This window comes from Sordaria macrospora, chromosome 7 (genome assembly GCF_033870435.1).
Source record: "Sordaria macrospora chromosome 7, complete sequence".
NCBI lineage: Eukaryota > Fungi > Ascomycota > Sordariomycetes > Sordariales > Sordariaceae > Sordaria > Sordaria macrospora.
In genome coordinates, this window is record NC_089377.1 from 476,585 (window position 1) to 727,047 (window position 250,463).

At 52.1% G+C, this 250,463-nt stretch overlaps 55 protein-coding genes and 6 non-coding genes across 61 annotated transcripts; 25 read left to right on the top strand and 36 right to left on the bottom strand.

Annotated features, from left to right (window-relative positions):
- Positions 1-564: 564 nt before the first annotated feature.
- Positions 565-5,346, bottom strand: SMAC4_03843 (uncharacterized protein). Its single transcript, XM_003347697.2, has 2 exons — positions 3,787-5,346; positions 565-3,675 (listed from the first exon to the last, which is right to left on the bottom strand). The coding sequence occupies exons 1-2, from the start codon at positions 3,884-3,886 to the stop codon at positions 2,045-2,047; spliced, it is 1,731 nt and encodes a 576-aa protein (XP_003347745.1). The 5' UTR covers positions 3,887-5,346; the 3' UTR covers positions 565-2,044.
- A 10,986-nt stretch (positions 5,347-16,332) lies between these two features.
- SMAC4_14056 (uncharacterized protein) lies at positions 16,333-17,294 on the bottom strand. The gene is made up of 3 exons (XM_066091760.1): positions 17,189-17,294; positions 16,757-17,075; positions 16,333-16,578 (listed from the first exon to the last, which is right to left on the bottom strand). The coding sequence occupies exons 1-2, from the start codon at positions 17,210-17,212 to the stop codon at positions 16,947-16,949; spliced, it is 153 nt and encodes a 50-aa protein (XP_065947663.1). The 5' UTR covers positions 17,213-17,294; the 3' UTR covers positions 16,333-16,578; positions 16,757-16,946.
- Positions 17,295-29,149: 11,855 nt separating this feature from the next.
- Positions 29,150-34,414, bottom strand: SMAC4_03842 (uncharacterized protein). The gene is made up of 5 exons (XM_003347696.2): positions 33,672-34,414; positions 33,505-33,590; positions 31,266-33,298; positions 31,167-31,194; positions 29,150-31,092 (listed from the first exon to the last, which is right to left on the bottom strand). Exons 3-5 carry the CDS (start codon positions 32,963-32,965, stop codon positions 29,893-29,895), a joined length of 2,928 nt encoding a protein of 975 aa, XP_003347744.2. The 5' UTR covers positions 32,966-33,298; positions 33,505-33,590; positions 33,672-34,414; the 3' UTR covers positions 29,150-29,892.
- Positions 34,415-34,483: 69 nt separating this feature from the next.
- Positions 34,484-37,910, bottom strand: SMAC4_03841 (uncharacterized protein). Its single transcript, XM_003347695.2, has 4 exons — positions 37,370-37,910; positions 36,620-37,301; positions 36,036-36,566; positions 34,484-35,983 (listed from the first exon to the last, which is right to left on the bottom strand). Exons 2-4 carry the CDS (start codon positions 37,274-37,276, stop codon positions 34,847-34,849), a joined length of 2,325 nt encoding a protein of 774 aa, XP_003347743.1. The 5' UTR covers positions 37,277-37,301; positions 37,370-37,910; the 3' UTR covers positions 34,484-34,846.
- A 1,562-nt stretch (positions 37,911-39,472) lies between these two features.
- Positions 39,473-41,566, bottom strand: SMAC4_03840 (uncharacterized protein; the record flags this gene model as incomplete). Its single annotated transcript, XM_003347694.2, has 4 exons — positions 40,726-41,566; positions 40,406-40,662; positions 40,004-40,344; positions 39,473-39,936 (listed from the first exon to the last, which is right to left on the bottom strand). The coding sequence occupies exons 1-4, from the start codon at positions 41,311-41,313 to the stop codon at positions 39,473-39,475; spliced, it is 1,650 nt and encodes a 549-aa protein (XP_003347742.2). The 5' UTR covers positions 41,314-41,566.
- A 1,633-nt stretch (positions 41,567-43,199) lies between these two features.
- SMAC4_03839 (uncharacterized protein) lies at positions 43,200-45,560 on the bottom strand. The gene is made up of 2 exons (XM_003347693.2): positions 44,910-45,560; positions 43,200-44,849 (listed from the first exon to the last, which is right to left on the bottom strand). Exons 1-2 carry the CDS (start codon positions 44,951-44,953, stop codon positions 43,409-43,411), a joined length of 1,485 nt encoding a protein of 494 aa, XP_003347741.1. The 5' UTR covers positions 44,954-45,560; the 3' UTR covers positions 43,200-43,408.
- A 72-nt stretch (positions 45,561-45,632) lies between these two features.
- SMAC4_03838 (uncharacterized protein) lies at positions 45,633-48,033 on the top strand. The gene is made up of 5 exons (XM_003347692.2): positions 45,633-46,105; positions 46,168-46,560; positions 46,611-47,072; positions 47,126-47,282; positions 47,336-48,033. Exons 1-5 carry the CDS (start codon positions 46,091-46,093, stop codon positions 47,650-47,652), a joined length of 1,344 nt encoding a protein of 447 aa, XP_003347740.1. The 5' UTR covers positions 45,633-46,090; the 3' UTR covers positions 47,653-48,033.
- Positions 48,034-48,069: 36 nt separating this feature from the next.
- SMAC4_03837 (uncharacterized protein) lies at positions 48,070-50,062 on the bottom strand. The gene has a single exon (XM_003347691.2). It carries the CDS (start codon positions 49,908-49,910, stop codon positions 48,141-48,143), a length of 1,770 nt encoding a protein of 589 aa, XP_003347739.2. The 5' UTR covers positions 49,911-50,062; the 3' UTR covers positions 48,070-48,140.
- Positions 50,063-51,442: 1,380 nt separating this feature from the next.
- SMAC4_03836 (uncharacterized protein) lies at positions 51,443-54,713 on the top strand (the record flags this gene model as incomplete). Its single annotated transcript, XM_003347690.2, has 4 exons — positions 51,443-51,548; positions 51,640-52,971; positions 53,032-54,626; positions 54,696-54,713. The coding sequence occupies 4 exons, from the start codon at positions 51,443-51,445 to the stop codon at positions 54,711-54,713; spliced, it is 3,051 nt and encodes a 1,016-aa protein (XP_003347738.2).
- Positions 54,714-54,821: 108 nt separating this feature from the next.
- Positions 54,822-56,583, bottom strand: SMAC4_03835 (uncharacterized protein). Its single transcript, XM_003347689.2, has 3 exons — positions 56,331-56,583; positions 55,719-56,264; positions 54,822-55,659 (listed from the first exon to the last, which is right to left on the bottom strand). The coding sequence occupies exons 1-3, from the start codon at positions 56,526-56,528 to the stop codon at positions 55,114-55,116; spliced, it is 1,290 nt and encodes a 429-aa protein (XP_003347737.1). The 5' UTR covers positions 56,529-56,583; the 3' UTR covers positions 54,822-55,113.
- Positions 56,584-57,358: 775 nt separating this feature from the next.
- SMAC4_03834 (uncharacterized protein) lies at positions 57,359-60,681 on the top strand. The gene is made up of 3 exons (XM_003347688.3): positions 57,359-59,409; positions 59,469-60,041; positions 60,110-60,681. The coding sequence occupies exons 1-3, from the start codon at positions 58,739-58,741 to the stop codon at positions 60,594-60,596; spliced, it is 1,731 nt and encodes a 576-aa protein (XP_003347736.2). The 5' UTR covers positions 57,359-58,738; the 3' UTR covers positions 60,597-60,681.
- A 160-nt stretch (positions 60,682-60,841) lies between these two features.
- Positions 60,842-64,112, top strand: SMAC4_03833 (uncharacterized protein; the record flags this gene model as incomplete). The annotated part of the gene is made up of 3 exons (XM_066090011.1): positions 60,842-61,781; positions 61,867-63,166; positions 63,282-64,112. The coding sequence occupies exons 1-3, from the start codon at positions 61,633-61,635 to the stop codon at positions 64,110-64,112; spliced, it is 2,280 nt and encodes a 759-aa protein (XP_065947664.1). The 5' UTR covers positions 60,842-61,632.
- Positions 64,113-64,907: 795 nt separating this feature from the next.
- On the bottom strand, positions 64,908-69,065 carry SMAC4_03832 (uncharacterized protein). The gene is made up of 2 exons (XM_003347686.2): positions 68,257-69,065; positions 64,908-68,203 (listed from the first exon to the last, which is right to left on the bottom strand). The coding sequence occupies exons 1-2, from the start codon at positions 68,679-68,681 to the stop codon at positions 65,308-65,310; spliced, it is 3,321 nt and encodes a 1,106-aa protein (XP_003347734.2). The 5' UTR covers positions 68,682-69,065; the 3' UTR covers positions 64,908-65,307.
- Positions 69,066-71,465: 2,400 nt separating this feature from the next.
- Positions 71,466-78,381, bottom strand: SMAC4_03831 (uncharacterized protein). Its single transcript, XM_003347685.2, has 2 exons — positions 74,420-78,381; positions 71,466-74,350 (listed from the first exon to the last, which is right to left on the bottom strand). The coding sequence occupies exons 1-2, from the start codon at positions 75,506-75,508 to the stop codon at positions 72,218-72,220; spliced, it is 3,222 nt and encodes a 1,073-aa protein (XP_003347733.1). The 5' UTR covers positions 75,509-78,381; the 3' UTR covers positions 71,466-72,217.
- Positions 78,382-81,970: 3,589 nt separating this feature from the next.
- SMAC4_03830 (uncharacterized protein) lies at positions 81,971-84,532 on the bottom strand. Its single transcript, XM_003347684.2, has one exon. The coding sequence runs from the start codon at positions 84,182-84,184 to the stop codon at positions 82,262-82,264; it is 1,923 nt and encodes a 640-aa protein (XP_003347732.1). The 5' UTR covers positions 84,185-84,532; the 3' UTR covers positions 81,971-82,261.
- Positions 84,533-86,149: 1,617 nt separating this feature from the next.
- SMAC4_03829 (uncharacterized protein) lies at positions 86,150-89,554 on the top strand (the record flags this gene model as incomplete). Its single annotated transcript, XM_003347683.2, has 1 exon — positions 86,150-89,554. One exon carries the CDS (start codon positions 86,150-86,152, stop codon positions 89,552-89,554), a length of 3,405 nt encoding a protein of 1,134 aa, XP_003347731.2.
- A 455-nt stretch (positions 89,555-90,009) lies between these two features.
- Positions 90,010-90,081, top strand: SMAC4_14057. Its single transcript has one exon. It is a non-coding gene; the product is annotated as a tRNA-Thr (tRNA).
- A 796-nt stretch (positions 90,082-90,877) lies between these two features.
- Positions 90,878-92,536, top strand: SMAC4_03828 (uncharacterized protein; the record flags this gene model as incomplete). Its single annotated transcript, XM_066090010.1, has 2 exons — positions 90,878-91,085; positions 91,140-92,536. 2 exons carry the CDS (start codon positions 90,878-90,880, stop codon positions 92,534-92,536), a joined length of 1,605 nt encoding a protein of 534 aa, XP_065947665.1.
- A 1,264-nt stretch (positions 92,537-93,800) lies between these two features.
- Positions 93,801-94,154, bottom strand: SMAC4_03827 (uncharacterized protein; the record flags this gene model as incomplete). Its single annotated transcript, XM_003347681.1, has 1 exon — positions 93,801-94,154. One exon carries the CDS (start codon positions 94,152-94,154, stop codon positions 93,801-93,803), a length of 354 nt encoding a protein of 117 aa, XP_003347729.1.
- Positions 94,155-96,852: 2,698 nt separating this feature from the next.
- On the bottom strand, positions 96,853-99,799 carry SMAC4_03826 (uncharacterized protein). The gene is made up of 6 exons (XM_066090009.1): positions 99,621-99,799; positions 98,444-99,419; positions 98,320-98,356; positions 98,128-98,263; positions 97,717-98,069; positions 96,853-97,662 (listed from the first exon to the last, which is right to left on the bottom strand). Exons 2-6 carry the CDS (start codon positions 98,517-98,519, stop codon positions 97,371-97,373), a joined length of 894 nt encoding a protein of 297 aa, XP_065947666.1. The 5' UTR covers positions 98,520-99,419; positions 99,621-99,799; the 3' UTR covers positions 96,853-97,370.
- A 1,055-nt stretch (positions 99,800-100,854) lies between these two features.
- SMAC4_03825 (uncharacterized protein) lies at positions 100,855-103,628 on the bottom strand. The gene is made up of 2 exons (XM_003347679.2): positions 103,304-103,628; positions 100,855-103,245 (listed from the first exon to the last, which is right to left on the bottom strand). The coding sequence occupies exons 1-2, from the start codon at positions 103,507-103,509 to the stop codon at positions 101,223-101,225; spliced, it is 2,229 nt and encodes a 742-aa protein (XP_003347727.1). The 5' UTR covers positions 103,510-103,628; the 3' UTR covers positions 100,855-101,222.
- Positions 103,629-107,223: 3,595 nt separating this feature from the next.
- SMAC4_03824 (uncharacterized protein) lies at positions 107,224-109,957 on the top strand (the record flags this gene model as incomplete). The annotated part of the gene is made up of 3 exons (XM_066090008.1): positions 107,224-107,739; positions 107,821-108,457; positions 108,519-109,957. The coding sequence occupies 3 exons, from the start codon at positions 107,224-107,226 to the stop codon at positions 109,955-109,957; spliced, it is 2,592 nt and encodes an 863-aa protein (XP_065947667.1).
- Positions 109,958-111,466: 1,509 nt separating this feature from the next.
- SMAC4_03823 (uncharacterized protein) lies at positions 111,467-112,845 on the top strand. The gene has a single exon (XM_003347677.2). The coding sequence runs from the start codon at positions 111,715-111,717 to the stop codon at positions 112,771-112,773; it is 1,059 nt and encodes a 352-aa protein (XP_003347725.1). The 5' UTR covers positions 111,467-111,714; the 3' UTR covers positions 112,774-112,845.
- A 659-nt stretch (positions 112,846-113,504) lies between these two features.
- On the bottom strand, positions 113,505-113,576 carry SMAC4_14058. The gene has a single exon. It is a non-coding gene; the product is annotated as a tRNA-Thr (tRNA).
- Positions 113,577-113,927: 351 nt separating this feature from the next.
- SMAC4_03822 (uncharacterized protein) lies at positions 113,928-115,117 on the bottom strand. Its single transcript, XM_003347676.2, has 3 exons — positions 114,894-115,117; positions 114,557-114,824; positions 113,928-114,431 (listed from the first exon to the last, which is right to left on the bottom strand). Exons 2-3 carry the CDS (start codon positions 114,727-114,729, stop codon positions 114,281-114,283), a joined length of 324 nt encoding a protein of 107 aa, XP_003347724.1. The 5' UTR covers positions 114,730-114,824; positions 114,894-115,117; the 3' UTR covers positions 113,928-114,280.
- A 352-nt stretch (positions 115,118-115,469) lies between these two features.
- Positions 115,470-115,542, top strand: SMAC4_14059. Its single transcript has one exon. It is a non-coding gene; the product is annotated as a tRNA-Lys (tRNA).
- Positions 115,543-115,663: 121 nt separating this feature from the next.
- Positions 115,664-117,891, bottom strand: SMAC4_03821 (uncharacterized protein). Its single transcript, XM_003347675.2, has 3 exons — positions 116,719-117,891; positions 116,223-116,661; positions 115,664-116,108 (listed from the first exon to the last, which is right to left on the bottom strand). Exons 1-3 carry the CDS (start codon positions 117,152-117,154, stop codon positions 115,877-115,879), a joined length of 1,107 nt encoding a protein of 368 aa, XP_003347723.1. The 5' UTR covers positions 117,155-117,891; the 3' UTR covers positions 115,664-115,876.
- A 1,620-nt stretch (positions 117,892-119,511) lies between these two features.
- Positions 119,512-121,337, top strand: SMAC4_03820 (uncharacterized protein; the record flags this gene model as incomplete). Its single annotated transcript, XM_024655588.2, has 2 exons — positions 119,512-120,376; positions 120,433-121,337. The coding sequence occupies exons 1-2, from the start codon at positions 119,935-119,937 to the stop codon at positions 121,335-121,337; spliced, it is 1,347 nt and encodes a 448-aa protein (XP_024511463.2). The 5' UTR covers positions 119,512-119,934.
- A 594-nt stretch (positions 121,338-121,931) lies between these two features.
- Positions 121,932-123,697, top strand: SMAC4_03819 (uncharacterized protein). The gene is made up of 3 exons (XM_003347673.2): positions 121,932-122,239; positions 122,301-123,283; positions 123,345-123,697. Exons 1-3 carry the CDS (start codon positions 122,008-122,010, stop codon positions 123,423-123,425), a joined length of 1,296 nt encoding a protein of 431 aa, XP_003347721.1. The 5' UTR covers positions 121,932-122,007; the 3' UTR covers positions 123,426-123,697.
- A 117-nt stretch (positions 123,698-123,814) lies between these two features.
- On the bottom strand, positions 123,815-125,852 carry SMAC4_03818 (uncharacterized protein). Its single transcript, XM_003347672.3, has 2 exons — positions 125,577-125,852; positions 123,815-125,483 (listed from the first exon to the last, which is right to left on the bottom strand). Exons 1-2 carry the CDS (start codon positions 125,811-125,813, stop codon positions 123,888-123,890), a joined length of 1,833 nt encoding a protein of 610 aa, XP_003347720.3. The 5' UTR covers positions 125,814-125,852; the 3' UTR covers positions 123,815-123,887.
- Positions 125,853-129,808: 3,956 nt separating this feature from the next.
- On the top strand, positions 129,809-132,004 carry SMAC4_03817 (uncharacterized protein). Its single transcript, XM_003347671.2, has 3 exons — positions 129,809-130,893; positions 130,950-131,394; positions 131,460-132,004. Exons 1-3 carry the CDS (start codon positions 130,656-130,658, stop codon positions 131,962-131,964), a joined length of 1,188 nt encoding a protein of 395 aa, XP_003347719.1. The 5' UTR covers positions 129,809-130,655; the 3' UTR covers positions 131,965-132,004.
- Positions 132,005-136,015: 4,011 nt separating this feature from the next.
- On the top strand, positions 136,016-139,357 carry SMAC4_03816 (uncharacterized protein; the record flags this gene model as incomplete). Its single annotated transcript, XM_066090007.1, has 11 exons — positions 136,016-136,783; positions 136,858-136,864; positions 136,947-137,030; positions 137,131-137,354; positions 137,562-137,703; positions 137,920-138,347; positions 138,560-138,622; positions 138,697-138,844; positions 138,928-139,043; positions 139,107-139,197; positions 139,270-139,357. Exons 1-11 carry the CDS (start codon positions 136,297-136,299, stop codon positions 139,355-139,357), a joined length of 1,878 nt encoding a protein of 625 aa, XP_065947668.1. The 5' UTR covers positions 136,016-136,296.
- Positions 139,358-139,380: 23 nt separating this feature from the next.
- SMAC4_03815 (uncharacterized protein) lies at positions 139,381-140,847 on the bottom strand (the record flags this gene model as incomplete). Its single annotated transcript, XM_003347669.2, has 3 exons — positions 140,714-140,847; positions 139,969-140,487; positions 139,381-139,883 (listed from the first exon to the last, which is right to left on the bottom strand). The coding sequence occupies exons 1-3, from the start codon at positions 140,757-140,759 to the stop codon at positions 139,381-139,383; spliced, it is 1,068 nt and encodes a 355-aa protein (XP_003347717.1). The 5' UTR covers positions 140,760-140,847.
- A 406-nt stretch (positions 140,848-141,253) lies between these two features.
- Positions 141,254-146,456, bottom strand: SMAC4_03814 (uncharacterized protein; the record flags this gene model as incomplete). The annotated part of the gene is made up of 4 exons (XM_003347668.2): positions 141,254-143,933; positions 143,984-145,830; positions 145,883-146,170; positions 146,225-146,456. The coding sequence occupies 4 exons, from the start codon at positions 146,454-146,456 to the stop codon at positions 141,600-141,602; spliced, it is 4,701 nt and encodes a 1,566-aa protein (XP_003347716.1). The 3' UTR covers positions 141,254-141,599.
- Positions 146,457-147,072: 616 nt separating this feature from the next.
- Positions 147,073-149,780, bottom strand: SMAC4_03813 (uncharacterized protein). Its single transcript, XM_003347667.2, has 5 exons — positions 149,158-149,780; positions 149,053-149,082; positions 148,666-148,974; positions 147,890-148,600; positions 147,073-147,828 (listed from the first exon to the last, which is right to left on the bottom strand). The coding sequence occupies exons 1-5, from the start codon at positions 149,242-149,244 to the stop codon at positions 147,577-147,579; spliced, it is 1,389 nt and encodes a 462-aa protein (XP_003347715.1). The 5' UTR covers positions 149,245-149,780; the 3' UTR covers positions 147,073-147,576.
- A 1,207-nt stretch (positions 149,781-150,987) lies between these two features.
- SMAC4_03812 (uncharacterized protein) lies at positions 150,988-154,110 on the bottom strand. The gene is made up of 2 exons (XM_003347666.2): positions 152,694-154,110; positions 150,988-152,628 (listed from the first exon to the last, which is right to left on the bottom strand). Exons 1-2 carry the CDS (start codon positions 153,657-153,659, stop codon positions 151,633-151,635), a joined length of 1,962 nt encoding a protein of 653 aa, XP_003347714.2. The 5' UTR covers positions 153,660-154,110; the 3' UTR covers positions 150,988-151,632.
- Positions 154,111-155,395: 1,285 nt separating this feature from the next.
- SMAC4_03811 (uncharacterized protein) lies at positions 155,396-161,863 on the top strand. The gene is made up of 4 exons (XM_003347665.2): positions 155,396-156,873; positions 156,948-157,890; positions 157,954-161,554; positions 161,665-161,863. The coding sequence occupies exons 1-4, from the start codon at positions 156,683-156,685 to the stop codon at positions 161,685-161,687; spliced, it is 4,758 nt and encodes a 1,585-aa protein (XP_003347713.2). The 5' UTR covers positions 155,396-156,682; the 3' UTR covers positions 161,688-161,863.
- A 163-nt stretch (positions 161,864-162,026) lies between these two features.
- SMAC4_14060 lies at positions 162,027-162,100 on the top strand. Its single transcript has one exon. It is a non-coding gene; the product is annotated as a tRNA-Val (tRNA).
- Positions 162,101-162,740: 640 nt separating this feature from the next.
- Positions 162,741-162,825, bottom strand: SMAC4_14061. Its single transcript is given in 2 exon segments — positions 162,741-162,776; positions 162,789-162,825. It is a non-coding gene; the product is annotated as a tRNA-Ala (tRNA).
- Positions 162,826-166,812: 3,987 nt separating this feature from the next.
- SMAC4_09312 (uncharacterized protein) lies at positions 166,813-169,826 on the top strand (the record flags this gene model as incomplete). The annotated part of the gene is made up of 2 exons (XM_003345043.2): positions 166,813-167,033; positions 167,124-169,826. 2 exons carry the CDS (start codon positions 166,813-166,815, stop codon positions 169,630-169,632), a joined length of 2,730 nt encoding a protein of 909 aa, XP_003345091.1. The 3' UTR covers positions 169,633-169,826.
- A 50-nt stretch (positions 169,827-169,876) lies between these two features.
- Positions 169,877-172,071, bottom strand: SMAC4_09311 (uncharacterized protein). Its single transcript, XM_003345042.2, has one exon. The coding sequence runs from the start codon at positions 171,738-171,740 to the stop codon at positions 170,067-170,069; it is 1,674 nt and encodes a 557-aa protein (XP_003345090.1). The 5' UTR covers positions 171,741-172,071; the 3' UTR covers positions 169,877-170,066.
- A 993-nt stretch (positions 172,072-173,064) lies between these two features.
- Positions 173,065-174,754, top strand: SMAC4_09310 (uncharacterized protein). Its single transcript, XM_003345041.2, has 3 exons — positions 173,065-173,551; positions 173,611-173,703; positions 173,758-174,754. Exons 1-3 carry the CDS (start codon positions 173,149-173,151, stop codon positions 174,603-174,605), a joined length of 1,344 nt encoding a protein of 447 aa, XP_003345089.1. The 5' UTR covers positions 173,065-173,148; the 3' UTR covers positions 174,606-174,754.
- A 650-nt stretch (positions 174,755-175,404) lies between these two features.
- SMAC4_09309 (uncharacterized protein) lies at positions 175,405-177,805 on the top strand. The gene is made up of 7 exons (XM_003345040.2): positions 175,405-175,635; positions 175,723-175,736; positions 175,886-175,966; positions 176,066-176,364; positions 176,439-176,810; positions 176,904-177,263; positions 177,320-177,805. The coding sequence occupies exons 1-7, from the start codon at positions 175,604-175,606 to the stop codon at positions 177,452-177,454; spliced, it is 1,293 nt and encodes a 430-aa protein (XP_003345088.1). The 5' UTR covers positions 175,405-175,603; the 3' UTR covers positions 177,455-177,805.
- Positions 177,806-178,023: 218 nt separating this feature from the next.
- On the bottom strand, positions 178,024-183,310 carry SMAC4_09308 (uncharacterized protein). The gene is made up of 4 exons (XM_003345039.2): positions 182,809-183,310; positions 179,767-182,350; positions 178,661-179,669; positions 178,024-178,545 (listed from the first exon to the last, which is right to left on the bottom strand). The coding sequence occupies exons 2-4, from the start codon at positions 180,437-180,439 to the stop codon at positions 178,347-178,349; spliced, it is 1,881 nt and encodes a 626-aa protein (XP_003345087.1). The 5' UTR covers positions 180,440-182,350; positions 182,809-183,310; the 3' UTR covers positions 178,024-178,346.
- Positions 183,311-186,014: 2,704 nt separating this feature from the next.
- SMAC4_09307 (uncharacterized protein) lies at positions 186,015-188,902 on the top strand (the record flags this gene model as incomplete). The annotated part of the gene is made up of 1 exon (XM_003345038.2): positions 186,015-188,902. Exon 1 carries the CDS (start codon positions 186,254-186,256, stop codon positions 188,900-188,902), a length of 2,649 nt encoding a protein of 882 aa, XP_003345086.1. The 5' UTR covers positions 186,015-186,253.
- Positions 188,903-190,825: 1,923 nt separating this feature from the next.
- Positions 190,826-192,169, bottom strand: SMAC4_14062 (uncharacterized protein; the record flags this gene model as incomplete). The annotated part of the gene is made up of 1 exon (XM_066091761.1): positions 190,826-192,169. One exon carries the CDS (start codon positions 192,167-192,169, stop codon positions 190,826-190,828), a length of 1,344 nt encoding a protein of 447 aa, XP_065947669.1.
- Positions 192,170-193,523: 1,354 nt separating this feature from the next.
- Positions 193,524-196,415, bottom strand: SMAC4_09306 (uncharacterized protein). The gene is made up of 3 exons (XM_003345037.2): positions 195,380-196,415; positions 194,798-195,314; positions 193,524-194,702 (listed from the first exon to the last, which is right to left on the bottom strand). The coding sequence occupies exons 2-3, from the start codon at positions 195,225-195,227 to the stop codon at positions 193,915-193,917; spliced, it is 1,218 nt and encodes a 405-aa protein (XP_003345085.1). The 5' UTR covers positions 195,228-195,314; positions 195,380-196,415; the 3' UTR covers positions 193,524-193,914.
- Positions 196,416-196,751: 336 nt separating this feature from the next.
- Positions 196,752-198,681, top strand: SMAC4_09305 (uncharacterized protein). The gene is made up of 2 exons (XM_003345036.2): positions 196,752-197,240; positions 197,292-198,681. The coding sequence occupies exons 1-2, from the start codon at positions 196,944-196,946 to the stop codon at positions 198,471-198,473; spliced, it is 1,479 nt and encodes a 492-aa protein (XP_003345084.1). The 5' UTR covers positions 196,752-196,943; the 3' UTR covers positions 198,474-198,681.
- Positions 198,682-198,697: 16 nt separating this feature from the next.
- On the bottom strand, positions 198,698-200,630 carry SMAC4_09304 (uncharacterized protein). Its single transcript, XM_003345035.2, has 2 exons — positions 200,286-200,630; positions 198,698-200,227 (listed from the first exon to the last, which is right to left on the bottom strand). Exons 1-2 carry the CDS (start codon positions 200,618-200,620, stop codon positions 199,603-199,605), a joined length of 960 nt encoding a protein of 319 aa, XP_003345083.1. The 5' UTR covers positions 200,621-200,630; the 3' UTR covers positions 198,698-199,602.
- Positions 200,631-206,914: 6,284 nt separating this feature from the next.
- Positions 206,915-207,943, bottom strand: SMAC4_09303 (uncharacterized protein; the record flags this gene model as incomplete). The annotated part of the gene is made up of 1 exon (XM_003345034.2): positions 206,915-207,943. One exon carries the CDS (start codon positions 207,941-207,943, stop codon positions 206,915-206,917), a length of 1,029 nt encoding a protein of 342 aa, XP_003345082.2.
- A 666-nt stretch (positions 207,944-208,609) lies between these two features.
- SMAC4_09302 (uncharacterized protein) lies at positions 208,610-211,227 on the bottom strand (the record flags this gene model as incomplete). The annotated part of the gene is made up of 4 exons (XM_003345033.2): positions 210,777-211,227; positions 210,586-210,695; positions 209,642-210,519; positions 208,610-209,586 (listed from the first exon to the last, which is right to left on the bottom strand). The coding sequence occupies exons 1-4, from the start codon at positions 210,930-210,932 to the stop codon at positions 208,610-208,612; spliced, it is 2,121 nt and encodes a 706-aa protein (XP_003345081.1). The 5' UTR covers positions 210,933-211,227.
- Positions 211,228-213,613: 2,386 nt separating this feature from the next.
- SMAC4_14063 lies at positions 213,614-213,702 on the top strand. The gene is given in 2 exon segments: positions 213,614-213,651; positions 213,667-213,702. It is a non-coding gene; the product is annotated as a tRNA-Tyr (tRNA).
- A 249-nt stretch (positions 213,703-213,951) lies between these two features.
- Positions 213,952-216,162, bottom strand: SMAC4_03486 (uncharacterized protein). The gene has a single exon (XM_066089957.1). The coding sequence runs from the start codon at positions 215,733-215,735 to the stop codon at positions 214,452-214,454; it is 1,284 nt and encodes a 427-aa protein (XP_065947670.1). The 5' UTR covers positions 215,736-216,162; the 3' UTR covers positions 213,952-214,451.
- A 1,423-nt stretch (positions 216,163-217,585) lies between these two features.
- SMAC4_03485 (uncharacterized protein) lies at positions 217,586-218,284 on the bottom strand (the record flags this gene model as incomplete). Its single annotated transcript, XM_003353120.1, has 1 exon — positions 217,586-218,284. One exon carries the CDS (start codon positions 218,282-218,284, stop codon positions 217,586-217,588), a length of 699 nt encoding a protein of 232 aa, XP_003353168.1.
- A 393-nt stretch (positions 218,285-218,677) lies between these two features.
- On the bottom strand, positions 218,678-222,611 carry SMAC4_03484 (uncharacterized protein). The gene is made up of 3 exons (XM_066089956.1): positions 221,611-222,611; positions 221,381-221,558; positions 218,678-221,322 (listed from the first exon to the last, which is right to left on the bottom strand). Exons 1-3 carry the CDS (start codon positions 221,815-221,817, stop codon positions 219,554-219,556), a joined length of 2,154 nt encoding a protein of 717 aa, XP_065947671.1. The 5' UTR covers positions 221,818-222,611; the 3' UTR covers positions 218,678-219,553.
- Positions 222,612-223,371: 760 nt separating this feature from the next.
- SMAC4_03483 (uncharacterized protein) lies at positions 223,372-225,514 on the top strand (the record flags this gene model as incomplete). The annotated part of the gene is made up of 3 exons (XM_066089955.1): positions 223,372-224,142; positions 224,298-224,633; positions 224,706-225,514. The coding sequence occupies exons 1-3, from the start codon at positions 224,130-224,132 to the stop codon at positions 225,512-225,514; spliced, it is 1,158 nt and encodes a 385-aa protein (XP_065947672.1). The 5' UTR covers positions 223,372-224,129.
- A 376-nt stretch (positions 225,515-225,890) lies between these two features.
- On the bottom strand, positions 225,891-227,943 carry SMAC4_03482 (uncharacterized protein). The gene is made up of 3 exons (XM_003353117.2): positions 226,460-227,943; positions 226,201-226,341; positions 225,891-226,123 (listed from the first exon to the last, which is right to left on the bottom strand). The coding sequence occupies exons 1-3, from the start codon at positions 227,570-227,572 to the stop codon at positions 226,052-226,054; spliced, it is 1,326 nt and encodes a 441-aa protein (XP_003353165.1). The 5' UTR covers positions 227,573-227,943; the 3' UTR covers positions 225,891-226,051.
- A 526-nt stretch (positions 227,944-228,469) lies between these two features.
- Positions 228,470-229,417, top strand: SMAC4_03481 (uncharacterized protein; the record flags this gene model as incomplete). The annotated part of the gene is made up of 1 exon (XM_066089954.1): positions 228,470-229,417. One exon carries the CDS (start codon positions 228,470-228,472, stop codon positions 229,415-229,417), a length of 948 nt encoding a protein of 315 aa, XP_065947673.1.
- Positions 229,418-229,480: 63 nt separating this feature from the next.
- On the bottom strand, positions 229,481-232,636 carry SMAC4_03480 (uncharacterized protein). Its single transcript, XM_066089953.1, has 6 exons — positions 232,337-232,636; positions 232,213-232,284; positions 232,078-232,151; positions 231,533-232,022; positions 230,410-231,477; positions 229,481-230,215 (listed from the first exon to the last, which is right to left on the bottom strand). Exons 1-6 carry the CDS (start codon positions 232,413-232,415, stop codon positions 229,695-229,697), a joined length of 2,304 nt encoding a protein of 767 aa, XP_065947674.1. The 5' UTR covers positions 232,416-232,636; the 3' UTR covers positions 229,481-229,694.
- A 6,228-nt stretch (positions 232,637-238,864) lies between these two features.
- Positions 238,865-243,055, top strand: SMAC4_03479 (uncharacterized protein). The gene is made up of 5 exons (XM_024655469.2): positions 238,865-239,391; positions 239,450-239,545; positions 239,841-241,049; positions 241,100-242,004; positions 242,084-243,055. Exons 1-5 carry the CDS (start codon positions 239,261-239,263, stop codon positions 242,503-242,505), a joined length of 2,763 nt encoding a protein of 920 aa, XP_024511353.2. The 5' UTR covers positions 238,865-239,260; the 3' UTR covers positions 242,506-243,055.
- A 5,465-nt stretch (positions 243,056-248,520) lies between these two features.
- Positions 248,521-250,046, bottom strand: SMAC4_03478 (uncharacterized protein). The gene has a single exon (XM_003353113.2). It carries the CDS (start codon positions 249,814-249,816, stop codon positions 248,644-248,646), a length of 1,173 nt encoding a protein of 390 aa, XP_003353161.1. The 5' UTR covers positions 249,817-250,046; the 3' UTR covers positions 248,521-248,643.
- Positions 250,047-250,463: the final 417 nt, after the last annotated feature.

Here is a 250,463-nt window from a genome sequence, read left to right on the forward strand (position 1 = left end):
CCTCAGGTTCGCCCGCTTCTCCTTGTATCCCTGGCGGTTATTCTACCTTCGCATTCAACGTCTTCCGCCTCCCCAGGTCCGAAGACCCCCATGCCTGACCCAAACCCTTATAACCAGAAACCCCGTGGGGTAACTAAGACAAAAAGGCCAAGCATACAGGCATACTACGTAAGGGGATGAAGATCAATCTGGAAATAGCTGGGGAATTCATGATCACGAATGTCAATCTATGGAGTCACTAATTCTTGGGTTTGTTTAGAGTTGTTTGGGAATTCCGAGAAGACCCGGAGAATATCGGATGGAAAAGATCGGGTTCCGGCTCCAACTCCAACGGTCTTTCGGGTGAAGATGTGCCATGTAAGGGGAAATGCGATCTCGTTTCCCCGCAGATTGCAGATTTCAAGATCAAAAGCAAGATTTAAAGAATGTCAATCATGGATAATCATAAACTGATGATTTGGTGATCAATGGAGTTCAATGGAGTTAGGGTTCAAGAAATAAATGAAGATGATGTTAAATGGACCGAGGAAGAAGTTGTAAGCAACAATAGATGCCCTGAGAGGCCAAGAATTAGCGATTATCATTAGGTTACCACAATCACCATCTGTTGTGAGAAGAGTGACAGCCATGATGCCAGGGCCAATTGATGTCGACGACGGCCGTCTTGGCTACTCCTGGGCCCTGGACGTGTTACCTACAGTTACAGTTGAGTAACCGCCCTGCCGCCGCAATAATTGAGGCTCTCAAGTCTCAACACCCTCGACACCTCACATCACCTCACCTGCACGGCCTGGCAGTCAATCACATGTAAATATGCAGTACATAGCGAACTCAGTGAAAACCCTTTTGCAATTGTTTTTGGCCCCGTATTAAGAGCTTTTGATAATTATACTGTCTCGGACAAGCAAGAATTGCGGCCCATTACAATTTTGGCAATCCTTTCGTTGCCGTCACCGTTTTGTTTTCTTTCCCCCTTTTTATCCATCCATCCACCAATGCACCAGTCGCACCACATTATGAAATATCACTATCAGGTTGGTTTTGTGTAGACATCGAAAACTTTTAATGTAGAAAATTGGCCTCTTTCTCGCGTTTTGTTTTGCACTGCTCACTCGCTCGCTCGCTCGCCCGCTCTCGCTTTTCTCATTTTTGTGTGTTGCTTTCCCTTTTCGCAACCTGCATTCCGCTAGACGCTAGCCTGCTCTGCTGTCAAGAAAAGATTGGGCGGAAGCGCGATGCCGAACCACGCGGACGCATTTGTCCGTAGCGTAGCAGCAGCGCCGCCCTTGACCGACCCATCAGCCCTTTCAAAATAATGAAAGTATCGTACACGCGGCGAGCAGCTGTCTCGTTTTTGTTTTTCCACACCCCCAACCATGCGAGAAGAAGCCCTGCGATGCCAAGCGATATGTCACAAAGGGAAATCACTAGTGTGAAACATGTAAGGTGAGAAGTTTTGTGAGAAGCGGTCTGCATTTTGTTGCATTGGACCGCGAAGGTCAGACAGAAGAAACACCCGCGGCAAATGCAAGGACTTTGGTATCATGGTGATGAGGGAGAAAAGTAGAAACGCCGTTCAAGGTTGCCAAATGAGAATGAGAAAAATGAAAATTTGATTTCAGAAGCCCGCAACCGATGCATGATGATAATAAGTAGCCCGCCTGTCCCCATTTCCCCCCAATTCCGTTTGATGAACCCAGGGCAGTGATGCCATCATTGTAAACATCGGCCGTTTCACGCCAGCCTGTAATCCCGAAGGCTGTCCACCCGTGAAAGACCATTTGACCCAGATCCACTATGAATATTCAGGCCAAGCTGATGCGTACAACACGCGAGCACAAAGAAAATCAAAAAAATCAAAAATCAAACGCCGGCCGGGTCATGCAGTGAAGTTCGTTAAATGTGTGTCGCTCCCAATGCTGGAATCAAGTGTACACGGCAGCCAAACTGGTCTGCCAGTTGGGTTACCCAGTTAATGAGTCCCAAGGGTATCTTTTGTTGTGTTGAGATATGTGCATAAGTGATGTAGGATGGTAACCAATGTTTACCAACCCTGTGCGTGATAGCCGCTATAGGCGTTTTTGTTGAAGTATTGGTCCCAACGCTCCTTGTCGTTGTCGTCCTTCATGCATGGACGCTCCGGATACTGCTTGAGGTTGGCAACATCCTGAGAAGTGTGGCGACGCTTGAGTACCGCAGTGGCCGTCGAGTTCTTGTGGGATCTCTCCCAGAGAAGGTTCCGGCGAAGGGACTCTGTAAGCTCGGTGGCAAGCATGTTGCGCCGAGTGGTGCGAGGAGACAGGCAAGCTTGATGGTGGATGCCGGTGGCAACCGCGTTAATGGGCTGGGCGGCAGACCTAGGAATCTCGTTGATGGGACGCATAGGAGGAGCTCGCTTGCCTCTCATCATCAACGGCGCTTCGTCGGAGTCGTTAGGTGAAGGAGCCATAGAAGGTCCGTTGAGCTGGGCGCGGGCGCGCGGGATAGCCGAGGTCGACTGCGAGGCAATGTTGCCAAGCTTCTGGGCCCGGGTGTTATTGTGCAACATCAGGGTGATAAGCGATCGCCGAGAGGTAAGGTTGACCTTGGAGTCGACACGCTGGAAGTTGAACTTGTCATCCACGCTAGACTTGCCACTTTCCTCAACCGAATCCTCCCAATCCGACGAGTCGTCATCGTCATCAATGGCGCTCTCGTCGACATAGTCGCTATCCGAGTCGTCGCTGATGGCCGAGCTGTCCTGGATGACAACTTGCTTGTTGAGCGCAACAGTCCTCTTCAGGTCTCTTGGGGATTCCTCCTCCTCAGACGATCCCCTGCCGACCTGGAACATCTTCTTCTTGGGCGGAAGAGGAATTTGTTGCTTCCTGTGGTCGAAGCTCTGCTCGCGGTCAGTGTACGAGTCATCGCCAGAGTTGGATGCGCCCAATGCAAAGCGGGCCTGTTGCTTCTTAGGCTGAACAGGCTTGGCAGCGGGAGCGGCGGTAGGCTCGGGAATCACGCTTGGCGAGGGCTGGCGAGACGCATGGGCAGAAGCATGCTGAATGATAGGAAGTTGAGAAGGAGAGACGGAGAAGCCACGGGTGATGATTGTGGGTCTTAGCTGAGGGGCAGCTTCGACGGATGCAGCGTTTTGCAGCGACTCCATGGAAGGGTTCTCGGAGGTGTTGCAAGAAGACTCTGTAGTAGTTGACCCCGAACGCTCAAGCTGGTGGTGGATCACGACAGGCGCAGGCTTGGTCTCTTCGACGGGAGGTGAAACGAGGGTGAGGCTCGGGAGAGGAGCGTTCAAAGGCGTCTTGGCCTCGATGATGGAGACAACCATCTTCTCGAGGTCTCCGGAAGTAATGTGACGCTCACGACCACGGCTGCGGTTGCTGGCGCACGAGTCCTGCCGTTGTATCCGGGGACGGAGGTAATCAAGAGGCTCGGAGTCGGTGTCGTTGCCAAAGTCAACGGCTTCCTCGTCCAAAGCTGAATCAACACTACCGGACAGTTGGGGCATATCCTCGCCAACCGGATACCTTTGGATGTCCTGAGGCTGGCAGGTAGCTGAGGACTCGATGTCGGAGACTTCGCCGCTTTCGCAGCAGAAGGTCTCCCGGTTCCAGAGGCGCCAGCTCAAGTTTTCAAGGCGACGGCCTTGATGAACGGAGTCACGGCAGCGGGCAAAGACTGGAGAGACGAAAAAGAGTCCAAGGTTAGCAGTTGCTACTGGGGCGCTGGGGGTGGCGCCATGCAGGTAGATAAAGGGCAGGGACGGAAGTCAGGAGACGGGGCTCGTACCTGTCCACATGCTAAACAGGTTGGCGGGGTTGGTGGTGTCGACCTTGTGGATGACATTGGCGTCGACCTGCAGGACGGGTGTCTCTAATGACAAAGGCATGATGAGGGGGAGGCTGCTCGCTGGGTCCGAGCAGACGCACAAGTTGCAGTAAGGCGAATGGTGACGGCTAACTTCGCGAAAACGACCGCGAAAGTCGAGCCTGTGACTGGAGATTTGGAGCGGCTTTTTGGTTTTGTTGTCTCTTGTCGAGGCGAGTTGGTTGTGAAGTTGGATTCACAGTTGCTTTCAGCGGATGCGATCCTGGAGTGGCTGTGGAATCAGGATCTGCTCTGCACCGAAAGTGGACCCAAGTTGAGATGGCTCCGCAGTAAGTGTCGGATGACAATTGAGATCCGGTGTGGAATGGGGAGTTTGAAGATGTTGTTGTCGTCGACGGGTTCGGGGACCGAATGTCCCAAGTGTAAATCTCTTCGCTTGGAAGTGCCCGCTTTTTTCGACTTCGTGGCCGGCTGTGGTGGGTCTGTTATGTCGGCGACGGAAGGTACAGTAGTGCGAGTGTTGGCGCAGGAGTTCGCTTCAATGCAAGTCGGAGTCCTCCTCTTTTGCGATGTTTTATTCCCTCAGATATCTCGCGCAATCGTGGGAAGCGTTGTTGTTGAGATCGTTGATGTCGTCGTCGTTGGCTTCCTTCAACTTGCACAGATAACCAAGCGCAGTGGCGTATGTGGTTGAGAGTCGCAGCAATTAGTAATTACTGAGAAACTGTCGGAATCAGAATGTCGGAGATCAATGCGTGATGTTGAGTGGTAACTTGTTGTTGTTATGGGTTGGTGTTGAACACGAGTTGGTGACAGACGAGAAGATCGAACAGAAGAGGGATTCGGACTTGTGGTGGGGGACAGGATATTGATGTCTAATTGTACTGCAGTGGCAGGTTGGATTGGCAAGGAAGGGGTGGACGTCAAAGTCAATCGAAGCGGAGGCCCAGGCCGACGTGACTGCTCGCTGTTTCCACTGCCCTGTCCTGGTCTCCTGTCCTGCTTGTATTTCGGTACGTACTGTCACTCAATCCACTTTGCTTCTTCGTCGCTGGCACTGGAGCGCGGGGTGGGCCCGACGGGGCCCTGGACCACTGGCCGCTCACAAGACGCGGTGAACGAGGCCAATTGGTTCAATACCGTACCGTCCACACTCGGTGCCCCTTGTCCCTTGAACTGTGTTGCTGGTTACAGTACAGGTACAAGAAATACGTACTGACGTCCCCTGGTGCCTCGTAATGGAGGGCCGAATTGGAGGATGGTGGGTGGTGGCGGCGGGGGTTACGGTACGCGGGTACGGAGCGGTACGTGGTACTCCTCCATGAAAGTAAGCCAACCGAAACGGGTAACTAACCGGTACATTACTTTTGTAACTGTAAAGTACTGGTCAGTCAAGTTCGACCCTTGTGCTGTCGTCCGTTTTCTGCTGCCCCCATGCTCACCCACGATTTCACGCTCTCTCAGTCCCAGCCAGTTCAGCCAAAACCGAAGTCAAATTCACAGCAGCAACACAGAACGGACGAAAATCACAGCCAAAACTCCACATGTCAGGCAGGGCAGTTGGGTTCGTGCCTTGTGATGAGGTGCATCGTCGCGGCCATCCCTTCCAAAATAGCATCACGGACTCGAGATCAACATGCTGTTAGTCTGACACGACCGGCAGGGCGTCATAGTGGAAATGACATGATACCAAACCGTACAAGTCCAGCCTGGTGATGGACGTCCTGCGGTCTCGAATTCGCTCGAATTGCATCAACATGGCAATCGCATCCCCGGAACGGCAACCGTCTGCGCTCGTCCTGACGGAGCGTCAAATCTGGGGCACAATTCAACGTTGGAACCTAAGGTTCAGGGCCGTCAACAGCCTGTCTCGGGGGCTGAATGGTGTTGATTACCCGGAAGAGTAACATCCATCGAAAGACATACCACATGAGGTTTAGCTGGGATAACACGTCTAAACCAATTGGGATATTAACGCGCCTGTGGGGTTTCGGGAGCATTTTCGGCCCCAGCCCACGGTTTGAATCATGCGTGCCTGGGTGTCGCAAACGGTCGGCTGCTCTCAGGCCCAGGGACGGCGGACGGGACACAACACAACGAATGCCAGAGACATGTCGACGGTAGAAGATGCTACCCAGAATGTCTAGCAGAATGCCTCAACTGGAATGATGGGTTACTCTGGGCGACCACCACGATGCTCTAATGGGAACTATCTCTCCCAAATGGGTTGACATCCCTCACGATGGTGTTGGGCTTCTCGGGGAGATCTCCCGGAAGTCCAGGTATCATTCTCACAACTTTTGTGGTGTAGAGTCAGGTGGAAAACGGACCCTTTCAAACTGTACACTGAAAGCCTTGCCGCCGTCGAGTCAAAGTCAGGTGCTCAGGTGGCCTTGAAGCTGGAAAAGCCCAGGCCTTCTTCCCCGCAAAACCGCCACGCTGACTCTCTTGAACCTCAGCATGCTGAACAGTTCCTGGAAGCTGTGAGTGGTTCGTGCGCAGACCAGGGACCTGCCAAGTGTCAAACCTGCTTTCCATCCCTGTCCGTTCCTGATGCAATAACTGGCAGCTGGTGCCTGACACCTGTCGCCCAATGTTACAGCACGCCAACGACTAGCGGATCGTTGGCCCGCATTGCAATCTGCCTGCGATGCCCTGCCATGCTTGCGAATGCCTGCACTCAGTGCCAACTCAACAACCCACGGCAAGTGAGGCCCTTGTGGGAGATCAGCTCTTGATCACGAGTCCTCATCGTCCATTTGCCCTGTTAATGCCCTTTGCATGGTTCCAAATGAAGGGTTCGACTTCCTTCTCCATAACTGCTTCCGGCCATTTCAGGGCGAGTCGGCGACATGGAACAACAACCAACAGAGAAGCCCACGAGACTGCCAGAGCTTGACAAGATTGGGACCATCCGCCCGTCATTACGCCTACGCACCCTTTTCCAAATTCTAAACTACACTACATCATCGCCAATTGCGTCTCAATCCAGCACTGCCGTCGACTAGAATTGTCGGCAATCACGTCTCAAAGTCCTGAAATAGGGTCACCCCCACTGGCCAACAATGGAAATGGAACAACGGGCAACCACGGCCTGTGATCGAATCGACAGCGGGAAGCCATCCAGAGTGCTGACACGGCTGTGATTGTGACGGCGTCTGGTTGGAAGCAAGTGCAGCAAGGGCAGGGCAGTTTGCCCCTCCCTGATGTCCCCCAGCTGACCTCGTGATTTCATCCTCATCACAGGAGGAGGCGACTCCGTTTGCCGCGGCCAACAACCACGGCCAACACACAACACCCACACACCTCGTCTAGCGAGACCGTTGTAGTTAACCAGCACTTTCGGCCTCACCTCGTCCGCGTCTCAAACCCAATGCAGCGAATCTCACGATGTGCCTCTTTTGAGTGGAAGAGAGAACGCAAAGGCGCATGCGGACGGACGGCAGCCCTTCTTCTGTTGGTACGGCTTGTTGGGGACCATCCGTCCGCTGATGAGCACATTCGTGGCAACTGGAAGTCATTGGCATGAGAAAACCTCCTGTCCGTCTGATTTGTACTGCCGGTTCCAGTAATATCTCATATGCGGGGAGTTGGTCAGTTGCCATATCAACCTCATTCTCACTGGACAAGCAGTCGGCCATCGAGCCACCATCACGATGCCGTCCTGCCAAAAGACCCAAGGACCAAAAAAGATGTCGTACCTAGCGCGTACGCTTCTGGGCCAGCCACGTTTCGACAATGACCTCAGCCTCGAGGTTGGAAGAGAAGAGGCCTGGACTTGCCTGGGAACAGTCGGTTGGTGATTGCACCCATCTTATCTTGTGTCCTGACCAAGAAATCAGTCCAGTTCTGGACCTGCACTATGGAGGTGATGAGTCCGTTTTCCCTTCAGCCATGCGACATGTTGCAGAGTTTGTTTGTTTCTTGCTGTCTTTGCGCTGTGCAACAAGACACATCCGAAATCGACGATGCACCCCACGCTGTATTATTCACTGCTTGACACAGCATTGACAGCACTGCTAGGAGTGTCCCTGGGCGATGATTTGAAGTGAGATCGCACTCGCCAGGCTCAAGACATCAACTTCCGCGGGCGCGCACTAGAGAAGGGAAATTCGGATCTCCGGCTACGGGAGGATACAGTACGACGGCGCCCTACCATGACTGCAAAGTGTAAAACAAAATTCTCTTCAGAACTCACCGTCTGACGGAAACATTTATCGCCGTTTTCCTTTTCATATGATCAAAGATCACCAAAAACACCCTCTGTTACACCTGTTTTCCTGACTTCCATATGGCAGACGACCTTTACATATGCACCGTTTCATCCCCCGGTATTCACCACAACAAATGCCTTCTCCACGCCTTCTGTATTTATGTTCTGTTACAGCGGGTGGGTGATGTAACAGTTCTCTCGGCGCCATTATGCCATGGCATTGGGTCATTCGCAGTCCCGGCATCAATTCTAGCCTCGGGGTTTTTGTGGATACTCCGTTCGACCCTGCGGGTGGATTTTTCTTAAAACCCTGGATGTTTTTACTCGCATTACTCATCCAACCCTAGAGGTATTAACTTTGCCTGACGGGGATCGAGGCATTTTCGTTGCTTCCGGCACGTGAGCACCAATGCTTCATCATAACGGTCCAGGGATAGGGGTATTTGTTACCGGGGACAGGCCCGGCCCGGCCTTCCTCAGTCTTTTGTACGGCCCCGGTACATTTTCCAAACGGTCATGCCGTCAAGATTCGAAATGCAGCAATCTCAAGTCCAGAACGATTACGTCTGTGAAGATTCGTTCCCCCCCTGAGGACCAGCATCATTCACGATTTCTGATGCAAAATGACCTGCCTTACTTGTCCTGCCAGCCTGCCCTGCCTACTCTCGCTTCCAGACAGACGGTAACGGCGATCAAGATTCAAGCGTGCCCTGGAACCAGAGGCCAGCCTAGGACATTATCGATGAAATCAACCTTTTGCCTTCTGTAAAGCGACCTGTTGCATCTCATAAAAACTTCCATCCATCCAGCCTTGTCATCGACAACAAGATGAAGCCTTCTTTCTTCCGCCAATCAGGCCCCCACCCCTAACAAATGTACCCGACAGTCTGGAAGCGAAGGACAGATGACAGAGTCTTCGTGTGATGAAGTGGTGAAGAGGGTTAGAGGGCTCAAAAGTCACCCCATGTTTGCTACCTGCACGAACGACTCGGTCTGTCATGAATCTAGACTGCTTCCTTGGCTGTTCCTGGCCGTTCCTGGATGTCCAAAATGGGTCCGCCTCCGGGGAAGACGGGGGTTAATGATCCATGATCGCGCTCCAGCTTCCAGGTCCGTCCGTGGAAGTAGATATTGGACGGCCGCTCGGTGCTGTTCACTCCGTGCGTGGTGTTGTCCGTTGTGAACGGGGGCGGCGGGAGGCCGTCCGAACGGTTACACTGCAACTGCACCACCACACTGACAACACGGCTCAGTAATTGTAATATGTCAAACGGACTACGACGGGCGAAAACCAGATGGAAGAGTCAACACTGTGTCGTTGAGGTGCTCAAAACCCCCCAAATCCCCCAATTATCTTTTTCGTTTCTTTCTTTTTGCGCCATTGGAAAATCAAGCGTGTTCAAGTGCACTTTTCGAAAAAGGGACAACCACCACCATCCCACACACTATCCGGAGCCGGAAAAGCTGTATTTTGGTTGGTCGGAAAGTCCAGTCGCTATTTAATCCAGTATTTCTCGTCTTCTTTTCTGATGAGACGAACTGAGTAAAGCACCAGCTGAAAACTGAATCAGTCCAGCCAGGCAACTACTGTTGCCCTCCGTTTTCAATCAAAACTGACAACCGACAGGACCGGGAACAGTGCTGTAGCCTTGTGGTGTTCATATTGCCACTTACACAAGACAACACTTTGGGTTCTGGTCATATGGGCCTTTTTTGTCCGGACTATCCTAACTTTGCCAATCTCGACTTCGACACGTAGGGACAGACTGTTTACAGCTGTCTCGGATACTTGAATGAACAATCCTCGATCCCTCAGTCGGTTGGTTTGTTCGGGGATCTCCGTCATACCTCGAGAAGAGAATACCGTCAAAGAAAGTCAAACGACATTCCATGGACCGTGAGACCCCGTGGCCGCGTGTGCCGGACGCCATTACGTTTCAACGTGGTCTTTGTTCCCCGGACTCTAACAATCCATCCGGGAAAGCGTTTGAACCTGTAAGGGCAGCTTTTTGTTTACTCCTCGGCAGACAAGGATCAACCCATCTCATGGAGACAAGACATAACGGCACTTCTCTCATCATCTTTTTTTCTCACAGCAGCGGATCCTCACGTTCGTCTCAAGAAACACCTGATGATTGTTTCAATAGACATATCATTCGCGCGTGTGTGGGTACAGCCATATCTTGGCCACTAACATATTATGGCCATTTTATGGTCGAGAGTCGAGTTAAGCTCAACCCTTCCTTCTTTCTCTTCTTTTCCGAGCGAGAACGAATTAGTGATAGCCTCAGCTACCTAGTTAATGCCACGCACGCATTACACGCAAAAGCGCCAGCGCACCTCGTAAGTGAGTGTGTGCATGTGTCGGTTGCAGGCGTAGTTGGCGTTTTCATTTCGACAACACGACAGACAGCAATTGTCGCTATGATAGGTACTGTAGTGCAGTTACCTGACTGGACGTGGTGTTTGGGTGTAACATTCTCCCCTCAGTCCCCCACGCTCTCCACGCTTTTTGTGCATGATGTGCTGCTAGTACACTACAGGGACACTAACACTAACACTAGGACAGGGCCAGTAAAACACCCTTGTTGTAGAGGAAAGGTCTATAACCACACCTCCTCTTTTATTCAACCTGAACCTCAAGTTATCAGTTTTCGTTTGGCTATGGCTCAGGCTTTTGATGGTTGGTTAACACTATCAATAACAGTGATGGTGTCTTCGTGTTCGAAAAGTGTTCATGTCGAGGACGAAAATCCGTTCCTTGGTTTTTTTGGGAGCCGTCTTTCGTTTCGTTTCTTTTCTAGACTCTGGAGGGCGATATCCGATATGAACCCGCTGGCACAGCTGGAGGTCTTGCTGAATACAGGATGTAAGCCTGACGGACGTTCAGCTTGAGTTGTCTGGCTGAACCCGAACCCGAAAACAGACGGGAGCACCATTTATGAGAAATACTACCTGTACGCATTTGAGAACAGACAAGACAACGGAAGACAGGAAAAGCACCGTATTTTCTAAATTCCGCTCAACTCAAATGTCGACATCGGCCCCCATCTATCTCCGAAGTGTACAGTAGCAAACTCTCCTCTCTTAGTTCCTTTCCACGTCCTCTCCGACCGACCACCCCTCCGCGAATTGTCCCACCCAAAACACGTGGGATTAATTACCATGCGTCCCTTAATCTAACTCCTCGACTTTCCCCATATTTTTTATGCCCCATGTTATCAAAATCGGGCTTGTAACCTTTTGATCATTGGTTCGGTGTTTGAAATATTTAGTGATTCCCGAAAAAAAGGAATTTGTCGAAAATGATCCTCGGGCAAAAGTGAGCAGGCGCGGCAGGTATGAGCTCTCCGTTCCGCAATCCGCACTCCCTCCCCGCGTACGTACGGCGGAGTAACCCGTACCTTCCTTGCGTTCCCGTCTTCGCTTCGGCTCCGTCCCACCTTCTGCCAGTTTCGAGCGTTCATGCGGATGGGATGAGATTTCCTGAGCAAATTACTTCCATCTGGGAAGGAGTTTCCGATTTTATGGGTGCGAAAACCGTGGGGGCAGACATGGTAAGGTGGAAGGGGCGGCTGTTGGTTGCCCGCGTTTGTAAATGGGGTGGCGGCTGCGCGTAAGCGGCTGTTATGGCTTGCGCGCGGAAATGTATTTGGAACTGGTAAAATACGTTAAGAGGCCGAGGCATTGGAATTGCAGCGATGATATTTCGTTCCAAGTGCCATTTCGAGAGACAGTATTCAAAAGGTGGGATACCATGTCGGACATGCTCAGATACAAAGATGCGGAAAATTCAGACCCCAAGACTCAAGTCAGCCTGACAACGGCTACATACATGTCATGGTAACCTAGCATTGCCTCGTCGCTCGTATCGACGAAAGAGGCGGAAGGTGCATGTGTCAACAGCCTCACTTGGTTCCCTTACCAAATTAAATGTCCGATCTGATGATCGACCAGTTCACCATATCTGTAATGTATCATGATCCCTGGTCTCCACCCCCGCATTCTTGACGGCTCCCCGGTCTGGAGTCTGGACCTCTGCTCCCAAACTTGAACTACCGGGACGCATTCTAGTGTTACCCGTTGCCAGAGGTAGTGCAATGTAATATGGTGTTTGGTACTTTGTTGGTCTCACGGCATCAAATATTGGGTTTGGGGGATGATACTCAACTCTACTAGTCTTGACCGACGTTGAAGTAGAATGTGTCATACACGAACAAAAAACCCGTGTGCATGGAATCGGATACGGAGCAAGGTGCTGCAGCCGGTTCTGCACATAGCCCTACGTCCGTACGTAAGGTACACCATATACATATGCGCATGTATGCAGGGTAGACCGACTGCAGGTAGTGATGAAAACCAGCATCCGGGGAAAGACACCATTCCAGATTTAAAACGGCAAAGATTTCCCTATCTCATGACGGTTTCTCGGGCGTGCCAGGGTAGAATGTTGGTTCGGCTCGGCTCGGCTACCAACTTGTACATTAGGCACCTCGCCGTCGTCTAGACTTGCAAAGACAGTCACAAGCCAGAAGACGGTGACGTGAATTGAAGGATGTAAAGGTGCCTTACCCTGCTTACACATATGTACAATACATACTTCCAGCAGCACCTACGATGTCAGTCGGACGCAGACCCCGACGGGGACGCGGATACTATGCGGACATTATGCGGGTGAAAAAGGCACATAGCCGCGACAGATCTAAGATCAAATCGCGATTATCCTACCTCATCACAAATTCCAATAAAAGCCAACTGCAAACAAACATGCCATGGGGACATAAGGCATGTCTTGTTAACCTGTCGCCTGTCTACCCTGCACGTACGTATGTAAGCGCTCAATCGGGACATCATCTTCCTGGCTCCTGTCCTCACCGTCCCGAATTCTAAACGGTGAGTCCAAACCGATGATTATCTCCTCTTGTTTCTTCCTCTATTCACATCCGCTTTTCCTTCGATAGCATACAAGCCGTAACAAATGTTTCGGTCGGACTTCGAAAAGGGGACATCAACGCACTAACATTCATGAAGGTTGATATCGACATCGATATAAACATCGAAACATACCTCGTGCCGTGCCGTACCCGATAAGTCTGACAGGTACACGATCTCATCCAACCAATCTCAGATCAGCAAATGTAGGAAATTCAAGAGTGTACGACCCCCTTCGATAGCTGCGAATTTTCTACGCTACACTACCTTAGACTTCAGCGCACGCAGGGCCCTCCAACACGCGTGATTGGTGCCTTGAACTTTCCCCTTTCCAGCATTTCTAGCGGCCACGGTGGACTAGGAAAGTCGGGCGTCTTTTGCAACTTTCTTGACGACGTCCGATTCCGATCTTTGACAGCCCGACGGCGGAAGCGAGCGAAGAAGAAGGAAAGCCGAAGCGCAAAATCGATGATTGCCCTGATGAGTGACGATGCTGACAGCGGAGCGAACTTCTTTTAGAGTCTAGCTGTTGTCGGCAATGTTCGAGAAGTTCGTGGCTTCTGTGGGTTTGGTGTGTTTGGAGTCTAGCTTGAAGAGTGAAGCGAGAGCGAGTTTGATGCTGGTGCAGCTGAACTGCAGTTTGGTAAAATGGTGCCCAAGAAACTTCAGAACCAAAAGATTGGCGATATCAGAATCGGCGATGAACATGAAGTATCACCCGAAAGAGGCAACCAAGTCCGGACGTCTTCGCACCTTCGCACCTTCTATCTCTTCTCCCGCGGTGGCTCCACTGCTTCTCCCGCCCGTTACTTACAATAGTTCGTAAGCAACTCCCGCTGGACGCAATACAGTAGACACCTGCCTGTTTCTGCAAGCACCCCCTTCTGCAACTCCATACAAATTTCCCCTGTTAGTGCAACACTTTTTGCTGCCCCAATTCCCAGATTTGTATGTAGGTGTGGCACCAGTAATTGTAAATTGCCTAGTTAATGCAAAAACTTTTGGCCTCCCCAATAGTGCCCGGATTAGTTGCAGAAACAGGGGTTTCTACTGTATCGGGGCGTCGGCGGCGATATCTGACCTGAGACCTCCGATCGGATGTCAGGCATCAGGTGTCCGGCGCGTACATACTCCGCAGTTAGTTCGTAACCTCCTCCGCCAAGTTCAGCAAGTAGGCATTCGAAATATTCCACACAATCCACAATTCCGGCCCTTTCTTCGGCGGCCCCTCGGCGCATACCGGAGCCCCCACCACGGCCCCACATCACGGCCGCACCATGCCCGCATGCCGCAGCCCACCCAACCTCCGATCTTTCATCCTGCCGTCTTGGCCGAGGCCGGAAATGGCCCGGGCGAAACAAGTACATGTGCAGCGATCAAGCGAGACAGGTGCGAGACAGGTGGTGATAGATGCAAAAGACGGTGTTTGGTCCCTGGATGTTTCATTGGCAATTGGGCAGACACACAAAACATTGGAAGTACACACTGCACAGGAACCGTTGATCATTTTTTCGGACCTTTTTGCCGAGTGTGCATGAGTTGCATGGATTGTTCCGCATAGTCTCGTGTAGAATTTGTGAATTTGCAGCTGCCAGGAACCAGCGCCATGGACCTTGGCCCTGGGTGATGGGGTGACAAATTCTACAGACGTCGGGTGGTTGGTAGTTGGTACCAAATACTGTGATCATCACCTTGTCTTTGAAAACTTTTCTCTGCAGGTCTGCCAGGGCAGGTCCCCGAACTGCGGCTACGGTTGATGAGATCACGGCATCGACCGACCCGGTCAATTGGTAAATGTCTTGCCGTTGGGTTGTTTCGACGCCGGTAGATATTGCACTTGGCGTTTGTCTCTTTTTCCGCATTGACGCTTTCCATCCATGACCATGTTCAACAGTGACTGTTAACTTCAAAGAAAGGGGATTCCCAAGTTTTCGGCACCATCAGCCGCCGGATAAATTGGTTAGAAAGGCCTGGACTGGTAGGAACTGGGCGGCATCGCGGCTGTTTGCGCGGCTATCATTGCGTAATCCAGCGGAATCCAGTCAGTGTTGTTTTGTGTTTACGCGGAACACACGCGACCTCTTGTCAATGGAGTTGACACGACAACGGATGGAGCATCATGGAGCTTCATGGAGGAGGGATCAGAGGAAAGGGCAACACGTGGGTTGAATACGCGATGGTAACTGGTGGTTTGGGAGGGCGATCATCAGGTCATGGTATCCAAGTCTTTGCAAGGCATTTTTAATGCCCGTCAATCCGCTGCCAGGGCGATGGGATGGGGAGAAAGAGGGAAAAGTGGAATGCTTCTGGGGGAGGAGTTGTTGTTGACAGGTAGAACAGGGGGCTTTTCGGTGGAACTGTGGGTTGTAACTTACAACAGGTGTTGATGTCTTTTTCAACGTCGATACTCTTTTTCCTTTTTTTTCTTCTTTTTTTTTTAAAAAAAAGAAACGAATGAGAGCAAAACGTCGGTTCACCCACATCCCTTCGACTCCATTGTCATGATATCCACTTTCTCAACGGCATTCACCCTATAAGCACCTTGCTCCGTTTTGACCTTTCCATCTCCAGGATTCGTTTGGACTCACCAAGAGCCTATACTAAGAGGACGGTAATATCCGGCTGCCTGCTGGCCTTGATACCATTCCGTTTTCTTTCTGGTGGAAAAACCACCAAGTCCGTCCGTCGTTGTCCAAGACTCGCAACCTGAGACATTGCCAGTGTTGTGTTGCGAGATTGTTCTGCTTAAACGAGGAATTGTTCCGCCGTCACATTGATTCGCAGCACCACATTTCAGGTTTTCTTGGTGCGAAGTCAGGCTGAAATATTTCCGTCCGTTACATGACACGAAATTTTCCTCTACACTACGAAAGGTCAAGTTTCAAAGAGCACCAAAACAAAATTACAGATTCGAGCCTGTTATAAAAGTGGAGACGGTAATATTCATTAAAAAGACGCAGCAGTGTCGTGGCACGTGAGCGTCCTCTTTCTTGGTGTTGTGCTGTTGAGGCTGAGATGCAACACAGCCTGAAAAGCTAGCCAGCAGCCAGGCGGTTGTGACTTGCGAGAGTTCTCGCCGGAAGTCGGGAACGATCTCGACTTTTGCTGTCCATTGGCTTCACGGGCCGAGACTCGAAACTCGCCGAGAATGGGATATCTCTTGTGGAATTGTGTTTATCCCAGACCGTGACGCCCGGCACTCCATTTTCTCGAATAAGCTCACAAGATCTACAAGGCCAAGACCTCATGAATCAACGGATTCAAAGCATTTGATACGCGCGGGTAAAATCGATGGCCCTCTCGATTCTCGAACGGGCAAAAGCCCAAAAAAAAAAAAAAAAAAAACACGGGGACCCTGATAATGTTGGAAAAGTGTGCCACATGACACACGACCCTGGGACCCTGAATCGCGTCAATTTCCGACTATCCTTCCTGCCCATGTACCGAGGCTACGGCAGAATGTTGATTAGAACCCCATCATGTAAACCCGTGTAAAATCCCAAGATGGTATCGTGGCTCGTGGTGGGAGATGACGCCGTGCGTGTCGTGAGCTTGCGCTTCAGCCGTGAAACGGGGTCCGGCAGTTCATGATTCCGCCTGTCCTTCATCTGAAGTCATCCCCAGTCAGTCATTTGACGATGTGTGATTACGGTCAGTCACGAGGAGTCCGGGTCAAGCATCCCTTTCGGGCGGAATTTCATCCAAACTCCCGTCTCGGCGTCGGCAGTAGTGGGAAATGGAAATGTTCGTGATGGTTGGTAGTGTATTATGTCTTTCCGAGCTTACCTGGCATCAAACATCGGAGCCCCCGTTTTCCGAAAAGGCCTCCGTTATTTCACCCTCCGCGCCCCGGATGAGCATTGACGCCAACCCCACGATTAAACCGGAGGCCGGGCTGGAGACCCCGCAAACTTTCCACCTCAGAGGTTCCCTCCTCCCCGCCCCGGGATATTTGGTATGTACAGTAATTCGCATCTTACGATACGCCGCGTCGAGGATCCATTGTCGTGGAGAAGGTTGAATTGATTTGGCCGTGGTTCCCCTCTTTTTTGCATGGGCTTCTGATGAAGCCACGCTGGAGCCTGCAGGCTAGGTTTGGGGGTTGCTAACAGACAACCAGCGATTATGCGCGTGTAACTGTTAGTAGCAGATGGGTAAGGTGGCAGGGTGGACCGCGCGCGCCTGCCTTGTCAAATCTGTGAGCAAGTAACCCCTTACCACAAATTCAATGCAAGGAACCATCGTGACCACTGCAACTTCGCCCTCCGAAGTTTCCCGTGACTTCCTGCCTCCAAAGCAAAGGAGCAATACGTGTTCATCTACTGGCTGGTCACCGGCACGCGGTGATGAAGTCGTAACGGGCTACGGGGGGAGCGTGGATCTCGAGATTCTCCCCGTACCCCGTAGCAACCCGTCATCGCCCCCGTGGACCCCGTGGTCGTCGGGCATCCACAGCACAGCAGGCCAGCAGGCAGCTTTCTAGGCCGAGAACAGAGCTTCAGGCGGATATCACGCCGATAATCAAGGTCACGCGACGCCTTTCTTGTCCACTTGCTCAGCCTTTCTCCTCTCTGCATTCTGGATGCTCCGTACGCCTCTGCTGAAACGTCGTGATGGTTATCGGCGGCGAAATATCAGCAGTCAGCACTACACAAGCACGGCCACGAATAACGACTTCCGTTTGTTCTGCAAGGTACCGTAACAATCAAGGCCCCCTTCTTCTTTTCCAAACATTTCGTCCCGGCAGCTGTCAGTCAGTTCTCGTGATAAGTCGGAAGGTCCCTGCTCCGACCAGCAAAAAAGGGTTCATCCCCGTTCCCACCGAAAAGCCAGGTGGACGCTTTGACGAACGGTCCGAACAGTGGGGAGGGGAGCGAGTAAGTGTAAGTTACATCTCGGTGAAACAGTGGACTGGAAGACAACAAGCAATCATCGATAAAATATTCTGATATTATCTTCGGCATTATAATTTACCATCCTCGAAGTCTTTTATCCAGGTGGAGTGTGGGGTCTTACCCTCCGTTGCGGCGTTCCGTGGTTCGGTCACGGTCGAGTCGGGTGGTGGTTGTTGCTGACCTGTAAACGGCCCGGCCATCACAGAACGGGCCCCGGGGGTGACATCCGGCTGCGCGCCGCCCCCATCCCATCCCATCCGTCATCTGACAGCCACAAACCCACGCAGACCACCACCACCACGCCGATTGCTGGTCTCAGAGTCAAACATCAGTCTATTTCTATCACTTCTAAGATCGCGGAGTCGATGGAGGGTGTGAACGACCCTGAAGATCTCCTCATACTCACCCACTATACACTACAGCATCTCGAGTCTCAACACTTTCCTTAGCTCGGTCTCACCGGACCACCACGGACGGACAGCGCAGTGGAAGCAACTGCAACTACCTGATGATTGATTGCTCTCTCACCTTGGGAATCATTCACCACCCACTCCTCATCAATTGACTTCATGATCACATTTCACAAGTCAGACTCGGGATGGGACGCTGACAGCGGACCGCGCTTCTTTGAATATCATCAGGCCATTGTCCACTGTTTCTGTCTCGCTGTCAATGTCCAGTGGGCGTCGTTGTCAGTCTCACAAGTTCTCAACCTTGGGAAAGCCTTATTTCGAGAACTTTGGCTGGTCATGAGGCCTTCCTAGTCGCGCCACGTCGACAGACATCTCAGGAACTCCCCCACGGAGGAAGTCTCATGCTGTACCCAAGTGTCGGAGAACATTACTGCTGGCACGACTTGGGGGTTGATTACAGTGCTGCACCCCACGATGTAATCAATTATCATCGGAGACAACGAAACTTTTAACACCATTGACTCCATCCATGAAACCCTCCAATCCTCATAGGTAAGACTGGACCCTGAGCCCGTAGAAACTTTGATAATGTCTGACGCCGATCACTCGGGCCCTGCATCGAATACACCTCTGCATGCATATAACTTGTTAGTGTGTTTTTCTCGTGGTGGCGAGAACTTTAATTTCTACACAGGAAATCACCGGTCCAACCAGTGGTTTGCCCCTGTTTCCTGTGAGATCAACGTACCAAGCTAACAAGTTATATCCATGCAGGTGTACATATTAACAAAAATCAATTACAATACCGTTCGACCAAACGGTCAAGTACCGAGACGCAAGCGCCTAGACTAATTTTTCACCTACGTATCTCATCCACCAGTTACAAACGGTATCACTATAGTCAAGAAAAAACACTGCGAGTCACGCACCGCATCATCAACGAGTAGGATTTCACGATGCTCAATATAGCCGGTGCGGGAAGGGGCCCATGTGCGCATGTGGTCCCCTAGACCAGACCTCTTTAAGATCCTGGTTCCTCGTTAACTCGTCTCCGCTGATGGACCGTACACGGCTAAATTGATTGATTGGAGACTCTCAGCCCTATCAGAATATCCGGACGGGTTTTGCATAGAAGTGCTGTGGTGTAAGTGGACAGGTTTAACAGGCAGGTTGATGATAAAAGTCCATTTCTAGGCTGCATCACGTACTTTGAACTGTTTGGTTCAGGTCTGTCTGATGGGCTAAGTTGACTGGCATTTCAGGCAACCTCGACGAGGACTGTCAAACACCAACCATTACCTACAACTGCGGCTATTTCGCTAACAACCCCAAACCTCGAACTTACTAGCGCGGGGGCGCCACCTCACGAGAACCTCGACACCTCGAAACGTCAACGGCAAGCGCCTCTTTCTCTTCTGTGCCTCAGACCTCAAAAGCGTCTAGATACATCTCAGCGTCGAAAACAAGCGCGCCATCCATCACTTCCACAGTGATCGTGGCGCCATTGTTTCCATTGTCTCCCCCCAGATTCCCCTGTTTTCCCCTGAACAAAGATCACCAGATGGTTGCAAACAACCACTTATTTAGTAGTAATGGCTGCGTGATCTCTTTCCGGAGTCTTGTACATGATCCGCTCCGGTAAGCGGTTCCGAACTTACCGATGGGATCTAGAATAAAATGGGCCGAGGGAAGGTGTGCTGAGGTGTGTGAAGGTAAAGGTGTGTGCGTGCGTGTGTGTGTGTGTGTGTGTGTGTGTGTGTGTGTGTGAAGATGTGTAAAGATGAAAGTGGAAGAATTGAAGGTAAGAGAGAGAGAGTGTGTGTGAGGTGAGACATATCACGGTCTAGCACACTTAGTGGTCGAAGACCCTGAAGACCCTTAGCGGTTAATACCTCACTCCGTAAGAGGAATAGAGATGGTCCCGGAGGACCCTTAAAGTCGCCGGAGTAGGGTAGATGTGTCGACGGGAGGTGCGTGTAAGTCATGATGATGGTGGTGTTTGCCCCTGAATACTTCGCCAGGTGGTCCTGGTGATCGGATGCGATGAAGCCTAAATGCCTTGGTGAGTGTGGTCACGATGTTGGAGGTGTAGAAGGCCAAGCCGCTCGGCAGCGATACCAGGGCCGATTCTTGTCTCAGAATCTGCTAATGTTATGTTCAGTAATGCTCACGATGCTGAAAGTAAAGCGAGCGAGAATCAACCTTGGAAATTTCGGAACGGTTGGGACAAACTTCAATAACGGAGTTAATCTTGAGTCAGTGCATTGCAATATCACAATGTCAAACTCCAGACTTACGACTCACAACAATCTCTCACCTGCCCCTGCGGCACCCCTTTCTGTGGTCTCATCCCGCACGCCTGGCTCCGCGACTATTGCACTGAGTATTGCACGGCGGCTCGAGGGGGTTCACAACCTAGAATCACAACAGACCATACCAAGTGAGCCTCGACCGCTGATTTTCCTTCTAGAGGTCAGCGAAAACCTATTCTCGGGGCTTCCTCCTCTGTGTACCCTGCAAGTTTGTCTGTACCCCGGATTTCCTCATGTCTTTTCATCACCCGCGCTGGAATCGTAGTACTTGTATTACACCAGGAAGCCGGTGAAGAAGTCAAGTGGATGGACTTTGGAAGGTACAGACGTGCGAATACGATTCTGTACTATCTATTGTCTTCGAAGCACGAGCACAAGACGGGGGAAACATGCACTCTGTGAAAGGTAACGGGGGATGGGAGCTTCACTTGACATGTTTGTGTTAGTGATACTTCTTTTCTTGGTCTTGTCTCGCGGAATTGTGGGATCATGATGTTCAGGCAGAAGAAAAGAAACGTGGGGGAAAGAACGGGGGACTGACGGAAATGGGACTTTTCCTTCCTTCCGTTGTTAGGATGCGAAAACGGCCTCCCGATCCAGATGTAACTGGCTCTTACCATATGAAATCTTCATTCACAACCATTAAACAACATGGATTTAACTTCCCATTTGATGATCACTTGGAAAGGAAACTCCCATTCGGAACAACAGAGTCAGCCCAAATACCTACGTAAGGTACCTGACCAGCTACCCCGCGCCGCCTCACTCACGATCCCACCCTTAGAGTGTCCCCAGGGCAAGGCGACAGCCACTCGTTCGGCGCTGCGCTGACATGCATTACAATAGCCCAGCGGGCGGCAGCACTGCTACGCTACGCTTAACGAGAGCTGCTTTTAATGGCCCGCCCCGTGTCACAGTCGTTGTCCCACGCCCCCGCGGAGGCGTAGCTCGACCCTGGCTCGCCTGGACAACAAGTGAGGCACAGTGATTTGGATTCAGTCATGGCCGTATGTGTGCTCGCGCTGCCGCGGAGAAGTTCCAGATTATTTGATGTTCTGTTTTGGAAGTGATACCGAGCGTCCGAGCGTTCTTTAATGGGTGGTGATCGTCTGGCCAGGTAGGTAGAGGCAGATTGGTGTTGTGGTTGGGGATGGAGAAATGTCGCTCTCCCCTAGAAAAGGGTAGGAGCTCGTAGGTGACCCTAGTACCCCTGGGCGACCCAGGTCAGTTACGGTCTAGGCGGTGATCTTCTCATCAACCTTTGGACCCTTGGTGTTGATGTTGCTATGAATTGACGGCTCTCGCCGCCAGGGTCTTTTCTCCTCGGTGACTCTCAGCGAGAACAACAACGGTACAGTACAAGGCGGCGCTAGGTTGCCTGATCAGGAAGGCTGAAAAGGCTACCTTGTGAAGGCATAAGTTCCAGCGAGAAGGACGATCCCGTTCGCGCGCGGGGAGGCTCGAACTTTAGCCGTGCAAGCGACCTACCTTATGAGGAATATCACAGCCGCGTCTCTCCATGGACCCCTCCTTCACCGCACTTATCAAAATTTGCCACCCTCCCTTTTGTTCGTTCAATTGTTTGATGTTAACCGACACAACAGTTTATGCAGTTGCAACGCCAAACCAACGACGTGACCGCCTCCGCCGCCGCGGGGAACGGAGGTTTTTACGGGAGGGATAAGATGCGATTTAGCAGGAGTGATGATCTCAGGTGACCGCTCATTTTCATGCTGGATGCCGTGCTGTGCTCGTTTGGGCCTACTTTGGGTATTTGGCAAAGATCCCAGCATTAGGTTCTGGGATGAGGTTCTCCAAGGTCTGTAACGTAGGTCCAGCGTTGTGTTGGTTGGCAAGTCGGAATAACGGAGCGTAGCTACACTGCCTGGGTGTTCAGGAGGCCTGGAAGTCCGCGGCGCGGAGTGCGAGCAGTCTGGTAATAGTAGCGGTACCGGTACTCTTGTTAGTGGTTGGCGATCATTTGGTGATCATACGTCCATGGTTTCTGAATCCAGACCATCTCCGGCAACTGATTATTTTGGTTCAACCCTCTGGGAATATGGATAATGACCAATTTGGAAAGAACAGGATATCCTACATGTCATGGTCCCGGTCAACTTGATGTTCTGGGACATATCGAGATGTCAGTTTGGTGGCGGACGTGCCGGGCTGAAACGGAGGCCATCGAGATACACTACAACGGCTAAATATTCGAGAAATAAAATGGGCGAATTTATCATAAACCTCCCATCACGTACAATGGAGGACCGGCAGGTTGATTTGACGGGCCGATTACCACTGTTTTGCCTCCATGTCGGTGAGGTAAAGATACCGGTACAGAGGTATACGAAGTATTCACTGTCCCATTCTCCGGTTCCATGGACTTGTCTTTATCCAACCTCCATGTCCGGCCGCTTAGTACCATTGGAAGCTGGCAGTGCTGGGTATACTGTGGTTTTGGTACCACTGGACCTCGATGGAAGAGATTGCAAAAGACGGATAACGGAGGAGGTTGTTTGTCGGTTGGCCATTTGGCTGGGAGGTTCCAGGCCCAGACCACCTATGATGTCAGCCCGCACAGGCCTTCAGCAGCTGCGAACAGCTGGGGTTTCAGCGGGGCGCGATGGGTACTTTGGCGGTTCTGTCACTTGTCACTTTTCCCTTTTCCCACTGAAATCTCCTTCCGATGCGGCAGTCAAGTTACCCCTGACCAACCTTTGGAGTTTATTTACACCACATCTTGATTTCAGGGACGCTACATATAAGTGGAAAGACGACGGATCACGATGAAGAAGATACCCCGAGATATCACTTCTCAAGGCTTTGAGAGAGAACAAGAGAAACTATGACCCATTGACGAGAGGGAAGGAACGCCACGGTGCACCCGACAGCAGGCATGCATCTCCCGATCCAAGGAAGGATGAACTGGAACACAAATTTCGACGGAAAATCTTGGATTTGCGTTCGGATTACTTTTCTTCCATTATTTCCAAATCATTCTTTTCTTTTTTCCAGCTTCCATCCTCACGTTGCGCCTCACCAGCTACCACCACCCGCCCAGGATTTCCAGCCGCCTCCGTTTCTTGTGCGCCGACGATGCTGATACAAGACCAGTACAACCAAGACATGCCATCACGAGGTCGTTTTACCACGCCGACGACCAGACACGCATCACCCTCGCGCTGACGGACCTCGACTGATCTGGGGAAACACCATCAGCCCTAATGACGACCAAAGTCCAATGTTAGTGTCCACCATCTTAGCCACAAGCGCAGGCAACGATCAGCAAACTATTGGCGTCAGCTTGATATACACCAAAGGACTGCTCAACCCTCAACTGCAAGACACTCCCGCTATTTGCATCTCGAACTCTTCCCCGGCGCCTCAACGCTTACCAAGTGGCTTCGGCTTCGCGCCCGGATGTCCTCAGAACCGTCCCGTCCCATACTCCTCGAGTCTAGAGTGAGCAACGGCGCAAGGGTGGCCAACGAAACGGCGCAGCAAACATCCAACAGCCGCCGGCTATTGATCTAGATCCGGCTCTTCAACACCAACAACTTCAATTATCGCTGACTTCACTACATCAAACTCCTGACTTGGAGGGCCAGGTTCGAATCCAGAGCAGATTGCCGGTTCGGCCTTGCTTCACTTCTCGATTGGTCCTGACTGTTGGTACAAAGGGCTGACCGGATATTGCTTGTGCAGCTCGAGTTTATCTTTAGGATGTCGTGACCCGTCCCAGATCGCTGGCATACGTACGAACCCTCGCCAAACTCGCAGACATCGATCCCTTCATGGACCACTTGACACTCCAAACATCACGCTAGTGCTCGGCCCGCCACCAGTCTCCTCGTTGTGGAATTTGAGCAACAAGCCCAAGATGAACAAGTGTTACCATCAAGACCTTACTATCCGTATCCGGTTATGGAAAATGAGGTATTGGCCGTTCCACAAGAGTATCGATGACTCGCTGCCCGGTCTTGTTTTGCGACTCAACCGCTGGGCGGTGTAGGCTGATACGATACATTTCGCAGGATTCTCACTCCATCTATCTCGTTCCAGATCTCTCAGCCTCCCTATATTTGGCCGGTCATGTGGACGAGCTTGTCCTCCATGGCTCCGGACTTGTCTTAAAGCCACAACTCCTTCAGCGGCCATAGAAGGCCAAGACAGTTCCCATCTACCCAGCTTACCCCGCTGCCTTGAGCGGTAATGTCTCTCTTCCTTACTCAATAGCGTATTGATATTGATTTCTCTCCTGTCAATGGCGCAGCCCTGTGTTGCTGTTTAATTTGGAATTCATTCACTTGACCCACTCACCGTTGTGGCACAACATTGGATCAGCTTGCTTGTGCCACTGGTCTGACGGGCCACCGCCACGAGAAGAAAAAGGGAGCCAGACTGTTCAGGATACACGGGTCTCAATACCCTTAACTCATCCCGTGCCCTCTCGCTTCTATGCGAGCCAGTCCAGTCGTAAGTCAGGAACCCCATTTTCGCGAGTTTGACTCTTGTGTGATGCCAACTCAGACATCAATCCTGCGATGAGACTCAACACTATCATCTCTGGCCCTATTTGCCAGACTATTCGGAGACTAGCAATTCCATCCCATGTTTGTACTTCCCCATGAATTCCGAACGTGGGGGCCAGATGCGCCAGTTCATGCTGGTACTCGGTACGGATGTCGGGTGGCCGCCCCGGATCACGTCAGGCGCATCTACCGTGCAACACCAAGGGTACTAATACACAACATGGTACCGGTGCCTACACTTTGGTGATCCAGGCTGGCTCAAGGATGTAGCACCCTGGGAAGAAAGGCTGATGTAATCCGGGGGAATCTGAATGGGCTGGATCCCACACCAATGTACTCCAAGCATGGTACCTCGGCGTCTCCCAAGAGTCTCCTCATCTCATTTCCCCTCCACGGGGTGTGGCTGCTGTTGTGTAGCCAAATCTTTCTCGAGTCAGCCTAATTACGAAGAATACCTCCTAGATACCCTCCGGATGGTTTGGTACGCTTCGAGAAGTATTTTCAGAATTTCTCACCTTCAGCCTCATTGGTGAATTACCGATGGGGTTGTGACATACAATATATTCCTACCAGCTGTCGGGAATATCTACCCCTGGACTGATATTGAATCACTCATATTGCCCCAAGGAAGCTTTTGGGAGCCAAGCGTGCCGGGGGAAGTGGGAAGTAACGCTCACCACCTTGAATACTGGCACGGTCCGTTTCTTGGTGGCTCATCTCGTTTCAAGCTACGAGTTGAGAAATACCATATGACCTAGGTTAGTAAGACGTTCGCACATTGTTTCGGAGAGCACCTCTGCGGCACAGCGACGGTCAGAGCGCAAAGTCGGTGATTAAGGACGACGACCCATGATGGTCTTTATGGCTGGGTAGGTAAGTTGACGTTACCCTCCGTTCTTCCATTCATACCCTTAGACGAATTGGATTGCTTCCCATATCCCCTTTCTGAGCCTATATCGAGGCATGGAAATGGTCCGAGCCATCACAGGATTCTTCGGTTGCCTGATGTGTTGTAACAATGGGTACACACCTGAAGACGGGGATGTCTACGGTTACCGAATGTCACTAGTTTGCAATCAGTTATCTTTTACTTGGGAACTGGCATTGTATCGCTGACAAAATGCAGTGCCATTTCGGTTTGTCCTTACCGGATTGCGGACCATCTGGCACAGATAAATAACGACGGCCTGAATCCAATAGGTAACAAAGCCCTCCCAGCTCACGTCCTTGTTGAAACTTTGAGCCAAAAATACTCCTGCCACCTTTCCACGTCCATGGAAATGGAAATGGTTCAAGACATTGTGCATTCACAGGGTGCCTACAGCAAAATATACCCTACAGATCATAATCGGCTGGATTACTCTAGGTACTATGCATAGGGGTCCAACGGGCGCATAGACTAGTCTGGCAGTCTGGTACCGACAGGCACAGGGCATGACATGCTATTAGAGGCGTCCCGGGATTTCACTTCCACTTGTTAGGTTTCTTGACCTACCTAGATAGGCCAACATCATGTTAGCTGGAGGCACCGAACGGTGGATGAGGCTCATCAAACTCACGTGCAATTGTATGCCATGTCATCGTACCCCAGCAGCCCAGCCGTTGCTTAACGGTTCGGTTACAGTAGTGTAGGCATCGGTCGCCATTCCGTCGCGCTTAGGCTAAATGGACCGGATAAAAGGAGACAGGCATGACAGGGTTGTAGCTTTAACGAATAACGGCGTCGGTAATTGGATTTGGAGATGCCAATGCCAATACCGAGCGGCAGTCGGTCAGGTCAGGGATCTCGAACGTGCACGGCCTGCCGTCGTCGGAATTACCAAGCAAAGAGCGAGCCGTTCTGGATGTTATGACTCCCTCCCTGGAGTCCCTGCCTCCCTCGTCCATGGATTCGGGAGATACCTTATAGATGAGTGTTTTGTTACATACGCTGGGTCTCCTGGAGAACGATAAGAAAGATGATTTGTCCAGGACCGAATGGAACCTGAGATGAACCGTGGGTTGAGGGTTAAGTGGAAAGTTAACGGAGGGCGCCTGGATCTGGGCTCAGGGAGACAACGGTCTCTTCGAGGCCCTGGCCCCGGCCCTGGCCCCGTCTGGTAAAGCCTGAGTCGGCGTCTAGTTCATCAAGGCAGAGAGGAAGATGGGGAGAAGTGGGGCTGGCCCGGCCCAACCCGGTTCGGCCGGAGGCCGGATGAGAAGGACCGGAGAACATTCGCGGCCAATTACGGTGAACGAAAGCTCACGCTTGGGAAATATTGAAGTTGCTTTGTATCAAACGGTTTTGAGAAGGTAAACCTAAGACGAGGAGTTCGAAAAGAAGCATCTCAACGTGGAGGCGTCCACTTGCCCTTCGTGTTGAGCTCGCCACCCCGTACCATGTGGCCACTCCGTGAGAACGAATCTAGGAGAGTATGCTCCGTGATACTTTGAGTGCCGCCTGAAACAGTATCGGCACAGGTCATATGGAAACTTCTTGTTTTCCACAAAAGCTAAAATTCCGGATGAAACTAGTGGTGTTTCCAGCCAACTGGGTGCATATTATAGCGGGCAGGGACGGAATGGTTGAGGTACTTCTTTCCCTCAATCACCATCGTGAACTTACTGAGTCACGTCAGTCCCTCTCTGTACTCTCTCGACGTTCCCCGATAACACAATAAGATCTCTTCCAGAATGGGGCGAATCTGCGATCCATCTGTCTGGTTGGTGGTAGCACCCGCGAAGACTGGAGGCGCTGGGCGTCACGACAGCTGTCAAACAGCAAGCGTGCTGCTTGTGGTGGTGTCAACGTGAGCAAGAAAAGGGTGTGTGAGTGGCATGTTCAGGCAACATCACGCCCACACCATCGGGGCGGCTATGCGTGATACTGGCGCTGTGTTGGGAAAGATCGCAGATTGAAGTTAGATACCACGGTGAAGAAGCCTCGTGCTTCTTTCTGTGTTGGGTCAACAGTGTCCATCCAACCAAGTAAGTACCTAATGAATATCCAACCAAAAAGGAGAAGGAAAAATAGAGTGAGCCGGCGCCGGACTTGAACCGGCAGCTTCCAGTATACTTGGAATCAGCTCACGAAGAACTCTCTCGCATTACTCCCGGCTGCACTAGTGGGCTACGGAATAAACACTCAGTAACCTGGGTAATATACCCTCCAAAGGTAGGTACTTGCTCGGGCTCTGGATCCTACCTACGGGAGTATTTCTGCAATAACACCAACTAACTTACAGGAACAAATGATCTTCTTTACGGATCTCAAGTTCTTGCGGGATCACTCCCGGCAAACCGACTGCGCTATCAGACTACTGAAGCGGCCGTTTGCGTGGTGTGATGGAAGGTGCTTATGATTGCCAGAAAGAATCTTCATTAAGAAGCTGAGGCGTGCCTCCCTGATGGGATTGGATGTGACGGGACGAGATGGAAAGAACGGCCAGCAGTCGCGAGAAGGAAAGGCGGGAATGTGGACGTGAGAAGCATGGGACTGAAGCGGGCATCCACGCACGCACACACCTGCGGTGACATGACCTGCGGCCACTGCACCACAATTTTTCTGTCCCCGACCATCCCACACATGCACCAGAACTGAAAGATTTCGACAGATTGTACGGTGCCTACTTGATCCGTCCGTCATCCCCAGGAAAAACACTCGAGTGAGGCGTCAACGGCGCTGACGAACACGAGCCCGCCATTACGAACAAACTCCCGCGTCGGGACACAGCTGAGATCATCCGTCCGCTTGCACACATGGCGGAAACGTTATGTCGTGGTCGACCCTCTTTTCAAACATCCCAAGAAACAGATTGACAGATCTCGCTGTGAAACCGCCTTACACCCGTCCACCTGTCGACCGACCCGAACCGTGAAGTCGGAAGTCGGAAGATTCCTCCCCCACCAATACCAACCCGAGCTCTCGCGCGGCTACAAGCCACCAATACCACCCAGCAACTTCCTGAACGGGAAGTGTTCACACCAGCTTTTGCTTGAGCGTCAGGCATTCTACAACCCGAACCCGGAATCAGAGCTCTTTTAGGGAGGGGATTGGCAACTGGGATGTTGGCAACCTTGGTGCGTTGTCAGACACGTGAGGGCCTCGACATGTTGCGTCCTGTTTCGATACTCTGACATGGAAGAAGGCACAGACTGGTTGCTGACCGAGTAGGAAAGGACACCCAGTCAAAGAAAACACAAAGGTCCGCAAGTACTCGCCGCATGCAGAGAAAGAGGAAAGAAGAACAAGGCGACGGTAGAAAATCAAAAGAAGGAGATAAACGTTTTAACCACGAGGCAAAAGATGGATCAGGATTCTGAAAGACCTCAGCTTCTTGCCTATACTAACTCATGCACATATCAGATCAGTTCCTTGACTTGTGGTTACGAGAGGCACAAAAGGGCTGGTGAGAACTGGAGAATAAATCCAGCATTGCTCTCGTTGCTCCGTGGGAACTGAACAGCTACCCTGTGAGAAGACACGGCAAAGCTTTATACAGGAACTGAGGAAAGCTGTTCAACGCCTAACGCGAGGTTGCGCAACAATGACACCAAACCTTATCAGACATCTTATTAAGGATGAGCGTCCCTTGTGACACGCACGCAAGCGAACTCTAAGTAGGCATCAGTTTCTGACGAAGGTTTAGGACGATGAATCAAGTCTCACCTTCAGCATCATCAACCTTGTATCCTTCACAGATGCAGAATGTTACGAACAACAAAGCCCTCGAACCCCCGATAACCAAAGTAATCATCAAACAAAAACACCAAGAGTCCACCGCCCAAACATCACCACTCCAACCCAGGTCCACCGCACCCACCACCCCCACCACCCCCACTACCAACGCTCTCAACCAATTTCTTCCCAACCCCCTTTCCTGCCTCACTGGCACCAGGCTTCCTTCCCCTCCTGCCCTTCTTCCCCTCCGCTCCTTTCCTCTTAGTCAACTCATCCAACTCCCCAAACTGCCCCTCACCCGCTTCGCCCTTTTTGACCATCCACTTCTTCGTCCCCAACTCCCTGTCCAGTTCTTTGACAGGCGGCAACTTGATGTACACCATGCCGTCTTTTCGTTCTTCAACGTCAAAAGTGGCAATGGACAACTCGCTATCATTCTTACAGGACCCGGAAGTGAGAGAGAAGTTTCGCTTGTGGAAGGGGCAGGAAATGTAAGGTGAGGGGTATTGTTGCTTGGAGGAGCATGGTGTGGGTTGTGTTGCAGAGGTGGGAGAATGGGGCGGGGATGTAGACGGCGATGAAGACGGAGGAGTACTAGGTGGTGACGGCGGAAGTGCGAGTGCGGCATCCGAGCAAGAAGATGCCGACGGCTCGGTACCGACCAAACCGTCAGACAAAGCGAAAGTGCGCTTATGAGGACACATCTGCTGCGAAGCGTAATATTTCCCCTTTATCCGCCAGACAGCAAGCTGGGTATCACCGCGCTTGATGCTGGCGCTGATACCGTTGGGCAAGTCGTCTGCTCCCTTGAAGTACGACACTTCGAGAACGGGTTGCCAAGTAGCTGACGTCCACTTATCTCTCAATTCCTTGAAGTCCGTCTTGGCTGAACCGCCTTCGTCTTCCCGGGGCCACATCACCGGTCTTTCCTGTCCACGGTCAATCTCTACTTCCATAGGCGGTTGTCCCTCGTCAGTATTGGCGAACTGCTTGAACCGCTCTTGCATAGCCGGGTTGTTGATGGCTTCGGCCCACTCGTCGAAGTAACTGTCTACCAACTCTTGCATTTGGGCTTCGAGGGAGGCGCAGATACCGAGCCGGTCGTCAAGGATGACTTCGCGGAGGTAATCGATGCCGTCTGGCAGGGCTTCGAGCCAGCGAGCAGTGCGTTGGAGTTTGTCGGCGGTGCGAATGTAGAACATGAGGAAACGGTCAATGATGGGGATGACGTTTGTGGGAGGCACGTCTTTGGCGAGGAGGATGGAATGTTTGGGTGTCGTGCCACCATTGCCGCATATTAGGATATTGAACTGTTTTCCCACATCAATGTCATTGGCCGGCACAACGAGAACCGAAAAGGGGCAAAAACGAGGGGAAAACGTACTCCTTTGTCGGTGGCGATTAGACCAAAGCTACCCATCATTAATGTCAGTAATCGGTACAACGAGAACCGGAAAGGAGCGAAAAGAAGGGGAAAACTTACTCCTTATTCCCCGCCTCCGCACACTCCCTTACACACCCAGACACTCCCCCCTTAATCTTATGCGGCGCCCTCAACCCCTTATACCTCTCCTCCAACCTCACCGCCATGCCCACACTATCACCCACTCCAAATCGACACCACGTCGTGCCCACACAGCTCTTCACCGTCCTCAAACTCTTTGCATACGCGTGCCCGCTCTCCATGCCCGCATCCACCAACTTCTTCCAGATCTTCAATAAATCCTGTTTTCGTGCACCAAACATATCAATCCTTTGCCCGCCCGTGATCTTCGTGTAAAGATTATACTCCCTCGCTACCTCTCCAATAACAATCAACTTCTCCGGCGTGATCTCCCCGGCCGCTACCCTCGGCACGACAGAAAAGGTTCCGTTGCGCTGGATATTACCCATAAACCGATCATTAGTATCCTGCAGCCCGTGATGAGCAGGACTCATAACGTGGTCATTCCACAGCGAAGCAAAGATTGAAGCGATGGCTGGTTTGCAGACTTCACAGCCTAGACTTTCAGCGTCGGAGCCAGCGCCAGCTTCACGCATAACATCCGGTAAAGTCCGCAACTGCTTGACGGAGATGATGTTATACAAATCCGCTCTTGAGTACTGCGGGAAGTGCGGACAAAGGTTATTCTTGACCTCGGTTCCCAGCGATGTCATGGTGCGGTTGAAGATTGAGGTAACCAGTGGCATGCATCCGCCGCAGCCTGTACCGGCTTTGGTGCAAGACTTGAGGTCTCCCAAGGAGGTGCATTCTCCGGATTTCAGGGGGTTGACGAGATCAGCTTTGGTGACGTTGTGGCAGGAGCAGATTTGGGTATCGTCTGGTAAGTCGTTGTCTCCGTCATCGCCGGATTTCTTTGCTCCCAAGATGAGCTGTGAAGGGAGAATATCCAGCTCTTTCTGTGTTTTGACCAGCGGGACAAGACGCACGTAGTCCGACGTGTCACCTATCATCATACCACCCAAAAGGTACTTCCCGTCGGACGTAAAGATGTACTTTTTGTAAATCGACTGAAAAGGGTCTTTGTACGTCAAGGATTTAACCTCCGCTTCTTTGCCCGTTTTCTTCAACTCCCTCTTCACCTTCGGCGGGAGATGCTTCGGTCCATCGCGGTCAGCAAAGAAATCCCCAAAACTGGCAACTTCTACACCCAGCAACTTGAGCTTGGTGCTGAGGTCTGGTCGCTTGAATACCCTTGGAGTGTGCAAATGCGCTTGAGTGAGGTTAAAAGCCAGCACATCCGCCATCTCGATGCCAGGGCCGATTAACCCGAACGTCTGCCGCTGCCAACTGGCGCACTCGCCTATGGCGTAAACGCCTGAAGCGCTGGTCTGGAGGGAGTCATCAACCATAATCCCTCCCCCTCCTTTTTCCGCACACTCGATGCCTGCTTGCCGTGCTAGTTCGTCGCGGGGCTTTATGCCGATGGCGAAACAGATTGTTGAACAGGGGAGGTAGTCGCCGTCTTCGAAGGTGATGCTTTTCACCACTTTTGCGCCGACCTCCCCTGCTTGGTCGTCGGTTGTATCGACTTCTTTTACTCGGCGTTTGGTCAGAACTTCGACGCCCAACGCTCTGACACCCTCTAAGACCAGGCTTCCGGCTTCTGCGTCAATTTGCCGACTCAAGACCCAGCCGTTGCGTTCGATGACTACCACATGGCCGAAAACTTCCAGGTCCATCAAGGCTTTGGCTGCTTCCAGACCTAGTAGGCCACCGCCCACGACTACACCGGTTGACCCCTTGATTTTTGGGCTGGCTGACCATGTTATGAGATTTTGCAAGTCAGAAATGGTGCGGTAGACGAAAACGCCTTGCGCATCATGGCCTGGTGTGGAGGTAGGCAGGAGAGCGCGGGAGCCGGTGGCGAGGATGAGGTGGTCGTAGGAGAGGGTAGCGAGGGAGGGCGTGGATGGTGGTGGGGAAATTGTGAGGGTTTTGCTTTGGGGAGAAAGGGCGAGGGCGGTGGTGGAGAGGTGGTGGGTTAGGGATGAAGAGGCGAGGTGGGTTTTGTACTGATGAGGAGGAGAGCGTGGTTAGTTTTGGTTTGGAGTTAAGAAGTTAAAGAGCAGGGAAGGAAGGAAAAGGAAGGGAGAATGAACGGCTGAGGAAATGGAGAGGGAAGAGGGGAAGGAAAAAGGGGGGAAACAAAAGCGTACCCATTCTAGTGGATTGAGATACAACTGCTCAACCTTGCGATGACTGAAAAACGAAGTCAAACCCACGCGGTTATAGGCTACGTGCGGTTCTTCGCCGATAACGATGATTTCGTACTGTCGTTGGGTATCGAGTTTGATGAGTTTCTCGCTGGTATATCGTGTTAGCTTCGAAATTCCCGTCTTCCATTCCGAGTCTGACTTCGGAGGTGGAAACCGAGAGAAAACTTACATGAAAGCAATACCAACCATACCCAACCCAACGACTACTATCCTCTTTCGAGGTGTCAAACCTGGGCTTGAACTGGGGCTTGTAGCCATATCTGGTGTTGTGTTCGCCATTGGTGGCTGAGAATGAAAGTGCTGGATGACGGATTAAACGGTATTGCAACCAAGTCAAAGCATCCAGATTAAAATTGTATGGGTATCACGTCCTGTCAAGAGGAGGTGTCGTCGGGAAGTGAATAGCTGGAAAGACCCCATAATGAAAGACAACTAGAACACTCCTCGTTCTAACTTTGGCGATCATCTGGTTTTATTCACCAAACCTACCCGATTACCTGTGCATGGCACGGTTACCCCGTCAATGACCTCCAGCAATCCGATACATGACACAAAAGGAATCAGAAATCAGTACGGTAGAAGCAAAAATGAACATCTCCGCGACTCAATTTCTCTGACGCCAGCTGATAAGACAGTAAAGCGATGCGATGCACACGAACTGCATAGCATAGTAACAGCAATGATTGACAATCCAAACTCTCCTTCGGAAGTACCACGACAGAAACCTGTGCAAGAGATCAGAGAATGACATCTCCACGGGCAGCGCCCCTCTCGTTGTTGAAACCAAAGATGGAGGCGAAAGGTTGATCTTGATAAGGAGATTGTTACAAACAGTAGTGATAGCTTATCAAACCAATCAGAAGGCACCAATTGCTGTAAGTCATCAATTGAGGCTCCCGCGGAGATATACGCTCGGCAACGGGAGCACTACGGAGAGATAAGCATGCGCGGGACGACTCGCCCTGTCGCCGCGCCGGGGGGGGGGGAAGGGAGGAACGTGGGGTGATGGGGTGGCACGACTACCTACGGTAACTCTGTTTCGATCTTTCGTCTTTGCCCGCGGACTTGTTTGTCTCATTGCTGGCGATTGAAGGTTCATTTGATCTCATTTCCATGTCTCCGGTAGGTAAGTTGTTACCGATGCGGGTTCTCGGGTTTTTCTTCAATGCTTTTCGGTCTGGACTTTCCGAATATTCTCCATTCAATCCATTATCCTACCTGGCTTCTACACCGTAAGTTCATCCCATCATTACCCTCTCATCATGATCCCATTACCTGCCATGTCCATCTGACCCCCAAGCCGCTACCTCCATCCCATTCCTTTCCACTCTTTCTATCTCTTCCTCACGTGAGCTTAAACTCCCGACTCCCCCCCTCAAACCCCGTCACCTTCCCCGTCCCCGCCTTCTTCGCATCCCCATAATACTTAATCCTATACGTTCCCACAGGATCATCTCCCTCCCCATTGCTTTCCGTCCTAGTCTCCCACTGAATCGTAACCTCACTGTACCCAAGCAACCCATTCGTCCGCTTCCATTCGTACGTCAAGTTCCAATCCTCATCGCTCCTAACCTGCGTCCACGTCTTTCCGTCACTTCCCAGCTTCTCTACCGCCGCGTAAGTACCTTCCAACCGCAAGTTATTGCGGGGATTAGCACCCTGGAAGACGGCAGTCACGACACTGCCGCGCGTGTAAGAGGTGGAAGGTTGGGTGATGCATGTCCCGAAGGGCTTGGAGGGGGGCGCGCCGTCGTAGACTACGCCTGTGATGAAAGAGAGGGAGTTATCTCTGTTGTCGGGCGGGCTAGGGCCAGGAGGAGGAGAGCTGGTGGATGAGGGCGAGAGGTAGGGAAGGGCGGAGAGGGTGAGGTTGATGTATGCCGGCAGCTCGTATTGACCGAAAAGCGTGCTGGCGCCTTCGTAGCGCTGGATGGCGTACTCCTCCGGGGTGGTGACGTAGTGGGAGTAGGTGTTGGCGGGACCGCCGAGGACGACGACGGGCTCGGTGCTGCCTGTTAGCTTTTGGGACTTGGCGGCTTCTTTGACGGCGTTACGCCAGCGACGACCGGACATTGTGGTGGCTTCCGAAGGGGAGATGATCATGAAGAGCTGACCGACGCGGAGGGATTGGACGTCGACGATGTTGGGCGTCCAAGGGTAGGGCAGATCCATCTCGCCGACATCGAGGAGAATGGGCTTGGGCTTTTGGCAAGCTTTTTGAGAGGCAGATGGAACTCGTAGAAGACCGCCCACAACGGACCAGAACGGATTGTTGGGAGCACCAGAGTCACCCTGGGTAAAGTCAAAGGCACCAGGACCATCAGTGGTGCCAGCAGCGAAAGAGTGACCAAGCGCAGCAGGGCAGGTCTGGACCTCAGTGCCGTTGTCGAGGTTGAACTTGTAGTACCGCATATCGTGGAAGTAGTGGAACGACCTGACGGTTGATCCAACAACCGGTGTCGAGGAAGAATCAAGCGAGGTCTAGGTATTGTCAGTAGTTGGTTCCCAGTATCTCGACACGTACAAAACTTACCCAAACATTCTTAGCACCAGCATACTGCTTCCTCCCAATCTCATAACAGCTGCTCACACCCTTATCCAGCTTCGTGAAAAGCGGTCCCCTTCCACGACAAGACTGCACCTTGCCGTCGGCACAAGTGCTGCTTTCAAAATCACAGGCAGCACCAGAACCGTCATCGCAAAATGCACCCAGCGTATTTGGTGTGGTATCACCCACGTTTGCCTGGGAAAAGCCAGCAACAAAGCCGTCAGCAGCACGGCTGTCATTTTCGACTGACTGCTCAAAGAGATAAGCGGCGACACCTTTGTTGTCACCGTTTACAAGCGTGTTGTTCTGGTAGACTGATGTACCGTGAACGGGATACCAGGTAAGCACACCGACGCTCTTCAAGTCCGATGCTCTCCGGAAGCGGAGTAGAGTTAAAGTCTTGTCGGTGTTAAAGGGGTATTTTGCTCGCTCGGACTCAGGGTTGGCGAGGTAGGCAGAAGGACTGCGGTTATTGTTACCGTCGTTGATGTCGGTTGTTCCGATGTCGAGATAGCCCTATGTCCGTTAGTCCCGTCCCAACAAGTATCATTGCATCAGGTTGGTCATACCTCCTGAAGCGACTCATGCGCCCTCTTAATCGACAACACAGCACCGTCCACAATCGCCTGATAACTTTGCTTGCTGAACCCCAATGTAGTAATTTGCGGCAGCAAGTAATTTAACCATGCACCCGGTCCGGAATGGGAGTGCGTTCCCGTAAGCGCAATGTTGCTCTGGCCATAAACAGCGTACTCATCCCCCATGCCCTTCAGCGCATCAAGAACCCCATTGCGAACAGCTGTGTCTCCGCTGAGCGTATCAAGCACGATATACACCACGCGGTTTTTGGGGTTCTTGGTCTCGCCAATGATAAAAGCGCGCGAGTACAATCGCTGGCGCAAACCGCTTCCGACTTGGCTGGTGTCCGCATACCCGCCAAAGCCGATCTCGACAACCGGGCCGGTGACGTCGGCCTTTCCGACACCGATCAGGTACTTGTCGCCGAGAGGAGTGTCAGCCCGCGGTTCGGCTTGGGGGTTTGCGCGCTGGGCATGTTCGATGCGCTGGGCTAGCTTCCGGGCGTGTAGCTCGGAGGAGGGGCCGAAGTGGGCGATGGCGAGAGCGGCGAGGATGAAGAAGGAGACGACGGAGACGGCGATGGTTATAAGGCGTCTGGGACTGGGAGGCGCCATGCCGCCGCGGCGGTGTTGTTGGTAGTAAGGCATCTTGCGATGCTGTCTCTACCTGTGCCTGGGATGTGTTAGTGGATGTCTTGAGTTAAAGAAGGGAGATGTCTCGGGAGATCATATCCTTCATACCTTTTGGGGAAAGACTTGGACAACGGCAATCAAGAACAGCCATTCATTCCCTTTCGATGGAAGAAGCCTGGTATCTATACCCATCTTGTCCGCCCTGGATAGACAAACAACCATCTCGTCTCCCCGCACGACACCGTGACAGATCAAAGCGGAAGTGGGTAGGGGGGCCACTTGACAGCAACAATACTACTATTGCCAGGATCAAGGACAAGACGTAACGTCCAACCCAATCGGAGGATCTCCCACCTTTTTTCTGTTCATGATGGTGGGTCGGGTGTGTTTTCCCATTTCCATTTGCGACCAAGCGTTCTTGTTCTGGCCCATCTTGTCTGTTTTCGTTGTGTCCAGCTGAAGCAACCTTGTCAAACTCCCGCAGGGTACCATTCCAGGTTTGTTGATCAGGCATTTTGCCAAGTTTGCGTTGCGTTCGTCCACCCGCAACATCTTTCTTTTGCGCTTTTCTGGAGGGCTGCTGCAACGCAACGCTACAAGCGTACGTACATACATACAACTTCAATATTTACTGCGTAGGGGAACGGTAGGTCGCCATCCTTGTTCCTGGGCATCGTCCCTGGGCAGTGGGCAAAAGCAATTCCGAAAGCTGAATGTAGAGTTGGTTCATTGCTCTGGAACCAATCACCGTCTCATATCTCGACGGACAAACATGGTTGGCAGAACTTCCTCCTCTGGCCGCTGGCGGGAGATTTGAGGAGATTCGATTTTGTGCTGTCACGTCGAAAGCAACTCGGGTATCACGAGGGGCGTGTTCAAGGGCACCATTATCGAGTAGGTACAGCATTCGCGGGTGGTATTTCGGATCACGACCTGAATTGAGGAGTAGGTGTGGGTGACAACTACGTCTAGCCGTTCAGATTCCGTTCGGTTGCGAGGCACGCGCTGTGGAGGAGGGCGAGGACGGCGATGAGCTGAGAAGACGACACATAAATATTGGCCAACTTCCCAACCGAGGGGCCAGCAATCATTCAGCTGATCAAAACTCAAAACGAGAGCGTAAAAAGAGGGGGACTTCGCGTAGGTTGAAAGAAGGTTGCAGACGGGAGAACCAGAAAAAGATCAACCGCCCAGGCACACAAACTAACTGACCTAATCCGATACAGTTTAGCGTGTGAGGATGCACCTGTATGACGTAGCGGTACGGGCAGTCACAGGGCACTCACTTCCCGCTATTGGCGCAGCTGTTTTAGCAGATCAAGCACCTGAACGGGCATCAACTGCGCGACACCTCCCTCAATTCCAACCTCAACTTTATCTTGAATCTTGTGCAACACAAAACGAGACATCTCGGGGATTATCGATGAGCGGAGAGAATCTTTCTGGCTGTTGGTTCCAACATCCAGTAAGTTTCTATTGAGATGGTATAGACCTTCGCTCGCATTCGCTTTTCCCTGACCATCCCCTAGCGAGAGTTCGCCATGGCAGGTCGACCCTGCCCTTATTTGTTAGCACGACATTGGGTGTTCTCCTTTCCACTTTTTGTTGGCATGAAATACAGAGAAAACGGTCTGTCAAGACACTGCAGTGTTAGAAGACAACTCATGATTTGATTCTATGAGTGAGCATTCTACCGATATATCACCGTTGGTTCGATAAGATCAATATGATCCATCAACTCAAGCAGCACCTGTCTGATATTCTCCCCGACCGAGCAAGAAGGCATCCGACAGGTCCTAGGTAGCTCTTGTTCAAATATGGAGCAGCTATAAATCGGAAGCTTTTCCCCGTATAATTCACTTCACCAGCTTGACACAGCTTCGGAATTGACCAGAATAGTAGCTTAGCCACCTCGAGGTGTGTTCGGAAAAGCTGTAAAGAAATGTGTAAAAAGCTGACTAGAATGTCTGAATATTTCGTCGTCATGACTTCAGTAGTGTCAGACTCCGACGCGAAATATTCCTCAGACCTCTGAGCGCATAGCTCTCTCTCAGAGATATCCACCATGAGAAGATAGTGTCGAACCAAGGAAAAAAAGAAAGCAAAAGGGTATCTGAACGTTCCCCTGGGACAAAATTCCAACCCAAACCAAATTTTGATCCGCGACCTTATTCCAAAGATCACATGGTTCCTCCGGCATTCACCGTCAGATCACTCGGCGTCCTCCATCTCATTATCACCGTCATCGTCTTCGTTCTTCTTGCCCTTCGCCGCATTTCCCTCCTTATCCCGGTCCTCCGGCTCAGGCTCGACATACTTCCTGGGCAGCAAAAGACCATGAGGGCGTGCCGGATTCACCAAGTATTTCGGAACTCTCCACTCGGCCACCCATTGCGTTGCGGCCTGTCCTACTTCCTGCCGGACTGCGGTGGCGCCGTCTGACAGCTTTTGCTTCTTTTCATTGACGCTCTCAATTTTGGTCAGCAAAAGGCCGATTTGGTCTTGGACCTTTGTCACAGCGAACTGAGCAATTGCCGAGAATTCCACGGAAACTTTGGCTAGATGGGTTTCGTATCGTCTTTTCATGTTTCTGAACCCATCGCTGAACATTCCCATGTTCTTTGCCTTGACATTGTCCTGCAAATATCTGCGGCGACGTTGGTAATGTCCCTTGCCTGTAATCGTATTCTTGTCAGCTGAGCTTTCTACCAGGAACATCGAAGGAGCTAGATTTCTGCATACCTTTGATCTCCAGGCATTCCTCGAACATAGGCACAAGCTTCTCTTCCATTGTAACTCGAAATTCCGGGTGGATCTCAGCAGAACACTTCGAAAGCTTTGTGAGTGCCTCATGAACTTTGTCGGCTATCTCATCCTGGACGCCGCTCATGACCGGAATGCTTTCCACGACATGGGGAAGAAGTTGAGGTGCCGTATCTCGGATCAGACCCACGAGCTCGTCCATGTACTTGTCCCAGATTGCTTTAATCCGTGGCACGATAGGTTTCTCAGCCGGTGGGATCTTAACCTGGAACATTTTGTGCAAAGTCTTCAAGAATACTTTCTCCAGGATGGGTACAACTCTGCGGTAAAAGAACTGTGTTAGCACGGGGCATGCTTTAACGGAGGATTTCATACACTTACAAAGCCTCGGGGAAGTTGTATTCATGCCGCTCCCCCGACTTGCATTTGTAAGGACCTCCACCTCGTTTCAGAATTGCGTTGAAGGTTGTCCAGGCCATAAAGACCGAAGAAGTCATGTCATTCGGGTTTCTGGCTGCCCACCTAGTGGCAACCCTTCCCGCTTCTCTCTTGCATATCGCCTGCGTTTGGTTAATCTGTGAAAAGGGATCAAATGACTTGATCTTCTCTGACCACAAGTGGAGTTCCGCCTCAAGCCTCTGTCATATCCACCGGTCAGTTTTCTCAAAAAAACATTTGAAGATGGTATAACAGAAGCATACCTGTGAGCAGCTATCATGACTGCGTGAGAGAACGGTCTCGATCAGTTCGCGAGATAATTTAACGTCCATACCCGCTGTGTTCACGTTTGACCATCTTCGAATGCCATGCGCGAGGAGGAGACTGTCCAAATAAAACTCCCTGTTCTCCATCACCGAGTCGCATAGCCATTGACTAAGCTGGGGTATTCTAGTGTAGGATTTGGTGGGGAGCCCCAACGGCCTTCGACTCTTGAGGATGTCACGGTAGGCAGTAGCGGAAACAGAGAATATGTTAGTGGGTGGTTCGCTTGGACTAGCCCGTTGGCCAGTTCCCTCCATCTCCCTCCGCTGTCTCTCAAGATTCTCTGTGAGCCGTTTCTCGATTTGACCATGTCTCATAGACATGCATGTCCACTTTGATCTGCCCTCGCATGTGCGCAAAGACAGATGAGCGCTGTACCTCTCCTGTTGGTGGCCATTCAATAACGCTTCTTCGGTACGGACAAGTCTCGTCGTGTTTACCACCTTGTTCCTTGCTGTCTTCATTTTTTCCTGATATCGTTTGTCTGTCTTTTGAGTTAGTGTCATCGAACTGATGGGGAAATACATGTGTTTGTTTCCTACCCTGTTGTATCTTCTTTACGCCTGCCCTAGTTGGCTTCAGCGCGTTTTCATCAATGATTGCTTTTTCCTTCCTGTTCCTGTAGTCAACAAGCTTCTTCCGGCTCTCTTTGATACGCTGATCAAGAACCAAGATTCTTCGTGACGAAGATTTGATACTCTCCAGATCTTCCTTCAAGCCTGCCTTGTTTCTCGCTTCTGGAGAGCTTTTGCTGAACACATCACAGTCGATAATGTCCATATGCGAAGCCACAACGCAAGATCTGTGTTCTGAAGCTTGCCGTCGAGCTTCATTCTGAGAGCCTGATATTTGCTCATCAGTTGGAAGCCGGTTTTCTCATCAATTGCTCGGACAGATGGTGTCACGATTATGGTTGTGTCGATCTGCTGGTTGTAACGCTCGGCAACCTGGGCACGGCTCTCGACGGCATCAGACAGTCCTGGAAGATCAACCAAGGCTATTCCGTGTCTGAGGATATCTGCCTTGACAAAGATCCTGGCTTCCTTAACCAAAGGCTAAGCCTGCTAACCCTCGGTCGTCATTGATGAATCAAGGTACGGCTTGATCATTTCGGCAAACCGTTCCTTGTCTGCAGCATAAAAGCGCTTGGTGGTACCTAGAACGGAAAGAACATCCTCATTGGATGCGAGAAGATCTTCAGCTGAGAGCTTTTCCACCTCTTCTCTTTCCTTGCCCCAAACAGCCAAAATCTTCTGCAGTCCATCTTTGATAGTGGGTGTGTTTTCCGCCTGTTGCTTGAACCACTCCTCTTCATCGTCTGCGCTAACTTCCTCCATCTTACGACACTCATCAAGTGTCTCATAAATCAATTCCAGCTCTCGCTGGACGTCCTCTTGCGTGCGAAATGCAACTGCGGCAGGGTATCTGTGCTCAGGGTCATCGTCGTGGTTTCAAGAGATTCGACAAGCCGATGATGTCGAGGCTTCCGAGTTGCTGGAAGGTAAGAGCTCAGGTATACCCAGGAGCATGTTCAGAACCGTGCTCTTGCCAGCGCCTGTGATACCTGCAACGCCCGCCAGCACTTCAAACTCTTCATGAGCTTTTTCGAGTTGGACTGTTGGTATCTGTCAGTTTCTGCGGCTTCCAAGCGATGTGATTTGACTTATGTGTTTCGTCCATCCAAGCAACTATATTTTCATCAAATAGCTCCTTGAATGCCTCTGACCCTTCATCATCCCAAACTGTTGAGATGGCCTGGCGAATAAACTTTGCATGGCGATAGGCATCGTCGACAGCTTGTTGCTTGATAGATACGCGAGACCGAAATAGCTCCTTGGAGCAGCTGTCCCAGGCAAATGGGAGGGGTTTCCCATGACTGACGACGTTACTGGAAGCCTCGTCTGCTGTCGAGGGCTCCTCTTCCTTGATGGGAACATCCATCGTGGAAATTAGGCCAATGAATGCGGAAGCAAAAAACTGCAGGGGAAACCAAATGTGATGATTGACTGTGGCATCGAACCTGAAGGGGGGATTTAACTGCAGAACCTGAAAGATGAAGGGAGAAGATCTGAGAAAAGGCTGACTGGTTGCTGTGAGAGGATGAGGAAGGAAAGAGAAGATTGAAAATGGTAGTGCTAGAGATCTTTTTATACCCCGTAAATTCCGGGGAGCACACAATCAGGATGATGATCAGCATGAAGGCTTAATCGGCTGCATGAGAACGGATGAAAGAAAGGTGACTGATTAGAGCTACGGAGATGTTCTGTACGGTGATAGAGGATGGAAGGAGAAAAAGACACGGACATCGGACCAAATTAGCCTCGCAGCGGTATATCAGATGACTACTTCAGTAGTTAGTGACCAACTGCGTGAGCTGTGCAAGTGCTTGCTAAGAATAGTGTGGGACTTACCTATTGAGCCAAAGCAAAGCCTTGCAAGTCTTCGCCAGGAGACTCTTCTTCGGCTAGATGGGGAAATGAGATGAATGAGCAGCCATAATTTGGTTTGCTTCCTCTCCAGCCCGTCGGAGAGCCACTCATGGAGACATCAAACATAATTTTGGCTGATACTGGTTAAGAGATCAATAAAACAAACCTAGCAGTGCACAACCGTTCCCGTAGGTTATTCGTAGCAGACAACACTCTTGATACTCTCGATCTCGTTCCAATCAGTGACTCTGATACGCAACACTTCGAGCTCCCAACCGACCTCAGACTTTTTGGCCTTTCTCGGTCGACACATAAAGCGGCACATCTTGTTGTTTGTATCGTCGAGGAACCTGGAGGTCTCCTTTTCCACCAGACTGTCGTTTTTCCACCTAGTCAGAACGCCTGATAGGTGTGGAGGCTGGTCCTCAAAAAGATCAATGGCCTGAAAATGTTGAACCCGCGAACCCTTTTCCCTCGACGAATAGGACACTCTGGCAAAAAGCTCAAAGGTCACCTCTTGTTCAGTTCGAAGACACGCAGCCACTTCTTTGAATACCGAACCCAGGCGGAAGCATGTTCTCAGGACGGTTGAGTTTGATAAGCCCTCTACAGGGGACTTGTTCCGCAACGGGCTGGGGAATGCCGGCCTAGTGAATGGCTGGTACCTCATCTGGCTGATTGAGCGAGACTGCATCCACTCCATTGCATGATCAAGCGGCTGGCTATTGTTATTGAAGAACCCAGGAGAATGAGAAGAGTAGGAATTCTTTGGAGCAGCGGGCAGTTGTTGAAGAACCTCATCCCAGTCAATGTCCTCGTCAAGCAAGTTCTCGGCGTCGGCAGGTTGATTGTTCCCCTCGGAAATGGAACAGATCTTAGGACTGCTCCGTGGCGTTGATCTCCGTAGACTTGGGTCAAATATCTCAGGCGTAGAGTTTCCCTCGATGGCTTTAATGATACTGGACGGCGGAATCTGTGCCTGAGGCTCCGGCAGGGAGTCAACCAGCTTCACCATAGCTTCTTCGTGTGACGATGCGACCGAGTACTCGTCAGCAGTCGCAGATTTGCTGTCATCGGATGGAGCCTCATACACATTGGGCTGAGCCGCGTCACACATAGGGTCATTGTGGAATGTGAACACGTCCTGGTTGCCCCCGTAAGCCAGCGGATCACCACCTGTTAGTGAGTCAAAGATCATGGCTCTGCTAAAGAACGAAGCATCCGTTTCTTCACAATCTTCTCTACCGGCACATGGGTTGTTGGCACACAGCTCTAACAGCTCGGATTTGGAGTATGGGGGAGACCAGGAGCCTTCCGGGTCGAAGGGCATGGTGTCCGCATACATATGCCCTTGGGTATCGCCTTCTTCCCATGATGAATACCCAACCGTAACATTGTCGCCATAACCATGATACTCCGAGAAGGTTTCGAGGGATTGAACTGCAGGTCCTCGTCTCTTGCTCTCTTGGTGGCTCCCATTGGTGTTTCGGCGTTTCAGAGTAGAGGAAGTAGCCGGATGATGAAGCTCCGATGGAACTGCGCTTGGCCCGTCTAGAACCATGTCGTTGGAGTTGACCGGTGCGGCATCATTAGCCGGAAGGGTTGTGGTGGTTAAACAAGAGGGCACATCATGACTAGAATAGAAAAGTTAGCATTGCCATTCAAGACATGATGTCAATAAATATTGGACTTACGGAGCATCGATAGTTACCGTACTCGAAGGGTCCATCATATCCATGACTTCACTCGGGCTCTGTGCCTGTGTCTGTCAGGTTCTGAGATGGGGCAGAGTGTCCGGTTGCACACAAACCAAGACCAATAATATTGTTAAAGGTATGGGAGCATCACGGTGCTGCCGAGATCGAAGCCATTGGGGTACGGTTGGCCTTTTGAGATTGGGCCCGGGAGGGAAGCCGTTGATGAAAGAACGAGGAGGACGGACATGATGGGAAGAGAGGCAGGACAAATTTCGAAGAGGAATTGCGGAGACAAATGTTCGAAAATTTTGTGACCTTGAGTATTGGAAGATGCAAGTCGCCAGGTTGTTAATGCAGATGACGATGGCCATGTATAAGTCATAGTTTCCTATTCTGGACGTCCCCCGGCGGGCAGCTGGCCGGCAGCCGGAGCGAGGGGGAAAGTGCCAAGAAATCCGGCCCCGCATTATAGCGAACCGGAGCCCCATAATTCGGGACCGGGCCGAGATTTGTAGGGAGCTTGTGCCCTGAAAGCTCAACGCCAAGGACCGGCGACCGGGGCATTGTCAAGGAAGCATCGAATTGGATGCAGTTGCGCCGTTTGAAACTTCCAAGTTCTTACACTTCTCGCATCTTTATCCCATTGTTGAAGGCATCACGAAGACAAATCCACTGTTGGTGACAGTGTTTGAAGGGTTGTCGAAAGAAACGCTGGGCGCGACAGAATCCGGTTTCACGGCGTCACATGAATTCAAGCTCCCCGTACCCCGCCATTGTTCGCTCCTGCATCAGCCGCCCCTCGCATCACAGCATCACATCACTGCACTGCTGAGCAGGCACGACTGCTGCCGTTATCTTATCGCGCTTGCCTCGACAGACTGCGCCTTCTCTTAGGCTTTCTCTAACGACGAGAACTTTACACGCCCTCCATTGATTGTCTTTCCTTGGTCAAGCCATCGTTTCCTCTAGCGGCTGCGACTGCGCCCCTCTGACTATAACCAGCTCCAAGTCGACGCGGCTTTGTTGACTTTCCCGTCGCTTTTCACTCTTCTTCTACCACAACCGCTCGCGGCATCGAGTGGTACGACTGCGCAGCTTTCTCAACTTCTATTTTCCCGTACTTTATTCTTTACGACCAAACAACTCAGACAGTCAGCTTCGCGCTACTTGACGCTATCATGTTCTCTTCCTCGGTAAACGCCCCAAGGTGCTCTAAATAGCTTCGTCCCGCACATTCGCTAACAGGCCAGAACAGAAACCCTACACGGCCGTCACGGTCGACATCGAACGATTGACGAGTGAAACCTTTGCCGAAGACGATCTCAGCGGTATCCCCGAGCTTATCGAAGCCATCAACCTCCAGGCTTCTGGTCCGACTGAGGCTGCCCGTGCCATTCGCAAGAAACTCAAATATGGAAACCTGCATCGCCAGCTCCGAGCCCTGACCATCCTCGATGCTCTGATCCAAAATGCGGGTGCTCGATTCCAGCGTTCCTTTGCGGACGAGCCCCTCCTTGAGCGCTTGCGCTTCTGTGGTACCGCCGAGCTTTCGGACCCCTTGGTGAAGAAGAAGTGCACCGAAATGTTTCGCAGCTGGACTGCCTACAAGAGCACTCCCGGTATGGAGCGTGTCGCGAACCTCTACAGGGTAAGCTCCTTGCAGTCTACACCACAAGTCCGCCCGTCATGCTCACACAGCTCCAGGAACTTCCCCGGCGCAAGCAAGTCGTCACCCAAGAGAGGTCCAAGGTACTTAAGGAGACCGAGAACCCTTTTGGCGAAGACGAGGAGGAGGAACGCCCAGCACCCGCAAGCACTTCAGCTACTCAGCCCAGCTCGTCAACTGCACAGCCATCTTCCTTGTCATCGCGTAGGCCGACGGTGTCCAGTTCTAGTGGCCATGCGCACTCCTCCAGTCGATCCTCCAATAAAGACAAGTCGAAGAAGAGCAGCAGCAAATCTAAGAAGCACAAGCCATTCAACCTCGAAGCCGAGAAGGATCAGATGACGAGGAGTATCGCCGAGGCGTCTATTGCCTCCACGAACCTGATGAACACTCTGCAATCCATCAACAGAGAGAAGGAGCGCATTTCAGAGAACTCGACCGCAGTAGACCGATTCGAGAAGTGCAAAAAGCTCAGGAGGAACATCTTGAGATATGTATGTGACATTGTACAATCGACCAGACCTGAGCGGGTTGCTAACAAACACAGATTCAACATGTCGAATCCGAACAATGGTTAGGAGGCCTTCTACACGCCAACGACGAACTCGTTCAAGCGCTCATGACTTTTGAGCAGCTGGACCGCTCTATTGACGCGGACAGTGACTCGGACGATGATCTCGCTGAGCAGGCACACCTTTATCGGAGTATGTTCCTCTCTACTTCTTCTTGCTCGCCCTCATCTGCTAACGTCTTCCAGTGGCAACCGAAAAAGCCGCCAAAGCCAAAGAATCCGGCGGCAGCGTACCCAGCAGTCCTCGCGCCCCTGTTGCTGGCATGGCCGGTCTCAGCGTCACCAACTCCCCCACGAGTCCGCCTCCGATGCCCCCTCGCCCTGCGCCGCCTCCGCGACCGTCTGCAGCTTCGAAGCCGTCGATGTTGAAGCCGCCCACAAGACGGGTGGAGCCGTCTGATGACGAGGATAGTGACGTCGACGAGGACGAAAACGATCCGTTCGCTGACCGGAATGCTGTCTCGACCCCTAAGGTGGAGAGTGACGAGCCTAAGTGGTCGTAGGTGGGATGAACATGGCAAATATGCCAGGGATGAGATGATGACGATCACATGATATGGATACGTTTTTGGGGTTTTCAACTTCTTTACTGGATAGATAATTTGTTCTGTCTAATACCTTGTGGACGACGGCGAAGGAGCACGATATTGGTAAGGGGGTAGGTAGATGGAGCAAGGAAAGCGAAACACTTCACAGCATGATGATGAGTTGTTCTACAAAGTAGCAAATGGATGGGAAAGGATTGACTTGTACCTTTTTGAGCTGCGGATGGCCAGTTGTATTGAGAGGATGACTGGTGTTTTGTTGAAGTTATGACTTAGCGGGCGGGAACCATGGTTTTTATTCATTATGCATAGGTAACCAAACGGCAAGCCAGCAGGCAGGGCATTCAGCGTTGAGGATTTCCAGCATTCTACAATCTACCCGCGCTCCAAAGAAACCAAGCTGCAGGTGACCAAGACTTCATCCACCAAGTTCCAACTCCCTCCCATCATGCGCTCGCACCCGCGACAGCAGTCCCATCCCCATTCCCCTCTCTCACAAAAACTCTCACCCCAAATTTCCAAACCTCCTCAACAACCAACTGCTTCCTTTTTGTCTTCCCACTTCCACTTCCACCCAGCAAATCCTCCACCTCAACATCCACCTCCCCAAACACCACCAAATCTGCATCCGCTCCCGGCTGCAAACTCCCTTTCACAGATTCCAACCCCAACATCTCCGCCGGCGTACTAGTCACGCTCGCCAGCGCTTTTGGTATTGACATACCCGTCCATAGCAACAGATTATTTACGCATTCGAGAAGCGTGGCGGATGAGCCTGCTATTCCTCCCCATTTCTTTTCTTTCGTTTCCTTCTCTTCCTGCCTTCCCTTCTTCTTCGGCTCACCCATCATCTCCTTCTCCCTCCTTCCGTACTTTGCCTTCAAGCTTGCTGCTTTGGCCTTGCACATTGCTGCACATCCGGGAGAAAGTATGCTGTCTTTCTTCTCCATCTGCGTTATTTCTTTGATGGCTGCTCGTTCGGCTTCGACTTCAGCTCGCGTTTCTCTGTCTAGGTATGCTAGGTGTGAGGAGTCTGTGGATGATGTGGATGATGTTGATGACCTTCGCGATGGCGCAGGGTGTGAAGGGGGTGGCAGCGAGGGTGATGGTGGTTCAGCAATACACAACTGACTTCCCTTCTTCTCAATCCATTCTTTGCGTCCGCCATTGACCCACTCGTACTTCCCATCTGGCATGCCAGATAGGTGCATCGCGTCTGTTACCAGGACGAAACCTTGCGGGTGCAGGTTATAGGCTAGAGAAACGATGGTGGAGTGCACGTGGATGCCGTCGGCTATGACGCCGTAGAATAACTCCTTTTTCTGGTCTTCGGGTAAGCCCAGCAGACCAAACAGACCTGGGTCCCGGTGGTGAAGAGGTTTCATGGCGTTGAAGAGGTGGGTGATCATCTTTGCTCCGGATCTAACTGCTGCGGATGCTTCGGAGAGGGAAGCCTCGGTGTGGCCTAAGGAGACTACCACGCCTTTTTCGACTAGCTCGGGGATGATACTGACGGTAGAACTGAGTTCGGGGGCGAGAGTGATCATTTTGATTTTTCCGCCTCTTCTTAAAGACGAAACATTGGCATGGCCGTAGACTTCTTCCACGTCTTGCCAAGAACTGACGGTGGTGCGCAGCACGGAAAGGTCATGGATCCCGTGCTGAGAAGGCGAGAGAAAGGGTCCCTCGACGTGGGCGCCTAGAGATTCGGAGCCATTTCCGGGTCTGCGAATGACGGCGCGGATGCAGTTGCGGGAGCGTTCGGTTTTCTCGTATATGGAACTGCCCCTGGGGTAATAAGGGTTTTCAGAGATGGTTGTAGGATCGAGAGGACCGAGGTGTGGCAGGACGGAGTGGTACAGCTCGGGCGTTTGGGAGGTTAAGGTGGGCAGGTACGAGGTCACGCCCGTGCAGATGAGTTTGGTGTTGAGGGTGTGGATGTTTTCTTTGTATTCGGCGGAAGAGGTGAAGGAGGAAAAGTTGAAGCCGAAGGCGCCGTTGACTTGGCAGTCGATTAGACCGGGGGAGAGGATGCGGTTTTGGAGATCTATGGTGACGTCCGGGACGAGGGTGAAGGAGGAGGGTTCAAGGATCTTGCCGGTTTGGGAGGAGATGAAGAGGTCGGATGAAACGAGGGAGTCGTTGATGACAAGACGGCAGTTTGTGAGTTTGGTGATGTTGGTGCCGTTGCCTTGAGGTGAGGAGGATGATGACATGGCGAATGAGGTTGCGTGAAGCAGGGTGAATATGTTAAGCTCTTGGCAGTAGGTTTTGTGGAAGTGGTCAAGAATCGCGGGACAAAGCTTGGTGATATGAACGCTTGCTCATGAGGCTCGTTGGGCTGTCGTTCTTTCCTTGGTGATATTTTGACATCGGACGCTAATAAGACGTGGAGTAGGATCTACACAAACGCCGGGCGGCTGCCGTTGGGCTTCAATCCGCGCCATTTCCGGCACTCGGGAACCTGACTGGAGACAGAGGCAGGCGCAACCACTCGCCGGTGTTACGGCCAACGGCGTAACGAGACATCATCAGTGTCCACGACGATACGTGCGAGGTGTGTTGTGTTTCGATTGCCAGTATGGGGAGTGTCGACTATCGCGCCAGGAACTGAACACATGCTCATCGATTGGATCGGTATTTGTCCATGATAGAGGCAATTCTCAAACAAAACTCAGCTGTGGAGGGCTTTCCTATCACATCGCCATTACCTCAGCACCACCTCATTATCACCACAATTTCCAGAGGAGAGATGTTTGCCTGAGATTGGTCGCTGGACCAGGTACTCGGTTCACCGAATCCATCACACCTTCAATTCGACACCGAGATGAGTGGGTGTTGATATGGATCGTTGCGAGTCTTTATCATGAAATTCCCAAATGTAACGTTGCCGGTCAAACGCCAAAAGGAAAGAACGACAGATCTCAAAAGCGACGTTGTTCGAGAGAGAAGATCACGGGAAGAAAACTAAAGTTCAGAAGAGGTTGGTGGAAGACAAATCAAATGCAAAACCAACACCTACCCAATCCGGCCAAGCGCCTTTGATATTATCGTCAGCTGTCCAATCATTATTTTCTTTTCCGATCCTAAGCACAGTGGTTGCTTAGCGGCTACTGTAGCACTACAATCTCACACAGCACCAACCGTGTTAACGTGTTCTCCATTCATGTCGACGACCTGTTGTTACACCGGGCACACACAACCTTTCACCTCCACTCACCACTCACCAGTTTTAACAACACCAATACCCCCATCCGGCGATACCAGGAATGTATCCATAGCCGTTACGTGACATGACATTATCCCAATAGTCTCGATCTGGAACATTGAGACAGCGCCGCTTCTCCGCTTTTGGTTCACTCAGACATCTTCAGCCCTATCGACCGACCTTAGTCGACCTACCTCCTCAGCTCCAATCACCATCATGGATACCGATCTGGACCCACTATGGCAGGACTTAGACTGGTACGTACATTTCATCTAAGTCCTCATCTCTCACTTACCTTCACACGTGGCTGTGATTACCGGTCCCGGTATCCCGTTCCCCGAGTCATCGTCCGTCATGGCTACTCTATTTCACACATGACTTCCGGACCTGTAATCCCGTCCTCCGGGCCACTATCCGGCTCCGGTCCGGTCTCGGCCCGGATAGTTGCTTCCATAGTTCCATAATCCCCTCTGACCTCATTCAAGATGCCATACATATAGCTAACTTCACTCTCCTTTCCCCCTCAGGGCCATAGGCCAAATGTTAATCATGGGATGGGACGGCACCGAAGTGACTCCCCAAATCCGTGAACTCATAGCCGACCACCATCTAGGCTCCATCCTACTCACAGCTAAGAACCTGAAATGTAGACATCACTCCCCCTCCCCCCCCCCCCTTTTTTTTTTTTCTCCCTCAACTCTCTCCTCAAGATGACACAAGCTAACACCCGACCACAGCCGCCGAACAAACAGCCCAGCTCGTCCAAAAGCTCCAAACCATCGCCCACTCATCCGGCCACCCATACCCTCTCCTCATAGCCCTAGATCAAGAAAACGGCGGCGTCAACAGTTTATTCGACGAGTCCCTAATCTGCCAATTTCCCTCATCAATGGGGCAAGCCGCCGCCTCCAGCCCTTCCTTCTCCTCCTCCCCCTCCGGTAATTCCTCGGGTAACTCCGACCACCTAAACCTAGCCTACCAAATCGCCCAAGCCACCGCCACCGAAGTATCTGCCTGCGGTGTAAACCTCATCCTCGGCCCCGTCCTCGACGTGCTCACCAACGCGCGCTACCAACCCCTGGGTGTACGCGCAACCTCCGACGACCCGCAAGAAGTTTCCCAATACGGCATCGCCGCCCTGCAGGGCTACAAAGACGCCGGCGTCGCCACCTGCGGTAAACATTTCCCTTCCTACGGCAACCTCGATTTCCTGGGTTCGAATCTGGATATACCCATTATCACGCAGACGCTGGAGGAATTGTCGCTATCGGCGCTGGTTCCGTTTAGAAACGCGATTGCTACAGGAAAACTAGATGCCATGTTTGTAGGCGGGTGCGGGATCGCGAATCCGAGTATGAAAGTTGCGCATGCGTGTTTGAGCGAGCAAGTGGTTGATGAGCTTTTGAGGGAGGAATTGGGGTTTACGGACGGGGTGGCAATTTCGGAGTGTTTGGAGATGGAGGCGCTGCAGACGGAGATGGGCGTGCGGACGGGCACGATCATGGCTGTGCAGGCTGGGTGTGATTTGGTGTTGTTGTGTAGGGCGTATGATGTGCAGCTTGAGGCGATTTCTGGACTCAAGCTGGGGCTGGAGAATGAGGTTTTGACGAGGGAGAGGATTTATACCAGCTTGAAGAGGGTGTTGAAGATGAAGCGCGGATGCACGGATTGGAACAAGGCGTTGAACCCACCCGGGGTTGAGCTGTTGAAGAAGATCCATCCGAGTCATTTGGCCTTGTCGATGAAGGCGTATGATGACTCGATTACGGTCATGAGGGACAATGAGAAGCTGTTGCCGCTGAATCAGAGCATGCATCAGGAGGAGGAGCTGTTGTTGCTGACGCCGCTCGTTAAACCGTTGCCGGCGAGCGCAATGACCAAGACTATTCTTGAGGGAAGCTCGACCAGGATCAAGTCGGAGAATCCGATGCATGATAAATGGATACATAGGGAAAGGAGTGCCATCATGAGTGGTGAGGGGGTGTTTAGGGAACTTGGGAGGTCTCTGGCGAGGGCTAGACACGGGAAGTTGCTTCATACTTCGTATACCGCGAACGGCGTGCGGCCAGGTAATTATCCCCATCTCCCCTATTCTACCCCTTCAACATCATCTCACTAACACAATCAAGTCCACGAATCCCTCATCCAACGCGCCTCAACCATCATCCTCCTCACCGCCGACGCCAACAGGAACCTTTACCAAGCCGGCTTCACCAAGCACGTAGCAATGATGTGTTCCCTCCTCAAAGCCTCCGGACACAAGAAGAACCTCATCGTCGTAGCCGTCTCCTCCCCCTACGATTTCGCCATGGACAAGTCCATCGGGACCTACATCTGCACATTCGACTTCACCGAGACCGCCATGTCGGCTTTAGTCCGCGCCCTATTCGGCGCTTTTACGCCCCGCGGCACTTTACCCGGTACCCTCCGCAAAGCACCACGTAAGGCCGTGCAGAACTCAGCAGGCGGCAAAGCAAAGACGCGAACGCAGCACTGGCTCGTCGAGTCCTACGATGTGGAGAGAGACAATAAGGGACTGAAAGATCTGCTGTTCGCCATGGCCAGGGCCAGCGCTCCCAATCATCAGTACTTCTACGCCTTCGGCCCGCAATCGTTCTCGCTGTCCACCAGACAAGCTTTCATTCCGACCGGGGACCCGGAGCACGAGATGGTGATGGAAGAACAGCACTTGGTAGTCCGCAACTCCTCCACTGGCGCTTTGTACGGGTTTTGCTCCACTTACTACCTCCCCACCACTTGCACGGGCGTCATAGGCGCCATCTTCGTCGACCCGTCCAAGCGCAACGTTTCCATCGGGTACTCCCTCCACCGCCGGGCCGTGAGAAATCTCCTCCAGAAACACCCAGATATCAAACAACTTCAGCTGGGTTGCTGCATCCCGGGGATCTTCCCTGGTATCCCATTTGATCATTCCGATACCCTCACCTCAGCTATAACACCCAGCTCTACAACATCCACCCCTTCAGCCGCCTCATCGGGTCTCAAATCCTGGTTCTCTTCCACCTGCGGCTGGAATTTATCCCCTTCATCTTCTTCAGCGTCGACCCGCAACCGCACCCGCAAAATCTTTAACCTCATCCTCCCCTCCCTCCAAAGCTGGTCCTCACCCCCGGACCTGCCCACCACCCTCCAGCGCGCTGGTGTATCCTTCGACCTCATCTATGGCCGCACCCCAAGTACCCCAACCCCGACAGCAGAGCAAGAATCCGCCCTGTCCTTCGTCTCGTCCCACTCCTCGCCTGAGATCCTCCACCTCTACCGCCTCGCTCTGTTTTCTTCCAATCCCACGTACACGTGGATCATTCGCGCCAAGATCCAATCACCGGTGATAGAAAGAGGAGAGCAACTGGTAGGCACCATAGTAATCAGCAGTGATTTGGGAAGGGAATACCCTTCACTCCCGTCGTCCGCATCTAGTGGCGGGGCGGAGTTCACGGGAGGGATTATTGCGCCTGTTGTGTCATCATCATCTATGACAGGACAGCAAGCCAACTTGGTGTTGCAGGGCTTGGTGATGTTGGGGTTGAGACAAAATAAGAGGGATAAGATGGCTTGTTGTTTGTTGAGCTGGGTGAGTAATAGTTACTCAGGGGATGGAGATGTGGGGCTGGGGCTGGGACTGGGAAATAACATGGACACGTTGTTGGGCATGGGATTTGAGGTCCAGCAGGTTTGGGAACAAGTTACAAATGGTGTTGAGCAGGTGAGTGTCTCCTTTTCTTGATACAAGGGAACCACTTTAGGCAGTGATCAAGTGCTAACGTGATTACAGTTTGCTTCGCTTGGTTGAGCGGTTTGGATATGATTCGCGACATGATCTTCCGTTTTTTGGTGCGATGGAAACACTAGTTGGTATTGAAAAGTGATTTGGACTTGGGCTTCGTTTTTGTTCCTGACCATTATGGGAGACTGAAGAGGTACTTACTGCGATACACAACTTTATCTCCTTTATCCAATCTCCTAGGCTTGACGTCTTGGGCGAATGTTCACTTGTTTGCTGTCAGGGTGACACTGAGAATATGCTTTGTTTAGTAGTCTTGCTTCGTTCTTTGGGCTATTACCCAGACTAGGAAATGCAATCAGTTTACTCCGTCACGTATCCAGTCACCGGAACAATCTTCTTTGCCACTCCATACACACGTCCGACATAGCATCGGACTTGAGTCCAATGCCCTCCTCACTTCCAATACTTACTTTCTCCCTTCTTCAGGATTAGGTGTCAACCTTCTCAATGCTTCAGCGGCAAAAGCGGGATCACTCAACCTGGAGGCCATCCTGTCTGGCTCTAAGTCAATGTACTCCGACTCTGCCTCAGAACCTCCGTCCGAAGTATGACCATCTGATTGCGAGTGGGACTGAGGCTGAGCTCGAAACGGCTCTTGGGAATGGCGGGCGGCTGACTCGATAGGTGGAAATGATGAAGTCCCGAGGAGACCCAGGAGTCCATGACTTTTTGGCACGGGTTGAGCGAGGATTTCTTTCTCCAGAGCCGTATATACTGAAGACTGTGCTGGCTCGACGGGTTTTGCGAGAATGATTGGGGCTGTTTCGGCTACTGGAGAAATGGGAGACGGGGAGGTGTGGGCGGCCGTTGCTTTTGGCGTTGCCTCGGGTGTTAGTGGTCCGGTGGCGGTTTTGGGGTTGGTCTCAGAGGTACCAAGGTCGTTCCTGGTGGACAAGGATTGGTCACGGCCGTGATCATGGCTCGATTCTCGGTGTTCAACGGATTTGAAGTGCTGCAACATATTAGCACCGTCTGTTCTTCCCCCAATACCCAATGGATGGATGTACGAACCCTCACGGTCTTCCACATTAGTTCACCCGCCGCCTCCTCATCACAGACCACGATAGCCTTCTCGTGCATTTGCAATGCCGAGCCCGTCCACATACAACTCACCCCATCCTCTACACACTTTTTCAATGCTCTCGCCTTTCTCGCACCGAGAACGATCATCAGCACTTCCTTCGCCTCCGTGACTGTCTTCACGCCCACGGTCAAGGCCATACGGGGCATTTTATCCACATCATTATCGAAGAAACGACTGTTTGCGAGGATAGTATCTTCCGTAAGTGTCACGACACGCGTTTGTGAAGCCAAGCTGGAGCCGGGCTCGTTGAAAGCTAGGTGCCCATCCTCTCCCAGGCCGGCAAGAAACAGGTCAATTCCGCCGGCGGCAGCAATCTTGGATTCGTAGCGTGAGCACTCGGCAGCGAGGTCTGCGGCAAGGCCATTGAGAAGGTTGATATTCTGCGGAGGGATATCGACGTGGGAGAAGAAGTTGTCGTGCATATACGAGGCGTAGGATTGAGGGTTGGTCGGAGAGAGGGAGATGTATTCGTCCTAAGATGATCATTAGTGAGCCGTTTACACGAGAGACAGGAGGGAACATGCCATGTTGAAGGTTACCACATTCTCGAAAGAGACCAAGCCAGTCTCGTACTTCTCCACGAGAGACTTGTAGATACCAAGGGGACTGGAGCCGGTCGGGAGACCAAGGACAAAGGGACGAGTTGGAGTAGGAGAGAAGGAGGTGATGCGGTTGACGATGTAGTCGGCCACGTAGGAGCTGGCAGCTTCAGCATTGTCGCGGATGATGAGCCTCATGTCGCCAACTGGGTGATGCTTGAATGGTAGGAGTATTGAAGACAGAGTGCACGAATGGAAGAGGAATAAGAGATGATAATGCCAGTCCAATAACGGGCTAAAGATACTGTCTGAAAAGCAATGTCTGGAAGTCCTCTACGGGGAAAGACTCGACTCAAACGACGGGAGAAATAGAAGTTTGTGGGACTTTTAGTAGGGCATTCCTCAATGAGCTATCAAGGTGCACTGGCATCCTCGTTCATCGCCAGACGCGGAGATTGGCAAGAGCGACCATCACTCCAGTCCATGACGGGTACCTCGAGGGCCACAAACCAAAGCGTCGACCCCGCAAGGCGAATGGCATCAGCGACAATCCATGGTAACTTCCAGACGAGTTCCTCAACATGCCAACTCTAAGATTGGAGAAGGACAGATGGAACGTTCATCTTGGAATCATGATGTCGATGGCTTCCCTTCGGAGACCAACGGGGCCAGCGGTTGTGAAGGGAAGAAGAGTGACTGGTTGGTGTGATTGTGATTGGCGGTCACAGACACTTGTCGTGATGATTTTGTCACAAAGTAAACTGACACTGAAGAGTAAAGTGTGGATGGAGAGACATTTGTGAGGTGACGTCCCAACACACCGTTATCTTCGTTGTCATGTGCTGATCAGGTACAGGTGATACCGGGCCTGTATCATCCAGATAGGAGACACTCATCGTAATTCCATCCGATAAGCAACGCGGGGATGTTGTAAGAGGCACGGTCGACTTGTGTCAGATCATTCAATGCCTCAAAGGCTTCGTAATCTCGTAGCATGATGGAAGGTACGCGCAAAGTTTGATGAAATTGCACGTCGTCGTCGTCCTCGAGCTCCTTCCTTGATGATGTGATTTGATAGGGCTCGTGCGCGCCAGACCTAAGCCTTTAGTGCCAAGACTGGTCAAACGCACAGGTCGGAGCGGATGCACGGACCATGCTCAACGTCACACTGTACCTGGCTCGGCTTGTCAATCTGGACTCCGACTCCTTCAATCTTTCAACTTTCCATCCCACATTCCAATCCTCCATGTCAACATCGCATTCTGAACGGACTCCAAAGTCGAGCCAGGCCTAGCGACCATGGTTCACCAACTATGGGTTTGTCCTCCAATTGTTCCCGATTACTGATTGCAATGGCTTAAAGTCAAGTTGCCCCTCTACTTTCAGCGCCCAAAAAGACCGGGCAAGACTCAAACCCAAAAAGAGCGACACCAAGGCAACGTTACTTTCCCACCATGTTCATTCCTCCACTTGATGTTCACAGCGGCCGACCAACAGCCAAATCCCGAGACACACTCCATTAGAGCCTTCCCCAGGTCTTTTTTCTCCTGAAAGAATCCCCGCCTCGCATCCGTCCCTTGGAATCAAGCGCTGCAAGTTGCAACCCGCTTGCCGTCCTCCTGGTTACACCCAGCTGCTTTGTCTTGCCATTGGCTCTGCGCTTTATTCGCAATATCTCGACACTTGCACCCAACACCTCCATATTATTCTCGAGTTGATGTTCCGCCTTGATAGCTTGTGTCGTCAGCTTCGCAGTCAAAGCTGCTGGTCTGAGTGATCACCATCTCACCGACTCGCTAGCTTTCACTGCAAGACTGTTGATGACTTGATGCTTCAGCTGAGATATCTTGGAGTGACAACAAAGTGTCGCTCCCTAGCAACATAGCATCTGGATCAAGAGAGCCGCATCCCTTTGGGCCCTGGGCGACTAACATTGCCCGCTTCCACGGCTGTAACATGACATTTTATTAGTGGGTTTTCCAGCTGCGGCTCCTCGCGGACTTCCTTGCCTTCCTCCCCCCATCAGCTCGTGTTACTCTTCCTTCCATCTTGCTACCTTGCTTGTTGCTTCTCACCACCACACGACTCTACCGCCAGATTTCCAACACTCTAGACTACTGCTTCTTCTTGCAGCAGAGCCTCAAGGTCAGCATCGTATGCTTTTGACGATCCGTATTCATCGGCCTGTCAGTCTTTGGGCTCACCAGGTGACCCAGTGGTGAAAGGAGACAAGATCAGCAACGTGTTATTTTCCTCACACTCAACAGCATTCATTATTCAATCGGAGTATCGTTAGTTTCACGCGGAGGCTGTCTTATTCTCCCTTGAGCTTTCAGACGACTTAAGAAGGGCTTCCTTCCTCAACTTCACTCTCGACTCCAAATGCCAAGCTATCACTCGTTTTCGCAATGGCATCCCTCAAGCGATTAATCATAGACGCCCTCAAATCGCTCTCCCGAGGCAGGTCCTTCCTACAGACTTTGCTCGCCTTTTGGATCAGCCCAAAGTCCGACCCAACCAAAGTCAAACAGACCAGGAAATTCCAACGGGCTAGGGACGAGTTCCTCAAAGAGGCCAAGGAACTACTTCTCGGACCAATCGACAGCAACCGCTTCCTGCGACACGACCATTCTTTGATCATACCAAACAACAGCGATACAAATCCGAACCTAGACGACCCTCTTTTGTTGCTTTCCCGAAAGCTCAAGGCACAATTCCTAGAAGGGTTACAGACCAAGCCAACATGTATGCTTCCCTCCTACAATCACCAACTGCCTGGCGGACATGAGCGGGGTCGGTATCTGGCTGTTGACATTGGCGGTTCGACACTTCGCGTTGGTTTGGTGGATCTTAAAGGCCGAGAAATTACGAATGATGGCGACAACACCATTGTCCATCTGGACAATCACACGATAGACAAAGGCGCCCGATCACTAAGAGGAACAGATTTCTTCAAGTGGATGGCACAAAAAATAGAGACAAGTGTTAAAAGGACCATTGATGCCGGGCACATTTCGAGAGAGGAATATGAGTCGGGAGACCCATTGCCTCTGGGAATGGCGTGGAGCTTTCCTCTAGAGTACGTTACGCACCTCGCCCTTCTTTCATTCCGAATTCAGTCAACTAACATCACGACAGGCAAACATCTCCCAACGGAGGAAATATCTGCCCCATGGGCAAGAGTTTTCTTGCATGCGACGGACTGATCGGACAGGACCTAGGCGCCACATGCAACATGGTTTTCCGAGAACTCGAAGTGAACGTTGAGGTAGTCTCCATCGTCAACGATTCCAACGCCACTCTGCTTTCGTCAGCATACTTCAACCCCTCAACCCGCTTCGGGCTGATTCTTGGAACGGGTGTAAACATTGCCGCCCACCTTCCAATAAACCTGATCGGAAAGCCCAAGTTCGGAGACAGACCCGACAGCTGGTACGAGCAAGCGAGTCACGTTATGGTCAACACGGAGCTGGGCATGTTCGGCCATGGTATCTTGCCCCTGACGAGGTGGGATAAGATACTCAAAGCTGGTCACGAAAGACCGGACTTTCAGCCGCTTGAGCATCCGGTCAGTGGATACTACCTCGGTGAAGTCTTCCGTATTGCATTGCTAGAAGCGATCAAGACAACGGGTGTACTAGGAGGAGAAATACCACCACTACTGTTGGAAGCTTACTTTATGGATACGGAGACAATGTCGTTGATGGTAGAGTAAGTTTCTCCCTCTCTTTATCAGTTATCTCTTTACGCCCAGCTTGCTAACAAAATCAACTCACCAGTGGACTGGACTCCGGAGGCAAAGCAAAAGAAGTGTTCTCGCAGCTCTACCACCTGCCATCAGGGCTTCCTAGCACCGAGGACATGCAAGTCATACAGCAACTAGCAGGTTACATAGCTCAGCGATCGGCTTCCATTGTCGCAGCCTCGTTGTTCGTGTTGTGGGAGCTGAAGAATGAGGCCGAACAAATTCTTTTAGATGAACTTGAGCCAGAGTCACCATTTAGCGAAGAGACAGCAGTAGAACTACAGATAGAGCGGACCACGGTAGGATATACGGGGTCGGTTTTGTCGCACTTTCCTGGATACAAGGAGACGCTACAGTCTTACTTGAATCAATTGATAGTCTCGTCGGGGAACGATCTGAAAGAGAGGAGGATAGAGTTGGTTCAGGCGAAGGAAAGTTCGTTGCTTGGGGCGGCGGTATCGTTGGCGGGTATGGTTGAGGAAGAAGGGAGGATGAAGGTAGATGAGAAAGGGTCGACGTAGATTTGTTCAAAATCATTGATACGAGACCTTCTCAACCCACTTGCTCGTTCTTATATCAACCGTTAAGATTAGCCGTCGTCATAATATCTTCAAGGTGATCTGTGATCATGTCGTCGCCAAATCCACCAAACACCGGTTCCAAATTGACACTGTGTTCGTCGGGGACCCCAGACTCCACTCTTGACGGGAAGAAAGGTCTCCACTTGTCCCGTCTGGGGTTCATCGCTTCTCCACTCGAGCTTTTTCTTTCATTCATCCCGTCATGTCTTCTTCTAGATGCCATTGAACGCTCACCAGTTTGTTCTGAGCGAAAGGATGGATTTCCACAACACGGTATGGAGCATGAAACGCAATTGACTCTGACGGCGACAATCTGAGGGTCATGGAGTGTCAGTGTAACCTGAGTCTCTAGGGTTATCGGCGTAAACACGGCATACCCAACCCCCCAAGCGAACAGTGTCTTGGCGGTCAATTTTCTGTACGACGCTACCATGGCCTCGCCACTTGGTCTCTTTCTGAACACTATAACTGCTGCAGATACAGTTGATCACAGCCTCTCTGCCTGGCCTCGCTGACCTTCCGACTGGATCAAGTTGGTGCAAGCCGACAACGATAATACCACCACACACTCGCACCGGTCCCGTCGCAACGCCATTCCACCTCGACTGATCACACGGCGCAATCTCGACCAGACCCTTGATATCGAGCTACACTCCCAATGGTAGAAAAAGTCCCATCTCTCGCCATCCCCGACCAACAAGTCCAGGGCTCGATCCGTTCAGCCTCAGCCTCAGCCGATTGAACTGAGGACAGTTGGGAAACAACCCCGGACAACGGAAACACCACCATGTGTTTCAGAAGCGGCAAGGCATAAGCGACAGACACCGTTATCCGGGATCTCTTCCCGCCAGATTGCCACTCGAATCAGCTAGCACCGCCGTTTAGTCGTCACCGCGATCGACACACGAGCAGTACCGATATCGATATCGAATTACCTTATACCCATCTGTTAGGTACACCACGACGAGACGATGCAATGGCCAGCTTCAACTCCATACCGCCACTCCACAATGGCGCAACGGCCAATACCGCTGACGCCCTCGGGCTGAATGCCACTGGACAACCCATGGGCATGGGAATGGGAATTGGCATGGGTGATCCCTTTGGATTTGACGAAGCACTTCTGTAAGTCACTGTCACTAAATGCATTCAACACCAATGGCAGACGCAATCGTAACCGAAAACTAACCTCCCCAATTCATATCAACAGTGATGTCAACTCGGACCTTCACGCCGGCCTCCCTTTTACTCCATCCGCCTACGACTTCGACAACTTCACATTCGATGATCCCTTCTCCACGACGACATCCTATCCTCCCCTCCCGGGGCACTCGCACTCACACTCGCAAGGGCATAGTCACAATCACGGCCTGGGCAGCCACACAGCATACAACCTTCCATCCGTCAGGGGTCCTATAGTTGGCCCTGTCGCCGCCGAAGCTGAAGCCGCTCTTAAGAACACCATCAGCGGCGGCGGCATCAACGAAGCCGGCTCGCCCTCCGACCTCCTCGACAACAAACTTTTGGGGTTCAGCCCACCCATTCCCTCCGGACAGGCAACCCTCATCGACTCTGAAACGGGGCGGTTCGCAGATCTGAACATGACCGCCGAATTATACGGCATGTTCTTCGTTGCCGAGGATGTGTTTTCTGGTAATACGCCTGATCAAGGACAGAGTGGACAGAGTCAGGCACAACACCCGGGCGCTAGGCCGTTGGAGTTAACTTGTTATCGGCGAAATCTTTGGCAGTGCACGGGGCAGATCACGCTGCCTCGACCTGCGTTACAATGTTCGCTTTTGCTTGCTAATGATGATAATGGTGGTGGTAATGGTGGTGGTAATGGTGGTGGTAATACAAGTGGAGGAGCAGGTGGGAAACAAGCCCAGATCAAAGAATTATGGGCATCCATCACGGCCGTGGAAAGTATCGAGGGGAAACAGACGGAGATCATTTCGATTCCGTGGAAGAGTACGAGTAATCCTGCTGTCCAGGGACAGCAGCAACAACAACAACAACAGCAAGAAGAACCGTCGAAAACAGCGACAACCCCGCCGAAACAGTTACTCGACCTGTCAGCAGGCCAGGAGGTAGATGGGAGCGGGAACAGAGTGTTGATACCCGTGTCCTGGAAACGGTTGCAGTTTAAACATGCTACGGCAAATAATGGGCGGAGAAAAGGGTTGCAGCAGCATTATGTTGTGCAGATTAACTTGTTGGCGAAAACCACTGAGAGTGGGGAGAAACTGATCAAGTTGGCCGAGATCCAATCAGGGCCGGTGATTGTCAGGGGAAGGAGTCCGAGGAATTTTGATAGTAGAAGGGATGTACCGCTGACGGGCGATCGGAAGGGGATGGGGATGTTGCAGAGGACGAACACGGAGGGGTCTGTTGGCGGCGGTGTTGGTGCTGGGTTTGGGAGTGAAAACGGGAAACAACGGATGCAGCAGCAACCGCAAAACATGGATAGATCGGATATGCTTCAGAGATGGAACTCGTTGGGGAATCAGGTGTGTTTTTACTGCCCTTCGATATTCTTTGCCCTTTTTCCAACCCTCAAATCTATCTTGGCCTTCGACCCCTCTACTCCTTTCCTGTCTTCAGCTACTAACTCTGCCAAATTAGTCCACAGACTGGTCCTCAACTCCAGCCCCCCAACCCTTCAGCACTTCACCCAACCCCCAACACCAACATCAACAGCATCCCAACAAAAAACTCGCCATGTCCGTATCCATGTCCTCCTCCGTCTCTCCAAACCTGGGATCAGGATCTGGGTCTCGACCACCAATACCATCATGGACATCCTCATCCTCGGACGTCAACAATAACAACAATAACGGCTCCCGAAGAAACAATCTAACACCCTCAGCTACCCCCACAGGCAGAAGGGGTCACCACAGAAGTACCTCCTCTACGACGTCAATACCAAATATACCAATACCAACTGCTGGTGCGCTGCCTATTAGTTTGTCTCTGTCGGAGGATGAGACGATGAGGAGTCCGCCTTTGAGTTTGAATAGGACTAATTCGGGGTCGGGGTCAAGTCTTTTGTATCCCATGCCTGGATGTGGTGGTGGTGGGTTGAAACAGGAGGGTGGGAAGGGGACGGGAATGGGGATAGGTGGTGGTGGTGGTGGTGGTGTTGGTTTGGGACTTGGTTTGGGGTCTGGTTCTGGTTCAGGGTCAACGACGCATACGAAGAGCGAGAGTATGAACCAGAGTCAGAAAGAGAATATGGGAAGTCCGTCGTTAGAGGCGGCGGATTTGTTGTATGAATACTTCCCGCTGAGTTTGGATGATTGGTTAGTTTTTCTTCTTCTTTTCTTCTTCCCCAGCACCAGTACCCTCTTCCCTTCTTCCTCCCTTTATCCATCCTATCCCTCTCTTTTTTTACTCTCACTCTCGCTCTCACTCAGCACTCAAGTTCTGGGACCTGGGGAAACACGTCGAGGCTGAGGTATGCTAACAACTATCAACATAGGATGCCACCAGTAGACGCAGTCTACCGGCCCCACGTCGTCCACCACACCATCGTTCCACCGGAAATCAAAGCCCAGCAAACGAGAAGCAAAACAAAACGATATTTTGCTGCTGAATAACATTTCACATAAAATTCCACAACAGTTGCTTGACATGACTTGACATCACCGGCCAGCCCAGGCCAGGCAGGACCTTTACGGCTGCAGATTTGCATGTTCATGTTCACATCCGCCTGCCTGCCCCATTTTAGCTTTCGTGTCGTGTCGTGTCGTGTCTGAAGCGAAGCGGTGCGGTGTTGTTATTTGCGCTTGGAAGTCAGATGATTGGGGCTTCTTATCCATAAGGTAGGTTTGGGTGGTTGGGAGTTTTGGAATTGGACTAGGAATTGGGATTCGGCTTGGGCGGGAGAAAGGAGGAGAAAGGATACCACCTATCGACATTATTGTATACAGCCGAGTTGGAAACTTGTGTCTTGGTCGTTCTTGTTATCCGTGCGTTTGGGAGATACCTGGGTGAGGTTATGGGATTGGAAAAGAACCAACGGGAATTTCTACCGTCGTTCCTTGATTTCAGCCTACCTTCATCTTCGACTTATGCTTTGGGCAGAAACCGCGAACAGCACAATATATATGAGCGTGTCTCCAATGAGCCTTCCTCACATCAGCCCTTTCCTTATGCCATCTGGTTAGGTAGGTTGAAATACAACATGCACATCGCGAATCACAACCGTCATTAAACAGAGTCTTGTCAAATCATGTTCTTAATCCAATCTTTTATTATCTCTTTTCCTAATTTCGTTATCTGAAGTACCCAAAGTCCCCATTGTTCTTATTTCCCACTTTTCGTTTACCCCCTTCTCATAGCGCGCGACATCTCCAATCTGCCATCTCCCATCAAGTCGTCATATGGTGTTGTTGTCCATCATCCAGAGTGCATGTAATCCAAGATACACAAGAGAGAAAAAGAGAAAGAGCCAAGAAACTAAGAACTAGGGAAAATGCAAACAAATCGCTATGGAATCCAAAAGCCGCAAAAAGAAAAAAAAAAAAAGCAAGACGCTTGGTTTTATCCAGAGACGACACAGCGGCTTTTTGATCTTGTAGAATGCATGACTTTTGGGCTTTCCGTCACTTTTATCCTTCAATTCCATCTCCATGCCCAGTTGGCAAGCCTAAATATAGTACATGGAATCCCTAAGTTTGGGGTGAACAGCTCCAGCGTTGGCATATGTTTCGAACTCTCCGGATTTGACGGTCTTGTCGTCATCAATGGCATCGAATAGCTCCTTCATGTGAATACGCGCCCGGTCACACACCAAGTCGGCATAGTACGCGGGCGGGCAGATGCTGACGGCCTTGGTGGCTCGGCCAAAGAGATAGCACATGTCGTGCGTCAGTTTCTCCAGCATGTCGGCCGCCTTGTTTCCATAGTCGGCCCTGAAGATCTCATCAACCAGAACCGTGTAGTGAGCTGAGCGGGCCGTGCCCTGAAGCGACGCGTGCGCCTGCAGAAAGAAGTCCCAGTAGCGGACGTTGGTCACGCCGCGGTCAACGACGGTGCCCTCTTTGGGGCTCTTCGACCTCAAGTGAATATGGTTCGGGTCCGTGGGGAAGAAGCGAGTCTGGTGGCGCTTGACAGAGACAATCAGCGTGATACGCGGTACCTTGCCAGCTGGATACATCTCCTTGCAGGCGGCACGAATCAGGGGTAGTTCCTGATTGATGACCATCTGAAACTGTCCCTCAGAGACACCGTCGCGGAAAATCAGGATATTTTCGGGGAGAGTGCGGTTGTTCACGGGGTTGTTGCGCCACAGTTCCAGACGTGTCTTGAACTTGTCGGTGAATTGCTTCGTCATAGATTCCTGTCCGCGGGGGTTGTTCCAAACCATCCCAGGCCATTGTCCAAGATGCTGGTCAATCGTCGACACCAGGCCGACGATACTGGGAGCCGTTGAAGGCGATTGTCCAGCTGTTAAATTGGTCGGATGGGTAACATCATAGCCAACCACCATGGTCTTCCCCTTGGCAAGCAGAGGAATTGGCGTCTTGATGTTGTGGTTTGTGCCGCCAAACTTGAGGTTGACCTTGAGGCCCACGTTGGCATAATACCCCGCCTGCCCCTTTTCTTCAACCAACTTTTCGCCTTGCACACAAACCGTATGGATGCCATACTTCATATCGGCCGCTCGCTTGACCCAACTGTAGGTAGTAGAGTCCTTGTCGGGTAGAACCACCACCAGGAACTGGTTCGCGCTCATGATTTTCATCACGCGGGCGTCAAACTCTTTGTCGGTTGCTGGAACTACGAGGGTTTCGCCCGGTTGGAACCTGGGGTTGATCGGGATGCCCGTTTTGTTCAGAAATACGGCAAAACCTGTCAGAGCCTGCTCTATCTGTTTTGTGGTCGGAGGCGGTCTCCTTGAGGAAGGAGATTTGAGCTCAAGGTACGTCCACTTCTCAATCTTGCGGCAAGGTCTGGCCACCTTGACAGACCTCATCAACCACCCGCCATCCTTCGCCTCTACCTGTTTGTCACCGTACGTAAGCATCGGAGGCTGAAGCTCACGTCCGACAACGGTAAGCAGCTCCTTGTCGACAGAGACCTTGAACTTGCCAAGTGTCACGCTGTTATCAAGACCAAGGGTTTGTCTACCTTTCGTCACGATAGACTGGGCGTTCAGCGAAGGAGCACGGCATGCAAAGTTGATCATGGCCTGTGCCTCCTCAGGGTCCAGTTTAGTCTTGACGGAGCGGCCTTTGACCAGCGTACAGAACTGGGACAAGACGTAGATAGCCTTGTCTTTACTGCCGACGTTGACCAGAGGAAGCGATGGATCTGCTGTGATGCCGTATCGCGCTTTATAATAATCCTCTACCGTGACGTACTGATTGGTCGGCAGGCCTTTGATTGGAGGAGGGGGGGCGGAACCATCCTTTGCCTGTGGCGCACGCAGATAGAACTTAACTGATCTTGGGCCGCCAGTGGTAAGAGTCGGAAATCGGAATTGTGGCTTGGTTTGCCCCCTTTCGTCTTTCGTACTAGCAATGCCATGGAGCGTACGGTAGCACTTCTTCATCTGAAGCTTTCCATTAGTCATGAATGGGAGTTCTACCTCGACGCGGGCTTTGGATAGGATTTTGTCGACTCTTTGCAGCCTCTTTGCATAATATGCTAGTTGAGCGTTTGCAAAGGTGTCACACCGGTCCATGACGTTGAGTTCAAGCTTCTGGAAGAGCTCTTTGAGGGGGACGCCAGGACGGAAGACGCCATGCGTGATGTTGGCGTTGAGCAGAAGTCTTCCGGTAGCTGGACGGACGCTGGCAAAGTATCCACGCATGATGACCAAAGGGGACCCGTTAGGAATGATTTGTTCAACGAGGTCATCACCGAAGGCGAAAAACCTTCCTCTTCCCACCACCGCGATTTTATCGTTGGCGCGGGCATAGTGAGTGATGATGGTGTTGAGGGCATCGAGTTCCACGTTGTACTTTGGGAAATCTCCGTCGAGCTTGGGATCAAGCGTCGTGAGCTCGCTCAGCACCTTGCCGAGGTCGCATTCTTCAACACTCTCCTCAACCTTGACAAGCCAGGTCTGGGGCTTGTTGGAAGTCGCATCAGACCATGTCACCTCAAAAATGCGGTTGGCGGGAACTGGGAGCTTCGTCGGCGTCACCAGATGCACTTTGAAATCGCTGGCGACGACCACGGACTGTGCGCTGGCGCCAATCTGCTCGAGCAGTTTCCCAATCACCACCTCCACTTTCTTGGATGCGACGTCGGCTTCCTTTTTGAGAGCTTCCTCGCTGGCGGCAACCTTGATGGTATACCTGTACACCGCTGGCGATTTGATGTTTATCTTGAAATAGTTGGTCCAAAGTTTCACCTTCCCGCCCGTTGTTCCATGGCCAGGGCGAACCGGCAAGTTGTTGGCCTTCTCCTTGTCGCTGACCGAAAGCTTGCTCATGGCAGTGACCAGATTGTTGCTGACATGCTTTTTGATCCAGTCGTCTTCGAGCTTGGTAATGCTGGCGTCGGGTTCTGGGGCACCGCGACCATCAATTCCCCTAGTCATGTTAGCTTCATGTTGAGAATGGTGCCAAAAAGGAGAGGTACTTACTTGTAAACATCGGGAGCAAATTCTCTGCCTCCTCCGCCATGGCCACCACGGCCGCCGCCTCGGAAACCGCCGCCGCCGCCACGACCACCCCTCTCACCACCACCTTGGTAGCCGCCGCCACGGCCACCTCTCTCACCACCGCCTTGGTAACCGCCGCCACGGCCACCCCTCTCACTACCGCCTTGGAAACCGCCTCCACGGCCACCCCTTTCACCACCGCCTTGGTAACCGCCGCCACGGCCACCCCTTTCACCACCGCCTTGGTAACCGCCGCCACGGCCACCCCTTTCACCACCGCCTTGGTAACCGCCGCCACGGCCACCCCTTTCACCACCACCGCGACCACCACCACCACCACGGCCTCCTCCACGATCATTGTATCCGCCGCCGCCACGACCTCCACGACCGCCACGATTGTCAGACATGATGGCTAGACTTGTGGTACTAGTGGTGACAGATTTTCGAGTAGAGAGAAACAAAGGCACGAGCTTGTTTCGGCTGGTTTGGTTGGCTGTTGTCTTTCGGATCGGATCGGATCGGATCGGATCGGATCGGTTGATGAGATGGTTGGTTGAGCAGAAAGTTAGGTAGGTAGATAAAGCAAGAGAATATGCTGCGAGGGAAGATCTTGTTGTTGTCTTTGTTGGAATGATATAGAGTTGGAGAGGTGGTGGAATGATGACTGGACAAGCCGGTAGGTTTGTTTGTTGTCGTGGGAGAAAGGAGGATGGATGGATGGGTGTGTTTGCCAAAGAGAGAAATACCACGGATGGTGATTTCAACAACTTGGACTTTATAAGCCGCTACTTGTGTCGCACTCCGGACGCAAGAACTAAAGAGTAATCGAGCGAACGACTACTCCAGTGATTGCGAAGGGTTACTGGTAGTAGATGATATTGATGTCGATATCAGAAAGTGATGATCAGTAGGTGAAGGTCTCTAGTCGGAGCGAAAGAGAGGTGAGCAACTAAGGTGATTGCCAGCTAAGGTTGTGATAACCAAAGCAAAGCAAAAAGGAAACGAGGTTTGTGCTACGCGGATAACGCGAGCAAGAAAGAGGATGGCGATTTGTAGACAGACAGGTGTCAGGTAGAGAAAATAGGATGGATGCTGTGTGGAAATTTCGCGAGAGGATTGTCGTGGAGGTCGTGTTCTATTTAACAGCACCGGCAGGAGCACCACAGGAACGCGCCCGCTGTAGCTTCTGAGCTTGTAGCTGCCCGATGGTCGAGGTCCCCACACGAGTTCTTGAGCCTACAGGTAAAGGGGCGGGGTGTTTATGCTAGTGAAAGCACCAGCAAATGGGTCAGGTAAAGCCTGTAACAATTCGTTAACAACAAGCAGTGATCAACAGCTGAAAAGGAAGTTGTGGTAGGACAGCGTCGATTTAGGTCTACTGTGATAAACGGGCTGTGGAAGTGGTGAAGCCATTCGCCGGGCGGGAGCTGCCCACCAAGAAGGAGGCAGGATGAAAGGAGTTGCCCGCTCATTCATTTCCCGTCCCCAGAGCCTCGTCGACCCGTCATTGTATCACAGCTCTGACTGCTTCCAAGAAGTGCAGGAATCAGTGACTCAAACTCGCTGCTTGCAAACGAACAATCAGTGGGTTGGACTGAGGGCGGGCGGGAAACAAGCAAACAGATTGGACAGGTCGTTGTTGGTTCGGGCCTCACGCAGGAAACCAAGTCAAGTGCGGCGACGTGGTGGTTGATGAATAACTCTTGTTGGTGGAGGGAAGCGGGGAATGGATGGAGTTTTCGCCCCTTTGTGCGATTGCAAGAAGAGTAGGTGAGGGGTTGTTGTCGTAAGGGTCTGTTACCGTATTTCGGTATTATCGACGTAGAGACTAACAGGACGGCTGAGGAAACGCAAGTTGCAAACGACTTGACAAGACCCTGTGCTTCCCAAGCCTTCCCACGAACGAAACGTCGGTGCTTGTCCAACCGCGGGCACCATCAAAGCAAAAGTCAAAGACTGATGATGATGATGAGCCATATTGTGCAACAAAGAGAGCCTCGCTTGCTCAGTGACACGAAACATCAAAGAAGCAGGACTTGCGCGAGGGGCTACTTTTGGTAGACATCAGCAGCAACGTCTCTGCTGTCCTTCATCAATTGGAATCGGAATCAACTATCCAACATTATTGTTGCCTCACAAGTTGTCAATCATAAAAGCAAAAGACAGCCAATGATGACGTGACAACACCATATTCAGGCAGGCAGGCAGATATGGCAGATATGGAGGAACCGAAGGCAATTGGTGAGGGAAGAATAAGAAGAGTGAGAAGGCACATGGTGTGGCCGATGACGATGAGGCCCGCTAGAGGCCCAAGATCTAATGAAGAGGCAAGATTGAGGCTTACAGTTGCTATCTGCCGTCTCTGTCGTTATCACCACCATCGAACTTGTCGGAGTAAGAGCGGATTGTCGCAGTGTAAATCTTGGAAGTCGTCAACTCGATCGTCGTCGGCGGTAGGTAGCTCGTAACATGCATTACAAAACTACCGGACGAAATATTTGGTACGGCCCCATTTTTTCTCCGTTACCCCCGCAGCTGCCTGCTTCCGCTTCCGCTCCCGTCCCGGTGTTGTGGGCCGTGTGTCTGAGTCGGGGTGCCGGATAGTGGAAAATGGTTTTTTTTTAATGATTTCCTATCATCATTTCCAGCTCCTCTCTATTTTATCCTATTCTATTCTATTCTATTCTATTCTATTCTGCTCTATTTCTTCAATAATCTCGGACTATTTTCTCCGATCTTGTTTCAAGTGTTTCGTTTTGTTTGTTTTCGAGTTTCGTTTTGTTTCATCACAAGAGGGGCCTCAAAACCTCACTCAGTTCAGTTGCATCGTTGCGTCCATCCGTCCTGCTCCTCTTTCCGGTCTATCTTCACAGACTCACATACCTAACCCATGCATGGATGCTTCGCCCTTGCCCATCGAGCCCATTCCATTTTCATTCCGGATCAAGTTTCAAATTTCAAGTTTCACTCACACTCACTCACGATCATTCACCCGATTATTTCGCAGTCAGTACTGTTGATCTCAAATATCATTCTCAAGAGAAAAACCTAAACACCATAACCCCAAGTAGTTTTCCTCCCTTTTGCCTCCTCCCTTTTGCCTCCTCCTCTTGACTCTTTCCCCATCTCTAACTAAGAACACCGATACAAAGGAATAACTCCATGTGCCTCCCCACCCCCCCTCCCCAATTCCCCCCTCCTTCTCAGACTTCCTCGCGGAATCCCTATTTGTTACCAGAAGAACCGAGCCTCACCCCTCTCCTCTCTTCTCTCGTCTAGAACTGACAAAGTAACCGCGCTTGCTACTAACAAAACTTTTCGCAACCCTTTCACAACCTTTGTAACCAAAAAAAAAAAACAAAAAAACGTACTCTTTTTTTTTTTTTTTTTGCATGCATCCCCTCAGGGGCGTACATTTCGTCGTGAAATGCTCCCCATTGGGTGGTCCGTGGTTTGTGAGATAGGCAGTGAATGGGATACTCCTCCTTTTCCTCCTCCTCCTCCTCTTCTTGATACGTGATTTGTAGGGCAATGCATGAAAACACAGCAGAAACAAAGGAAATTGGGAGATGTAAAACATGTACGGTGATAGGCGTCCTTAACGTGGCGCAAAAGCGTCAGCAAACATGGACAAAGGGATGAAGTGGAGTAGCGCGTACGCGAGTGATATAATGGTATGGCAATAAAACTCAATTTGAGTTGACATGAAGAAGAAGCGAAGAAAGTCGCGGAGTATTCTCGTTGTGGTTTAAAACTTGAGCTAAAAAGAAGACGAGAGTAAGAAATAAAGGTAACCGCCAAAACGCCAAAAGTGAAAACCAACCCATATACCATATAACCCCAAACAGTCAAGAGAGACAGGTATAAACCAGTAACTTTGTTGGGAACAGTTCAAATCAATCGCACGCAAAAACATGGGTCACCAAAAAGACCAAACGATAACTTAACACCCCCTTTCCTCCCTCTCTTCACAATCACTCATGCTCCCATATCCGGGATCATTCTCCATGCCCATCACCGACTTGGTAATCGACAAACACCTGCCAATCAACTTCTGCCTCATCTTGCCGTCCAAGCCAACCTTCTCGCCTTGTGAGCTGCCGACCCAGATCCTGAGAGCACCAGCAAGTCTCTCCAAAGTGCCCGAGCACTCCTCCTTGCAGACCGCGTGCCTCTCGAGCAACTCCATCAGGTGATAAGCCGCCGTACACGCCAAAAGGGACATGCCCTCGTGCTTAGACTGGTCGGTGCCACCGGGAAGAATGGAGTTGATGAACTCGATCGCGTGCTTGGGCGGGTTGGCCGACTTCTGGAGGTGGGCAATGCGCATGGCGTATTGGAGTGCCATGAGGGCGTCGTGGTCGGGGACAATCTGAGCCATAGGTGAATCGATGAGAGGGGGTACGCCGCGGCCGTATTCAGGATGCTTGTCAGGGTTGAGCGAGGGGTCTGAGGCCTTAAGGGCGGCGGCAATGCTAACGCCACGCTTCTCGGAGACGAGGACGGCACGGGCAACGAGAGCGCGCAGGTAGGCGTTGGAACCAATGGGGGCAATCTTGACGGCAAGGGCGATCTCATCAATGATTTCTTTGGTGGCTTCGGTGTTGCCGTCTTGGGCCTTGGCGAGGCTGGAGAGGAGGACGCGCTGGAGGATGGAGCTAGAGTACCAGGCGGCAACGGCGTCCATGGGGGAACGAACGGCGGGGTCTTCGACGACGATGTTCATGCCGTCGGTTCGGTCTACCAGATTGAAAGTCGTAGGGCGGTTGAAGGCGAGGTTGTGCGCTCTCTGGACGATGCTATCGCTGAGAACGTCATCACAGTCCTGCTCCAGCAGAGTGGCAAGGTGCTCGGGAAGGGCATCTTCAGGATTAGTAGAGATTCTCTGAAGGATGAGGTTAAGCTGCCTGGCCTCATTCCATCTTGACCGCGCAATCTTGGCTGCAGGAAGGTTAGCAAGCGAGAACTTGCCGCTAAACTGCAAAAGCAAGATCCTAGTATGAAGTGCCTTGAGCATCAGACGGAGAGGGGTTTCAGGGAGGGTGCCCGAAGCGAGCAGCGTGAGGGTGAGACGGCTCCTATTGATCTCGACGTCACCGCCAGCAAGCTGGGCATCCAACGCAATGGTCCAAGCCTTGACACGGGCAGCCTCTTGTTCCTCGCTGAGTCCCGTCATCCACAGATACGTCCGTACGCCAAACACATTGCGCAGAGTGAACTTGAGCGTCTTGAGCAACAATGCAGCAGCTTCAAGCAAAAAATTGTGTCGTGGTACCCAAACAGTCTGAATCGCCGTGAGCCAGGCTTGTCTCCTGACATGAATTGGCGAGGCGAGCGAGGGCACGGCCTCCACCGCAGAAGTGGGGCCTTTTGGCTTCTCCGACTTGGGCGCGTCGAAAAAGTTGTCGGGGAAAATCGTCCAGACAAGGAGAGCACCGAGCAGCAGAAGCTTGAGCTTGGCCATGATCTCAATGGCGGAGATGTAATAACCGCCGACACTGAGATGCGACGAGCGAATGAAGGATCCGATAAGCCGCAGCGGCAGAGCGTATAGACCACGTCCCTCGGTGGTTTCGTTGCTGGTCTCGTCCTCCGTAAAAGCCTCGACGAGCATCAGTCCGGCCAGCGAACCAACCATCATCTTGCCGAGATAAGGATTCCACCGCCCCTGCATCTGTTGTTGCTGCTGCTGCTGTTGTATTTGTTGTCTGCGAATGACGCCCGGATTTGGTACAAATCCCGGCTGCATGGCCGGCGGGCCTACTGCATACGGCCGTCCGGCGTTCATTTGTTGAGCCGACAAGATGCGCTTCATGTCGTCCGGTATCGGGATCAGCCCCGGAGGATCCGGACCCCGGGGCGTGTGCATCGGGGTGCTCATGAACGCTGCGACGTCCTGAGGGTACTGAATTGGCGTAGGCGGAGCTTGCATAGCGTTAGTCATGCCGGTCATCGCACCGGCCATGAATAGCTTCTCGAATGCGGCAATGCGCGCGTGCATGTTATTGTTCTCCTCAACCAACCGGTTGTTTCGCTTTTCCAGGTGCCTGATGTACTCGGTCGCTTTGCTCAAAACCTGAACATCTCACATGTCAATAGCATGCCTCTGGGAGCGTGCATAAGCGAGGGTAAGGGGATTACATACCGTAGCTTTATTGAGCTTGTGGGCTGGAGTCAATCCATGAAGTTCCTCTCTGTCTTCCGTTGTATCTTCTCCTCTAGCACTCTTGGACATTATCCTCAAAGCAGGTACGCTATCTCTCAAAGCCGCAATCTTGTCATTCAGATTTGTCCTGTACCTCTTCTCAATCATGTTGTGCGCCGTCTTCTTTACTGGCTGGTGTCCGTCCATATCATCGTCATCGTCATCCTCGTCGACCTCGGCGGAAGACTTGCGTTTCCTGCTATTCAGCTTCAATGGTCCGAGGCCGTCTGGTGATGACATGGAGCCCTTATCGTGGCCCATGCTGGCATTCGAGTCGGGGCTGCCGGCGCTCTTGGGCGAGTGGTATTGGAGATGTGGTGGCATGGCGATGGTCTTGAGCCTCTCTTGCTGGGCTGGAGTCAACTTGTTACGGATGTTGGGGTTGATGTTGGTGCGGACGGAGATGGGTTCGGCCGATTGTCCCTGAGGCGAGGGAATGGAAAGGGCAGCAGCATAGATGCCGGGGTCGATGCCAGCACCGGTCGTGTCGGGATAGAATTGGCCTTGTTGTTGTTGTTGTTGTTGTTCTTGCTGCGGTCCCTGTTGTGGGATGCCAAAGTGGACGGGGAGGTCCCAGCTTTGAGCGATGTTCAGCCCGTGCGGCACAGAGCCAAAGTTGAAGTCGGGGCCGGGATCAAACGGAGGCGAGTCAACGGGCCAGTTGGAGATGTTGTCCTGGTTGAAGTCGAAGGCCTGTTGTTGTTGTTGTTGTTGCTGTTGTTGGTATTGCTCCTGAGGGCTGATACCGTTACCGTTGAAGGCATTGGGATGCTGGTGGTGGCCTATAGGGGGAGAGTTGTGCTGAGTCGGCCCACCGGTTGAGGCTCTCGGTGTATCGGCCAGGGAGGCGGGGATGGAAGTTCCTCTTTGGGAGGTGGGATCAGGAGTGGTGACGGCGTCGTTAACGTTACCATTCAGGGAGCCGTGGTGTGCGAGCGTGGGCTCGCCCAGATGCAACGGGGTGCTGATGTCGAAGTTGTCCAGACCTGCTTGAAACAGGCCGGGCGAGTCAGCATCGGGATCGGCCATTTCGACGAGCAGTGCGGCCGGATGCTGGTATTCGGTACTAATGGTGGCTGATGCTGGATCGATCTGATTGCTGTACCCCGAGCGAGACGGGACCCCTCAGTTCAGAATTGTACAGTGATGGGCTGTTGCATGCAGGCGGGCTGTGAATCGAGCCCTTCCCGTCCTTTGCGTGGTGTGTTTGGCAAGGCGCAAGGTAGTAAGGTACTGGACTGATGAAAGCGGATTGGCGTGTGCGCTCGGTCGTCTCCAGGCCTCGTCTGGGCTGTCTTTTTTTTTTTTCCGGTAGGGGCCGATAGATGCCCTGGGCGATACCCGACTGTGTTTTCACCCTTTCCTGCAATTGTTTGAAGATTGCGATGCTGTGAGCAGGAAAGTGCGTCTCCCTGTTCCTGCTTCAAGAGCTGAACTGGGGATCGTAGATTCCCTGATTGGAAGACAAAAACCAAACCCAACTGAAATCCAATTTCCCGCGTATTTTTGAACCGCCCTGCGTTGAAAAGAAGAAAGGGCGACCTTGCGTGTGCTGGTCCGCTCCGTTATCCGCACTGCAGCCGCAACCAACTTGCTTGCTTCCAATGCCCGAAGTTGATGTATGCAGCAAAAAACAAAACAATAACCGTTTTTTGTCGCACTACACACTTGCGACTGGGACGATGGCAGTCGGTCTGCAAGTCAGTCGACACAAAGAAACTATACTCTTTTACTCCAACTCAAACACCACGACAGCAACCTCGATGTTTCTTAAGGCCCGACTCGACAAACCCGAGTCTCGCTCCTTTCGTCGAGAAGAACAAGTCGCGAAACAGGGTGGGGTAGCTCTGCCTTTTTTTTTTTTTTTCTTCTCTCCCTCCTCTGTCACTTTTTGGTTTCGTTTCCGAGTCTTGTAAACACTTCGTCCTTTTCCCTGTTTCTTGGCTTCCCTCTGACGAAGTGGGCCAATGATGAAGCCGAAGCGATGAAATGGTAAGGGGTGATGGCTGGGTGGATGGATGGATGGAAGGATGGTTGCCGGGTCCGGGACGGGAGGCAGTCAGTCAGGTCAGGCTGGGCTGTCAGGGAGCTTGGACCTCGTTTCGGGGTTTCGAAAGTGAAATCGATAGCGTCGACTTGTGAATTGACTGCTCTTCGGTCGATAGTCGGTCGCTGGTCTCTGTTACGCGCTCTCTCCCTCTCTCTCTCTCTTCCCGCAAAGAGTGTCGAACTGTGTGGGTGAGCTGATGCGCGGAGGGAAAGTGGTTTCGGGAGTGGGAGGGCGATGGGGTTACGGGTGGGACGATTTAAGCCAGAATCGTATGATGATCGTGGAAGGACTGACGGCTGGAGCCGAGCCCAAGTGCAGGAATTCGGGGGGGCGCCAGGCTTATGTAACCCGCTAGAATTCCCACAATTTACGCCCAGAACTTGCCTTGTCACTTCCACTTGTCAGTCTTCCGACTCTTCCCAGCGAGGGACCAGAGAAAGAGGAACGCCCGGGCACGAAAGGGTTCCAACGCAGCCGGGGACGGGGGCGCCAAGATTGGCGACACGTGCAACCAACGGAGGGCCTTCTGTCACGAAGTGGGTCTCCACAAGAGGCGTCTCCACCGAAAAAGAGATCCAAAAACAAGGCATGCACCCAATCACTGTTAGCCAAAACACTTCAAAGACCCCATGTCGATATCGATAGAAAGCCGAAAAGGGTTCAGCTTAACGTTTTGATTTGCATCAATCGCAATGTAAATGTACTTTACCTGTTGTTGAGTTCAGAGTGCATCGACTTCTTGACTAGCTGCTGAACTGTCAGAGGACAATGTTGGGTCAAGAAACACCTCGATAATCCGACTGTTTCTTGGGTTCCAATCAACCATGGGAATCCGTTCGGCCAATAGGAGAGTCATGTTTGTTCGTCGGGGCGCCCAGGACCTCGGGTTAGGGTTGATGGTCTGAGCAAAACTGTCAATTGGAGGATTGGTCAAACCTAGTTGCGCAAATGACTCTTTTAAAAAGAGGGGAGTCGGGAGTCGGGTTGATGGGAGGGACGGAGCGACGGCGGTTGAGGATTTGCGACGATCTTCCCCTCCTGGTTCCTTCCTTCTCTCTCCTGGTTCCTGCTTTTCAACGCTGTCGGTCCGCAGCAGACGGTATGTTCAGGGAAAGATGATTGTGCATAGCTGCTGAGGGTTTCACGACCTGTGTCTCACTGTGATGGAGGCACAAAACTCTATCCAAGCAAATGGGGATGCAGCTATCTATCGATATATCATTATCACACCCAGCTGCTGTCGGCAACCTGGATTTCCCATCCGCCACCCTATCCCATCCCATTCCATTCCGCCATTTTCCCATCTAATATCGGAGCACGATCTCTATGCGGAATACTACCTATCCCATCGATCATATTTCTTCAGCACACAGCAAGCATGCATTACAGAAACACCCCGGCTTTCCTTAAGACGACTTCGATTCAAATCTCGGGGATTTCAATAGGCAAACAATAAACTTCATGACAGGGTTTGTTGAAGCTATGAGCGGTATCAAATCTACCGAGCACCGCGTCACCGTGTAGTGTAACCGTGCTTTCGCTAGCATGTCTGGACATAGCAGGGCTGATTTCCGTCATCCCAAATATTCGACCCACGCCAACGCCAAAACTCGCATTCGCACCGACATGACCGACACACCAAGAAAGGGGCTCAACCTGGGTCGGGTTTGTCGAACCTTGCTTCAGCCCGTTCAAAATTTTCGACTCGCTCAGTCTCCGCCCTCATCCGGCTCCCACGTCGTCGTCCCCGACCGGTCGGGCCGTCCAAAAGGGGCAAACCTTAAAATGGAGGGTACGCCGGTAGAGTGGCAAACAAACTGGAAACCAAAGACAAAAAAAAAAAAAAAAAAAAAAAAACCACGATAACCAAAATCCTAGGAGTAGACCACCGGCCAACAAAACCTGAATGTCTCGTGCGACACCCATTGCGACTCCGCTGCTATGAACACAATTTCGGGACACAAGGGGCTCTCTTTGGTAACTCCAGGCGAAAACCACGTGTAGTGCATATGGAATTGCACTACCTATGTAAGACCCGACTCCGTGGCATTGAAGCCGAGTTGTCTCGGCAGCGCACGCAACATGGCGCCGCCGTCCAATTTTCTTCATGAAATCAGAAGCGTAAACCAACGCTACCCTCCTCGAAGCCTGTCTGTCCTCGAGTCCACGGAGACCAAAGAAGATCAGGGCTGCAGTCATACAAGCATCGAGATCGCCCCCGGGGATAAAGTTGACAGTTCCGGGACTCGACTCGCTCTCCAACCCAATAACCGGTAGCCAACTAGCAACATCCAAGACCAGACAGCAAAAACACAAGCTGTGAGCTGAATGACATTTGTACACGCGAGACGTCAGATTTCTTCTCCCTTTTTGGCCCGGCGTCTGCATCTTTCACTTCTCAGCTTGGAGCTAAAGTATGCAAACCCCTCTCCATGTCTCCACCAAAGATTTCTTCAACACAGCTTCCAAATTTCATGATCAAGAGTTCTTCAACATTTTGAAATCTTCAACCTCAAGTTTCATCATCCACGCTCTAAGCCGCAGGGCGTTTTGGTTGCTGCTGCTGTGGCTCTCGTTAGTTCTCACGATGAGCTACCACCTGTGGCTCGCTTTGGCTCAGCTATGTTGGATGGTGCGAGGTCAAACGATATGGTTATGCATAGCTAAATTTGCATAAGTAGGTATGCCACAAAAACGTGGACCGTTCGTCTCAAGTTGCTCACATCCTGAAAGCACGTTTAAACATCTCCAGCATTGCAGACTTCCTCGAGTCTCTTCCGAAACCCAATCCCTAAGGCACTTTATAAAATCCAGCCTGAGTAAGACCACAGATCGCACACAAGATTCTGTTCAAAGCCGAGGACAAAACGACCAAAGATGATGTCGACTGCGTGTATGCATCCCGCTCCAGGCGGAGTCACAAATCCTTAGATTCTAGTTCAGGCAAAAAGCACGCCTGGTACTTACATATGCATAACATTAGGCGCATCTTCCCATACTCTGTCGGGTCTTCAAAAACGACCATCTGACTAGCGGGAAACCGAGTACATACCGCGAAATCTCACAAACGATGATGCTTCTTTGGAAGAAAGCGCCAAATCATGTTTTGCAGGCATTTCATAATTCCTGGCTGGTACTGGTACTGGTATCCTACCATAGGGACTAGGACAAGTACCTGGCATTTTACTTATACATCCTGGAGCCAAGGTTCACCCGTCAACGGCCGGGGCTGTCCTGGCTGTTGATGTTCTTTTAATGAAAACCTGCGCGTTTCTTTTGAAGCTCTTCTCCAACCTCTTCTTCTCCTTCTTCTTCGTCTTCTCCACGATGATTGGGAAAGCAAAACTCATCCCATGCGATGCGTCTTTTGCATGCTCATGCTCATGTTCATGCTCAAGTGTCTGGTCAGGCTGCAGTCGCTGCAACTTTCCTGGAGTACGGATCCAATATGATGCCCAGCTGCGGAGAGCTGAGCAGGAAAGATGTGACAAAACGCCATATCTCAGGCGGCAGTTTGAAGAGTCTGCTCTCATCGAAGTAGAGCCAGCCGATCGGCAACAGTCCGAAGTTGGCCACAATTCGAGAAGAAAGGAACAAGAAAGACGAACATCACTTGCTCATATCTCCACCAAATGGGGAGATAAAAAGAATCTGATTGAAAGTTCGGAATCAGCGTGCTCAAAACCATCATGTCAGAATTCTCTTACTAGAAACGTGATTGAGATTTGTCTCTCGTTCCGCGGAACTCACTGTAGAAAAGTTGTTTGCCAGCAGCTCACTTCATTGTCTGGGAAGTCGCCGCTATTGAGAAGCAAGGCGCTCGATCATGTGCATCCGGGAAGGAACGCCCAAAATATAAACTGGGACGACTCACATCTATGCATATGTAGGATTTGCATGCATGTTTGCCAACCTGACTTCCCTCTCTATTCGACTTCAATTTAAAGAGGGAATCCGGAGGGTTATCGAAACTCAATGCCCCGAGATAGTGCGGTACGTTCACATGTTTCTTTTCCTTTCTCGATGTAGCATCGTGATCGCACCAGTTCGTCTCCTCACGGCTTTGCTTCCTGTGTATGCAGGATGGACGACTGGATGCTTTATCAATCTTTATCAATCTTATCAATCAATGCATTACCGATCGATTCTATACCTAATTACCGATCAACGGCCCCAGGCTGGATAGAAGGAATTAAATTCTGGCAAAAAGAAGCTGGATTAAGAATCTCCGAACTTCCCCAGCCGAAGACTGGGGGGCGGCCCGGACCTCCAGCTCCGCTGCGGGCTAGCCTGACGAGTGCTCGATATGGATTAGGTAACTTCGGCATTGTTCTTGAACTTCTTGGGTTTTTAGTAATATCCAGTGCATTCGTCAGTCGTATGCGGTGCTTGTCCGTGACTCTTGGCTGTTTTTGTCAGCTCAGCGAGCAGACGGAAATCCAAGAGGGTTGGTTGCGCCTTCCACTTCGAGATGACGGGGAGCAGTCTCAAGTGGAAGTGAATGATTGGAACCTAGAGTAGATGGAAGTGCCCGCGTGGTTAGTGATGGTTTCCTGAAAGAGAGAAACAGCCGCATGCCAGCAATGCAAGAGAGTGTCCGGGTATAGTCTAGCCAGCCTTACACGATTTGACGATTACACCCTACCCACGGGTTTATCAGGCTGCAGATAGAGTCTCGGTACTGCATGAAACAAAGGCAGGGGGAACTAATCAAGTTGAGGACGTTAGAAATGATCGAAGCTTGAAGAGTAAAGAGGGAGGGATAATACCCCAGATCTGTCTGAAATATGGGAAAGTAGGTAGGTAGGTACTCGTTGGGACTCTCAACGTCCGCTCCCCATCCCCCAGCTCGTGTCGGTTGTACCTACCTGCTGGAATGGGATCACTCGGAGAAAGGCCTCCAGACGGAAGAGGGCATGGCATGGCAACAGTTGCTGAGACGATGCGCGAGCAGCTCTGATCTGAGACGATGGGGAGCAAAATGACCGGAAACTTAATGATTCAATGGTAGTGCCTTTCACTTCCACTTAAGTTGATGTCAAGAGGAAAGAGCGAGGCAGGTCTCTTCACTTTAAATACTGAGGTTCATATGCAGGCGGAAATCAAGGAGGGATTGGCGGGTTGCACCTTCCACAAGAACCTATACCGGTACTTGTCGGGGTAACAGTGTGCAGCCTAGGTAGCGGCAGCGCACCTGGACCTGATGATGCTGCTCCGCCCATAAGTCTAAGCCGATGAAATCCCAACTAACCCACCAACAGGTCTCCGATTCTCAGCCAACCAACCAACCAACTGTCGTCACTCAGGTCCTCCGTTTCCAGTGCAATGGATGACCTACCTATCTGCCTTTCAGATGACATTGACCACGGCAGTAAGCACTCACCACCATATATATGACGACGGGACATCACAGCAGACATGGAAGGAAATTGTAGGTAAGGTGTAAACCGAGGTATCAAATTAACTTTCCGTTAAGGAAACAACACGAGCAAATGGTATAACGGTATGCGTATGTACAGAACCAAAAGAAGAAGAGAGAATGAAAAGAGAAAGGTAAAAGAAGATCCTGCTTTATCATCACCGTCACCGTCATTCATCGTCGATGACCAACCATGTTTCCATCCCATCATCCATCCAATGCTACCACCCATCCAGCCCTTTTTCAAAGAACCCTACCAATTCATGCAATCTTTTATCCCAATCCCATTTCCCACCTTACCCTACAAACATATCTACCAAATATCATCCTCACTCCTAACCATCTCCACAGTCGGCGTCTTCGGTTCAAACTTCCTCATCCGCTTCCTATCCGCCTTAGTGACCAAGCTCGGCGTAATCGGCACAACCGGACTAAACGGTTGATAAGGACTATACGGCACGGGCGCGCCAGTCCAAGGGGTCCTTAAGCCCGCTGTGCTCATCCCCGGACTCAAGGGCCCATTAACCTGTCTCGTGAACACAGTTTGCTTGGTTGTCTGCGACCCGCTGGTCGGACTAGCGAGGGACGGTTCGTATGCGCGAAGAGGCAAGGCGCCGCCGGCGCGGACTGCTGATGATGAGGCGTTGTTTCCGTTAAGGGAACCGAGGGGCGCAGGGGCGTTGGCGCGCAGGGAGGAGGCGCCGGAGCGGGAAGAGGAGAAGGAGGCGCCGGGTTTGGGAGAAGAGGGGAGGGTGCGGGTTGAGTCTAGCGAGGGGAAACGGTTGACGCCGGGACGGGGAGAGGAGGGGAGGCCGACTGTTCCCGAACCGGAGACGAGGCCGGAGGTGGATCGCTCGGAGACGGCGGAGGGCGGGTCGGCGAGGTAGGCGTCGCCTGTTAGGGAAGAAGCGTTGGAGGCGGCTGAGGTGTCGCGGACGTGAGAAGGAAGACGCTCGCCGGAGCGAGCTCCCTGGCGTTCGCCGCGGGTGGGAGGACGGTGCAAAGCGACGTCGATCCGTTGGTCGATGGATTGAGTGCTTATGGGGGAGATGTCGGGGGTGGGGTATTGAGCTTGACCAGCGCTGTTTTGGCGACGGAAGGGCAAAACATCTGAGGGAATGGGGGGTGGCTTGGCGGGAGCGTAGTTACGGGGGGGGATGGCGTTCATCTCTTGCCCGTCGACGTCCGGGTGGTAGCCGCGAGGGAAAGTGCCGGACATGGGGGTCATGATGGGCGAGGAGATAGAGAGGCCTTGGGGCGCCTTGTTCTTCTTGGGAGACTTGAGGAAGTTGAGCAACGAGGAACCGCGGGATTGCTTCTCTTCCTTTTCCTGGGAGAGGTTGAGGTTGGAGGGCTTGTTCTTGCGGATGGTTCCTGGTGTTGCTGGGGCTTGTTGATGTTGATGTTGCTGTTGGGAAGCAAATGACACCGAGGGCCGTGGTAGGTGCGGTGGTATGTACTGCCTCCCTTCTGCCTTTGCCTCCTCCTGCTCCATCACATGCTTGTACATCTCTTCTAGCTGTTGTTGCGCCATGGCTCTGTCGTGGCGGATCACCGTCTGGTCAACTGAAAGGTCGTAGCCGGCTGCGAGAACTGTTGAGGTTGGTGAACCGGCAGAGATGATTGAGTGTTGCGACCTGCTTGCGCTAAGTGGTGATTGTCCGAATCCCCAGTTCCTGTATGGGCTCTGTGGGATCTGAAGCGTAGGAAGTGGTGGTGGTACTTGTCCTTCCTCTTCAAGTTGCTGCTGCTGATGAAACTGCTCTCCTTGTTCGTGTCCGTGGAACTGAGCAAGTGTTTGTTTGAACTCCTCCTCGGTTTGCTGAAGGTATGCCGGAAGAGGGTTGAACTCGAGGTACTTGTCTTCTTCTGGGAGATCCGCGTTGATCAAGGCTTGACGCCGTCCCTTGGAAAGCACAAGAAGAAGGATGGCGACAATGACCAACGATACCGCGTATGAACCAACAATGCCGCCAATCTGTGCTGGGAGATACGCCGGGTCACGGAGAGCGCCTCGTGACAATGGGGGTCCGTCTTCTGGTGCCGGAGCAGGATCCCAATCGATATTCAAAGGATTGTTGTTGCCTCTCGGAGACAAGTCAGGTTGGCCGTTGACTGGTGATGGTGCTGCAAGGCAGAGTTGAACGAGTGAGGTGGTCAGGAGTGACAAGACCCAGGCCGAGGGGTTATACTTGATGGTATTTCTGGTGATGGAAGTTCTGATACCAGGGGGCATGATGATGTGAGGCCGGATACCGGGGAGTAATAGTTCCTTTTTGTTTGCCGTCACCTTGTCTTTAGGAACTTGTCGATCCCTCAGGCAGAGTATCCGCTAAAGTGAAACGCAATGTGATATGGACCAGCACAGCATCCGCATGAACAGGAGGTCAACGGGAGGAGGGGCGTCGAGGCAAACGTCTGGGTATATACTGTGGTAGCGGCTGTTGATACACTTCAGGTTGGAAGGGTTGTGAAGCATGTGTCGAGTAGACGAGCTCTTTGGGGAATTTGGGAGCGGATTGGCCACTAGCAATTCAGGCACGTCTACCACTTGCATTCTCACTCGTGGTTCCCGCATGATGACCTTCAAAAATAGCTTTGGATGGAGGCCAAAAGAGTGAGAAAATCGGTGGTGTTGATTGGGGTCTTGGTGAGCACAAGAGGTGATGCTACGCTTGTATGAGAGGTGATTGGTCGGATGGACTTGATAGCACCGGAGGGCGAGCGGCAAAGGACTGTACGCGATTGGCTGGCACATGGTGACCACGCCGTCGAGGTCGTCTATCCCCGCCTCCACCCGTTGTTGACCCCTGGCGATTGGTGCCGCTCCCGCGTCTCGTCCTTGGCCTCTCTGTTTTTTCGGGTTTGATATGTCTTGTCCCTGGACCCCCAGGCTCGCCTCAATGTTTGGAAGGAGAGGCTCTTTTTTCGAAAATAAACTTTGTCCAAACCCACCGCCTTTTCCCAGGAATGTGACTCGTGCATGGTAAGCCTGCTAGCCTTGACATGTCCTCCTCCAACGATGATGGCGTACCTTGCAGCGTTCGAGCCTCGTTGCCGCCGCGATGGGTCCAGAACTCGTGATGGTTACCAGTGACGGCAGTTGCTCCTGGTGATGGGCACATGTGATAAAAGTCACGACACCACTAGTCAAAAGAGAAGCCGATGGTTCTTTGATAAAGAGCTCTCTCTATCCACCATGCTGAGCAGTCACTTTGTTGACCATCAATCACACAGCAGCAGGTGATTGACGGTGATGGCCCCAAAGGAAGATCACCATTTCACGTCAGCCGCATTTGCCAATGCCATTTGTTGGTTGACTTTGGCACTAGAGTTCGGGCTTAATACTGATCAATAGCAGGATCCTGTCAGCTATATCACGGATGGTGATGTCCATTGAGCTTGGAAACATTAGACGCCCGGGTCGCTTTCAAAGAGCAAAGCCGTGAAGCTAGAGTTCATGCTGAGGTATGCCCCTGACTCTAGCTCGCCCCTTGGGCCATGATGCTCGGTGAAATGGAATCTTTACTTGCGTCCTTCGTGGTTGAGATACAATTCGGGTCTGAGTTGAGGGATTGAACTTTCGCGATCGTGCTGCGAGATTAAAAGAGGGCTGATATCAGATGTTGGGATGCAATGCAACGGTTCGGCACCAGACAAGGTCTGCTTTATCCATGCTGATCGTCATTGGGTCCTGGGCAATTGAGGGGTTTGAAGGACAACATGATGATGATGATGGGTTCTTTGCGTTGGTCAATTGATAAGGATGTGATGGCGTGAGAGGTTTTGTGGACGGTCGCTCGCGCAAAGAGTTGAACCTGTTGATCATGGCAGAGTGTGGAAGTTGATTGATTGTGTGGAATTTGGAATTGAAGATGTCTCCATTACTTGGCAGATTGAAAACAGTGGGCGGGGGCAGCAGTGTGAGGGTTAGGGTTATTTGTAAGATGCGCTCACCAGAGCACTTCGCACAAGTCACATGTTTTCGTGCAGTGACAGTGGAGCCGTGCACCTTGACGGCGTGCCGGTTCTCGGTCCGCGAATTGACAATCAACGACAACAAACTGCATTCTGTACAGGCACAACAACTTGCTCGGCTTTGCATACCGCGAGCTGGACTCCAATGGTCCAATCACTTGACAATACTTGCTCAACCTAGAAGCCTTATAGTGGTTGCAATTGCTGTCCTTTCCTCGCTCCCATGTCTCCCTCCACAACACCAAAACACTCGATCCTCGACAGCTTAAACAATGCCCAGAGACGCGCCGTAACCTCCGATGCCGCAACCGTAGCCATTCTAGCAGGTCCAGGCAGTGGAAAGACACACACTCTCACCTCCCGAGTTGTCTGGCTGGTCGACCATGTTGGCTACCAACCCCAAGATGTCGTCGTCGCGACCTTCACCGTCAAGGCTGCCCGAGAAATGAAGGAGCGAATCGGAAAAGCTCTCGGAAATGGTCGCGAAAAGAAGATTATCCTGGGAACATTCCACAGTATTGCTCGACGCTACCTTGCCGCATACGGCCGTCATATCGGACTCAGCGAAAAGTTCAACATTGCCGACGACAACGACTCGAGAGCCATCATTACCAGGATATGCAAGAGACTGCAACTGGGGCTGGATCCGCCCATGGCAAAGGCGTGGATTAGCAAGAAGAAGGCAAAAGGAATGGAACCGAGTCCTTCGTCTGCGCCTCAGCCTTCGAAGAAACAACCGACACAACAAGGTCAACGGGATCTTGAGGTGTGCTACCAGGAATACCAGAGTCACTTGAAGAGGTCAAACTTGCTAGACTACGACGATCTGCTGGTTCGCTGCGTTGAGCTCCTTCGCAAGTTCCCCTCTTGCGTCTCTAACATACAGACGGTCTTAATCGACGAATACCAAGATACGAACGGCGTGCAATACGAGCTTATGCGACTGCTAGCCCAAAAGCATCAGAGAATTACAATTGTCGGCGACCCCGATCAGAGTATTTACGGATGGCGCTCGGCCGAGATCAAGAACTTGTGGCGATTGCTCCGCGACTACCCGAAAACCGACGAAATTTCCCTCGAAGAGAACTACCGCTCATTTCAAGCTATCCTTGACCTATCGCTGCTGGTGATTCAGCAGGACAAGAAAAGATACCAGAAGGTGTTGAAGCCGGTTCACGACAGAGGTTCTCGTCCGGTTTTGCGCAAACTCAAGAATGCGCACACCGAAGCAGAGTGGATTGTATCCGAGATACGCCGTGCGCTTTATATGTCGGGCACAATGTTGACCTATAATGATGTCGCTATTCTTCTGCGCTCAGCATCGCTTTCAAGACACGTCGAAAGTGCCCTCGGCAAAGCTGGGATCCCCTACCGCATGGTTGGCGGTTTCAAGTTCTACGAGCGAGCAGAGATCAAGACTGTGCTCGATTATCTGCGAGTTATCCATCAGCCAGACAACAACGATGCATTTGGGAGGGTCATGAACGTCCCCAAACGAGGAATTGGCGATGGCACAATCAAGAACCTCATCGAAGAAGCCGAGAAGTCATCTCTCAGTCTCTACAGTCTTCTTGTCAAGCACTGCCGGGGAGACCGTACTGCCAAGACCAAGATCACCAAGCATGCTGAACAGAAAATTAGTGGTGAACTGATTCGCATGTTGAATGGGATACGGAAGAAGATGGAAGAGGCTACAGAGGGGAAATCGCTAGGTCTGGTCGATCTGATCGACCATTTGCTAACAGCCTTGAACTTCCAAAACTATCTTCAGGTTACATATCCTGACGACCACGAGCAACGATGGGCCAACGTACAGGAGTTGATCAGTCTCGCCAATGACTTTGTGCGAGACTTGGACAGGTCCGGGGAGGATGCTCTCCCAGAAATCGAAGGACTTGAACAGTCAAAGGAGGAGGATGTGCTGGCACAGTTCTTGGCCAACGTATCACTAGCCTCCGATGCGCAGAAAGGGGAAGATGGCCAAGAGAGCAAGCCCATGGTTACCATATCAACTATTCACGCCGCCAAAGGCTTGGAGTGGCCGATTGTCTTCATACCAGCTGTGTACAACGGCTCTATCCCGCATATGCGGTCTGAAGACGGCGATGAAGAGCGAAGATTGCTATACGTCGCCATGACACGAGCTCAAGCATTGCTGTACCTCAGCTATCCAGTCTACAACAATCCCGGCAGCAGCGACACACGTACAGAGTTGTCTTCTTTCGTCTCTTCTGTTGCCAGCTCTTTCGCGAAGAAGGGTCCCAATTTCGAACGATCACTGATGCGCCACATAGCAAAGGTGCTCCAGCGTGAACTACCATCCGAAAAGGAAATCTTTGCAGGGATACCCAACATGTCCCATACCGAGGATGACTTGTTTCCCGTCGATCCAGACAAGGCTTACAAAGAAGATGGGCAGGGCTTTGACTCGTCGAGATTCAAACGTCCCAAGCTTTACAACCCAGTTGTGATATCGACCGGAGGAGACGGACACGAAGAACCTCAATGGGCAAAACCACGTGCTACGACAATGGACCAAGCGTCATCCTTCACCATGGCTTCCCTCCCCGGCTTCGTGAACGCCGCTGTCCATCAAGCTGCCATCACAGCCGCGGCCAACGCCAGCGCTGCCGCCGCCCTGGAAGCCAGAGCCAGCAAGGCCTCAGCTTCAGCGGGCATAAAGCGAGGTACGAACAAGCGACCGGCAGACCAAAAGAGTATCCTCGGTTTCGTCAAGACGAATTTCGAGCCTGCCACCGGCACCGGTTCATCCATCACATCTGCATCCACCACAACCAGCACCCGTCCCTCAGCCCCAACTCCCCGCCTCCCACAATCAAGCCTATCCCGCAACCCATCCCTCCCCACCAACCACCCAAGAAATGTTTCATCAGGTCTCTCCAGAGCCCAAAGCCACCCATCCAAACCCTCCCTCCCTTTCGTCGCCCCAGGAACAGGCACAAGCGCAAGAACAGCCCCAGGTATAGCCCCCGAACTAGCCTCTCATAAGTTGGGAAGCAGTCACGGCTTGAACCTAGCCGTTACGCGTCCACCTGCTCTACAACCACCCAAATCCAAAGACTCCTCCTCCGCCTCATCCCTCCACTACAAAAAGCAATACGTTTGTTTTTCGAGCTCGCCTACAAGGCCTGAGCCCGATGATCCCCCTAGTCGTAAAGGGGATGGAGGGCGAAAGGGACAAGAAGGGGAAGAAGACGAAGAACAAGAACAACTACCCACCCCCACCCGTCCAGCAGGGAGTTTACATGTAACTACTTGTCATAATGTTCTGCCAACGGGGTTGGGTGGTCATGTTGGTAAACGGGCACGTGGGCCAGGAGGAGGTATAGCGGGAGGAGGAGGAATAGGAGGAGCGGGAATGGAAGTGGTGAGGAAACCGGTGGGATTGGCGAGGTTAAATGGAACAGAAGGGGAGATAGGGGCGGGTATGGGTAGTATAGGTAGGATTAAACCGATGGAGAGGCTGATGAAACCTTTTAAGCCGCTGAGTATCAATCGGGCTGGAGGCTCTGGGGGTAATGGTGGGGGTGGAAACGGGAATGGGGTAAGTGGGAGTGGGAGTGGAATGGTGAGACCGGGGTTGCAGAGGCCTGGGATGGGGAGGTGAGGATCTGAGGCCGGTGAATTTTGTGCTTGTGAGATACGAGAGTCGAGGCTTAGAGTTCGAGGTGTCGATGATGTTATGAGCATTGTTAGGCGTTATGTTTGTCGGAATGGTGTAGGTGTTTGCTTCAGGGAAAAGAAGAAGTGATCACAAAGTCACGTCCTCGAGAATCAGGGCAAATTCATCATTTTGAAGCACAGTCGTGAAGTATCTCTAAGCATGTTTTATATGCTACAGAAGCATTTCTACATATAGAGTGGAGCACGTTGTTGAGTAACCTCTTTCTCCATTAATTCCATTTTCATCAACATTCAGTCACCCATATCCTCATCACCTGAAGTCCAACCCCCTTTCCCTTGTCTTTCTCCTTGTGTTTTGCGTTTGACTGACTGGCACCTTGGTAGACTGACTACTTGAGCCAATGTTCCAACCCAGAAGCTCAACAAATCAAAAACCCTGCCCGCATGGCTCAGTGGTAGAGCGCATCACTAGTAATGATGAGGTCGTCAGTTCGATTCTGGCTGTGGGCATTTGTTTGACCTGAACATGGTTCTTTTTTTCCTCCCCGTTTTCTCTTCTTTATTGGTCTTATTGAACCTTTTGTTTTTTGGTGCGCAACCATGAAAGTATTGTGTTGTTGTTGGTGGTGGGTGGTAGTGATGTGTTCTTGGTGGTGCCTGCGGTTTTGGACGATGATGTGATGATGCAATGCGGAGGAAGGTCGGGTGCAGGTTGCTTTCACGTTCGCGACTTTCGATTTTTGATGGACATGGCACAATCGGACTGTGTTCATTTCCCTTATCATGAGTTATTTCTACATATTTTTCCTTTTCTCCCTTTCTCTCACTTTCTTTGCGACACACGATTACCACAAGCTTACGCCCAAAACCTGTAGTCCATTCATCCGTCGTTGACAAAACCCAAATGCCACCGTGTCCGATGACTTGGCAGCTCATGCAGCGCCACGACTTCCATCGCCAGTCAACAACCAGCTTTTATCTGATCTGGGAGGTTACAATGGCGTCGGATCTCTTTTATTGGGTGTGAGACCAGTCAAGGTGGAGGTGAACTTGAGAATGTGAGACGCTGGAGAGAGCCTCTGGAGTTCAGCCATCTGGTCAGTTACCTCCCGCCCATCTTAAGGCGTTTCTCTATCCCCGTCCCTTTCCTTATCCTTTTATCCCGCCATATTTCCTGGCCTTTGATTTTCCTCATTGCACTTGCTAAATGTATTCCCGAGACGCAATTTCAGTACGGGCTCGTCAGTTACGGAAAAGCTTGAAGGCCGTCACCGTATCATGCGTATATACCCTGACAAAGTACTGCATGACATGCAACCATCTGCACTCCGATAATCCAAATATTAGCAAGGTTGATGTTACCACGTCAGCTAGCTTAGGTTGCCACTATTGCACCTTTTTTCTGAACGCCCTCAATCACTTCCCCGTCTCAGACAATTATGGCATAAGGTGGTCAAGAAGATCATGTCGCCTGGAACATGCGAGACAGGAGCTGCAGCTATACACACCTGTGGGTACGTATGGATTATCCTTGAGTGTGAAGAAGGAGCTGGCGCGAAATGATTCAGGTTATCCGCCAGCTTTTCTCGGTATTTCCCAAAACAACAATCCTCTTGACGCCGGTGTGAACAGCTCGCCTCAGACACCCGAGGCTTTTGAGTTCATTCGTTCCTGTCTTGGGGACTGCGACGCCAGTCATCCGGAATGCAAGGCCGCAGGTCAAGAACTGCCCACGCGGCTGTTAAACGTACAACATGAAGGCGCTCAGCAAGTGGTACTTGTCGAAACAAGGTCGCTTCCTTTAGGACACATGACGGCCTACATAGCCCTTAGTTACTGCTGGGGAAAAAGTCAGAATGTGACGCTGAGGTCCGAAAACCTGGAGCTTATGAAGTTAGGTTTCATGGTCTCCGGTCTACCGCAGACTTTACAAGATGCCATCGCCGTCACCCGAGCGTTAGGCCAACAATACCTATGGGTGGATGCCTTGTGCATCATCCAAGATTCTCCAAGCGACTGGGAAGTTGAATCGTCGAGGATGGCCTCGGTATACCGTAACGCCTACCTTACCATCGCCGTCGCTACCGCCTCTGACGTTTCTGAGGGGTTTCTATCTCGTAATTACCGGGCAACAAACCCTTGGTACAGGGAACCATATCACGAGGATTGGCTCAACCGCGATGGATGCTCGACTATGTTAGGCGCTCGACTGGTAGAAGCTACAGAATTCTTCAATGACAAAGGTGACTTCGCTCACAAGCTACCCTGGACACTTCGTGGTTGGGTGTTGCAGGAACAGGAGCTCTCGAGAAGGCTACTCATTTACGAGGCTTATGAGCTCCATTGGGTTTGTCAAAACAAGAACACTTACCAGTGCTCTTCAGATCAGGTGCTATCAAGTGGCTACAGCGTGGATCTACTGGTTGGCCCTCCTATTTTCTCAATAACTGCCTCCACCGCACATAAACAGTGGCACCATATTGTTGTCCACTATACTGCCCGCGAACTTACCGATTCCCGTGACAAGCTGCCAGCCATCTCTGGTCTGGCAAAGATTTTCCAAGAGGTCATACAGTCGCCATACTTCGCAGGCATGTGGGTAAAACATCTTTTGTGGGACTTGCTGTGGGATTGTGTAGGACGGAACGTGGGATATGCTTCAGAGCAGTACATCGCACCAAGTTTCTCTTGGCCGTCTGCTTCCTCTGATGTCGTTTTTGGTTTGGATCTTATGTCCCCGACAGATGAATGGGTTCCTCGTGCTGTCATCGAAGACATTGGTTCCATCATAGATGGAAAAGATCCTCTGGGTCGGCTGAGCAACGGCTGGATCAAACTCCGCGGTTTTACTTTCAAAGCCGCTCTTGCTGACAACCCAGATGGTCCTCAAGAACATGGGTTTCAAAGATATTCTGTCTGGACCGAATATCTTGGAGAAGCCATTTTCAAGAAGACACATGGTTAGAAGGGTTCAAAGCAACAAACGAACACGGGAACCTGGAGATATCTGTTCGTCGGCTTCGTCGACCCTCGTCCATAACTCCACAAGACATTGAGTGCCCACCGCCTATAATACAGTGCCGACCTGTTGTGTATCTGTTCTTGGTCGGATACGAGAAGAGCGTCAGTACAGAGGGACCCGGACACAGAATTACGAGTTGTTGCTTCCTAGTACTGGGGTTAGCAAGCGACAAAACCGGAAGGTATGAAAGACTAGGTTATTTCCGATATAATTCATGGGAGCGGTCCCAGAGAGAACAGGACGACTGGATCTCTGGTCTTCTCTCTGCGGCAGACGGGCACAAGCTGATCACCATGGTTTGATCTCGGGGACCGCAACGATGTTTTTCACTGGGTTACACACATATACATAGGGGATTCTATTCGGATCTGGACTGGAGCCTCTGCTGGCTTGATAACCGGATTACAAGTTGCGGCGGGGGTTTTTTTTTTGGGTTTTTTTTTGGGGGGGAAGGGGGGTTTGGGTTTTTTTTTTCCTGCTATTTTAATTCATGCCATCTACCACGTCGCGATTCCTCTCCCTGTAGGCTTCATCTCTTTCCTACAACAACAGACAGACAGACAGACGGGGAATTTCACCTTCGCGGACATTTAACTTTGAATACATCTACCGTTGAATTTCCACAGTGTAACTATGACCTAAATACCTAATCAAGCAGGACAGAGCGTGTATAACTTAACCAGTCCCAAGAGAGAACTGGTACGTAGCAACCTATCGAACAAACAAATAACGAGTGTATCGTCGCTTAGGTACTCTCTTCCAGGGATACCGTATCTTTCCAGGTTTCTCATTTACCCCCTAAAAGCCGAAGCGGCATAAGTCCCCGACATCAGACACTCCTGCTTATCAGCCCGATACGGCCAACTGGTAGGCATTGGGGGTAGTATCCTCCTGGGTGAACGAAAGAACATCAGAAATCCAGATCCAATTCTCATCCGATGCCCTCAATCCTCTCGCACTGTCCATGTCGTTGCTTGCAACTGTTCATATTCCAGCTTCAGATGAGGCTACCGTCCAGCGTCTTAGTCGTCCATTTCCACTTCCATTCCCATCCAAACAAAGGAAAGAAAGGTCAAAGTAATGGAAACCTCGCAAAAGCCTCGATCCTACCACTCGCCGTATATGTACCCGCCCCTCACCATACTAAGTGAGCCATTGCAAGGCAGGCAGGAACCACCGGCACCGAGCACCCCATTCATTAGCTACCTTACCTAACGTGGAGCAGCTTCCCCTTGAAGCTATCTCTTGCCCACTCCTCCAGCCTGCATGCCGGACACGGAATCTGCATGTTACTCACAGCCGCCAGCAAAGTGTCGATTCCCGAGCCGGGCTCAGCGCGTTCGTTGAGGGTTTTGGGCTCATTTTGCGGGTTCGACCCCGGCGGAAGGTGGTGGTCGACCTCCTCGGTGCACTCGCAGAAGTCGGGACCCAAGGACCAGACTTCGGTTTGTTTGAGGGCGACCATGTGGCCGCACTTGATTCCGGCTTCGGAATACTTTGCCTCGGGAGGGGTCCAGTCGTATCGAACCATGACGTCCTTGTGGATGACGTGGTGGCACATTGTGGCGTGGATCTGGACGTGGATGTGGTGAGTTTGTTCGTGGGGTTGTTGGGGTTTTGGGTAGGTTGTCAGATGGAATGGATGACTGGAAGCTGAGACGGAAGATGAATTGGTAAGCATTGATTTCCTTCAACCAGACTGCCCTTCTGAACGCGCGATGATACTTACAGTTTTCAGCTGATTGTGGGCGTCAGTAGAATAGACCGGCTATTGAGAAGTTTCGTATCTGGATGTGTCTGCTCCTTCTCAAGATCCAGCTTTCCAGACGAGAGACCTCTGAGCATTTTGTACTCGAGAGGCATTATACCGTGAAGAGAGTCCACTACGTAGCCCAGAGATGAGAATAAAGAAACCTCCAACATGGTGAGTCTCCGCGCGGTGGCCAAATCAATGGAGGGGATATCACCAACGAGCCGGTGATTCTTGGATGATGGACGACGGTTGGTATCCTTGCGTTCAGGACTTCATGATCAAAGGAGAAGGGGCGCGGATGAGGTTGTTGGTAAGCATCCAGTCTGTTTTTGCGGAAGAGCCTGAAGCCGCTCATGGCGTAGGACAATCATGATGTCCAGTCATGTAGACTCGATGATAAAGAAAAGGTTGAGTTGGTGATGTAGTTGAGGTACCTTCCCGCTTCCTGAAGGCTCGAAGTTTCGGCATCTGATGAGGTTTACAAACTCAAGCCATGACCTCTGTCTCCCTTCAAGGAGGAAGAAAGAAAGAAAGAAAGAAAGAAATGACCGGCTTGTTGGCGCGTGGCAGTCGAATCGTTATTATACATAGAGAGAGCATCACCAACCTGCCGCTGACTTATGTAGTGTAGGTGATGGAGGAGGATGTTTTATGAACAGTATTTGATGAAAGAATCGCAAGTCTTCAGGGACCTGCGCACCAACCGCGGGATATGGTATCAAAAAGACGGGAGAAGAATGTACCTTGTTGCGACAGGGGATCGATCATCGATCCCAGACGCGGGCAACCAGCAACTGTGAGATCAAAGTGTACAAACAGTTATAGTGTACAGTGTCCGGAGCGTCTGCATGTCAACATCCTTACCTACCACCACTTTGTAGACCGACACGGGCTGTTGGTGATGGATCTTCCAGCACTTCACGTAATGGTGTGTCACACCACGATCCATATCTGGGAGCCAAAAACATGGCGAAAGGTGGGCACTCAAGGTACAGAATGGGTAAAAAATGAACAAAACCAGAAAAGAACCTCAGGGTTCCAGATCCGAGAAAGTGACATGTATGTCCTGCTACAAGGGCTCAAAAGGATGGAAGACGGAAGGATGAATGGGTGACATGGTAGGGCGTGCTGGGTCGGACTGGTGTACCACGACATGAGCTTAACCTCGTCGCTCTGATTTTTAGATTCGGAATTACCGACTACCTACTGTCATACGTCAGTGATGGGAATGACATGTATGACAACAAGAGAAGGAATAATGGAAGAGAAAACGACAAACAAAGAGTGTGTCCCAAGACCAGAAAGCCCAAAGCCCACCTCTACCCTACACCACACCTCCATACCTAGGTACTGCAGCAGATTCTTATTCACCAGGTTGGTTGAGCATCACGTACCTCTTCAATTACCAACATACACTAAAGAGCCAGAAAAGAAAAAACGAAGAAAAAGAGAAACAGCACCAGTAACCTAACGATGAGATAAGTTCACTAGTCTAGACACAATAGAAATAAATCCAAGCTGGTGACTGGAACAGAGTCAAGGTTTCTTTCGTCACCTGAGGAAAAGAAAGCCAATGAATGATGCTTTGCAAACGTCGGAAAAACACCCCAAAACTTTTTAAAAAATCCCAACAACTATCCAGCTAGCTACTACCATGGGATATGGGCGGGGAGAAAGAATAGCAGGATGTGAAATCTAGGTGGTGGGTGTTGGGACAAAGTAAACCTAGTACCTATGTACTTAGTTGTACCTCCAACGAGAAGAGAACCGGATGTAATGGACGCAGCGTGTATATAGATAATGCCCGTTGCCCTTTGATTTCAAGGTCGCCAACAGTTGGTACCCAGTGAGATGATAACCGAAAACCGACGAACCGGTGAACCGGTGGGTTTGTCCCAGGGAGGGAAAAGGTGTGGAAAGGCAAATAGGTGTGGGAGATAGGTGCGGTGGTAGGTGTGGTAGGTGTGGGAGGTGTGGTTTTGCAGGGGTTGACAACCTTACCATTATAGGGTATCCAAAGACTGGTCCAGTCGAGTCTCGAAAGGAGGATGTTTGCCATCTGGATTGAATCTTTGGTAGATGTAGTATCCTCGCATCTTCCTGGGAAGGGGCTTGAGACGGGTGGTTGGCCTGTGTACGGTAGGATAGGTACCATAAGTGATGGTTGAGGATGGCAATGGGGAAAGGGATGGAAGAAAGGTCCCTGTTCCTTCTCTTAGCCGTTGGAGGGTCCTGGTAGGTATGAATGTAAGAATTGGCACGGGCTTGCAAAAGGACCTAGGCGGTAGATAAAGAAGCTGATGATTGTTAGCGTTGTAAAGATGGAACAAGATATGAGAGGGGTAACGGTGGAGGATGGGAGTGAAGACGTGATAGGAAGTGAGAAAAATAAGTACCAGGTAACCAGTACTCACAGACACTCAAGTGTTACACACCTTCTGTGATCCCCTCGGCAAGAAGAACAACTCCTAGTGAACAATATGCGCTTAAAGGTCATAATAATGAAGAAACCTCGAGTCCATGCCAGTTCTTGAAGATGGAGACACGCGCCATAACACTTTCGCCTTTTCCTCTTGTTCTTATTCATGTTCCTTAACCTTCAACTCTTCAACTCTTCTTCTACGGTAACAACAGAACTAACAATAGAATGAACACACAAAAAAAAAAGCCCAAGTGGTATATCAAACTGAACGAGCTGCTTTCCTTCCCTTTCTTCCCTTCGTTTCCCTTCCCTTTCTTGCTTCCAACACCAATCACACCAATCCGTCATATTTCTTGAAAAAGAACCAACCAGCCAACCAGGCACAACGAAAATCCCCCGCCTGGCAAGCCCTTCACTCCTACTCTTACTCCTTATTCTTCTTGCTCCGAAACTACAAGCTCTTCCAAACCCTCGATGATCTCAACATGCTCCACCATTGACTCCTCGTGCTCCTCTTCCTCTTTAACACCGTCGAGTCCACCGACTCCATCCACTCCCGCCTGAATATAGTGACCTTGGGTGAGCTCAAGACTGCCGAGTACCTAACGCAGTCCAATCACGCTCATCTCCAGAGTCCATACCCTGCGGATCCACACCTTGAGCTTCGTGCCAGGCTCGAGGCCTTCGACACCCTCAAGCTCAACGCCCTCCCACCAGCACCTGCGAGCAGGCTTGCGCCAGAAGAGCAAAAGCTTCTGGGCCATGCCCACGGCATTGCTGCCCATTTCGTTGCCCTTAATATCGGAACGCAGACGGGCGAGGGCGAGGGAGCAGATGACGGCCTTGTTGGGCTCACCGGCACGGTGGCCCCAGCGGTCGTCGTGGTTGAAGCCGCTTTAAGACTGTTAGTATCGTATTGACGTAACGAAGAAAATGAGAAAAGCTTACCCAGCAGTCAACATCTCAATCAGATGCGCCTCGGTCGTGCCCGGCTCATCACTCTTCTTCAGCCCGCTGAAAATGCCGTCCTGCTTGAGCAGCGCCCGAGCAGCCGCACGCTTGATCTCCATCATCTCGGCCTGGCCAATGTCGGCGCTAGGGGGGATGGCATAGAAGTCCAGGTCCTCACGCAGCACAATGATGCCGGCACGCTTAGAACCGTCATCACCTCTTGTGCCAGACGTCGGGTCAAGGGGTACTATGCCGTCACTGCCGTCTTGAGGGTTGGAAGGGTCTACGGGGATAGACTGGGCTACTGTGCGGAAGAATTCCAGCATATATTGTAGGGATGCTGGGTCGTACTGTCGATGGGGTGTTAGCAATGAGCTTAGTAAATAATTGGTGAGCGCGCAAACTTACGTCAACTTGTACGGCATCACCCTCGCCAAAGCCACCCATGTGTCCTTCGGGGAAGAGTCCATTGGGAAAGAGGGACAAAAGGACGAACTCGGGTAACGTTAGCAACTCGTCCCGTGATAGTGTGAACCGCGTTCCCCTGTTAAATCAATCAGTAAACATTCCCAATACCACATTTCCACAGGGAATTCTTACCGCAGGTCCATAGTAATCGTCTCATCGGCGCCGACATCTATTCAACAAACCACATTGTTAACCTCTATTCTATGCCAACAGTTCCCCCAATTGACCTCATTTCATCTAGAGCAACCCAACTCACCTCCAAGGGTATTAATAGGCGGTCCACCCTGCTGGACCTGAGTAATGATACTCGACGCTCCTCCCGCGGCAGCCATTAGATATGTGAAAGAGAGGAGGGGACTGGATCCCTCCGAATATGCCGGTGGCGGCTCTGCTTCTTCCTCCTTGTTGCGAGATGACTCGCCCTTGGTATCCTCCTTGGTTTCGTCCTGGAACTGAAATCCTGGGGACGATGCTGATGAAGGCGCGGCGACGAAAGCGCTACTACTGCTTCCTACTGCTTCTGACGGATGTACAACAAAGGGATCGGACGGCGCGTAGGCTGGGGCGGCAGATGGTTGCGATGATGCGACTTCGTTTAAATCGTTTTGGTCGTCGACAACAACGTCGTTATTATCGAAATCGGTGACGGAAACGGCGGCGTATTTGCCGTCGAATGGTTCAAAGACGGATGCTGAATTGGCAAGTTCGAGGTCCGATGATGGACTGGCAAAGAGCGACGAGAAAGGCGGAGGTCGTCCGGCTGAAGAGGACTCGGACGCCGGGTATTGAGGTGGCGGAGAACGAGTGGCCGATGGTGGCTCAGGATCGGCGACAGCGATGGTGGTAGTTGGGCGACGGAAGTCGTTGACTTCTGCAGTGAAGCAGACAAGACCCGGCGGAAGTGTCTCGGGTACTATGGTGTTGTTGTTGTCGTCGGACGGGTGGTTTAGGTGATGGTGGTGATCCAGGGCCAGATTGTCCAGGTTTAGGTCCAGGTCCAGGTCGGATATGATTCCAGCGTCTTCTTCTGCGCTACGCCGTTTATGGAGAGAAAGGCGAGAACCTAGGCGGTGGTGGTGCTGTGGTGGAGGATGGCCGAAGATGGGCCCGGAGGACGAGCAGCTGGAATCTCGCGGCGCAGACAGGGTGACGACGGGGGTGGGTGTCGCAATTGGGAATTAATTCGGTCGTGAATTTTGGATCTAATATAAGGGGCTAGGGACGTGATAAAGCTGGGGGAGCCCGAAGAAACGTTAGCCAAGTTTCCATGGGGCCAGTCCAGTCGTCACAGTGTTCCTCAAGGTGGTGACTGGTGACAGCGACAGCGACAGCGACAGCGACGGGGTCGTGTTTGCTTCCTTTTCTTTTGTCCAGGTGTTTCCATCAAGAAGAGTCTTGACACTTACTTCTAAAACGGCGCCTAGGATACACACACAACTCGGTCAATTGATTGCATGGGATTGATAGTACTGTATTGGGTTACGCGATGGAGAACAGATGGCAAGAGTGAAACCCGGCGCGACTTTGTTGAACTGGATGGGGATGGGGATGCAATGGATGGATGAGTGATGTTGTTGGCGGACAATGGTCGGGAATTAGGATTAGGTGAAAGGGCCAAGTAAGATTGGGGTTCCTCTTCGGGGAGAGTGGGATGCTATTACCGTGGCAGATATACCCCAGCAAAGTACCTGGGCGTAATTACCTGCGAGCCTCCACTGCCCAATCTGAGGTAGATCGCTGGGCTAGGCTAGCTGGTCCAATCGTCTAATTAGATGGCCCTGGCCCTAGTCCTTTCCCTTCCTCGTCTGAGATGGTCCGGGCGGGAAAGAGGTCCAGAAGGATAAAAAAGGGTTCGAATGGTTCGTTCGTGACAGCTTTCGCTTTCTGGCAAGTGCTGAGCTGTAATTCGGCAACTTGGTGGATGTGGATGTTCTGAACAAGCAAACAAAGAAGGAAAGGCTCTCGAAGAAACCAAGAGCTTGAACCAAGGGACCTCCAACCCTGGTGTGTAACAGGCAGGTCTTACCTAAGCTGTCAAAATGAAGTTGTAGTGGTAGGCAGTTGAAATGCGAAGAAATAACGCGGAAAGAACCATCGAAACGGTTTCCTTCCAAGCACACCCGACTGCAGACACCTGAGGTGCCTCACCTGCCAAAGTTGACAGCACTGCTTGACTGACTCGGAATTCGTTGAAATTGATGACACAACTGGAACACAAGAAACCTTCTCTTGGATCTCTTCTCCCGTCTGGTTCGATTGTTTGAGATCAATGATGAATCCAGGATTCCCACTCTTGCAAGTTGCAACTCTGCAACTTCAGGAACTTGCACCATTGATGGATCCCCCGAAGCCGAAATGCATCACTGTATGGGGCACACATCCACTGTGGCTCCAAGGGCCAGGGGTACAACTAGCTGCTGTCACGCTGTGAAATTACCGCTGAGGCGCTCTGGAATTGCCAATCACTGAGGTGCTCGAGCTGCCAAGCTTCCTGTCAGTGCCTGCGTTGCTCCCACCCATGCAGTCCAGTCAGTCCCTGCTTCCATTCTCTCTCGCTTGTTACTCTTGTTCTTTCTGTAGCCGCCCGTCTACGGACCAATCATCATGTCAACAAGCCAACATCACGGTTGGGGGATTGTCGCTGTCTCGTGCATACAGTAATAGCAATTTGAGGAGAGCGAGGCTGTTGGAAAGCTTCATAGGTTTGACATCTGGATTGGCTGATGATGTCGAGTTTTTGGAGTTTGACGGCTCTTCATACAGTGTACTGTGGTGATATGGGTAAGTAAAACCCGTGGAGCAGGTCGTTGATGATCTCTGGCCCTCGAGTGGCCATACAGAGACAGGAAGCTTTGCTTGTACCTGTTCGTGCACGATACCCGACAAGGGGGTTTTACTTTTGCTCGCAACCACAGTATGTCGATGACATATCGGAGGATGCCTAACCCTAACCCTGCCCCTGACTATGCTAGCCATCAGGGTACACACATAAAAGCCATCAAGGTCCTCTTCCTCAAGACTTTCGCAAGACTCGATTACTCATCATCACTATCCCCAAAAATGGCCTTGAAAACTTCATCACCCGGCCTCTTCCCTTCCAACGCCTCATTCCTCGACGTATCAAGAACAGGCGCAGCCGCAGGTTTCTCTGTTTGTCCTCCTCTTTCAAGATCAGCCATGGCTGTACTCCCTCCTTCTGCTCCTCCTCCTCCTCCTCCTCCACCGCCACCAGTGCTCCCAAATTCCAAACCCAACAACTCCCTCTCCATAGAACCAGGTCCACCACCGCCTTGATACCCATACGACTGAAATTGTGACCACACATCATCTTTCTTCTTCTCACTACTAGTAGTCGCATCGTAATTATCAGGCAAGACATGTGCCGGCGGCTTGACTCCAAAGCGCTTACACAACAGCCTCGTAGGATAAAAGTCCGTCGTAGACCTGGTCATGGTGCCAAACATACCCAGCCTTGCTGCCTCTTCAGCTGGGTCTTCCGGTTTTGGCGGCGGCTTGCTCATCAGGTCCTTAGCTTCCCCAGTATTTAACGTAGCAGCTTTGGTTGACGAACTTGTGGTAAACCGACTAGCCATAAACCCAGTCATAGGCTTAAAGATCCTTGCACAATTGAAGAACTCGTGAAACTCCCTTAGCCACTCCTCGTCCGTCAACTTCTTCGGTTTCGACGGTAACTGCGGTCGAAAGCCCGCTTGGAACTCCAGGTAACCTCTGTACCGAGCGCGTTTCTCTTCGTCTTCAGAGTAGGGCGCACCACCGCCTACGCCGCGCGAAATGGCGGCTATGGCAGTTTCCTTGTCGAGTTTAGGGATGCGGTCGAGCAGTTCTTGCTGCTTTTCAGCTTCGCTGCGGGCGTAGGCGGCGGGAACTTCGCCCAGAGCTTGGGGTAGGTCGGCGCGGCCTGTAACGGTGACGATACGGTCGCGAGAGGCGGGGGAGATGAAGTCAAAGACGGATTTTCCGGGGAGCTGTTTCTCGCCGAGGAGGGCAGCGCGGGCTTTAGGGTCGAGGGTTGAGGCTTTGGCTACGTCGGCCGTTGAGAGGTAGTTTGCATTTCCTGGAGACCCGCCGCCGGGTTCCGTTCTGGGCGTCTTGGATGATACCCACCCTGGAGGGATCTGGGGAGGTGGGTATTTTCCTTCGCAGTTGATTTCGGTTGTGAGGGCGTCGGCTTCCTTGCCGAAGACGAAGCCGTCTAGGGGCAGGCGCCCGTCGTGGCACTTGCGGACTCCTAAGCCTACTTTACCTAATATCGATGATGCTGCTTTCTTGGTGATGAACTTTGGTTTTGCTTGTAACGTCGGATTCGCCGCTATCGTGGCCTTCTTTTTCTTCTTGTCTCCGCCTATTACTCTGTTGTAGGATATTTTGGGGCCGACTTCGTATGGATCTTCGTCGTCTGAACCGGTATCGTTCAGGATACCTATCCCTATACCTCCTCGAACCTTGCTGGTTTCCTTTTTCCGGGCCCCGCCTATTGTGAGTTTCGGTCGTCCTAATGTGCCATAGTCGTCTTCGTCTTCATCGTCCGTGTCACCGTGACTGCTTTTCTTTGACCCCGACAGGCCGATCGGCGTCAGTCTGCTCTCTCCCGCGTATCCCAGCCCCTTCTTATCCGTCTTCTTGACAAACGCAATCATGGGTACGTTTTCCGGCGCAAAAAGAAAAGTTTCCCCTTGGGCAGTCGCATCGTTCTGTAGCTCAAGTCGCGCTTTCCTTCGCACCTTGGGGCCAATGCCTTGCCCTTCCCTCCAGCCCATCTTCTTGAGTAGTTTCACACCCATAGTTTCGCCCTGGGTGCGAAAGAGGCCCATAAGGCCGCTCGCTCGTGTGGCATCGTTCGCGGTCGAGCCTAGCCCGGCGAAGGCGGCATTCGTCTGGATTTTCTTGGATTCTTCGGCGTCGGCAAGATCCTCCTCATCCATGAAGTCCTCCGGCCGTTGCTGGGCTGGTTTCGCGGCATCTTTGTGACGGTTCGTGCGTGACGAGACAAATCTCGAGGGTGTCCATCCTTCTTTGGAGCCGACGGTGTTGAAGTAGCTAGCAGAGATTACTCGTTAGCAAAAGCGAGAGCGGTTTTCTCACGAGCTTTACTCACCCTGCACTGAAGCCTCCTGTGAATGCGCCGTGTAGTCGTTTCCTCCCTCTCTCATCCCTCACCTCCTGCTTCCATATCGGTACGTATGAGCCATCGTCGCGAACTTCGGGGTCGCGGGGCGGAAGAGGTGTGCCGAAGAAAACGTAGGGTGATTGTTGAGCAGTAAGATCGGCCTCGAAAGTTGCGCGTGACCTCTTGTAGGACATGGAGAGAACGTGTGGCCGAAAGTGGTGACAATATTGTTTGTTGACAAAGTGGAATGTGGAATTCGAGGCTGAAGATCAGCACAAGCTAGCTCTCCAACAAGGCACATGCAAGCTGGAAAGGTGTGGGTGTGGTTCGTGATGGAACGCGACAGTCGCTAAATTTAGGCCGCTGTGTTCAGCCTTCTTGCTCCGGAGCTTCTTGGCCAGCAGCTGGCAGGGGCAGGCATGTCAGCGGTCAAAAGGGAAGGCGGTACCAGTTCTAGAACGGAGCGGGGTCATTCTGCCGCTGCCGATGCGGGGACGGCGCTCGACGACAGGGGCTGTCCCTGGGGAAAGTGCCCTGAAACTTAGAAGACCGTTGAGACCAGAAAGATTGAAAGAGGCAAGACATATCAGTCCAAGTTGAAACATAATGACAATGGAAGCATCCGAAGCAGCTGGAAAGCATACGCCATCATGAGCCGCAGAGTCACTTTCGATATCAGGACCCGTGAATCAGACCGTGGAACCTCTTTCCCGACGCCCTGGATCCGGGCGTCCGTCCGCTGGCGCCGAGAGCTTTCAGACGGCAGAAAGTGGAATTGGCAAGTGCATCATCTCTCGGCCCGCGGAATGCAGCCCAGTTTGTTTGCTCGGCATCATGAAACAAGCCGGTAAGATTTCAGTCTCTTCTGGACAAACACGGCTGATGAAGATGACGAATGCCTTTGGCGCCTCATATTGGAGCCTCAAAATCTCAAAGCTGTTGAAGACGACAAAGGTTGGGAAACCCCGCATGTGATTTGATAACTGTAACCCAACAACCTGGAGGTGATCAAGTTCCTGTCTTGGAAATATATCGCTTTGATCCGCAGCATGATATCATTTCAGCGGGCAATATCCGGTACGTTATTGTTGGTAGATCCTTGATATTTCGGTCTTTTTTTACACGGATTTTGTTTGATTATTGATAGGTACCCAGGAATTCTTTGTAACGTTTCAGCTCTTCTTGCGTGGATATCGCGAAATGTCCAAAGGAGTGATTACATGCTTTCAACTGTCTCCCGTAAAAACGGCTGCCTCATGCTGTACAACACCGGCCTCCTTTGCTCATTGGGGTGATGGGCACCGCTAGAGCAGTGAGCGTCAAAAGAAGAAAGCTGCACATCACTTAACCATCCCGTCCATTGTCGGCTCAGCTCAGCTCGACTTCCCTGAAAAGAGTCTGGTGATAAGGTTGCCTTACACTCCAAACCCTCACCGTATCAATGCTGCTATTGGGTGAAGCTTCCCCGCAAGTCGTAGGCCTGAGGCACGGCTGCGGTGTGGCACAGAAAGCTTCCCTTTTCAAGATGTATCACTCTGAGTCTCTGACAGTTCCCATGCGAGCTGAAGGAGGTTATTCCGGGGACAAGCATTATCTCCTGAGTTGCTGGCACCAGTCTGAAGCTGTCCGTCTCTGAACCCCAGCTTCTGGCCAGTCAGGTCAGATCCAGAAAATGCATCCTTCTCGAAGCTCTCCGGGGCTTTTCCGGGTGCTGTAGACGTGGCATTGGAGTCTAGGACCGGGCCTTGGTCCAGAACGAATCAAGAGCTCCGCGGCGGAGGGCAGGTCGTCAAACTCCTCACCACGCCAGCAACGAATCCTGATCCAGAGCTGAGAGACGATGAGGAGACATGCCGTCTGCTATCCCATCCTGGAATTGTTGATTGAATGGTGAAGAGCGGTCAATTTCGATAACTATTAAGCTTCACATCGGTAGGGAATGAATAGCAAGTAGGCCACCTATAAGTATGGTTACCTATACCAAGTCAATATCCGGCTCACATGTCACGATATCGGAATGGCTTCAGGGGCTCTTTGAGGGGAACATGTTGTGGCGGAAGGATGGATGCGGACGCCGGCCAAGAAAGGATGATGACGAACGACAACCGTGCCCATTTGTGGGTTCAATAATGCACGGTCCTCCTCAAGTGTCCTGGCCTTCCTTGTCCTTTTTCTTCATCGTGACTGAATTTCACAAATGAGATGCCGGATTGCCTTGGTGGTTCTTGGTGGTCCCTTTGGTGGTGCCTCGGTGGTCCCCAAGGAATTGACACTGGGTCCAGGCCAGGAGAAAAACGAAGACCGTTCGAGGCAATGGCCAGAAGAACGACGAGACCATATTGAACACGAGAGGATCGCAAGTAACATCCACTTTGAGACTGGAAATAGCCCGTTATAATGGCCTCGCCTGTCCCTTACTGTGCCTCATCTACAATGTCTCCGCGGAGTTCAGGTTGTGGAGGAGCTCACTCAGAAGAGGTTGATGTTTAGCGTTTGGTATAGTGTCATTTATGATGTTAAGCGCGCTCTTATTCAAGGTAACCTCATCATTCAACCCCGGAAACCGGGAACTGACCTGACCAGTGAATCATATCCACCAACCTGGTTCTTAGGGATGCATGAGATCGTGTTAAATAATCAGAGATCTTTGTTTTTATATCTGGCTTGATATCTTTGTCAAAAGCGGTCGACCTGGCGGTGACGGTTGAAGGCGGAGAGATATTCCCACATGTTAACAGTTGAGAGGCAGAAGTACCTTGAGTGTTAATACTAAAGACGTAGACCCACCCCAAGTCCCTTGCTCAGGGCGGCCCCGTTTCACCACTGCAAAACCCAACCACCAATTCTTTGTCAGTGGCCGACGCAGCGGGCCCACCTCCAAAGCCTCTCCATCCCCTTCACTGTGCTTGCTTCCTGTCTCCACTACCTTGCTTCCGCCATCCCGACTCGGACAACACTGGCAACAAGCCACACGAGACCGGACAATTATCAACCCTTTCGGACCATTTGACTCTTTGTCAACAACACCTCTCTAGGTAGACAACCTCTTACAATTTCCCTCGCAGCTCGCTCACCCCGTCACAAGAGTTGCTGCTGTCGTCGGGAACGCCGTCTTTCGGTTTGACACATCCCGTCTGCCAAGGTTGCGAACCAGCTCTAAAATCAATCCAATCGAAGCACGGGCATTCTCTCCCAACTCTCCTCGACTGACCCTTACAGCGACCAAAGCTCCCGCTCCCGCTCGTCTTCCTGCTCTCCGCCGGACCTGACCTGGACTGCGCGGACTGCACTTCCACACTCACAACTCCAACAATTTGCACCGCATTACTGCTTCATCTCAACTTACAACACTGCCCTGCACAACCACCACCCGCAAAACTCTGGATCGTCGGCATTGGACAGTACACAGCATTTCACTCCCTCGTTTGCATTATCATCTAGTGCTACTCCCACTCTCCACTGCTTCTCCTCCCGCAACCGAATTTGCGTGGATCGCTCGAGACCAGATTCCCCATTACGCCCATTTCGCTTTGTACCTGAGCCCTGGATTAGGTCCTGAATTAGGCTCCCGCGCCCGACTTGTAATCTTGCGACTTGCACCACGAGGCCAGTCCGGACAATACCACGACATATTGCTCTCGTAATCGATCAAGCCGTATCCAGGTAGTCATCTCTACACTCGCCTATAGTCGACCATTGGCTTCGCCGATTGAGATTCGACCAGAACGCCCCCAGACCAAAAGACCCCCGTCCTCTACTACTGGCAGTGTCCTCCCCCGGCTGCGACTAGTCTAGGGATCAGGACTCCGACCGCCCTACCGCCAACCCGGCTCCATCACCCTGGGAAATCCCCTTTGCTACACCCCCAAAAGAGTACCGCAGTACCACCACACGCGTCTCCACCCCCCATGGCGACGACACTCTCCTCTGGCGCCGCCGCCGAACTCCCCATCCGGTCACAGTCTGTTCGGACTCGGCGTCCCCCTACCACATCACGACCAGAGCCACCACTGCCGCGGTCCGAATCAACCAGCAGAGCTGAACCCTCGCGTCCCCACCGCCGGACCAGTCAGCGATCTGCCTCAGGAGCAACCGCAGCAGCAGCAGCAGCTACCACCACCACGGCCACATCGTCGAGACACCACCAGCATCCTTCACAACAGCACGGACATCACCACCAGCAGCCCGACATGTCCGCTGCCGCTGCCGCTGCCGCCCCTCACGGCCACGCCAGCGCCGGGGACGACCACCGCAATGGCGCCGACGCCGGCACCTCGACACACCGCAGTGCCACTGGCACTACCAAGCAACGATACCGCACCGTGATCCCCGCCCCATCCGGCAACTATGCCTTCATCAAAACAATTGGTCAGGGTAGCATGGGCAAGGTCAAGCTGGCGAAAAAGGAGGGTACCAACGAATTGGCAAGTTCACCCATCAAATGCGACATCCCGATTGTTCCGTTTCTTTAGCTAACTCTTACCTCTGTTTGTTTCTCTGTTTAGGTCGCCTGCAAGATCATCGAAAGAGTATCGCCCGACGATGGCCGACAGTCGAGGGAAGAGCGTGAAAAGGCCGATGCCGCTAGGGAAGACCGCAACGCCCGCGAGGCGGCTATCGTCAGCCTCCTGAACCATCAGTACATCTGCGGACTCCGCGACAACTTGCGAACAAGGTGGCATTGGTACATGCTTTTTGAATACGTTAATGGCGGCCAAATGCTGGACTACATCATTTCCCACGGTAAGCTCAAGGAGAAACAGGCCCGCAAGTTCGCCCGCCAAATAGCCAGTGCCGTCGACTATTGCCATCGCAACAGCATTGTGCATCGCGACTTGAAGATCGAGAACATCCTGATCAGCAAGACTGGTGACATCAAAATTATCGATTTCGGTCTCAGCAACCTCTTCTCCCCAGAGGAGGATAGGAAACTCAAGACATACTGCGGCAGTCTCTACTTTGCCGCTCCTGAGCTTTTGCAGGCAAGGCCATATACCGGTCCCGAGGTTGACGTATGGAGCTTTGGCGTCGTTTTGTTTGTGTTGGTGTGCGGCAAGGTTCCGTTTGACGACCAGTACATGCCCGCTCTCCACCAAAAGATCAAGAAGGGTGCAGTTGACTATCCCAACTGGCTTTCTTCGGGTATGTTCCTACGCTGAATCTCCGGCTTCACTGAAAATCATGCTAACTCGACCGTCTGCAGAATGCAAGCACCTCATCTCGCGCATGTTGGTGACTGACCCCAAACAGCGAGCCACCATGCATGAGGTCATGAACCATCCTTGGATGCTCAAGGGTTACAACGGACCCCCCGATAACTACCTGCCGCGCCGCGAGCCCCTGACGCTTCCCCTCGACCCCGAAGTCATTTCGCAGATGACCGGTTTCAAGTTCGGCCCTCCAGAGTACATTACAGCAGAGTTGACTAAGAGAATCAAGTCGCCCAAGTACCAGGCCGCCGTTCGCCGCCTCGAGAAGGAGAGAGAACGACCGGAGCCGATCCCGAAGGATGCGGAGAAGAAGCGTGGCTTTGGCTTCGATTTCTACAAGAGGAGGAATTCTGTGACGAGCAAGGACACACTGACTGCCACCAGCTCAGAGGGTCTTCCCCTTGGCGATGATCCTCTCAACGCTTTCGACCCTCTTATTTCCATCTACTACCTTGTTCGCGAAAAGCTCGAGCGCGAGCGCAACCACGTCCACGTTGACTTGCAGCAACCATCCAAGGCTCAGCAGCCACTTTCGTCATCACAGACACAGGTGCCAGTACCTCCTTCTCCCGTCGTCCGACCAAAGGAGAAACACTCTCTCGCCGATATCGTACCGCCACAACCCGTTCACAATGCCGAGCCCCGGAGCCGACAAAGGACCAGGTCACACAGCGAGGATCAACCTAGGGAGCCCATCAAGAGTGGTCTACTCTCGCCCGATATGGTTCCCGCCAAGAAGGAAAGCACGGCCGCCGGGATCCTCCGCAGACTTAGCACCCGTGACAGGCGAAAGGAGTCTCCAGCGACAGCTAATTCGACGGACGGCAAGCCACCTCTCCGGGGTTCTATGTCCATGCGCGCCAAGTCGCTCGGTCACGCTCGTAGGGAGTCTATCCAGATGCGACGAGCCAAGCGTGAGGCTGAGGCCGCCGCTCAGCAAACTCAACCACAAACTACAGAGCCTCAAAGAAGCTACCAGAGCCATCACCACTCTGTCCGCGAAGAGACAGACGCTGAGCTGGTGGACAGCGACCCAAGAGGCGAGACCTCGGGCGGTTCCAACGAGAGGCTAGAGCCCGAAGACCCCGATCTGGCCAAACCCGTATTCCTCAAGGGTATCTTCAGCGTATCTACAACCTCGACAAGACCTCTTCCTGAAATACGGGGGGATATCAAGCGAGTGTTGCGGGTGCTTGGCGTGGACTTTACTGAGATCAAGGGTGGTTTCAGCTGTCTGCATACCCCCAGCATCAACCACGCTGAACGTCAACCGACAGTGATGACCGAAGGCGGCAACGATATCGAGTTTGAGATCTTGATCGTCAAGGTCCCGATCGTCAGTCTGCACGGTGTCCAGTTCAAGAGGCTTGCCGGAAACACTTGGCAGTACAAGGCCTTGGCGGAGAAGATTGTCCGGGAGCTCCGACTATGAGGGACCGATTGGATTGACGTTTGTTGGATTATACTGTAAGGTTTGCTGGCATGGGATGACGACAGCATAGGAAGCAGGCGGTTGGTTGTGCGAGGGCGAGCAAAATATGCTTTTTGATGATTTGACAGTATGGGCGTTCTGCGTTGGGGAGTCACCTATGCCTACCTGAACTTTCCCCTTAACTGTCTCGCTCAGTCTTGAGAGAAAGGGTCTTAGGTCTGAGACCGGACTCCTATACTCTCGCAAAACAACAAAACAAGAAAGAAAAGGGACTGGGGGAAAAAGGAAACAGGATTTTGTGTTTGTAGGGTTGTTTTTGATTCATGTACCTGCGCGCACAGCACTCTCGCTTACACACTCACACATACTTTGGACTGGTAATTTGGTCTGGTCGGTCGGTCGTTTTTCTCACATTACGGTTTGGGGTCGTCACTACACACTCATGTCTGATTTCTGTCTTTTCGCGAATCCTCCTTATTTTTTGCGTGGCATGGCAGCAGCAGCAGCAGCAGCAGACGGGAAGCAGTAGAGAGAGAGAGTTGCGGCTTGCTTTTCTTTGTACTTTTTGGCTTGAACAGCAGGGAGGGTGGGGTTTATAACGGCTTTACAACGTTTTATCTACAGACTAATAATTCTTTTTAATTTGCACACAAACACACCCACACCCATCAAGACTAGGCAGACAGTCACGGTGCGCAGAGCTGATGTCAGGTACTTTCACTGTTGGTTTATGATTCTTCACCTTCTTTCTTTGTATATGTTGTAGGAACTGAATAAGGAGTAGGAGTAGGAAATTGGATTTACTTGAAAAGCAAAGTACCTGTCTATCCTTGGGCTTGAAATGCAAGTGGCGAATGAGGATGCCACCGGTGATGGAAACTATCCTCACGATAGTGAGGTCGGTGATAGACTTATTGATACATCACTCGACCGAAAGGCGGGTATCTCCAACTCACACCTAAGTGTATGCACTTGATTCCTGCTTGTCACATCCCATTTTGGAAGGAACCTTAAGGGAATACTAAGGTTTCATAGCGGAAAGGACATTCTATAGTACGGTGGAAGGAAGCCATCACAGGGCAACGATGGCTGATACAGAATGGAAGGAGCTCACGACTATTAAAAAAGGAACGAAGCCATCTGACACGCGGTTGCGTGCGGTGGCTGATTGGGCGGTCTGGTTGAAGACGAGAGACGGGAGTGATTATGTACTTGTAAACCAAGATCCGCCAGGCCTTTGTCGCCCTTTCCACTCACTCAGTTTCCTTTCCGTTACAAATTCAAACACATTACCACGGCTTTTGGTCAACACATCTGCTGCAAACACTTAGACCATCATTGCAGCTTCTCGGCTTTTCCGGTTCAAAAAATCCGATCCCCCGGCCGATTGGATGATGTACAGTTTCCCCTCCCGTCGGGTGTCGGCCGAATGCTACCCCCGCACCGCGCCGTCAACCACGTCAACACCACTCTTTCTTTTTCTTGATATGCCTTGTCGAACTCGGAAACTACCTAGCACTCATTATTTCAGTCGTTCTACGCCGTGACACCTGAGCCTTGACTCTCTTCATTTTGGCTTCTCATTCTTGAGCTGGTTCATACGGTCGAACTCATCAACCATTGAGTCAACCTACCTGGACGAAAGAACTCACAACGACCACACCACCAACAATAACAATAACCCAAGGCAATCGACTCACCTGGGCCGGCCGAAGACATTCACTCCATCAATCAGACACATACAACTTGCAGCAAAAATGGTCCCCACAGTCCCAGCCGCCGGCATCTGGGTCCCCGCCATAACCCTCTTCAACCCCCAACATGATACTCTCGACCTGGAATCCCAAGCCAAGTACTTCCGCTACCTCTCCTCCCCTGAAGTTGGCCTTGCCGGTCTCTTAATCCTCGGTACCAACGCCGAGACCTTCCTGCTCACTCGGGAAGAACGTTACGAACTGCTCCGCTGCGCGTGCAGGACTGTTCCTAAGGGGTTTCCCATCATGGCAGGCGTGTCGGGCCACAGCAATGCGCAGGTGAAGGAGTATATTGACGACGCCGTCAAGGCCGGAGCCGACTACGTGCTTGTGTTGCCGCCGGGTTACTTTGGACCTAAGGGCCTTAGGGGAGGGGAGCAGATGGTGGAGGACTTCTTTGATGAGGTTGCGACCTACTCCAGATTGCCTGTGCTGATATATAATTTCCCAGCGGTATGTGGTGGGATTGATCTCAGCAGTACGCTCATTACGAGGCTGGCGAAGCGACACAAGGGCAAGATTGTGGGATGCAAGTTGACGTGCGGGAGCGTGGCGAAGATTACGAGGTTGGCGAGCGACTTTGAGCCCGAGAAGAAGGAGTTTGCGATTTTCGGCGGCCAGAGTGATTTCTTGATTGGCGGGCTGGCGGTGGGCTCGAGCGGATGTATAGCGGCTTTTGGGAATGTGTTTCCTCGGGCATTGGTGGGTGTGTATAACAAATGGGTGCAGTGGGATGAGGAGAATGATAAGGTGAAGAGGGGCCAAGCAATATTCAGGAGTGGGCTTCTGGCTCTGGCAGAGGAACATCTGAAGGCTGATGGGATTGCGGCTGTCAAATATGCTGCTAGCTTGTATACGGGGTGGAGGGCAGGAATTTTGAACGGAGATGGGCGAGATGGGCCATCTTTTTCGGTGAAGGACGGTACGAAGGGTATGGAGTTGTTTAGGCCGAGGAAGCCGTATCCGGAAACCAACCAGGAGACAAAGCAGAAGATTCGGAAGGCGGTCGATGGGGTGTTGTACCTGGGATGGGAAAATCTAGGTCTATATGATGAAGCATAAAGCTATTAGAGGTGCGTAAGAAATAGTAAAGGGAAGTGATGAAACGGGAAGAAAAATATGTCATTCTCTCTATGGTACATCACTATGCCATCCATAAACAAAGACAGCAGCAACCAGGTAACTACCAAATGTGCCGCACCAATCACATAATATAAAGAACCAAGTATATTTGACAGATTCCACATAATTCCAAACCAACCAGCCCAGTTAAGTCCAACATGACAATTCCGAACGAGCGTGATGATGTGATCGTACGCACACCCACATCCAACTCAGCTACTGGTACTCTTCTCTCCTGAGGGCCCGGGGGATTGGCCCTTTGTTACTCGACAACCGAGTCTAGCTTCACCACCTCACCTGCTTGCTTCGTCACACGGTCCAAACTAGAATAAGATTACCCGCAGTACCAAGCTTATCTGGCAGGCCGAACAGAAGAAGAAGAAGTCGAGAAATCGACATCGAAAAGAGCCAACCAACCAAGGATTCACTCACCAGGGACAGTTATTCGCTCGTTTTGTTGATGAAAAGGGAAAAAAAAAAAGGGGGGGGGGGGGGGGTGGGTCGTAATATCGTACGGTCCGGCCCAGTAGGTTAGTTGGTGTTGGATAGATAGATAGGACAGACTGTGCGTGAGTTGAAACAAAATGAGTTTGTTGAGAAACGCAAAAAGACGAGCATTGCAAAGGGTGGGTGGGAAAGGGGAAAGAAAAAGAAAGCGAAAGAACATGAAATGCCCACAGCCAGAATCGAACTGACGACCTCATCATTACTAGTGATGCGCTCTACCACTGAGCCATGCGGGCTTTGTGATTCGCTGTTGGAAGGGACGGGTGGAGAGGGCATTATATGTGAGCAAGTGGTTGCAAACAACCCGCCTTCTAACTACCTTTAGCGACTTACCGGCTTTCCTTCTGTGAGTGCCTCCGCGCTCCTTCCTTTGTAGCTGTGTGTTCCTGCCCAATTCCTTGTGCTCCTTGCACTTTCCGTGATGCCTTCCCCATGGCGTGGTGTGCGGTGCAGGCGTCCTGTAGTAGACGGGTTCGAGTTGGTAACCGTCCGACATAAACGAAGTTCTTAACCATCCATCCACTGCATCCTCAACGAGACGAGGGAGAGCACCTAACTGCCCAATTGCACACTCTCTTGAACTGATCTGAAGCTTAAAAGGAATCATCATCGTATTGCAATAGCATTTATAACATCAGCTCCAATCCTATCTCGAGGCTGGGAAGCATTCATTGCATTCTGTCTGTCTGTCTGTCCGTCTTCGACTTCGCCGGCCCCATCATCCGCCCGTTCTTACTTTTGGGGGTAGGAAGCCGGGAAACCAAGCTTTCGTAATCATCCAACCCTTCCTTTGTGTGGATGTGTCGCACACCTATCTATCTCATCAGCTAAGGTAGGCAGGTAAAAACTCAAAAAGAACGCTTAGGTATCCCGCAAGTGACTCCTCCCAAATCCCAAATTCGCAAAAAGTCGTAAAACTCATGATCGATCCTTCCTTCGTTTACTTGGCGTTGCCAACAGCGAGGTTATGAGGCGCACTCTTCCCGTCCGCAACAAAATCAAGCTTCTGCGAGGCAGCAGCAGCCTTCTCGGGCTTGCCCATCATCGTGGCGTAGATGCCGCCGACGGCGAGGGTGGCGACACCGGCGAAGCTATTTCGTAGCAATCAGTCAGTATCAACTGCATGGTACTTTTAAGTGGGAATGGTACTTGAGGAAGGCAGGAAAGCTGGTAGGTTGTTGCTGGGGCGGAGTGGAGGGGAAACGGGGAAACGTACAGCCATGGCTTGTTGGTGTTACCCGTCTTGTTGAACTCCTTAACCGGACCGTTTTCGCGAGCGCTATCGGTGTTTTCGGTCGTCCTGAAACGGACCTGGTTCTGAGCGCGCGGGACGCGGGCGCGGACGACGGGGCGGAGAGCGGTGCGGATGGAGGGAGTAGCGCGGACCATTTTGGATGATTAGAGTGTTGTTGGTTGTGGTTTGATATGGTGTTGCTGGTTGTGTGAAGTTAGGTTGGTTTACTTTCGATGCTGGAATCGCGAGCCTATAAGTTTAGTTGTTTGTTATTGTCCAAGTTGGTTGCAAATTGCAGTAGTGGTGATGGGAGTTATACCTATGGCTTGACCACAAAGGTTCTCGGGGATGTAAGTGGGAGCGGCAACGGAAATTGATGACATCACCACTTCTGCGACTGTGACGCGAGATTCAACCGTTCGTGCCTGCAGTGGTTGGACACGGGAACATCGAATGACAAACATGCGGAGTAAGGGGATTTCCGACTGTTCTCTTTTCTAAGTCCATACAATATCAGATCATCAAAAGCTTCATGACGACACGACATTAACGAACAATTGAAGACCAGAAATGGAGATGAACTAAACAGACGCTATCTTATCGATAACCGCTTAGATACAGCGTCAACGACCCCGCAGCATCACTGAAAGTGTTCTCGAACGACGACGGAAATTGACTGCATGCCAAGAGCGAACAACACACTTCGTGCGTGTGCACAATATCAGCGCTTGTAGAGATTAGCGCTGAGCTTAAATAATTCCCAACTCGAAGTTTCTGCCAAAACATTGTCACCCTGCAACTCTCACGAAAGATCCTATGTTGGCGAAGGAAAACTACTACACCGTTATAAGTGCATGCTTCGAGGCCGCATAACAACCAACTGGCAGCTTCAGCTGCCCGGCTAGCTCAATCGGTAGAGCGTGAGACTCTTAATCTCAAGGTTGTGGGTTCGACCCCCACGTCGGGCTCAATTCCCGGCGTCACAAACGCCTTCTCTTTTTTGCCTTGTTTTTTCTTTTCCTTCCCACTCGTCACTCTTTTCTTTTGCATCGTTAGGCACTGCTCCTGATTCAAAAATTATTTTTTTTTTGGCTAACGCCATGAAATTTTCAAGAACACTCTCTATGTACTGAGTCGAAAATATCACCAAGTTACAAAACAAAGATGCGTTGAACTTCAACGACGTCTGTCTACAGTAGGATTGCCATAACCGTTCGTTGTATTGTTTATCCTACTCCCGCCCGTTTTCTAGAGTTTACATCACTGCTTTCCGCACCAGCCAGCATCAAAAAAACAAACCTCTTACTGCGCCGGCTGAGACGCAGCCCCAGAAGAAGCAAACACGTTCAACTGCCGAATAGCTGCCATAGCCAGGATATTATCCTGCCCGGGCGCATTCTGCGTGATCCGTGAGTTGAAGCCGATGACACTACGGACCTTCTCAAACGTCAAAGGCGAGATCCTTAGCGTCTGCGTCGACACGAGCCAGCTGACGCCCTCGCTGCAGGGAGGGGTGGTGAGGGACCCGGAGTATCTGTTGGGTTGGTTTGACGGGAACGGGTTAGTTGATCTGACGAAAGCTGAAAAAGGGCGGTGGAAAAAAAGAAGTGGGATAGTGGAGTGGAGGAAAAGAGGAGGAAACACGTACCCCTGGAAGTGACCCGACTTCCAGATGTTGACCACCTCGGATAGCACCAAAGGAGGGGTCTGGGTCACGGTGCCGGGCGTGCGGATGGCGTCGATGGTGCTGAAAATGGTCTCGAGGAGGACCGTGGGCGCACCCGAGACAGGGGCATCTGGAGCGTCTTGCACTGGGGGCACTGCAGGTGCCGTCTCGTTGGTGGCAGGAGGCACGAAGGCTTCTTGCCTTCTTTGGCTTTTGGCTCTCCTGATGCGGAACCTGGCCGGCGCAGATGCAGGTGCAACGGTCTCGTTGGTGGGAGGAATAGGAGCGCCACTGGGAGCGGGAGCAGGAGCGGCAACGGGAGGAATGGCAAGTGCCGGACCAGCCTCCGTGGCGACGTCAATGTAAGTGCCGATGACGGCAATCTCCTGGTTCTCGGTCTGCCAGACCATGTGCATTTCCACTGTTGCAAACTTGTTAGAGATCTGCTGACTACATGAGAGGCTTAGAGGAAACTAACTGGCTCGGATAGTACCATTATCCAAGTGCTCACTAGGCAAATGGAAATGAAACTGCTGCAGAGTATACTGCTTCTCGCCGAGGGTCATCGAGCCACCCTTCGCAATGACCTCGATGGTGGTTCCGAGGTTCTCGAACTCGGTGCCTTTGGTGAAATCGGGGATTTCGACCTGGATATCGGACGAGGACAACATGTTGAAGGATCCTTCCCTCATGTCGATGGGGGACTGCCGTGTGCCCGTGGAGCAGACGGTGTTTTCGGGCGCAAGCGACGACCAGAACAGCGGACCGGTGACGCCAGTGTATCCGAACTTCTTGACTTCGACGACCTTGCCCTCCTCTCGCGGGTGGAGGAAGGTATTGTGCGAGCAGAGCGACCAGACGGGCGTCACAGACGCGGCCGCTACCACCATCAACGACTTGAGCATCCTGGCCATGTTTTCGACGGGAGGAAGATGTGTGTGATTAGGGAGAGATACAAAAAAGACAAATATTTCCTTTGAGGTACTGAGAAGAACAGATATATGCAATGTATCTGTATGCGGAGTGCGGGGAGTCAAGCAGGAGGCAAACAATGCTTGGGCTAATGGCAACAAGAAAAAAGGAAAAGAACAAGAACAACGAATTATGGGGTATCAGTCAGTGGTTCCGGACCTACTGACGTATGACAAGCAAACCAAAACTATTCCTGTCGAAGGCAAAATGGGGAAATACACAAGAAGAAGTGAAGTAATGGAAACCAAAGGATCGTATGATTAGAATGGAGCAAACAAGAATTATTGACCAGAGTGAGTGGGTGCTTGAGGTCTAGATATCCTCGCCGAGAAGAGAAAGATGCACTCCATGTGCCTCGCTACCAGTGTATATTATCAAGCGGACCAATCTACACCCGAGCGACAAGAAAGGGAAAGGAAGCATCCAGTCAATCCCCCGGGTATCGTGACGATAACAACCCCTTTGTGTTTCGACGAGGAGGTTGATTGGCTCGTCTGTCTGTCTGTCTGCCTGTCTGGGGGAGGGAGCTGGGGAAGAAGACGCACACGCAGGTACAAACATGCAGCAGCATTGACTTGCTTGTTTGCTTACCTGTAACTGGGACTGGTACTGGGACTGGGACTGGGACTGGGGCTGGGTCTAGACACTCAACGGTCACTTTCCGTATTCGGGTTCTCTTGGCCGGTTTGACGGGTTGACCCCAGCCTGGGGGTGCATCACGATATCTGCCGGCTTGGAGTTGAGCTTGTTTTTCTTGGGAAGGAAAGATATCTTGTACCAGGTATCCCTGACCACTGTGCTTGGAAGTGAAAGGTAGAGCTCGAAGAAATTCTACTACTACGAACCGGAAGCTCAAGAGGTAATTCTAGGTCGTCATGAGTCTAGACTCTCTCCTACCGGGGGGCGAAGGTGATGATGATAACTTCAAGGGGGTTGCGGCGGTACATGTAATGTTTCGGTAGTCGCCGTCACGATTCCCAACCGTGCACAGAAGAACGGTTGGAACTTGGAGGCGTCGTTGGAAGTCTCATTTTCTTCAACGGCCTCGATGCATTATGGAAGCCAAGGTCAGCCAAGCAGGTGCAGTGAGGGAAATTGTGCGACAAGCCAAGAGGGCGCCTGCCGTCCGGGCAGTCCAGTAATGTTGATGCTTGGCCTTTCTTGGCTGTTTGGGTTCTCAGGTACGGTCGTTCCTTCCATCCTGGAGGCGCAGCTATTTTGAAGGAGATAAACGAGCCTATAAGACCGTTGATATTGCACAGGTCAAGCAAGTAATGGAGGGAAAGCGTCAACAGAAAGTGAATGGAAGGTTTGTTCAGAGATCTATCGATCATCGGACAAAGAACATAATTACCCGTCAGGTCTACAAAACCGACCGTCTGACTAGTGGTTTTCCCTGACGAGTACATGGCTGGGAACTTGTTCATCCCAACTTTGAACCTACGCCCCAACACAACAGACCGATCGAACAGTCGAGACTCGAGACACCACAAAACAAACATTTAAGCTTATTCCAACATCGAACAACGGGAGCCAAGAGGATCTTGCTGGTGAACAAGTTCATCCCATCTCCTGGTTTGACCATGTTGTTACATATGCGGCGGCACACGGCGGGTCTTGGCAGGGATAAAAGACAACGACGGTATGACACAGATTGCAAGGGATGGTAAATTTCCCGATTGGGTCTCACGATGGGTGACGATACTCGCCTAATGTTGAAAGGTCCAGAACATGAGCTGATGTCTGAAACGCACGTCATAGCGGATCAAATGGGGACCATGTTGATACTAGTATAAGCGCTGTCGCTATCTGTGGAGGTATCTTCTGTGAGACTTGAGTAAAAATTGCTTTCAGCTTTGTGCACGTCCCTTTTTGCGACATTGAGGTTATCGCGACTCCTGAGGCGGCCAGTGTCAATGTTGTTTCACTGGCTCTTGGCTGAGATATCTCTTAACAAGGCCCACGTGGGTGGCTTGGTTGGCTATGGCGAAGACAGATAGAAGGTTGCCCAGTGATGAAACTGAACGCCTGGGATGAAAAGGAAAGAAGAGATCATGTAAGATCAACAACCTTAATTCGTCTCGAAGAAGGGCGGTTGAAGATGGCCGAAACAATTTGCGGGATGTGATTGGCCAATTGGCGTCTGAAGAACAACTTCGAGAAGACCAAAGTCGAGCCCCAAATGTGGAAGAGAAAAGGGTTGGCAAATGGTCTTATAGAAGCAGTAAAAATTCACGAGTTGGTAATCCCATTTGTAACCAAGCCCGTCCCAATTTCATGTAACTTGCATAGATGTGCAACATTGGCCGGTTGGGTTGGTCATGCTGCCACGCGTACTCGATTCCGTGATCAAAGCCAAGATTGCAGCGGGAACCTCTCACAAACCGCCCTTCTCCACCACCATAATGATGGCAACGCGGGGTGAAAGCACGTTTATAATTGAGCCATTCCTCCTTCAAATGTACCAGAAAGCCTCCATGCAACATTGAACTCAGCTTCCCCTCTCCTCTTGTCCCTATTCAGGAAGACAGCCGCTATATAGCCTCCTGTCATAGGCCAGCGACCACTCACGTCAGACACGATGGCTCTTTCACCATGGAGTTCTTTACACCAACACCTGCCGACTTTCCGTTACTCGGAACTGAACAATCGCCGACGCGGGGAGTGACGCGATAGCATCACCTAACAACACCATGGCGAGGCATCTGGACAATTTGTTGGAATGTTTGGCGGCTGGATGACATGCAGATACTTGGCATATAAGGAGCTCATTGCTGCCACTCAACCGTTCATTCTGATCTTCATCGAGCAGATCGAGCCTTTTGTTTTCAAGATACCCCTTTCAGCAACATCCTTCTTCACAGCCTTCACCATGTCTCCTTCAGCAGTTGAATCCGCCCAACAGACGGTTGACGAGATCAAGACCAAGGTCCTCCCCGTTCAGCAAAAGTCTACCGTCATCGAGGCCAATATTCCCGAGACTGAAGGTCTTCCCAAGAGACTCGAGGATCACAAGGAGGCCCTTAAGCTCAGCGGTGCTCTTGAGCAGTTCGAGAGCTTCGAGGTTACCCCCGCTCTAGGCCGCGAGTATGTCAATGTCGATCTCTCGGAGTTGCTCCGTGCTCCCAACTCTGACGAGCTCCTGAGGGATCTTGCCATCACCAGTAAGTCATGAACTTCTGCCGAGTTTGTCAGCCTAAACGCTAACATGCTCATCAAGTTTCCCAACGCGGTGTCGTCTTCTTCCGCAAGCAGGATAACCTCACCGATGACCTCCAGAAGGAACTCGTTGACAGACTCGGCAAGCTCGCCGGCAAGCCCGCAACTTCGGGCCTTCACATCCACCCCATCAGCAACGCCAGCCGCGAGCACGGTGGTGGCGACAACGAGATCAGCGTCATCTCCTCTGAGCAAGCCAAGGCACTATACAAGGACAGGTTCTCGTACAAGGGCGTCGGCGTCAGCACCGGCCGCCAGAGCGCCAAGGATCAGTGGCACTCCGACATCACCTTCGAGCCCATCCCCAGCGACTATGCTCTCCTGAGGCTGGTTCAGCTCCCCAAGACCGGCGGTGATACCCTCTGGGCCTCCGGCTACGAGCTCTACGACCGCATCTCGCCCACCCTGCGCTCCTTCCTCGACACCCTCACCGCCTACTACGCCCAGCCTCTGTTCAATGAGGCGGCCAAGCGCAACGGCTTCAGCGTGTACAGCGGCGAGCGAGGTGCCCCCGAGAACGTCGGCGAGACTCTCGAGGCCATCCACCCCGTCATCCGCACCAACCCCGTCACCGGCTGGAGGTCAGTCTACGCCGTCGGCCACCACTGCCAGCGCATCAACGGCCTGACCGAGGAGGAGAGCAAGTACTTCCTCAACTGGTTTACCCAGCTCATTGTCGAGAACCACGACCTGCAGGTGCGCCTCAAGTGGCAGAACCCCAACGATGTCGCCATCTGGGACAACAGGAGCGTGTACCACGCTGCCACTCCCGACTATGTCTTCGAGGAGGGTCTCGGCGAGCGCAAGGGTAACAGGGCGGTCAGCTTGGGCGAGAGGCCATACTTTGATTCTCAGAGCACCAGCAGGAGGGAAGCGCTCAAGATCAAATCGCACCTCGGATTGTAAAACGTCTGAGCGTGTTGCTTCGGTTCCATTTTTTCCGTTTCTCTGTAGTTAGCATTTTGATGATGTTGCGATATCCCAATACCAATCGTACTTTTTGCAACCAATTGCTGTGCGTCCCAATAATCGTAGACTTTACCTATGTGGTGATGCAGTTATTGCTGTTGTGTGACGGTATTTGCATTTGTGCATCGGGAGATGCTGTGCTCTGGATGGTTAGATGGTAGATGCCAAGAACCGATGGTGATGAAGACATTTTGACGACAACAACAAACGAAATCCGACGGCTGAAAATAAATCGCGGAAGAAACAGTCCCTTTGCATTACGATTGGGTGGGAAGGTGCAGCATGCACGGCAGTCATCCAAGTTTCCGGAAACACAAACATCGGACGGTCCCTGAATCGTGACGTAATGCGACCAGATCGTCGATGCCGAGACTCTTTCAACCGACCTCTAGACTAACAATTATCTCTCGAACCCGTCTCAATACATACAAAACAAGGACTTCCCATCCATGCCAACCTTCACACCACCCACCAACCGCATATTGGCTAGAACTTTAACCACCCAGCCGGTATTGTTCTAGCCCCCTTCATATCCGTCGGGTACCCCTCGTCCTCAACAGCAGCAACACCAGAACATCACACCAACACACCAACACACGAAAATAGCATGGCGTCGTCAGATATCCTGGTCTCCTTCTTGGGGGCCATCCAGGCTGCCATATCCGTCTTGATAACTATCTGGATCGGTGTTTTGGCTGCCCAGTTCGACCTCATCGACGATAACTCTGCCAAACGCCTGTCGCACTTGTGTGTCACCATCTTCCTGCCTCTGCTGCTGGTCTCCAACTTGGGAAAGCAGCTTGATTCGGACACTGCCATGCGTTATCTCCCAATCGTTGGTATGGAACCATCCCCACCTCGTATCGGATAGGAAAGTCGCTGACTGTTTGCGAACAACAGTTTGGTCCCTCATTTTCGTCGTCTTGTCCATCGTCATAGGCAAGCTCTCCGTCCGCCTCTTCAAGATGCCAGCATGGACCACTCCCGCCCTAGCCTTCAACAACTCGACCTCGCTACCGCTCCTCCTTATCCAGGCCCTCGACGCTGCCGGAGTGCTCAAGAACCTGACCGATGACCCCGACGTGGTTGAAAAGGCGCGCTCCTACTTCCTCGTCTGCGCCGTCATCAGCAACACCCTAACCTTTGGCTACGGCCCTGCACTTCTCGAGCAAGACGACGGCGGCCAAACCGATAGTGACCCTGAATCTGGTCGGAATTCGGACGACGAAGACGAGGAGGAGAACGGATCTGGTAGCGGTAGCTCTGGCGACAGACCCTCCGAGACAACCTCGCTTCTCCCCAAGAAAGCCGTTCGCTTCGCCAAGACCACGAGCAGACATATCGAGAACGCGCAAAACAAGACCTACCATGCTCTGCCCGGGCCACTGCAGAAAGCTGTCAGCTGGATCGCGCCCTTCTTCAACCCTCCGGCCTTGGGGGCGTCGACTGGTGTTTTGATCGGCTTGGTTCCTGCTTTGCACCGCATGTTCTTCAACGACTCGCAGGAGGGCGGATACTTCAAGGCCTGGCTTACCACCCCCATCAAGAACACTGGCGAACTGTTTGTTACCCTCCAGGTTATTATTGTCGGTGTCAAGCTCAGTCTTAGCTTGCGCAAGATGAAGGAGGGCGATGATGGAGGACGTGTGCCCTGGCCTAGCATCGTCTTCATCCTCGCTTGGAGATTCTTGGTAATGCCGGCGCTGAGCATCCCTATTATTTGGGTGCTGGCCAAGAAGACGGGTCTCTTGTTTGATGACCCCATCTTGTGGTTCACCATGATGATGATGCCTATTGGCCCGCCTGCTATGAGGCTGGTGGCGCTTGCTGACGTCGAGAACCTGCCGCAACAGGCCAAAATGGCGACGGCTAAGCTGCTTACTGTGAGTTCTTTCCTTTCCTTAAAAGTCGGCACGGGAACAAGTACTGATCCAGATTTGACAGATTTCTTACGTTGCTACCCCGGTGATTGCATTCTCTGTTGTTGCTGCGCTCAGAGCAGCCCAGAATGTTTCGGATGCGTAGATGTGGGCAAGATGCTGGTATTAAAACATAACATGAAAGGGGGTATAGACTCTTATGATACATGAAGCGAAGATAGTACTGAAACGTTCTTAGACGAATGTCAAGACAATGTTCAAGCATACCAGCCGGTCGGCAATGCCCTGAGCAAGAGCAGGCTTTTACATGACCGTGCAGAACGAGGACGACTGAGACTGCTCCTGCTCATCGCGGGGCTTGTGCTCATTCTGCTTGTCCTCCTTCACCTGCTGTCCATGGTTTTTCTAGAGATTGTGAAAAAAAAGTTATTATTAGCTCTACTAATCATTCATCATGTGCTACACGTAAAAAAAAGGTATATCCAAAAATGCTATACAACAACAACAACAACAACAACGGCGGCAACAAGACCGCCACCAACCAAGCACCAAAAACATTAAACCACCAAACCAATCAACACGCTCGCTGGAAATCAACTGGAGGGTTTCAAACCTTTCCCGCCGCGCGATCCTCCTTGATCAGATCTGCCGCACGCTCAGCAACCGAGTAAACGACGCTCTGGATGTTACCCGACGGCTCAACAGGGAAGATGGAAGCATCGACAACTCTGAGGCCCTTGGCACCATAAACCTGGAGGCGCTCGTTGACGACACCGCCCTGCTCACGGGGACGCATGGCGCACGAGCCGGAGACGTGGAAGACGGAGATCTGGCGCTCGCGCACAATCTCCTTGGCGGTCTCGAGATCATCACCCTTGAGCTGCGGCAGGCGGCGACCGGTCTGGTTGAGCAGCTTGCCGAGCGCTGTGTTGGGCGCCACCAGGCTCTCGACGAACTGCACGCCGCGCGCCAGGAGCTCCATGTCGAGCTCGTCGTGGTTGTACTTGGGGTCCCACACGGGCGCGGCCTTGGGGTCCGCGGAGGCAATGTGCACGCTGCCGCGCGAGAAGGGCGAGTTGAGGATGGTCATGATGGTCAGGAAGTTCTCGGGCTCGACGGGGATCAGGTGCGACGCCATAGACTCCGGGTGGTCCGGGATGTGCACCTGCGTCGGGAATAGGATGTACTGGAAGGTCGGGTCGTTGGGGTCCGAGACGATGTCGCGGACGGCGGCGCGCGCAGGGTCCGAGAAATCGCGGCCCGCGAAAAGGTCCTGGATGCACTGCTCGGAAACGACGCCCGTCTTGTTGACCAGCGGGGTGTAGGCGCACGAGATGGTCAGCTGGCCCATGGGTCCCGAGCGGTCGGCCGCGTACATGGCCATGAGCGCCTCGACCACGGCAGGGTCGCGCATGATGTCGCCAGAGGGAGTGCCCTCGTTGACCTCGAAGGACTGGCACACGATGGGGTGGTCCTGCATGCCCTCGCCGACGGCCGGGTTCTCGACCACGACGGGGATGGAGTGCTGGGAGAGGATCTCGGTGCTGCCGACGCCGGAAAGCTCGAGGATCTGAGGCGACTGAAGGGCACCGGCCGAGAGGATAACTTCGAGGTTGGCGGAGACCTGGCTGACGGTGCCGTTGACGTTGATCTCGACGCCGGTGGCGACGGGCTCGGAGCCGGTCGTGTCGAAGAGGACCTTGTTGACGTGGGTGTTGGTCAGGATCTTGAGGTTCTCGCGCGCGCGGACCTCGGCGGTGAGGTAGGCGACGGCGGAGAAGGAGCGAGTGTTGGTGGCAGGGTCGATGGAGTTGGCGTTCTGGAAGGCGCCCAGGGCCTCGCCATCACGCTGGTCCGTCTTGGAAAGCAGCTCGAGCGACTCGAAGGTGTCGAACCAGCCCTCGTTGGTGATGCCGTACCCTTCGCCGAAGGAGATCTGGACGGGGCCGTCGCCGTAAGCGACCGTGTCGTTGTTGTAGGTGATGTGGGTGATTTCCTTGGTGCTGGCCGATGGGACGTCCACGGTGGCGAACTTCTTGAGGTAAGGCTTCAGGGCCTCGTAGTCCCAGGTAGGGTTGCCGACGGCGGCCCAGGCGTCGATGGAGGCCTTGGAGGGGTACACCAGCATCATGAAGTTGATGCCGGAGGAACCGCCGAGCATCTTACCGCGAGCCTGGTTCACGATGCGGTTGTTGAGAGTGGACTGTGTTTGTTTGTTAGCCCCTGGATTTCTCTTATCACGGTGTTACCGATAGAGTGAGTGAGTGAGTGAGTGAGTGAGTGAGTAAACACTTACCTGAGGAACAGACTCAAAGTTCCAGTCGTACTCATCCTTGCCGTAAACACCGGAGACGAGACCGGGAGTGAGAACCACGGGGTCGGTAGTCTTGTCACCACCGGCCTCGAGGAGGAGGACGCGGACATCCTTGTCCTCGGTGAGACGGTTAGCGAGAACGCAACCGGCGGTGCCACCACCGACGATGACATAGTCGTAGGACTGCTCGAGTCCTGCTAGTGGAACAGCTGTGGCCATGGCTATGAAGTGACTTAGAAAAACAATAGGTAGTTTCATTTCGAAAGAGTAAGAGGGTTCAAGGAGGGAAAGGGTGAAGCTTAAATAGCAAGGGGGTAATGAGGGGGGAGGGGGGTAAGCGGCGGGTGAGCGGCGGGTGAGCGGCGGGTGAGCGGCGGGCTTGGCGTAAGGAGGTGAAGAGCTGTTGTTGGCTTACGGTGAGACAACACACCACCCGTTCTCGGGGCCGGGACGGGAGACTTATAAAGTAGGATCGTCCCCCCGGTCGTGGGGACGTCCCTCCCCCGGGCCCCCGGAGATCACGGATTGGAAATGATGCACTTGCAACACGGAACCCAACAAAAGTGCCTGACATCCGTCAAACTTTGCAACGGAAGCACATGCACGAGCGGGCTATCTGCAAGTGCCACGCGAATTCACCGGTCACCGCTGGAACCGGGAGCACCACTTTGTGCGCATCGTGGATACGTTTGATAGATATCGGGGCTTTGGAATACCGCGATAGGACCCCGAAGAGTCCACAAAACGGACCCTTTGCCCGTGTCGGTGACCTTCATGATCCTCTAGTCACGGTAGTTTCTTGGAAAAGGCTCCAGAGGCTCGTTGGTTTGGTGCCAGAACAGGCCAGGCTTTGCCCGGTTCGGTGGGCGAGAGCCCGGTCTATCGAGAGCAGTAAAGCGGGCAGTAACCGACTCGAGTCTAGTGGAGGAAGTTCCGAGTCCGCTTTTTGGCCCACCTTGCCCACCCGTGCCACCGGTATCTTGGTCGGGTCTGGTTCGAGTAAAGTGGGATTTTCCATGAATTAAGCAAAGAGAGCGGGGATGGCGAGGCTGGCAGACCAACTGAAGGCCATACTGGGGCCAGGAAGTTGCGCGGAGTGGATTCCGTTGTTGGGGATTTACGAGTCTGTAGACCATGTTCACCACATTGACTGTGATCTCTCATGATTGGTAATGATTGCGAGCGTCCGTATGCTATGGAGGGAGTGTGTTGGGGTAGTTTTGTAGTGGCTTCTTTATCATGCCGTGATGCGGTCTGGCTTGATGTGTAGGGATGAAGGGGGAAAGCTTTCCATGCAACACGCAGCGGGTTAAGAATGCTAGGTACTGTAGTGTACGGATACAAGATACAGAAACACGTGTATGACCTGGGGAGATGGTTCGCAGATCGTACGGTGTCATTGGAAAGGAGGGGAAGATCGGTTTGACGAACAAGAAGCACAAAGTGTCTCTCGATTGTGCAGTGTTGCGTTCGGTCTAAGAACCCCAAAAAGCGGGTGTAGCGAGCCGCAAAACAAAAAAGGTGTGTGCCTGGGCCCTGGAAGAGGCCATGATAAAAGCTTCTTGTCTTCATCATCCAACAGCAATTTCTGGGGAGGGGCGCAATTCGATAGCGCAAGCAGAACATGGTGCCAAAGATATCGAGTCGGACAGTCGGTATATACTCGGCAGGGATTTGGGGGTTAGAAAACAAAGAAGCAAAGCAAGGAACAGGGAAGCTATGTGCCCACACTCCAACCAGAGCTAGTGCAAGTCGGTCTTAATTACCCCTTCCTTCTTAGTCATGCAGAAAAACAGGGGCGGGATTTTGAATTGACGGTGGAATTGACATGGGAATCGGAAGAATCCGCATCCACGGTAATGCCATTGGTTGGTGATAATTCTCAGGAACCGATCTCGTCAACTCACGTGTTGGGGCGAGTTTCCAGACTTTCACCGATTCTTCAACGGTACAGTATACGCATGTTTTTGGTGTTGTTCTTCTTCTGGCTGAAGGGTTTGAGACATTTGGACCCTGAAAAACATGCCGTGAAGAGAAAGAAGTGAAGCAACAGTATGAATTCAGCATGAAACAGCTCGCCGACGTTTTTTCCACTTGGGAATGAGAACCCTACTCTGCAATGTAGCAACCAGAGGGGATCGTGGAACTCGACATACGTGTAATATGTTGATCTCTATTCGACGAGGGAAAATCAACACCCAAAAAGGTCCCCGAACGGGGGGGACTTGTCGTTTTTGCATGTTCATCTGCATCTTTGCTCCTTCGGTGAAGCTTATTCAACCCCGCCGCCATCCGCCGCTTCCTTTTGCCAGTGGCTGTGAGTGGCCAATGGCCTCTCCGACGGCCCAGCCTTTTTTTTTTACCTTTGTTGCGCGGTGAACGGTGAAGCAAAACTTCTGCTGGGTTTGGTGGGAAAAGGGTCGGGAAAAGCAGCTCGTGGACGCCAACACGTTTCCGTGCCGATCCCATGCCGGCGCCATTTGAGGTTTCTTTGGGGAGTGGCACGTGTCGGTGCTTGCATCTCTGCCGTCTGTGCCGACCGCGCGACCGTCATGTATGTTATGCGCAGCCAAGTGGCTTCACAATTGTTCCGTTACACAAAGTACCTATATACGCCGTCCAGGCGGTATACATAAAGGTAGGCCACCCGCAGCAGCACTGGACGTTGACGCACGAATACGGTCAGCCGTGTCCTGCCGTGTGCGGCACCGCCAACATCAGAAATTCGAGTTAAACCAGACTTCCTTCACCGGACTCCCCTCCAGCCTCCCTCCGCAAGCGAACCTCGAGAACTTGTGTTTTCGGTGGCGCAAACACCACTCACTCCGTGTCGGTAAGTCTATGTCTGAGAAATTTGGACTGGGCCATCGGCACATAACCCGCAGGCCCCGATCACGACGGCCTGGAGAAAAGCAAAGTCAATCGAATATAAACCTGGACAGGCTCCCCAGGCCGTGCTGCTCAGCTCGAGGCCACGGCCAATCTGAGCACGAGATTATTCGACATTTGGACATCTCAGACATGGTGTTGATGTCTTTGTCCAAAACATATGGACGCCTCTCCTCTCCCACCTCCCACCGCCTCGACCGCCTCGATGCAATCTCTCGCCAAAACACAGGAAAAGGAATGGGTCCCCTAACTTTGGGTTGAGGTTGAGGGGGGGCAAGGACCGGGTATGTCGAGTGCTCTGCGGAGTGGGAGTGGATAACGACACAGGCTCCATAGGCTCCCAGGCCGCTATCCCAGTGGTCAACATGTCTTCAAGTCATCCACTTACCGTCTTCCGGCAGCTACGCAGTACGTTTTAGTGGGCCTGGCCTTCTGCAACCCTTGGCTTTGCCGTCATTGGACTGAATGAATGCCCTCGCTGCCTGCCCGGAGAGCAAAAGTGCCAGACACTGTCACCTCACTTTCCGTGTGTCTATTTGCACGCCTCAACCGCAGCACATTGTTTCTTCGGTTTTGGGCGGGCAAAGCGGACAAAGCGGACACAATGGGACCCGGACGTCCTTGCCCGTTGCCTTGGGTTACCTTTGATTGCCTTTGATTGCCTTTTCGTTTGATGCCCCAATTCCCATGAGCCGGGTCAGCGTTTCGGTGAAAACCGCAAATGTGGCGGACAGAGGTGCTGGCGGGAGATGGTCACATTGAGAGCGGGCTGCTTGCCTGGTTCCGACCTTGCGTCCTGCTCCTCCCCCCAGGCCCCAGTCAGGAGGGTCTCGTTGACCGTGCCCAGCTTCTGCCGGTGTCAGTGTCAAATGGGCAAGTGCCCACCCACAGAGGCCCGCCCTGCTACCACAAGTGGAAGTGTTCGGTGACAACTGACAACTGAAGAGGCAGGCACACTGGCGACCCAGGCGTTAGGTTCATGTGCCAGGATGGCGGAAAGGAGTGGGCTATCCAGATGCGATGGAAGGCGGACAAGACACAACACAAAAAAAATAAAAATAAAAAGGTTGTTATGTTCTCGTCTCCCGGAGGCACTTCCGACGGAGCAACCATCCTGTTGTAGGCCTAGATTGTCGGTTGCGACTTTCTCCAGGACAACAAGTGGGTAACCTGATATCTACTGTGAGATACAGTGAGACCAGGAGCGTCAGGAGAAGAAGCTTGAATGAGGCTGCGAGGGTACGGGCCTGACGGGGTAGACGGGGATGGGCGCAGATTTTCAACCATGCCGTCGTCTTGAGGTCACCTTCGCTAAAGTTTCAATTTTCCGGCTCGAGCAGTGATCTTCACTCGCCAAAATTGGTCCCAGACTCCAGATAGTCTTCTTTCGGGGAACATTCCTTTGCACCTTCCTTTGCTCCAATTCCCACACCTCAGGTACCCCTAGCCCCATCTTCAACATCCCTCGTCACTGCACATTCTGTGTCTGGGCACTCGCAGGGCACCACCACTCCCGCCGCACTCCCACAAAAAGCAAAGACAGGATTCCCAAGGGAAAGGAAAGACCAACAGGGGGCCCCATCCTCAGCAAGGCTCTCCAGGGAAACAACTAAGCAGGCTGTGAGCTCAGACGTTCTCATATACCGGTGTTCCCGCCCCTTCCCGTCCCATTCTTATAAGCTCCCGTCGAAAAGCACAGACAGTCACGGCAGCCACACCCGGACCCGAGTTTCTGGACCAGCACAGACCACCCAGGCCCGAGCCGTAATTTCCACCGAGAAACAACAACGTCCTCCCATGGTGGCTCGAGTAGCATCTACTACCTTACCAACATCTCAGTCTCATCAGCAACACACCACCAGTTGACTTGACGGCATCCATCATACATCATCACACACCCCACACACTCGTTTACGACCTCATTCACTTACCCCACCTTCCCACTTGGAGTCGATAGCACCTGCCCAAGGCTGTCGCAGGAGAAAGACACATCACAAGACTCAAAAGAGAAGGAAAGAGCAAGTGGCATAAGGGAAACCAAAGAGGAAGGCACGAAGAAGGCGCACACACGACCCAGGAGGTCGAACCCCATCTGCCATTTAAGAGAGACGAGACAAATTCCCCACTGGAAACGACAATAACGACGACGATAAACACACACACACACACATCATGGAGGCCCCTAATCCCGCGGAGATGACGCACCTGTTCGGTACAAAATACTTTGAGCCCAAGGGCGTGGTCAAGGCGCATCTCATCATCAACTGCTGCTTGGTGGCCTTGACACTGATAGTCATCTGTCTGCGCATGTTCGCTCGCTACGTCTCTGGAGCAAAGCTGTGGTGGGACGACTGGCTTATTCTTGCTGCCGTGCCCCAGGGTATTGGCATGCTTATCATCCAAGGTTTATGTGAGTTCACACGCTTTCTGCCTTCGAAAAACCACATCTAACAAGTTGCATCACAGGGATTGGAATGGGTATCGGCTACCCCTTTTCAGAGACCTACATGAACCTGGTCACTATCCTCAAGCTGTTGGTCTCGTATGAACTCATCTTTGCCACATGCATCAGCACCGTCAAGCTGTCTGTCATGTTTTTCTACCTGCGCGTATTCGTCAATCAGGGCCTGTGCACTGCTACCAAGATTGCCATGACCTTCGTCCTGCTCTGGAGCACAGGCAACATTCTCCAGGTTTTCTTGATCTGCCGTCCCTTTAGGGCTACCTACGATCCCATGTCTGCTCCGGACGCCGTGTGCGGCAGCCAGCAGGCATCCTTCATTGCCATTGGCGCCTTCAACGTTGTCACTGACGTTGTGATTTTGGCACTGCCGCTGCCTACCGTCTGGAGCTTGAAGATGAACTGGAGTACCAAGGCCGGTCTGACGGGCGTTTTCCTGATCGGTTTGCTGTAAGTTTGCCTGCTTTCCGCTATTCACCTCTTGCTTCCCCTTTTGATACTAACAAAACATGCAGTACTTCGGTCGTCGCTATCATCCGTATCGTCACTCTCGTTGGCCTCGACATGAATAACCTTACTGGCACCATGATCTACGCCGACTTCTGGTCTACCGTCGAGCCTAACCTGGCTATTCTCTGCGTTAGTATGCCCATGCTGAGCTCTCTTTGGGCTCGCTGTACCACCCGTAGAGGAGCTTCCAAGCTAGCGCCTACTTCGGACGGCACCGCTACTTTCGGTGGCACGAACAACAGCGGCTTCAACAAGCTGAAGAACAGCAGCCACTTGGCTGAGGAGGACCACATTGGCTTGGAGAGCCTGTACGCTTCCAACAAGGAAATCCACTACCAGTCCGCTGTGGCAGCTTCGGGAGAGAAGGAGCACCACAACAATCACAACAGGCTGGCCAGCAGGGATGATGGCTCAGAGGTTGCGCTGACCCCCGAACCGGGATCTTTCAAAGATCCAGGTGTTATTACGGTTCAGACGAAGTGGACCATTTCTGTTGACCAGACTCACTAAGAGGTGGTCATTCGGTTTCTTTTTTTTTTTTTTTTTTTTTTTTTTTTGCTTTCCTGTTTCTTTTTCTCGGGTCTTAAAAGTCCTTGGTCTTTCAGCATTTTCTCTTAGGGGCATGGACAATGGGCGGCTGCATTCGTTCTTGCCACAAAAAAGGCACACGCGCAGGCTTCATTTGCTACGGTGGTGTTTCATTTCAGACATTTTTCTTGGGGCAACCTAACCCGTTTGATTTACCGGTGTGTATTTCTAGATAGACCTTTTTCCTTCATCTCTTCATTTGATACCAACGAGCGACGAATATGAGGAAGGCAACGAAATGCCCTTTGATCTTCATACATCGACACATAGATGGAACAACGTTTTACATGCACAATGCACAATTCTCACACATTGTTTTGGCAGAGTACCTCTAGTCCAGGTAAGGTACCACTGTAACCGTTCGCACCAAGCTCGGGGCCGAGACAGCAGCGTGTCACTCATTGCTACTACCGAAGGCGGATATCCGAGACAAAACAAAAGTTCAGTGCATTATCTGGACTGCCGAACCGTTGTCAACCGAAAAGTGCGGTGTAATTTTCGGTTCGTCAATCTCTGAATGAATGCCGAAATCTACAGTGGATTTTGTCTCTCTAAATGTTGACTTTTGACGCCAACTATCTAGAGCTAGAGTCAGACATTCAAAAATTGCGTTCCATTGTTTCGGTGACCAATCTTTGGACTAACACTACAACCCTTCCCCCCCGAAATAAGCGAGGATTGGCCTAATTACACGCATTTAGCACAGTCTAAAAAGTCCCAGTCTAAACTTGGGGACTATGGAAATGGTTCACGTGAATCATACACAGGGTATGTTGTAGTTATAGTTATAGTTATAGTTCGGTTTATGGACGAACGGGGAAAGGTTCGTCGTTCATTTGTGGTGTGGTGTGCTGTTCCTGACGATCGCAATCCCCCGCTCTGTGGAATTTCTCAAGCCCGTTGCAGCGGTGCAAGCAGTGTAACCCGACCCTAGGTCGTTGTGCGGACCGGTTCCGTGCTCCCCTTACACCTCTGCCGGGGTAAAACTGTGCTGGGTGGTATTCACTGTAACGCCGTTATCCCACCCAACGGCACAAACCCCTGGATGCCACTGGGACACGGCAGTAGGTGGTCACACTGTCACAATGGACGACGGGTGGAAGGACTCGAGGATTTGAGATATAAGATTCGATAGAGACTCGAGACTCGAGATAATGGCGCCCGCGCGGTAACGACGGTAACGGCGCACGGTAATGGCGTACGCCACAAATCACACAAAACACGACACAGAACGGAAGTTAAACACACAAAACCAACTACCTACACTACCTATATATATATATACAGTACCTCTACCGTCATGTTACTGCCGTGTGTGTTACCCTGGCTCAATCGAGCCTGGGTTATAAAGAGTAAGGACTCCATTGGACACGAATGATATATGATGGAGGATACAGGTACTTTAAAAGATCGTAAGTTTTGTTGCAATACCTAGTGGCAGTTACATTATCCAGGGCATGGAGCCATGAATCGAAACCATCGAGACCATCGAGACCATCGAGATCCCAATAGTTTATGGGAAATAGTATACGATAATATCATAAGTATTCATCAGATGGATCGGAGTGGTGGATTTCTCATGAGAGACAGGAACTAACGGGATGCCCGGTGACACTGGCCAGCGGGGATTTCCATGTTTTCAAGGGGAAAGATAGGTACACTACATACCTGCCAGGCACCGCTGTAATGTAACCCAGTATGTAGAGGTATCCACGGCAGGGTGCCTGGAATTGCTACCAGTACACTACCTCAGAACCAGGGGTAAAGGGTTCTGTAACCGGATGGATACCACGGGCGTCAAGGGAAAACAAAAAAAAAGGACATTGAATTCCCATGTACTCTGTACGATCCAGTATTATGAATAAAGAGGACAAGGGAACCCGAAGCTGGAAGAAAAGGGACAAGGTACCGTATGTAAGGTACGGAAAACAACTGAGGGAACGCAGGAACGCAGGAACGCAGGAACGGACGGACGGGCACACAGCAGTTTGGAAAAGTGTAGACTGTAGAGGTAACATATCCCCACATGGACGTTCGGAACCGAGAGTCAACGAAGGTGATGAACTTCCGGTGAGATAAGGTAGAGAGGTAGGCGACACTCACAGTACATACAATTAGGTTGAGATTGACACTTATTGATTGATTGACACAACGGAAAAAAGGGCGCCAAAATCTCACCTCCTCCCAAGTATTCGGAGGCGAGACGAGGGACGGAACCAACCAGCTGGGAACCGGATGGGATCAAGATGACGGTTCGGTTTGATGCGCAGGACGTGCTGACATCCATGATCCGAACCGGCTAAAATCAATACCCCTGGGACTGCTGATGATGTGGAAATTATTGATGACGAACCAACGGCACCGAAGAAACTTGACCGGGCGGAAAGGGTTTTTGGGGGACATTTTGCGGTGTGGTCGAGGGTGTGGTGCTATGTTTGTGAGTGTTTGTACACTAGAAAAACAGCGAGCGATGAGAATCATAAGATGGATGTCTAAATAAGGTAATGGAAACGCCGATCATTCGCTTTGCTATTTTGCGGTGGTGCGGAATTGCAAGACAGGGGCACCCCAGTGTTGTTGATTCTTGGGGTTTTGGTGCCAACGGTGCCTGGTTTGTGAATGGATGTTTCTGTTTTTCTCTCTCTCTTTTGAGCGAAACACTGAAAAATGCGGTTCAAGTTCAGTTCACGATTGTCCATCTGGTTTAGAAACAAACGGCTTGAATCGGGTTTTGCGGTTATCGGTTCGTCCACACAGTATCCAATTCAGATTCGTGTTTTGTAATGAGTTCGGGGTCAGAGGTGGCCACTTGGTGGGTATCAATTACCTTGTTAACGAAAGGGAAATGGAGAAAATGTGAGACGATTGAGGGTCCAGCCATTAACAAGGGACTCCTTCCTTTCTGTTGTCGTTCTCCTTTGAGATGATGTGACGATGGAGAATTCGCAGGAGAGCCACTCTCATAAAAGCAGCGTTATCCCTTCTCCGGTCAGCTGGAACCCTTTGCCTAATGGAGGGTTTAGTAGTGTATACATATCAACCAGCATGGGGTTTTCGCTAAATTCCCTTGTTCATCCCATCGACTGCCGCATTGCGGAATCGGAATCCAGTGATTGGTAAACCTGTCGAGCTCTGTTACGCGGAAACAAGGTGTTGATGTGGCGTGTTGCGAATTCCGGAGTTGGGGCTGAAGATGTTCAAAGATCGACGAAATCTCGGAGGTGACGTGCAGGAGAGAGAAAGGAGGAAGAATGACCATCAGAAACGAGGACCCGAAAGAGGAAATGGACAACGAGGAAGACGGTGATTGCCCAGAATTTCCTTTTGAGATGTGCTCTTGCCGTGTTTTCGTAATTTCGGGGCCTGAAAGAACAGTGCTCCCGGTGACAGTGGTATGTACTATGTACCTCTACACATCACAGCGGGCATTGGCACGCCGGCAGGCCCTGAAAACGCCAAAGTCTCACTGTAACGACGGTGTAAATAGCTGAACCTCACAGCAACCCCGGAAACGACATTTCAACACCTTGAAATCATCGTTAAAAGAGCAAGACAGGCAGGTGCACGACTGAAGCATCGCTCTTGAGGTTTTTGTCATTTGCAACGTTTCTTCTAGGGCAATGTGATGGCCGTGATGGAGTTGAAAAAGAGCACCCTGACCCAACGAATGGAGGGTAACAATGGTCGCCGTCGAACCCGTCGTCTTTTGTCGCATGGTTTTCAATGGCTCGGCGTACTGATGATTGGTGAACCCCTGGCTGCCCGCTGGCGTTACACCCATTCGGCAATCCCATACCGAACCAGCAATGGCCTGCCAACTGTTCATTCTCTTGGCTCCCAGCTGCCAGAGCAGAAGTTGGCAATTGGCGGCCAGCTGTCTCACAAATCACTTTAAGCAGCCCACCTTCACGATAACAATCCCAAGTAGGGATAGCCTCAAACCGCCACCAACAACTCGACAAAGCTATCCCCTTCTCCCCCACAAGTGTTTCCACGCGGCAACGTCCCCCAACCCGGTGACCGTTTGTTTACTGCCTTGGCCCTATCGCTCTTGGCCTCGTGTCCTCCTCGTGCCATCTCGATCTCCTTCCCCATCGTCCTCCGTGTCCGTTCCCCTCATTGCATGACTCCATCCACATCTGTTCAGCCCACGCATTCGGTTCAAAATTCACATTTTCCCTCAAAAGAAACACACTGCACGACCGTTGGAAAAAGGCCTCAGTTACGGGCCTACGGCACTCAAGACGAACCACAATGTCGTCATTGCCGCAAGATGGTGGACACCAGCCTTCGGGTTCGCTCCGTGATGGGAAGGATGTCCCCGCCGCTACTAACACCGCTGCTACCACCTTTGAGACCACACCGTTGCTCGTGTCCCTCGGCCGTCAAAGTTCCGCGTACACCGACCTCAACAACACTAGCACCAGGGATGGGAACGACCCCGAGCTTGGTGATTCCAACGGTTTTTGCAGGGTCAGGCATGGACATGAACATGGCGCCGACGATCTCGATGAGGAGGCGGACGCCGCGCGCCAAGTAGACCACTCTCGTCAGGAACAAAGGCTGAATGCCACACCATCACCACCACCAGAACGAAAGCAGCATCGGCTTTGGAACAGGATCTCCAGACGACTCATTTTCTTGCAACGGGAAAATGATGAGAATGAGAGGTCGCCGTTGGAGAAGGATCTGGTGCGGAGGTTGGATGTCTTTCTCTTGACTTTTGGATGCATCTCGCAAGGTAAGGTTTTGTGGAAGTAGGGGCCAATGATGGATACCTAACTTTGAAGACGACATAATGTTGTCTGCTATTAGTGATCAAGTGAGACTTTCCAATTCTGTTTGTTGTGTTTTGGTAATATTCATGCAAGAGTCGTAAATGTTGACAATTCGGCCCTACTCAGATACCTCGACCAAACCAACATCAGTTCTGCCTACGTCTCGGGCATGAAAGAGGATTTGCAACTCAACGGGAATGAGTTAAACTAGTGAGAGATCCCAACCACAGCCAGCAGAATCCGTAATCAACTTCTGATCAACAGAGCGCGGGAAACTGATGTTTTTTTTTGTTCACTTGATGTGATCCAGCTTCCTCACCTTCTTCAGCATCTCCTACTGTCTCATGCTCATTCCCTCCCAAGTAATCATCACCTACGTCCGTCCCAGCTACTGGCTTCCCGGTCTCGAAATAGGATGGGGCTTCGTCACCGCTCTCATCGCCTTCGCCCAGAACGCGAACCAAATCTACGCCTTGCGAGTCTTGCTCGGCTTGTTTGAAAGCAGTGCTTGGCCGGGCATGATGACCCTTTTCAGTCAGTTCTCATTTTCCTTATTTACGATCTTCCTTTATAGCTGCCCTTCTCAATCGCCCTACCCCACCCCTCCCCTTTCCGACTTTATCGCTGCCATAGGTTTACCGTGCAGGTATACACATGGAGAGAGCAAGGCAGCTTGGCTATGCAAGGTATGAATGTAACCATGGCATGGACACGATAGCTGACACCGTTCGAGTGAAAAAGTGTACTGGTACACTCCCCTAGAGCTCGCCAAGCGCATGGGCTTTTACCATTCCTGCCAAGCACTGGGGTCGATGATGTCTGGGGCATTACAAGTTGCTGTGCTTGAGTCTCTTGAGGGGAAATGGGGACTTAGGGGTTGGCGGTTAGTCTCAGTATTTTTGTTTACTTCACCACCTTTTTTTTTGTCTCGTCCATTTCCTCTTCACCTCCAATCCAACTGTGACTTTATCGTAACACCTCTCTATCTTGAACCCTCGCATTCTCTCTTAATCAACATCCTCTACCAAGACTACACATCCAATATCCCACATGACCTCACCACAATGCTAACTCATCATCCTTTCTTTACCTAAACAAGATGGCTCTTCATAATAAACGGCCTCCTAACCCTCGCTATCGGATTCACCGGCTTCTTCCTTATCCCAGATTATCCCAACTCCCCCAACCCGCGCTCTCTTCTCTCAACATCCCCTAGAATTACATCCCACACAAGTTTTGGATGGCTCTCCGACAAACACGTCGAAGTAGCCGAGGACCGCCTCAAACGCCACGGCCGAAGCGATTCCAAGAAAATCACCTGGCCCGCCGCCAAGCGCACTTTCCGCATGTGGATCGCCTACTTCATTCCGATGCTCTACATCGCGTCCGTTCTGGCGCCGTACGGGTATAACTACTTTAATCTTTTCCTGAAGGAACTGAAGAGAGAAGAAGATGGGAGGCCGAGGTGGAGTGTTAAGGAGGTGAATACGATTCCGATTCTGGGAAATGGGGTTAATGTTGTTTTTGGTGAGTACCTTACTGCTCGTTCTTTCCCCACCCCACTCACCCTCCGTGGCTTCTTCTTATGTAGGTACCTCCGACTGCCGATCTGGGGGAAGGAGCAGCCTGATGGTCTGAGTTTTGAAGAGTTCTGAGTGGAAATGGGTGCGGGTGGATTTGTTGAGTGGCTGATGAGATGAAGCGAATGTGAGGCTAACTAACGGGTGAAACTGTGACAGTTTGGATCTGGGCGATTTTATCCGATTTGTTGCAGACTAGGTGGACGTTGTTGGTTGCTCAAGGTAAGTTTCAGATCACCTCAGTCATACTGCTGTCGTGCGAGTCAAGGCCTCCTTTGCTAATTCGGATGACACAGGCGTGATCGGACTGATCCCATGCATCATCATGAGCGTATGGACATCTCATCCGGACACGACACCGGTTTCTGCTGCCTACGCCAGTTACTTCATGACTTACATGAGTCTAGGAACGGCGCCATTAATCATGTCTTGGCTGTCTGACATGTAGGACTTACCCCTCCCTACTTGGATCAAACTCGTCGGGTCAAGGATAAGGGTGATCATGAACTGACCTTAATCATATGCAGACTACCGCAGGACTCGGAAGCTCGCACATTGATAGTCGGGTACTCCATAGCCGGAGTCTATGCCATCTTGACCTGGTCTCAGGTCCTCATATGGCCGGCTTCACAGGCTCCTTACTGTGCGTCTCTCTCCCCTTTTATATTGCTTGGGTCTAATAGCTGATCTCTCTTTTTTCACACAGACCATTATGCCTGGCAGATATCCATCGTGCTTTGGATACTCGTCATCATCATGTGCTGGACGCTATACATTATCGATATCCGTATTTTACTGTAAGTTCCAACACCTGATCATTTCAAACCTCTTTTAGCCAGTCAATCCGACCCTGACTCACTCCGTGTCAGCCCGGAACGACTCGCAGCAAAAAGTAGAGCCTCCCGCCAAGGGCTACTCTCTTCAACCGAGACTCCAGACGATGGTCAATTGGAGTAACCACCGTCCACTTGCTAGGAAATTCAAGCTTCAATGGCCTTGACAGCCCCCTTTGCCTCTCCCGACTCCAACAGCCTCTGCACCACCTCCAAATCCCTCAACGCCTCCTCGGGCGTCTGGTTCTTCTCCGTCTTCCCCCGCTCAATCGCTTGCGCAAAAGCAGCCATCTCCTCCTTAACACCGCTTCTCCTCTCAAACTGCTCCGCCTTCTCACCGTCCTTGGTCTTGGTCTTGACCTCGGTCGGGTTCCAGTAGACGGACCCGTTGGTAGTGACCACCTCGACCTCGAGGCCGGACTTGAACTGGGTGCCGAACGAGATGCTGATAGTTCCCGACTTGCCCTCGCTGGTCAAGGCGACGGCGTGCACCGTGTCGACAGGCAGCAGACGCTCTTCCAGGAGGTGGCTGAAGCCGACGACCTGGCTGATGTCTTGATCCAGAGAGGAGAGCAGAAGGCGCAGGCCGGCAACGAAGTGCACGCCGCCGTCGAGGAGGAAACCGCCTTGGTAGGAGGGTACTTTGCGCCCTGCATTATTATAATGTCCGTTGTCAGCTCACATCTCCGCCTAACCATCATTTATCGAAAGGCAAAAGAAAGGGGAAAAACTCACACTCAGTCTTGAAATACTTGTTCTCCTCCTCCACCCACCCATTCATGTTCAGCCGGAACGTAGTCAACTTGCCCCCCACCTCCTTCACCTTTTCCGCAGCAGCCATCAAACTAGGCGTGTACCTGTAATTCTCGCCCACCGCCCAAAGCGGCTTCTTCTTCTCGCCCTGCTCGAGGCCGGCATAAAACTCAATCAACCCCTTAGCGGCCTCCACATCCTTCGCCACCGGCTTCTCGCTGAGCACATGTTTGCCCGCCTTGAGCGCCTTCTGGATGACGGCCGGCTGGGCGAGAATGGGTAGGGCGATGACGACGGCGTCTATGTCGGTGCGCGCAAGCAAAGCGTCGAGGGTCTTCTCTTCGGGGCCGACCTTGGCTTCGCCGGTGCCGGTGGGCACGTCGTAGTAGACGTCGACGGGGTTGGAAGCGGCCGAGGCGAGCGTGTTGGCGGAGGACTCGGAGCGGGAGTAGATGGCCTTAAGGGAGAGGGAGGGGACGGATTCGATTGCGGGGAGGTGTTCTGTTGATGGGGGAGTGGGGTTGTTAGCTTTTGGAGGACTTTTGCTGTTGTCACATTGTGATGATGAGCATGTTTATTGCCGGACAAGAGTTTTTGTTTGAAGCTGCGATGGGGATGTGGTGATGATGGTCGTGGTGGTGGTGCTTGTGGTCGTGGTGTTGAGCAGCAGAGAAAGGATGACATCAGTGAGTGGTGGAATTGGGGAATGGGGAGACGATGGACGTACGCTCCCGGGCAAAGATGCCCGCTCCTAGAAGTGCGACTCCGACCATTTTGACAAGTTATAATGCTGACACAGTACTTTTTTGTGCTTGGTGTATTTGGTTGAGTGCAAGAGTATCGGTGATGATGTTGTTGACGACCAAATGTTTCCAAGAGGATGGTTGACTGTTACATATGGTGACCGTGGTGATGCGGGGCCCAATCTCGAGAAGTGGGGGGGATTTATAGTCACCGAACGATGATCCCAACCGAAATAACTTCGGCTGTCCGAGCCCGTTGCTTTTCGTTTTCCTTGATAATCGGCCCGTCTCGCAGGTCGCCGGTCTGTATTTCCTGATTTTGTTGCTTTTGGCATCGGATACGATGCAAACTCTCTCGTATTCTGTGTGACTGGTGATAGAATTTGAGGTGAATCGCAGTCATCCATGACATACCCAAATCGCGGGGCGGAGCTGTTGCTCCAACAAGCGAGGAATGACTCCGGCAGTGGATGTTCAAATTTCAAAACCTCGACGACACGTACTTGAAAACACGCCAGCATTTACTGCAGTTTAGCAGTTTAAATTTGGGAAGGTTGCCTATGTTGAACATTTCGCATGACATATCATTGGGATTTGGAAAGAAAAGGAGCGCACAATTGCACAAATGAGGGCAGTTCTCGCGCCGTTCCGATGACATGCCCCATCAGCACACCCTCACATGGAAGACATCGCCTTCAACTACACAACGATCATCTAGAAATACATTTTCTCTCCGGAAACACCATTTCCTCAGTATCCTTGAACACGTGAGCGTAAACTAGCCGAAATCACCGAACCAAAAGCTAACAACAGTCTAGCAAAGCAGCAGCCGCACTTGATCCTACACTACGTTAAGTTCCCTCTTTGTCTTCATACAAAAGTTACAAAACCTCGAAGCATATCGATAACTTCAGGGTCCATGGTCGATACCCACTCCGGCTCACCCTCTTCTGTCTTTAGTTTCTGGTCTTTGGCCTCATTACTCCGGGCATCGTTGGGGGTCTGGGGACTGCCATGTGCAAGTCCATGCGGTGAAGCAGCTTCGATGGTGTAAGAAACGGGCTGATCATCGTGCAGAGAGTCTTTACCATATTCCATGGGTACGTCATCCCAGTCCAGATCAATCACGGTGGCTGGCTGGTTGATGTTCCCCGTGGACTGTGGATTGAGCGACACGAGTTCATCGGGCACGTGCATGCCAGGTCCGAGAGACTGGCTGGAAGGAGTCTGGTAGAAAACTTGATCCTTTCCGCCAATGCTGAAGGGTGATTTGGTTGTCTGCCTGTTGCTCGCCTTCACCATCATACCATCGAGGATTGCGAGATCGCCGGCGTCAAATGGGTCATCCCCATAGACCTGGGTTGACAACGGAGGCATGATGCTCTGATCTGCCACCATGTTCTGTGTTGATAACACTGCAGGACCTCTTGCACCTTCACCTTGGGTCTGGGTGACTCCCCAAGCCTCGGTATGTGAAGACTGGCGCTCATTGCTGGTGCGTTGCCCCTTGTTGGCAGTGGTTGTTGCGGTTGTCTTCCGCTGAACACCAGCCGCGATATCTGGAAACTCGTCATCATCAAACGAAAGGTCGATGTAGTCAAAATCAACCCCGTCGATGATTTGCTTCTGCAGGGGCAGTTCCAACTTGGGCTTCTTGTTCACTGGCTCGTAGGGCTTTCCGAATGCCTCTTTCTTTGACGCAGCACGTGGGATGGCCTTGTTGGCGGCCGCCTCACTTCCCATTGGCGATGTCTTGTTCAACGGTTCAAAAGAAAATTGAGCAAGAACACCCTGAGACTCGCTCTTCTGATCCCCTTTCTCTGCCACCTTCCGCTTTTTGGTAGACCGCTTTCTTTGCTTCTCGATGCCCTCATGACAGCACTTATGGCTACAGGGCTTGCCGGATTTTGTAGGTACTCCTCCGCTGCAAGCGTGGTTGCACTGCCATCTACCGTTTGGTAACTGAACAGGCTCTCGGTCTAAAATCTGGCTGTTGTCCATGTCGCCGGAGTCGTCGGCCTCATTCGTGGCCAGATGCCTGTCAAAGTTTCGATGCTCTGGCTCGCTTGCCCGTGTCACGACTTCCATGAGCTCTTCCACCTCAGGATACTCGTCGGGATCCGACTCTGATTCGTACTTGGCTCCTTGAATGACAGGAACACAAGAGGTTGCTTCATCAGCTGCCTGGAGCAGGTCCGAGTCGTCTATTCCATCATTATCCATGTATTCTTCGGATTTCTCTTTCAACAGTCGCTGCGTTGGCCCTCCGTTTGTGGGTGTTGTTCTGCCCTGCCGAGACTGCTGGGATGGAAACGCCGCTAGGGGTACCTCATGCTTCAGAATCTTCGATACGAGTGTTCCAACAATTTCCTCACAGCTCAGATGACAGACGATACGTTCATCCGGACTTTTTAGCGGAATAGGAAATGGAAGTACAAGCCCGATCTGTTTGTCGATCTTCCCGAGACTCCCGCGCCAAAAGTATAGCAGATTCCCATTAGAAGACTCGATCATGAATGTGAGCATCGGGCACCTGCCCAGCCAGTTAGGGGGGCCGTTCTGGTTGAGATACCGAAGTGTCGCTTGAACATTGAGCGTTACGTCTTCATTGCGCCTTTTAGGGGTGGTGTATTTGACGACCGCTACGTCAATATCGAGACGAGGGAACTTGTCAAGATCGGCTTTCAGCTTCTTTCCAAACGGTGGCTGTCTGGACATGAGTCGCTCGAGTTCGACGCTGTCTTTCTCTGCAAACTCCAACACTGTCCGAATCCCCTTGCCCGCCAACTTCCTCATACCAACTGGTCCAATGTTGGGGATTTGGGTAAGTTGGGTCGGGCGGCCTTCCCAAGACTCGGCTGAAAGTGCCCTAGCCAGTTCCAACGCACTCTTCACTCCGGAGGCATCACGATCGAAGCCCTTGCAGTCAATAACAGCACGGACAAGACGCTGGAGTCTTTCGAATATCATCTTTTTTTCCATCATGAGCTGTCTTCTGAGCTTGGCTGCCTCAGAGGAATCTGGGTACTGAACGCTTCCGAGGTGAACCTGCACAATGAGGGAGATCTTGTGTTGGGTATGCTGGACTTGCTCTTTCACCGGATACATAATGAGCGGGTTCTTGTTGATCTCTCGGAAGAGAGTTCTTTCAGCGGGCTTTATGCGAAAGTCTTTGAACTCCACTGCTTCAGTGAGAGAATTGATCTGAAGTTGGTTAGCTACTTGTTGGAAAGCGTTTGAGAAGACAAACATACCAAGACTTCAATACCAGCAGCTCGCGGAATCTTCAATATCAACTCCATCGTCTCGAACTCCACCATGTACTTGGACATTGCACGGCCATACTCTGTACATTTGAACTTTGCGTCTGCAGTCACTAGCTGAGTGTTCTGCAAAAGCTTGATGTCACGCTCGCAAATCTCCTCGAGCTTATCGTCGATCTGAGCAGGATTGGAGATGTCCCCGGTGAGTCGATAATGATCAGGATTTCGTCTGAGACGAACGCTCAAGAAGGTCCCGCCGAGCCACATCTTTGCTGAAGAGATATCGCTGATTGTTCCAAGACATATCTCAGAGTTAAGATGCTCAATGAGATTGAGATGCAGGGTGCTTTCGAGGATCTCCTGACCGGAGACCATCTTTTCATAGCGTTGCTTGTTGGCAGCACGTGTAAGAATGATAGCGGTAGCGCTGGTATCGAACTGCGGACGGCCTGCTCGTCCTAACATTTGCATCACTTCGAGATCCGAGTACTCTTGGAGCTTGTCGTCCATGAAGGCGACGGTACCTTTCATGACTACCGTATGACAAGGGAGATTGACGCCAACGGCCAATGTTGATGTGCAACAGATGACGCTCAACTCCCCGTTCAGAAAATGCTGCTCAATAGCAACCCTGTCTTGAGCATCAAGACCCGCATGGTGAAAGGCAACACCAAACTGAACAATCTCCTGCAGTTCGCGACTGACAACTGGTATCCTCTTTTTCGGAATCGGCCACAGAGCTTTACTTTCTGATAACTTTGAGGCATCCTCCGCTAACATGGCGGCCGTTGACTCGCACGACTTTCTCGTAAAGCAAAAGACTAGAATTGGTTTCCGTTGACTGTGTTTAGAGAGCAATTTGGGGAGCTTGGAGTCCATAAACTTGTCAAAGATGAAGTCATTTCCGTTGCATTCGTATCCGTAGACAAACTTCTGCAGCTTGACAGGGCGGAACTCTTCGCCAAAAACTTCACGGTGAGCAGGTAGTTGTTGAGTGGTGTGGTTGCGTCCCAGCCATTTGGCAATGTCATCTGAGTTGGGAACAGTGGCGCTTAGTGCAACGAAACGAACATTGGCCCCAATGGTCTTCATCCGTGACACCACAGCCTCAAGGGTAGCACCACGGACGTCCTTGAGAATGTGAACTTCGTCGATGAGGAATAGCTCGACAAGTTGGAGAAGCTTGCGATGGTCCTGCCACTTGCGTGTTATGGAATCCCACTTCTCGGGAGTGGTGACGATAATGGAGGCTTCCCCAACTCGCCTCATCTCGGCTTGAGAGGTGTCGCCAGTCAGCTCAGCACATTTCAAGCCCATATGGCTGAATTTCTTCACCCAATCCCTAGCCTTCTCCGAACAAAGAGCTTTGGTTGGCGCTTGGTAGACAATCTTGAAATTCTCGTTACCTCGATCGAGGGCGAGTTTGCAGATGGCAAGCTCCAGGATGGCTGTTTTGCCGCTTCCTGTTGGTGCAGATATGACCACGTTGTCGGTAGACCCATAGACAACTCCAAAACACTTTGATTGTACGGCATTGAGCAACTCGTAAGGGAAGACTTCCTGGAACCTGCTTGGCAAGGCCTGTCGTACACTCACCAGCCGTACACCGTGAACGATAGGAGTCAACTCAGTAGAGTCTGTGTGGGTAGCTTGGGTTGGCTGCGATGGCTGTAATGTTTCCATAGGCTCTTCGGCCAGATATGACATCTGACGGGCGCGTCTAGAGGCACTCTGCTTCTTGTGGGCACTGGCTCGGATGGTAGGACTGGAGCTGGTAAGAGTGTGAAGAGTCCCTTTGGTGGAGGCTTGACTTGCGGGGCTGTGTGTATATGAAGCAGCTGGGCAAGGTCAGACCGACTGCAAGATATTCGGTGGGGGAGCAAGACTAACCGGAATGCATCGGAGGTGTTGGCTGTTGTTGTGGGCCACACAAGTCCCTGAGACGATGATTTGGTTCACGGCTGATAATGTCCAGTGTCCTTGGAGTCGGAATGAGGTGGTCGTTGGGAGCATGTACCCTGCTGGAAGGCGGCGGACCAGCAGACATTGTGGCGGCCATGTACGAGCTGTATCCGGGGGAGATGTGAGGCTGGGCATGTCTTCTAAGATGCGAGAGCGCAATCTCATATTGTTCGTCGTCACGGGTTTGCGAGGCAGGGTGAGCAAGAAGGCGGCGATCTGGGATGTGTTAGACGGATGGAAAGACTGACAGTTCAGACCTCGTTCACATACCGAAATCATCCAGAACTAGCTCGTCTGCATATGACTGGGGTGGTTCGGCATAGTAGCTTGCTGGTGGTCCAAGCTGTCCACGGTCGTATTCATCGCGATAGCGTTCCGGATAATAGCCCGGGAGAGGTGACATGGCAAGTTCGTCGCCGTCATCGAGGATCTCGGGTCTGTGCCTTTCTCGCTGTCTTTGGGCTATTCTTTCGCGCGCCGACTCGCGCCAACGTGCCGTCATGGCTACCTCTACTTTACTTCGCGGTCGATAGGCGTTTGACGATAGGGCGACGGGTTGAATAAAAGAGCAATGAACATGAGACAGTATCGGGCGATGGCAAAGTGAAGTGTGGCAAACAAAGCTTATTTGGAAGCTGGGGATGTGCCGGTTGACTTGAGAATTATGTGCGCAATCGAAGCCCTGGGATACAAGCCACTCCCATCGAAGGAAGGAGCTTCGAACACTCGTCCGTGTGACGCGATGAAGGTTTTTTGACAGAAAACGGAAGGAACTAGTGAGCAGTAATCGGAAAGAGGCAGTGAGAGATGTCCGGAACCAACCGCGGGATGAATGCCGATGCGGCGGGCAATCACATCGAACAGCGAGGGTCCGACGACGTGCCTTCCCTCGCAACACCGATCCGGAGGGGCCGTTTGGAAATTACCCACCGCCCCTTCCGTACCGGATTCCCAACTCGACCCAACTCGAAAGATTTGCCCAGCCAGACTTTGGGCTTTTTGGTTGAACTGCATGAGGCGACTGGCCTCCTTGCTTGATCCAAAAGTGTCGGAGTTCAGGTTGACTCACAACAGGATGGGACAGGACAGGACAATTTCAGGAACGCGAAATAAGAGAAAGGGATATTGGTATACAAAATGTAGTATAAGACTACATGCAAGTCGCTTCCGATCTTTTCAATGCTCTTGTTGTGAACGATGGCATCCGATTCCTCCCATGGCTAGATCAGGAGAGAACCTGCGCTGACCGTTGAAATCCGAACCCCGTTCTCCTTCTTCCAACTCCTTTTTCCCTCTAAGCATCGGTCGTGTATCCAGAGCGCCGGTTCTGCTTGCGCAAATGCATATACAAAACCAAAGTGTTCGTGTCCTGGTATCTCTCATTCGCTCATGCCATCATAACGAAGTCTCCATGAATCTCAAGCCCCCAAACTAGGGGCATATATGGTGGTTCCAGAGTGCCTGGAGCATCACGGTAGCCATTGCCTAGTAGCCTCGGCATGTCGATTGTTTTTGTTTGTGCGGACGACCCTTTTCTCCACCTTGCAGCCGTCCCCCGGAGTAAACCCAACGCGGGTCTCTCCTGCGTCCGATTAATGTTCGCTCGTCTCCCCTCTATACATTCACTCGTCCACGAACTTGCCCCTAGACGATGGCGTACGGGCTAATGGTGATGGTGAGGATGGTCTCGAGGTTGCCTTGGCGGAATCCATAGGGTTCACATTCAACAGGTTCTGGTCCAACAATCTCGGGGTGCGGTCAATCGTGGTCTTCTCGTAGTCCACAATGTTAATGGGAGGGGGTCGAGACCGCTTTCTGTCGGGTATGCTGTAGAGATAGGTAGATCCGATCACAAGGGCGGTGCCAATGATGAACTAAAGAGAAACCGGGTTAGCGCCAGGTCGGCTGATGCTACTGCAAAAAAAGAAAACTCACCGAAGAGGTCATGTCAAAGTTAAAGAAGAAGACGCTGAACACGCAGCTAATGACAATGCTAATGCTGGTAGCGAAGTTCTTGGCAATGTTGTCGGCGTAGTTGATGCAGATGGAGGACAGCAATCCTCCAACTGCCTGGAAGACAATGGCAGTCCAAACGATGCCGTTGTACCCGTCAAAGAACCCGTGCTTCGCAATGTCCTCACCATCGTTGTAGATGACACCGACGAAGAGGGCCGGGAAAAGCGAATAGAAGGAGAGCTGAATGTTGCGAGTCCAAACAGACACGTTGGTCGAGGAGTCCTTGAGCACCTTCTCAAAGTAAACACCGGTCACGCCCGAGACGACAGCAGCGACCAGGCAGGCGGTCAATCCAGCGGAGTAGTTCATCACCAAGTTTCGGCCATCTTGGTCCTCCTTGATACCCTCGTATGTTGCCGAGCGTTTGGTGAGCTCCGTAGCCAAGCCTTCCATACCCCTCTTTGTCAACTCGCGCGCCACATCGAAGGTCGCGCCAGCGGCTTGGCCCAGCTCGTGGACGGATCGGGGGAAGAAGTGGTCGCTGAAGTCGTGGATCGTCAAGGAGTTGTCGTTCGACGAAGGGAGAGAGACGATGGAAACGCCGAATGTGAGCACGACGAGGGACAACCAGCGCTTGACGCCCAGCGTGCGGCCAAGCATAACGACGCTGAAGAAAGCAGTAGTGATGATCTAGATACTGTCAGTTTCTACCATCTCCCTAACATACTCACAGCCCAGCGCATCAGGGCGCCTACCTTGAGTTGAAAGAGAATTTGGAAGTGGACAGGATCCAGATTTCCCAAAGCTACGTATTGTAGCGTGTTCTCGAGTGTGTACAGCACGGCAGGAATAGCCAGCTTCCATCCATCTCCAGCAAAGACCGAGTTGTAGATTTGTTCCAGGATGACTGTCAGAGGTGTTTGCGGAGCTAGGGTATTTGAGACCTCGTAGATTGAGCAGGTCAAAGAGATGGCGAGCTTGATGACTTCGTTAAGGAGGACGGCAGTCGAGGCAAAGTATCGATGGTCTCCAGGTGGTGTCATAATTCGCGAGTAGTGCATGATCTATTTGGGATCGTGGTGTTAGTCGATACCGCCACCGAGGGCATCCGCGCCGGCTTGGCCAGCAAGGTACACACATACCAGTATAAGTGCCGAATTTTGGAATGTCAACTACAACACAAATTCGGTCGCGTTAGTAAACTGTTCCCGCCTTTCGACACAAGCGAAGCCGATCAGGTCTCTTACAGTGATCAATGAAGCCTGCTTCATAGGAATGCCGAACAGAGTTGGACCGCTCGCGACGAGCGCGGGAGGGGCGGTGGATGGAGCCATAATGGCGACGGTTTTCGGCGACAACGACAGCAACCACTCGTCAGTACAGGTGTGCTTTGGTGGTGATGTTCGCGGTTCGATCGATAGACGTGCAAGTGATATATATGAAGATAGCAAAGAGGAAGTTGGTGCAAAACTGTGCGCGAGTAGCGGGCGACGGCGTGTGGGCGTCTGGCCTTCTTGAGGCTCCCGGGGGGAGGGTTAGTAGTCAAGGGTGGTTGGACCTTTTTGGCGATGCTGTTGGTTGGTTTGCGGCCACAAGTGGGAATACCGACGTCACGGGCACGAAAAAAAGAAAAGCTGGAGCTGGAGATGCCAAAGAAGATGGCCAGCCAACTTGATACGCTCGGCAGCACGGTTGCGCTTTCCAACCTCGTACCCCTGGAAGCCCTGGCAGCTCTTTCTCCCAGTGTTTGAAGCGGAGGGAAAGTCTCAAGCAACACTGCTGCCCTGCGAAACTGGATCAATGCGCGCATGAAAGCTTGCCCTGCAACCTAACTCGTCAACTCCTGTCATACTTACTTTGTGCACCAACACCACAGCTTGTGTTTGGTTGTGAATCGATCCAGCTTTTGGCTTGTTACTGGAGCACCTAGAGGCGGGGGAGGGATTGTGCCGTGCAGCGTCATGGCGGTTATTCACCTCCAGCTGTTTCGCTCGGGATCCTCTCCCTGCTTGACGGTTGGGCGGGCAACCAACGACCAACAACGACTGTTTCCGTCGACAGACCTCATGGTAGGTTGTTGATACCAACACGCTTTTGTAAAAGAAACACACCTGAAAAGATTCTTGGTTGGCGGGCTGGTTGGAAGAATCGATGGTGCCCCTGGCAGCCCGAGGAACTCCAGAATGGCACAGCGGGGCCTTTCTGCAGTACAACACCTGTGGTGCATCTGAAACCTGGGCCGGAAAAAGTGTCAGGTCGACTGGCTACCCTGACTTTGTTCTTTTGTTGCTTCCATTCTCAAACAAAATGGAGATCACAAGTAACATCGTTCTCCCTACGTACTTAAGAGTATGGCTGATCCAAACACCGAGCAACATGAGATATTTTAGAGGTGCACGTTTTTAGGTGTTTGTTCCAGAAGGAAACTCGTGTGGTGTCTTTCCCCAGGTCAGCTTCAAACTGCCCGCGCCAGGAACAATCGGCGATTCCATCTCTTTCGCCAAGACCACTTCCGGACCAATGATGTGTTATTGTCGCTACCAGTCCAGATCCATACAAGATATAGTTCTCCATACACTAAATTGGCCACCTCCATAAAGACATTTTCCGTCCAAATCTTCCTGCACCGCCTTGGTACGTACCTTGCGGAGACCGACACTCCCCAGGCTCCAGACGGATGCATTCCCCACAGTGAAAGCAATGCGCGGTGCAGGGGCAACCGCAGAGGACATCTCCAAAAATCCAATCCAATCGAACTCCAAACAAAACACTGGACGCCCAACATCACACCGTCTCCTGTGCGTCCGTGACAGGAAAGAAACATGTTAAGTTGACAACCTCTCGTCCACTAACACGATGAAGAGACCATCATTTTGTCTTTATGTGGCTTGGCCCGTGACTTCATTCGCCAACATTGTGTAATTACACACTTTCACACTTTCACAAGCGACAATGGAAGACAACTGAGATCGGTGATCACAATCCCCGGCCGGAGACATTGGAGACATTGGATCTCGAAAAAGCAAACCAAAAAGGTCGGCTCGCCGGCCGGCCGCTCACAACTAGCAAACTGAAAACACCCGGGCCTCCCCCGCATTTTCTCCTCATCCTCATCCAATGGTTGGACCTTTCTCCCCTTTTCTTCCCCACAGCATCTGCAAGCTTGGCAACTTGGCCCGACTTGGCCTGCTTTTGGAGTCTCTCTTGGCATTTTCGATTCCAGCTCGAGTTTCGTGGCGATTGAGGTGATGGAAGCGCGGCGGGAACGGAAAGCCGGCAAGATCGTCAGGATCGGGCTGCGAGCTCTCACAACTTTTCCTCGTTTATTTCACCTCGGCGTCGGTGCTCAGTTCTCGGCGGCGGCTTGGCCTCACGTGTGCGCCTGTCCGCGACTGTCTGTCCCGGTGCGGAGATTCCACTCCCGTAGTTGAAATCCGGTGCCGGGACCGGATCCCGAGCGAACACGGAAACGGGGATCCACTCCGGCCACTCGGTGCGGTTCGTCTTATATCAGCCAAGTGCATGCCATGTTGAAAGTCTGAATACAAAGTATATTGTCAAGTTAAGTTCCGTTTCGTGTACCTAAAGCACACGCTCTCTATGCTGCCTCTTTAACTCCATATCCTTCCTGATCATGCTGCGGTAAACCAGTCCGTCCAAGAAAGCAACCCCACCCAGCGTCCGCAGCAATCGATCCATTCCATTCCTTCGCAAGAGCTCAATCACCAACCCATTCCCGTTCGAGGAACTGAGTGATCAGGCTGAGGAATCAGGCCGAGAACTCCCACGCCGACCTCGACCGCCGAATCATACCGAAGACCTTCCTTTTCAAGAGCCGCGTCGTCGACTTCCGTTCCCACATCAGTAGCCGAGCCATCAACCTGGGGATCTTCCTGCTCAAGAGCCGCGCCATCAACTTCCGTTCCCACATCAGTAGCCGAGTCATCAACCTGGGGATCTTCCTCCTGAAAGACTGGAGCATTATCCGGTTCCACATCAGTAGCCGGATCATCAGTCTGAGGACTTTCCACCATCTCGGGAGTTACCCGGAAACTCGCAGCCCATAAAGCTGCCATGTTCTGTACTGTACCCATGGCAATCTGGAGGGCAATGATCATGTCATAAGCCGTGGCCCTGTGATCCGGATTGATGCATAGCATAGGCCGCAGTAACACCAGCTTATGTGTTCCCTCGATGGATTGTTGCCTAAGTGTTTCGACAGCTTCCGAGACGAGCCCCTTTTCCACCTTATCCCACACGACGTGCGCCACGGTCGAACCGTGCGGTCTTTCTGCGACACACACCATGGTCATGGCCAACGCCCATATATCGGCTGACGGTTGCGTGCCGCCTTTTCTTTCTTTGACAATGTTCGTCCACTCAGGTGGACGAAACAGCGGCCTGAAGAACGTGTCCTGGCGAATCCATGATCTTCCGCTGTTACTGAAATCAGCCAGTCGAAAGTGAACATAGCCGCTGCCAAGTCGTTTGTGCAGAATGTTTCCCGGTTTCACATCCTCGTGGACGATGTTCCTTGCCGCCAGATAGTCAAGTGCGAGAAGCATCTGAAAAAGGAGGGAACTCCACAAGTCTGTCGGTGACCAAGGGCTTGTGATGTCGAAGCTCATGCCTTCGATATCCCTTCCGTCCATCCAGCCCAAGAACACATCGTTTCTGAACCGATCCAACTCGTCCCCCAAATACTCGACGATGTGAGGCTATTATCGAGACCGGGTCAGTTCGTCTGCTCAGCTCCAAGTAACCACACGGTCTGGACACTCACGTGGCGTATCAGCCTTAGTTTCTTGATCTCGTTTTGGGCTGCTTTTCGATTTCCCCATGCATTGGACTTGGTGAATCTCTTGATGGCAATCCATTCATACAAAGGTGGGGCGGGAGTGGTACCCATCATTACCAGAGCCTCTCCGCCTGTGCGGTGATGATCTGAGCTACAAAGCTGAACACTCTGGAACCAGGGGCGGTCAGATGAATCGAACGTCGGGCCATGGGACAGATTTTGACTGTGTTGAACGAACGCCGCCTTCACCTTGTTCATGATCTTCCAAATGGGCGCGTCCCCCCATACAACGTCAAACGTATAGGCAACCCTCGCTTCGCGATATCGAGTATGCACCGTCACACTGTAGTCTTCGCCGGGCGTCAAGGCTCTCAACTCTCCTGGTCCCCTGCTGTTGACTTGGTACCTAGGGGGTGGAAACTGCCTAACTCTGGGTAGACCGTCTGCGTGACCATGGTGAATGACGACGACGCTACCGATTGGTAGACTTTCACTAACACGTATGAGAGGCATGTAGGTTTCGGGGTGTATCAGGACCGAAAATACGTGCGGAGTGTCAGTAGGGAGCCAGATGTCGCCGTCTTCGCCAACTGTAACCACGACATCGGCATCGGCGCACCCGTGGGATGGTTTAGTTCGCCGTACATGGTAGCCGACCTCAAGAAGGAACTCCCGGGACGATTCACCTTGGTCAATGCCACAGAAGCGAACGTTCTTTACGTAAATTTCCTTGGGCGGATCCAGGATGCCGTAGCAGGTTCGGAGAGAAAAGAGTGTTTCTGGGTGAAGGTGGTTTGGGTCGCTGGGAGAGTCGAACCACGGACCAGAAGATGGGGTGGATGAAGAAGCAAGCGACGGACCACCAGGCATTGAAGCGGCCATTGTTTCGGTACCTGAAGATGGGGTGGATGAAGAAGCAAGCGACAGACCAACAAACATTGAAGCGGCCATTGTTTCGGTACCTGAAGATGAGCGTATAGTTTATGAAGTGGTGAGGCTGATTTCGTCGCTGGTGTTTCCAAGAAAGCTTGCTCGACGTCAATTGGGGTCCGTTGCTTTATGTACGGGTAACTCCCGTATGGAGGCGTCCGAGAGACTGCTGCATTGTGAAGATGCGATGGAAAGGCTGACTGCCCTGAGCCAGCAAGTATAGATCGATGATCACCGCCTGCCTTTAATGCCCTCTCAGCCTGCCATGTTAACCATGACGTACTACGCGACAGGCGCACTCGGCAGTAGTCACCGCTACGGGTTTCTAACACAACAGCAAGAGAGATGGGAACTGAAATCTCAAATGAGGAGAGTAGGCTGGGTCAGGCCTCCCACCATGGAGAAGCCGAAATAAGATAACTTGGCTTGTAATTCAACATTTCCAACGTACGAACATACAGGAACACACGGCCAGAGACTGGTGAACGCTTGAATATCTCAACTCTCAATGGGGGGTCTCGGCTGGCTTGACTGGGCAGGTAGGATAGTATCGGTCACTGTTCCATGAGTGTTACAAAACGTACCTGCCCTCCACAGTTTGTCCATCTGGAGACGAGACATACAGGGGGAAGGCATTCACGAAAGGCTTCACTTGAAATCAAGCAACAGCAGATAACTGCCCTGGATGCGAGCATGACGCCAAACTTCCATAGATGGTTCTTTCCCTTCTTTAGCGGGAGGTTAGGCAGATGAGCATATCGTCACCGCTAAACTAAACCGCATGAGCCACGCGATGTGCAGTTGGCAACCGGTGAGCTACTCCCGACTTGTTTGAGAAAAAGCTTCAGCAAAGACCTAACCAAGTCTCGCGACAGTTTACCTACTGCCGGGCTTGCAACTTTGCAACAATGACGGATTCCGTGTTGGGAATTCCGGACCTCTCTTCCTCCCAGCTGTTCTCAAAGGGTGCTTTCACGACATCAAAAGGGCAAAGGATGGCAGTAGCTGTTTCCAGGACATGTCCAACTCTGCGGGAACTGAAGACAGGAGACACTTGAAGCCGTGAATGAAGAGGAAACTGGTCCAAGCGTGTAGTTGACGTGTTTTTGTCTGTGCGCCGGCTGGGTAGGTAAAGAGCAAGAAAACTGAAGGTATTGATTCAAAAGAAGTAACTGAACGGGCCGAATTGGATGTTGCGATTTGGTCGATCGGTGAAGACGAGGAAAGATGTGTGAACTTCCCCTGGTAACGATTCCATTCTGGTAGGCTAAACTTTCACGCCAGGGGTGGCTTTCAATCTGAGAGTCTTCTTCTGTCCGCCCAGTCGAGCAAGTGCCATTTTGACGGGAGGTGGTTGATACCAACGGGATGCAGTTGCGGATTTGGGACAATGCCAGCAAGCGGAATGGAGTATCGATCTCGGGCGGCAGGTGACGGTAACACCATGACTTCTACCTATACCTTAGCTTGCCGCGCCTTCCTACGATCTGTATCGGCAAGAGTGGTGTGGTGATGATATGGGGGAAAGTGCAGTTGAAACCTGGCATGGAGCGGGCAATATAGTGGACGACGCGCGTCTATGGTCGTTGCCAGACGTGATGTGAGCGATGTTTGGTGTTGAAGTTGGAAAGTGCAAGATGAGAGGAGCGACTGGAACTCTTGGCAGGAGTCTTTAGGTATCAAAAGGGATCCACCAAAAGCCCACATATTGTGTTAATTGGGATTCATGATTGGTCAATCTTCAGCAAGCTCTACGCTCAGACCAAGTAGTTCAATTGCCTGCCCGCGTCTTCTTTGCGTTCCTCCATTTCTGGTTCTTCTCCCACATCCCGTTCCCGACGACGTCCCTGACCTCAGCTGCAACTTCTCTTCCACTCATAGCAACGCTCCCCCGACCCATGCCCGAACATTCACTGCAACGTGAAACAACGGCGACTATGGTGATGGGTCAAGGTGACGGCACTCATTTCAGACGATATCCCGGTGGTGTGTTTCAGCCATGTCCACTGGCCGCCAACATCACAATGCCCATGGTCAACAAGGAGGCAACGACATGGTCCCCCTTTTTCCTGGGTCGCCCAATGCTGCCTCGTTCCCTTTTCTCCAGGATAAAATGTGCTCAGGTTCCAAAGTGCAGCCATGTTCCAGAATCCCGCAGCTAGTCATCGCCGCGCGTCGATGACTGCGACTGTCCATCTCCTACTCCCCAGACGAATACGATTAGCGAATGTGTATCCCAGGCGGAGCTTAATCCGGATCTGTCACAGGGAGCTTGATCCAATCTGGGAGTCTGAGTGGCTTCTCAACCTGTTCCCGTACCACGGCTTGGACAATGTGGCCGGCGTAAACACCAAGGCGGCTGAACAAGGTCCATGGATGATCTCGACGCAGGAAGTGATGCTAACTCGGTCCCAAAAGCCAGACCTCTTCTACTTAATACCACCTCCTAATCCCGCTTGTGTCTCTCCTCAGCCATGTTTTGCTGACTGCTATACTGCTTTTCCCACCTGGCCTCTTCGCCCTTCATCCGTTCATTCTATCTCGCCCTGGTGGCCGTTGTTTGTGATACCCCTTTCTTCATAGAGGTATAGGAGCCAGTGGCTGCCCTTCTCTACGTCTTATTGTTTGTTCATTCAACAAGTTGTTTCACGTATTAGCTGCAAGCTCCAACGAACACCAACGGAGAACGCCATCTTTCGTTGTTGCAGTGTAGTTGGATATCCAAGTACTTGGAGGGCCTGGCTAGAGAGGTTCTCACCAAACGAAAAACCCCATTTGGTTTGTTCACCACATCAGTCCGACCAGCCATCCGGCCACTGACACATCTCAGGCACTTACCATCGCCAGCCGGATCTTGGCCTCAGTCACTCGAGGTCACCCTGTTACAAAATTGCAATAATCACCTCGAGTGTTAGTGTCTGCTCGTTCTCTTATATACCGCCAAGTCGAATCTTGGTGGCAGCCCAAGGTTCCGATTACCTTGTCCAACATATCAACCCAAAGAGGCCTTCTCAACACCTCTTTCCCATATCTTTTTCTCGACAATGCAGTCATGTCCTATGTCAGGTATGGCGGGTGCCCAATGCCCTGCAGGTTCCATGTCCGGCCAGAGCAGATCTAGCAGTCGTCTTGGACCCCGTGGTTGCTCGTTCTCAGGATACTCTCAGCCTGGTGATATCCATGCCGCCTTTGATATCCCGCGTGGAGTTGATGCAGAGGAGTGGCTTCGTATGAGGTTTGTTCCATCAGCCCCCAACGTTTACCTTGGGTTTCGGATAAGGATAACGCTGACGATCGACACCTTTGCAGGGAGCGCAAGTCCATCAATGACTTGCTGTACAAAAATATACCATCAGTCCGCGAGATAAGAGCTGTCAAGAATATTGACACCCTCACAGCCCCTGAGCACGATGTCCTTGCAGCAGCCTTAGGTGCGCCGGCGAGGCAAGTCATGTTACGGGCCGAGGAGATAGGTCCGGCAACAGGTTGGAAGGATGGCTATCTCAGCGCTGAACATGGCTTCTGCCCTCCCGACTACAATGAGGCTGCCGGCGCTCTTGCCAACTCCCCGGGAAGGATATGGTCTGACCTCTGCGAACGCATGCCGGGTTGTTTTGCAAGGGGTCGTGGGCGCGAGTCAATCGCTGTCTTGCCGCTGGTCGAAGCGACAGCCAACATCATTCCAGACAAGGCTCTCTGGGCCGCCCACGTCACTCTTGGATTGTTGTGCCACACCTACCGCTATGAGGAAAAGTACGACGGCAACCAAGGCGTCACGGTCAATCCTACAAAGTTCAAACCCATTTGCGAGATGGGTGATGACCTCGGTGACGAGTTTATCGGGATACCGCGATGCATCGCTGTCCCATTTCTCCAGGTTTCCCACCGAATCGGCCGACCCATTCCACATCTCACATTTTTCGACCAGACTTCCTTCAACATGAAGCTCAGAGATCCTAATTCTACGTATCCTTATATTGGCAGATTCGATAACATGGAAACCCGGTGGCCCATCTTTGGCGAGAGAACAGAAATGGCTTTCCAAAAAGGCTGTGCGGATACATCAGCCTCTTTTCAACATGGGCCCGATGCCATTGCCAGCTGCCAGGAACATGTGATGAACAGGAATTCCGAGGGGCTGCTACGGGAACTAGTCCGCCTCAAGGAAATACTCGAGCGCATGCCCAACGCCTTTCACACCATTAACACCAACCCGTACTCTGGAGAGAATTACGTCCCAGGTCACCAGTGGGTGCGGTGGGCAAGGTTTTCAGCACCCCTGAGCAAGCGTTGCCCGGCTTCATCTGGTTTACAGTTCCCTCCGTATCTGGTCATGGATGCCTTTCTGGGTCGCAAAAAGTACAACTCTTTCCTTGGCGCTGAGGGCATCCACTTGCGCGCATGGTTGCCTTCCAACTGGAGGGCTTTTATTGCTGCCATTGAGTACCACTACCGTATTCCCGAGTTTGTTCAGCAGTCAGGAGATCCAAGGCTTATGGGTGTACTTGATGGCATTGTTGAAGCCTATACTGGCGAACGAGGTTTCATGGGTACCCATCGATACAAGGTATTCGGTCTTCTTGAGGTTGCGGGCAAGACTGGCCGGAGCGAAACCAATGGATTATCAGGCGCTCCAGACTCAAACGCCAGGCCTTGGGAGGAAACGCACAAGCAGTTCTCGGAGGCCATGAAAGAGCGCCTTGAGCCGTATCGCGGCAATATTTCCGTCGAACCTCACGAGATGCGCGGCACCTTTGAGGAATGTCGGTACCGGTCTCGAGTCCTAAGCCGTTCATTCGTTGATTCGGACCCTAATCGCTCTCTCGCCATGGTAACTCTCGATATAGAAAACACGGGCATCACTTGGCAGCCAGGCGATCGACTTGCCGTGATGCCTCTAAACAGCTGGGAAGAATGCGCCAAGGTTGCCGCAGCGCTCGGGCTAGGAGATTACCTAGATACTCGAGTCGCTCTGAACCGGAAGTGGGAACGCTTCTCCCAGCACTTGGGTGCAGTTTCACATTCACCTGCCCCAGTGTTGATCGTGAAGGATATCTTGAGGAGAGGCCATATTGCTCCAATCACCAAGGACCTTGCTCTCAAAGTCCATGACCTGCTTCGAGCGTCATCTAATACAGTACTCCAGGTTCTAGCCACCGACGAATGGCCTGTTCAGGGAACGCTGGGCGACTTGCTCCAGGGTGCAGTGGCCGATACCGATCCTACCATTTGGGATCGTGCATTTGACCTTACAGGTGATTTGGCGTGGCTTGCCGATTTCGTTGCTGTCGAAGTGCCTAGGACCTACTCGATTTCCACTTACTCGCGGGATTTACTTCCATCTACTGTCGACTTGACCATTTCCCGTGCCGAGTACAAGCTTTGTTCCACATTTGCCGGCGACGAGGAAATTGCATGCGCAGGTGTCGGAAGTGGTTTCCTTAACCCCTTTGTTTTATCCAGCGATGAGTTCATCGAGGCAGAAGAAGAGATCCTGATCGGAGTGTCCCGGCCCCTCAACTTCCAACTTCCTATCGATCGTGCAGCGCCCTGTGCCTACTTTGCTGGCGGTAGCGGCATTGCTCCTTTCCGCAGCTTCTGGCAGGCAAGGCTCGCTTCTCATCAGAACTCGGCTGGAAGGGATCTGCTCTATCTCGGAGTTCAGTCGCGCGACAAGTTCTGCTACGAGGATGAGTTACGGGACTACATTGATGCCGGCCTTATGGAGGCTCATCTGGCATTTTCCCGCGATACAAGAGGTCTCGTATATGACAAGAGGACCCACGATCTTGTTGAGAAAGAGATGCCACCTCGGTATATCGACGCTCTCGTAGTGGAGCAAGCTGCCACGATTTCCGAGCTTGTTATGTCCAAGAAACAAGGCGGACTCGGAGGCTACTTGTACGTTTGCGGGTCTGTCGCTGTTTTTGACTCAGTCATGAACGGTATTCGCAAGGCCTTGTACAACCACTGCAGCGCTACAATGGAGACTGTTGAAGTGATCATCAACAAGGCCTTTGCCGAACGTCGCTTTATGCTGGACGTTTTCATGACGCCCAAGCCGCTGCCCTGCAACCTTCTTACCATTCCTCTTTCCCAGCTAGCACGTCAAACCGGTCACCGCCCGGGTGGTCGCATCTGGATCGGCGTTCATGGGAGTGCCTATGACGTTACGGATTTCTGTCCTATGCACCCGGGAGGCACACTCATCCTCAAATCTAACGCTGGCGGCGACTGCTCCAAATCGTTTGACAACCTGGCGCATACCAACAACCCCGAGGTTAATAGCTTGCTTACGAAGTATTTTGTCGGCCAGCTTGCACCCAAGCCTGAGTTTCACCGCTGCCCAGAGCTCGGTGATCTGTATGATCTCTGGGCTGCGTATCTGCGTACAGCGGTAGAAACACTTGTAGCTCATCAGTTCCAAATGCACGAGATCATGGGTGTGGATGATGATGGGACGAACGACAATTTCTTCCGGGGCGCTGTCAACATATGGTCCCGCGAACACCTGGTCAATGTCGGTTTGGGTGTTCGAACTTTTTACGAGTATCAGTCGCGTCTCCTTCAGGGTGGATTCTCCGCGCTCTTTGGGCCCAAGCTTCAGGAATTGGTCCTGAAGCTCTCCTTTATACTTGCAGACTCAGCGGCTGTCGGCGCCGAAGCCAGGCTTCCAGACGTGCTCGGTACTATTGCACGAGCAAAGACATCGCCGGACGCGGTTGCCACATCTCAGGAAGTGACGCTCATTGGACAATTTGTCAGCGACAACAATGGTGCTCGTTTTGCCGAGAGGGGCATCATGGACTATGCGGCCAAAAGTGTTGAACTTGATGTCGAGCTGCTGGAGGACATTCGCGAGGAAGCCTGTCATGGCATGGACGCCTTTGGAAGCATCATGGCGATGGATTTGGCTACTGATGATCAACGGGTGACTGCCCTTTCCAGCTTCCTCATGCAGACCCTCGAACGTATGGCGAAGCGACTCGAGATTTTCTACGCCAAACTTGCTCAGCACAAGGTCTACCAGCCGGAAATTGAGAGGAACCCCGCCAGGGCACGATGGAACCTGGTGCGCATGAAGATTCAGGACGGCTCATTCTTCATCTTGACACAAGAGGCTGTCTTGGGCGCTGCGCCGGCGTTCATTCCAGCTCAGCGCCAAAACGCTGGCGTGGACTTTGATGCGGTTATGAGCCGCGTCCAAACGAGTGTTCGGAATGCCTCCCAGCCCAAGCCTCATCCCCAATCGCTCAACGCAATGCACATGGCGAGAGCGGATGCGCCGCCCACGGAGACTACGGCAATGGCTACACATGATAACAGTATGGCGGTCAGGGCCATGTCGACGTTCATCGATAAAAACATGCGTGCGATTAGGCGACTGAGCAAAATGCCTTCAATGCCGATGACCTTTGAGCAATTGCAAGCTACCGTAGAGCAACGAGAACAAGAGCAGCAGCAGCAGCAAGCGGCGATGATGCAAGCCGGCAGTCGACCACCGACACCACCCTCCAGCGGAAGATCAACCAGGTCACCTTCCGTGAAAGCGAGCATGCGAACACCCATGACCGCAGCGCAGAACCTCTACGCATACAACAGGTCGCGAGCATCGTCATTGGAGAGACTCATGAGCGGAAGAGGTCTCAACAGAAGAAGTTCCACCGCCTCAGTCACTTCCTCGTCCCCCTTCCCCGTCCTGCCGAGCGGTGGTCACAGTGTTCACAGCCATCACGACACGCGATATCCCGTCCGAGCACCGCCTACTCCGCCACCACCTCCTGCTCCCGTTGATGCCGCTACTGCGATGAATGTGATGATGGGCAAGCTTAATGTGCGTTCTAGAGGAACCTCAATGCCGCCTGCTCCTTTGTCATCCATGTCTGCGCTGAGTCACAACGGTGGTATGAACGGTGGTATGTCTACTGGTAGGCAAAGGGCGCTGAGTAGGGCGATGAGTATGAGGTCGGTGCCGGGGCGTTCAGTTCAGGGTCAGGGGCAAGCGCAAACACAGGCGCAAACGCAGGCGCAAACGCTGTCGAGGAGTAATACTCATGTGAGCAATAAGCTGTCGACGAACTCGTTGAGGGCGTTTAGGTTGGGAACAGGCACTACCGTCGGTGCTGGTGCGAATGGAACGGGGGAAAGAGGGGGGATGAGTGCAAGGATTGCTCCGACTTTTTGAGTGGAAGATGATGCATTCTGAAAGGTCCCATGTCATTCATATATAGCGTTTTAGCACAGCCATAGATATCAGCGATGATTTTTTTTTTCTTTGCAAAACTGTAGTTTCGGGATGTCGATGGGGAAGAACTGTCAAATGTGTTTTGTGGACCACACGTGTGACTAGATATGCACTAGTCCCTACTAAATCAGATATCCACAACTGGTCCGATGGTGTAGTTGGTTATCACGTCAGTCTAACACACTGAAGGTCCTGAGATCGAGCCTCAGTCGGATCATAAGAATTTCTTTTTTTTGTGCTTTTTTTTTCTTTTTTTCCTTTTCTTTTAGTTCTGCTTCTCTCTCTCTCTTTCTCTCTCTGTGTGCATGTGATTATGGGTGCACCAGTTTGATAAACATGCCCCAATGCTATATTATGCCGTTCGCTGTCTGGTAGTTCCTTTCTTGATATGATTGTGATTGTGGTATAGCTATGGCAGTTGTTCGTTCCATTTTGAAGCGATACATCGCGTTCACGAAATGGAAACAAACATTCAGGTCAGCAATTCATGCATGAGTGGGTTGAAAAGCAGGAGCTTCATTCATTGAAAATAAAGACAGGGAAAGAAAGGGAAACCAACTCCATAAAGAGTAGTATGATGAGTTTCGTTCAGAAAGGTGAAAGCAAAAACTACATACAGCTCTGGTAACCTTAGAGCAATGGAAATTTAGGTTCAAATTCTTCGTTGCCTTTCACTACGTAACAAACCGAAAGCATCGTCTATCAGACCTCCATCGCATTCATAAAATCATGCATACATCTGGACGAGTTTGTTCGTGTTACGCATTTGTTCATTTTCGGCGCGCAAAAAGGAAAGAGCAAAAGACAAGGAGCGGGGAGGAGGATAAAGAAGCAAAAAAGAAAATGCAAAAAAGGAGTGGACGAGCTGGGAATCGAACCCAGGACCTTTCGCATGCGGTGAAACATGCTAAGCGAACGCTCTACCAACTGAGCCACACGCCCTTGTGATTGGTTGTTGAAGTGATGTCAAGCTGACTGACTTATGAAGGGCAATAAAGAGAGCAGCAACATGTACTCGTGTGCGGCCATGACGATGGACACAACAAGGAATGTTTTGGGGATCGAATTGAATCCGTTCAATTAACCACTTGAAGCCATGAATATGGGAGTTGTCTACTATACTCTCTAAGCCTCCTATAGGTATCACTAGCAACCCGTGGAAGACCAACACCGGTCAGTGTCTGTCGTTGAAGCTTGCACCACATCATCAGATTCCGTTGCTGGTAAGATCCTTTCTGTCACCCAACGGTTATCTTTTTGGGTGGCATTCAACAATAAAATGATTGCTGGCTCTGGGGTCTTGTTACTGTCCCAGAATGAGTGTGTTTTTCTTTCTTTCTGGGGGAGTAGGGGAGAGGACGAACAATGACGGGAAAGAGAGGAACGGTCGAACAATGCAACACATGGCTTTTGAAAAATCGAACAAACGCTTTTTGCACCGGTGATGGACTTTATTATCTCCTAGATTTAAGGTTTCGTTTTGATGAACTTACTTGTATTATAACGGCGCGTTCAACCATCGTGATTCACGAGCAAAATGGCAAGAAACCTCACGCCTTTGTAAGGCGCGATCAGAAATCATTGTCGAAGGAAGGGTTCGCATGCAGTTCCAAACTTAGGTTGACGCTCAACACTCACTCCGTCGCACCGGCGAATAGACAGGGCAACTATCCTACGAGGTCAGAAGTGCCCCTTCCTTATCCTCACCTTGATTTTTTGTGGGTAGGTAACTTTGTGTGAAAAGCACGGGTAGGCCTAAGGCCAGTTTCGAAGGCAGAACCTGTAAATCCGGACCACAAAGCCGCATGGCAATTGGGGCAATACACGGGTATTCCAAAAGAAGCAGGCTAACCATGGAACAACAGCTACCTCTACCTACCTCATCTCCCTGAATCTTTTTGCACAGTCAAAACAAGCTTGTTACAACGAAAATGTGCTGGACAATCTTTCAAGGCTCCGTCCATCATGCCTGCTCCCACATCGCGACTTATCCCACTCATAGAAGAAGTCAACGTCAGGCTAGGAGACTGCGACTGCGACTACACAGTGACGGAACGTGGCGGCCCTTCTGGCATGCCGTGTCAGTGGTGTGTCGCGCTTGGACGATGGAGGTATAGTAGGGGGCATGTTGTGTGGATGAAAAAGAAGAAGTTTCAGTCATGACACTGGGTTGTGTCATGTCATTGAGTGCCTTAAATGCTGTTGAGTAGGCACCTAATGTTTGTTTTGAACGAGACATTGGGAAGGCGAGGTAGCGGAGGTGGAATGTTGTTGTCTCAAAAACTTCATGTTCGACGCGTTGCGATGTTGTGGTGTTTTGGTTGTGGAATGTGCTTTCTGTTAGGTCCGGTCAGTATTCCGAGAAAGGTTAATGGAGTTATTCGCGTTCCTTCTTAAGCCAAAGCCAAAACCATACCATGATCAATATTGGAACCCCAGGACTCAACGTTGATGTCTGGTGCCATTGACCGGATTCGGCAATATCACTGCGGCTCTTCATGAAGAGCACATGCATCGTCTACAGTGCTTGGGAACCCCGGTGAATGACAAATTCCCACGGCGCTCATGACTGAATGGATTCGCCGCCGTTCCCCATATTGAGGTTCTGCCGTGTCACGATGAAATTCCCTGCAAAACTACATGTTTGCTCCGGGAACTCGATCCCTAGGGCAGAAGATCTTGCATCGCAGCTTCCCCATGATATTTGTAGAGAGCGGGGGTGAGCCGCAAGCAATCAACAGTGACGGCAACGACTTCCCGAGTATTGCAAGGCCTTCGTTCTCATGAGACCCCCTCAGTTCACTTTCAACCCCGCGACCCGGCACTGGGGCTGAAATTGTCCTTCCATCATGAGGTGAGGTAACACCACCCCCGCTTGCCGTTGTACAAGAGCCAATGCAGGAACCGTGTGATTCACTGAACACACATCCCAAGGAATTCCATTGGACTTTGCGGCTTTCATGCATTGTGAACCATTATCGGAATCCGGAGCGGCAAAGCAATGGGTAGCGACATAAACTTCTCGATGATCGCCGCCGGGACAAACTTCCAAGGTGGCTGTTTAATCTTCAGACATGCGTGCTAATTTGACGCCGATCGTGCAAGGATGCCATACCATACCTCCTGCTTCGGCGTTGAATTTGAGTCAATATTGTAACTTGCATCAGATTCGTCCATGTCACCAGGGTAGGTATCACAACTCGAAACCATGAAAGGAGAGATTGGACATGGCGACAACCAATGCCGCGTTGAACCTACCACGGAATATTTACCATCCGTCAGGCCGACTAAAAGCCGGGTTTGGCACCGCATCCGTTGTCGGGAATCGGCTTCTCCTTGCCGTTGACTTGAGGCTTTCACAGTGTCGCCGAATCACGCTCCGAGCCCGCGTGCGCCACACCCATCACGGGTTCCCATCCGCCTTCAATAGATGCAAGTGTGTGAAGCGGGCAGAACACATCACAACGCCTTGAAAAGAAATACGAATTTTCCAAGCGGCCAAGAGTTGCCATCCTGCCCAGTCGGAATACAATGTCCCTACCTCAAAGTGACGTCTGCTTCCTAAAATGACAAATCGAGGGCAAAAAAAGCATTGTGACATGCACGAGGAGGAGGAGGGCCAAAAAAGCACAGCACAAAACAAAGAAAGAAGGAAAAAAAGGGGCACAACACTTGACGCGTACCTGGATTGAAAGCCTCTTGCACCTCTCACAACAAAGACGGGCGTCTGGAAATCACCAAGAAAAGCTTACACCAATATTTGTCGACCTCATTCTCGCCCAGAAACTTTTGTGAGCTCGTTGAGCAAAAGGAGGTCTGGAGCCGGTCCCCATTGGTTGAAGTAGGTACGGGAATCGGGACGTGTGCGTGTACCTGAGCAGACCGCGTCTGTTGGTGTCTTGTAAGTCCTACCTACCCCTGTCCATTGCCTCTTGAGTGTTAACCCCTGTCTCGTTCACCACTCCCTTGTCGCTAATCTTAACTTTCTTTATTTTCCCCATTGACATCAATGAGTCCTCTTCGGGAATTAGCTTCCTTCCGGCTTCATGGCTTGGGACCGCTTGGGACCGCTTGGAAAGGCTTGTGGCTGGCTTATCCCTGGAAAAAATGACATACTATGTGGGCGGGATGGATTCTCGAATTTCGAGTGCCGGTTGTAAGTGTAGATTGAATGATGAAAGTGACTTACACTTACTTGACCGCTGAAAACTGTTGATAAATGAGAGGAAATGTGAATATGGAAAGATAGCGGAGGCAGCTGACTGAAAGCTGGGAAGGGATACAACGTGTCATAGGCCTAGGCTTGAAAGCCCACCATGTGAAGGGATTCGCAGTCGAATTGCTTTTCCTCTTTCTTTTTTTCTCCGAGAGGATGCAAATATGCAGGGGTAGTTGAAGGTGATCGACAATCGTCCACACCATCACGAGCCAAGTGCCTGAGGGTGTGGTGGACGTAATGGACGGGACCTGCATTCATTGTCACCATGTCCAAATGCCTTGGCCAGTCTTTTCGAGGCTTGTTAGGCATGAAGCTGAGATTTGTATATCATCTCCTCTCCGTTCTCCGTTCCCATGGTGACTGACTGACTGCCCTGCCACTTGGGATTCTGGCCCATGCTATGTCCATGCAAATCTCCCAAGCCCCTGCCCATTGTCTCGAATTCCGCTCTTCAACAAGTTCCTTCCCCGGATCGATCATTGTTGGGTTCGCGACTTCCTTCCCCATGGGCACAACCTGCGCGCATCAGTGACCCGCTGAATCTCCTTTAAAGCCATGTAAGATCCGCTCCTTCCCATCCCCGTTTCCTGATGAAGAAGAGCAGATCATCTTCTTGTCTTTACCGGGACTAGGGGCATCATATTTTCTCTTCATGCTAACCAGATAGTTCACTCGTCGCATCCAGTCACTCTTTGCACACTTTCTTCAGGATGCGCAGCCACTCGTTCTTCCCTGCCCTAATAGGGCTTCTCCCTCTTGTTCCAGTTTCGGGTGTGGTTGCCTCTCCCTGCCACCCGCACGGTCCTCGCAATCATGGCATGGGTCATCATGCTGGTGCCCATGGTGGTCGTCCCGGAGGAGGAGGCTATTACAATGGAACTGGTGATGGCTATGGCGGAGGCCAGGGTGGTGGCCATGGCGGACCCCCCGGGTTTTCTTCCAACGGCACTCACGGCTACCCCCCGTTTAACGGCAACGGTACCCACGGTGGTGGTTTCCCTCCGTACAATGGCAATGGAAGTTCACCCATAACTACCACCACCACCACCACCGCCGGCGCTAGTACAACCACAACCACCGACACCAGCACAACCACCGGCACCACTACAACTACTGGTACCACCACAACTACTGGTACTACTACCGCCACCACCACCACCACCACCTCCACCACGTCCACTGCCAGCCCGACTGCTTGCAGCGACTACTGGCTCGAAAACATTGCCCACCAAGGCCTCGCTCCCTATGCCACTGTTCCGAACTATCGTGTCTTCCGCAGCGTCAAGGAATTTGGCGCCCGAGGCGATGGCATCAACGATGACACCGACGCCATCAACGCCGCTATCAGCTCCGGCAACCGATGCGGCCCTGGATGTGATGGTTCCACCACGACTCCGGCTCTCGTCTACTTCCCGCCTGGCACCTATCTCGTCTCCCGACCCATCAGAGATTTCTACTACACCCAGATCATCGGTAACGCAAGGTGCCGGCCCGTGATCAAGGCCAGCGGAAACTTCACTGGGCTTTATGTCGTTGACAGCAACCCATACCAGGATGGTGGTGAACTAGCCTGGACCGCTACCAACGTCTTCTGGCGCCAGATTTCCAACTTCGTCATTGACATGATAGCTGCGCCACCAACCACAGATCCTAGGGCAGGTCTGGCAGGTATCCACTGGCCTTCCTCGCAGGCCACCTCCATCACAAACGTCGAGTTCAGGATGTCCACAGACCCCGAGACAACGCAGCAGGGCATCTTCATGGAGGAGGGATCAGGTGGCTACCTCGGCGACCTGACCTTCAACGGTGGCCGCTATGGTCTTCAAGTTGGTAACCAGCAGTTCACCATGCGCAACCTGGTGTTCAACAACGTCCAGACCGCCATCCGGCAGATCTGGTCCTGGGGCTGGACGTACCAAGGCATTAGCATCAACAACTGCGGCGTTGGCTTTGACTTCACCGCAGTCAGCGACGGCCCCAACACATTGGGTCTCTACTCGGTCGGCTCCATCACCATCCTCGACAGCTCCATTCGCAACACCCCCATCGGCATCCGGATTGGCAATGCCGCCGCTGCCGTGGACACGCGATCCGTCAACAACTTCATCTTCGAGAACATTGCGCTGGACAACGTCCCCGTCGCCATCCGCAACGAGGACGGCGCCGGAAGCGTTGCCCTCGTCGGCACGCCCACCAACACTGTCATCACCGCCTGGGGCAAGGGCAACGAGTACAACACGGCCACCGCCCTCAACAACACTCCCGGCACTCCCATCACGGGCACCTTCACCCCCTTCGCGCGTCCTGCCAGTCTGATTGGCTCCGATGGCCGCTATTACGCCCGCTCTAAGCCTCTCTACACCGAGCTGCCCGCCTCTTCCTTCCTCAGCGCGCGCTCCTTCAACGCCACTGGCGACGGTGAGACAGATGACACCCTCGCGCTCAACCGCCTCTTCGCTGCCGCCGCCGAGCAGGGCAAGGTCGCTTACATCGACCACGGACAGTACATCGTCACCAGCACCGTCTTCATTCGCCCTGGCACCCGCATCACAGGCGAGGCGTACCCGCAGATCGTTTCCGCCGGTCCCTACTTCAACAACCTTCTCATCCCCAGGCCCGTCGTACAAATTGGTCTTCCAGGCCAGCCGGGCAGAATCGAGTGGTCTGACACCATCGTGTCCACGCGCGGCCAACAGGCCGGCGCCATTGGCATCCAGTATAACCTCGCCAGTGCTGGTGCCCAGGGCGGTCCCTCGGGCATGTGGGACGTGCACGTGCGCATCGGCGGGTTCGCGGGCTCCGAACTTCAGCTGGCGCAGTGCGCCAAGACACCTCTGACCGATGCCAACATTCCTACCAACATCAACGAGGACTGCATCGCCGCCTTCATGAGCATGCACATCACGGCGCCCTCGTCCGGCCTGTACATGGAGAACTGCTGGTTCTGGGTGGCGGACCACGACATCGAGGACGAAGCCAACAATTCGCAGATCACCGTGTACGTCGGCCGCGGCCTGTTGATCGAGTCCGTCGTGGGCCAGATCTGGCTGATCGGCACCAGCGCCGAGCATCATCAGATGTACGAGTACCAGCTGTGGAACACGAACAACATCGAGATGGGCCAGATCCAGACCGAGACGGCGTACTACCAGCCCAACCCCGACGCGCGGTTGCCGTTCCCTGCCGATCCCCGCTTCCATGATCCCCTGTTTGGCCTCGGCCAGGACGGATGGGGATTGAGGATCGTGAATAGCAGGGGTGTTCGCGTGTACGGCGCCGGCCTCTACAGCTTCTTCGATAACTACGACCAGGAGACGTGCATTGCTGCTAGGAACTGCCAGAAGAACATCTTCTCGTTGGAGGGCCCGCTGAATGATGTGTCGGTGTATAACCTGAACACGGTCGGCACGATGTATATAGGCAGAGTGGATGGGCTCCGCGATATCATCCCGAGTGCGGATAATGTGGGTATGTTTGTTGCTGCTGTTGCGTATGTTCATACCAACAATGGTGTCGTCAACTGGCATTGAGTGGGATTGGATGTAGTATGTCGGAGATTTGGATATTTATTCGTTTCGAAGGAGAGAGGGTGTTTTGTTGGTTGGTTGAATTTTTCTCTTAGCTTGAGGCTTGATCGAGGCTTATGAAATGAAGTGATGATTAGCTAGGTACTTATAACGCATGTTAGTTTCTCGTACTCTTAAAGTTCTGTAATGCAATCCTACCTTACCTTTCCGTACCCTGTAGCCTGCCCTGGATATGCGAGCACATCTTAATATCAGTCAACTACCATAGCCAGTTATGCTTACTTGCATGTGACTACAATGCGGAGTTGAACAAGCAATTGCTAGTCTTGGTTCAAGAGGTTGGAGACAGCTTGTTGCCATGTCTGTACACTCCCGTCACATGTCCGCTACCTGTGTGGATTTGCTCGTCCCACGTGCCATGAACTGTGAACGTTTTCCTAGTTCACAGACAAGACGTAGAATGATCCAGGAATCACCCCATGAAAGCCCGTCCCAAAGAGCAGATTCTTTCCTGCCACCGCAATCCCGCCCGTGAAGTGGGAGTCAAGCGCTTTGTCCAAGATGATCTCCCCCGTTGACTTTTTCAACACCACAAGCTGACCTTGCGCCGGCGTATCAACCTTCCTTCCAAGCAGTAACAAATCCCCCACAACAGTCGGCGGATTTCCCACCAGCCAATTATCCGGCGCCGGCGTCTCCCACAAGATCTCCCCCGTCTCCAAGTCAGCGGCTCCGTACGCGCTCCCGTTGGTACTCTTGGCAGGTCCCGACCTAGACTGCGGTTGCTGCGGCGCAGGAGTCCAGGTCTCACCCTCCGAGTTTACCGTCACGTAATATACCCGTCGGTCATCAACTGCTATTCCCCAGGTTAACCCGCCTCCTTGACCTCCCGGGCCGGTAGACACCGCCCACTCGAGATCGCCCGTGTCAGCTGCCAAGCTGTAGAGGTTTCCGTTTTTCTGCCCGACTACGACAACGTCTTTGCCCTTTTTGCCTTTGCCGGGGACGAAAGCAGGCGCCATACCGAAATCTGCGTCTGGACCGGGCGTTTGCGGACACAGACCTGCGTCGAAAGTAGCGTTTAGACAGGCGACGCTCCATGCGTCTAGGACGCCTAGACGGCGCACCCATTTGACGTTTCCGGTTTCCAGGTCGAGGGCTACGACTGCTTCTTGCCAGACTCTCGAGGGGAGCTCACATGTGGGGTGCGCTGGGTCGGCGGTGCAAGCTAGCCATGGGTCGGGAACGCTGTAGAGGTTACCGGTTGCGTAGAAGATGGTGCGGCGTTTCGGGTCGATGGACGGCTGACTTCCCCATATGGCGCTGCCGGACCAGAAGCCTGGCTCGGAGGGGTCGTCGTTGGGAGGCATCATGGGGACGTCCCAGAGGGTGGTGAATTTGCGGGCTTTGCGGTTGAAGCGGACGGCGATTGCGTTGCCGATGAAGGTGCAACAGGTGTAGTTGACACCCGGGAGGAAACCGACGCTTTCTTCGGCGGAGGAGGCGCCCGAGTAGACGATGTCGCCTAGGAGGGTGGGGGATTGGGTGACTTGGGCCAAGGGGTGGGCGTTGATTCGGTGCTTGGCGAGGATTTTGCCGGTCCTGAGGTCGGCGGCGACGAGGAGGGCGTTCCAGAGGGTGGCGAAGTAGATGATGTTGTTTTCTAGATCGAGCTGAGGGGTGGTTCGAGAGACTGGATAGGGCGCAACGGCGGCTTGGAGGGGGTCGACGGGGGCGTAGTCGAGGATCACTTGGGTGACGTTGATGTCCCACTTGACTTTGCAGGAGGTGTAGTCGAAGGCTACGAGTGAGCCGTTCCAGGCGGGGAAGTAGGCGATTCCCTCGGCAACGGAAGGCGTAGCGGTTATACCACCTCCATAGCCGGGAACATGGCAGTGCTCGGAAACGCTGCGGATGTTGGAAGAAAAGATCTTGGAGTTAGTCGAGGCCCAACGGTTGTTGTAGTTGCTGCCACCCCAGCCGATCCATGGGGTTTCTCTGGCCTTGTTGTCTGCGGTCGCGATGGCCAGGAGAGGAGCGGTTAAGAGGATCAGAAATGTGCGTATCAGAGCCGGCAAGCGACAAGACCAGGAAGACCGTGACTTGACCATGTTGTAGTTTCGGTGAGCGCTGCGTATGGGACCATGGTCAAGGGAAGAAGTGACGGCTGGTTCTCATATAAATATACTCGACGCGAGTCGTTGTCAACATCAAGTCCGAAATTCGAGGCCAAAGAGTCCGATTGGGTGTAAGCGAGGTGTGTGTGACGGCACATCATCATGTCGGCCTGCTTCCGTTTTCCCGTCCAGCGCATTTGAATCCTGTTGATCCAGCCCCAGCATCTCCGACTGTGATTCCGGGTCAAGCAAGAATGTGGCACTGATAAAGTGAATATGGTTGCAACCCATGGGACGCATTTTGACCGGCCATGACGCTGTCCGAATGATGAGACCCCTCAAATGTAACACGACTTGAGCCATAGTTATCGGAGGCGTTCCTCAGCTGGGCGGTGGGCTCGGTGGCCACTTTATATCATCCCGCGTTCCCCGTAAGCAAGCTCGGGCTACTTTGAGTATTTGGATCCGAGGTTGATCAAGTCCCGTTGACATTGAATGTGGTGGTACACTTCGAGTTTTGTGGCCATTGGAAGCGAAGGTGGGCGTTCTCACGTGTGCTCGTCTAGCCCATCGAGCGGATGGATACTCATATCCAGCTCGAGACCCTCCGAATCGGACAGATCCATGAGCAATCCCTCATGATCTCACTTGCCAGTTGTGGGGACAGGCAAAGATATGTATGGTCTTCATGTTGATTCCGAATAATTATTTGAGTTTTGGTCAATTGACTGCTGCGTGATCACTCACAACATGGCGAATTGACTACTGGAGACGTAGACGCAAGAATGGATAATTTGTGAGAGAAGAACCTGGTGGGTGAAGATGTTGGGGGAACTGGAGAAGATGGACGGGATTTGGTGTTTGAGATGAGAAGGAGAAAAGAAGTCCATTGCAGTTGAGTTTCCACGATAAGACGAGCCGGAGTGGAGCAATCCTGCTCTGCATGCGCACATGATTGGATAGCTTCAAGAGACCCGGTACAAGGGTACCTCCATAACAGACATCCAAAACTGAAAGACAAACGGCTGCATTGCATCTTCGCGACGACATCTTTTTGGATTTGGGGAAACTCCCGTCACAGAAGGGGGTCCATTTTAACACCAACATATGCGCCCAAGTGATAAGCACACAACTGGCTCCACGGATATCTCAGGAATCTCTCAGCTTTTGGATCTTCATATTGACCACTATCGCGAGTCTCGTACTTCGCGAAGCAAACGGGGACGCGTTGCCCCTTGGTGGTCCGTGCCATCATATGTCCTCTTTCAGAGAGGCACCTATCACCACCATTTACACAGGCTAACAGAAACAACAGGACATTTCGGATCATTGACCGGCTCAAATTGAAGGGCAACAGTTGTGAGCTTGACGGAATTTCAACGAAACATCACAAACCCACACCATGCCGCCACCACTACCGCACATGTCCGATGAGAGTTCCGACGAGGATGAGGTCTCGGACTCGGGTTCAGTCAAGGTTGAAGCCGCTCCGGAATCCGACTCACTCCAGCTGTTACGGGAAAGTGCAATGGGTGTGCTTGCCTCACGCCTTACTGCTCAGAATGCTGGAACATCCGCGAACCATGTCGCAGGCCAGCTCATTAACAACGCGAAAAGAGCACCGACGGATGACCTCACAAGTGGTATGGCCGCAAAGTATCCGAGACTTGATCAAAGGAATGAGACCCAGGATGAAGAGGAATCGGATGAAGAAGATGAAGATTCAAGCTCCGAGGAGGAGGACGAGGACGAAGAGGGCCAAGGCAAGCATCCCGGCATCTGGATCGCTGAATTCCGAGATCTCCGTCTAACGAGCTGACATTTGACGTAGGATTCGGCACTTTCCCTAACCGCACCGCGTCAGGACGATTTGTTGTGTCGGAACGCATCGCCCCTTACATACCTCCTTATCCTTCCGCAGATAAATTTCCTTTACATCCAGATCTTGTCGGCATGAGTGAGTAACCACCCCTTAATCTGTCATCAACAACATACTAAAGTGTAACGCCAGCGCCTGTCGAGTTATTCTCGCACGCTCTACCCAACTTTCAATTGCCCCATCACCTCCCGCCTGTCGCTCGGCATTTGGCTGATCGTCCCATAAAACGAACGCCGATTCTCGAAAAACCTTTTGTGGACAACAAACTGGACAACTTCAGCGCCTATTTCATGCAAGCTACTAGTCATTTGGTGCCGGACGAGCAAGCTTGCGCACGCTGCAAAGGAGTCAAAATCAAGAAGAGTTACGTGGGCGGAACCTTTGCTGGCTGCGTGGTATTTGCAGACTCAGAAGATGCCAAACTGACGGGTGGTGCCTGTGCCAACTGCTGGTATGGCCGCCAGGGTTCCGTGTGCAGTTTTCGCAACCCAGCTGGCAGGCTCCCGAAAAAGTCAAAAGAAGCATACGGACAACCGAGGCCGCAGACGTCGAATCCCTCGCTCATGTCCCCGCCGCCACCACCAGAAGGACAGCCGATCGAGTATGGACAGCAGTTTGGCAACACCGGCCAAGTGCATCCGGCATTCCTCGCATCCGTCTCATCCGCTTCTCCGGCGGCTTATACACCATTCTCGGACTATCCACACATTGAGGCCCAAATCGTCCACCAGGACAACGGTGAACTTCCGGTCCTGCCACGCCGAGGCCTGCCAGGCATCGATGCCAACACACCGCATGCGAACAGGATCGCGGCCTGGGAGACGCGGTACAGGAAGATGGATACGAAGAAACTCCGGGCTGCTCAAAGGCACTTGATTGAGTGGCAGGAAGACTTGAGCACGCGATTGATGGCCATGAACAAGGTCTTGATGGACAGGTTGGAGAAGAAAGAGCAGTCATACTCTGTACCTCGCACTTGAACAAAACCAATATCGGCAACCTGCTAGCTCATCGTGGTGCTCGATACACAACTGGGCAGAGCAAGGTTCTGACAAACAGTCAAAGGCTAGAACATGCCAGTGATGTGTTTATATCCACCTCGAACTTTCAATGTGGACAAGGAGAAAGTATGGGAAAAGTGTTAGTCAACTTGGGACGAGAATCATTGGAGGAGCCGGTAAAAATGCCAGCAACTGGCCAATCACATGCCTGATGTAACTGAGCCACAGCCGCCAGTTCATGCAACTCCACCTCCTGTACCGGAGACGTGGGTCCCTTACCTAAACCTTAGGTCTAGTGTGAACGGTGTTCAGGGCTGTCTATTTTTATTGTTAGGGCGTTAGGGGTTTGAAGGCCAGGAAAACAACTGACGCAGTAGGTACAGTACCGTATAAAATGCACATATTGAGGTTGGAAATGAATGGAAGAAAAGGCGTGACAGTGTCGTTTCAATGTAACTGAGAGATATTCCCAACTTCGTCTTAATCCGATGTGGATGTGGTCATCAAAGTTGTGTGCAACCTGGAGTCGAGTCACTTGCGCCATCCCATGGAACACAGCATCACAGCATTACCGCACCAAGTACGCTAACATGTGCTCCAGCCCTGACAGTGGACATGGGATGACCAGACGAGTCAACTGTCAAGAGCGATATGAGTCAAGTTTGGCAGCCTTCGATAAGACGGGAATCCCGACCCGACAGCACAATTGCGGTTCGAGCGCCTAAAACCGCGCTGCCACAGCTGGAGCTGGCTGCCGCGCAAAGAAAGAACCCCACCCCCGCAATTGAAATCTTTTGCAAGTGCCTTTTCTAGACTTCAAGCCGGTCCGCCCACCGCGCCATTTCTCTTTCCCGCTCGTTTTCTTGGTTTCGTCGTTTGAACTCCGTTCCGTACCTTGAGGGTGACCTAAAGGTGCTAATACTATCAACCACTACTTCTTCCCTAACAGCTTTTGTTGTTCATTATAATCCATCAAGATGGCCACTATCATTCTTGGTTCCCAGTGGGGGTAAGTTGAATCCACTTCTCGAGCTGAACAAGTCCCGGCACATTTACGGAAATAAGCTGACCGTCTGTTGTTGTTGTGTTGTTATAGCGACGAGGGTAAAGGTACGATACATAGGAACAAACATGGCGATACCAGTCACACATTACAACCAGCATCGATACACGACCCCGATCTCGACCTACACCATCACTATATAGACACAACGAGCGTGATGGATCGATACACCATGACTGACCTACCCGGCGTACAGGAAAGCTTACCGACATCCTCTGCCCCAAGGCCCAGATCTGCGCCAGAGCCGCTGGCGGCCATAACGCTGGTCACTCCATCGGTACGTGAACCTTGATGGCTTCCCGTCCCGGATGGGCCTTGGTGTTCCAGGGACACAATGTCCCCTTCTCAGAATACTGACATTGCCGCCGTGCCGCAGTCGCCAATGGCGTCGAGTACGACTTCCATCTTCTCCCCTCGGGTCTCGTCAACCCCAACTGCATGAACCTCATCGGTTCCTCTGTTGTCTTCCACGTCCCTAGCTTCTTCAGCGAGCTCAGCAAGCTCGAGGAGAAGGGCCTCACCGATGTCCACAACCGTATCCTCGTCTCCGACCGCTGCCACGTCGACTTCGACCTTCACGCTGCCGTCGATGGTCTCGAGGAGGTTGAGCTTGGTGACCGCAAGATCGGCACCACCGGCCGTGGTATCGGTCCCTCTTACAGCACCAAGATGGCGGTATGTTAACCTCCGAAGACGCGGACACACAATATACCCAAGGTAGATCGCTGACAAGACTATGCCACACACAGAGATCCGGTGTTAGAATCCACGAGATCTTCAACGAGGAGATCTTCGAGCGCAAGCTCAGGCAACTCGCCAACGGCTACAAGAAGAGATTCGGTGATCTCCTCAAGTACGATGTCGAGGAGGAGATTGCTCGCTTCAAGGAGTACCGCGTCAAGCTCGCCCCCTATACCGTCGATGCCGTTCAGTACATGAAGCAGGCTCAGGACCGCGGCTACAAGATCCTCATCGAAGGTGCCAACGCCCTCATGCTGGATATCGACTACGGCACCTACCCCTACGTCACCTCCAGCAACACCGGTCTCGGTGGTATCATCACCGGTCTTTCCATCAACCCCACCAAGATTGACAACATCATCGGTGTCGTCAAGGCCTACGTGAGTTTTTTTTATTTTACTTTCAAATCTTTGAACACCTTCAAGGTATGACGTCACTGTCAGATTTACTAACCGACATTTCCGTGACAACAGACCACTCGTGTCGGTGGTGGTCCTTTTAAGACCGAGGATCTCGAGGAGGCTGGTACTAAGCTCCAGGACATTGGCCGCGAGTGGGGTGTCAGCACTGGTCGCAAGCGTCGTTGCGGCTGGCTCGATCTTGTCGTCCTCAAGTACTCTACCGCCATCAACAACTATACCGCCCTCAACCTTACCAAGCTCGATATCCTCGACACTTTTGAGACCATCAAGGTCGCCGTCGCCTACAAGGACCCCCAGACCGGTGAGGAGGTTGAGTACTTCCCTGCCGATCTCGGTATCCTCGACAGCCTTGAGGTTGTCTACAAGGAGCTTCCCGGCTGGAACAAGCCCATCACTGATTGCAAGACCTACGTAAGTCTAGGCCATCCCTTCATGATAACATTTAAGTTACTGACCACCGTATACAGTACGATCTCCCCAAGGAGGCTCGCGCCTACGTCGAGTTCATCGAGGAGTTCGTCGGTGTCCCTATCTGTTACATCGGTACCGGTCCTAAGCGTGAGGACATGATTGTCCGCAAGGCCTCCGCCATCAAGGAGTAAAATCACCTTATTTTCAAAGGCGTTTCTGTGTTTTGGTTTATGGTTTTTTTTTTATAAAGAACAAATTCTCGTCAGCGGATACCATGGACGGGGAGACGGAAATGATGATATTACAACACGATCGATCCACAACGATGATTCGTTCACAACAACATCCTCTCAACAAAAAGAACGAACCACGACAACGGGGAGCAAAAAAAAAAAAAAAAAGCGAGGTCGTTTCTAAAACCTTCGATGATGATGATGATCTCATTCGTCATACTTTTTTTTTTTTTTTTTTTTTTTCCTTTTGCACTGCGCTACATACATAGAACGCCAGGGACAGTGATACCCCCCACCCCACCCCACCCCTATATAATACATCGCATCGCATCACATCAAATCATCATTTTAAACGGGCTTCGGATTAGAGATTCGAAATCTTTTACAACTAGATAGAGAGAGGTTGTTCGTTGGCTCTGGCGGTGTGGTTACTAACCAGCCTTTTGTCAAAAAATTTTTTTTTTCGGTTGTTGGAAAAAAATAGAACGTTTGGTTTTCTTTTGAATTAGGTTGTTCCGTTGTGAGTCTCATTAATGAGTGTCGCAAATCACATCCCTCAATCACATCCCTCAATCACATCCCTCAATCACATCCCTCAATCACATCCCTCAATCACATCCCTCAATCACCTCATCAACCAACCACAGGCACACAGAAAAACGACATCCTTCTTTCTCACATGATCCCAATCGATTCCAATTTCTCATTATGTATGTACAAGCTTATATCCATTATGTCATGTTATGTTGAGTCATATGATTATATGCCAAAAAAAAAACCCATCCATCATCGAACTTAAAAGCCCGACACCTCACATACCCTACTCAAGCCACAAGCTCATTTAAAAAGATTAAAGCTTGGAAATCCTCTTGGAGGAGGCCTTGCATCCGCACACGTCAAACAGCGCAACGCTAGGATCGTGGTCCGAAACGACGGCAGAAGCAGCTACCCACGAGCTGACGTGGACGTGCTGGAACTTGCTCTTGGAAGAGGCCAGCACGGGCGAGATGTACATGTGGTCGAGGGCTTGGGCGTTCATGTCGTAGGAGCTGTTGGTGTTGTTGGTGTGTCTGTTAGTATTGCCGGCTGCCCGCTTTTGGAGAGGAAAAAGGGGGAGGGAGGGGAAGGGAAGGAGGGAAAAAAAAAAAAAAAAAAAAGACTTACTAAGTATACCGATTCTCAACCGGCGTATTAAGCGCCTCATCAAGCTCCTTCAATCCGCTCACGCTCGCAAAAGTAGTCAAGGGTTTAACAAACGCAAACTCGTTAAAGTCACCGGCAGCAATGACCCTCGCGGCCGGGTCGGCCTTCAAGATCTTGCTGATAAACTTCGCCGTGATCTCCGCCTGCTCCGTCCTCTTCTCCACCGCCCCGTTGATAGGGGGGCGCACGTCGCCGTGCACGCTCGTGCCGCCGCCCTTGGAAGAAAAGTGCACGTTCACAGTGAAGAACGACTTGCTGCCGTCCTTGGCGATCCACTCGGCCACCAGCGGCTTGCGCGTGGCTTCCCACGCGGCGTTGGACGGGTCGATGCGGCCCGGGTTGTACTTGAGCGAGGGCGCGCCGGTGAGGGAGTCGATGAGGACTTCGTTGGCGTCTGTGCTGGAGCCGGGGTTGGAGCCGCCGTTTTTGAGGGAGAGAGTGAGGACGGAAGGGTTGTAGAGGTAGGCGGTGCGGATGTTGCCGCCTGGCTGGCCGCCGTCTTGGTCGTTGACGGGCTCGATGGTGACGAAGTCGTAGGTCGGGCCGCCGGCCGTCTTGATGGCGGAGATCAAAGTGGTGAGGGTCTTGTTGGCGGAAACGACGCCGTCGTCCGTGGCGCCCGTGTCGTCTTGGACTTCCTGGATGAACAAAAGGTCGGGCGACTTGAGGTAGGTGACGATCTGCGAGGCGACCTTGGGCATGTGCGCCGAGGTCGGGGCTAGGTTCTCCACGTTGTAGGTGCCTACCGTTAGGCCCTTGCAGGTGCCGGAGGAGACCAAGGTGGTCGCGGGAGGGGTCAGGGGAGAAGGGGTCTTGATCTTGAGAGCGGTCAGGGGCAGGATGGTGTAGAAGCCGAAGGTGTTGGTTACGACGCCGGTGATGTCTTCGAGCAGGTCGCCGAGCTTGGTGGTGGTGGGGTTTTTGGTGGAGTCGAGGGGGGCGCCGATGATGATTGTTTCGGGGTTGGAGTCTGTTTGTTGTTGAGTTGTGAGACTTATACTCTCTCTGGATGGACTAAGATAGGATGGGGAAAGGAAAGAAACGGGAGAGAAAGAAAAAAGGCTTACCCTTGGCACTCATGGTGAGAGACCCAGCATCGTTCTTGCCAGTGACCTTCCAGTCACCAATGACCCAGGTATCGCGGTAGCTGCTGGGGATCTTGAGGGCAGTGGGTGCCTTGACGGTGACCAGCTCGCCGGTGAGAGACTCCCAGAAGTCGAGGCCATACTGGGCGGGCTTCAGAACAGGGTTGACGGCAGAAATGTTCTGTTGAGCGTTGGGGACGCTGTAGATGTCGCCTCCGTCGAGGCTGGTGAACTGCTCGGTGGGAGGAGGGAGAGTGTCCTTGCCGATCACCAAGGGAGTCACGGTGTTGTTGCTGGACACAACGGTGATGCCGGTCGGGTTGGTGAGCTCGGTCAGGTACATGTACATGTTGGAGGACCGGTACTCGGCAACCTTGGCGGAGCCCAGGGTGATGATGTCGCCGACGTTGACAGTCTTGCCGATGGTGTTGCTGAATACATAGATGGACTCGGAAGTGGCCTCGTCGTCGTCGGGCGTGGTTGAGCGGATGTAGATGCCGGCAGAGGACTTGGCAGTGACGAGACCGGTGACGTCGCTGACGGTCTGGCCGTTGTAGGCCGAGATGTACTTGTTGCCGTTGATCTCGGCGATGGACAAGGCCGCGGAGAGGAGAGGCTGCAGGCCGGCGACGACCCAGCAGAGAGCGCCCTTCATCTTGTTGTTGGATGGGGGTTAAAGAGTGACGGAGGATGAGATAGACACTTTCCGGAGGGCAAACCACTGAAGCTCTCTTCTCCCTTTCTCTCTGGCTCGGTCATTGTCGATCGGGGCGGCAGGCCATTGAGCTTATAAAGAAAGGTCTTTCCCCAGGTTTGCTACTATCTCTTATTGAGTGATACCCGAGGACCAGGCCGAGCCGGCCCCAAAAGTGCCGCGGGATGTTACACGTGGGGACCAGAACGCGAAGTGCCTGGATGGTTTTGGAGAAAAACAAAAATCAAGCATCCGGCCATGTTACACCCGCTTATCGCGATCTTGACCAATTCAGGGGAATTACAGCCGACTAACAGGGAACACCCGCAAAGTGATGCCGTCCCACTTGCTGTAATCATCAACGTTGTGGCCCAGGCGGCCGCGTTGATTGGTGAGATGGTTGGCACGTTCTCCGTGGTGGTGTTGCTTTCACCTTCCCGAATGGACAGGTGCGAAGACATGTTGCCGGGGGGATAAAGAGCTAGCAGACGGACAAGCTCCGCCGCAAGGTAACGCCGCAAGGACGGACGCAGGATGCCAGCAAATTACAGTACCAGCAAATAATGCCTGCATTGAAAGCAACAGGTACGGGTCGCGTTGGTGCAGATGGGAAGATGCCTCGTGCCCCGTGAGAGATGGCAGATCAGATATCGGATATCGAACTGATACCGACGAAAGACTGGCAGAGGCTAGCTATTAGAATAAGAGGTAAAGTGACAGGGCGGACGGCAGAGTTGGAGTGGCAAAGAGTCGAGTCTTGGTGAGGGTTTAGGTCGAGGACGGGACCGACCGAGAGGAGCTCTGATAGGCCGGTGGATCTATCCATTAAGATATCGGAGACATTCTCTTGGTTGGTCTTGAATATCAAGGAAGTGGCAGACTACCTACAACCGGCGATAGAAAGACCAGGAAGTTTGCTTCTGACTTTACGTACTGACAACCTTATCAGATGACCTGAAGGGTTCTTATTTCTCGGAGATGACAGCCTGGAAGAGGTGAAGTGAATGAAATAGTGAGAGATAGGGTAGTGGGTTGGAGAGAACTATTTCTGGGGAAATGAGGCAGATAAGAATGGAGAGAGAGGAAGAGAAAACTCGGAAAAAGAGAGACACTCGTATGGGATGAACTTGGAATTGGAAGCCACTCGACTCGCGATTGTTCTGTTCAAAATAGAGGACGGTATGAGGGGAGACCGTCGGACTTGAATCAGGTTCGCGCCAAACCTTCATCACTTTCATAGCATCATCGCCATCTTATTCCCATCCAGGTCACACTTGTGACATCTGAAGAAATTGCATCTCGTCCCCAGATGCCAAGAGGCTCAAGATTGCATATGCGACGAATCGGCCAATGTGCTGTCAAGTTGCGTGAACAGATGTTGACGATCGATGGTTGCAGAGCGTCGCAGAGCGTTGCAGATGGTGTTGATGTCGCGATGCGCTAGGGAGAAAAGAGGGTTGAGTTGCCGTGATTTGGAGATTGGACATTGTTGGGGAACAGTGACCGTTCTTGGAACCAAACTGCTTGCAATGCGGGGAAGTGGAGGAAACAGGAAAACAAGCCCGTGTCCCGGAAGTCCGGCAGCGGCTACCACGTACGGAGCCGAAAGGTGAAGGAGGCCCGGTCAACGGAGCCAGGAACGACGCCAACTCGGATCCGGTATGGCGGAACCGAACCCCATGAAACAACGGTCAAGGCTGGGGGGATTTAATGTTAAGCTTTTCTTAACAACTTTAGCTGCGAACCCCGCCAGATTCTGTTAGTACTGTAGCTCTAGCTGCCCCTGAGCATATCGGATACGATGCTCGATTTCGTTTCGCGCGACGGACGCGTGTGGACCCCGGAGTGTAAAATTCCCGGTCGAATTAACGGCTTATATAAACCCCGTCATTAGTTTCGTGATCTGATAGTCAACCGCCGATCGTCCCTTCTCCATGTCTCCAAAACGTGTTGATGGTGTTGGTGACCCTGACAGGGAAACATGGGCTTTTGGGTTATCGCAATCTCACGGTCCACCCCTCTCTCTGCATTTGGGCATCGGTCTGGATTTGAAGGCGTTCCCGTCTATCCACTTGCGAACTCAAAATAGCTTTGCGGAGAGGAAGAAGGAGGAGGACAAGAAAAAGGAGAATAAGAAACGAAGACACGCCCGAAGGATCGCTTGTGTTTAAACTTGGAAGGAGGCAAGATCAAAGGGCGACTGGTGGAGTTTCTCAAACGCTGTAGCGAGTGTTGCCTGATGTGGTGAAATGGATTCCCGTGTATTTTCAGTGTTCCTAAAGTGCAAAGCTGCCGATCCAAAAGTCCCAACGACAAAAGTTTCCACTTACAGATAGTAACCTCAAAGAGAGGAAGCGGTTGTCGACATGCCATCCATGCGGTTACATGCAGATATATAATGAGAATGGGACATGCCTTTCTCGTGATCTCTCGGTCCTCTGTCGATCCCCCATGGTAGGGCACGATAGTTGACATGAAGGGCTTGTCTGGGTGCAAAGGATGGATCGTGTCAACAGGCCGATGATGACCCAGCTCATTTCGGTAACAACCGGCCCTAGTTGCAGCTAGGCAGCTTGTTGAGGATGAGTTCAGGAGGAACTGTAGTGTAGGGCCAAATCGGTCCGTGCTCTCAATCCTCAATTCTCTATGAGGAGCAACAGGGGCTCGTATCTTCAAAGGGAGGACTGGTGGTGATCTTGTCGTTTGAACGTGGCATCGTTCAAGTTTGAAGAGACCCTGTCGAAGCTGGAGGGGTGCTGACGAAGATGCCGAACACCTTCTCCGGTCTGAAACCAATTGTAGAGACGGTGTCAGAGTGGACAAGGTCGCTGGCGGTGGTCTCGGTAATCTTGAGCTTCAGGATTCTGTTGTCGTATCGCGCGTTTGGGATAACACGGGGAAATTTGTTTCATGCAAAAGAAACAGAAACAGAGTTGAGCGAGGGTGGTGGTGGATCAAAAGTCAGCGTGCCAATGGTTGGTCAGTGCTGCAAGCCTGCAACTTTTTGATGAGGACTTTGGCTTGATGCAACGCCGCGATTGTTGATGTGCAAAATGTCACGATCTTGGAGACCAGATAGTGTTGCTGTGATGATGTGAGTGTTCGGGTTTTAATCTTGATTTCTCAGCCTCTTTTCGGACTTGATCTTCAACAGACTGCAGATAGTTAATGAGATGTTTGTGATGGGTTGGTGTTGACATGACGGTGAAATCAACAAAGCACGGACACTGTCCGAGATGCCGGCCGGACTGGGACTGCGGCATCTGGCCGGCACTGAGAGGGCCCGAAGGGAAAGAGCCCGGGCGCTGAACGGGCCAGTCGCAAGCCTGTGTTACAGGCGGCCCTTATCCACGATGCGGAATTATCGGACTCGAATCGGCAAGATTGAGGATTTCAGTTTGAGGACATTTCGAGATGAACTTTCCTCGACTTCCACTTGCACCTGTCCTGAAAGCCCTGGCATCATGAGTTGGAGAACGGGATGTGCCTGCCCCCGGCATAAACAGCGAGGGACCTAACAGTAGACTTTCAGAGTTCAGGCAACAGGGGCATCAACCAAGGGACACCACTGCTCTCAGTGACATCACAGCGGGGTTGGAGCCAGAAGTCGCGCGAGGGAAATCTAAAATTCCCCATTCTCCCAGGCGGCCATCTCAAGGTTCGAGTCGGGTTCATCTCTTTTTAGAACACCCAAGGCCTTGCAATATCCCACCAGTTCACGCCGGTCAACCTCGTGTGTCTGACAGTGCCCGATCACATTGGTCGACTTCATCTCCAAGATCTCGTTTTTCCTTTCTTTTCCACTTTGTTGGTTGACTTGCACCACGAGATCGCCGTCCCTCTGGATCTTCCTCCAGGGTGTTGATGATATTAATTGTTAGTGATCAGCACTCCGGTCCACCAGAAACAGTCACCATCAACCCGCATCGAGACCCTTTGGACCCGTCGCTTGATATCACCATGATACCCCAATGGCGCCTCCAGGTCGCCGATGAGACATACTCATCATGCTGGGTGGGAATTGCGCAAGAAGGTGACCAGCTGGTCGGATTCATACCATACTGGCAACCTATGCTGGGAGCACATCATCAAAGAGGATGGCAACAAGGGATATCCCACCATGGCTCCTCACCCTAATCACAGCGCCAAGACATGTTCAGCAGCCTCTGTCACGGACCCGATGGACTCTCGCGGACTCTCACAGTGGCAAGCGGATCTCTGACAAAGACATCTCCGTAACAACTCTCGCTATCCTCCTCGCTATAAGCACCTTTCCAGCTACTGTTCCTATCGATGCAGGGTTCTACAATCTCGAGGGTGGTGTTTTTGGAGAGTTGGACATGTGAAACCATCACTCTTCTTACCCGAGGACTTGGCTGTTATCATGGACGTCTCAAAATCTCTTCAACATGCAGAAAAAGGGAACCAGAAAGGCCATATGTCAACACTTTCTCAAAAAGGACTTCGTGAAAGAAAAAATATATATACAGGGACCAGCCTTGGAGTACCCATGAAGCAAATCTCCAGGGGCTTCAGCGGATGACCCCAATGCTCCTCGACGCTACCCCCATTCAGTCCTGCGTACTGTGTACTGGTACAGTACCGCGAATGGCGTCCATCCCTCGAGCTTCCGTCCTCCTTCTGTGCAGCAGCTCACTTCTGCAGGCACACGTTCAACATGACAAACAGCCGTTCCAGGAAAATGCTGCCGGCGAATAACCAAAGAGGTGGCACCGGTGGCATCAAGTTCCAAGGTACACGGCATACACTGCTTGGTCTTTTGCCTCCCTTGGGACCCAATGACATTCAAGAGATGCTACCAAACTGCCAGATTCTTCAAGGTTGTGTCACCTCCGATTCATCAAGGCCGTCTTGTAATCTCCAGTGAGATACAATCTGAAGAGTCGCATATTGGAGGACTTCGCTTTTTGATCGCCAAATGTCACACCTATTTTGCTATACGCTACCTGTATCAGAGTACACAGTACGCATGTTTCCTACATATGTAGCCGACCAGGGGGTGAGCATGGTGAGATATCTCCCCCCCCCCACCACCACCACCACCACCCCCCGGCACCACAAAGGGAACCACGTTTTGGACAATCTTGGAGCATCATTCTCGGTGGAGCCCCCGACTCCAAAACCGCTACCGGGGGTCCTGTCCACTGCCACTTCCGGGGGCCAGGACAGCGATGATTTTCGCATGCTCGCCGGCCAAGGAAAAAAGGAGGACACGCAATAGACTTCTCGGAACCTTATTCCTCATATTTTCTGCCTCTCCCACATCACTGACGTACATACCCGATCCCATTTCCCTTTCGTTTGTTTTTGCTTCCTGTCAGGCTGTCCCTTGCACCCAAGAGATGACAGCCTGCCTAGATCGGAATTGCCGGGACGCCTCTTTTCACCTCTGACCGACTTCGACGACACTTATTGCTGCTGGATCCCGGAATTGCAGCCTTTGATGCAAACTCTTTGAGTGACATATCTCCACCGCCTTCCCTTGACAGTTCTGCATCTTGCGCGACTTGAGAAACTCAAGTCTTTTCTACCGAGCTTTTCTCCAACCCGAAAAAGAAGAAAAAACCTCTTCACCGCCGCATCGACTTCACACCGACCAAGCCTCACTTCTCATGATTCTCATGATTTTCTCTCGGTGATCAGCTCTTTCGACCGTAAGGCCTGGGTCTGCTTTGAGAGCTTTGCGCCCTGGAACCCGGAAACCGCATATCAACGTCAAGAGTCTCCATTGTTCCACAAGCAGCAAAATCCATCATGGGCCACCGATCAAAGTTCCCCTTTTCCATACCGGGCCGGAAAGCCAAGCCGGTGCCTCCGCCTCCTCCACCAGCACCACTCTCCTCTGGCGCCCCGTTAACCAAGGCACAAAAGATCCTTGGCACGGGGGAGATCAACATCGATTCTCCATGGGACATCAGAGCCAGCCCGGTCATCAGTAACGCCCCTGTTTCGAGCGCAGCTCATCATAGCGAGAGAGATGCTGGGCGGGGAAGGGCTCATCACAATGAGGCTTCCGCTTCCCACGAGAGGCGATGGGATAACGAGTCAGAAGCTGCCCCGAGGAATACGGGCTGGCAGCATAACGAGGGGCCAGAAGCCATGAACTACGAAGTTGCCAACACCTCTCATCAACAACGACGGCAGTCTAGCTCGACGGTTGCCTCGCACTACGACCAACAGCAGCAGCACCACCAGCTACAAAAGCAACAAACACAAAACTCGGTCATGTCCAAACCCCAACTACCTTCCAAGGCCCAGCAACTACTTGATTTCGATAATGGCATCCAAGAGACCGTACCCGAAGCGAGAATGAAGAAGAAGAAGTCATCGATGCTTGATATCTCTTCTCGGCTACTCAAATCCAAATCTTCCAAACACCTGAAGCCGGATTTGGTTGATTACAGCGCCCATGTTCTGGGTGCAGATATGATTACCAACTCGCCAGCCATGCCAACAACGCCGGACATGAGCCAGCAACCGAGGAAACAACGGGCCGAGAGGAGTGATTACGAACGCTACCAACAGGAATCCTATGCCAACTCGGCCGGGCAGGAGATGTATGAGGCACCAAATCTGGATGAGGGCCCGGCACCTGACGAAGAAGTCTCTTCCTTCCCGGCGCCACCGCCTTTGAATGCTTCTGCGAGAAAGATTTCCTTGTCTCTGTTCCCACCAGCACCGAGCGGCCGACCGGTTCAAACACCTAAGCAGCCAGAGGGCCCGCCATCCAGTGTCCTTACGCCGTCCAGCTTAGCATCACCCCTCGCGGACAGTGCCAGTATCTCGAGTCGTCACACCAGGACTTCCAAGGCCTCGAAGCGGACAGATCGTAGCATGACGGAGCTTGACCTACAGATGAACAGCGTCTTGTCTTTGTCATCGGATTCGGAGGAGGATAGCTACGAGCCATCTACACAAAACTCGCTGGCCGTGCCAATGGGGTTGGGCGAGCAGGGGCCAATGAGCCCAGCCAGCACTCGTTCCGCATCCTCACAACCTTCTTCGTCGATGGCTGATTATAGCCGAGCTAAACCAGCAAAGCGATCGCAGTACGGCGCACAAACACAGTTTCTGCCTATTCCCGAAGGTGCAGCGGCAGCTGATGTTTCGAGGAGAAGCTCGAGAGGCAGCTCTCAGAAGACAAGCTCGTCCAAGAAGCAGGCAGCAACATCATTGCTTCATCAGACTTCCCGTCTCTCCATAGGCAGCACATCCACGTCCCAGACCGCGATGCATGGTACGCTTTCCCAGTCGAAAAAGGAAGCCTACGACGACAACGACGACGACGACGACAATATGCAGTTCGAAGACTTCCCAGCTCCCCCACCCAGCATCCGGAGCACACGGAATTCGATGGCCTCCCGCAACTCTGGAAACGCCACGCCACCCCTGTCGCCGACCAGCGTCGACGTCGACTTTTACCTCCAAAACCGCAACAGCGAAGCATTCGGGGCATATGCGCCGGACAACCGATCTGTGTACAGCGGCCGAAGTCTGGGAAGCGACGGGATGGGTCCAGGAAGGCGGGGCAGCACCACCAGCAGCATCCAGGACAACGCCAGCGGGCGGTTCATGGCCGTGACGCGCCAGGAGGAGATGTTGCTGGCCGCCCTGCGCCAGAAGCGCGCCCGCATGCGCGAGGACATCCTCGCCGAGTACGGAGACAACCGGGACGGCAGCGGCATGGACCGCGACCTCGATCCGCGAGATGCGCGTGATCCCCGCCTCACAATGATGAGCGAAAGCACTACCAGCAGCAGCAGGGTTTCGAGGCAGTCGTCGACTAGCACGATGCGTCTGATGGAAGCTCATGCCTTGAATGCGAGGCCGCATGGGCATCAGCGACCCCAGATTCGCATTAGCACTGGGTCTGTCGATAAGCGATCGGACAGGACCATGTCGGATGCTTCCGGACAGATTCTGGTCATGATGGATAGACCGCTTAGGCAATCGTCGGGAGGCGGAGGCGGTGGTGAGTCGGAGCCCAGCCCGGATCTGGATGGGTTCATGCACTTTGACGACGGAGAGATGTTGACGAGGGGCGCGTTCGGTGGGCCTTATGAAGGCGGTGCCCCTGACACCAGACGCAACAGCCGGTCATCGACTTCGGGATCTCACCGGGCTCAGAGGACTCCCTCCTCGCGCTCAAAGGCTTCGTCGCGGTCGGACCGCGACCACATCAGTGTTCCCCGGAGGACGTCAGATCAAATCAGCCCCAAGACTTTTGGATGTCTGGCCCGCGAGGCGGAGCGCCGGAACCGGATTGTTGAGGCTCCCGAGGAGGATGACTATGAGGAGGATGGCATTCCCCGCCCTGACTCGCCTATTTCTCCTGGCGATTTCCCCGTGCCGGTCTCGATGCTGAAGAAGAATGTTAGGTTGAGCGCTGTTGGCCATTACTAAACATATTACCACAACTGGGCCAAGGAGGATCGAAGAACCTTGGATACAACAAACCAGAAAGTTTGTACATGCTAAGGAAGGAAGAAAGGAAGGAAGGAGGGAGGGAGGCATAGCTTTGCATTTTTTTTTCGTCTTGTCATGTACGATGAAAGGGGAAACGGAGAGATACCACAAAGGGGACAGGAACAAGGGAGCATAAGGTCGGGTTGGTAGGAAAACCGCAATGACTGATCATCATGATTCGGGGAGTACGTGGGCAATGGATCAGCGGCACACACACACACACAAAACATGCTCAAAAGGAGTATTTTCGATTCGGATGTTGCGGCCTGGGAAAAGAAGAAGAAGAGAGAGGACAGGTTCCCCACGGAGAAAAAAAAAAAAAAAAAAAAAGGAGAGGGAAGTCCCTGGCATTATAGGAAGCTGTGTTTGTCAACGTCGCCGTCACCAAGAGAGACCAGACCGGTTGAGCGAGACAAACATTATCAGTCTTCTTCTGTACATGGTCTTTTAATGGTGTGTGTGGCCGCTGATCACATATTGTTGATGATGAACATACCTACATTAGGCTCTCTTGAGAAGCTCGCTAAGAGTTTTGTAGTATATATATATATACCATATACCATCCCTCGCTTCAAAGAATGGAAGCGAGGAAAAGAGAGTGAGGGAACTGAAGGGAGTGGAGGACATGTGTCTTGTACATACATGTAGCAAACATACAAATTAATAATACCCGCGCTAACTGACGCAATGAACTTCCTCGGATGAGGATAGTTGACACCCCCAAGAATCAAGCTGTTCTTGATGCCATTCCCACTCCCTCGCTGCGACCCAAGCCCCCCGTATTGTTCTAGCTCCTGCACTTATTGGTACGACAGTGATGGAAGTCTTGACTGCGAATGGGTTCCCGACTCGTGGAGCATTGAAATGAAGGACTTTTTGCGATGGGTGAGTCCTTAGTTTTTGGCCATGTCCAACTTGCGGCCGCTGGTGTCGTCCAGTCCAATCGTCCAGTCCCATCCACTAACCGGCAAAGAACCCCTCCCTCACCGCCAACTGCGGAAACTTCATCGAGGGCCGGAGCTACTGCGTTGAAGCATACGGAGAGACCCGGCCAGCCATCCGGTATCAAGTCGGACGTGTGTATGTCATGGCCGGCTACACTACTTTGTACGACGAGCTCGATCTTTTGCCCGAGGTGGCCATTGCAGAGGAAGCCCGCGATAGCTCTGCACCAGGAAGCAAAGCCAGTTACGAGTCCACTGGGGGCTTTGAGGGGTTTGCGTGCTGGAACTCATGGTTGTGACTGCGGGAACGACAGCCGAGTCGGTTTGGTGTCGAGGGAGCGAGAGTGAAGAAGGCAGAACCACTGGGGGAAAGTGTGTGGCGTCATGAGTTGAGGAGTTGGACTTGGGAGAGAGTCATTCCATGGGCAGGACTTCAAAGCCAATTTGGTTGCCAACACTAACTCTTTTCCTCTAGATCCTAAACAGAGCAATAAACAGGGCATCTGGACGCCTCATCGCGCTTCTCCAGGATGAGCGGGACAAGTTAAGCGGCGAGAACAAACTCATCGAGGATATCAGAGAGACGGATGAGGTACTATCGAACCACAATCTCGACAATAGGAAGTCCGGGTGCCGTCTCTGAGGATGTCAAAACGACGTTTTCTGAAGATGTTCGGTAGTACTCAGAATCAGTTTCTTGGATGGAAATAGAGAAAGCAAGACGTATATTCTATTTGCACCTAAGTAACAAATACTTCGCCCGTGGGCATTAGATGTCAAAACCCGGCCCCATTTCTTGAATGACTTGGGTGTTTTCATGCTACTCCAGTCTGCATTTTGGTTGAACTAGGCAAATAGGGAGGAGCTGGAAGCCGTGCGCGCAGATCACTGTATGTGATTCTCTCTGCTAATTACGTTAATTCGCAAAGCTATCTCTCCGCAATACCTCTGGATCCTCTCGGGCTTCCGCAATAATCCGCCTCATCCGATCATACAATCCCTCGTCCTCTTTTCCCCACCTCCTACCGTTCGGAAATACTGCTTTCCGTAGTCTGTTGACCCAAGGTATCAACGGCTGGTAGTATGCCGTGAAGTTTGCTTCTGCGGATTTAATGAAATCCCCTTCATGAACCACGTGCCCCTTCTTCAAGTTTGCCAACATTACCGGGCGGATATAATTCCATTGGTTAAACCCTTCAACAACCCTGCTCTCGCTTGGCCCGTTGTAGTGGACGCAGATCCAGAACAGGACCCAAAAGAATGATTCGAGATCGTGCATGAAGGAATGTTGTTCGCCCAGAAGGACCCCAATTGCTATGAACGCCCTGGTGCCGGTTATGCCCTTTGCTCCGGAGGCACTTTCTCGTTCCTTTCTGACAGCAAGATCTAGGTCGATTAAGAACGAACGCCAGGAGGGGTTGTTGTCGTCCTCATTGATCATGAGGTTGTTGATGGAGATGTCTCTGTGAAGGAGGCCGGCCTTTCTCCATAGGGACTCGTGTCCGTCAATGCAGCCTTCCAATGCAGCAAGTAGGGCCGCTCGGGAGCTTGCCTTATAGATGGGTTGGCCATAGTCGCGAACAATGACTCGCCGATGTACCCGATTTTGCAGCGCATCACTGCTAGCCTGGGTCGTACAGGACCGCTTGCTGGAGGGTAAAGCGGCGTCGGTTTGGCTAGATGACCGTTTCTTGCCAGCCATGCTGGTACTGCGGCCTTTCCGCGAGGTACTGGCCGTAACCGTCCTGGTCGGCGGCGTCGAGCGTTCCGGCCTGTAGTTCTTCACCGTACTAACATCTATTGCTCCCCGAACGTTGCTTCGGACATCATCATCAGTTCCGCGCACCTGGACCGTCTCGTGGTAATAGTATCGAACTACGTTCACCACCCCTTTATCGGTCGCGTCTCGCAGCAGCTCCCCTTCCTCGTCGCGCTCAGGGTACTGCCAGGAATCCTTGATGACTAGTGGGGTCTGCGAGTCTCCTTCGGGATGGGCCTTCCAGCAGGTCGTTGCCCGGCCGGATATACAACGTGCGCGTAGCATCACTTTATCAATGATAAGACGTTCTGTTGAGTCATTACTCTTGATCTGGACGAACCGCTTGTCATTCTCCTTTATAATAGATGGGTCGAACCCAAGCTCCTCCTCGCTCATCCAGAGAAACGCGAGGACCGTTGATACGAACTTTAAGCCCTCCGTGTTGATATTGAATTGTTCCGATGCGATGGCCCCGAGCCGATCAAACTTCCATATCCTCATGAGTGATCCACAGATGGTAAATCCCAAGACGAAGCGACGACTGTCCTGCGTGTCTTGAGCGAACACTGCCCTCGCGTACCTCCCGAGATCGAGCCATGCCTTTGACGCTATATCGGCAGAAGGATTGCTCTTCAGCTCGCCCGGTACGAGGACATGCGACCAGCGCCATGGAGTACCCTTTCCAGCCTTTGAGTCATCCACGAAGCCGACGTCCAATTTGCGTTCCGCTATCGAGCCGAGGATCGGTTTGTTGGGTTGTACCAGCAGCCTTCGTCGCGGCGTCGGTGTCCGATTCGGATCGTACTCTTCTGCAAACATTGCCAGTTTCTCGCTCAGTTCTGCAAACCAGTCCAGGACACGGTCCTGGTTCGCATCTGTCGGCCACCCGCGCCAACTACTACGGAAGAGTGGTTCGCTACCTTCCGTGCACTTGTTGAAGACAGCCTCTGATGCTGTCTTTAGACCCGCCACCCGACCGAAAAAGATGTCGTGGAAGTTAGGAAGGTCGATGTATATGGAGCCGAGCTCATCCTTGAGGACCACGTCCACATGTTTGCGAAGCTCGGAGGAGTTTGCGAAGCTGCTCGTGTTGATAGACCGCGGAGTTTGAAGAAGGTAAGATGCTATCGGTCGGGGAGGCGGGGTGGCTTCGGTAACGGCACAGTACGCTTGCAGTCACAAGGCACAGTACTAGCTACACGTTAACAGCTATATAGTGTGCATTCTAAGTTCTGCCTTGTAAGCAGAACATCATCTTATCTTTTGTAGGTTTGGCTGTCTAGGCATGTGCACCCTAGCCTGTCATACAGGGTAAGAGCGCGGACCTAGATAATATAACGGCGCTGGCAGCCAGCGACCCACATGTGGGTCTGCTGTTGCTGGTACGACCAGGGTATTATTTATTTAGGTTTGAACGCTTGTATCTAGTTCTCTTCCTTTTTTCTTCTTCCTATCTGAAATCTTCTGTCATAGATGGAATCTTAGCTTTGCCTTCGACTCCTCCATACTGTGCCCTTGCAGATAACTGTTACGAACTTATGAGGACACACGGGCCAACCACAAGGCTGGTAGCACAGACAGCCCAATAAGGCTAGACCGCGTAACGCCAGGACAGGGAAGAGCTCACAGGACAACAAGGCTCGCGCTGATCAGAGTGAGCCCGCAAAACCCAGCACCAAACACTAGGGGTTCACGGTTGCGTGAACATCCGGAAACAGATATCTCGCAGAGGGCAAGCAGGTATAAAGGGACAACTGGAGAACTCAGATTGTCAGATAGTTCGACAGTAGTCAACAGGCATTTAGATCATTATCACCGAGACCAGTATTACGAACATACTTGTTGTGAACCTTTTGGCTTCACCGAACAGCACTGATAGTTATTACCTTCAGCTATCCTACTTAGGCAGATCAGACTGCCGTTCGTCACAATAACGACCCCCGTCAAGCAGCGTTATCCTTTCCTAATCCCGCCTTCTCCCCTCTTTCAACGCACCATCTCAACACCAACGAACACAAGGACACCACATGCAATGGCAAGACAACGGCTCAATTGCATTCGATCAACCTCCATGCCGCAAATGCTCGATATACAGCCATGGCCAAAGAAAAAAATGCCATAACAATTATCATCATTCCATCTTTTCTCGTTCCTCCAAACGGCCACTTGCGCCATCCTCCGCAACCACTACCGCATCGCGAATGCAACTCTTGCGACCACAATTATGATTCACCAAACCTGATTGATCATATTTGATCCTCTCTCATCCTCTCCTGCCTCTGCACCTCGGCACGGAATACATTAGGCTCCCCACCCAATCTCGCACTAGTCGGACTCGTCGGCGGCCAACTCTCGCGATCCGTCAACTCGACACCACCACCTGCACCCTTGGCATTGGTGAAAACACCCTCCTCGACACCCACCACGCCCTTCTTCCCAACCCGCTCCGAATAACTCTTCCTGACTCCGTACCCGCTTCCGCCACTTCTGGGGTTTCCGCTCCTCTTCCCGAAGAGTCCACCAACGAAGGGGACAGTCCCGTTCTTCCGATAACCCCACACCGCAAAAGCGATGAGTCCGCCGAGCACCAGGAGAGACACAATGGCGACGGGGACGGAGATGGCGATTTTCTTGCCTGTGGATAACCCGGGGGAGGAGACCAAATCGTCCTCGTCGTCCGACGCATCGTCAGAGTCAGAGTCATAGTCATTGGTGACATACACCAGCGGACCCTGCTTTATCTCGGTGGGCGCGTCTTCGTCGTAGTTGCCGCTTGCCCAGATGGCCATGGTGATGTTGAGTCGGGTAAGTTGGAAAGCCTGTGAATCGGAGAAGGGGAGAACGAATCTGGTGAGGGGGAAGAAAGCGAAGCCTTGGTCGGCGGGGAGGATGGGGAAGGTAGGGAGGGGGGCTGAGGTGTTGGAATACAATTCGGGGACGATGCGGCCAGCGACCGATTCGTCGACGTTGGCGGTTTGGAGAAGAATCTGCACGCGCTGGTTGGGCGAACCAAAGTAGAGGGTGTTCCATGTTACTGTCATTCGTGAGGGTTTAAGCATGGCAGGGCATGGTGGATGCGAGAAATGGCTATACGTATGGGTCAAAGAAAAAGCAGGGAGAGAGACTCACTGTAGTACCCACGGTTAGGTTTCAAGATCGCATCCCGCTTTGGAGCGCAGAAGGGCTCGTCGCGCGATTGTTGCGGGAGACAAGCCAGGAACTCGCCGCGGGGGTCGGCAACGCCCGATGCGGTCGGAGCAGGGTTGAGGCTGGTGTAAGTCGCCAGAAGCCCATCGTCTTTCCAGCTGCTGTATGCTTTGGACTGGGTGAGATACGCGGGGGGCGCGTTGTTGGTGTTTTTGGCCCCGCTGGCGTCGGTCGTCACTGTGGGCGTGTTGGTGGTGCCTTTGGTTGACCCATCTACGTGCACCCAGACTTTACGCGAAGGGGCGACGGTTTCTTGGGTCTGAGGTGCTGGCTGTGGTAGGGCGTTGGCGACTAGGGCGAAGCCGGCCAGTGTTGTCGCAATGATGCCCCGGAGGGTTGGCGGAGGACTCATTTTGGAGTTTGAGCAGTTGCCTCGTCAATGGGCGATGAGATGATCGCTCGAGACAAGACAGATAACAGCACAGTCGCTTCTGATGTGCTGGGATATCACAATCAGTCCAACTGCACAAGGGTTTGCTTGGACGTGGTTGGGAGCTTGCTTACCTTGAGAAACGCTGTCAGCCGTCGTTGACCGACGTCGACCAGCTTGCGATCAAATAATTCGGCAGCCTGGAGCGTGACTGGATCTCTTCACATTCACTTGGTTTCGTACGCCGTACAAAGACAAAGTTGATCTTGAGAGCAGGTCTACGATGGAAACAGGTGCGTACAAAAAGTGGCATGAGGTTGGGCTTTTGGATGGACTCGACTACATATTTGGGAGCGGCTAAGGCAAAGTTGTCTCCGCGGGTCCATGTACATGATCTCTCTGCAACCAGAGTTGCCGCAGATGGTCAGTTCCCATCAGCTTCGGAAAATGGTCCCTTTGCAATGGTATGCGGGGGATGGGTGTTTTCTTTCCTCTCACTCGTTCGTTCTTCACTTTCTGCCTCCAGCCCTTCGTCCTATCTCATCAGCTCCCCACCCTCCATCACCCGCACGCCTCTTCTTATCCCGATTGGGATAAAAAGCAAGGTTTCCCTCGTGCTATTTGGGCTTCCAGGTTCCCTCTGTTGCCTGTCTTGACGTCTATCCCCCGGGTTAGACCTGATTCACAGCGCTACACTTGGAGTGGCTTGGCAATGGTCCCCTCCAGCTCGGTCTAGAGCCCTATCGGTTCCTATCGGAGACCCATTTGGGTGCCGAAACGACGGTGTTATGTCACAGTACCAGAGTGTTGTTGATGATGGCTGCCATCACACCAGCGTTCACTTTGCTTGTCTATAAGCCGTGCGGGGAGCCCACCATCACGCCGTCAGACTCTTTCCATTTCTTCTTCTGTTTCGATACCCGCCACTCGATATACAAGAACCACCTCATGGGGACCAGAGTAATTGGCCCAATACTACCTCCTCTGCGCAGATTAATGCGGGGTTTGACGGTTGGCGATGGCACAGCAAATGGTGTGGAGGACGGCCTGAAGCCTGAAGGACGTGCCGGACAACTTTCAACCCGCGTCTGGATGCTACACTATTGGATTCTCATATGCAGGATTATATGGGGTGTCCCGGGTGTTGATGAGGAGCAGCGACGGTTTTACACTCCCAATTCTGAATGACCAGTGCGAGCCAAATAGGACAAGTCCTGACTACTGAACGCCTCTGGCTGTTACGTACAGAGCTGAAGAGCTATCGTGGGGATATCGTGGGTGGCCAGCACCCTTTCGGATGCACTATGGTCTCTCCGGCGTCTTATCGTTGCTTTGTGGCGTTTTGTGCGGTAAGTCGGAGCTGTGAAAAATGGCCTCCTCTTTCAGCAGCCGAATCCTGGTTGTGCGGTCGTCACTAGCCTGGTGTATGTATGTTACCGCCCTTGTGGTTCGAGATGTTATTTAGGAGCGAGCTTTTATAACCCGCATCGAATGCACCCCTTCTACATGTGTGCTCACATGGCCCATCTACTACCTTATTGAACCCGACATCCCATCCATCTGTCTGTTCATCTGACATCTCTTTCTCGCTATTCTGTTGTACCGGGCCGTTGCTTCCCTGAGACAAGACACATCGATATCATACACTTGCTTGGTTGATACTCAAGTCACCGCGTGTTCCATTCGAATATCAACACAATGAAGACCAACCGAGTTGCCAAAGCGGCTCTTGCAGTTGGACTTTCAGCCACTGCCCTTGCTCAGAGCTGCGACAAAGTTCTTGTCCCATCTTATGACCTCCCCGTTGTTGCGGCCGGATGGCAAGCACAACTGATCGCCGGCGAGTTGACCAAGCCCCGGAGCCTTCAGTTTGACAGCTCGGGTGCGTTGCTGGTTGTCGAGAGCGGAAAGGGTATCACTCGTCATACGCTCAAAGACAATGGAGGCACTTGTATCTCTGTTTCTGAGTCCAAGACGCTCATCGATGAGAAGACGGTACGTACCCTTTCGGATATCGAAGAAGCAAGATAACTAACAATTTCCCAGCTGAACCACGGCATTGCTCTCTCCAAAGATGGCAAGATCCTCTACGCCTCATCCGCCTCGGCCGTCTATGCCTGGGACTACGACTCCAAGGCCGGCACCGTTAGCGGCAAGCGCGAGATCGTCACCAACATGAGCAACAACGACCTCGTCACCCGCACCCTCCTCCTCTCGCAGAAGGAAGATGGCTACCTGCTCGTCTCGCGCGGCAGCGCCGACGGCAACGAGGCCCAAGCGGAGGTCCTCAACAATGGCCTGTCCCAGATCCGCGCCTTCGACATCTCAAACCTGACCAGCTCCACAAAGGCCTACAACTACAACGAAGACGGCATCGTGCTCGGCTGGGGCCTGCGCAACTCGGTGGGCGTCGGCGAGCACCCCGTCACGGGCGGCATCTACGCCGTGGAGAACTCCATCGACGGCGTCACCCGCAACGGCAAGGATATCCACGAGAACAACCCGGGCGAGGAGCTCAACTTCTTTGGCTACCTCAACGGCACCACCAACGGACAGGGCCGCAACTACGGCTACCCCAAGTGCTTCGCCGTCTGGGATGTCTCTGAAATCCCCGAGAACGACAACCTCAAGATCGGCTCGCAGTTCGCCATCACCGAGGAGGAAAACGCCCAGACCGTCTCCGGCAACAAGCTGACAGACGAAACCTGCGCCTCCGATTACGTCGCGCCCCGCCTGACTTTCCCGGCCCACTACGCGCCCATCGACATCAAGTTCTCCCCCCAAAAAGGCGACGTCGCCTACGTCACGTTCCGCGGCTCCTTCGACAAGAAGAACCCCGTCGGCTACCGCCTCTCTTCTATCCAGTTCGACCCCGCCACCGGCGAACCTACTGTGTCAGCTGAAAACGGCCGCGACGCCCTAAAGGATATCATTGTAAACAAAGATAATTCGGTGTGCCCGGATAAGTGCTTCAGACCGGTCGGGTTGGCGTTTGATTCGGAGGAGAGACTGTGGATGACGAGTGATTCCACGGGCGAGATCTATGTTTTGCTGAAGACGGCGAGCAGTACGGAGAATGGGACGATTGTTACGGGAACGGATGGTCCAGAAAGCTCGCCGAGCGCGACGGGCGAGGATGAGAATGCTGCGGGCAGGCTTCTTGGGACGAGGGGGGCTTGGTTGTGGGCAGGGGTTGTTGGTGTTGCTGGGGCGCTGGCTTTGATTTAGGGGGAAGGGTAGGTTAAGGTATGTTGAAGATGGAGGGAGTGCAACATGACGAGTTTTGAGGTGAGGTGAATCACTGCGATGAGAATGTTTCATGAGAATGATGGAATGAGTGATGATTATTGTGTTGAGCGTATTGATTACTGCCAAAGTTAGCGTACATATATCGAGAAAGACTACCTATGATATCAGATTGCCTTCTATTTGGTATACACTAACTACACTGTACAGGATGTGAGGTCGGAACTCGGAAGCAATGCATGTGCAACAATTCAAGACAACAGCAAACAAAACAGTGAAGGGATCCAGAAACCAGTCGATCGGTAACTGCAAGGACAACAAGAGCTTGAGTCGCGTGGCCCGTGGTCCGTGTTCTTGGGTGTGCGAGGTGAGAAGACGGTTAGAGGGAAAAGTTTTCTGAATGATGTGAAGCTCTCAATGGACCGAGATAAGCTGAAGATGATTGTCATCATGGTGTGTAAACCTCGTTTGTCACAGAAACTATCATGAAGGCTTCTCTCATCTTGGCGTATTGGGTGAGAAGACGGGATGATATGGTGTACTTCATAAGGGTTCCATGTCTATCCTCTATTCCCCCCTCACCAATGAGATGTGCTCCAACCAGTCGTAAGGGCCAAAGGAGGGTGTCGGTATACCTGTCCTGGAACGCCTTCTGGCGAAGATGCACCGAAAGAAGAATGTCTTGCTATCGCTTTTTCCCGAAGCCCGAAGATGGTGTGGTAAATCCGAGGAAAAACAGGTTCAGGAAGTCGACTGTAAAGTCGAGTGGCTTGGAAGAAAAAAGAAATGCGGGGGAAACTCTCGCCAATCTCGTAGGATTTCGCGGATTTGAGGTTGCGTGCCATCCTTTCGGCATCCGCGTCTTTGCATATACAGCTCGCTTGTCTGATCCCGTCCTGTCCAGGCGACTTGATGGTGGGTGTGGTGTGGGGGTGATGGATGTGAGAAGCACATCGCATATCCGGCAGATGTCCAGAGTTGGCTGGTTCCCTAGATGATTGGGTACCAAACTTTTGCAACATTGTCTTCAAGTCTCGAAAAGACGACGGCAAGCCTTGCTCTCCTCTAACTCCAACCTCCTGTGTAACCCTCTACCCCAGGAAATCACCACTTAACAATGCCCACACCTCGTCTTTAACTCGCTTGGCAAGCCACGAATTGCCTCCCTTTCTTTTCTCGTAAGCACAATGCCGAAATACCTCTCCAAAGCCTCGACTCTCTGCTCTTCTGACTCAAAGTGCTCGATGATCTCAGACTTGCCGCCTATCCTCCTCTTGACATAGTCCTTGTGCAAGATTAGCACGCCTATAGGTCCAGGTCCAGGCTGCCGTTCCTTTTTGTCGTCCTCGTCGTCGCTGTCATTGTGGCTGTCGTCGTTGAGCAAAAGCCACATGCACATGACGGTCTGTACAAAGAAGCTTTGCGGGCTGGTCATGGTCGACAGGTTCATGACTTCGAAATCAGTGGGGAAGAACTCCATGTCGGCGGCAAAACAGTACATTTCCTTCCAGGGCGCGGACTGGTTTTCCTGCGTTGAGTAGACCCATATCCTTTGGCTGGCTTGGTCTGTGTGTTGCGAAAGGCTTTTGTATTCGAGTTTCCCCCGAACGGGAGAAACTGTGGTAAAGATGCGGTTGTGCTCCAGGGGAACTGGGTGAACTGAACCGTTGGAACCGAATCCTACGTCAACTAGATATCGGGTGTTGTTGATGGTCACGATGTTGACCATGTGATTCCTGGGATTTAGTTCGTTAGTGCATGATGCTTTTCCTACAGATTTCGGTAACCACAAACCATCCTTTGTACTCCCCATCGCCTGCCTTCACTCTCCCTCCTACGTTAATGAGTGTGTAACCAAGACTGCGGAGGACAGCCCCGAAGAACGCATTGACCTCCATGCAGTACCCTCCCCTCCCCCTGTCGACGATCTTTTCATAGAGGTCCTCCAGGTCCAGTGACAATCGGTGGTGTTTCGAATAATGCAGAGTCAAACTCTCGAATGGAACGCGGGCCATGTGGTGTAGCTGCAGCGTGGCGAGCCTGCCGAGGTCGTCTTCGGCATCCTTCGGCGAATATCCGATATGCCGGAAATAGCGATCCAGCTGGTCTTGGGTATAAGGTTGTAACATTGTTTTTTCTTCGGCTCCTTTTTTTTTTTTTCTGATGGAACAAAGCGGGAGGAGGGTTTTGCGATAGATGTATAAGTTAAGAGAAAGAAGAAACGAAAGAATGGGCGTTTGGAGTGCTCTTGTATGAGTTGTGGAGGTCATCACAAAGTCCCCTACCAAAGTTCCCCGCCTAACAAACACGTTGGCTCAGGGCCCCGGTACTTGATGCCGGGAATGTCCACTTGGGCCCAACTTCCAAGAAACCATCGCGACTGCCAAACACCAGTCGCAAACATTCTGGAATACCTTTTCCACTCCTCAGGATGTCTCCTCCCATTTGAGTTAATGTCCTGGGTTTTAGGCGGTTGGCATTAGTAATACGCTACGATAGGTACAAGAACGTCGAACCATCCCCTGCCCTGTAGCACCCGCATATTGGCATCCCCGATCCATGTCCCCACTTCAACATCTCAGCGTCCTCATGACCTCATGTATGAGAATCGGTGAAAGCTATCCAGTAAAACAAACTATTAACTGCCGACTTTCAAGCACGTCTGTTCAACATTTGACATCAGCAGGGTCTCCAGTAATGAGGAAATTGACGTGCTCAATTCACGCCGACAAGGACCTTCAGGACGTCGGCAAGTGCCACGATCAACAACTCAATTTGGAAACACATCAACCATCACACATAACCCTAAATCGATTTTGAGGAAACCAGGCATTGAGATGTCGCAATAAGAAAGGGAAAACCTGCTCGCACCCAACGCATTCCTACACGTACCCTATCTTACTGAATTTACAGAATTCTTCGCTTAGCCTAGGCCACAGCTTTCGAGTGGGGGTATTTCTGAGGATATTGAGCTATTCAACATCATTTGATACCTAAATTTCTTCGCGCAAAGCTCTCAAATACCATCCTTTGAAGCTAATCTAGAAGACCATTATCCAACTGTCATGCGTTGTTGTCTTGGGTTACAATATTCTGGGCTGTATAGAGTTATGGTGGACGGCAAAAATGAAATATTTCAAAATTCGCAGGGCACGTAGAGGAAATTATAGGGTACGGGTAGGTACTCCCATATCAAAAGCCTAGTCAACCTCTCATGACCTTCTCGCCTTCAACTCTCGCCGCAATTTCCTTCGCTTCTCTCGATATCAAAGATGTGGTAGGAAAGTCGTCCAGCTTCCTTCTTTGTAGATGCCCACCGGTGCCTCTCCGAATGCTATGCAAGCTAACACTATTAAAATGACACGCGAATAGAGGTAGCATAACGTGACGATCAAGGCCAGTGCTTCCATGTTTTCTGAGAGTTCTTTGACTATCTCCTCTTCATCGAACTCCGTATGGACGGCCTTTGGGGCGTTGGAGTCCGTCGTTCTTGTGGATTTCCGGTTCAAGTAAGGGATTAGAGGCAGCATCAAGAATATAAAGCCAAATGACACTATAAAAGACAACCACCAAAGCCACTTCTCTGTCACACTTTCAAAGAAATATTTCCAAGCTCAGAAAGGTATAGCCACAAATGCCAGTGTTCCAATGTTCAACGTGAACCAGCCGAAGATGGCCATGTTGCCTAACTTCTTTTTCAGAATCCACGTTGTGATGGTGTTTCGAGGGTCTTTACCCCGGAAGAGCGGCGATTTCCAGCTCAACATCGCGTGGCTGAGATCGTAACCCCCAGGAAATCAGTAACGTCTGGGACAATGAAACCCGAGGCAGCTCCATTCTGTAACAGTCCTGCTGTCGCTCTGATTCACTCCGTAACGTGATGAGAAATGGTCTGCGTATGTCCTGGGGGCACCGGATCCAGGGGAGAAGTTGAATGAGGCCAAAGAACGCGAATGCTGCAGTGACATCTTCAAGCAGTGTTATCTCGTAACCAAGTGTGAGACGAAAGATGATATTTGCGAGAAACCAGAGCGTCTGGAAAATGGAGATTGATTGGAGAACCCAATCGCTCTTGCTGCGGTTATCTATTTCCGGATTCCCTGGAAACTGCTCCTGCTTGATTTAGCGAGTCGCTGCAAATTCGCGCAGCGTCTCTCGTCCAAACGTTTGTACTCTGGGGACTTTCACCTTTTCTGGGTTCTTTTGCTTGGTGCTCTTCTGGCTCTCGCGGTTTACATTGAAGAAAATATTTATTAACTGTGCGTCGTCGTAAAAACTTGCAGAGGGTGAAACCCAGGGCTCAGGACGTGGACTTGACGGATCAGGGCCTGAGCTAGGGTCTTCATAGTACACCCCTCCGATCACAAGTAGAAATGCTTGTCGAAGGCTGAAATTCTTGAACCCCGGAAGAACAGACATGTCGCGCTTCAAGAGTGACGCCGTGCAGGGTTGTTGCAGACTGCTAGCCATCGCCACTTCGGGCATGTAGAAATACGTGCGTGCCGCCTAAGACTTGCGTTTGGACCATGTTCCTTTAGATTCGGCGGGATTCGTAACTTGTGGATGGTACGCGGTCTAGACGAAGAGAAATACTGTTGTCCAGTAACTCCAGATGATGCGTAGGGTGCCTCGGCCATAGTTAGGTTCAGGCACATAGCCTGTAGTTGTTGGTGCAGCTGCTGTGCTGTTCATTTTGAACAAGGCATGCCCTGAACAAACAGAGAGGAAGTGGTCTGGTATCTGGAAATTGAAAAGTAAAGAGCTTGGGTAGAGGTAGGTAGGTAAGACGTTGTCAATGAAGCCAGAGAACTGGGTGTGGCCTCCATTTGACGAGGAGTGGTGACGTTTTTTTAAAGGCGAGGATCTTTCGATAATGAATTGGCATCCTGCCAGCAGCTTACAGGTGACTGAATCCAAGAGAGCGACACTAAAGCAAAGCAAGGTGAACCATGTGTAATTGGCCGACTGGAATTGATGGTTGTCAGGAAAATGAATCCAGGAGAGGGAGACAACTCCGCAGTTTGGACCAGATACAGCAAATAAATCGTGGTGGGTAACGACTGCCACAGAGGCCCGCAGGTTGTCTCGCTCTTGCATATCTATGATTGCTGTCACCCAGTTGTATTTGCCGCGTTTGAGGAAGGCCACCAATGAGCCAGACTTATAAGGAAGTCATCTTCAAGTGTGATCTACAACTGTGCACATCCCAGCAGTGATTCGATCTTGCCGTCTTTAAGGAGGACAGCCATATTATGTAGGAAAGCCCAGCTGTGAAGTCTCGCCAGAAATCTTGTGTCTGGTCTCATCATAGAAGGGACCATAGAAAAGGCAAAGAACCAATCTTTGAAGTGGAGGGACTCAACCATACCATGTCAAAATTCTGGCCAAGCAACATTCGTTCTGGATCGCCTGGTCCAGATTGCAATGGACTTGGCTGCAACCATTTCCAGTTTTGACAAGCAGCTCAGGCTGCATGATCAGCAGCTTGATGGGCTTGCGGAGGAAGGCCCAAGGGAATAGGAAGGCAGATTCGAGGAGGTGGGAGCAAGCTGCATTGGCAGACCTGTCTGATAGGGCTGCGGACGCCGGAGGGATCGCAGAAGTGAATCAGTCAGGTGAATTTCCTGAACCTCATATTGTCCGAGACTAGAGCAGCTGGACAGGAATTACCATTTGTCTGAGTAATTGAACTGACCCCTCCTTCCCCCGAGCCTCGAGTGGGAAGATTATACTGCTTGTCCATCGTTGACAATGAAAGAACAGCTTCCTAGCAAATGGGAAAGCCCCCCTCTTGGTCTGAAGCCTTCAGATATGCGGTATTAAATCCGTCCAACTCGCGTCTTGGTAGATGCCCACAGGGGCCTTTCTGAAAGCAGCAAATGCCAACGAGATCAGAACCAGCCGTGCCAGGCAATACAGAGAACTCGAGATAACTGTGATGGTCTTGTATACCCGATATCGCCAATAGCTTTCGCAGTCCCACTGGAATTCATAGTTGCCGAAGATAAAAACGACAAATAAAAGAGGAAGTGTAGCCAGGGAACAAGAACGCCACAGCCACTTTTCTACGACAGACGCAAAACGGTAGTTCCAAGCAGCCAGATGAACGCCAACAAACACGGCCGCACTAAGTGTAAATACAACGCACTCCACCAATGGCCACTTGGCAATTCTAACATCCCACCAAATATCTCTTCGCCCGTTTGTGCTAGAATCATCAGAAGAGGACGCATAGTTGTCAGGCGGGTTCTTCAATTCGACAAAGAAGGGCTGTGATATATCTTGCGGGCATCGAAACCATCCGAGAAGCTGGACAAGACCACAGAATGCGTACGCTGCGGCCAGGTCTTCGAGTAACGAAATTGGAAGACCGGTATAAAGGCGGTATATGATGTTGGCAAAGAACCACAAGGTCTGGAAAACCGAAATTGACTTAAGAAGGCGATCGCTTTTGCTGCGATCATCAAGCTCTTCATTTGAAGGAAGATCTTCGAACACAAGCTGGCCATTCCGCGCAAATTTTTCAAGTTCCCAGGGACTAAGAATTTCGAAGTGACGCCTGTCAGCTCCAGCCTTGTAGTATATCCCAGCCTGGCCGAGGATGAACGATTGTCGGAGGCTGAACTTCCCAAACTCTGGGATGGCTGAAATGCGTCGCTTCCACCGAATAGCCCAGAAAAGATCAACAATGGAGGCCGTGACGGAATTCTCGGGAAACCAGATCGTAAATACGGCTTCAAATGGCTTCCGCCATTGTAGAGGCCAATCTGTTGATGGATCAAACATGTCGAGCGTGTTTCCGTTCCGGAACTTCTCAAGCCCTGCACGCAAAGACAGTTTGGAAGCCTCCGGCGAATCGACATATAGGTGGAGTGAAACCCAAATGGCAAGGGTCGTCGTGGAGAGGCAGATCCAGATAATTTCCATAGTCCCTCGGCCACAATGTGGGCCTGGCATAAAGCCTGTCATTACTGTTGACATAGCCATGGGATGGCCGTGTGTCGCTGTGTCGTTCATGGCCGGGGACCAAGTGCGTTATGGATATTGGAATGCCGTAGAGAGGGTTTCGTTTTTAGGAATACCGGTGGAAGAAGTGGCCAGTGCCGACCGGTCAACTAGATCTTGGTCGGAGGAAACAATGTAGGTTCGGTCAGAGTCGTAGAGAACGTGTGCCTTCGAGATGTGGCGGGGAAATATTGAGAATGTGGCTTTGGAGCCCAGCGCTAAAAGGGTCCGAAGAAAGAACACCGTGATACTGCGTCGCCTATGCCTCGATGAGATTGAGATGATCACTTGCCTACAAAAGAGTGAACGCTTGGACTGCTTTTGAGGCCATGTTTCGATGAGCTCTTATGTGAAAGTTATCGCAAAAGCAAGTCCTTCCCACCTGAAGAGCCACGTTTAACTCACATATTAGTTTAAGCCAAGTACCTCTTCACGGCCTCAACCATCAATCCTGTATAAGCACGTGTCAGCTCCTAGTATGTCCAACCAAGCTGTAAATCCGTTCTAACCTGAACACAAAAGTCTGACACGTGTACGGGCATCGTAGAAGAAATCCATGCCAAGTATGCACCCGGGACACAATCGTCAGCCTGAGGCAAATCATCGCCTTACCAAACGACGCAGACGGATAGCACCACTGGCACTGGAAAAGACAAAAAGACAAATTCACGACAAGTGGCCCATGTGAAGAGCAAAACAACTCATCGCGCATGCAACCCAAAGACATGTGCGCAAACGCACCGCTCTCCTCCCACGAATGGGAGAGACATTGCCGTGAATGACAGCACCGACCCATTAAGAGTGTGCCACTAATACAGCAGGCTAAAAGGAGGCAGCCAAAGAGCAAATCCAATAAGAATCTGGCGAGAAGAGCAGGAGTGCTTGCGGACCATACACAAGACCCGGTCAACGAGCCAGGAGCAACGACTGGTAAAGGCGCAGTCCAAGTCATGATGACAAAGTCGCACCGAGCCTCATGAAAGCCCTTTTCAGGGCATCGGAGATGGTGCTTCAGCAGCCAAAAGTGGATAGCCACTTCGAGTCCAGTGTCTTCCTGAGCTGTCCAATCGTCGGGAATTTTCATCAGGCTTTGCGCGCATGAATGCGATCCGGCGGGCGAGTGCGAGTGTCTAGAGCCTGTAACTTTCTGGTAAGCCTTCTTTGCCAATTTGCTGAACTGCAAGCCGGGAAAAAATAGGGCTGTCGGAGACAACTTGACGCGAAGCGCGTGCACACAAGAAGTTTTGAAAAAGGGTGTTTGGGAGTGCGATAACAACGACCTGAGGAAGCAAAACATATGCATGGTAAATGATTCTGATGGTCTAATCATGGTATATTGTTTTCAACCATTTGACAGATCGCTTTTGCACCACAAATGCTACTGCCTTTTCAATTCCCAGAAACAAACAATAAAACGCTTAAATGAGGTTCTTCAATTGCTGACCAGCCAAGAACCTTCTCAAGTTCTCGACGATCAACTGCTCGGCACCCTGTGGCCTGCCACCAGCCGCATGTGGGCTGAGAATGAGGTTAGGTGCCTTCCAGAGCTTGCTTGGCTCAGGAAGAGGCTCTGTCTCAAACACATCAAGAGCGGCACCGCCGATCCTCTCCTCCACAAGAGCATCGTAGAGGGCATCCTCGTCGACGGAGGTGCCACGTCCGACGTTGACGACCCAGGCGTGCTTGGGGAGGAGCTTCAGCCTCTCGGCGTTGAGAGCATGCTTTGTGGATGGGTCACCGGGGAGGATCATGACGAGAGCGTCGGTCTCTGGTAGAAGCTCGGCAAGCTTGTCTTCCGAGTAGACCTCAATGCCATCGCGGACACCCTGGCGGCGAGCAACTCCGCGAACCTGGGATCCAAGTTGCACAAGAGAGGGAGTGAGGGTCTTGGCGATGTTTCCGAAACCCCAGATCAGCACACGGGCGTCACGGAGGGTGGTGAATCTGTCGGAGGGGCGATCGGGCTGAGGGCCGCCGAGGTGGCCGGGCCACTTGCCCTGGAGCTGATAATCCCGCATCTCGTAGAACCTGCGGGCGGAATTGAGGAGAAGACCGAGGGTGTGCTCGGCGACGGTGCGGTCGTGGAGACCGGAGCCGGTGGTGACGGCGACCTTGGAGGTGTCGAAGCCGGCGCTGAGGACGTCATTGGGGCCGGCGGCGAGGGACTGGATCCAGCGCAGCTTGGTCAAACGGTTCACAGCATCTTTAAGGTTGTCGGAGGAGTTGGTCCAGGTGACGAGGACCTCGGCGTCAACGTGCTCCTCGGGAATGGGAGCCTTGACGTCGTAGGGGTGGAGGGTGACGGAGGGGAAACCCTCGATCTGGGAAACGTCGAGCTTGAGAGAGGTGGGGTAGAGGAGCTTCATCTTGGAGGAGGATGCGAGTGATGCTGCTGCAGAAAGATGCGAGTTGATGTAGGAAAGGAAGCGGGTGGGAGTTGACCTCATTCGGCTCGTCTTTTATGGGATGAGGAGATGTTGATGAGCCGTCGTCTGGAGTTGGTCAGTGGGAAGGAACGGGGGACGAGATGAACGGGACTACGGGAGCGCTCTCGGCGGGGGTCTACAAGTCAAGGCCAAGGTGGGGTGGAGATTCTTCCATTTGGTGATGATCCCAGAGCTGGGGCAGGCGGGGTCAAGGCCTGTTCCCCAGAGATTCCCGTCCCGAACCCCAATTTCTAGGTACTTGTATGTGAGGCAAGGGCATTTCCCCGCTTTCCCCTCCCCCACACATAGCCCCCACTTGCCTCCCACCGACTCCCACTTCCTCTTGTGTCCCCCAATCTCCCACGCTCTTGCCCTCTCTGGTGGGGGACAAGCAAAGTTTCAAACCCTCCATCGCATCGGAGCCTTGCTCCTCTTCAATTTCATCACTCGACGTCATGCCAGCCAAATTCCAATCCTCGACCGACCACCAGTCAGACCCGCGTCCCGATGCGCTAAATGGCCAGACTCCTGTCATTAATCCGTGGTATCGTAACACATTCCCCCCAAAAAGCCAAATCCCAGAACTCCAACGAGATCGTGTCCAAGACCTTTCCATGCATGTTTCATTCCCTTATCCAGTGGCCTTGGTTCCACAATGTCCTTTCAGCCTCGCTGTTTATTGACACCCTACATCGCCTTGCCAACCTCAAATCCAGTCCCTCCCGCGTTATCACCCTCGCCAGTCCTTCTCTCTGCTTCCTGCCCCTCTTCCTCTACGCTTGCCTCAGCGATCGCAACTGCCGGAAAGTAACTTAGCGTGTTGGGATCCGCAGCAACACCCTCGAAGCCTTGTCCCGACGTTTGCCGACCTGTCTGGCCCCCAGCATCCAAATTCGAGCTCGGTTGCCCTATCAGCGTCAAATCGGTATCAGCCCTTCGAAGGTTTGCTGGATGAGGCGTCAGCCCCTCATTATCGGAGGGGTCCGACTTTGAAGTGGGAACTGTCGAGGATCTCGATGGCGGAGACGGTGTGGTGTTCACATCATACACGGAAACAACCGGTGTTGGCTTGGTATCCTTGGTGGTGATTTCGGGTTCTGCCTTCGTTGACGGCTCCGGCTGAGACGACGGATCATCGGATGGTGAAGGCTTGCTCGGCCCAGGCGCATTCCATGTCGGAGCAGGACCAGGACTGAAAGGATTCCAAGGGAACCCTTGAGATGGGGGCGCACTTCCGTTTCCAGGGCTGGTCATCGGAAACGCTCCAGCTACAAACTGCGCCGGGATAACAAAGTGCATCGGCGTCCCTTGCTGCGGTGTCACGGATGCCCAATCGGGTGTTGCCATCGGCGACCCAGGTGGTGCGGCGTAGACAAAGAACGGAGCGCCGCTCGAGGAAGATGGGTTGGCGAACATGGTGTACATCGGAGCCGGCGACAATGGCGTTTGGGCGTTCATCCCATAAGCCTGGCTTCCGCTTGCTTCGAATTGCCTGCTAAACGCTTCCTTCTCGTGTACCTCAGGTCGCTTTCCGTTGCCTAGGCCACTTTCTTGGACTTTGATCGAGCTCGCTCTTGCCTCTTCCAGTTGGTCTTCGAACTCCTGCCGCACGTCTTGAAGTTCTTCGCGCTGATTATTCTTCAACTTCCTGATCGTTATGGCCTCTGGAAAAGATATTAGCTGATGAGCAAACCGAAGAACAGACACAAGACCACTTACCACTCAACATCTGCAAAAAGGTAAACACGGTGAGTGTCATCATCAGAAGAGGAACAAGCTGACCGAAGGACTTGGGGTCGTTCTCCGAGTTGGTGCCATCAAAGAGTTGAATCCATCCTGACCGGTCAACCCAACGCCGAAGCATCGCAATGTACTCGGACGACGAAGCCATCGTGTATCCCGAAATTGCCAGGCCAGCCAAGAGATACACGCCATAGACCTGTCCACCAATACGGTTCACCCACTTCAGCTTCTTCGTCCCTACCACGTCCACAAACCACTTGCAAAACTTTTCCCGCCTTCCGCCATTCTCCCGTCCTGCACGAACGACCCTACCAAGCGTAACGATGTTGGCAAGGACGTAGTATAGGACAAGAATGACGAATGGAGTCCATCCGGTGATACGGTCGCCCACCTTGAACAGTCCGGCTCCTTGGAAGGACTGTTGCAAGGTATTCCCAAACTGCGCAGCGCTCCCTTGGAAGCAGGCGGCTGGTAGAAGGAGGGTGCTCCATTTGTCGTCGTCTTTAGGAACCTGGGTCGGAAAGGCGAGCTCAGACCCCGGGGCGGCCTGGGTGGAAAGAAGAATACCCGTCGCAAGATACAACAGCGCCGTCGCTACCGTCCGGATTCCAGCTACCCAGGGATGCTCCCAGTAGTGCTTTGACACAAGAAGGGTCAGCAAGTGTGTGGCGCAGGTGAGTAACAGCATATTCGAGATAACGTTGTAGTGGTAAGCCGAGATGGAGCATGCTTTGGCGAAGCGCATCGTGATGGCGTATGCCGCACCGGTGAAAATCTGCTGATCACTACACGAGATGATGAGCATCTCAAAGAAGCCACCAATGCTCAGCTGCCATCTTTTGTTTTCCTTTTCTCTGTTGAGCAAGTGGTTAGCGACCTCACCAGCTGCAAAGCGCTTCGTTCGCCGAGGTATGGCTTACTCGTCTGTTAGTCTCTTTTTAAGCTTCATCAGCTTGGCATAGTGCCACAAGACATGCAAGAAGGCTATTAGTAACGAGAACCCCGTTATTACGACGAAGGCTCCGAGGATCTAAAGACACGGGTATGTGTAAGCTGGTGTCCACATACAAGTTGTACGGGGAAAGGGTCCATCGACTCTGGGGAACCTTACACCGATACCCGCAATATCTGGATCTGGGTTAAACTCTCCGGGTCTGTTTCCTCCCACGGATAAAACGGTCTGGTTGTCGGGTGCGTAAACTACAGAACAGTTTATCGTGACTCCATAGTGCTCAAGGCACTGCTGTACTGAAGTATAGGCGCCCATGTTCACCGCTGATCAGGAATCCTGATCCTGGGACGGCAGCTGGAGCTTGGATGTCGATGGATGAGCGAGGCTTATAACCTCGAAAAACTCCGGTGATGATGCCTCGAAGGAAGGGATATGCACAGAACTTCCCAAGGGCGAGAGCCCAGCTTGGGCTTGCCCCCCGAGAGAGGGCTCTGGAGTTTTAAAGCCCATCCGGTCTCTCGAGTCTAGAAAGGAGAACCAGCCCCCACATGCGGCTATTCCGTTCCCGATAAGGGTTAATCATTGGACTTGGCGCCAAAAGCAACCCCGGTCCCTCAGCTCCAAAGACAGGGAATGCTGGAAAATGCGGTGATACCCATGAAAAAGCTTCATGATCCAACAGAATCTCGAGGATGGATGCCCTTCCACTGGCTGCAACCTTGGGATGGCGGACCCCAGTGGCGATCATTGGGTTTATCAAGATTCAAGAGGCCCTCTGCGGTTCGGGCTGAGACCGTCAGTAACGAAACTGGCCTCTTGGACGGCGTCTTTGCCCCGAAAGCCGTGATGGTTGCGACCCTCAACGACATGCGGTCGAGGATGATCCTCTGCTGGCATTGGTGCCACGAGAGCCTAAGTCGCAATAGTCGCAACAGGCCAACAGGGCCTCTTTGGGCTCCATATTTTCCGGCTGAGAAGCCGACCAGCCACAATTCACCAAAGCATGCGATGCGGTTTACGACGTCCGCAGTAAGTAGCTCTGCCGGGCCCGGACTGCCTGCAATTGCTGCAAGAGATATTTTTTTCTCCAGGGCCCAGGCCGAAATGTTCTTTGGTCTTTTGGTGGCCTCTCCAATCCAATCACTGAACCACTACACTACATTACAAGGGACTACGCTGCCACCAAGAAAACAAGCTAACTGACAGCTAGACTCGCTAGAGAATAGGAAAAGAAGGGCTGCAATAAAACCAGTGGCTGGGAATGGAGCTTTTCCGAGCGGGCTGTTGTTTCTGTCGATCTCGACCTCTTCCCTCCCTCAGTCCCTCTTTCTGGCGGTGGTAGAAGCATGCAGATTTCGACATTTGGGTTTGCCCATCCCATGCCATCCACCAATCATCACAGGCTGGTCCTCACAAATCGCAAAACTCCAACATGCACGGCTCGTGAGAGTTGCATGGGGTTGTGGCAGTCTTGGATTCAATTCGAGGCCCCCTTCAGTTCGGTGCGCCCCCGCTTCCCGTCGCCCTTCAGTTGGCGTCCAGTCGTCCACTGGATAAGGAGTCCCAGTCAGAATTCCCAATCCCATCCCCTCCTTAGTCTAGAGTCTAGACCGGAAATGATCCCGTGGCCATTTCTACCCATCCATCATCCATTCATCTCTCTCAGACCAGCCAGGTCTTCCCCGCGTCCTATGTACTCGTCGCCGATCTGAAGAAGTCAGCTCGTCAGCTATCGTGAAAAGCGCCACCAAAGTTACCGACCGCGGACCATGCTCCGGTTCGGGCAATTTGGGTGAGGCTGTCGGTCGGTCGGCGTTTCGGCGACTCAAGACTCAAGAGGGTCTAGAGGGGAAGGGTTTTGGGAGCTTGAGAGCTTGAGGGCTTGAACAATTCAGGCAGGTCAGGCAAGTCATCGGGCTTTCGATTCGAGGGTCGGGGTGTCGAATGGCAGGCGAATGTCAATGGTGTGAATGGTGTGAAACTGTGAATGGTGTGATACATGGGATAAATGAGATCTATCATTCTCTCAGCCTTCTTCCTCAGAAAAACTCCCAAGACACTCCTCGGAACCCTTGTTCCCTATCAAAGCCCGGAACACCCCTCCCACAATGACCGAGACATCTTCAATGCATAACACTGACCGTTGAATGGCCAAGACGGTCTAAGTGGGTTGTGGAAATCGGCTATTGGAGAGAACCAATTCGTGTCTGGTTTGTACCTAGTATATAGGTGAGCTTGAGAAGAGGGCTGAGGTTAACAGGTTGATAAAAGTGGTGATTGACGCAGTACCTATCTGCACAGTGTAGTGTACTAGTTGGGATTCTCCCGTTCTCCCAGTTTGCCCGCTATTGGTCGTTGAGAGTTGAGAATTGACAAGAAATCTGGATGTCTATGGTGCATATCCGCGAGACCCGCAAGACTGAGGCATGTATAGGTGCATGTGAGACATGCTGTTACGGGCAGGGAGCCTGGGACTACTTAACTGCTGGTAGGAGAATGGGTTCGTTCTCTGGCAAAGAATGTCTCGGTAGGAGGACCGGTGCCGGTCGTGTCTGCCTTGTCAAACTGTGCTACGGGAGGTGGGCGGTTGCGGATGTCGGGAGTCGGCACATGCTTGGGGGTTTGGAAATACCTATGAAGTGCGAAAGCGCCGAAAGGGAAGTTGTCTGGTGACGCTTGAGAAAGGAAAAAAAAAAAAATTAATTTTTGGAGTCTTTGAAATGTCGGGTGAAGTTGTTCCTGTAGAATTTGACGTTTGGTGCGCATTTATCGATCTTCCTTATTCTTCGACTATTTCCACAGTTCCAGGTAAACTTGAAAGGTTCAGCATGCTCATATACCTGATGATCATTTCGAAATTCGATGGCTTTGTTACACTAATTCAAAGGGCCATGAAGCTCAACCCCCGGGTCCAGACCCTCTGGCATCAGTAGTGTAATGTGGTAGCAGTACTTAGGTAGTATGTTCTCTGCCCCACTTCAACAACAAATCAAAATCCCCTTGTGGTGTAGTTGGCTATCACGTTCGGCTGTAATTGTCTAGATTGTATACCGAAAGGTCACCGGCTCGATTCCGGTCGAGGGGACATGTTCTTTTTGTCTTTTTGTGGTTTTGTTCTTTGCACTATCGCTTACCTGTTTTTACGACATTGAAAGCAGTCCTGATTTTGGTTCTGCATAGCTTTCCCTTTTGCATACTTGAATCACTCTTCCTTGCAGGTTAAAGAAGATGAATTCATCTTTCACCTCATCGGCATCATTAAAAGAGCTGGGTTCACCGAGGTGCAGCGCACAGGCCGCTCCTACCGAACTGCGATTTGACTGCACTGCAACGTCCGTTTTCATGTTCTCCTCCTTCCCTTTCTCTCTTGTTTCATTTCCCATTTCATCAACAATCGCTCACTTCCTTCCACTTTCTTCCACACCAACAAGTCACCATTTAAGAGTTATCAATCCGTCACCACGCGAATCGCAAGGTCACACGCGCTTCAATTCATCGTCGCTTCGAGCGCAATCGGAAACATCTTATTACGTCGCGACCGAAGTTGAGAGAAACCAGTGCTTTTCGTTTTCTTGCGACTCGCGCGCGCGTTTCTATACTGTCTGACTACTGAAATCCGGCTACCGATCAAACGACACTGATTGAAATGCATCGCAAATCCATCAATATTTGTCATTACACTCCATCATGCTTCCATTAGTATCCCATCATCATGTTCAAGCGAACCAATCATTCCGTTCATATCAATTCCTTCGTTTTTTCCTCCTAGATCTCGCTTCCTCCTGAAATCCCTCCATCTTCCAACCTTCCAAACCTCCAGGCCTAAGCTACCACTTAGCAGCAAGCAACCGGCTTGACCGTATCGGCATTTGGCTTCGGGACCATGGGCGTCTGGGGACAAGGAATGGGGTCCACCTCATTCGAGTTAGGAACCGGAACGAGGGGAGTCTGAGGGCGAGGAACGGGCATGTCCTCATCGTCGCCGTTGGGGTGGGGAGTAGGAGGGCGGGGAGCGGGCTTGGAGTCGCCTTCACCGTCGCTGTTGGGGACGGGAACGAGAGGGGTCTGAGGACGAGGGATGGGATCATCATCCATGCACTCATCGTCGGAATCGTCGCTGGTAACAGGGACGAGTGGGGTTTGAGGGCGGGGGACGGGCATCTCCTCGTCGCTGTTGGGGACGGGAACGAGAGGGGCCTGAGGACGAGGGATGGGATCGTCGTCGAGGCATTCATCGTCGGAGTCATCAGAGGTAACCGGGACGAGGGGAGTCTGGGGACGAGGGACGGGCATGTCCTCATCATCACCGTTGGGATGGGAAGTGGGAGGACGGGGAGCGGGCTTGGAGTCGCCCTCGCCGTCGGAGTTAGGAACGGGGACGAGGGGGGTCTGGGGACGGGGGATGGGGTCCAGCTTATCGCTGTTGGGGACGGGCACCAGGGGAGTCTGAGGGCGAGGGATGGGGTCATCATCCATGCACTCGTCGTCTAAGTCGTCGCTTGTCACTGGGACCAAGAGGGTCTGGGGACGAGGGACCGGCATGTCCTCGTCGATGCACTCATCATCAGAATCATCGCTGGTGACGGGGACCAGAGGAGTCTGAGGACGAGGGACCGGCATGTCCTCGTCGATGCACTCGTCGGAATCATCAGAGGTAACCGGGACGAGGGGGGTCTGAGGACGGGGGCTCGGCATGTCCTCATCGATGCACTCGTCGTCGGAGTTGTCAGAGGTTACTGGAACCAAGGGAGTCTGGGGACGAGGGACGGGCATGTCATCGCTGTTGGGAACCGGGACCAGAGGAGTCTGAGGATGGGGGATGGGGTCCAGATCGAGGAGGTCACCGTTGGGGTGAGGAGTAGGGGGACGAGGGGCAGGCTTGGAATTGCCCTCGCCGTCGCTGTTGGGGACAGGGACCAAGGGAGTCTGAGGATGAGGGATAGGATTGTTCCTCTTAATGGGACCGGCGGGCTCGATGCCACAGCTGTCGGGCTTGTTGGGACCGGGGCTGCCGGGACGAGGCTTGTTGGGGCCGGCGGAGGTGGTGTAGTCCGACTCCGGCTGGTAGGCCTTGGGGGAGACCTGGGTGAAAGTCTGGGTAGCGACGCAAGTAGACATTTTGTCAATGCTTTGGTATTTGTTGGTTATTGGTTGTGAGTTATTGTTGTTGGTAATTGTTGTAGTTGTTGTAGTAGTGGTTCTCGTTGGTGTGGATGTGTGAATGTTGGTGGTGATGAGGAAAGGGAAGACCAGGAACAGGTCGGGAACCGCTGTTTATATGCACTTTGAGTCGTTGACTGTCGACTGGGCTGCTCTCAGGCCTGCTCGACTCTGAAGGTTTGTCGATGCATCATGTTCACCGAAGCGGATATTGGAAGCAGCGTTGTTGGTGTCGACAAAAGAGAGATGATTCACGAGACTGTTTTCGTCTTGTCTTTCACAACATAGTCCGGTATGAGCTGAACCAACACCACGATGGGCTTCGGCACCGACAATACAAGTTTGATGAAGAAACATCCACACCCGTGCCGAGTGTTGGTCGTGGAGCCCGGATGGATGACTTTTGGGTATGACAATCTTCGGCGACGGACTTGAGCACTGCTTGATCGTTGGTGTTGGAGGATATTTCTTTGCATTGACAATTGAACGCAGCATATCCGAGCCAACATTTCACAATCATTCCAATATCATCGACCAACACCAAACGCAATACGCTCAGAATTTCTTAAGACACCAAGAGAAAGCGCCCCCCGAATCATCCAGATGGGAGAAAGAACACTGCCCGAAAACACACATCCCCAAGGCTAGACCACATAACTAACGGATTCTGATGCAGCAGTAAACGCGGATTCCTTCCAATCCCTCCATGACAATTCGAGTCTCGCGCAGGCATGCCTTTGATCTCCGTCACACAGCCATCGTGGTTTCTCATGTCGCCAAGTCGTCACCCCAAGGTATTACCAAACAAAGGAGCAACCGCGACGCAAACTCCAACGAGCAGCAATTACGCACCAGGTCCAGGAAGGGGCGACCGCGCATCCGAAATGACGTGAGCAGCATTCTTTCCTCGAACGCGCACCCACCGTCACCAGCCCTAGCCCTTACTTTGCAACCTTTGAAAACTACTTTTCCCAATATTTTACCCGTTGTATATCTTTTCTCTTGCATACCTCGCTGTGCTAATCGAACACAAAATACTGGGAAGGCCTTTGATCACTTGGGGCCGAAGAGCAACATCTTTGTGCATGACCCTTCATCATGGCCTGTATCTTGGTGAAATGAATTCCCCCTCCTTTCCCGAATGCTCGACTCTTTGGCCATACATCTGTTTCCCAATTCGGTTTACCTTGCTTCCTCAGCACTCCCTCAGATGACAATGACAGAATGTTGACCATCCTCGTGAAGCTCTGCGCACGGAAGCCCAGGCTTATCCAACCCTCTTTTCACCTTTAACGCACGTGTAATCATCGAGCCGTACATCACAATGATTCCCGACAGTCCCGTTGGCTGCAGAAACGCGCACAAGATTCGTCTCTAACAGCCTCCCCTTCAAGCGCAACCAGCCACCTGTCACCTGCCCCGTCTTATCGTTCGTTAAATAGTCCAAGTGTACATCCTCCACCAGTATCATCAACCTGCATTCCTCGACCTTTTCTCCGATTCGGAAACCCGGCAACACAGGACCGTCAACACTTGCCCAGGACCAACTAGGGGCTCTGTATCTTTCTGGCCGTCTTGTTGCCCCGTGTCCCCACATTACCCAATTGGGGCGCCAGAGCAGTCCCGCCTCCAAATGGCGACGTCATAGATCGGCTAAGTAGTCGTCTCCTGTCCAGGCTTGGAAGAGCTTAGCAAGGCCGGAGATGGCAACGAGTTTATCCGAGGGACAGGTGAGCTTGGCGTTTGTGTATCTTTGGACTAGATCGTGCCAGGCGATATAGGGAGTCAGGGCGTCTTCTGGGTCTTCGTCATTGGGGGTATGGACGAGAATATAGAAACCGTGTAAGCCCCGCCGTCATGGACTTCACCGTCTTGTCTAGCAACTTTGGCGGTAAGTGACGAGATGACGAGGCTTCGCAGGTTTGTGAAGAGCGACACTCCCAGAATAGCTGGCGGCGGCCGAAGTGGAGGATGCGAGGAGCGAGCACGCGTTCTTGAAGCACCCAGGCGCGTGTATCGACGAGGGCTGTGGAGACATGTTTTTGCCAGATGCTGATGTCGGAGACACTGAGGGTGAAGGACTCGGGTTTTGCGATGCCCGAGGATGATAAAGGATCAGACACGACTTTGAGGTGTATTATATGCGGAAGGAGTTCTTCCTTTGCGTTCCGAGGTTGACTGAAGAGTGTGTCGGAGCATGAGGTGGCGTCGAGTGCGGAAATATTGCAGAAAGAGTATGAGTAGACTTTCTGCATTTGGCTGGCTTCGTGACGCCAGTCCGTCTGATCATCTTTGTCGTGCAAGATACAAAGGGCGTCGATCCAGATATAATTCACGTCGAGATGGAGGGCGACGGTCATAGCTTCTTGGAAGAGCTTGGGCATTGAGGAAATAGGTAAACCTCCTATCAGAGCTGCATATGTTCCTTTGTTAAGCACCATCTTCTCATCGTCAAAGCCCCAGCGGTGAGTAACGGTCATATAGGGAGCGGTAGGCTTGGTCTCCATGGTTTCTATGAGTTGGACAGTGCCTCCTGTGAGGTATAGAAGTCGTATGGGAAGCCAGGTGACTTCTTTGACCGACACTTTACACAGCGGATGGCCAACAACGCAACTGTCAAGCCAACTCTTTGCTATATCCAACGAAGCAGCCGTGGTACGTCCCAGTAGTGGACGATTACAGACAGACCCCGCTTCTTCAGTACGTTTCGACAAGAGTGTCCTCAAGCGTTCCCCAAGTGAAGTATTTTTCGTTGTTGAGGGCTCAAGAAGAATGAACGTAGACCCCAACTCCTTGAGGTATGCCCCTGAAGCTTGTGGGGGAAGAAGAAGAAGAAGAAGAAGAAGAAGAAGAAGAAGAAGAAGAAGAAGAAGAAGAAGAAGAAGAAGAAGAAGAAGAAGAAGAAGAAGAAGAAGAAGATGATGATGATGATGAAGAAGATGAAGCTGGATTGTATAACCTTCAGATTCAACGTGTTCGAGGGTCGTCCACAGTAAGAGAGGTGACAACTAACAATTGGGAATCATCCTTCGGATCATACTGTTCCAAATCAGTACAAACCTTCCAACACAGAAATTTATTACAAGTTGAACGCAATGAAATGGTCCTCACTTGGATCCATGCATCCTCCCAGGTCTTGCGACTACCGACACTCAGCGATTCCCAGATGGGTGTGCAAACGTAGCACTTTTGTTCGAGGGAAGATTTGAAGCTTTTGGTGCTCTTGTGATGATGTACCTCCGGCGATGATCCATGAGGTGAGGAAGGCGACCTCTGAAGATTAATGAGCAGTTGTAGGCTTTCCTTACAGACGGAACATATCATGGTGATATCGTGATACTCGGGGCAACCGGAAGCCTTCCTATAAGTGATTGGTGGTCAATGGAACGGATGGAAGTTCTTCCGCGTTGATGTAGAGGAGATACACGCGGCCATTTTGAGGAAGGAATAAACAAAGTCGGGAGAGGGACGCTGCTGATTTAAACTAATGCATGTTGGCTCGCAAGTCCGCGTCGCCATTGGTAACCTCCACAGTTTCAATCATTCTAGGTCCATACACGTGTAGTGTATTTAAAAGGATTCCAACCACTCAGCTCGCCGCTCGTAACCGTCCCCGCCAGCACATGGTTCGCGAACGACTTCTACACACCTATACTGCCCCTGGTCGGTCAGATGGCAACTTACAGCCAGCCGATCGACTCCGTATATCAAAAATGGTCAGGCTTGTTGGTCTTGTTGGATTTTGAGAGTAAGAACGGGACTTTTTTTGTGACACCTCAAACCACAACAAAAGAATGCATCCCCTCCCTGAACTCCACACACGGCACCCTTTCCCTCTCCTCCTTCTTCTCCCCATTCACATCAGCACGCATGGCAAGAACCAAGTCACAATTCTTATCATACTGCTTGAAGATCCCCAGCCGTTCATACACCCCCTTTTCCGCATCCAGCAAGCGAAACAGCAAAATCGCCATGAGACTTCGTTGCGTGCCGATTCCATAGGTGTTCTTCCACGCTGGCATGGCGAAAATCCTTTGGTTTTCATTTTCCTCCTCAAAGGTTTCCTGATAACGGTTGAGCGAGACAGGAAAGCCGTCCTTGAAGGGCTCCCGCGCCCGGATGAAGCGTTCGACGTAGCGCGTGACGCCTTCGAGTTGGATGCCTTCGATGACAATCCTCCAGTAGGTTTCGGGCTGTTCGTGGGTGGTTTGGAGGAGTTTGGTGGGCATGAGGATGCCACGGAGATGGAGGCGGGCACCTGGGAGGATGTCGCCGGTTGGATCGTCGGTTGCGTAGGTAAGGCCTACGTGCTCAACTTTGAAGAGGAGGTTGTCGTAGTACCGCACTGGGTCGCGTGTGCAAGGGCGGTCGATTGAGGCCCAGGTCCAGCTTGGGAGATGGCTTTTCTTCTTGTCGGTTGGAAGGAGCGCGGATCTTGGTTGGGAAGGGTGGGGGAGGCATGGCTGCCAAAGCAACTCGTGTTCGAGATACTTGCGCCACATGCCGGCAACGTATTCGTCGTCGATGCGTGCTTGTATGATCTTGGCCAGACCGGAGCAGGCAACAAGCTTGTCGCTTTGGAAGGTTAATTCGCAGGCTGTATAGGACTCGACTAAGCGAGCCCAGAGATGGTACAGGTTCAGCTCGTCTCCTTTTTGCTCGGCGTATGAGAATTTGGTGTCAAAGAAGAGGTCGTTATCTTTATACATGGTGCGTCCGGCTTCGATTATCCGAGGATGGAGCCCGTCAGGAAATGTTTCGGCCGCGCTATGCTCGCAGCATTCCCACATCAATTGTCGCTTGCCGAAGTGTAGAATACGAGGCGATAGGACACGCTCCTGGAGAACCCAGCCTCTAGTGTTGACGAGTGCTTCGGTCACCTCCCGCTTCCAGAAGGTTGGATCGAATACCAGATATTGCTGGGGAGCAGGAACCGGAGTTCCATCTTCGCGACTTCGCTTCAATTCAATGACTGGAGACGCAATGAGACCCGTGTTTCGAGGGTTTACCAGGGACTCGGACCAGCTGATGGCATCCGCAGCAGATATGTTGCAGTAAGAGTTGGTATAGACCTTCTGCATCAGGGAAGATTCTCGTTGCCAGTCATTGTTGTTGTTATCCTGGAAGATACAAAAAGCATCGATCCACATGTATCGTAAACCCAGTTGATAGGCGAAAGTGATGATATCCTGGAATAGGCGCGGCATCGATGACAACAAGATTCCCTTGGCCAACATTGGATAGGTAGCTTGGGTCAGGATCACACGCTCTTTATCCTCAACCGTAAAACCCCATCTATGAGTGACTGTCCCATAGGGTTCAGTTGGCTTCTCGTGGGTTGTGTTTATCAGGCGCATTGTTGTCTCTAGGCGCTCGTTTTGCCCAATGCTTAGGAGACGAGTCGGATGCCAGCCATCGTCTTCCTGGCGCGAATTACATCTTTCATGACTTCCGGCACAGTTCTTCAACCATAACCCGGCGAGAAGCAAGGAGAGGGGAGAGGCTGTGCTGGGCTCAAGTGTCGACAGAAGGTCATCATCGTGACCTTGTCACATGATGTTAGCCAAGCCAGGAGGTTTGTTACAGGGCGACAGAGTTCTTACCATCTATGGGTTCCATATAAAAACGTACAGTGTAGGTGGCCCGGCTCTGGGTTGGCATGTGGCACGCGATGCTTATGTCGTAGCTCTTGCTCTGTGGCTGCCCCTTCCAGCCAAGTCCCCTTAGACCGAGAGATGTCACGACAAGGTCCCAGTCATCGTCATCTGGAGACGGTTGATACTATTTGCCGGTCAGACATCCCACTGCTCAACGGCTCAGTGGATTATCTTACCTTATCCCACGAACTTTTGAAGGTCGGCCACCAGTCCGGGACTACCTCCAGTGTGTTCCAAAGCAGAGTGCACAAGTAGCAATCCTGCTTCACCGAAGCACTGAAGCCCTGAACGGTTCGATGATGGGGCGTTTGACGAACCAGCCCGTCCGGCTTGAATTTGTCAATAGCCTGCTGAAAGGTCTCGATACATGTTGGGCAGATCATGGTGGTTCTCGCATGATGGACGGGGGTTCTGTCATGGAGCAGCTTGTTCCCTCAAGTTGCGAGCACCTGTATGGCGACGATCTCTGCACCTCCATCATGTCCGAGAAGTGCACAAGCTGATTGGTCCGCACGCATTTTGCTTCAAGTAAGCACCTGCAGTCAAGTCTCTGCGACGTTGAGCCAACAAGTGCTGACAATTGGAGTTGGTATTAACCCTAACCCTGGGATAACACTTGAGAGTTCAGTGGTGACTTGGGAGAGAAACATCATATTAACAACTTGTGATATCAACACTTGCGATAAGAAGCCTTGACAAAAAATGAGTGGCGATTTTCGGAATTGCTCTTCTTCTAAAAGACTTGAGGTGACCAGGAGGTACATAGATGGAAGAAAGGCCATTGTCAACACTTGTTCTCTCTAGGCGAATCCGGGGAGAGGGTACCGAGGGGGGAAATAAGATTACTAGCGACAACTAACGAGCACTAGCGAGGCAAATGCGGAGGAGCAGCGGAGGGAGCGGAAGTTGAGGATGGATCTGGGAAAAAGAAACAACGTGGCTCGGGGAATTGGCAGTGGTTTTAGGCCTGGTTGGCGGCCTCGGGAACGACGGTTGGAATGGTGATTTCTCGGTTATCGAGGAGGGCGATCGAGTCATCCAGGTGGGTCGACAGCGAAATGATGTGTGTCCACTCGTCTCGGGAAGAGGCAACTTGATCCGTGATGATGATGTTGTTATTGATGATGTTGATATTCTTGTCACGACGTGGAAATCATCTCCGCTGTCGAGTATTTTTAGAGCAAAGAGGAAGCTTCCACTTTCAATGTTGGGAAATGGATGGCTGCTGCAGTGAGCGAGTTTGCTTGCCTGATGTGGTCCAAGCTCTGGGCTGCAGCGTCTCATCGCCGGCCAATGCAGGGTTGGCTTTTAGCAGGCGCACGGGTCACAGTGCGGGGTCTACGCAATGGTCGGCTGGGTAATGATTTTATGCTTATCCATAAGCGGCTAGCTTGGAGGGAGGAAGGACCCTGCGAGTTTGAAGTGCGCCAGTGTGTCATGTCATGTCGGTGGTCCTGGGGACCTGACAGTTTGCATCGTCCAGTCTGGTCTTTTTTTTTTGTTTCAGGAGATGGGAGAGAAGAGAAGGATATCCCGTCGTCAACTGAAAGTGAAACGAGGAAACGGCGAAACTGAGGTCCAAGCCCGCATTCCAGCTCGAGTAATGTAATTTACTTGTATACTCCAGGTGGGTTGCTTACCTAGGTCGTCCACGTGTAGTGTAATAAAAGCGAGCTGGACCTACAAATTCGTAAACGCCCACCCCCATCCTCCCTGGCTAATCTCGCTTTCCGGGCGCTAATCTCACTCAACCGATCTCTTGACTTTCCTCGTCCCCGTACTTACTTTTTCCAAGACAACATTCTCGCGTCTTTTCTCTTTTTCCCTTTCCTCAACAAAAACACACCAACAGATAGATCAAGTTTGACAACGCCCATCATCACCATCGCCAAGCTGTATACAGACTGTCGGTCGTCAACTTTCCAGTCTCCGGTGTGTGTTTACTATTTTGCCATATATTGTATCGCGATAAGCTCCTTCCCTCAGCCCCTCGGCTTCCCTCCTGTTGCGACGCGGTACCTCCCTCCACCTCAACTCTGCCATAGTCGATGCGGGCAGCCCAGCCATTGGCAGAGCCCAGAACATGTGTCACTGGGGATCACTGTGTTTCAATGCTGGGACGGTCCCCGACTTGACCGAGCACAACAACGACGGGACATTCACAGATTGCAACTTCACCAGCTGATCTGAATAAACGGCGAGCCACTCATCACCAAAGGATGCCTGTGGGATGCTTGTGTCTCAACGTCAGATGCAGACCTTCGGGGAGTCGGAGGCGCAATGAGTATGTAGTCAAGTGACATTGCATCTCAAAGCCCAGTGGGAGACGCCGTCTCAGCGACTGACTCTCTTCAACTCCCGTTTCCCCCAGCTCGTCAAATCAGCTTCAGTTCCTCAGCCCCCATCATTGACGTGCAGTGCGCCATTGATTGCTTACCCTTTTTACTTATCTCCCCCCCACGTTGGCCCTTGGATGGCGTTCCATATTTAGCCTCACTTTCCCGTTTGCCTGTCTCGTCATTTGCTCCTTCATTCCTCCTTCCCGCGTCATCCGCAACTCCATCTCGACAACCTCAACCAAGCGTGGGTATATCTTCAGCATTGATCACTAACAAACTGTCCAGTTGTGACTATACTATAGATCTTGTTCCGCGCTTTCTTGGTCTTCCACAACACATCAGAAACAACCGCCAAAATGCCAGGTGTTCGTAAGTTTGCCCGCGTCCATCCTCCATCAACTGGTTTTCCTCATCGCAAAGCCGACGACAACGACGACAACAATTACCAATCTACGAGCGAACACCAGGAATCCAGTTGGCGACATGAACTGCGAAACCAGACGGCTGACATCTCGCTGCCATAGCTTTCGACGCGTTCACCAACCTGAAGGCGAAGCTCAGGGCTGCCTTCAAGAAGCCCACCGAGAAGAGGGCGCCCAAGCCTGTCGATCATGCTAAGCCCACCGAGGCTGCTGCCGATGCTGCTCAGCACGACCCCGTTGCCGCCGCCGCTCCTGTTGCTCCTGTCGAGGATGCCACCAAGCCCGCTGCTGCTCCCGCTGCCCCTGCCCCTGCCGCTGCTCCTGCCGCCGCTCCTGCTCCTGCCGCCGCTCCTGCTCCCGGCGCCGTCGAGCTAGCTGCCAACGAGGCCCCTCAAGAAGCCCCCAAGGAGGTCGCCAAGGAGGAGACTCCCGCTGCCGGTACGCTTCTTTTACCCGAAACCCGCGTCCAACTTGACAAGAGCAAGGTATCTAACCATTTGTCAAATACAGCTCCCGCCGTCGCCCCCGTCGAGGTTTCCGCCGAGCCTCCCGCTGCCAAGGCTGCTCCCGCCGAGCACGCTGCTCCCGCCGTCGTTGCTGCTCCTGTCGAGGAGAAGAAGGAGGAGAAGAAGGAGGAAGCCGTTGCTGCTCCTAGTGAGAACACCCATGTTCCTATTGTAACCCCCGCTCCTGTGGTCGCTGCGCCTGCGGTAGAAGCCCCAGTGGTTGCTGCTGCCGCTGTTCCCGTCACTGAAGAGAAGGAGGAGGTCAAGGAGGAGGATAAGGAGGAGGAGCAGACTGCTGCTCCTGTTGTTGCTGCCCCTGAGGTTGTTGCTATCCCTGAGGTTGTTGCTGTCCCTGAGGTTGTTGCTGCCCCTGAGGTTGTTGCTGCCCCTGAGGTTGTTGCTGCCCCTGAGGTTGCTGTTCCCGAGAAGAAGAAGGAGGAGGAGAAGGACGTTTCTTCTCTTCCCGAGGTTGTCAGCAGCCCCTTCGAGATTCCCGAGATCGCCGCCCCTGAGTTCGCTGGTGCTCCGGTCGCTCATGAGGCTGCTGTTCCCGTGTCCATCGCTCACGAGAAGGAGCCCGTTGCTGTCCCCGCTGTTCACGAGGTCAAGAAGGTTGTGGAGGAGGTTTCCGCTGCCCCTGCTGAGACTGAGACTCCTGCTCCCGTAGCTGCCATCGCCGAGCCTCCCGCTGCCGTCGCCGCTCCCGCCGATGCTGCTGCCCCCGCCGTTGTTGCCGCCCCTGCCGCCCCCGCTGCCGAGGAGAAGAAGGAGGAGGAGAAGAAGGAGGAGGCTGCTGCTGCTGCCACCGCTTAAACGACGTCATAATGACTGGATCATTACGGAGATGGTGAAGCTCGAATGCGACACGATGTGTTTGACAACGGGAAGGTGCGATTTGCCGGACTCGAATTTGAAAGGAGTCTAGGGCGGATTTGGACGGGCTTGGCTAGACCGAGGAGGAAAACGGAGGGAGGAAGGGAGGTCGAGGCGTTTTTGCAGGATTTGGACCGGGACACGTTCAGTTTCGGTGTCCCCGCTCATGTGTTTCTACGCTGTCATGTTGGCGGGATATGTGTTACCGACGATACCAGGGTCCGATTCCCCCTTTTTTTTTTAAATTAGTTTTCTGATACCCAACTATTACTTGTCACCTACTTACGTTTTCGGAGAGACTGTCTTTTTGTGAAATGGCCACTGCAGTTGAGGTGGGTATCTTCACATTGTGAACGAACAAGGGAAAAAAAATCCGCAAGAGGGGACGATTCAATATCCTAATATCAATCGCTATCCAAGATCGCGGGACTCGAATCTAAAATATAGGAGAATGTTCAACATCGCGGGCGCCAGGCTTTAGGCCTCTTCCTCTTCCGAATCGTCATCGTCACCAGGATCAGGCATGACGATGCGATTAAGGTGCGTCACCTACATATTAACAGCCCAAGTTAGCACATATCAAAACATAACTTGCAAATATGAGGTGAATAAGGTTTGGAACTTACGAATGGAACCATAGCCCTGATAACATTGAGCACCTGCTCCTGCCCGTCTTCTGACGTGAAGACAGAATCAGGCAGCTTCTTCCCCACGGTGAAGTTGCGCAGCTTGAGCAGCTCTATGTCCCTATGTTCAGCATTGAAGCCCTACCATAGTTTTTGAGAAATGCTGTTAGTTTGCTTGCGATGTCTCACACAATTCAACATCATGATGCCCAAGAGAGAAACGATAGTGCAAAGACAGTACTAGGGAATTTCGACGCACCTTGGGTTTAGTCTTCAAAGCATTCCCAGCATTAGCCGCACAAAACGCCTTGATAACAGCCCTCTCTTCATCCAGTCCATCATTTTCCTCTTCCTCTTCCTCTTCTTCCTCCTCCTCGCCAGATTTCTTCCCCTTCCCCTTTCCCTTCTTCCCTCCTCTACCCTTCCCCTTCTGCCCCTTTTGCCCCTTCTTCACCCCCTTCTTCTTCTCCCCAGCACCACCAAGAAACATCTCTCCAAACGTCCCATCCATCAACACCCGTCTCCACCTCTCCCTCCTCTCATCAATACTACTCCTCAGTCTCCCCAGCGCGGGGCCATCAGGATGCCACAATCCTCCACCAACAAAACACTTGCCCGGCTCCAAATGGACATAATAACACGCGTACGGACCCTTCCGTCCCGTGCGCGACCACGAAGCTGAATAATGCGGCTTGTAAGGAGTCGGATCTTTGCTGAACCTGATGTCACGGTAGATGCGGAAATTGATGTCCCGAAAGGGTAACTCGGGAATGGTCTCGTCGACTGATGACACTATCGAGTCCGTCAGGGACATGGCCCAGGATTCCCAATCCGAAAGGGAGCGGCGGTACTCGGCGTCGTGCAGTTTCAGCCAGGAACGCTTGTTGTTTGCGCGGAGGTCGCGCAGGAAGAGAAGGGTGTTGGGGTGGATTGTGCTGGGGGTGTAAGGGATGCCGGCGAGGGGGCGCAGTTTGGGGATGGGGATGAATGTTACTTTGGGGGAGGCGGAGTCGGATTCGTCTTCTTCTGAAGCTTCTTGATCGTCGTGTTGGGCGTCTTCTGCATCTGGTGAGTCTTTGTAGACATCTTCGTCGTCTTCGTCTTCGTCTTCGTCGAGATCGGCTTCTACTTTGGCCTTCTTCTTTGGTCGGCCTCGCTGACCCTTGGTTGCGGTAGGTTTGGTTTTGGCTTTGGCATTGGATTTGGACTTTGCGGCGGCGGAAGCTCCTGGTGATTCGGACTCTGAATCATCATCGCCTTCGAAGTAGTGGCTTTTCTTTGCAGAAGATGAAGAGACGCGCGTTGAGCGACGTCGGGAGGAATTGTCGTCGTCATGCGCGATGGCTGTGGCTTTGCGCTTGCGGGGCGGCATTGTTGCTTGCTTGCCTGCTTTTGTCGGATGATGGACTTTTTCTTGAACGAAATTGTGTTGAGAAGAAAGCAAAACGGCGAATTTCAGAGGTGGCGGTTATCGTAAATTTCAATGAATGATTGGTTTCATGATTTGAAATCCGATCCTTTGATACCACAGAGTTATGACGTCGTTGGAATGGAGTCGAGAAAGGTGCAAACGAAACGCGATCCCCGGAGGCGATTTCAGTTGTTTGTTCGCGTCGCTGGATCGCGAGAACACGTGGCTGACTGCAGGCTTATGTCATCCCCAATCTCTGAACTAGATCTCCAATGTCAAGTGCTGTCCTCTCCATGTCAGATCCATGAGATCGGACTCTACCATGATGTCGGGACATTCACAACTTTGACCATCGTGACCATCAACTTCAACATCTGCTGCAACGTTGTATCAACCCCATCGTCCCCGCTGAATACCACCTCACGATGTTCTGAAGCTCGTGGAATTGGGGTTAATCATGCCCCGAAAACACCCCAAATTCTCCTCTTATCAGCCATCTCCTCCTCATCCTGCTCCTTTTGGAGCCGCTATCCGTTACTTCATCGTGCATTAGGTTTAAGTTACCCCACAATGATATGCTCTCTGAGGTTACATGATGTCTTGGCCGTTCAAAGTTCCCCAAGTTCGGTTGAAGACCCGACGGCCACCTCTGACCCGAGCGGGGTTTGACTAACACTACTAGTGTTTGCTTTTCGTTCATTGAAATATTTATCCTTTGGTAAGACGACGACAGGTTTGGGCTCTCACCGGAATTCTTTGCTGCGTATATTACCTTTAATATCGAGACTGCTCACCATCAACAAACTCACCATCACCACCACCACCAGTCCTATCACCCCACTTCAACGATCCCTCACCATGACCGAACCACCATCAGAAACCTACCCCTCCCCCCTCCTCCTTGAGCTCCAACAAAACGGCTTCGTAGTAATCCGCTCCATCCTCACCCCCTCCGAACTCACCACCTTACTTCACGCCGCCTCCTCCCTGACCTCCCTCGCCCGCGGCGGTTCCTGGCCCCACATCCGCACCGTAGGCAAGCAATTCCCACCCTGGCCCTCCGTCCCTCCCTCTGATGGTTCCGGAATCTGGGGCGTCCAACACCTCTTACACCCGGACCTTCCCCTCCCCAAAAAAGAAGACAAAGACGCCTTTCTAAAGCTCTACTTCTCCCCCGCCATCCTGTCCATCGCCAAGCAACTGCTTCCCAAAGGCACGCGGGACGACGACCTGGTGATGGAGCTCTTCAACATGCTTGTTCGCCCCGACAAGGATTTCGCGCTGAGCTGGCATCGGGACGACATACCCGCTACTTGCTCGGCGGAAGAGGAAAAGGAGAGGTTGGTGCCCGCGACGGAAGCGAGGTATCATACGCAGTGGAACTTGAGCTTGGTGGATAATGACACTTCGCTCGTTTTGGTGCCTAAATCGCACACGCGCGCACGCACCGATGAGGAGCGCGCTGCGGATTTGTTCGAGCCGAATATGCCGGGGCAGTTGGTCGTGCAGCTGAATGCGGGGGACGTGGCGTTTTATGATAATAATATCTTGCACAGGGGGGTGTATTCGAGCAAGAGGGAGAGGACGACGTTGCATGGGAGTGTGGGACATGTGGCGGGCGCGTCAAGTGGGAAGAGGGCGAGGAACGTGTTGCAGCATGGGGTTGGGGAGTGGGTGGAACGGTGCGATTTCTCGGCGTTGGGGGAGAGAGGCGTGGAGGCGAGGGAGGCGGCGGAGGGGATGAGGGAGAGACTAGTGAGGATGGGAGCGGAGAATAAGGATGTTGGGTTTTCGCTTAATGGTTGAGGGAGGAAGCAAGGGGGTGAGTGATGGGGCAGTGATGGGAGTTGGGGAGATGTGGTGAGAATGGCTGTAGCGAAGCGATGGATGGTATTTGAGTTCTAACGATTTGGTTCAATATCAGAAATCACGGATATGCCACCCACAACCAGGGACAATTTGATATGTACAACCCCCAAGCATCTCAGCCTGCCACTATTCCAAGCCAAACTTCCCCATATTCCTTCCCCAATTCTCTTCAATATTCACTTGACGGATTCCCCGATTCACCTCCACGCCCAACTCACCCACTCTTAAAAACCCCAATCGAACTCGGGAAATTATTCACATTATCCGCATACCACGCCACACTCTGTCCATTCCTCGTCAACATACTCTGCGCCCCAATCGTATTCAGCCCATAGATATTCACATTCGAACACCCGCTCCCCTCAATACTCGCAATTCTACTCTGGCACGTCTGCCCTGCCGCAAACGTCGAGCAAGTGGTACTGTAATCGCTGAAGAACGAGTACAGACCCGCTCCATACACGAGGATATTCTTGCTGTTGAGCACTCTCAAGCCCCAAGCTGCTGCGCAGTTTCCTGAGACGCCAGAGCAGGATGACGCAAAATTGGGGTCGTTAAGGGAGGAGACCGTGGGGAATGGAACCAAAGCGTTGGGGGTGGGCTGGTAATAGGGCGTTTCGGTCTGGATCATCCCCATAAAGATGTTTTGGGTGGAGGAGAGCTGGTATTGGTAGAGAACGTGGTGTTCGGACCCGGTGCCGTAGAGCCAGAAGGTGCCTGAGGTGGATTCCATGTCTAATTTATTTTGGGAAACGATGTTAGGGGGTGTCAATTGTCAAATGCCCGATGGGCTGAAAGAGTGAAAGGGAAGGAACGAAGTAGCGAATGGGATGTGGGATGTGGGATGTGGAAAAGGGAAGAAGAAAGGGAGAAGCAAGGGAAAGAGGGAAAGAGAAGAACAGCGGAAGATGAGAAGACCGAGGACTTACAAAGACCACGCCCACTGTAAAGCGTGATTTGCGTGAGAGCAGCATCGTCAATATCATGGTCGGCAGTCCACAACCACACATTCTCCATATACAACCCGCTCGCCCCCTTGGTAATATGCATCGCCATAAACGCCACGATACACTCCCTTCTCACCGTCGGGTTCCCGGGCGTCTTCAAACACTCCCCAACCTGCTGCTGACTGCCCACGAACCCGCCAATCCTCGTGTGCACATCCCACATGCCACTGGGACTGCTCGCCGGACTGGCCAAGTTCCACTCGATCAGCACCGCGCCCGCCTGCGCGTTCTGCGTGGAAACGATAAAGTCGGTCAGCTCCACTGTGCCCGCCTGTCCGCTGTAGCTTCCTACTTGGAGGACAGGCTTTGGGTTGTTCATGTCGTTGAAGAAGCCGCCGGCCGACATGATGGTGGCGTAGGACTCGCCGACGATCTTGGCGCCGGGCGGGATGCGGATGGTTGAGGTGACCCTGTACAACCCGTAGTCGAGGTAGAGCACCTTGCCCTGGGCAACGGCGGTGTTGATGGCCCTTTGCAGGGCGGCCGTGTCGTCAGTTGCGGCGTCACCCTTGGCGCCCGAGTCACGGGCGGAGATGAATTGTGACGCGGAAAGTGTCTCATATTGAGGCTTGGAGCGCGTGTAGTAGCGCCCACTGGAGGCGAGGAGACTGACAGGGCGAGGGTTGGGAGTAATGGCGCCGGCAAACTCGACGGGGCCGGAGGGGGTGTATTTGTGCCCGTTGCCCCAGGCCGTGATGGTGGTTGAGCCGGTGGAGCCGGAGAGGTAAGTCCCTTGCGGGCCCTTGACGGCGACGGGCACGTTGGTGAGCGCGATGTTCTCGAGGACGAGAGTTCCGGCGGTGTCGGGAGTGGTAGTCGTAGTCCAGGAGGTGGAGATGGCGACGGGGGTGTTGGTAAAAGAACTGTCGAAGACGGTGATGGAGCCGGTTTCTACCTTGCCGCTGCCGGCGGTCATGTCAATACCGATCCCGCAGTTGTTGATGGATAGGCCGGAGTAGGTCCAGCCCCAGTTCCAGAGGTGATAGATGGCTTGGGAGTGTCAGCAGATTACACGGAAATAAAGAAAAGCGGGTAACAAACATACCTGTCTTGCAGTTGTTAAACTTCAAGTTCCTCATAGTAAACTGCTGATTACCCATCGAGGCACCAGTAGCACCACCATTGAAGGTCAAGTCCGTGACAAAACCACCGCTGCCTTCCTCCATGAACAAGCCAACATGGACAACATTGGATGCTGTCGGCATGTTGAAGACGATGTTCTGCAGACTTGTCGCCTGTGAAGTTGGCCAGTGAATACCAGTCGCGGCATTTCCTGCAGGAATATTCGTAGTGTCGATAACAAAGTTGCGAATCTGGCGGAAGAACACGTTCACAGCCTTCCAGTTTAGGTTTTGAGTGTAGTATGGATTCGAATCGATGAGACCAAAGCCAGCAAAGTTGGCCGTGGCCTTGAGCGTAGGTGGGGAGCCCGCATCTCCGATCAACTGAGTAAAGTATGCTGGCTTGATGGACCCGGAGATCAGGTAGGTTCCAGCGGGGAAGTAGACAACAGCTGGAGTTGTGGTGGTTGAGGCCTTTAAAGTTTCGTTAGGACAAGCTTCTTCAACATGATACCAGAGAGACACTTACACAGCCTTGGTTGCAAGGATTTCCGGTAGTGATGGCGGCATTGATAGCAATGGTATCGTCCGTAACACCGTCTCCTATTTCCATGTTAGACATGATCGTGCCTAGAACTCGGGGGACACTTTCGGCTCAACATACCCTTTGCTCCGTAATCCCTGACATTTCGAAAGACCGGATATCCAGAGTAGGCGAAGGGGGCATAACCACGATCTATCCACGCTGTTAGCTTAGAAGGTAGATAAGAGCTAGTGGTCCTTCTTACGAGCAATGTCCCCCATCCAATATGCATTGACAGCAGAGGTTAGGCTGGCAACAGCCAGCAAAAGGGTGCCAAAACGCATGGTGAAGGTTCGACAGCCGCGGCTGTAACGAGAAGAAGACCGGATATGTGTCCCACTGGAGTACAACAGAATGAAGGAGCACGAGTTTGTGTTATCCTTAGCACGCGGGACAACGGCTCATATATCTGATTGCCTGAGGAATGTCGATCTTCAGCAGACAGCCACGTGTAGCGAAATGCTGTTGAGTGTCTCCGAAACCCCCTTGATGTGGAACCCACCGCATATTTCCGTCAAAAGAAAGTAGCTGCTAGGTAGATGAAAGGGGTGCCAACACTGCGAATCATGAATCCAATATCACATCTAAACTGCTGGATGACACACCATCTGCCTACTTGGTATGGACAATGTACGTGACCTGAGTGAAGTCCACGATCCATCCGTCAGAAAGGACCGAATCTCTACGCCACAAATGTTCTCCAGGACGCACCTTGGAGAAACAAATCTTTTCTCTCCACGGGGGACCATCCTCTTTGGGAAGAGTCCTACGCACCTGGCCCCCGTCAAGGTGAAGGGGACGATGTTCATTCGCTGAGTTATCCTCTTCGGCCCGTCACCACTACCGGCGTCTACCACCGTCTCCGCAAAATGGAGGCTCATGAGCAAGGGTCAGCTGAAGGGCTTTACTGGGCCATGACACACAACGAGGTTCCCATCTCAAGCTCACTCGAGCCTCTCGCAATGAGAGATGGTGAGTGGGAAGATGAAGTAAGGGGCGTAGTGAGACAGCGCCCATCATGAGATGGCGTCTGGATGTGTATGCATCTGGATGTATCCGCACATTACCGAGATCTTGGAGGGCAGCATGAAGGGGGTAGAAAATCCGGGGAAGCCTGATATTGAGGCAAGTGATAATGGAAGCTTGACACACATGGAAATGAAGGGGTAGCATTGCTTCCATATCCCGATGAATCCCGTGCGCTGATTTGCTGACTGCGAACCAATTGCCTCTCGGTACTAACTCTTCAATGCAGCAGAATAAGGCCGGATGTTACCACTTGGTAACGTCTAGTGACCAAAACCCCGCGATCCGGTACTCACTCGATCCAGATTCATAGTTCAAAACGTCTGGACCCGATGAATGCATGTTTGTCGGCACCGGTGACACTAGGCATGGGCTCCGCTGATGTCGGAGATGGCGGTTGTGGACGGCAACAGCACCTGATGGCAGTGGTTGGATACAGAGCGTTCCGTGGATGTTCTAGCGTCCTGGTGACTCGGATCGTGGAAGTCGATGGTTCTGTCTGGGTGCAAAATCAAGTATGGACGTTCTTGGGTTCCATCTAGCCAGCACCAGGGTGAAGAGCGTGGTGGGTAACCTCAGACAAGGCGCGCCATTTGTTACGTCCGATCTGGAACCATGGACCAGCCGGAGTGCGCGAGATCATGCCAGGAACCAGAGAGATGAGGTAGATGTTTAGTGAGCGAGTGTTGTCACTGACGCTGAGGTTCACTTAGGCGGGTTTATCAACTCATAGCCTTTTGTTCACTCATTTGCTCTTGAGGTGACTTTTTTCATTTTTGCAAATGAGCCTCACTCGACTGACCCGTATTCATCGTCCAACGGTTCCCTACGCGTGCAGTGACCTGTGCTATGCGAGCATATACAGCACTGTGCTTGCAGAAGACAGTGCGTGTAACATGTACTTAACATGTACTAGAGACAGACTTTCTCTCACGATGATCCATGTCCAGAGTTCAAGACGACTAAACTCATGGATCCTCAACATCCGAGGCTGTGGGTAGCGGCTGGATAGTATTCTATCCCAGGATTTGAATACCCAGCTGTGAGGGAAGGTTTGGCTTTCATAGCGGGTGGATCACCTGTCAAAAGGTTCAAAATGCCCATCTTGGCACTCCATCCTATAAGTTGGCTGTACTGGGAAGCTGATGGACAAAAGAAAGGTATACTCACATGCCGTCGAGGCCTTGAGCATGCCGGCTGACTGTTGTGTAACGCTTTCTGGGAATCCTGAGTTCATTGCAGAAAATATGGCATAATCGACGATGAGTCTCAAGTCGGCTGTCTGTCTGAAAAGACCATATATGACATGGTTTATCGACGGGAGTCAGAACGGAGATGGCCTTGAAACATGGCTGAATGTCAAGCCGGGTGGGTTCCGATTCGACCAAAGGCAGCGGAAGCGCTCTTTGGCGACCAAGCTGAATGTTAAACACGGATGTAAACCGCGATGTATGCTCTCCGACGCCGGGTGAACTATGCCGAGAGAAAGTGCTGGTTCATAGTGTGTTCCCGGTGGCGGCGCGAACGAGTATCGTCCAAGCTGAACTTGGTATCGAAATGGAAAGAAAGCCGCTAAAGTGGCATCCACAAACGAGGTGAGTAACACTGAATCCCAGACCCAATGCCTCTGATTAGTAGCGCGTGTAGATACTGCTGCAAAAAGGACACGGGAACATCAGGCGTGATGTGTTTGGCCATGTCGTAGTGGTGTGTGTGGTGGTTGTAATATGTAATGCTCGTGGCAGGCTGTTTGGGTGTTGATACTACCATCCCTTCTATCCATCCATGTTGCCAGTCGAGGTGTCGAGTGTGGTGGGGCACTAAGTAGACTTTGGAAGTGTCTGCACCCGCCAGAACGACAGGTAGGAGTGTCAGGACCGGATCGAAGACTGAGGGCAACTGGCAAGAGACACTGCAGCGGAAATACGGCGCCTGATGTTCCGAACCGCAAATGGGAGAGCTGCAAGCAGGAGATGACTGACACCAGCCAGCCAGAGGAGGATGGGCGGTGAGGATGACGGATGCCGGTCGAGTGGAGAAGTAGGTGAGAAAAGGACATTGCTCGCAAGTCGCAGTTATTCCGTGGTCCATACGGGTGTTGAAGAGGCTTGTGCTGGTTGAATGGAATCAAACCCAGACTGCTCTCAGCTGCTCTAGCCGATCTGGGTGCAAGTTGAAGCTTTGGACTTGATTGCCTCGACTCGCTTCCAAGTTTATGGAAGAAACCAAAGCAAAAGAATTGGAAGGACGGATTGGAAGTGGAAGTGGTCGGGAGGTTCCGAGTATTCCAGTGTAAAAAGGGTTGCTTCTCCGCATGGGTCTCCAGAAAAACGATCAAGCCTCTTCCCCGCTGTCAAGGATTTGGCCAGGGGAATCTGGGGTCACCACGGCAGGCGCACTCCATCTTCCCCAGATCTCCAAATAGGAGATTTTGGCGAAAAAAACATCTCCACACGCGCGGGCGCCACTTCCGCAAAGCATCGAGATTTGGAGTGCTCCTTCTCTGTTTTCTCCGCGCGTATAACTGCGATAGATTGGGCAATATCGCAATGTTGTCCGACGCTGTGGACCTCGTAATACCTAGACTGGAAGTCAAGGAAGAGGCGGGAACAGAATTGCGCAGCGGCATGATGAGGGCTCTGTCGGTTGAATCCGAGACTGTGTGGGTTGGTCAAAGGAAGGTCAAAATCACATTCAAGAAAATGGCACAGACGGTTTCCTCGGCTCCTCGTCCCTTGCGCTAGCCCGATTGGGTTTAGCCATTTCCCCGCTTTCTCGAAGAACTGCATGCGTCAAGGCGTTACATTGCTCTTCCTTTCTTCGTTGACTTTGGCAACGGAATATCAGACATTGCCAATCAGACATCGCCAGGCCGACACAGCCCGCGCAACGTTTCTCGATGACGAGCGGAAAATGCAGCTGGGATGTTTTTGTTCGGTCGGCAAGGCAAGGAACGGAGCGGCTCGAGTACGATCAGGGGAACAGGGGTAGTCGTCAAGGCGGGCTGGTGGTTGGTTCTCGGACCAGTCGAAGCACCTATAAACCACTTGACTATAGTGATGAGATGAAGACAATGAAACTTGAATCGTCTTCTTCTCGGACACAAACTTGGGTGCCGCAGCATCATATTTTCCAAGCCATTGCCTCGACAATGGCGTCAAATATCGAAAGACAGAGCGCGGTGAGCCCAAGGCCCGTGCGTCCACGCGGGGGAAAGCACATGCAAGTGGAAGTCGGACCTCCATCTTTCGAGTGGAGAGTGACGTCTCGGAGCTGGAGAGATGCCACTCCACTCCAAACGTCGTGGATGCGAACATGTCAACGTCAGGGAGAAGAAAATGTCCGGGTCCGGGCTTGTTTTCGGATTGATCGAAACCCACGTTGCCAGTCTTTCTTAGATTCCAGTTATCGGGCTGCTTGCCTTGTGCTGACGGAAGGGAGAGCTCTCGTCCATTTCGCCGAGGCACTTGTCGGCCGCAACGGTCACTCCAGCAGACACCTGCCCTTGTGAAATGAGTCCTGAACCCCAACTTTTACGACGGCCCGGATTGAGCAACAAGGGCCGTCGATAGCGTGCCAAAACCATGTGCCTTCATGGCTGGGGATTGGCTCCTTCCAGGTTCCCCCACCCCCACATTTTGCACCTGCGGTGCCACTTTCTTGTGTCGGGCGCCATCTGGAGTGCTGGGGGTTGACCCCTCGCTCGTCGTTCGGCAGGCTGGCAGGCGTCTGGCCCCTCCTTCTCGCTTCTCTCGGTCGTTTTCCCCATTTTCCCATGCGGAGATGCAGCCTTGGTTCCGCCAGGAAGTCGGCTTGTCGCCGGTGTTAGTACTGTATCTTACCACCTGCAATAAAGTGAGACTACCGTGAGGATGGCCCGATACTGACACTAGCACCATCTACCGACAAGCCAGGGGCTGAGGTACCCGTCGGAGAAACGATGCGGGGGATTTATTGGAGGCCAGGCAAGCACCAAGCTCTGAGAAAGGAGGAGGGCAGGGAGGAGCTCCCGCCAGTTGCAAGCGGCATGCCCTGCCTGGCCGCACATGGATTTTCGGGTTGAGGTTGGCATCATGTAATCCGTCACCTCATGCTGTTTTCAGCCGTCCGCCCGTGGGTCTTTGCCATGTTTTCCACTTCCTGGGTTGGAAGCTCCTCCTAATCGGGAAGTTTTGCACGCTCTTTCCTCAGTACAGCAGATGGGGGAATGATGCTGTGTGCTCGTCAACAGTGTTTCATCTTTTTGTCAAACCGTGCATCTTTTCTCGTCTGTCTCCATCCAAATACGATTCTCTCCTTCCCGGCTGCCCAATCTGAGGAAACTTTGAAACTTGGAGATACGACCTCAAGTCCCTCTCTCCGTCTCTCTCTCCCGTCTCGCCCATACTTCACCCGGCGCACCGCCAGTTGGCGACGCATCATAACGGGACGCTGAGGACTTCAAGTTGGCTTTGTTCGCTTGCAAACTCGGTCGCAGTGCTGCAAACACCCAGGTGGTCTTCCTCCCCTTTCCCCACACTCGAATGGACGAGCCTGCTTAACAGCACCCCGGCAACCATTTCCCCGGGCAACACAGCACCTGACGATCTTCTTCTCCATTTTCTGCAGTCTAAAGTCCGGGTACCTCCAACCTGTACCTTTCAACAACCTCTTCCAAGTTGTGCATCATTACGCGACCTCCAACGGTCTACCGGACATTGACATTGCTTCAGGGACAACCAACAAGGAGAAACTGTTCCAGTCTGTCCAGAGCCCAGTCTCCGTTCCTGTTCCAACAATCGCGACTTTTACGCCCGGGCATCACTCCGGCGTGGTGGCTGATCCATTGATATCGTTCAAAGAATACCTACCGACTCGACCCAGTGGCTGGGTCTACATTTCAAGCATTACTGTACGTCGCTCTGCCGGGGTGACAAAGCAAACCAAGTCGGGCAACACAATAACGGTCATCATTCTTCAGTATCCCCCATTCCCCTCTTTCTCCTCATTTCTCCTTCCCAGCATTGGCATTCTGCGCCCTCTGTCTATCCGCGCTAAAGGTCCTCGAGATCTTCTTTACAACCAAGACATCGTCCGAATATCAAACAAGTATTATTATTGTACGTACTATCCCCCATTCCTAGAAACTCTACCCCCCTGTCGTCCATCATCGAGACGGATGATTGGCGCTTACTCCGCTTTTGGGTGACGGGATGAAGCGCGGAGAGGACTGAAGTCAGCTTCGATCCCTCGGGTCGTCCCTCGTTTCCTCCACATCGCTCCATCTTTCCACCCATCTTTCCCCAGCATTCTCCGTCCGCTCGAGTGTCGTTTCTCCTCATCTCGACGACGACTCCTCACGCCCCCGACAGCCAGCCACTGCCAGTCGTATTACCTTTGTGAATTGACACAGCATACAGCTGGATCTTACCCATCACCCCGCTCGCGAACAAGGGCTCACAGACATTCTCACGTGCTTTAGGTTGTGTCATTGGCGGTCATCCAACTGGTCTCCCGCTGGTTCTCCCCGCCCTCGTCTTGCTCGACCTCTTTTCGGCCCTGGTGCTTCTACAACGTGCCATAGCCGCACCACATCTCGGCCTTTTCTCCATTCGCACCCTTTGACGCAGGCTGCAGTTGGCCAAGCGAGTGTAAAGGGCCATTTATAGGTTACAGAAAGTGGGTTGAGGAAAGACATCACAACCGAAACTGGCAATTCCCACAACGGCGTGGGGTAAACAGTCTCCAACAAGGAAGACTGGTGATCAGCAAGGTTGGGTAGGGTGCTACCAGGGCAGTTCGTCGCCTGAGCCTCGAACTTCGTTCATCCATCTACTGCCGGGCCGCACCGGGAAAAGAAGAAAGGTCGTCTCTGGCATTATTGCCTTGTGCTACTCCGCAGTCTCATCCTGTCATCCATCCCGCGCAAACATACGCTGCCCAACCCACATCGACGGTGCCACTTCAACTTCCACCACCCAATCTCAACTACTCTAGCCTCCAGTTCCCATTTGCACCTTTCCCTACCCCTCTCGAGACCCCAAAACGGCCTGCGTCCCTACCTTTCATGATCAAGTAGTACCCATTCCGACCCCAAGTACACGAGGCAAACAACCCTGGCATCATGATGTCCCAACAATCCGTTGCCGTTGAGGCCGTTGGTTCCCTCCCGGGAAATAATACACATGACGGCGGAGAAGCCCGCCCTCAGAAGCCCAAGAACCTACCGTGCAAGTTCTGTGCGAAGCGATTCAGGTGAGTGATCCTGAAAATCATCTCTGACCTCCATCCGATACTGATGTAGCTCTAAAAGGCGCGTCGAGCATGTTCAGAGACACGAAAGAACTCATACCAAAGAGAAGCCTTTCGAGTGTGAGTGGGAGGGATGTGGAAAGAGATTCGGACGACGGTAAGTTGCGTGCTTCCATCTCAGCATCTCCGCATTTTCTGTGTGCGCATTTGACGGCATAAGCGCACCGAACCAGTCACTCATTTCCCGCCTTTAATGGATCCCCAACTTCCTTTGCTCCCTCTGCCCCAACGACTTGGAACCCCTCTCCCTCGGTCTAGCTTTGTTTGGCTTGAAACAAAGGATAGGACATAATTTGCGGTTGTTCACTCTGCACCATCATATAAGACCCCTGGGATATTTACAAGTACTTTCATCGCGTTGCCCTGCCTACATCTGCTTACATGGACATCAGGGATCTTCTCGTCCGTCACGAGAAGCTTTGCCACCTCAACGACGGTGCCAACGGCAACAACAACGCCAGCAGCAGCAACAACAACAACAACAACAATGCGAACCACAAAGATGGCAACAAAAGGCGCAAAACATCTTTATCGAGTGTCGTGTCTCCCCCTCCACTGGAGAATCATACCGATATACAAATGAAACACACCCAGCCCCGGCCAGTAACGCATCCCCAGTACCCAAACGGCGGTATGCAGCCTTCCATGCCCACGTCCATGCCATCTGACTCTCGGCTTCTATCGAGAGGTCCGGCATGTAATCTTGATCTTCTTTCCGACGCGGCGACGCACCTGGCTTCCGGTGGTGAGGTCAATAACCTTCAGCACATGCAACCGACCATGATGCAAGGGCTCTCGCAACAGCAAGGTGACCTTCCTCCGGCCAAGTCTTACCAGGACTCTATGGCTTTCGCAAACCATAATCCAAAGCAGGAACCTGGTGTCATGAATGGGGGATATTCTACGCAACCTCCAGGCTCCGAGTTTGACCCCTTTTTAATGGAGGACTATGCGTCATCGCACGCTTTTCCTCCGTTCTTCGACGGGGACCAATCGTTTAGTATGTGGTCTCGCCCTGGACTCGAGAACGGATTACGGGGCGGTCCCTCGAAGCCCAACTCAACATTTCCGTCGAGGTTTCCGTCGGTACAGCCTGAGCTTCGAGATGGCCCAGACGGGAGTGCCGCGATGAAAGCAGCAAACTTCACGATTTTGGCAAGAGACCATTCCCTGATGAAAGCCAAACTCGATGAATTTTCTTCGGTTCTCCCCAGCAACTTTGTATTTCCTTCGCCCCACACTTTGCAGAGGTTCTTGGAAGGCTTTTTTACTGGCTTCCATGATCATCTACCCTTCATTCACCTCCCGACTTTTTCACCTGTGGAGGCTTCCCCTGAATTGTTGCTGGCCATCGCTTCCGTAGGTGCGCAGTACCGCTTCGAGCGACCGAGAGGCCATGCGCTCTGGTATGCCGCCAAAGCTGTTGCCTTGGAACAGATCCGACGCCGAAATAATTACGAAGTGCAGGGCCTTCTACCGCCTTCGGGGCAATATAGCCCCCGAACCTCAGCCAAACCGTCACCGAGCTCTGGATTTCGACACTCATATCCTTCTGTTCATCGAGACCGCCCGGTCACTCAAGACACTCACCGGGAACTTTAGTAAGCGCCGCGTTTTCAATGTGCGTTGCATAAATATTAACCTCTACTAGTTCCCCGAATACGCCCCAGTCACGCCTCGAGACGATTCAAGCGATCCTTCTCCTTTTTGCTATAGGTTTGTGGGGGGCCAAGGCCATCCTACACGAGGCACTGTCCCTGCAAAGTCAACTTGCGTTCCTGGTCAGGGAAGAAGGTCTCCAAGGCGAGCCCAACCAAGCGCCTGACTGGGAGAGTTGGGTACACGCCGAGTCAGCAACTCGAACGAAGCTGATAGCATACTGCTTCTTCAACCTCTGCAGTGTTGCGTACAATACGGTCCCCCTGCTCCTTACATCTGAGATACAGCTCTATCTGCCCAACGCCACTCGTTTGTGGAGAGCAGGAGATTCGATCCAGTGGCAAGAAGCGCGGCAAACCTCTCCCAACACCGATGTTCCTTTGTCAATTGCGTTTTCGCGGTTGTTCAATCGTGGGATCCAGGGCCCGCCCCCTCAGGTCACATCCTTGGGCAACTACGTTCTCATTCATGCTATCCTCCAGCACATCTTTGTGCTCAAGCAGGCGACGTACGCAACATCCCTTGGAACGCAGAGAGCGCTAAGGGGACAGGATAATGAGGATATTGGTCAAGCTCTTAGAGTGTGGTATCACAGTGTTGAGCAGCAGCGACACGTAGAGGGGGTTGATACATGGGATTCTGTCGACTCCAATTCTCTGGCCTTGCACAGGGTGGCGTTCATCAAGCTGAACACGGACCTGAATGCCAGTCGCTATCTGGAAATGCGTGATTACAACGCTGCTGGGAGGGCATATGCGGACGCACCTCTCCTTATGCGTGGTATGCTGCTCAATCGCGCAGTGTATCAAGCTATTCAGGCGCTTAGCCCATTGGTCAAGATGGGCGTCAACTACGTAGCGAGGACCAAGTCGCCAGAATGGGGTGTACAGCATTCAAGTAAGTTTTTCCTTTTCTTTTGATCATCCCTGTCCCCGACATTCAAGGAGCCCAAACTAACCCAAACTTGTTCCCGCAGTGTGCAACAATGAATGCGCCGTCGTGATCTCCAAATGGCTTCTGACCCTTGCCTCGATCGGCCCAACTGACACGCCGATAACGGTCGATGAGAACCAGCTCCTCGAAGCTCTACGGCGCATGTTAGACGAGACCGAGTTCGCCGTTCCCATTGACCCGGCCATCGGCGGAGGGACACAACAAAACCACAATCACCAGCAGAGGTCGGCTGACGGGTTAGCTACCGACCCCATCAACCTTCGCCAGCTCGCAGCGGCAGTGGTCAGGTTATGGGCTGAGACATTCAAGGGGAGTCATCTCTTTGAGTTTGTGGATATGATGGGTTCTGCGCTGGAGTCATACGCATATCATATTGAGAATCCGAGGATTAGGACGCCGTTGGCGATGGCGAGGATGGACGCCAACCATCAGATGCAGATGTAGGGAGGCACATGATGAATAGGGAAGGGGATTCTGGGTATGATATGGATGGGTGAATCATCGGAAGAAAAGCATAGTGTCCATACGAGTGAAATGCCATCGGAGTACCCGCCGGCTCGTACGGACATTTCGAAGATGTGGAATTTTGGAGAGAAATTGGGTAAATAGTTAGGAAACAAAAAATATCATTATACGGGCTCACTCAGCAGGGCGGCCGATTTCTTGATCTAGTAGTCGACGTGTTGAAGAATCGCAAGCAGATCTGAGAGACATTGAAGTTGGAGCTGGGAATGATATCTTACAGGGCTTGATCGGATCTTATCAGTCGATATGATAACGCATCAGCACGGACCGTATTTGTAGTAGCGGACATTTGGTCCGGGTTTGAGCGCAATTAATGGACCTTCTCTCAACTTTGCTCCTTCAACCCAGACGCGATGGCTCATTTACCTCTCTAGAAGAGGTCATGCTGCATTGCTACCCCGTCTACCTTGCCAAACGACCCTTCTTCACTCAAGTATTATGATTCAAAAGTCGACTTTGGTCGTCGAAAAAGTCTTCTGTTCTGCCTTGTATTTGAGCAGGGCAGAGTCCCGTTGTCAATGTCCCAATCATCGCCCGCATCATTTGCATAGCATCTACCGATGGTGGTACACCACAGCGATGGGCTGGCACCAAGCCTACCTAACCCAGCCTCTTGCTTGGCCAATCAGCGTCCGGCCGCGGAAGCCATGCATCAAGGTCATAGTCTCTCTGGCTTTCAGCATCTCATCGACAATTTTTTTTTTTTTTAAAAAAAAACCAAAAAAACCCAGGGAAGCGCCATACTCATTGATCGAGGGGTGTGGATAGAGGCAAGTGACAGCCTGGTGATGAGCCTGACAACGAGCCTTGAGAACCCGGGTGAAGCTATCGACAAGCGCATGGAGACAAATCCCCGACCTGTCGGGAGCTACCTACATACCCACATTTGCAAGGTTATTGGGAAGCTATTGTGCCGGCGTCGGCTTGACGACGACATATGCGGGCGGGAAAATCCAAGCTTTGGTCCCGTCACCATCAATCAATCCATGTTCCGCTGAAAGAGACGGGAGAAGTGGGATGCAAGTTTGTTTGCCTTGCTCTCAACTCCTTCAGCACTACTATAAATTTGTGGTGTGGTAGCAATAGCAACATCAATACATAGAAGCAACAGCGGCACATTTCAAGGTAGCAACAGCACAGTTGAGGGCTTCCATCCCGCTTGACAGGGCGGGCACTCAGCACTCATCTAACAATCTTGAACAGCCATCGTCGTCATGTCATTCAGCTAGCGTAGCGCGGCGCCCTGCAGGTGTGATTGCAGGAGGGTCCGTATAAAAACCCGGGGTTTGTGGTTGGAACCTCAAAGATTCAAGACCCAGAGCGGTTCCCCGATCCCCAGAAGGAACAACGACAAAGTTGCTCAGCCCCCAACCACTCTTAAGATTATCAAAGCGGCTGCTGGGCGCACACCTACGCCGCAGTCGCACGCATTCACGAGTAGAACGACTAGAACGAGCACACATGCGGATGTGGATGCGGATGCAAGATTTGATGGGAAATGGGAGTTTGGGGAAATTGGGAAGTTGGGAAATGACAGCGTCGTAACGGGTACAACGAAAATATACGGGGAAGGATCGACGACGACACGTTCACTGAATGGAATCATTACTGAGTGGAGGTCACTCACTGGAGGTTTACCTGTTTACCTAGCAGCAAAAGGATGCCCCAAAAAAAAAGCGGCTGACGTGGGGCTGGCTGTCTTACCGTACCCACCAGATTACCACGGCGAGTACGGTCTAGTCTATATGGTGCTCTTTGGTTGTCCTGACAACGCATAAGAACTGATGGCTTGGATTACAGTCACTGACTCACTGACCCCTTATAGGGCGTTAAGATTTCAAGGTACGGCGACTGTATACGAATAGTGGGTATCAGAATAGTCGGATCAAAGCTTCCATTTCCATGGAATATACCATGCCCACGGCGGGGGTACAATCATGGACGGACGGACACTGAGCCGCAAGATGGCATTGCCGCTGGGTACAACAAGGTACAATTACATAAATACCTCGGAGGCTCCAAAGGGGGGCGTGTGTATTGTACAATCATGGCAATGACCAAGCTTGTCCAGTGCCAGTCGGGAAATTGCCAATTCTCAGCCTCGTCGTCCCCTAGCCATCTATGGTATCCATCGATTATGATGATCGAACCAATACTGAAAGACTCGCCCGTTTGTAACTGACAATTGTGTTATTGACGGGTTGACGGGTCACCAACCGAACGGGTGCCTACACATGACAAAAAATGAAGCAAACGAGTGTGAGCAAGCAGCAAGCAGCATACGACGATTTGATGGTGACAACCAACAACTACCAGCTTTCCATGGGAACTTGGCGGTAGTGCGCTAGGAAAGTGCACTTTTTTGCAGTATGGGAGTGGTGATATCGCAGCGTGGCTTGGTCAAGATGAATGAATGGCTGGTCGGGTGTCATCCGTTCGTTTGTTCATTCGGTCGGTTGGTCGGCAACTAATCAGATGATCGAGGAACAATCACAAGTTCGACAGGCCACTGTAGTTGACGTGAAAACACTCCATTGGCAGATGGTCCCAACGACATCAAGGATTTACTATCACTAATATGGTACTTCCAACTCACTTTACAGTACTCATGAGGATTTCCAGGAGGTTGGTAAAGGCAACCAACTTCTAACCTACACTAAACCCAACAACGCCCACCCGGCTGGCTGGTAAATTCGCAGCCGCCAGGTAGGCGGTTGGTTGGGTTAGTGTTGAAGGCTGGAGCTGGGCCTCTGCCTCTGGACCTCATCTGCGGCCGATGGGCGACCAACTCACCGACGACGAAACTCTCCAACCTCCCGTTCCGAGTAAATAGATTGGTTTATCCAGAAGGTTGGAAGGAATTCGATATGCACGATCCTGCGCAGGTAGGTACCTACCAACAATAACCAAACGTGCAACCTCATGAAGACAGTCGAATTCTAGTCGCGGGATTGGGTGATTCGAGATCCAACGGAACTCGACAACAAGCCCGGTGCATAAGCAATTTGCAACCTTAGGAAATGCACACCATGATATGCAGTCCAGGGCGGACCTAGACTATACCCCGGACTCACCGTTCAACATACAACACTACATAGTGGACCGCGAAAGCCCATGGCCAATTTCGCAATGCCACCTCCTAACGGGGAACCTTGACGGCTAATGGGGTCCCAAGTCCCAAGTCCCAACGGCCTAGCCCCGCGAAAGACCGGGGAAGGACGGAGCCGGGGGGGAAACGGGGATCGCCCCGGGGTTAAGCTAATGCGCCTCAAAAGCCAAGAATCCAAGAATCTAAGAATCCAAAGACCCCGGCTTGGCCGACCGAACAAGAACCCCGGGCCATAATTAGCATACTCAGCACGGTCTGGGCATTTGGAAGCCCCGGACTAACCGGCACCGCATCGACTATCGTGAGACTAGACCGCCGACCGCTGACTGCCGACCGAGGCATCGCATCGGGGAGTGCGACGGAGAGCGGGGGTAGCCGCCCCGCGTCGGGCTCGGCGAGAGCGGGGACCTCCTACATAGCGGCTTCGGGTCGCGATAAGGACTTTAGTGGGCTCCCTCTCTCTAGTCTCCGCGCTCCGCCTCAATCGAACTTTTGCCAAGACAATCCTCGAATTACAGTAGTGGACTGTTCCAAAGAGCACCGTGATTCGAGATTCCAGATTCGCATTTAATGTTCGTGATGGGGAGATGAACGCGTGTTCATCCCTTTTCCGCGGAACTGTGTACGCGAATCCAGTTCGGATGATCGTGATCAGTCATCAACTAACGGTCATGAGATTCCGCCTGCTTGGCGCAATGGCTTGGTGTGGCTGTGGCTAATATGAAATTGTGCCCTTGGGTGGGAAAGTTCGGAGTCGGAAGAAGCGGGAGATGAAAGTCTGTCTGTCGAAAATGTTGAAATAGCATGTATCATGAGTCACGATGATATGAAGAGATAAACAGATAAACAAATGAACAGGATGAACAAAGTTGAACAACATCGTTGTCAGTCAGCCCACTGGGATGCCTAGATACCGTACGGTAACGGGATGCACCTGCTTTGCCTGCGCATGTCGAATGTGCATATTGTTTTTAAATGACAGCACGTGGGCTTTGGACAGCTTAGATGCCCGTCGGATGCGGGTAGGGCTGGCTGCTAGGTGGAAAAGTTGATGTTATTTTAATGGGGATGATACATGGGCCAGTCTGACATCGGGAAATTAGGCTTACTATCTGAGATACGGTAACAGAGTAGTAGGTATGATATGACATGACATGATACGGTCATAGGGCGATATAGTCGGCAGATAAAAATCACTTTGGATGAGTTATGGCGTCTTTTCCGATATTCTCTTGTCATGCACATTGGAATATGACACGCGGTCGCCCGCCAGTATGAATAAAAGTGAATTTTGATCGTCTCAATCATCGTCAGAATCCTACGGGAAAGAAGACTTGCAACCTAAAATGGACATCTGCCTAGAAAGCATCGTCAATGATTCAATTCTCTGGTGTAGTGTAGTGCAGACAGCGTCGAGACTGCCTCACGGTCATCACGACGAATAGATAGTTATCACCGGATAGGTATCATTAGCCTGAACATTTCAAATCACGAACCAACGACCGACGAACGCAATGTATCTCGTCCCGTCCCATCCACGTGCTGACATCACCGACTCCCCGACTCCCCGACTCCCCGTGAATTCCTACTACGTATGTATATCGGTACCTGGAAGTAATTGATGGAAGTATCTCCGTACCTGACCTCGAGTCTCGACGATCTCAGTTCCATCCAAATGCGTGTTCCAAACGAAAGGGAACGGATGCACATTCCGCATTTAGCGTAGCATTCCCTTTCCACAAATTCCACAGATTCCACACATTGAGTCCCACTGACATCCCTTTTTCGTGCATATCAAAATTCCCAAAAAAAACCAAAAAAAAAATATGTCAGCAATTTACCCCACACACAAAGAGTTCAGGTTCCCGGCGGCCGGCCGTCTTCATCCGAACTTTTTCGACTTTTTCGACTTTTTCGGCTTTCTTTTCCCCGCTCCGCAGTCCGCACTTTCCGTCCCAGACTCCAGATCCCCCAACATTTGCTGCTGCAGTTGCTCCTGCATGTTCCTTCCTTGTTCTGCTCAGGAACCCAATTCCCAACTCCCAACTCCCCCGGAAAGGCTCCATTTAACACGAGGGCTCCACTCCTTCTATGGAGCTTTCGTAAGACTGGATCGGACGGCATGGATTGGCCAAAACCGTGACCACAGTTATCAAGGACGTCCCTTGTCTTGACACGAAAACCGCATTGTCGAGGACACGCTCTCAGCCACGTGTTGAGAAAAAAAGTTGCGCCGAGGTGTTGAAGGCATTGGCGCATTGCGAGCTCGATAGTGGTAAATCTGTTGGTACCTACCCAGCCAAGCAGTCACATGAGTGTAGAGCATATTGAGAAGAAAGAGTCAATGAGGTGATTGCTTGAATCATCACCTTGCTGCCCTTTTTCAAGGAGCACAAGAGTGATTTGTTATTCCATTTGTTTGGTGTTATGTAGTAAAAATGATCCGGCAGTTTCTTGATGCCGGAAGACGACCCATTGATCCCTTCCTTTCATAGTCCGCATCATCAATCACACAATATTCCCATTCATATAACCCATCCCACCCATATCCCGATAATGCCCATCCTTCAACCCGTTTGTTTCCCATCATTAGTAGGAGAGAGATGACAGTAGTATAAAAAACAAAAACAAGACGATACAACCACACCATCGCTGTATGAAAATGCTGTGATGATGATGATAATGATGATGATGATGATGACAATGATGCTGATGTTGAAACTTCGCCAGCCGCCAGTGAACACCTCGCTTTTTGGTGTGAAAACAGGTCTCTAAAGCAGACAAACGACAAGACCCGACCCCATTGCCTCCCAAAAAAAATGTGATAAAACGCCGGTATGAATGCAGTCAATGCATTTCAATGCAATGCATAGTAGTGGTGATGAGAGTGATGAGACAGAAAACCAAAAAAGCAAAAAAAAAATCACGACCTAGGTCGATAGGTCAAATTACCTGACCGGAATACCATTCCGATCAACGTTAGCGCCAAAAACGCGTCCAAGCATGCCGCGCATGCGCTTCACCCTGCTGCCATCATCCATGTCCTCAGAAGTCATCTCGTAGGGGAGACCACCGCGTTTGTTGCCGGCGGCGCCGCGCGTGCTGCTGAAGTACACAGCCGCGGCATCCTTCTCCGGTACGCAAGGCGGGATAGCAGCAGATTGGTAGTAGTCGTCGCCGTTGATGGCGACGTAAGAGTGAGGAAGGTCCAGTTCGCTGTCGGGAGTCGTCGAGCGGCTGCCGCTGGTGGAGCTGGTGTAGGAAGATGCGGAGCTGGAAAGACCAGGTGGCGAGGTGTCGCGAGAGGCGTAACCGCCGCGCGAGCGGGAGCTGCCACGGGATGAGGGAGGAGAGATGTAAGTAGGCTGAGACTGTTGGTGCTGCTGAACGTGCTGGGCAGCGGCGGCGGCGGCGGCAACCTGGACCCAGGCCTCCTCCTCCAACTGGCGCTGGCGCTTCTCAGCCTTCTCGCGCATGCGACGGGCGTGGCGGACCTCGATGTCACGGCGAATTGGGGCCAGGAAGTAGTCCAACTCGCGGTAGAGATCCTCCTCGGTGATGCGCAATTCCCAATCCAAAAGGCAGAGGAGCTGCTTCTCCATCAGGTTGACCTCGGTGCGACTGAAGCCAAAGTTGTAGGCGGAGCTCGACATGTTGGTGTAGCTAGCCCAGTGCTTGTTCTTGGGGCTGCTGTCGTTAAGGTACTTGGCGGCCAAGATGAGGGCAGCGAGGAAAATGCGATGGGTGGTGCAGCGGAGGCCCTTGGCGTTGGGTTGAAGACGGGACTTTAGACGCCTGAGGTAGACAAGAGTCGACATGAGAGTGGGAACCTGAACGTTGGAGCTGACGACAAGCTGGCTGATGAAGGCCTCGAGGGTAGGTAGTCCGCCATCTTCACACTTGACAACCTTTGGTGGCGCGGTAGGTTGTTGTTCCCTTCCAGAAGAAGCCTCGACTGTTGGTGATGGCATCATGGTGGGATCGCATTGGATAACTTCGCTGGCGGCGGTAGCCAAGAACCTGATCATCTCCCTGTCAACCTTGCTGTAGACAAAGTTGTCGAGAGCCTTTGCATTGAGGTCAGAGAGGCTCATGCTGCTCGTTGTTGATAGTAGGCCCATCTTGATATGTGTTGTGTGTGTATGTTGATGTGAGTAAAGGCAACAACAGCAATATTAGATGACGAAATGTCAACAAGAGATGTTGTAGTAGGGAATGTCGACGAGGACGGTCACCCTGGTGATGATATAACAAGAAATGCGAAAAGGGTGTGGGACAGCCGGCCAAGTCTTACACGAGGTGAAGTTGACGTGCGGCGAAGCTCATGCGGGCGGAATGAGGCACTATGTATGAAAAAGGGAGAAAAAGTTGGGGTAGATGAGCCTAGTAAATAGTAGGGCCAGGTAGCGATGGGTCACTGCTGGAGGCTTCTGAGTGGGCTTTCTGGACCTTAGGCTTTTCCACTTTTTGCTGCGTGTCTCAGTGGCTGTTCGTCAGAAGGGGCCCGGGGGGTGACGTGCAAGAAGAGCAAGTACACGAGGCTGAGCAGGCGTTCCAGGTGGTGAAGGGTGCGAGGTGAACCTGGAAAGGACAGGTGGACAGGGGGTGTGGTACCGGCAAGGGGTTGCGTGAGCTGGTGCCGTGATTCTCAACAGTGAAAGAGTGAGGTGGCCCACTGAATCGGACGCAGTCGCAGTGGGGGGGGGGGGGGGAGGGGTGTCAAGGATGGGCCGAGGGGTGTGAGATCAGCGTGGTTCCAGGCTTGAGC

Coding starts and splice junctions, on each gene's coding strand:
- SMAC4_03843 (XM_003347697.2), bottom strand. CDS start 3,886: ATGCCTTTGTCATTAGAGACACCCGTCCTGCAGGTCGACGCCAATGTC. Junction 3,676..3,786: donor CCTGTTTAGCATGTGGACAG/GTACGAGCCCCG, acceptor TCGTCTCTCCAG/TCTTTGCCCGCTGCCGTGAC.
- SMAC4_14056 (XM_066091760.1), bottom strand. CDS start 17,212: ATGGTTCCTTGCATTGAATTTGTG. Junction 17,076..17,188: donor TTCCTTGCATTGAATTTGTG/GTAAGGGGTTAC, acceptor GTTGTCTGTTAG/CAACCCCCAAACCTAGCCTG.
- SMAC4_03842 (XM_003347696.2), bottom strand. CDS start 32,965: ATGGACCTGGAAGTTTTCGGCCATGTGGTAGTCATCGAACGCAACGGC. Junction 31,195..31,265: donor GCGGAGGCGGGGAATAAGGA/GTAAGTTTTCCC, acceptor AATGATGGGTAG/CTTTGGTCTAATCGCCACCG. Junction 31,093..31,166: donor TAATCGCCACCGACAAAGGA/GTACGTTTTCCC, acceptor GTGGGAAAACAG/TTCAATATCCTAATATGCGG.
- SMAC4_03841 (XM_003347695.2), bottom strand. CDS start 37,276: ATGCCTTACTACCAACAACACCGCCGCGGCGGCATGGCGCCTCCCAGT. Junction 36,567..36,619: donor CGCATGAGTCGCTTCAGGAG/GTATGACCAACC, acceptor TAACGGACATAG/GGCTATCTCGACATCGGAAC. Junction 35,984..36,035: donor CTGGTGCTAAGAATGTTTGG/GTAAGTTTTGTA, acceptor GACAATACCTAG/ACCTCGCTTGATTCTTCCTC.
- SMAC4_03839 (XM_003347693.2), bottom strand. CDS start 44,953: ATGGATATGATGGACCCTTCGAGTACGGTAACTATCGATGCTCC. Junction 44,850..44,909: donor ACGGTAACTATCGATGCTCC/GTAAGTCCAATA, acceptor TTTCTATTCTAG/TCATGATGTGCCCTCTTGTT.
- SMAC4_03838 (XM_003347692.2), top strand. Junction 46,561..46,610: donor GTGTCGCGAACCTCTACAGG/GTAAGCTCCTTG, acceptor ATGCTCACACAG/CTCCAGGAACTTCCCCGGCG. Junction 47,283..47,335: donor GCAGGCACACCTTTATCGGA/GTATGTTCCTCT, acceptor AACGTCTTCCAG/TGGCAACCGAAAAAGCCGCC.
- SMAC4_03837 (XM_003347691.2), bottom strand. CDS start 49,910: ATGTCATCATCCTCCTCACCTCAAGGCAACGGCACCAACATCACCAAA.
- SMAC4_03835 (XM_003347689.2), bottom strand. CDS start 56,528: ATGAGGCTCATCATCCGCGACAATGCTGAAGCTGCCAGCTCCTACGTG. Junction 56,265..56,330: donor TGGTCTCTTTCGAGAATGTG/GTAACCTTCAAC, acceptor TGATCATCTTAG/GACGAATACATCTCCCTCTC. Junction 55,660..55,718: donor TAATGTGGAAGACCGTGAGG/GTTCGTACATCC, acceptor AATATGTTGCAG/CACTTCAAATCCGTTGAACA.
- SMAC4_03834 (XM_003347688.3), top strand. CDS start 58,739: ATGGCATCCCTCAAGCGATTAATCATAGACGCCCTCAAATCGCTCTCC. Junction 59,410..59,468: donor GCGTGGAGCTTTCCTCTAGA/GTACGTTACGCA, acceptor ACATCACGACAG/GCAAACATCTCCCAACGGAG. Junction 60,042..60,109: donor ACAATGTCGTTGATGGTAGA/GTAAGTTTCTCC, acceptor TCAACTCACCAG/TGGACTGGACTCCGGAGGCA.
- SMAC4_03832 (XM_003347686.2), bottom strand. CDS start 68,681: ATGTCTGACAATCGTGGCGGTCGTGGAGGTCGTGGCGGCGGCGGATAC. Junction 68,204..68,256: donor TTTGCTCCCGATGTTTACAA/GTAAGTACCTCT, acceptor TAACATGACTAG/GGGAATTGATGGTCGCGGTG.
- SMAC4_03831 (XM_003347685.2), bottom strand. CDS start 75,508: ATGGCCGATCCCGATGCTGACTCGCCCGGCCTGTTTCAAGCAGGTCTG. Junction 74,351..74,419: donor ACAAGCTCAATAAAGCTACG/GTATGTAATCCC, acceptor TGAGATGTTCAG/GTTTTGAGCAAAGCGACCGA.
- SMAC4_03830 (XM_003347684.2), bottom strand. CDS start 84,184: ATGCCCCCTGGTATCAGAACTTCCATCACCAGAAATACCATCAAGTAT.
- SMAC4_03826 (XM_066090009.1), bottom strand. CDS start 98,519: ATGGCTGCCGCGGGAGGAGCGTCGAGTATCATTACTCAGGTCCAGCAG. Junction 98,264..98,319: donor ACGATTACTATGGACCTGCG/GTAAGAATTCCC, acceptor TTGATTTAACAG/GGGAACGCGGTTCACACTAT. Junction 97,663..97,716: donor ATTGAGATGTTGACTGCTGG/GTAAGCTTTTCT, acceptor ACAGTCTTAAAG/CGGCTTCAACCACGACGACC.
- SMAC4_03825 (XM_003347679.2), bottom strand. CDS start 103,509: ATGTCCTACAAGAGGTCACGCGCAACTTTCGAGGCCGATCTTACTGCT. Junction 103,246..103,303: donor ACAGGAGGCTTCAGTGCAGG/GTGAGTAAAGCT, acceptor AATCTCTGCTAG/CTACTTCAACACCGTCGGCT.
- SMAC4_03823 (XM_003347677.2), top strand. CDS start 111,715: ATGGTCCCCACAGTCCCAGCCGCCGGCATCTGGGTCCCCGCCATAACC.
- SMAC4_03822 (XM_003347676.2), bottom strand. CDS start 114,729: ATGGTCCGCGCTACTCCCTCCATCCGCACCGCTCTCCGCCCCGTCGTC. Junction 114,432..114,556: donor AACACCAACAAGCCATGGCT/GTACGTTTCCCC, acceptor GCTACGAAATAG/CTTCGCCGGTGTCGCCACCC.
- SMAC4_03821 (XM_003347675.2), bottom strand. CDS start 117,154: ATGGCCAGGATGCTCAAGTCGTTGATGGTGGTAGCGGCCGCGTCTGTG. Junction 116,662..116,718: donor TAATGGTACTATCCGAGCCA/GTTAGTTTCCTC, acceptor AGTTTGCAACAG/TGGAAATGCACATGGTCTGG. Junction 116,109..116,222: donor AAGTCGGGTCACTTCCAGGG/GTACGTGTTTCC, acceptor CCAACCCAACAG/ATACTCCGGGTCCCTCACCA.
- SMAC4_03819 (XM_003347673.2), top strand. CDS start 122,008: ATGGCGTCGTCAGATATCCTGGTCTCCTTCTTGGGGGCCATCCAGGCT. Junction 122,240..122,300: donor GCGTTATCTCCCAATCGTTG/GTATGGAACCAT, acceptor TGCGAACAACAG/TTTGGTCCCTCATTTTCGTC. Junction 123,284..123,344: donor CGACGGCTAAGCTGCTTACT/GTGAGTTCTTTC, acceptor CAGATTTGACAG/ATTTCTTACGTTGCTACCCC.
- SMAC4_03818 (XM_003347672.3), bottom strand. CDS start 125,813: ATGGCCACAGCTGTTCCACTAGCAGGACTCGAGCAGTCCTACGACTAT. Junction 125,484..125,576: donor ACTTTGAGTCTGTTCCTCAG/GTAAGTGTTTAC, acceptor AAACAAACACAG/TCCACTCTCAACAACCGCAT.
- SMAC4_03817 (XM_003347671.2), top strand. CDS start 130,656: ATGGAGGCCCCTAATCCCGCGGAGATGACGCACCTGTTCGGTACAAAA. Junction 130,894..130,949: donor GCTTATCATCCAAGGTTTAT/GTGAGTTCACAC, acceptor GTTGCATCACAG/GGATTGGAATGGGTATCGGC. Junction 131,395..131,459: donor GTTTTCCTGATCGGTTTGCT/GTAAGTTTGCCT, acceptor CAAAACATGCAG/TACTTCGGTCGTCGCTATCA.
- SMAC4_03813 (XM_003347667.2), bottom strand. CDS start 149,244: ATGGCTCCATCCACCGCCCCTCCCGCGCTCGTCGCGAGCGGTCCAACT. Junction 149,083..149,157: donor AGCAGGCTTCATTGATCACT/GTAAGAGACCTG, acceptor TTTGTGTTGTAG/TTGACATTCCAAAATTCGGC. Junction 148,975..149,052: donor AAAATTCGGCACTTATACTG/GTATGTGTGTAC, acceptor GATCCCAAATAG/ATCATGCACTACTCGCGAAT.
- SMAC4_03812 (XM_003347666.2), bottom strand. CDS start 153,659: ATGGCCGCTTCAATGTTTGTTGGTCTGTCGCTTGCTTCTTCATCCACC. Junction 152,629..152,693: donor AACTAAGGCTGATACGCCAC/GTGAGTGTCCAG, acceptor TCTCGATAATAG/CCTCACATCGTCGAGTATTT.
- SMAC4_03811 (XM_003347665.2), top strand. CDS start 156,683: ATGCAGTCATGTCCTATGTCAGGTATGGCGGGTGCCCAATGCCCTGCA. Junction 156,874..156,947: donor GAGGAGTGGCTTCGTATGAG/GTTTGTTCCATC, acceptor ACACCTTTGCAG/GGAGCGCAAGTCCATCAATG. Junction 157,891..157,953: donor ACGTCCCAGGTCACCAGTGG/GTGCGGTGGGCA, acceptor TCTGGTTTACAG/TTCCCTCCGTATCTGGTCAT.
- SMAC4_09311 (XM_003345042.2), bottom strand. CDS start 171,740: ATGGTCAAGTCACGGTCTTCCTGGTCTTGTCGCTTGCCGGCTCTGATA.
- SMAC4_09310 (XM_003345041.2), top strand. CDS start 173,149: ATGCCGCCACCACTACCGCACATGTCCGATGAGAGTTCCGACGAGGAT. Junction 173,552..173,610: donor CGCTGAATTCCGAGATCTCC/GTCTAACGAGCT, acceptor GCACCGCGTCAG/GACGATTTGTTGTGTCGGAA. Junction 173,704..173,757: donor TCCAGATCTTGTCGGCATGA/GTGAGTAACCAC, acceptor GTGTAACGCCAG/CGCCTGTCGAGTTATTCTCG.
- SMAC4_09309 (XM_003345040.2), top strand. CDS start 175,604: ATGGCCACTATCATTCTTGGTTCCCAGTGGGG. Junction 175,967..176,065: donor TAACGCTGGTCACTCCATCG/GTACGTGAACCT, acceptor GCCGTGCCGCAG/TCGCCAATGGCGTCGAGTAC. Junction 176,365..176,438: donor CTTACAGCACCAAGATGGCG/GTATGTTAACCT, acceptor TGCCACACACAG/AGATCCGGTGTTAGAATCCA.
- SMAC4_09308 (XM_003345039.2), bottom strand. CDS start 180,439: ATGAAGGGCGCTCTCTGCTGGGTCGTCGCCGGCCTGCAGCCTCTCCTC. Junction 179,670..179,766: donor TCTCACCATGAGTGCCAAGG/GTAAGCCTTTTT, acceptor AACAACAAACAG/ACTCCAACCCCGAAACAATC. Junction 178,546..178,660: donor GTTGAGAATCGGTATACTTA/GTAAGTCTTTTT, acceptor CAACACCAACAG/CTCCTACGACATGAACGCCC.
- SMAC4_09306 (XM_003345037.2), bottom strand. CDS start 195,227: ATGAGTCCTCCGCCAACCCTCCGGGGCATCATTGCGACAACACTGGCC. Junction 194,703..194,797: donor ACCTAACCGTGGGTACTACA/GTGAGTCTCTCT, acceptor CACGAATGACAG/TAACATGGAACACCCTCTAC.
- SMAC4_09305 (XM_003345036.2), top strand. CDS start 196,944: ATGAAGACCAACCGAGTTGCCAAAGCGGCTCTTGCAGTTGGACTTTCA. Junction 197,241..197,291: donor CGCTCATCGATGAGAAGACG/GTACGTACCCTT, acceptor ACAATTTCCCAG/CTGAACCACGGCATTGCTCT.
- SMAC4_09304 (XM_003345035.2), bottom strand. CDS start 200,620: ATGTTACAACCTTATACCCAAGACCAGCTGGATCGCTATTTCCGGCAT. Junction 200,228..200,285: donor GATGGGGAGTACAAAGGATG/GTTTGTGGTTAC, acceptor ACTAAATCCCAG/GAATCACATGGTCAACATCG.
- SMAC4_03486 (XM_066089957.1), bottom strand. CDS start 215,735: ATGTCTACTTGCGTCGCTACCCAGACTTTCACCCAGGTCTCCCCCAAG.
- SMAC4_03484 (XM_066089956.1), bottom strand. CDS start 221,817: ATGATCTGCCCAACATGTATCGAGACCTTTCAGCAGGCTATTGACAAA. Junction 221,559..221,610: donor TCAAAAGTTCGTGGGATAAG/GTAAGATAATCC, acceptor ACCGGCAAATAG/TATCAACCGTCTCCAGATGA. Junction 221,323..221,380: donor TTATATGGAACCCATAGATG/GTAAGAACTCTG, acceptor TCATGTGACAAG/GTCACGATGATGACCTTCTG.
- SMAC4_03482 (XM_003353117.2), bottom strand. CDS start 227,572: ATGCCGCCCCGCAAGCGCAAAGCCACAGCCATCGCGCATGACGACGAC. Junction 226,342..226,459: donor CTTTGAAGACTAAACCCAAG/GTGCGTCGAAAT, acceptor AAACTATGGTAG/GGCTTCAATGCTGAACATAG. Junction 226,124..226,200: donor TCAGGGCTATGGTTCCATTC/GTAAGTTCCAAA, acceptor GTTAATATGTAG/GTGACGCACCTTAATCGCAT.
- SMAC4_03480 (XM_066089953.1), bottom strand. CDS start 232,415: ATGCGTTTTGGCACCCTTTTGCTGGCTGTTGCCAGCCTAACCTCTGCT. Junction 232,285..232,336: donor TTGGATGGGGGACATTGCTC/GTAAGAAGGACC, acceptor CAGCGTGGATAG/ATCGTGGTTATGCCCCCTTC. Junction 230,216..230,409: donor TTACAGTGGGCGTGGTCTTT/GTAAGTCCTCGG, acceptor AAAATAAATTAG/ACATGGAATCCACCTCAGGC.
- SMAC4_03479 (XM_024655469.2), top strand. CDS start 239,261: ATGATGTCCCAACAATCCGTTGCCGTTGAGGCCGTTGGTTCCCTCCCG. Junction 239,546..239,840: donor GGAAAGAGATTCGGACGACG/GTAAGTTGCGTG, acceptor CATGGACATCAG/GGATCTTCTCGTCCGTCACG. Junction 241,050..241,099: donor GACACTCACCGGGAACTTTA/GTAAGCGCCGCG, acceptor AACCTCTACTAG/TTCCCCGAATACGCCCCAGT.
- SMAC4_03478 (XM_003353113.2), bottom strand. CDS start 249,816: ATGGGCCTACTATCAACAACGAGCAGCATGAGCCTCTCTGACCTCAAT.